Source organism: Lissotriton helveticus, chromosome 4_1 (genome assembly GCF_964261635.1).
Source record: "Lissotriton helveticus chromosome 4_1, aLisHel1.1, whole genome shotgun sequence".
NCBI lineage: Eukaryota > Metazoa > Chordata > Amphibia > Caudata > Salamandridae > Lissotriton > Lissotriton helveticus.
The window spans coordinates 1933986102-1934274459 of NC_136063.1; the positions used below are offsets into that span (position 1 = coordinate 1933986102).

The 288358-nt window shown below is 46.9% G+C and overlaps 1 long non-coding RNA gene across 1 annotated transcript; it reads left to right on the plus strand.

Annotated features, from left to right (window-relative positions):
* The first annotated feature begins 51797 nt into the window (after window positions 1-51797).
* On the plus strand, window positions 51798-214776 carry LOC144827754 (uncharacterized). Its single transcript, XR_013610347.1, has 3 exons — window positions 51798-51921; window positions 66238-66382; window positions 212009-214776. It is a non-coding gene; the product is annotated as an uncharacterized LOC144827754 (long non-coding RNA).
* Window positions 214777-288358: the final 73582 nt, after the last annotated feature.

The window sequence follows — 288358 nt, forward strand, 5'->3', positions numbered from 1 at the left end:
TTTTCAGTTTTTGGGTAAAGGGGTATTTTTAGGGTTCAGGGTCAGTTTTCAGTTTTTGGGGAAAAGGGGTATATTTAGGGTTCAGGGTCAGTTTTCAGTTTTTGGGTAAAGGGGTATTTTTAGGGTTCAAGGTCAGTTTTCAGTTTCTGGGGTAAAGGGGTATTTTTAGGGTTCAGGGTCAGTTTTCAGTTTTTGGGTAAAGGGGTATTTTTAGGGTTCAGGGTCAATTTTCAGTTTTTGGGGTAAAGGGGTATTTTTAGGGTTCAGGGTCAGTTTTCAGTTTTTGGGTAAAGGCGTATTTTTAGGGTTCAGGGTCAGTTTTCAGTTTTTGGGTAAAGGGGTATTTTTAGGGTTCAGGGTCAGTTTAGGGTTTTTGGGGTACAGGGGTACTTTGTAAAAATAAAGTAAAATGACATTTAAATTACATTAATTAAATACAATTAAATAAAATTAAATTATATTATAATATTTTAAATTATTGTATATTAAAATAAATATTATATACTTACCAATACTTACGTTGTAATGGTATGCGTTGTAAAGGTATATGCGTTGTAAAATCTTGTGTTGTAAATGTATAAGTTGTAAAAGTTTTTGTGTTGTAAAAGTTTTGATGTAATGGTAGGTGTTGTAAAAGTATACGTTGTAACGTCATACATCCCTGGAGTGGGAATAGTAATTTTAACCCCTACGCTATCCAGCGCTTTCCCTACTGTTGCACCCACTGGAGTGGGAATAGTAAATTTTACCTCTACGCTATCCAACACTTTTGCTAATGTTGAACTCACTATAGTTGTTACAATAAATTTTAACCATTTTCTATGCTACGCTAAAAATGTTATATATGTTTATTTATTAATATGTTTATATATATATATATATATATATATATATATATATATATATATATAATTGCTCCCACAAACTTATCACAGTTACGATGTGACACTGAATAAGCACTCTCAGGGGGGGTTATCAAAGCCAATAAAGATTTATTTGGCAAACCAGCACGGACAAGACGCGTTTCGGCGCTTAGCCTTTGTCAATTGACAAAGTCTAAGCGCCGAAATGCGTCTTGTCCGTGCTGGTTTGCCAAATAAATCTTTATTGGCTTTGATAACCCCCCCCCTGAGAGTGCTTATTCAGTGTCACATCGTAACTGTGATAAGTTTGTGGGAGCAATTATTTGTGTGGCGGGTGCACCCCCGCCTCGAAAAGCACCCGCTCGAGAGTGCAGCAGGCTGGTGTCTGTGGAGCAACAAAAAAAAAAAAAAAAAAAAATAAAATATATATATATATATATATATATATATATATATATATATATATATATATATATGTATTATTTTTGGTGATATAATTTTTTTAATTATAGAAATTATTTATTAAAATTAAAATTTTTAAATAATTATTTCTGAGTTTATATTAAATATATTTATTACTATATTATTTTTAACTTAATTTTAAGACATTTAAAAAAAAACGATATTTTGACAGTCTATATTTTTGTAAGTCGATATTTTGGTACTTACCTGTTTGTAGATAGGGAGTCGATATTTTGTCACTCGATATTTTTCACTCGATATTTGTGTATCTCGATATTTGTGACGTCCATATTATGTCAGTGATCCATTTTTAAACACATCAACTAAGCAAATTATTCTGCCACATGCTACTGAAAGATTTTCTATGGCATTTGTGCAGCACACCCAGAATGTTTACTAGACTGCAAGGAGACTATCTGAGAATTCTAACTGTGATATACAAGTGTGTAAGTGGTTAGACCACTTCATGTACACACTCTACATTTTTAACAACAGCACTGTACTGCTAAACAATATCTCCTCAAACACATTAACATACCAAATGCTCCTATGACAATGTTTTTCCCAAAGCAGACACATTCAGAATCAGACTCTATGCAAATAAACTCCTGCTTCCACATTAGAACACATTTTTCTTATTATTTTAAAGTGAACAACATAGATCCCCTTACAAATTAACAACTCACCTTTAAAAATGCTTTTGTAGTTTTAGAACAGTGTCAATCACACACCAGATGTTCTTAAGCAGAATCTCTCAATTGTGCACCAGTCACTGGAACCATACAATGTCATAGCTTCCCCCTCATTTTACACACATATTCTTGTAGATAACCAATGAAGTATCTTCCCACATGAATTCAAAACCAAACTAACATTTTAATTGGTTCTACATTGTAACACTTTCAATCTCACATAATATTCAACCTTCCCCCACTGCTCTCTCTGCCTGTTACCATGGTAACACTCCATAGAACACCTAACTGAACACACAGGTGAAAAGTTCATCTGCAACCAAACCAGCAAGGCTGTTTGACTTTTCAATCCACCAGCGTATCCTGTGCAATGTTCCTTTCAATTACTTTTTCTCAACCATTAGCATTTCTCCTTAAAAAAACAGTAGCATGCACCCTAGTTTTCAATGTTGAATTTTCAGAAACCACCAATCATTTCTTTTTTTTCAAGTGCACTGAATCTCATCCACATTTTTTTTCAAACACCTACTTTTCAAACTGCCATTTCATTTCCAGAGCCCATCTGAGTACAACCAGATCTCCCTTCAAGATGCTTAGAGTGTGGATTGTAGGACACAGCTATATTTTCTGGAGTGAAAGGTATGCAGCAAATAGATGCTTTCTCAACCTTGATTTACCAAATGTGGATATTATATGGATTGGCCAGAGAGGATTAAGGTGTCACCAATTGATGCCATTGGTAAAATCCTTTTTGCATCTCCCTCACCCTGATCTCATAATTGTGCACTGTGGTGGCAATGACCTAGGCACTTTGACTGGGGTAGGTCTGGAAATTCTTTTAAAGGACACCTTTGGGCAATTGATGTCACTTTTTCCACAAACTGCCTTTGTATATTCTAATATATGCCAAAGGCAAAAATGGAACTGGTCCAACCAATATTGTCCACAGATTGAGAAAGCAAGGAAACATGTGAATAAGTCTGTTTCTGCTTTCCTCAGAGACTATGGTATGGGTTCTATACATCACAACAACTTGTATTACAACATGCAATGCATTTATAGAGGAGACGGTGTACATTTCACAGATGAGGGAAACAGAGTCTTCCTCTTGAACTTTAGACTCTGCATCGGTACTTACTTGTAGGTACAAAGAACACTCAATGAACACAACGGCTCTTTTTAGAGCCAATCAATATCTAAACACTCAAACTTGTTATTTAACTGTATTTTTTTCTGACGTGCGCGTAACGTACGCGCGCCTCGCGATTTAAAAAAAATATTTTTTTTTGCCCTTTGGCGTCCTTCAGGGACCCCCTGAGAAGGCCTAGGGGGTCAGGAAGTCTCTACCCTGTCCCCTTTTCACGTTCTCCACTTTTGTTGTTGACTCACTTCTGCCTCGAGGGTGCGTGCAACGTGCGCGCACCTCGTGATTTTAAAAAAAAATTTTTTTTTTGCCCTTCGGGGTCCTTCAGGGACCCCCTGAGAAGGCCTAGGGGTTCAGGGAGTCTCTACCCTGCCCCCTTTTCACATTCTTCACTTTTGTTTTGGGCTCTCTTCTGCCTCGGAGTGACAAAATGGCGGCTAACACTTCCTGGTTTCCACCGATTGGAATGTTGACAGACGTCTAACAGCAAATCAGAATTTCGCTCATGCACACCCAATTCGCGCACGGTGCGCGCTTAGAGACATATATATATATATATATATTTTCTTTTGATTTTCTTAGGAACTACTGGATGGATTTACACAATTTGAGCAAAAGCGTGATCTACGAATCAGACTCTACCATTTTGCCAAATTTCTTGTAATTCCGTTATATATAAAGTGTGCATGTCACTGAATCCGAAGTCAAAATGGCGCTCGCATTGCAGCATTTAACGTGATGCGTGATGAAGTAATTGGACTTCGGCTGACACACACCAAGACACACATGGGCTGACTGTGATGCAGAGGCTGATTGAGGGACCTAAACCCCACATGCCACAAGGGTGCGAGATAGACGTGCAAAGCAAGGCAGGCATGCGCACCTCCAATTCCATCCCAATACCTCAAGGTCAGTGCTCTGAAAATAGTCAGTGTTGTTTTCCAATAAGCAGGCCTCCAACACGCTGTTCACATACCTTGCCGGTAATAGGTTTACTAAGAACAATATTTCTCAATGTGGGCTCAAATCTGAACTTCTTTAAAACTGCACCATCAAATTTAGGTCACTGCATGCATGAGTAAAGCCAGGCACAGCAACTTTAGCTCATTGTCAAATTGTGGAAGTAAATAACCACAATTTTATCACATATTGCTGGCACAAGTTTTATTCATGTCTAGTCCAAACAGCACCAGGAATCAACTGTTGCTCTAATCAAACAGAGAATTTATCACAGAACGTAGTACACTTTCAGCATGGACACTCATTGAATTAACATCATATGGCACACATAATAGATTCCCTTAATAATGGGCTCTATTCAGGTCTAAATCAAAATATTTGCCACATAACTTTTTTCACACTCACTTCAATCCACTACTTCGAACGTTATATTCGGTATCTTTTCACACACCAAACACTTTGGGGTCGATTAGGATGGCGGACGGAAATAGGTACTGTCCGCCATGGTGGGGGAAATTTTACTCCCGGCTGCGCCGCGGAGATTCCGCGGTTGGGATTAGGATAATCATGTCACGAAACTCCGACCGCGGCGGACGGATCATAACCAACACCGTCCGCGGTGGACGGAACACATCCAACTCTGTCCGCGGCGGACGGAGTCCAATGAACAACCACTGCCGCGGACGGAAATGACCGCGGAAAATAACACATGTACCGCCATACCTGTGAATACTCCGTGGCCGCAATTAGGATAAATCCGCCCGTACCACGGAACTCACAGCCATCCACGTCCGCGGCGGAAAGAATGCTACGATAACCACAGCATCACTGCGGAAGGCCAACACGCACAACATCCCTAGCGGCAAACAAATGTTAGAAAGTGTACCGCAAGTCCAAAGCAAACATACGAACATTGTCAACGCCCCCCCCCACACCAACACCAAGCACAAGCCACCATGACACGTCCCAATTATCCAATAATGCACACTAGTCAACACGCCCACTACCACCTGACTGCCAACAACCATTGAGACACGACTATAAAATGACACCCACACGCTACCACAATCCTTTGCATCACAGCATTGCTGCCAGCAAGAGGCCCAATTCGAGATACTGCAAACTCACATAGAAGACACCCACCCACCACCCTACCACACCCACCACACAAACACCCACCACACAAATCCTACACATCACACACCACACACCTGCATCCCCCAACTCACTCAACTCACACACTGAGCACCGCACACCATGGCACCCAAAAAAAAACCAAAATTCACGGAGACAGAGTTGAGGGTAATGGTAGATGAAATAATCCGTGTTGAGCCCCACATCTTCGGGGCCCAAGTCCAGCAGACGTCCGTGGCGCAAAAGAACCACATATGGGACAGGATCGTCACTCGGGTGAATGCGTCGGGGACTGTGCCGAGGACGAAGCATGACATTCAGAGGCGGTGGCATGACCTGAAGACCAGGGTCAAGGGCATCCGAGCTAAAAACTTTGCTAGAGCCAATCATACTGGCGGTGGCACACCCCCGGAGCCCATACCCTACACCGATTGGGAGGAGAAGGTGCTGGTGATACTACACCCAGAGAGCCTAGACGGACTTGACGAAGGAGAAGAGACTGGTGAGTACAAACCAAGCACCACGATCAGCACGACATGGTCAGGCTCACACAACTGAGAAGAAACATCTCCTACGCCCCAACCCATGCACGTTGGACACCAACTCACTAACATGTCCATGGCTCCCAACAGGCCCCCATGTTCACGGGGAGGGTGGTGGTGGTGGAGGGTGTGTGGGGTGTGTGAGAGGCCCAAACTACTACTCCCAACAGGCCCCCATGTTCACGGGGAGGGTGGTGGTGGTGGTGGTGGAGGGTGGGTGGGGTGTGTGAGAGGCCCAAACTACAACTCCCAACAGGCCCCCATGTTCACGGGGAGGGTGGTGGTGGTGGTGGTGGAGGGTGTGTGGGGTGTGTGAGAGGCCCAAACTACAACTCCCAACAGGCCCCCATGTTCACGGGGAGGGTGGTGGTGGTGGTGGTGGTGGTGGTGGAGGGTGGGTGGGGTGTGTGAGAGGCCCAAACTACAACTCCCAACAGGCCCCCATGTTCACGGGGAGGGTGGTGGTGGTGGTGGTGGAGGGTGTGTGGGGTGTGTGAGAGGCCCAAACTACAACTCCCAACAGGCCCCCATGTTCACGGGGAGGGTGGTGGTGGTGGTGGTGGAGGGTGGGTGGGGTGTGTGAGAGGCCCAAACTACAACTCCCAACAGGCCCCCATGTTCACGGGGAGGGTGGTGGTGGTGGTGGTGGAGGGTGTGTGGGGTGTGTGAGAGGCCCAAACTACAACTCCCAACAGGCCCCCATGTTCACGGGGAGGGTGGTGGTGGTGGTGGTGGAGGGTGGGTGGGGTGTGTGAGAGGCCCAAACTGCAACTCCCAACAGGCCCCCATGTTCACGGGGAGGGTGGTGGTGGTGGTGGTGGAGGGTGTGTGGGGTGTGTGAGAGGCCCAAACTACAACTCCCAACAGGCCCCCATGTTCACGGGGAGGGTGGTGGTGGTGGTGGTGGAGGGTGGGTGGGGTGTGTGAGAGGCCCAAACTACAACTCCCAACAGGCCCCCATGTTCACGGGGAGGGTGGTGGTGGTGGTGGTGGAGGGTGTGTGGGGTGTGTGAGAGGCCCAAACTACAACTCCCAACAGGCCCCCATGTTCACGGGGAGGGTGGTGGTGGTGGTGGTGGAGGGTGGGTGGGGTGTGTGAGAGGCCCAAACTACAACTCCCAACAGGCCCCCATGTTCACGGGGAGGGTGGTGGTGGTGGTGGTGGAGGGTGTGTGGGGTGTGTGAGAGGCCCAAACTACAACTCCCAACAGGCCCCCATGTTCACGGGGAGGGTGGTGGTGGTGGTGGTGGTGGTGGAGGGTGGGTGGGGTGTGTGAGAGGCCCAAACTACAACTCCCAACAGGCCCCCATGTTCACGGGGAGGGTGGTGGTGGTGGTGGTGGAGGGTGTGTGGGGTGTGTGAGAGGCCCAAACTACAACTCCCAACAGGCCCCCATGTTCACGGGGAGGGTGGTGGTGGTGGTGGTGGAGGGTGGGTGGGGTGTGTGAGAGGCCCAAACTACAACTCCCAACAGGCCCCCATGTTCACGGGGAGGGTGGTGGTGGTGGTGGTGGAGGGTGTGTGGGGTGTGTGAGAGGCCCAAACTACAACTCCCAACAGGCCCCCATGTTCACGGGGAGGGTGGTGGTGGTGGTGGTGGAGGGTGGGTGGGGTGTGTGAGAGGCCCAAACTACAACTCCCAACAGGCCCCCATGTTCACGGGGAGGGTGGTGGTGGTGGTGGTGGTGGAGGGTGTGTGGGGTGTGTGAGAGGCCCAAACTACAACTCCCAACAGGCCCCCATGTTCACGGGGAGGGTGGTGGTGGTGGTGGTGGAGGGTGGGTGGGGTGTGTGAGAGGCCCAAACTACAACTCCCAACAGGCCCCCATGTTCACGGGGAGGGTGGTGGTGGTGGTGGTGGAGGGTGTGTGGGGTGTGTGAGAGGCCCAAACTACAACTCCCAACAGGCCCCCATGTTCACGGGGAGGGTGGTGGTGGTGGAGGGTGGGGTGTGTGCGACAGGAAACAGAAATGTCTACAAATCTATATAACCATGTAATGTCCACATTACTGACCAGCTCTATCTTGTCCCTCAGGTGATCGTCAACTGACTGGGGAAACCAGTACCCGGCCGCCAGCCTCGCCTCCCACACCTACAAGACTCTCTGGTGACGAGGACACAGGCAGCTCCGGTGCGGAGGATGGAGCGGGACCAAGCACGCAGCCAGGGCCATCTGGCTCACAGGGACTCCCGGGACCGACCAACGTCGCATGTGTGACTCCAGCGACACCTGTCTCTGTGATCTGCACAGTCCCCACCACCACCAGTACCACCAGTACCACCACTACCACCACTACCACCAGCACCACGACTCCTGCCGGTGCCACCCAGCATAACCCAGCGCACGACGCTGGTCCATCGGCCTCACACACAGGCAGGGTGAGTGGGCCACAAACACAGGCAACGGGACATCAGCCAATCAGGCGAGCCACACACCGCCGTGCAGAGGAAGGACAGCTACCCCATCCAGTGGCACAGTCCCTACAAGCCCTTGCCAGGTGCCAGGCGTCATACGACCTGTCCCAGGCAAACGCAGATCGTGCACACCAGGACTCAGTGGACAACACCAACGTCCAGCGCGAAATCTGTGGCATCCTTGGCCAGATGTTGCAGATCATGGGCCAGCAGGCAACGATGTGGAGGGAATGGGTTGGCCGGAACAACCCCCCCCCCTCCACCAAGTGTCGTAGCGCCACCGCCACCGTCACCTCCGCCTCCACCGCCACCTCCGCCTCCCCCGCCACCGTCACCTCCGCCTCCACCGCCGCCACCACCACCTGTGCCCCTGGCGACGGATGTGGCCCATCAACAACCTGCCCTCCCAGCTGACTCTGTTCCACCTCAGAGACGGAGGGGCCGGCCGAGGCAGGAAGTGGCTGAGAGCAGTGTTGGAGCGCCATCCACACGCTCCAAGAGGGGACGACCATGACAATGTCACTGCCTGTGCCAGACATTCACCCAGCTAAGTATCCTGTCCCACAGACAATCATTCCCACTGGTCTGCTGGACTACCCTGACACCCCCCAATGTGGTGTCAGCACGGACATTTCATCTGCCATTACCTTCAACTCCAACTCCCTCCACCCCACTTACTTGTAAATATTCACCAGCACAGAAGCACAACCTGGAAATAAATTGCACTTACTCACACAATGATGTTTTGCCTCCATGTTTATTCACATGATTGCCTTCAGAAACAGACGTAAACAGGTTCAGGGATCACAGTCGTACATGATCATGGCGCTGCGGGAGTGACCTAGAGAAAATCAGAGACAGCAAACACACGTCAGGAAACAGATTCACACACATCACAACACAATGCACAGCAACATTACACAAACGACAACCATCACAAAAGCATGGGATGAGAGCACACACATCATGGAGACTTGTATGTCCAAAGACATGAAGACACACATATGCAACCATCACAAACAACACACAGCTGATTAACCCCACATCCACACAACACCAGCAAACATACATGAGGCATTGTCAACCGCCACTAGAGGTAGTTACTCACATTCAAGGGAAGTAGCGATCTATGAGCTGGCGCCTCTGGTCCACACCTTCCTCCTCACCACTATCCTCATCAGTCGACATGGGTGGGATGGGAGGCCGAGGAACTCCTTCGTCTTCAGGGTCCAACAGCAGTTCAATGTCATTGCGTACTGCCAGGTTGTGGAGCATGCAGCAGGCAATCACGATCCTGCATACTTTTCCTGGTGAGTAAGGCAGGGCCCCTCCGGTCTTATCGAGGCACCGAAACCTAGACTTTAGCAGTCCAAAGGTACGTTCGATGACTCTCCGTGTCCTTCCATGTGCTTCATTGTACCGCATTTCACCCGCTGTTCTCGGATTACGTAGGGGACTGAGGAGCCAGGGCCGGTTTGGGTAAGCCGAGTCGCCTATGTAGGGGGATGACAGAGACAAACATCACAACAAGATATGGTGGGTACCCCATGCAACACAGAGATCACAAGAGTCCCCACTGCACACTCACCAACAAGCCATGCTTGACCGGGTCGCAGATTTGCCATGAGTCGTGGGACAATGCTGCTCCGCATGATGTGGGCGTCATGTGCGGATCCAGGAAATCTTGCACACACATGGGAGATGATGTTGTTTGCCAGGCACACCACCTGCACGTTCAGCGAATGGAAGTGTTTGCTATTCCTGAACACTTGTTCCCGTGCCCGTGGTGGAATGATAGCGATGTGTGTGCCATCAATTGAGCCCACAACGTGAGGTATGTGGCCCAGTGCATAGAATTCAGCTTTGACAGCTGGCAACTCTTCCGGCCGTGGGAAATGTATGTAGTCATTCTTGTACAGCATCATAGCTGTTAAGACATCCCGAAGAACCGTGCTGAACATGGCCTGTGACATCCCCCCGGCATGTCCAACTGAGTACTGAAATGTGCCAGTAGCGAAGAAATGTAGTACCGCCATGACCTTTGCAGTGGGTGTAATCGACCCAGGATACGTCCTACGTGGCTGCAGATGAGGAGACAATTGAGCCACAAGCTCCAGCAACCGACGTCGATCCAGCCGGAATTTCCGAATCACCTCCTCGTCAACCATATCCTCCAGCACAGTGTATGGCCGATGCACATTTGGAGCCCTCCTGTGTGGGAGAGAGATGTAACTTAGGTCAACTTACAAACGACGCATACGTGTACAACTCCATCACATGTGAACCTTACTGACAAAACTTCAGTCTTCACCCTAATGTTTAGTAGCCACATCACAGACACACATGCAACTGCATGCACACAAACGATAATTATACACACGCCATGTCATCAAGCACAAATGCCAACACCAATAATGATGTGCATACGGTAATTACATGCATGGTGACACAACGTACAAAACACATACACGGAATGCATGTGTACCACCACCACTGTAGTCACCTCGCCAGAACAAGACACTGACAACAGATGCATAATTTGGCCACACAGCCGTGATGTACTGTGTAGTTGTGAAGATGTAAGAACGTCTGTAGGGTCACACCCGACATCAACACGTACAAATGCACATCTGTTGCCCATTGTGTGCCGACCGATGGGCATTGTATGGACACACATGCTATATTGTATGACATATGACCTTTCCCTATCACGCTCACATCCCTCATGACGCAACTGCACACAACACATCACGGTGCAGCGTCTGACAAGATAACATAATTGGCGCCGCCATGGCGGTGCTTAACTTCCGCTACTTCCCAAGGGCCATACGCGGCCAGCGGCCCTCTTCCCATTGGCTGCATGTGCAGGGACCGCCACGGGCACACATCGGCAACCGCACGTGCAAGCCTCAGGCACGGATGCTTCAGTTGCAACAATGTTCTATCACTGGCGCTTCCATGGCGGTGCACGTACTCAGCGGGGGAGGTGCAGGCCTATACACCCTGTAGATGTACTCAATGGACATGCCAGTTCATGACCCCCCTTACAGTCACCTTGCATCATCCACCGTACACCGGCCGGAGCGGCCGGGCCTAGGACGGCCGTGCCCGGCCATGAACACAACCGCCGTGCCCGGCCATGAACACAACCGCCGTGCCAGGCCATGTACACAACCGCCGTGCCCGGCCATGTACACAACCGCCGTGCCAGGCCATGAACACAACCGCCGTGCCCGGCCATGAACACAACCGCCGTGCCAGGCCATGTACACAACCGCCGTGCCAGGTCATGAACACAACCGCCGTGCCCGGCCATGTACACAACCGCCGTGCCCGGCCACGTACACAACCGCATGGCCGGGCACGGCGGTTGTGTACATGTCCGGGCACGGCGGTTGTGTTCATGGCCTGGCACGGCGGTTGTGTTCATGGCCGGGCACGGCGGTTGTGTTCATGGCCGGGCACGGCCGTCCTAGGCCCGGCCGCTCCGGCCGGTGTACGGTGGATGATGCAAGGTGACTGTAAGGGGGGTCATGAACTGGCATGTCCATTGAGTACATCTACAGGGTGTATAGGCCTGCACCTCCCCCGCTGAGTACGTGCACCGCCATGGAGGCGCCAGTGATAGAACATTGTTGCAACTGAAGCATCCGTGCCTGAGGCTTGCACGTGCGGTTGCCGATGTGTGCCCGTGACGGTCCCTGCACATGCAGCCAATGGGAAGAGGGACGCTGGCCGCATATGGCCAATCGCAAGTAGCGGAAGCAGTGCACCGCAACAACAGGGCCAGTCATTGGCCCATTTCATGATCACGCTTCCAGGGCTGACCAATTGCTGGCGACGTATGCCACTGACACGTGCTGAGGGCCCTATATATGTGTGTTGGCCAAAATGACACTTCCTACCCTGGGGACCAGTGCTGCCTGTTCACCTCGACCTGCTGCTGCTGCTGAGCTGACCACCGACTGCTGCCTGTGACCATCACCTCGACCTGCTGCTGCTGCTGAGCTGACCACCGACTGCTGCCTGTGACCATCACCTCGACCTGCTGCTGCTGCTGAGCTGACCACCGACTGCTGCCTGTGACCATCACCTTGACCTGCTGCTGCTGCTGAGCTGACCACCGACTGCTGCTCTAGTGCCATACTCCGTGATCTTGCTATGTCGAGAGGCAAAGAGATCCGGTCTCGACCCTTCACCGCCGCGGAGCTTGATGTCCTCGTGGACGGTGTACTCTGCAACTATGGACGCCTCTACGGCGCACCAGGACGGGTGGTAAGTGCAGTGTGGGACATGTTGGTGTGCATGAGGGGGCCAAATAATCACGCCTATTTCTATCTTAGCTGTGTAGTGTGGGCTAGACATATGTTCCTGATTGTGCATGGCTGCTGACAGTTACGTCTTGCCCCTATGTGTGTGACAGGCCACCTGTCCACTTTGTCTCCCATCATGGTAGGTCAAGCTGCACCGGAGTATGAAAAAAGAGAGTACTCCCAAATATTTTGAGGCCCAGAGGGGGGAGACAAACCATGCAACAAGGAGACAGAACCTCTTGGAGGGCCTATATTTCTTTCAACATTGAATATATCCTAAATGTTTAGTCAAAAGATGCCAAAAAAAGATCTTTGAAATGTTATTCAAACATGGAACATTTTTATTAGACTATTTTGTCATTTTTTTTTTTTTTTTTTTTTTTTTTTTTTTTTTTATAATAAAATTTTTTTTTTTTTTTTTTTTTTTTTTTTTTTTTTTTTAAAGACTCATATATAAAAAATACATTGCATTATCATTTCACAAATCAACATTTTACATACATTTGGTGATAGTCCTATCATACCAAAAATGCCCTCTAGTAACAATTGATCCTATTGATCAGAGACACAAAAACACACATTTGTCACACAATATCAAAATATATAATTTTGTATGTTGCCCTCATATTTTAAAGATTTTGTGTCACTTGCCTGTTAGTCTTTTGTCTTTGGCCCTGAGGAAGGTGGCTTTCCACCGAAACGTACGTCGGCCCAACACCCCTGTCTTGGATACGCTTTGGTCAAGTACATCATAACCAACAGAACCACTCCATCTAGGTTCCTATACGTACCCTCTCAAATACACCTTAGAGCTACCACTTATGTTAGTCAATGTCTTGTATAATTTTGTTTAGCTGTATTTGTTAGGTATGTTCATTATTATATTTTGATATTGTGTGACAAATGTGTGTTTTTGTGTCTCTGATCAATAGGATCAATTGTTACTAGAGGGCATTTTTGGTATGATAGGACTATCACCAAATGTATGTAAAATGTTGATTTGTGAAATGATAATGCAATGTATTTTTTATATATGAGTCTTTAAAAAAAAAAAAAAAAAAAAAAAAAATTTTATTATAAAAAAAAAAAAAAATGACAAAATAGTCTAATAAAAATGTTCCATGTTTGAATAACATTTCAAAGATCTTTTTTTGGCATCTTTTGACTAAACATTTAGGATATATTCAATGTTGAAAGAAATATAGGCCCTCCAAGAGGTTCTGTCTCCTTGTTGCAAGGTCAAGCTGCACCTTCGCAAGGACCTGTGGAGGAGCATAGCACGGGAAGTACGGGCATTGGGGGTGTGCAACAGACGACATACACACTGCCACAAACGCTGGGACGACATTTCCAGGCTGAGCAAGAATGTAGCGGAAGTAACACTGGGCCTGATTCCAAGGACGCCCCGTCTGGCCCGACGCTCCATGACCCCTCTCATGCACCGTATCATTGCAGTGACGCATCCTGAACTGGCCGAACGTCTGAGTGCCGATCAACAGCAAACTAGCGGTGAGCATACTGTCTGTGTAGGAAACCTGTGAGTGCTATGCATGTATTGGTGCACAGACACAGTATTGAGTTCCGTGTTGCGTATGTATGTCTGTGATGCCATTTTGGTCCCATTGGGTGGTTCTCATTTGACATCCAGGTCCGCCATGTTGACACGCCACTTGCTTAGTAGTTGAGTGTTGAAGCACATCCCCTAGTGGTCCATGGCCCCATGGCAGGAAATGTGAGGATGACTGGTAGAGGTGGGCCATGTGCAGGATGAGGGCTACAAAATCTTTGTCAGCTATGTAATTTGGCAATCCTGTTCCTTCTGTACGTCAGTCTGCCCATGACTCACACATCTTTTATGTGCATTTCAGCTATGACAGAGGACACTCAGCCACAGACGGTGGAGAGTAGTCGAGGAAATGAGTCCGGCTCAGACTTCGCACACACGCAGACTGACACAGAGGAGGCCAGCGCCGGTGAGGGGGACAGGACCGTCCCTGAGGACTCGCATGTGGAGACACCATCGTCCTCCTCGTCGGACACTCTTGGTGAGCCTGCACTGTTGTCACAGACTGGGAGTGGGCCCTCATCACCTTCTGTCGGAAGACAGCACACAGGGCCCACACTTCCCCCAACTGCACCATGTACTGTTCGTGGCCGGAGGAGTAGGGGGAGCAGAGTGGCGTTCGGTGCAGGCACCGCTGCCCCTGCCACGGTGAGCCAAAATGCACTGTGTGCTGAGGCCGTTGATCTGCTGCGACAGCTGTATGTGGGGCAGACCAATATGACAAATGCTTTCCAGGACCATGATAGGAAGTTGGGGCAGGTGGTGGCATTCATGGAAGGGATGCGTGGCGATCTTGCAGGTCTACACAGGACAGTGCAGTCATTGGCAAGCAGTGTGTCGTCTGCAATAGTACAGTCGCATGAACAGGGTGCTACTTCTGTTTCCCCATCTACACCACTGGATGTCTCAGGGGGTAGTGATTATTCTGAGCAGGACTCAAATACAGGTTATTGCACTAGAAGCAGCGTCAGACAGCACGTCAGGGCACGCAGGGCACAGACCCCATCCCCTAGATCAGCTAAATCTGTTCACGTAGACGACGTCAGATACACTGGAGTACACACACAGGATCCACAAGTGTTGTTGGGGGACATGCCTTCAGGAGCTGCACAGGCATTCAACACAAAAGGTACTCCCAAGGCAAGGGATACTCACATGTCCATGGACTGTACCTTGGACAAGGCCAGTGAGAAGACAAAGGCACCTACTAAGAGCAGGGAGACTCCCAAGGGCAGGCCCACAGCAGAGGAAAGGGACACTCCCAAGGACAGTGAGAAGACAAAGGCACCTACTAAGAGCAGGGAGACTCCCAAGGGCAGGCCCACAGCAGAGGAAAGGGACACTCCCAAGGACAGTGAGAAGACAAAGGCACCTACTAAGAGCAGGGAGACTCCCAAGGGCAGGCCCACAGCAGAGGAAAGGGACACTCCCAAGGGCAGGGACAAGACAAAGGCACCTACTAAGAGCAGGGAGACTCCCAAGGGCAGGCCCACAGCAGAGGAAAGGGACACTCCCAAGGGCAGGGACAAGACAAAGGCACCTACTAAGAGCAGGGAGACTCCCAAGGGCAGGCCCACAGCAGAGGAAAGGGACACTCCCAAGGGCAGGGACAATTTATTTATCGATTTATTGAGCGCGGTTGCTGCCCGGAGGCGTCCAAGCGCTAAAAAATTCAGACAAAGACGTGACGGGCAGAGATACGAGAGCTAGATGGGTTTGGCGAATAATATTGTTTTCAGCTTCTTGCGGAATGAGAGCAGGTCGGGGGTGGATCGAAGAGAGAGGGGGAGGGCATTCCAAAGCTTGGCGGCGTTCAATGAGAATAGCCTGCCCCCAGACCTGGCTCTCTTTACTCTGGGAACGGTTGCCAGAAAGGCATCCGTGGACCGGAGGTTCCTGTTAGGATGGTATGGGGTAACCAGGCTGTTGTTAATTGCTGATCCGGTCTTCCAGAAGGCCCGATGCGTAATGCACAGTGCCTTAAATGCCACTCTCTGCCTCATTGGCAACCAATGGAGGCTTTTCAGGCCATGTCTGGCAGACTGGGATCGTGGAATCTGGAGTATGGTACGTGCTGCGCAGTTTTGTACCACCTGCAGTTTCCGGAGGGTCATCTCAGGCGCCCCTAGGTAGAGAGCGTTGTTTGAGTCCAGACGGGACTGGATGAGGCCTTGAACTGCCACCTTCTTGGCGTCCAGGGGCAAAAGTGGGAGGACCTTCCTCAATGATCTAAGTAGGCCAAAGCATGTGGCGGACAGCCTGGTGGCCTGAGTGGAGAAGGAGAGCTTATTATCTAGCCATACTCCCAGGCTCTTCACACTATCCTTGGGAGTAGGGGGTACACCTAGGCCAGCGGGCCACAAGGAGGTAAAGGGTACTGGAGAGGCTGGGCCTAGGAGCAAAAGCTCCGTTTTTCCTCCGTTCAGTTTGAGGGAGGAGTTGGTCATCCACTCCCTTACGTTCTCCAAACAGTTCAGTAGGTCAGCCGAGGATTGCCTGTTGTTCTCTCTGGACAATGAAATCACTAGCTGGGTGTCGTCGGCGTACGACACGATCTTAATGCCGTACGGTTCGACTACCCCCGCCAGAGGTTTCATGTATACATTGAATAGTACAGGGCTCAAGGACGAGCCCTGCGGTACTCCACAGCTGAGTGGCCTGCTGGTAGATGTTGTGTCGCCATCAAAGATCTGAAAGGATCTGTCAGCTAGAAAGGAACTGAACCACCTTAGTGCATCTCCCGAGATTCCGATGTTCTGGAGCCGGTTCAGCAGGGTGGTATGGCTGACCGTATCGAAGGCCGCACTTAGATCAAGGAGGATCACTGCCACTGATCCTCCCTGATCCATGATCCTTCGTGATTCCTCGGCGACTGCTAGCAGGGCAGTTTCGGTCCCATGTTTTGGTCTGAAACCTGTTTGGGACGTGTGAAGCAGAGAATGATTCTCTAGGAACTGGACCAGTAGGGCATTAATATATTTCTCCAGCACCTTGCCAGCCCACGGGAGAAGTGAGATGGGGCGGTAGTTGGAGTGGTCAGCAGGGTCTAGGCTAGGCTTTTTTAAAAGCGCCCGTACCATGGCTTGCTTCCACGCAATGGGGACTGTACATGTAGCTAAGGACAGATTTAACAGTTCCAAGATTACGGGGAGGATGACTTCACCTGCCTGTATCAAGATTTCTGGAGGGGCTGGATCGCGGCGAGAGCCCGACTTTACTTGGCGTGCCACTTTGTCTAAAGTGTCAAGGTCCAGGAGGGGGAAGTGAGCAAGTGTATGCTCAAGAGTCGGCTGGTCTGGGAGGGGGAAGTTTTCCAGGTGAGATGAATCGGACGCCTCGTGGATTGAGGCCGTGGCTGGAAAGGTAGAGTATATGTTTAGTACCTTATTATAAAAGAATTCCGCCAGTTCGTCACATTGCTCCTGGGTCTTAATCAGAAGGGGAGCAGTGACGGCACTGGTAGATTGTTTTATAATATTAAAAATTTCCTTGGGCTTGGATTTAGATTCCAAGATTTTGTCGGAATAGTAGCGTGCCTGAGCTGTCCTAACCCCTTCTTTATAGACTCTGATCGCCTCTCTATAGGATGTCTTCTTTTCCGGGAGGAAGTCCAAGCGCCAGGCTCTCTCTTGTTGTCTGCAAATACGTTTTAACTCTCTTAGCGAGTCGGAAAACCAGGGGGCTGATTTCCGCACTCGCTTTGAGGATGATCTGCGAAGAGGCAGGAGTGGATCCAAGGAGTTTGTGATCCAACTTACATAGTTTTCGTAAGCCAGGTTGGGGTCTGGGCAATGTGGCGGGCGAGTGGAGTCTAGCTCACGTCTCCACAGTTCCACGGGGAGTTTAGACCAGTTTCTCCTCATTGTAGTTTGGGGGGTAGGTTGGGGGGCTTTGACAGTGACCCAGGAGAACGGGACCAGAAAATGGTCGGACCATGGGAGGGGGATGGGTTGGTCCGTGATTAGATCCATACAATTGCTAAAGATAGGATCCAGAAGGTTGCCTTTTTCGTGGGTCGGGGCAGTAACCAACTGGACCAGTTGGAGGGCTCCCAGGTCATCTATTAACTCCATGGCGGCATGGTCTGATGGCGAGTTAAAATGCAGGTTGAGGTCTCCCAGCACCGTGTGGTTGGCCGACTGCAAAATTCTTTTTGCTATAATCTCTGGGATAGCTCCAAGGAATGATTTTGCAGAATCAGGGGGGCGATAAATCAAGGTACCTGAGAAAGAGTTATTTGCATTAAACTCAATGCAGAATTCCAGACTCTCACAGCCAGGGATAGTGTCTGCTGTAGTGCAGCAGAGGTACTGGTCCTTTGTAATAATGGCCAGACCACCCCCTCTCCCTACCGGTCTGTCGAGTCTGAGAATGTGATAGCCGGTTGATAAGGCAGCGACTATATCAGGCTCCGCTTGAGCCGTGAGCCATGTTTCTGTCAAAAAGAGCACGTCTGGTTTGTGCTCCTCAAGTAGCATGGCAATTTGTGTACAGTGCTTAGGTAGTGAGCGGCAGTTTAGTGCATACATACTGTATTTCTGAGCTGGGGCCAGCGGAGTGTTCCGGAAGGAGTGCTTACAGTCTGGACAGTAAAGGGGAAGCTCTGTGGGGGCATATATATGCGTGCACCGAGGAGCGATGGTTCTTCCTAAACTGTGTAGGGCTGTCGAGCTGTAAGTCCTGCCCTGAGGAGTAGGGGAGGCAGGGTTTATAGCCCCTGGTCCCGTCTGGTCGCGGACGGGCGCAGACGGGCTTGCCTTTGGCGCGCCTTCGGCGCACCGCCGGCGCGCCCGCTGCGCCCGTCCGCTGCGCCTCCGGAAACAGCACATTATTAAATACGGTCGATAGGGGTGTGTGGCCTAACTCAGTGGGCGTTGCCCGAAGGGTCGCGCTGGCTGTCCTCAGCCCGCCTCAGCGCCTGACTCGGCTACGCGAGGGGGTCAATCAACCAGGAAGCAGTAGGTAGGATTTTAGGAATACAGTTTATCACACCACAATTCTAAAGTAATCTTTAAAAGTTGCAGCAATCACAGTATTCTACACAACAATATTTCTAAAAGTAATCTTTAAAAATTGGCGTTTTTTGGCTCTCGGCTTCTGCCTCAAGAGCTCTGTCTGTTATCAAGCGCTGATAGAAAGCGCGCGAATTTTATAGTGTGAGCAGGGGGGGCGTGGCCTAACTCAGTGGGCGTTGCCCGAAGGGTCGCGCTGGCTGTCCTCAGCCCGCCTCAGCGCCTGACTCGGCTACGCGAGGGAGTCAATCAACCAGGAAGCAGTAGGTAGGATTTTAGGAATACAGTTTATCACACCACAATTCTAAAGTAATCTTTAAAAGTTGCAGCAATCACAGTATTCTACACAACAATATTTCTAAAAGTAATCTTTAAAAATTGGCGTTTTTTGGCTCTCGGCTTCTGCCTCAAGAGCTCTGTCTGTTATCAAGCGCTGATAGAAAGCGCGCGAATTTTATAGCGTGAGCAGGGGGGGGCGTGGCCTAACTCAGTGGGCGTTGCCCGAAGGGTCGCGCTGGCTGTCCTCAGCCCGCCTCAGCGCCTGACTCGGCTACGCGAGGGGGTCAATCAACCAGGAAGCAGTAGGTAGGATTTTAGGAATACAGTTTATCACACCACAATTCTAAAGTAATCTTTAAAAGTTGCAGCAATCACAGTATTCTACACAACAATATTTCTAAAAGTAATCTTTAAAAATTGGCGTTTTTTGGCTCTCGGCTTCTGCCTCAAGAGCTCTGTCTGTTATCAAGCGCTGATAGAAAGCGCGCGAATTTTATAGTCCAGCGCGAAATCTGTGGCATCCTTGGCCAGATGTTGCAGATCATGGGCCAGCAGGCAACGATGTGGAGGGAATGGGTTGGCCGGAACAACCCCCCCCCCCTCCACCAAGTGTCGTAGCGCCACCGCCACCGTCACCTCCGCCTCCACCGCCACCTCCGCCTCCCCCGCCACCGTCACCTCCGCCTCCACCGCCGCCACCACCACCTGTGCCCCTGGCGACGGATGTGGCCCATCAACAACCTGCCCTCCCAGCTGACTCTGTTCCACCTCAGAGACGGAGGGGCCGGCCGAGGCAGGAAGTGGCTGAGAGCAGTGTTGGAGCGCCATCCACACGCTCCAAGAGGGGACGACCATGACAATGTCACTGCCTGTGCCAGACATTCACCCAGCTAAGTATCCTGTCCCACAGACAATCATTCCCACTGGTCTGCTGGACTACCCTGACACCCCCCAATGTGGTGTCAGCACGGACATTTCATCTGCCATTACCTTCAACTCCAACTCCCTCCACCCCACTTACTTGTAAATATTCACCAGCACAGAAGCACAACCTGGAAATAAATTGCACTTACTCACACAATGATGTTTTGCCTCCATGTTTATTCACATGATTGCCTTCAGAAACAGACGTAAACAGGTTCAGGGATCACAGTCGTACATGATCATGGCGCTGCGGGAGTGACCTAGAGAAAATCAGAGACAGCAAACACACGTCAGGAAACAGATTCACACACATCACAACACAATGCACAGCAACATTACACAAACGACAACCATCACAAAAGCATGGGATGAGAGCACACACATCATGGAGACTTGTATGTCCAAAGACATGAAGACACACATATGCAACCATCACAAACAACACACAGCTGATTAACCCCACATCCACACAACACCAGCAAACATACATGAGGCATTGTCAACCGCCACTAGAGGTAGTTACTCACATTCAAGGGAAGTAGCGATCTATGAGCTGGCGCCTCTGGTCCACACCTTCCTCCTCACCACTATCCTCATCAGTCGACATGGGTGGGATGGGAGGCCGAGGAACTCCTTCGTCTTCAGGGTCCAACAGCAGTTCAATGTCATTGCGTACTGCCAGGTTGTGGAGCATGCAGCAGGCAATCACGATCCTGCATACTTTTCCTGGTGAGTAAGGCAGGGCCTCTCCGGTCTTATCGAGGCACCGAAACCTAGACTTTAGCAGTCCAAAGGTACGTTCGATGACTCTCCGTGTCCTTCCATGTGCTTCATTGTACCGCATTTCACCCGCTGTTCTCGGATTACGTAGGGGACTGAGGAGCCAGGGCCGGTTTGGGTAAGCCGAGTCGCCTATGTAGGGGGATGACAGAGACAAACATCACAACAAGATATGGTGGGTACCCCATGCAACACAGAGATCACAAGAGTCCCCACTGCACACTCACCAACAAGCCACGCTTGACCGGGTCGCAGATTTGCCATGAGTCGTGGGACAATGCTGCTCCGCATGATGTGGGCGTCATGTGCGGATCCAGGAAATCTTGCACACACATGGGAGATGATGTTGTTTGCCAGGCACACCACCTGCACGTTCAGCTAATTGAAGTGTTTGCTATTCCTGAACACTTGTTCCCGTGCCCGTGGTGGAATGATAGCGATGTGTGTGCCATCAATTGAGCCCACAACGTGAGGTATGTGGCCCAGTGCATAGAATTCAGCTTTGACAGCTGGCAACTCTTCCGGCCGTGGGAAATGTATGTAGTCATTCTTGTACAGCATCATAGCTGTTAAGACATCCCGAAGAACCGTGCTGAACATGGCCTGTGACATCCCCCCGGCATGTCCAACTGAGTACTGAAATGTGCCAGTAGCGAAGAAATGTAGTACCGCCATGACCTTTGCAGTGGGTGTAATCGACCCAGGATACGTCCTACGTGGCTGCAGATGAGGAGACAATTGAGCCACAAGCTCCAGCAACCGACGTCGATCCAGCCGGAATTTCGGAATCACCTCCTCGTCAACCATATCCTCCAGCACAGTGTATGGCCGATGCACATTTGGAGCCCTCCTGTGTGGGAGAGAGATGTAACTTAGGTCAACTTACAAACGACGCATACGTGTACAACTCCATCACATGTGAACCTTACTGACAAAACTTCAGTCTTCACCCTAATGTTTAGTAGCCACATCACAGACACACATGCAACTGCATGCACACAAACGATAATTATACACACGCCATGTCATCAAGCACAAATGCCAACACCAATAATGATGTGCATACGGTAATTACATGCATGGTGACACAACGTACAAAACACATACACGGAATGCATGTGTACCACCACCACTGTAGTCACCTCGCCAGAACAAGACACTGACAACAGATGCATAATTTGGCCACACAGCCGTGATGTACTGTGTAGTTGTGAAGATGTAAGAACGTCTGTAGGGTCACACCCGACATCAACACGTACAAATGCACATCTGTTGCCCATTGTGTGCCGACCGATGGGCATTGTATGGACACACATGCTATATTGTATGACATATGACCTTTCCCTATCACGCTCACATCCCTCATGACGCAACTGCACACAACACATAACGGTGCAGCGTCTGACAAGATAACATAATTGGCGCCGCCATGGCGGTGCTTAACTTCCGCTACTTCCCAAGGGCCATACGCGGCCAGCGGCCCTCTTCCCATTGGCTGCATGTGCAGGGACCGTCACGGGCACACATCGGCAACCGCACGTGCAAGCCTCAGGCACGGATGCTTCAGTTGCAACAATGTTCTATCACTGGCGCTTCCATGGCGGTGCACGTACTCAGCGGGGGAGGTGCAGGCCTATACACCCTGTAGATGTACTCAATGGACATGCCAGTTCATGACCCCCCTTACAGTCACCTTGCATCATCCACCGTACACCGGCCGGAGCGGCCGGGCCTAGGACGGCCGTGCCCGGCCATGAACACAACCGCCGTGCCCGGCCATGAACACAACCGCCGTGCCAGGCCATGTACACAACCGCCGTGCCCGGCCATGTACACAACCGCCGTGCCAGGCCATGAACACAACCGCCGTGCCCGGCCATGAACACAACCGCCGTGCCAGGCCATGTACACAACCGCCGTGCCAGGTCATGAACACAACCGCCGTGCCCGGCCATGTACACAACCGCCGTGCCCGGCCACGTACACAACCGCATGGCCGGGCACGGCGGTTGTGTACATGTCCGGGCACGGCGGTTGTGTTCATGGCCTGGCACGGCGGTTGTGTTCATGGCCGGGCACGGCGGTTGTGTTCATGGCCGGGCACGGCCGTCCTAGGCCCGGCCGCTCCGGCCGGTGTACGGTGGATGATGCAAGGTGACTGTAAGGGGGGTCATGAACTGGCATGTCCATTGAGTACATCTACAGGGTGTATAGGCCTGCACCTCCCCCGCTGAGTACGTGCACCGCCATGGAGGCGCCAGTGATAGAACATTGTTGCAACTGAAGCATCCGTGCCTGAGGCTTGCACGTGCGGTTGCCGATGTGTGCCCGTGACGGTCCCTGCACATGCAGCCAATGGGAAGAGGGACGCTGGCCGCATATGGCCAATCGCAAGTAGCGGAAGCAGTGCACCGCAACAACAGGGCCAGTCATTGGCCCATTTCATGATCACGCTTCCAGGGCTGACCAATTGCTGGCGACGTATGCCACTGACACGTGCTGAGGGCCCTATATATGTGTGTTGGCCAAAATGACACTTCCTACCCTGGGGACCAGTGCTGCCTGTTCACCTCGACCTGCTGCTGCTGCTGAGCTGACCACCGACTGCTGCCTGTGACCATCACCTCGACCTGCTGCTGCTGCTGAGCTGACCACCGACTGCTGCCTGTGACCATCACCTCGACCTGCTGCTGCTGCTGAGCTGACCACCGACTGCTGCCTGTGACCATCACCTTGACCTGCTGCTGCTGCTGAGCTGACCACCGACTGCTGCTCTAGTGCCATACTCCGTGATCTTGCCATGTCGAGAGGCAAAGAGATCCGGTCTCGACCCTTCACCGCCGCGGAGCTTGATGTCCTCGTGGACGGTGTACTCCGCAACTATGGACGCCTCTACGGCGCACCAGGACGGGTGGTAAGTGCAGTGTGGGACATGTTGGTGTGCATGAGGGGGCCAAATAATCACGCCTATTTCTATCTTAGCTGTGTAGTGTGGGCTAGACATATGTTCCTGATTGTGCATGGCTGCTGACAGTTACGTCTTGCCCCTATGTGTGTGACAGGCCACCTGTCCACTGACTTAAACCCTTTTGTCTCCCATCATGGTAGGTCAAGCTGCACCTTCGCAAGGACCTGTGGAGGAGCATAGCACGGGAAGTACGGGCATTGGGGGTGTGCAACAGACGACATACACACTGCCACAAACGCTGGGACGACATTTCCAGGCTGAGCAAGAATGTAGCGGAAGTAACACTGGGCCTGATTCCAAGGACGCCCCGTCTGGCCCGACGCTCCATGACCCCTCTCATGCACCGTATCATTGCAGTGACGCATCCTGAACTGGCCGAACGTCTGAGTGCCGATCAACAGCAAACTAGCGGTGAGCATACTGTCTGTGTAGGAAACCTGTGAGTGCTATGCATGTATTGGTGCACAGACACAGTATTGAGTTCCGTGTTGCGTATGTATGTCTGTGATGCCATTTTGGTCCCATTGGGTGGTTCTCATTTGACATCCAGGTCCGCCATGTTGACACGCCACTTGCTTAGTAGTTGAGTGTTGAAGCACATCCCCTAGTGGTCCATGGCCCCATGGCAGGAAATGTGAGGATGACTGGTAGAGGTGGGCCATGTGCAGGATGAGGGCTACAAAATCTTTGTCAGCTATGTAATTTGGCAATCCTGTTCCTTCTGTACGTCAGTCTGCCCATGACTCACACATCTTTTATGTGCATTTCAGCTATGACAGAGGACACTCAGCCACAGACGGTGGAGAGTAGTCGAGGAAATGAGTCCGGCTCAGACTTCGCACACACGCAGACTGACACAGAGGAGGCCAGCGCCGGTGAGGGGGACAGGACCGTCCCTGAGGACTCGCATGTGGAGACACCATCGTCCTCCTCGTCGGACACTCTTGGTGAGCCTGCACTGTTGTCACAGACTGGGAGTGGGCACTCATCACCTTCTGTCGGAAGACAGCACACAGGGCCCACACTTCCCCCAACTGCACCATGTACTGTTCGTGGCCGGAGGAGTAGGGGGAGCAGAGTGGCGTTCGGTGCAGGCACCGCTGCCCCTGCCACGGTGAGCCAAAATGCACTGTGTGCTGAGGCCGTTGATCTGATGCGACAGCTGTATGTGGGGCAGACCAATATGACAAATGCTTTCCAGGACCATGATAGGAAGTTGGGGCAGGTGGTGGCATTCATGGAAGGGATGCGTGGCGATCTTGCAGGTCTACACAGGACAGTGCAGTCATTGGCAAGCAGTGTGTCGTCTGCAATAGTACAGTCGCATGAACAGGGTGCTACTTCTGTTTCCCCATCTACACCACTGGATGTCTCAGGGGGTAGTGATTATTCTGAGCAGGACTCAAATACAGGTTATTGCACTAGAAGCAGCGTCAGACAGCACGTCAGGGCACGCAGGGCACAGACCCCATCCCCTAGATCAGCTAAATCTGTTCACGTAGACGACGTCAGATACACTGGAGTACACACACAGGATCCACAAGTGTTGTTGGGGGACATGCCTTCAGGAGCTGCACAGGCATTCAACACAAAAGGTACTCCCAAGGCAAGGGATACTCACATGTCCATGGACTGTACCTTGGACAAGGCCAGTGAGAAGACAAAGGCACCTACTAAGAGCAGGGAGACTCCCAAGGGCAGGCCCACAGCAGAGGAAAGGGACACTCCCAAGGACAGTGAGAAGACAAAGGCACCTACTAAGAGCAGGGAGACTCCCAAGGGCAGGCCCACAGCAGAGGAAAGGGACACTCCCAAGGACAGTGAGAAGACAAAGGCACCTACTAAGAGCAGGGAGACTCCCAAGGGCAGGCCCACAGCAGAGGAAAGGGACACTCCCAAGGGCAGGGACAAGACAAAGGCACCTACTAAGAGCAGGGAGACTCCCAAGGGCAGGCCCACAGCAGAGGAAAGGGACACTCCCAAGGGCAGGGACAAGACAAAGGCACCTACTAAGAGCAGGGAGACTCCCAAGGGCAGGCCCACAGCAGAGGAAAGGGACACTCCCAAGGGCAGGGACAATTTATTTATCGATTTATTGAGCGCGGTTGCTGCCCGGAGGCGTCCAAGCGCTAAAAAATTCAGACAAAGACGTGACGGGCAGAGATACGAGAGCTAGATGGGTTTGGCGAATAATATTGTTTTCAGCTTCTTGCGGAATGAGAGCAGGTCGGGTGTGGATCGAAGAGAGAGGGGGAGGGCATTCCAAAGCTTGGCGGCGTTCAATGAGAATAGCCTGCCCCCAGACCTGGCTCTCTTTACTCTGGGAACGGTTGCCAGAAAGGCATCCGTGGACCGGAGGTTCCTGTTAGGATGGTATGATGTAACCAGGCTGTTGTTAATTGCTGATCCGGTCTTCCAGAAGGCCCGATGCGTAATGCACAGTGCCTTAAATGCCACTCTCTGCCTCATTGGCAACCAATGGAGGCTTTTCAGGCCATGTCTGGCAGACTGGGATCGTGGAATCTGGAGTATGGTACGTGCTGCGCAGTTTTGTACCACCTGCAGTTTCCGGAGGGTCATCTCAGGCGCCCCTAGGTAGAGAGCGTTGTTTGAGTCCAGACGGGACTGGATGAGGCCTTGAACCGCCACCTTCTTGGCGTCCAGGGGCAAAAGTGGGAGGACCTTCCTCAATGATCTAAGTAGGCCAAAGCATGTGGCGGACAGCCTGGTGGCCTGAGTGGAGAAGGAGAGCTTATTATCTAGCCATACTCCCAGGCTCTTCACACTATCCTTGGGAGTAGGGGGTACACCTAGGCCAGCGGGCCACAAGGAGGTAAAGGGTACTGGAGAGGCTGGGCCTAGGAGCAAAAGCTCCGTTTTTCCTCCGTTCAGTTTGAGGGAGGAGTTGGTCATCCACTCCCTTACGTTCTCCAAACAGTTCAGTAGGTCAGCCGAGGATTGCCTGTTGTTCTCTCTGGACAATGAAATCACTAGCTGGGTGTCGTCGGCGTACGTCACGATCTTAATGCCGTACGGTTCGACTACCCCCGCCAGAGGTTTCATGTATACATTGAATAGTACAGGGCTCAAGGACGAGCCCTGCGGTACTCCACAGCTGAGTGGCCTGCTGGTAGATGTTGTGTCGCCATCAAAGATCTGAAAGGATCTGTCAGCTAGAAAGGAACTGAACCACCTTAGTGCATCTCCCGAGATTCCGATGTTCTGGAGCCGGTTCAGCAGGGTGGTATGGCTGACCGTATCGAAGGCCGCACTTAGATCAAGGAGGATCACTGCCACTGATCCTCCCTGATCCATGATCCTTCGTGATTCCTCGGCGACTGCTAGCAGGGCAGTTTCGGTCCCATGTTTTGGTCTGAAACCTGTTTGGGACGTGTGAAGCAGAGAATGATTCTCTAGGAACTGGACCAGTAGGGCATTAATATATTTCTCCAGCACCTTGCCAGCCCACGGGAGAAGTGAGATGGGGCGGTAGTTGGAGTGGTCAGCAGGGTCTAGGCTAGGCTTTTTTAAAAGCGCCCGTACCATGGCTTGCTTCCAAGCAATGGGGACTGTACATGTAGCTAAGGACAGATTTAACAGTTCCAAGATTACGGGGAGGATGACTTCACCTGCCTGTATCAAGATTTCTGGAGGGGCTGGATCGCGGGGAGAGCCCGACTTTACTTGGCGTGCCACTTTGTCTAAAGTGTCAAGGTCCAGGAGGGGGAAGTGAGCAAGTGTATGCTCAAGAGTCGGCTGGTCTGGGAGGGGGAAGTTTTCCAGGTGAGATGAATCGGACGCCTCGTGGATTGAGGCCGTGGCTGGAAAGGTAGAGTATATGTTTAGTACCTTATTATAAAAGAATTCCGCCAGTTCGTCACATTGCTCCTGGGTCTTAATCAGAAGGGGAGCAGTGACGGCACTGGTAGATTGTTTTATAATATTAAAAATTTCCTTGGGCTTGGATTTAGATTCCAAGATTTTGTCGGAATAGTAGCGTGCCTGAGCTGTCCTAACCCCTTCTTTATAGACTCTGATCGCCTCTCTATAGGATGTCTTCTTTTCCGGGAGGAAGTCCAAGCGCCAGGCTCTCTCTTGTTGTCTGCAAATACGTTTTAACTCTCTTAGCGAGTCGGAAAACCAGGGGGCTGATTTCCGCACTCGCTTTGAGGATGATCTGCGAAGAGGCAGGAGTGGATCCAAGGAGTTTGTGATCCAACTTACATAGTTTTCGTAAGCCAGGTTGGGGTCTGGGCAATGTGGCGGGCGAGTGGAGTCTAGCTCACGTCTCCACAGTTCCACGGGGAGTTTAGACCAGTTTCTCCTCATTGTAGTTTGGGGGGTAGGTTGGGGGGCTTTGACAGTGACCCAGGAGAACGGGACCAGAAAATGGTCGGACCATGGGAGGGGGATGGGTTGGTCCGTGATTAGATCCATACAATTGCTAAAGATAGGATCCAGAAGGTTGCCTTTTTCGTGGGTCGGGGCAGTAACCAACTGGACCAGTTGGAGGGCTCCCAGGTCATCTATTAACTCCATGGCGGCATGGTCTGATGGCGAGTTAAAATGCAGGTTGAGGTCTCCCAGCACCGTGTGGTTGGCCGACTGCAAAATTCTTTTTGCTATAATCTCTGGGATAGCTCCAAGGAATGATTTTGCAGAATCAGGGGGGCGATAAATCAAGGTACCTGAGAAAGAGTTATTTGCATTAAACTCAATGCAGAATTCCAGACTCTCACAGCCAGGGATAGTGTCTGCTGTAGTGCAGCAGAGGTACTGGTCCTTTGTAATAATGGCCAGACCACCCCCTCTCCCTACCGGTCTGTCGAGTCTGAGAATGTGATAGCCGGTTGATAAGGCAGCGACTATATCAGGCTCCGCTTGAGCCGTGAGCCATGTTTCTGTCAAAAAGAGCACGTCTGGTTTGTGCTCCTCAAGTAGCATGGCAATTTGTGTACAGTGCTTAGGTAGTGAGCGGCAGTTTAGTGCATACATACTGTATTTCTGAGCTGGGGCCAGCGGAGTGTTCCGGAAGGAGTGCTTACAGTCTGGACAGTAAAGGGGAAGCTCTGTGGGAGCATATATATGCGTGCACCGAGGAGCGATGGTTCTTCCTAAACTGTGTAGGGCTGTCGAGCTGTAAGTCCTGCCCTGAGGAGTAGGGGAGGCAGGGTTTATAGCCCCTGGTCCCGTCTGGTCGCGGACGGGCGCAGACGGGCTTGCCTTTGGCGCGCCTTCGGCGCACCGCCGGCGCGCCCGCTGCGCCCGTCCGCTGCGCCTCCGGAAACAGCACATTATTAAATACGGTCGATAGGGGGGTGTGGCCTAACTCAGTGGGCGTTGCCCGAAGGGTCGCGCTGGCTGTCCTCAGCCCGCCTCAGCGCCTGACTCGGCTACGCGAGGGGGTCAATCAACCAGGAAGCAGTAGGTAGGATTTTAGGAATACAGTTTATCACACCACAATTCTAAAGTAATCTTTAAAAGTTGCAGCAATCACAGTATTCTACACAACAATATTTCTAAAAGTAATCTTTAAAAATTGGCGTTTTTTGGCTCTCGGCTTCTGCCTCAAGAGCTCTGTCTGTTATCAAGCGCTGATAGAAAGCGCGCAAATTTTATAGTGTGAGCAGGGGGGCGTGGCCTAACTCAGTGGGCGTTGCCCGAAGGGTCGCGCTGGCTGTCCTCAGCCCGCCTCAGCGCCTGACTCGGCTACGCGAGGGGGTCAATCAACCAGGAAGCAGTAGGTAGGATTTTAGGAATACAGTTTATCACACCACAATTCTAAAGTAATCTTTAAAAGTTGCAGCAATCACAGTATTCTACACAACAATATTTCTAAAAGTAATCTTTAAAAATTGGCGTTTTTTGGCTCTCGGCTTCTGCCTCAAGAGCTCTGTCTGTTATCAAGCGCTGATAGAAAGCGCGCGAATTTTATAGCGTGAGCAGGGGGGGGGCGTGGCCTAACTCAGTGGGCGTTGCCCGAAGGGTCGCGCTGGCTGTCCTCAGCCCGCCTCAGCGCCTGACTCGGCTACGCGAGGGGGTCAATCAACCAGGAAGCAGTAGGTAGGATTTTAGGAATACAGTTTATCACACCACAATTCTAAAGTAATCTTTAAAAGTTGCAGCAATCACAGTATTCTACACAACAATATTTCTAAAAGTAATCTTTAAAAATTGGCGTTTTTTGGCTCTCGGCTTCTGCCTCAAGAGCTCTGTCTGTTATCAAGCGCTGATAGAAAGCGCGCAAATTTTATAGCGTGAGCAGGGGGGGCGTGGCCTAACTCAGTGGGCGTTGCCCGAAGGGTCGCGCTGGCTGTCCTCAGCCCGCCTCAGCGCCTGACTCGGCTACGCGAGGGGGTCAATCAACCAGGAAGCAGTAGGTAGGATTTTAGGAATACAGTTTATCACACCACAATTCTAAAAGTAATCTTTAAAAGTTGCAGCAATCACAGTATTCTACACAACAATATTTCTAAAAGTAATCTTTAAAAATTGGCGTTTTTTGGCTCTCGGCTTCTGCCTCAAGATCTCTGTCTGTTATCAAGCGCTGATAGAAAGCGCGCGAATTTTATAGCGTGAGCAGGGGGGGGCGTGGCCTAACTCAGTGGGCGTTGCCCGAAGGGTCGCGCTGGCTGTCCTCAGCCCGCCTCAGCGCCTGACTCGGCTACGCGAGGTGGTCAATCAACCAGGAAGCAGTAGGTAGGATTTTAGGAATACAGTTTATCACACCACGATTCTAAAGTAATCTTTAAAAGTTGCAGCAATCACAGTATTCTACACAACAATATTTCTAAAAGTAATCTTTAAAAATTGGCGTTTTTTGGCTCTCGGCTTCTGCCTCAAGAGCTCTGTCTGTTATCAAGCGCTGATAGAAAGCGCGCGAATTTTATAGCGTGAGCAGGGGGGGCGTGGCCTAACTCAGTGGGCGTTGCCCGAAGGGTCGCGCTGGCTGTCCTCAGCCCGCCTCAGTGCCTGACTCGGCTACGCGAGGGGGTCAATCAACCAGGAAGCAGTAGGTAGGATTTTAGGAATACAGTTTATCACACCACAATTCTAAAAGTAATCTTTAAAAGTTGCAGCAATCACAGTATTCTACACAACAATATTTCTAAAAGTAATCTTTAAAAATTGGCGTTTTTTGGCTCTCGGCTTCTGCCTCAAGAGCTCTGTCTGTTATCAAGACAAAGGCACCTACTAAGAGCTGGGAGACTCCCAAGGGCAGGCCCACAGCAGAGGAAAGGGACACTCCCAAGGGCAGGGACAAGACAAAGGCACCTACTAAGAGCTGGGAGACTCCCAAGGGCAGGCCCACAGCAGAGCAAGGTCCATCTCCCAAGGGCAGGGACACACACAGAGAGCAGGTGTCTACTGGAGACAGGTGCACCACAGACGACAAGTCTGCTGGCAGGAACAGGGCGGCGACCAGGGCACAGGCTACATCCAGAGACAACACTCCACCTAAGGATAAGGCACATCCTATGGACAAGGCATCTAGCATGGACAATGGCGCAATCAAGGACAGGCATACTTCACCCCTGGCTGCACTGAGGCTGATGTTTTCTACTAAACGCCAAACTGATGTCTCCGCGGCGGAGTCCCCCCATACCTCCACTCCCATCCAGGCCAGTCAGAAGCAGAGGAGGGTGTCCCCTGTAGTTGCATCCCCCATTACACATGATTCCGAGTCCAGGCGGCAGGCACAGAGCAAACGACAAGCAGGCTCCAGCACGTCCCCAGAAACCAGATCCCCGGCAGCAGATGCTCCACCTATGGTGGGTGGTGATTCTTTGGAGTCCCCACCACTTGGCAGTCCTGTCCTGTCCAGGGTGCACTCACACATCCCTAAGAAACGCAGACACACACCATTGACACCTGCCAACCCCGATTTGGCTCTAGGTCAGCTATCCCCAGCTCCCAGGCCCACCCTGCCTCCTGGCCCATACAGCCCTGTGGCTCATCATTTCAGTTGTCCCAGTGGCGCTGGTACAGTTGACTCTCATGTATCAGATGGTGGCACAGTGTCAGTTGTGCCCTCTCCTGTTGCAGGTCCTGGCAGTGTATCTGGGTCTATGGCTCACGTGTCAGTTAGAAGATCTGTGGCTGTGTTGCACACTCCTGTTTCTGGTGCTGGCAGTCTGTCTGGGTCAGTGGCTCACGTGTCAGTGACTACATCTGTGGCTGTGTCTCACACTCCTGTTGCTGGTGCTGCCAGTGTGTCTGGGTCCGTGGCCCATGTGTGTGTCACTCGGGCTGTGGCTGTGTCTCACACTCCTGTTGCTGGTGCTGCCAGTGTGTCTGGGTCCGTGGCCCATGTGTGTGTCACTCGGGCTGTGGCTGTGTCTCACACTCCTGTTGCTGGTGCTGCCAGTGTGTCTGGGTCCGTGGCCCATGTGTGTGTCACTCGGGCTGTGGCTGTGTCTCACACTCCTGTAGCTGGTGCTGCCAGTGTGTCTGGGTCCGTGGCCCATGTGTGTGTCACTCGGGCTGTGGCTGTGTCTCACACTCCTGTTGCTGGTGCTGCCAGTGTGTCCGAGGCAGGTAGTTCACGCAGTCCCCCTGATTCTGTGATGTGAGGTGCTGAACACTTCACTCAAATGTTATTTCACATGGTGTGTCCATTGAGAACTGCGTGGCACTCTTGTGGTTCCTGTGACGGGTTGGTAGGGACACGTACTTGTGCAGCCTATGATGTACCTGCTCTGTACTGCACAATGCCCTGTTGATGCTCTGATACTGCATTCTGCCCTCTCGTTTACTGCCAATGATGTACCTGCTCTGTACTGCACAATGCCCTGTTGATGCTCTGATACTGCATTCTGCACTCTCACGTGCTGCCTCTGATGGACCTGTTCTGTGCAATGGACTGTTGATGCACTTAGCCCCTCTCACGTGCTGCCTCTGATGGACCTGTTCTGTGCAATGGACTGTTGATGCACTTAGCCCCTCTCACGTGCTGCCTCTGATGGACCTGTTCTGTGCAATGGACTGTTGATGCACTTAGCCCCTCTCATGTGCTGCCTCTGATGGACCTGTTCTGTGCAATGGACTGTTGATGCACTTAGCCCCTCTCACGTGCTGCCTCTGATGGACCTGTTCTGTGCAATGGACTGTTGATGCACTTAGCCCCTCTCACGTGCTGCCTCTGATGGACCTGTTCTGTGCAATGGACTGTTGATGCACTTAGCCCCTCTCACGTGCTGCCTCTGATGGACCTGCTCTGTACTGCACAATGCCCTGTTGAAGCTCTGATACTGCATTCTGCCCTCTCGTTACCTGCCTATGATGTACCTGCTCTGTACTGCACAATGCCCTGTTGATGCTCTGATACTGCATACTGCCCTCTCGTTACCTGCCTATGATGTACCTGCTCTGTACTCTACAATGCCCTGTTGATGCTCTGATACTGCATACTGCCCTCTCGTTACCTGCCTATGATGTACCTGCTCTGTACTGCACAATGCCCTGTTGATGCTCTGATACTGCATTCTGCCCTCTCGTTACCTGCCTATGATGTACCTGCTCTGTACTCTACAATGCCCTGTTAATGCTCTGATACTGCATACTGCCCTCTCGTTAACTGCCAATGATGTACCTGCTCTGTACTGCACAATGCCCTGTTGAAGCTCTGATACTGCATTCTGCCCTCTCGTTAACTGCCAATGATGTGGCTGCTCTGGTGCCCACTTTGCCCATGCTCACGCATACACTGTGATTATACCCCTATTTTGTACAATAAAGGTCGTCTATCAAGTCTCGTGGTCTGTCGTTGTCATTCCTGCTTGCGTACTACAAATGTGTATTCGTATATGCTTCTCATCAGTGGTTTTGGTAACATGACACTCCCCCTCCCTACGTCACGTCCCTTGCTGGTATTCCCCTCCAGACAGCCAATGGTTTGTGCCTTACCTGCGTCGTCGTCCATAGTGGGCCATGACTAGGACGTGGTGGATCGCGAAGAGCATCGGGAAAGCGTGTAGCGCTGGGTCCATGGTGGTGGTCAGCTTGCGGTGGGTATCTCTGCTATGTCACCTATGTTCGCTGTGGGGATTCCGCCGTGTTCAGACAGGTTGTTTTTCCGCTGCGGTTTTATGTGTGTTTTCCGCCATCTTGATTGGGGGACGGTCTTAGACGTCAGTACGTACGGTGGGGCCTCCGGATGTGTTCCGTCCGCCACGTGGTCATGTGTAGTTCGGCGGCGGTGCGTGCTTTTCCGTCGCGGACGGAAATTTGACACGTTTTCCTATCCTGATATGGCGGACGGAGTATCCGCGGCAGGCGGACACGGAAAAGGGTTTTTCCGCCTACTCCAGGGCCGCGGTGGCTCTTCCGTCCGCCATCCTAATGAGCCCCTACGTCCTTTGACCTTTCTTGGCTTTATCAAGATTAAGGACCTGATTTAGAGTTTGGTAGATGGGTTACTCTGCCATAAAAGTGTTGGATATCCTGTCTGAGGTATTACAAGTACATTTTATATCCAATGACACTTATAATACTGCGGACAGGTTATCTGAACTCTAAATCAGGGTCTCAGTCTTGAATGCATCTTTTCATTTCCAAATATTTATTTTTTCCCATTCCCTCTCATCCCTTCTCTCCTTCTCAAATCTTTCACTGATTCTGACCAGCTTGTTGACCTCTCCTTCTTACTTTTATTTATTCAACATGTACATTTATTTACACCATTGTTAAGTTGGTTAGTTTGTGTAATGTGCGCGACGTACCTAGAAATAGTACATAATTTATAAACACACTACAGAACAGAGCATAGGTAAGTGGAAGGTAGTGATATGTCACCCCCGAAAAGGTAGGAACAGGCACAAAAAATACAGATATAACTATAGGAAAGTAGAATCTTTCTGGCATAGATACCCCCACTTATTGCCTGGTATCAGTGTGTTTTGACTGTAGTTCACTGGGATCATGCTAACCAAGACCTCAGTGGCAGTGATATCTTCTCTAAATTTACTGGTAAGTGTAATATTACCAAAGTTTTTATATTTATTTAACAATATCCCCATAACTGCCCCCACCCCAGTATTCCAGAAACTAAAATCACTACTAACCCAGCTGATATGGGCTGGTAATCAAGCATGCCTGGAATTACAAACATTATCATTACCCTACAATAAAGGGGGCTTTGGAGTACCCGATCTTTTGTTATATTACCTCTACGCACAGGTGCAATACGCCCACTATTGGTTTCACCCGGTGCCATATAGGACCCATGTAGCGGTTGAGGATGGGGACGCCCACCCTATACCACTCAGCTCCATTCTCAGGCATAAGCGCTCTCACATAGCCAGAAACGAGGTAAATACAATATGTGCAACCAGTGCTGCGTGGCGCCGCATGGGGGTATTAATGCACAAATTTCCACTATGCGCACCTGCGATGGGATTGAGACACCATCAGGCTCTTTCGGTGACGCAGGAAGACACCAGTGTAAACCTACTCCTAAAGGTAGGGCTGGACAAGATGGGCGACCTCTACACTAACAGCGTATTCCTAGAAACTATTGACCTTAGTTATATAAGCAACCAGTCATTGCTGTTTAAATTCACCTACCATAGACTGCAAGAAGCGCTCAAGAAACTATATCAATGTTTTCCCGCAGAACTACCTATACTATCCGCCCTTCAAATGATCATTACAAATCTGAGTAATGTGCACCTAGTCTCTAAGTTATATAAATTACTACAAGAAGATATAGCGGGTAATACTCTAAAAGATAGGGAGAGATGATGTGCTTATTTAGAAACACCACTAGACCATGCAGAATGGTCAGCCTGTTGTACATTAACTGAAATACTAACCCCTAACGGAAACCTCAGAATAATACACTACAAGTACCTGCACCAAAGGTATCATACTCCACTGAAACTGGAAAAATGTGGATTAAAGACGATGCGCGCTGTAAACGATGTGGGACCCATGATGCTGATTTTATACATTTAGCGTGGACATGAATGAAAGTTGAGGAATATTGGGAGGAAGTTGTGTCACTCTTACGCAAAATGTTAACAATTACAATGGAATGCATGATACAAACCTGTTTACTGGACCTAGTACCAACATTGCTGGCCATGAAGAAAAAATTCAGTACAATCGCATTACTGCTAGCGAAAGCGAAGAGACGAGTCACTATTTGCTGGGACAGCAAGAACTGTTCGAGTGGTAAACTATGGTAAAAGATATGATATATTGTAGAGATACTTTGAAAACTTACGAAGAAGAACTACCACCTGGCTGTAAACCAAGAGACTATTGGGCACCCTTAACAAACTATTTACTAGCACATCCAGAAGTTCTGCAGCCTATTGCTGAGTAATTAACATTAGACTAATGTATTGATAAATGCATGCACAAGGTACTGTACTCATTGGATCCAAAAACGGAAACTACTACTGTAATTACATATGATGGTATTGCCTGAATTACTTTTTTTGTTGTTTTATGCTGATATATGTACATTATGGTATACCATAAAAACCGTTGAAGTACTTTTCATATCGCACAATTGGCATACTGGTGTAACCTTATAAGTCCTGAGTATATGGTACTGAGTTTCCCAGGACATTGGTACACCAGGGGTCTCCCAGGGGTTGCAGCATCTATTGTGTATCTGCAGAGCTGCTATCACAGTCTCTATGAATTGGTGCTAGCACCTTTCACTTTAGGTATAAGGTTTTTCTTATATCCCAGTCGCTGTACTTTAAGCCGGCACCCCTAAGGTAGCCCCTTCAGTCCAAGGGCAGGGTGCATGGTGCTAAGTGTATGAGTACCTCTGCATGAGCAGAGGTACCTCTACAAATCCTGGACTCCATTCTTTGGGCTTTGAAAGTTCAGGGCAGCCATTTTAAGGTATGTAGTAGACACTAGCAGGTCGAGATGTCCAGCTACACAATGGGTGCTCCAAACCTGGTTATGTTTGGTGTCAATCATGTTGGAATCATACAACTACACCGACTCCAGTGTTAGTTGCATGATACCATGTACTACGGGGCTTCTTACAGGACCCCCCCAATACCTACCTGTGTAGCCTTACAGGGTCTGCCTGCCAGCTTGCCCAGCTACAGGCCTCAGACACTGTGCTGCTCCTCCGCTGATGAGTTAACTTGGGCAGAGGATGCTGAACAAAGCATTTTCTGTGTTACCTCCTCTCTTTTAGAATTAGGTAGGGTGGGGGAGCTTCTGAGCACCACCAGATTGCATTAAAGGGTACATTTGGTGCCCTCCTTGCAAAGACCAGTTTTGCCCAATTCAGGAGCCCTTGGCTCCCACTTTGGTGTAAAGCTACACAAAGGACAGGGGAGTGTCCACCCCCCTGTGCAGCTCCTCCATAGGGAGGTGGCCAGAGCGCCTCAAGGTGGCCACTTGATTCTGCCATCTTGAACCTTGGCTCGAGCGCATCTGACTGGCTAGGAGAACTGAGAAGCGCCCTTGACCTCCCCTGATAGGTGAGTCCCCACTGTAGATGTCCTTCCTGAGGGTGGGTCCTTAGATTCATCCAGGGCTTCATTGAGATTCTTCAGGACCTGTCTGAGGACTCTTCTGCCCGTTGGACATTGCACTTTTGCTGCTAGATCGAGCCTGGACCAAAGACAAGACTGCTCTTGGTGAGAAGATTCCAGCTGCAACTTCGTCTCTGTGCTCTTCCAAGTTTCTGCAACTCCATGGCCGTGCATCCTCTGAGTCAGCAAGGATTCTGCATGTATCCAAACAAGAAGGAATCTCCCTTGGAGTGAAGGAGTCTCTTCCCAGCATCCGCAGGCACCTCAACGTCGACCACCAAACTGCTGATCCTACTGTCCCATGGACACCTCCCGTCGCTGCGACACAGGTGGGGGTTTGCTGGCTCTCCAGAGGCCTGAGGCCTGAGGGAAGTCTTCCCTGCAACTTGGGAGACTGTAATCCCTCTCTAGCTGATTGAACTGCATCCCTGTGCACTGCAATTGGCTACCGTTACCAAGGCTTGTTGACTCTCCTCACTGAAGATCTTCGAGCTCCAAGAAGCTCCAGCCTCCAGCATTGTACAGCTCCAAGAACGACATCCTGCCTGCATCCTCTGCACTGTGGGACTCTGTCCTGTGTATGCTGCTGAGGCTCCCCTTCCACTCCCTGTGCCTGCTGCCAGTGGGTCCTCAAGGGGGTTTCAATGATTCCTGCTGACTCTCCTGTATGCCGAGGGCCATCCCTGATTTACCCTTGCTGGTTTAGTCCCACAGACCTTGCAGGTCAGTTTCCAGGCATCTTATCCTTTGACCCAACTGTTGCAATTGCCAAGGCTTGTTTGTGGTCCTACGAGCCACTGACCTTCCTGCACTCCACTGACCTTCATCAAGACCGTCTTGCTGCAGCAAGCACATCTGACAAGGGGTGGCATTGTTCTCCTGCTCCTCCTGGACACCTCCAGGTGGTTTGGAATATGTCCCCTCTGCTTTCAGGTACTTCTTATCCAGAATCCATGTTTGGGTTCCACAGTTCTGGTTCACGCGGTCTCTGCAGCCGCCAGACTTCCAAGACCCTCCTGGTTCCCTGGGTATCCTCGGGTGGAGTGGCTCTCCGTTCTCCCTTGATCCAACTGGTGTCTTTCGAGTCCTTTAGGAAGGGCTCTGAAACAAGACAATACCATTGCAACTTACCCTGTGTTATCCTATGGACGTTTGACTCAGTATAACCACTCTGCACACAGGCTCCTTGGGGTCCCTAGCTACTCACCTTTAGTGGTTCCTTACTTCCGCTGTGCTTCTCCATCCTTCCCCATCAGTTTTGTTTTGGTACATACCTCTTATACCACTTTCTTAGTACATGGTTTTGCACCCCCTTAGTGCCCCATGTGTTTTCTATGCTACTTACTTGTTTTTATGTGTATTTGATATCCTCAGATCAAAAGTATACCAAGTAGTTCTTAATGTTGTGTTAATAAATACTACAGTATTTGTATAAACACTGGTGTGGTTCTTTCTTGTGTGAAAGCTTGCTGACTGACTATGTGGTAAATGCACCCACTTTACATCCTCCTGAATACTCCTTAGCTGTTCTCCTCAGCTACCCCTTGAGAGCTTTGGTTATCAGGAACCTAAACACTATCACTAAGGGTTGCCTTGACTCAGTGCACAGAGCATCACCATAGGTGGACACTATATACTGAGCCAGACTCCTACAATAACAATCACTTACTTCAAGGAGTTTTGAATACTCATTCAATAGCCTAAATATACAGTCTCATCAAAATTACTTACAGATTTATCTCTATGCTGATTCTCACATGTTCTAAGGTCTGATTAGTCTTTATTTTGGGCAAGTCTGACCGAAGTGCTATATCCCACTGATAAATCAACTTTAAATATTAATATTGTAATCACTAAGATTAATTGCAAAAATTTGCAGCACGTTTTCTTGTTGCTTGCCATGTTTCTCCTACAAAAATTCTAAAACAGAAAATCAAAAATACAACCACTAATTGTACGGCACAAAATCCAAAATCAAATACATATCAAGGTCCAAATAACAGTTTTAGTTTGTATGCTCAAAATTAGTTGAGGAAAGGAATCACGCTGTATTCGACTGAATACCTAAAAGAGAAACACCCATTCTTCAACTGGATACCTAAGGAAGCCCAGTGTCATCTCAACTGACTACCTAAGATACAAAACAAACACAATTTAACTACAAGATTACTGCTTGAATATCAGTTCAATATTTCATCAGGAAACTGTTTAGGAATGGCTTGTCTCAGCTTTTAATTAGTTCATGTTCATGGAGGCTTCTTAATGATGATTCATCGGGGAACAACCCTTACAACGCAACTATTACAACGCACACCGTTACAACGCACACCATTACAACGCAGGATCTGTTACAACGCATGCCTTTACAACGCATGACATTACATAGCAGATGCTATTACAACGCATGCCATTACAACGTAAGTATTGGTAAGTATGTTATTTTTTTAAATCATTTTTTTAAAATGTAAATTAAATAAATTAATTTAAGTATTAGTATATATTTAGTTTTGGGTTATGGGGTACAGGGGTATTTTTAGGTTTCAGGGCTAGGTTTGAGTTTTGGGGTACAGGGGTATTTTTAGGTTTCAGGGCTAGGTATGGGTTTTGGGGTACAGGGGTATTTTTAGGTTTCAGGGCTAGGTATGGGTTTTGGGGTACAGGGGTATTTTTAGGTTTCAGGGTTAGGTTTGGGTTTTGGGGTACAGGGGTATTTTTAGGTTTCAGGGCTAGGTATGGGTTTTGGGGTACAGGGGTATTTTTAGGTTTCAGGGCTAGGTATGGGTTTTGGGGTACAGGGGTATTTTTAGGTTTCAGGGTTAGGTTTGGGTTTTGGGGTACAGGGGTATTTTTAGGTTTCAGGGCTAGGTATGGGTTTTGGGATACAGGGGTATTTTTAGGTTTCAGGGCTAGGTTTGGGTTTTGGGGTACAGGGGTATTTTTAGGTTTCAGGGTTAGGTTTGGGTTTTGGGGTACAGGGGTATTTTTAGGTTTCAGGGCTAGGTTTGGGTTTTGGGGTACAGGGGTATTTTTAGGTTTCAGGGCTAGGTTTGGGTTTTGGGGTACAGGGGTATTTTTAGGTTTCAGGGCTAGGTTTGGGTTTTGGGGTACAGGGGTATTTTTAGGTTTCAGGGCTAGGTTTGGGTTTTGGGGTACAGGGGTATTTTTAGGTTTCAGGGCTAGGTATGGGTTTTGGGGTACAGGGGTATTTTTAGGTTTCAGGGCTAGGTATGGGTTTTGGGGTACAGGGGTATTTTTAGGTTTCAGGGCTAGGTTTGGGTTTTGGGATACAGGGGTATTTTTAGGTTTCAGGGCTAGGTATGGGTTATGGGGTACATGGGTATTTTAAGGGTTCAGGGTAACTGGTATTTTTAGGGTTCAGTTTTTAAATAAATAATTTTAAATAATTTAAATAATTAATTTTAATAATTTTATTATTTTTTAATATTAGTTCTTTAATAATAATTGTTCTTTTTAAAATAAACTATTTTTTAAAGTATATATATTTACAAATTAATTATTAAAACATAATTTAATTTATTAAATTAATTAAATTTTAATAAAGTACATTTTTTTAAAAAATAATATACTTACCTATACTTACGTTGTAATGGCATGCGTTGTAATAGCATCTGCTATGTAATGTCATGCGTTGTAAAAGCATTCGTTGTAAATGTATCTGCGTTGTAAAAATTGCGTTGTAACGGTGTGCGTTGTAAAAGTTTGCGATGTAACGTCGTACATCCTTGAGAACTTGCATACTTCCTGTTATACACTTTGTTCCTTTGATCTTTTGATTTTTGGTAGTTTATCATCACTGTCACCTTGATGTTTTTGTTTTGTTTTTTAAATGTTTTTTTATTAGGTGTTTGATATTCAACAAACAAACATTGGTAATTTGCACTTACATGGAGTATATTTCACAATTGGCTCCCATGTCATAGACATCAACTATCCATAATTCCCGGGTTTAGCCTCAGATTATACCTTCATAGTACATACAGTTTTTCCACATAATCTAATAGTCCCCACAGTTACAAACTCTGAAAAAAAGACAATTAAGCAGGTGTTTTCAACAGTACATCAATAACCATTACTGTGTATTTCTAGCTGCCCTGCCAGTTACTGATTCCAGACTGGGCATAGGGAGGAAGGGGGATAAGGAGGGTAGATGAGAGGGAGGGATTTCCTTGTTTTGGTCAATTCACACATCAGATTATAGGTTACTGGTCAGTGCTATTCTCTGCAGCCTCATCGGACCTTTCTCTTAAATAAACTTGTAGTGGGCCCCAAATATCATGTGGCTGTGAAGTGGGTGGCAACAGTTCTGCATACGTGGCTAGCTGGTCTTTGCAATAGGTGATTTCGACTAGCTGTTCCTTAAAATTTGGGGCCCGTCCTCTAACCCATCTGCATGCAATCCTGCGCTTTGCTAGCAGTAGCCCCAGCGAGATCAACTTTCTGAATGGTGATTCTATTTCCTCTGTGTATCTTAGCAGAGCCGTTATCGGGGTGATGTGTATGTGTTGCTCTAGCATATGTGATAAGGCATCTGACACTTTTATCCAGTAATCGTGTATCACTGTACATCCACACACTGTGTGCAGGAAACCTGTCCCCTCACTCCTGCATCTGGCGCACGGATCATCTGATCGTAGCTGATATCTATATAGTCTCACCAGAGTGTAATAGACTCGCTGAAGGTATTTATGATGTATGACTCGTAACCGACTGCTGGCCGTTATTTAGCCTGTTTGCTTACAACCGTAGTGCCATTGTTATCTGTTAGTGGTGTATCTAGCTCTGAGTCCCACCCAGCCAGTGCCGCACCCATCTCTTCCGGAGGGCCCATTTGAGTACTCCTATATAGCAGAGATAGCATATGTGAAGGTTGCGGAGTTTGTAATAGCATATGCAGTGTATGGAGCATGGGGGGCTCCTTAGGAAAGGCAGGGGTGGCTGCTTTGACATAGTAATTGAGTCTGATATATAAAAAAACCTCTAACATAGTAGATATGCCGCCCCGTAAAAACGTCTCACGATCTATGGATTCCTATTCTTGGTAGCGATCCTCCCATGTTGTGGCCCAATTTTTTTCGCAAGTCTTTGCCACGCCAGCCCACTACAGTCCACCGTTGTGAGAGAGTGTCCTGCACATGGGGATTTAGCTCCCAGAAAGTCAGAGGTGGGGAGGGGGGCCATCTAGCTCTGCTCTATTGCCAGGTGTGGTCAAAACCAATATACCGCAAAGTGTGCTGTGCGCATAAGTAGCAGAGTTCTATATCTGGAGCTTCAAAGCAACCTTTTACAAAGGGCTAGGTAAGTGCACTCTGGCGGCATCTCTGGCCGCCAGATGCCACGTCCTGCGATTCTGCAACCGGCACAACTCGAGCCGTGATCTGGACGGTCTAATTGACTCAAAAGCGGGATAATCTGAAATACACGCTATCATTGGTCCAAATCGATCCACCTCTCTCGACCTGTGCTACCTCCCAGCCTAAGGATCTGTCTTGCATGAAAGGCAATTGTTTATAATTCCAAGAGAAACATGATTTATATATTTGTCCTGAAGATTATGCCATTTATCTTGTTTTTCGGCATCGAAACGTCGTCGACACAATAGGATCATAAGTACTGAATATGCTTGTGAATACTATGTACAATGGTCACTCAAACTACAATCAAGTCTGTTCACTGATTATAAATATACAGACCGATTTGCTTGTTCTTGCCTAAACTTGTTGTTTTGTCTTGTTCACTGTGGGTCACGGGCTGTGCCCCCTTGACATTACTTTCTGATTGTGTGCATCACCAAATACATTCCTGTCCGGTTGGACAAAGGACATAAATACTATTCCAGTTTGTATCTATCCTTACCCTGATCACCCAAACTACTAGGGTCCACTGGTTTTTGCAATAGGGAAGGGCACTCCAGCATATTCTGGGTTGTTTGCCTCCCCACGTCAATCTGATCAGTTGTGTTTAAAAGGTATGGAAGAAGTGGCGCCGGGGGAGGGGGGATATTGCATATTTGTGAATAGATAAAGTAACTTTGGCAGGATCACCATTTTAATCAAGAAAATGCGCCCTGCCAGTGACTGCCATAGAGTTATCCATCGTGACACAGACACCTTGGGAACTTCCATTGCGCTGCCATAGTTGAGGTCAGAGTCACACATGTCAAGGGGTAATACAGTGGGAATTCATGTGTATTTGGTGTGAGAGGGAAAATCTGAGACGTGCCCCAATTGATGGTCACTCCTGACATCTCCCCAAACCATATAAATTCTCGAAGGACAGAGTTCAGACTAATGTGTGAATCTCAGAGATTTAGAGTGATATTTTCCGCGTCCATGGACACCTGCCGAATAGGGGACCGCAGTGTGTATGCCTTATGGTACTGTCGGAATTTTGCAGCCAGAGGTTCGATTGCTAGTGCACATAACAGATGCAACAGTGGATACTTATACCATAAGGGAGTCACTGTTCCTATGGAAAGAGGTTTGGAAGTAGACAGTGAAAAATGCTCGCGTCAAGTGCTACTCTATCTGTGGGGGACAGTGTATCCTCATCTTGATGCCCTCACACACACCGGAGGATGTCATGCTTCATCATTGATTCATAAAGGGGGTGGTAATGGACAGAGTATCTGAATTAAGCAGAACACTCCTACCCAGTCAAAAGATCAGGGCTTGATCCATCACCGTTTTTTAGCTCACTGCACCATCCCAGTTCAGAACCTGGCTACATGCAAATTAGTCTGGCCCTAGCCCAGTGCATCATGGGAACAGGGCAGACCAAACTAGCAAGCCAATTCTTTACTGGAAAGGAAACAAGCTTCCGGGGACCGGTTTCTGGCATTGCAGCCGTCTTCGGCCCGGCTTGCTTGAATCCTGATGGTGCAGTGAGCAAGGGACTCACATCTGAGTATACCCTACCACACTTATGGTGGCCAAAACGATTCATAAAGGGGTTGGTAATGGGCCGAAGACGGCTGCAATGCCAGAAACCGGTCCCCGGAAGCTTGTTTCCTTTCCAGTAAAGAATTGGCTTGGTAGTTTGGTCTGCCCTGTTCCCATGATGCACTGGGCCAGGGCCAGACTAATTTGCATGTAGCCAGGTTCTGAACTGGGATGGTGCAGTGAGCTAAAAAACGGTGATGGATCAAGCCCTGATCTTTTGACTGGGTAGGAGTGTTCTGCTTAATTCAGATTCTCTGTCCATCACCACCCCCTTTTATGAATGCTTCATCATTGGGCAGTACTCATCGTCGGGTGGGCGCTGCAATGCCCTACGGGTCCCCCTACAGGTCTTTTTTTTGGAGATCTTTTGATGAAGCAGTATGGGTGTGTGGGTGTAAGTGGCAATTAAGTCCTAAACGTGTGCATTAAAAAATGGCTGGAGGGGGAGTGAATAGTTTTATTATTAAGGTGATACCTCTGTCATCAGTAAAACAAAGTGTATGGTATTGTTCTAAGGGATGTTATGTCCATTGATAGCTTGGGAAGTCATATGTCCCTAGTGGGCATATGTATCGGTCAACATGTTTTGCGCTTTCCTGGTCTCAGCAGGAGATCCAGAGCGCTTCGTCAGGACCATGAAAGGTGTGATTGTATCAACAGTGGCCTAAAGATTTCAGTGCTGCCGGATAATAGAAGGGAGTAATACTTCCCTTAGTAATTGGGGTAAGGCCCCATGAGATCGATGAGAGTCACTCGAGGGGGTTTCTCGTATCAACAGGGCCGAATCACCTGTGTCGCTGTGTCCGGTGGTCTCATACCAAGCTACGGCTTCATCTAAAGATTTTCGAAAAAGAGACCCTTCATGCCATTGCAGCGCCGGCCCTATGAGGAGCTCAGCCCAATGATGAAGCATGACATCCTCCGGGGTGTGTGAGGGCATCAAGATGAGGGCACACTGTCCCCCACAGATAGAGTAGCACTTGACTCGAGCATTTCTCACTGTCTACTTTCAAACCTCTTTCTATAGGAACATTGACTCCCTTATGGTATAATTCTAATTTCGGGAGCACGGGTCACTTGACCTCCACAACTAGCTCCTTGCGTCCCAACTCTTTTATAAATGGGCAACAGTGAATACCACTGTATAGTGCCACGAGAAATAATTATTGGGCGAGAGCAGCACCTGTTGATTTGTACAATCGCCTGCAGTTGATTGCACAGTAGGGTAACCCATGAGAGGAAGGAGGGGGGAATCCCATTTGTCGTGGTATGGTAAATAATAGTCCCATTCTAATGAGTCAAACACTTTGGTGGCGTCTAAAAAGACAACCACCACCATAAAATCAGTATGAGTGCAAACAGGGTTCTTAAATTGTGGGAGGTGACCCGTCCCGGCACAAAGCCGGATTGGTCCGGCAGGACCAATTTGTCCATCAGCAGTCTAAGTCTATTGGCTAATACTTTAACCAGTATTTTGCATCACAATTTAGAGGGATAGCGGCCTGTTCGCTTTACATTTGGTTGCGGACTTTTCCAGCTTAAGGGTAGAGAAGATCATGGCTTTGCGCATCGTGGCAGCAGGCCTGCTGTATTAGCTTCAACATAAACTTCTTCAATATGGGGACCTGAGTTCCCGCATAACATTTATGGAAGTCGGATGGCAGCCCATCCGGACCAGGTGCTCGGCCTGACGCCAACTGCATTTTGGCCATCCTTATTTCTTCTTCTTCTAGCTCTGCAGCCAGGAACTCTCTGTAAGTGCTTCTGAGCCAGGCAAGCGCAGCATCAGCTAAATAAGTTGCTACCTCCACCGGTCGGTCCTTGCGCGTGGAATATAGATCCGAGTAGTATGTCGAGAAAGTCTGGAGAATGTCAACAGTATCTCTCTCCATATTCCCATCGGTATCTTCTGTTTCCAATATGTAGTTGGAGAATCTGAGCAGCCGTATCATTTCCGCTAGGGCTTTCCTAGCCGCTCCCATTCCCCGTATTGGCACACTCTATGATATTTAGTGCAAAACAGACACTCTCGCTCTGCTTCTGACTAGTATTCTGTCATCAAGTCACAGAGTTTGGCTTGTAGATGCCCTTCTGGTGCGACCTCAATCTGGGCTTCAGTTTTCTTAATGTCTGTCTCCAATTTCTGCAGTATCCCACGGATAGCACACACAATTCCACCCACCTTTGCGATGCATACACCCCACATTGTTACTTTAAAGGCTTCCCATCCCATCACAATTTGTGGCAATGTGTCTAGGTTTCTATCAAAGAATTCACCAATCTCCTGTCTCACCTCTTCCCTGAAGCAGGCATCTAGGAGGGTTGTGGGGGATAGTCTCCATGATTGGTAAGGGGAGATAGAGACTAGCGGTCGTAGTTGCAGCAGCACCGGGAGTAGTCAGAGTAGCTGTGCTCAAGATGTTCTGCTCGAGTGAGCCAAGTTCCCAAGCCTCTCGATAGAAGCCAATAGTCAATGCGCAACCAGTTAGAGTTTACACTAGAATGAAATGTGCCCTCTCTATGTGTGGGGTATAATATTCTCCATGCATCCATCATTTGGTGATCCTGCATAATTCCTCTCAGGTGTTTCCCCGCCTTCCTATGTTGCCCCGATTCGCTGTGCAAGCGATCTATGCTTGTGTCTAACACTAGATTGATGTCTCCCCCCCAGATTAGATGCATGGAGCCAATATCTAGAATTTCGCCCCATGATTTGTCATAGAAAAGGGCATTGTCTACATTTGGGCCATAGCAATCGGCAGCGTAACTGAGTGGGTGGCAAGACGTCCACACATTAAGCAATAGCGGCCCTGTGGGTCCTGAATTAAGCCTGCAGGGTGTTACAGGATATTTTGTTTAATCAATATGGCTGTGCCTCTGGAGTAAGTGGAATAGGATGTGAAACATCTTGGGAAGCCCATCCCGCCGCATAACTGACCGTTGTCGTAGGATCAAGGTGTGTTTCCTGTAACATCGCAATTTGGATGTTGTGTCTATCTCAATATCCAAGTACCTGTCTGCATTTACGGGGGTCTCCCAACTCTCGCACATTCCAGGTCAATAGATTGTAGTGGGAGTGCTTAGAAGTGTCTAGTGTACTCATAGGTCAGGTAACTTGTATGTGTCTTATACAGAAAGAGTGCGAAGCCTCGTGTCAATAATGAAGGACTGTTACTTATTTGGGGACAATAGTATAGTGCAATATATGAACAATAACTCAGCACAACTTCGTTTCTCCCTCCACCTACACCAACAGCTCAATCTGGTCTGTCGAATCCCACCCCATTTGAATAAACAACCACAGAGCAAGAAAAGCCAGTACCTGCCATTTTGTCGCATTAAATAGAACCTAGTGGAAGACTGATTCCAGGGATTGAAGGGTACACTGGTGTCAAAGGCAGGCAAGCAAAATAAAGAGCAATGAACATAGGACAGAATAGGGGATAAGAGGAAGAGGACACGAATTACTGTGAAAAGTAGGGAAGACATAGCAAGAAAACAAACCAATAAACAATTTCAATCGTTTCCATTCAATTACGAATTCCCACTTGGGGTCATTTCCGGAGAGCCAGGCATCTGTCCTCGACTAAACGAGGGTGCCCAGGCAGAAGATCAGTTTCCTGAAATTTAAGAAGTGTTCAAGTTCCCCCTGCAACCTTTCCGTGTGGGGGTGTCAGTGATCAGCAGGTGTAGTCTACACTCACATGAGGCTCTGTAGGTTCTGCAAAGATTGTTCAAGCGCAGCACCTAAAGTTGCACGTATCACAGTTCCATGTTCATGCTAGTAGAGTCTCAGCATAATGGAGGCTAAAAGTACGGTGGAAGGCTTCTCCTCCACCGCTGGAATTCGCTACGTGCCTTCCCTTCGAACAAATTAATGGGCCTTTTGCGGAGTGTTGAAAGTATGATGTTTGCCTGGTACAGTGGTGTGCAGCTTCGCAGGGTACAGCATGGCATAGAAAATATTTGCTTGCTGTAGATTCCACTTCACAGGCAGAAATGTTTTATGTGCCTCCTGCACTGCCATTGTAAAGTCTAGATAGAAAGACACTGCATTCCCCTCATAGGTGAGATGCCACTTCTGTGGAGGTTGCACATATGTGGTGCCCATGGCTGAGTCCTCTGCTGTCCGCGTGTTGAATTGCAGGCCTCACAGGGAAATTTGGTTTGTTTACCTTTGGTGTGTCCCATACCCCTGGCTTACTACTCTTAAAGGAGCAGAGCAGCGCTCGATCAGCAAGGGGCAGGGGGCGGCATGTCAAAGCGTGGCAACATGTTTTAGTGTAGTTGGGCAGGGGGTGAGTATTCACTCTGCAGTGGTCCCTCTGTACAGGCCCGTCAGGGGGCGATCTCCCAGCTCTTCAGCAGTTGAGGTTGTGGCGAGCAGCGGTCAGCTCTAGGAGCTATAACCTTAGCTTCCTCTCTCATGTCTCAAGGGGATCAGCCACACGCTCTCTCTCTTTCACCAACATGCCTCATGTGTGGCAGTCATTACAGCAATCATGATTGAGATCCCCCATCTTCACACCGTATTATTGTCCCATGCGGCGGGGTGGCTAATTACAGCTTTTTTTAGTTGTAGCATGTGCGCCCATAATAATGATGTGAAAGGAATAAAGAAAAAGTACTCCTTACTGTATCTGCCGACCTGTTCTGGCCTGTGTTTCTTCAGAATCTGCCTCAGGTAGCAGCAGGGGAGTCTGCCTCGCACCTTGGTCACCTCAAGCGTATCATCTGCAACCCAATCACCAGTTGGATTCCGGCTGCCGTGCAATTCCCCGTTCCGCTGTCCACTGCGATTCCCCGTCTCTCGCTGTTTAGGTCTCGTTTGAGCCAGCGCATGAGCTGATCTGGCGAGACATTTAGAGACTGGGCTTTAGAAATCCAACCACACGCTTTTACTTGTGGCCTAAAGCTTGCGGTTACGCGCACAGTCGCCATCTGGCTTTCCGTCATGGCTCATTAAACCATGGCTCATGGGCACCCATCAATTTCATTTCCATGCTCCTCCACCCTGCTCTCTGCTGTCACTACCCCCTCCCTTTTCCCCCTCCCTCCTCGTCAGTCACTGGGCTACAGATTGTTCTCTTTCCTTCTACTTTTTCTGCTTTTTCATTTATCTTCCTGGCTCCCCCACCGTATTTCCTGCAGGAATTTCTCCCGACCCAGGTGTTCCTAATGCTCGTGTCTGTTTTAACCACTTGGACCCTTACCAAGAGATCAGTGCGTCGGCTGCGGGGCCAGGGAGGTCTTGTGGCATTATTTCAGTACAAGAGCTGTTAACCGCCCCTCCTCTGCATAGACTTGCTGTCCGTGAGGCGCTCTCTGCTCGCTGGGAATATGAGTAACAACAGGCCAATAAGCGTTGATGCCAAGCTGACAATACATACGCACTTTGGAATGGAATTGTGTAGGGTTTTCATAAATGCGGAGTTTAGCTCAGTCTTGTCCGAGACTTGGCTCTTCCTCAAATGCGCCCCCCCCCCCCATCCTTTAGTACTTTGATAACCCAGCTTCCAGTGCCATTAATACCCTGTAATTGCTTAATCCCAGGACAGAGTCCGGGCTCGCGGCTGGGTTTATTCTGACCATGTGGGCTAATCTTTGCTTCTGTGAGTATTTTAAGTCGTTCTGCCACTGTGTCTATTCTCTCCTGTTTGTGTGCGCCTCTTTTCTCTCTTTTCTCTCTCTTTGTCTGTCCCTCTGTGCCGCAGGCTGTCTCCTCTCTTTCCCACATCTGCGTCGTTGTTTTTTTCCTTCACGTTCTTCTTCTCCTGCTTTTCCCTTTCCCTTTGGCCATTTGCCTTTGTCACCTCTGTTTCGCTGTATTCTTTACACCGTTAATTTGTCTTTTGGCTGTGTGTTTTTCTCGCAGCTTCTTTCTACGCGCCCGCTGTAACATTCTTCTACCTCCATTGACCTGTCATGCATCTTATTTGTCTGCGCATTCGCCGGATTCCTTTTAAATCTTGTTCAATGTGTTGTCTGATGCGTCTTTCCTTTCCTTGCCTCTTCTGTCGGTCTTGTTGCGTCTGCCGTCTCTATCCATGTCTTGTCTCCCTGTGTCTGTTACTGTGTGTGTGTCTCTTGTCTCCCTGTATCTGTTACAGTTTGTCTTTCTCCCTGTGCCGTTTACTGTGTGAGTTTGACTTGCTCTCTCTGTCCCCCAACTTTCCTTTTTCCGCCTCTTCTCTTTTGTTGTTCTTGGGTTGCTTGCCTCCTCTATCTGCGACTGCCCGCGGCCCCCACAGGGGCATTAGTGGCATTTAGGCGCCTCCCCACTCGCTACTGCAGGACTCCAGGAGGAGTCCCCTTACAGGGCGCGCTGTGGATACGTCATGTCTGGTGCACCGGGGGATGGGGAGGGGTATTTAGGCCTCCCCCCGCCATTGTTGGGCCTCTTAGCTGCCCGACACGCCGTCTCCCACCCTACCGCGGACCCGGCATGGGGCAGGCAAGGGAAGTTTGAGGATGTTGTAATGTTTTCTTTGTCGTTACAGGCGAAGTTACAGGGCAATCTGGAAGCAATCTGGGTACAGAAGGATACCTCTGCAAGTGCACAATAAGCATGCCAGAGCCAAATCCCAGGAACCTCAGGGGAGGGTCCTGGAACAATGACGTTGGCGCCCGTTAGTCCTTCGGGCAGTTGTGGGCCTGAACAACCGGGGGCTTGCCTTGCTATGCTCCGCCCTGAAAGGGGCGTGAGTAAAAAGGCACCAACCATGATCCAGTAAGGGGATCGCCTCTATAAGGGTAGCACTGATTGGGTTTCCACAGTGCTTGGCTCATCAGGCAGGCAGGGTAGCATAGGTTAGTACGGCTACCTGCCCTTGGATCGCCCGTAAGATAACCCACCATAATTTGCATACTGTTGTATGGAATAAACCTGCAGCCATATTTTCTCCAAACAAAAAAGTTGTGTTGTGTATTTATTTATGCATGCCTTTTCTACTTTGGTGCGGGTGGGGATCATCTTGCGCCGATAATGGAACTATATGCCTTGTCTCCACATGCCTGTCACTGTGTGGGCTTGCTTGCTCACTTTGTCTCAGCATGCGTAACACTTGTATATCATGTGGACTTATGTTCTGTTTAAATCTGCTCAAATGCACAATAAAGTTCATTCATTTGCAACAGCATTGGTCAATAAAGTTCTATCGTGTGGAAACTCACGTGGGCGTTCCCTGGTCTAGATACAAAAGGGACTGGCTACGCACAGCCGTCATGCAGGAGTCACATGGCACACGGACGTCACTAACCGTGCGCCGGTGAGTTCTGCTGGTCGATTTTTGTTTTCGAACGCCAGTGCAGATGGATTTATATGATGTTTTTTTCAAGTTAGTCTCGGTTTGCTTTTTAGATTCCGATTCAGATACGTAAAGAGTTCCACATGATAGGTAAGGTGCCGTTTTTATACTTTGTGCGTTGAGCATGTTTGAACTGAATATTACAGTTCTGTAACCACTTTCTTTTATGTACCAGGAATTGTTACAGACTACTCAATATTTGGAGCACTCTGCCTTATCGGTATATAAATTTCAGAGGTATCGATATCTTTTGCACTTAACTACATTCATGCCGACAGCATGGATAAAGTAGCGCTCTCACCAGTCTCAATCTTAGGAGGTTTGCATGCAAACTCCACACTATGAGATTTAGGCGCATAATTGGAATCACTCATTCTGTCACTCTAATCACAAACTTTTTATTATAGTAAACCTTCACCCCATAGAATTTGAGCTTTTGGAAGCAGCTTGGCAGCTTCCAGCATTACATGTATTTGGCATAGCCAATAGGTCTCGCCTTTGGGACCTTATAAGTGTTTAGTTATCCAGCACAATATCCTTGTTGCAACAACATCATGTGTTGCACAGCTAAACACTTATAAGGTCCCAAAGGCGAGACCTATTGGCTATGTGAATGCGTGTTTTTCTCTGTCTCCAGGGGTGGTGGGGGAGCTGGCCGTGCATCGCCCCGATCTCACCTCCTTGCTCTCTGTATCAGCTCTCAGTTGTAGGTGAGACGCTGCGCAGGAAGCATCTTGGCTGCCATTTTACCATTGCTTAGAGGCCTCTGCTATGGTGTGTCCGCTCAGTCAGTCAGTCAGTCAGTCAGGTCGGGCCTCTGGCAGTCTTTCACCTGCATTTCAGATGTTTCTATGGCAGCAGGACACAATAAGCAGGTCAAAACCTCAGTGGGGGAAAGGATATTGCCAGATTTCTAGCCCGGGCGGCAGGAGCCTCACTCCAGTGCGGCCAACTTGCTTGCCAGCTCTCTGGCGCCTCCTTGTTCTGTTTTTTTCTTCAATTTCCTAAGCTCTTTGCACTATTTTCAGTGGTCTTTTTCTTTTCCCTGCACTGTTTGGCCAACTTTGTTCATTATACACTCTTCCACTTTAATTACTTACGACTGTCTCTGATTCACAGTGTTCACCTTCATCTTCACGTCTATTTTCAATCAATGTTAGTGTACTCACTTCAGTTGACACAGGTTGAGAACTGTTTTCACCTTGCTCAGCTTCGTGCTTGACGGCAATCCAAATTCACCCCGGATTCAGTGTTATGGAGCGCGAGTCTTTAATCTCTCTCTCTATCTCTGGATCTGAGAGTCTTGAGTATCATTGCTTTGATCTTACACTGGATCTGCTGATATTCATCTTGCAGAGTCAGAACTTGCTTCTTCTCCTTCAGGATACATACATGGCTGGGGTCTGCCTCTTTGAATCAGTGGCTGCTGTCTTCATGAGCTTGTCTCACCCTGTTTATGAGTGACGTGTGAATCCAGTGGAGTGGTGTGGCTCACTGGTTAGAGGCGGCAGACCCGTAAGCAGAGAACGGCACAGGACCAGGGTTCGATTCCCGATGCGGCAGGGTCGTGGACCAGGGTCAAAACGGACTCGATAATTCTCGCCTCGGTGCCTCATCTCTACAACGGCTCCCCACAGACGCCGGGGATGCCTGGTTTCACCTTGGAGATACCCAGAAAGGGACCATCTCACAGGGAAAACCAGGACGGGTTCCCCAGCGGTCTTCAGCGCCAGGATACTCCTTGGAGTCGCAGTGCGCTTTACAAGTACACTTACATTTACAGTGAGGCAATCCATGACATTTCACATCAGTGTTGATCACCAGGATTACATGGTATGGACCCTTCTAACGTGACTCAAGACAATTCTAGCTAGCCTGTTTTTTTCACAAGGATCCAATCTCTGGGGTTGAGGTTGTGTCACTGTTCCTGTAATGCTGAAGGCATTGCCAGGTCGACCTGAAGAAAGATGGAAACACACAACATCAGCCATTCCTCTACAATACTCCAGGACAATGTCATCTGTACAGTTAACAAGTGCAGCTGCAGGTACAAAAGGGACTCTGATGGCTCTCTCCGTCAACACCTCATGGAATGAGAGTTGTGGTCTTATGTTTGGCATGCATCTGACACTCAAGAAGAAAAGTTTGATGGAAGTGGAGGTACACACCTTTGAAATTATGGATATCAACATGCCGGTTCCACAAGGCCTCGGGGCCTTTTCATAAGCATGTGGGAGACGCAGCCCCGGGCAGCTAGATTTCATGTTTACCACAATGGTCACAGGGAAGTTTTCAATCACGTGGGCGGTCTAAGTTCCAGGGAGGGTTTTAAGAGTAGAATGGCGCTTGGAGTTGATATTTCAACCGTCAGGATACAGGTTGCAGCGTACACCATGGTGCCATGAAAATGGCCATTTTGCCGATTAATGCTACCCGTGAACAAGGGCGACTTTTAGCTCAAAAAGCATTAAATAGTCATGAAATCTTGCTGCCTGGGCCTGCGTCTCCCACGTGTTTTTGAAAAGGCCCGGATAGGCATTTCCTCAGCATTTGAAACTAATGGGATTCACAAAGTCTAGAATTTGAAAGAAAAATTTGATTAACTTATGGATTATATCATGCATAAACGTTTGAGTAAAATGAAATATCGAATGAACGCAAATTCGCAAGAACTCTTATTTTGCGCTGCAACCTGAATGTGGAACGTGCAGTACGCTCCACTTGGTTGGACAGTATCGAAGACAAGTGCTGTGGGGGCATAGCACGATCGCTCCTGCACACAAAACCCTGTCAAAGAGTATTCTTCAAAAAAACACTGGATCATAATTAAAACGGGCGTGCAGACTATCCTTTATAACAGATGTTCTTTTGCCAGCATTTACCTGCTGGCAAGAAATTCATCACTGATACATACTGCCAGCCAAGGACTTGAAACGTGTTAAACCATTACCTCTGAGAGGAACGAATCAGTCTATCCCTCCTAACATGGGTAGAGCCATGGAAGTTTTGAAGTATAAAAGGTAACAGAGAATTATGTAGCACAGGCCTCCTATCGTTCGAGACCCATGTATCTCTCTCATCTTTGCTACATCCAGCTCAGACCTGCCTTTCCTTCTCATCGTTGGGTGCTTCACAATGGATTTCTTTGAGCTAATTTAGAGTGTGCACAGTGGTTAATAACATGTCACTGTCAATTTTACATGATTAATCTAGATTGACCTAGCCCGCAACCATGATGGCCGCCTGAACCCTCGGCTCCGCCGACCCTCGCGCTTTCCTCCCGTGTCGCTACTTATCCTGCAAGCCATCCTGCTCCACAACCGATTTTTCGGATCCGGGAGGTGTCTCCGATCTCAACGCTGTGCTTCCCGGTGTGCTCCCAGCGGGGGAAGCGAAGCGGCGCCCTTGCTTCCTTCTTTGCGTTCAATGGCGGCGACCGGGTCTCTCTTCCTCGGAGACGGCCGACCCTGATTACAACACCAGCGGCCATTGCAAATGGGTCGGAGCCGACCAGTGGATAGTAGCTGCTGCACTGTGCTTTCCGCTGCGGTTATCCCGTCGGCTCCGCAATTCATCACGCTCCGAGGTCAGTGCGGCTGTGTGTGTTACACAGTATCCTTTCCCCAGCTCGTAGGAGATTTTCCCAGCTTTCTCGATGCCCAGCGCTGTGGTGGGTGCCATTTTGTATCGAACACTCGACATTTGAAATTGGCGACCCCGGGCTGCTCCCGAGTATACGAGCGGACCCCGTCACTACACTGGACTCGTGTAGGTGTTGGAATGGAGTGTGTTGCCCCTGTGCCCCCGGCCCGGCTCTACTGTGCGGAGTGGCGGCGAGTTGATCGGCTGTCCGCAGGGGATGTCGGCGGCCAGTCTCGCGGTTTCCTCCATGTCTGTGTGCCTGGCGTGCAGGGAGCTGCTGCATCCCCTTTTCCTGAGGAACCATTGCGGATTGGCGATGTTTTGGGGGCTTTAGGTGAATTGCGAGCTGTCTTACGTGATAATACCCAAGAGCTGGGGGACCGATTGGATGCCCTTCTGTCCACTATGCCCTCGACCGGCCACGTTTGCTCTCGAGTGCGGGGCACTGTGCCACACCCTGTAATCGACTGCCGTGGATTGCCTACCCAGATGTACACGGAGGCACTGAAGGTTCAGGATCCTGATTATGCCGCGGAATTGACTGTAGTGGTTGGGGAGAGCCCTGATGTTCGTGGACTTCTGCGTTGGCTGGGGAATCGTCTCCGGACATCATGTCCGGCAGCTCCTTTATGGTCTGTTGGCTTGACTCACTATCTTCTCCTGGGACTGCTATTACTGCTTTGGCCTGCCTATCTCGGAGGATTGTTGCTATGTGTTGTTTCCTTTTGTGTTAACGTAGCACACTTGGTTTCGAGTTGTACAGACTTTGGTGGACGGTCTCCTACTCTGCTGTGGTCATCCTGTCTGCCCGCTCCGTTCATGATGGCCACTATCCGGCTGGACCTTGTCGACACATCGGACCGTAAGGGGCAAGGTTGAAGAAGTTTTCTCCTTTTGATTGCTGACGCTCGCATTGCTGGGACTATAATGTACACACGGGGTGGCTACACGTTGATTCTATGTCGGGTTGGGGGTCCGGGGATGGCGGCCATGATTGCACATGTTGATTGTTCTGAATATATGCGTTTGGCCCTCCTCCGGTTCAATATCATTCCTCTTTTTCTTCTTTCTTTATTTTTCTTCTATATTTCGGGTACTCTTTTTGGGGCGACAGACACACTGTTAGGGGGGGGGGTAGGCCATAGCCTCTGCATGTGTGTAGGGTGGGGGGTAGGGGGAGGGCTTTATTTTGTCCGTTTTTATTTCTAAGGGCCTTATTTCTTTTTACGTTGTTATCTTTTTCTCTCTTCCTTTTTCCTGGGTCAGTGGGATCGGTTGGGATTAGGTGGGTAGCGATTGGCGTGCAAAGTGTTTTATGCCGGTTTCTCCTTTTGTTCTGTTCTTATGCCGCCATTTTGATTATGTCTTACTGCTTGCTCGGAATTCTTCTGATAAACGCTGCCCACTTATGTCTTCGGTGGACTGTATGTACTCTGATCCTTCTCGGTTCGTATGCTTTCCTATAAATTTAATTACAAAAACCTTTAAAAATGAACCTTAAATTCTCCTGTTTTCTCGGTAGTACCTGCATATCCAATGTAACTCTGGTTGATTATTCTTTTGTACTCTGTGCTACTGAGTTGCGGTATAGCTTGCTACAATGCTCATCACGATGTCTAGGCCGGCCGGATGGTTGTAGGCCCGTATTTGTTTTATGATACTGCGCAATAAAGGTTTAAAAAAAAAAAAAATCTAGATTGATTGAGCTGGACTCAAGAGCACAGTACTTTGCTAACTGGTCTACTTAATGATTTCCTGATGTGACTATGCCATTAGCACCCTGGTGTGCAGTGCGTTTAACAACGTCAGTTTCTCTAGGTAAATGCAATGCTTCAAGGAGATTGAGAATGTGAATCCCATTCCTTACAGGCGAACCAGAGGATGTTATATTACTCCTTGTGACCATAACTGACCAAAATATTGGACCATGCCAAACCCACACTAGCTGTCAGCTTAAATTGTTAACTCTCAAATCATCTGCCATACTGCATGTTCCTGTTAGCACAATCAATTCAGTGACTTAAATCATGGTTACGTTGCATAAGTAGGATGCTTTCACAATGCCTTATGTGGTGCAGACTACATAGGAGGCTCTCAAAGTTCCATAGAGGCCTACCAATCAAGAGCCATCCACAAATAAAGTATTTTTGGCAGATTCAATTGGCACATCTAATATGTCTGGTCTTGGCTTGGTACCTAATTTTTTGGCAGGCTCACAGTTATGATCAAAATCACCTTCTTCATCATCAAGATATGAAATTGGTAAAGTGTCACAAAAAATACAGGACATTACACCTGTGGATGGCAATGTTTTCAGCTGCCAAGATGACTTGCTTATACCCCGTTAGCTGGCTGTTGGGCGATGTGCTGAGCTCAAGCACAAGTCAGCAAAATCTCAATTGAATGAGAACCCATCACAATAAGGGCGCAGCCCATCATAATCCTCTCACTTTTTTGTATACCCATACTAACAGCAGCAACTGGTTTTGAAACAGTCGGGAAGTGCCAAGGCAACAAAACACAGTGCAGATGAAAAGTAGGCCACTTTCCATTTCACTACTCCGTGGGTCTGTGCCAACACAAACAATGCACACCTGTCAGGTTTGTGATAAAAGATTGTAGGAGGCTGCTCTAAGTGTATACTATACAAAAGTAAGGTCTAGTGTGCACAGAGTCCAGTGGATCTCCAGAGGCGTTACAGAGGCTAAAGTAGATAATACTAAATGCCCTCTTTTGTGATAGTGTAGTTGAGCAGTTAGGCTTATTAGAGGGCTGTGTTAAGAATGCTGATGTACCATAAAAAATAACATAAGGATCTATACCTACCAATAGCCCCAGTACCAATTACCAAATAACCAGTCAGTTGGCAGTGAAGAAAGTTCAATCGTTTATAATGCAAAATACTCTATAGAGGAGCCTCTCCCATCCTCACCCATCAGGTGCGCGGAGAAGACTGAAGACTCATAGTCAATACAGCACATATATACTTTCAGTTCAGCACATGAAGTCACCGTAAATAGAAAGTTACTACTTGGCTCTTGGGCCTCGAGGAAAGACCATATATGGCACACATGATTAGTTCGAAACTCTGCTTAGCTATTATTGGGGAAGGTCAGGAGGGGTGACTCCCTTTCGTCCCGGTGCCCGGGAGTGCAGGCACGGTGCCTCCAGGAATACGCTTATCGCACCCAAAGCCAGATGCGACCTTGAGTCCCAGGACAGAGGAAGAATAGTGTGCATTCATCTGCTTTCAGTAACTCAACTAAACAGGGCCTAACGACTATTGGAGAGTACCACGTGATCACTGCTCAGGTCTGACACAGACAAGGCAAAGATGGCGCCTGTGTGGTTCTCGGCCTACTCGATAATATGAGCAGTGTACCCTTACCAACCTAGCTAATAATGGATTTAATTAGACCTTATGCAAACTAAATCATTAAGAATATATAGATATATCATGCTAACAAAGATACATATATAACTAATACTACCACTATAGGGGGAATCAGATTTTTATCCCTCAGAACTGCCCTTTTAACATGATGTAGCTAACTAAAAAGGGAAATCAGTCTTCAAAAATACCTTCATCAATCTGCATGATATCCCTAATTTCCTGCTGGACCATTTGGGCCTTTACTGCGGCTGGAGAGGGACTGGACACAGAGGAGGCGAGTCTAGCTGCACAATAAGAGCAACAAGCAGGCCCACAATGTATGCAGAGGCAACAGGTGAATATGATACCGGCTAGGTCCGCTAGTATCATCAGAATTTTCCATCCCCAAGAGGACAACTGACCCCAGAACCACCCAGATAAGGACCAGGTACCAGTATCTGCATGCACTTCAGAGGCCAAACGGTGTAACTTTTGAATAGCCAAATGGACAGAAGGGGCGGAGTCAGGGATATATATGCAACAGGAGCTGCCGATCACGCAGCATGCTCCTCCTAGATCTGCCAGGATGACGTCGTAAACCATTCAATTCTGAAGCGAGACGAGTCTCGTCGCTTGAAGCTCCACGGTCAGGTGGGTCAATATACCTGCAGTGGTATTGATCGCCCTTTCGACTACTCTAGACAGACGCCTTACTTCCTTGCTGGTAATGATGGGACCCCAAATAGGAAATATCCCCTTCGCAATGTCTATAAAATGTTGCTCAGGAGTATCTGTCTGATCTATGTCAGTAGTGTCAATCTCTCTCTTATCTCGGACAAGTGGCAGATTCCGCCTATCTAACCGATGGTCCTTATGATAATTAGAGGGAGATATGTATACTGGAGGATACAAAAAGGACAAATAACAACGTCCGGCCCAACCACGGGGAAGCCATGTATAAGCATTCTCTCTACAGACGAAATATACATTTGGGGGAGTCAACAAGGGTGGACTACTGAAAGTGCGCAGCCGATAAGTGTAGTTACATTGACTATCTCCTACTGAAATATATCCTGCTCCCTGAACACAAAATGCTGAAGTACTGTTAAATATGGGCACTGGGATTGCTTTGTCATCTGTAACATTCCTTTCCTTAAATTGCTGGAAATACTGAGTAAAATTAAACTACGAAAAGTCTAATATCTCATTTCTTAGCCAAGTAACATTTTCATGCTCAGTGTATAAATTCATACAGGCGTTTGGATCTAATGACCTCCGCTGTGGATCAAAATCTTGATGCACTTCTATGTATGCTAGGATCATCTCATAATCCCTTTAGGAATAACGAGTAGTATCTACAGTATAGTGCATGTACATCATTGACAACAATTTAAACCAGGCCTCACAACTTCCTAAATAGGATAACGGCAGAGAGATAAATAGATCATGCTTATGCATTACGGAGGGCAAAATGCCACAAACCCAAAAGTTGTATTCGTAGCACTATGCGTTTGATGAAGCATTTCAACAAATACATTTTTAGTATATGTCTGACGGTGCCTTTCTTTATGCGGGGCCAAAGTGAAAAATAGATGTTCTGGAGACGGGGTAGTTGTTCCCAACACGGTATGCATAGGATGACAAAACTCTAAATACACAAATACACTCATTAATATTATTAACAAAATCGTGATAGTGACTACAAAAGCTATTTTAACATGCATGGTCCAAGAAGAAAACACAGGCATATATGTAGGATAATGACAGGGTGCAACAGGGCGTTCCTCTTCAGGAACAAAACGGCCAAAAGGATACATGCTAACTAAAAGTCCAAAACTAAACTCGGGCAATGCAGTCCGACCAGCCAGAGGGTGCTTCTTTCCTGTGTTCGTCTAGAGCCTCACAGGCAGGCTCCTATCGTTCATCTCAAAAAGAAACAACACAGATCCTTGCGTTGGAGTTATGTTCCCACACAACTCTTGAAGAAAGCACAACCTGGGCCCTTTTCACAAAAATCAGTCTCTCTTTCTGAACAGAGCAAACCAAATGTTCCAAGCTCTCAACGTGTTCAGTCCAGTGTCTCGCTCAGTACCCCAGATAAGTTCTATCAAACCCTATTACTCAAGTCTCTCCCTATCTCCTACCATCTTCACCTGGGGTACCGTGTCATTTTCTGGGCCGCAGGTTGTATCGAGCATGGCCAGGCGTTTCCTGATCAGAGAACAAAACATAGGAAGATGCATCCGTAGCAATTGGAGTATCATGAACCTCTCGTACAACTGTAGGGGCAACAGAACACGGGGCAATTACTGGTGCAGATGACAAAGCCCCTTCCGTGCCCACGGCCCTTTCTCCTTGCCCTTCTCCAACCTCCTGGGCATCAGAAAAAGGAACAAAACAAGGGTCCCGTTCACTCTCCTGGGTCAAAACTCCTTCCTGGTTTCGCTGATCATAAGGAAGCGGGAGGGGCACCCGTTTGACATGGGAGACGTGTATCCAATGTCGCTTGCCGTCCACTTTCACCGCTGTCCGCGTAGCCAAAAGAATCTGGTGCGGTTTGGAACACCGAGGGTCCAAGCTGGATTTTCGCTGGTAATTATGGACAAGGACCCACTGTCCTGGTTCCAAACGATGTCCGGGACCCTTGGCAGGGGCTGCAATACTACTGATACCTGGTGATGAATGGAATGAAGATCTTTAGTCAAAGCATACAGATAATCTGTCATCATAGGGTAATCAATATCACAAAACTTTCTAGGTCTTGAAACACCCCAAACATTAGCCGGTCGTCCAAAGACGACCTCATACAGTGACAAGCCTGACCGGGAATGTGGAGTAACTCGTAAAGACATCAAAGCTAAAGGCAGGGCATTGGGCCACTTCCACCCAGTACCCTCCTGGATTTTTGCCAATTTCAATTTCAGTATTCCATTGTATTTCTCAACCAGTCCTGCAGATTCGGGGTGTCGGGCACCATGAAACTTTTGCTTAATTTGCAACCCATTACAAACGTGACTGATAAGATCTGCATTAAAATATCCCCTGTTATCTGTCCAGATAACCCTAGGCAATCCATAACGTGGGAAGTATTCCTTTATCAAAGTCTTTGCTGTTGCCAGAGCAGTGTTTTCTTTGGTCGGGTAGACCTCCACCCATTTATTAAAGGCGCACACCACGACTAGGACATACTTTAAATTATTCACATGCTCCAGTTGGATATAATCCATTTGGAGCACCTCAAAAGGCAAAGATGGTGGTGCAAAATTCCCACTGAGAACAGGTTCCCTGCCCCCAGGATTATGTTGCAAACAAACCATGCAATATTGAACCAAATGGGCAGCAGTCTTCGGGATGTTAGGGTTATTCCATACAGGATCTAACAGTGCACAAATGCCTTTCGCCCCAATGTGTGCTGAACCATGGCCATAGTTACTACAGCATTAACCAATGCATTAGGCAACAACCATCTCTGTTTGTCCGTCAAATCAACCCAGCAATCGTTTTCATCTAGTCTCCCCACCTCCTTTTCCCAGCAGGCCAGTTCAGAGGGAGTAGCTTCTCTCTGTATCTCTCGAACACTCTCTATAGTGTTGTCAAACATTTCCATCTCCTCAACCCATCTAGCAGAGGTTACATACATTGGGGACATTTCGGACCTTGCAGTTTCCTTCGCTACCTGATCAGCAAAAGCATTTCCTTCACCCACTGCATCTACTACTGCCTTATGCGCACTGCATTTAACTACAGCCACCTTCTCTGGTAATGTCAAGGCAGTTAATAATTGTAAAATCAGAGGGCCATGTTGTAGTCTTTGACCAAGGGAAGTGAGAAAACATCTTTCTGCCGACAACCGACCGAAACTGTGAGCCACGCCGAAGGCGTATTGGCTATCCGTGTAAATATTTACTCTCAACCCTTCACTCAACTCACAGACCCGCAGCAATGCCACTAACTCAGCTGCCTGTGCTGATTGGTAGGGTACTCGGGAAGCCTCAACTACAGTGCAGAGAGTCATAATCACATATGCAGCTGTTGTCGTGCCATCTGATAACTTGAAACAAGAGACATCCACATACAATTCCACTTGGGGGTCAGATAGAAGAATGCCTGTGAGATCTACCCGTCCCTTCGTCTCTTCTTCAGTCTGAAATATACAATCATGTACGTCATTATTTTTTTCGTCCGAAGGGAGGGGTAGTAACGTGGCAGGATTCAGAGTGGCACACCTTTATAATTGTAATATGGGGAGCAAACAAAGTCAATTCGTATCCACTAAGACGCGCACTCATAAGGTGCTGGGTCTTCGTTTTATTCAATAATGTATCCACAGCGTGCAGTACCATCACTGTGAGGTCAGTATTCAGAACGAGCCCTTCCGACTGTCGAATGGCCACCGCGACTGCAGCAGTTGCCCTTAAACAGCATGGAAGCGCTCTAGTGACATTATCCGACACCGCCGAGAAATAAGCACAAGACCTTTGCTTACCACCAAATTCTTGTGTTAACACAGAAAGCAAACAACCGTCCACCTCGTGTACATAAAGCACAAAAGGTTTTCGGTGTTCAGGAGTACCCAAGACGGGTGCAGAACAAAGCACAGATTTCAAAGAGTCAAAAGCTTTCTGACATTTATCAGTCCATGGTAGAAGTTCATGCCTATCTTTAGTGGTTAAGTACAGAAGAGGTTTAGTGAGGAGAGAAAAATTAGGAATCCATTGGCGGCAGTAAGAGGTTATGCCAAGAAATGCACGGACATCACGCTGAGTACGAGGTACAGGCATGTTAGAAATGGTAGTCACACGTTCAGGAGTTGGTCTCACCCCCCTCTTTCGACAGTAGATGACCACGGTAAGTCACCTCCTGTCGACAATATTGGAATTTGGAGAGGGATACCTTATTGCCATTGGCTGCCAAATGAGACAATAATTTGACAGTGGCTTCCTTACAACCTTCCTCAGTATCGGAAGCCACCAATAGATCATCTACGTATTGGAGGAGCACATTACCAGGGGGCAAGATCAATTCATCGAATATTGCTTTCAAAGCCTGACTATAAATGCTAGGACTCTCAGTGTACCCCTGGGGAGCGCGACAAAACCGGAAGCTGCGCCCAGATAAGGAGAAGCCGACAATATGACGGCTATCAGGATGCATCGGAATGCTAAAGAAAGCATTCTTCAGATCGATAATTTAGAAGTACTTGGCAGTAGGAGGGATCATAGTGAGGATAGTAGTGATGTTAGAAACTACAGGGTACTATGGCACCACTATCTTGTTAATTTCTCTCAAATCAATTATAAAACGGTAAGTATCAACATAATTGAATCACTTCCAACGGGGGCCTTTTTCAAAATCAGCATAATAGGACTATTGCATATGTTGGCAGCTGTTTCTTCCACTACCCCCCTGTCAATCAAGTCCTGGATAATAGCGAGCAGAGCTCTTTCACCAGCCGGTGAAATTTTGTACTGAGGTATACGCGGTAAACGAGCATTTGGTTTCAAAGTCATGGAAACAGGCGGAATCTTCAAGAGACCGACATCTGTATCCCCAGTCGCCCACAGGGTCGATGGGATAGCAGCGAGCTCCGGAGGGAGGGGTTCATTTTTAGCAAAACATTGCAGTGTATGTTCACCAGGAGATTGTATGGTCAAATGCACACCAACAGGGAACAATGAATCTCTGCATGCAATTTCTTTAGCAAATCCAACCCCAATAGATTTTTTTCGCTTTGGGATGTTAACAAGAACGGAGAGTCTACTGTAACCGGACCTATGGTAAACGGGATAGGTTTAGAAATGGGGCTCACCAACGGGATTCCAGAAAATCCCACCAAAACATTATTCTGCCCGGACAGAGCAGCCCCTGGGACCAGCGAACGAGCAAAAGAACTATTCATTGCACCCGTTTCCACTAGAAAGTTTTCAGAAGTCCCCATTAATCACCCCCTCACATAAGGCCCTCGCTGATCAACGGGTACTGACACCTGGCCCCCACTCTGTCCGTGGCTGTCCTATGTGTAAGTATACCCATCGGTCCCATCAGTCACACAATCTTCGTTGTAATACTGCTTCCCTCTCGGATTGACAAAGTTATTTTTTTCCGACTCACCATGAACGGCTTCCTCTCTTCGCATATCACTTCGATCCACACCACCTCGACCTCTCCCTCTTCCTCTCACTGCCCCGTTCTGAGCTAACAACAATGGACACTGAGCTCACCAATGCCCTTCCTGTTTAAAGTGAGCACATTGGTTTACTTCCAATGCAACAGCTGGAACTCCGCCTCGTCCAGTTCCTGCCCCCCCCCCCCCCTCGGGACGAACCCTCTACCGCCTCTGTCTCTGCCCCGTCTCCTGATTACTTGCTGTAACAATACCCGTGTCTTAAGATCCTTTGCTTTCTTTTCTAACTTATACTTACTCTAATTTTTCCTATGTTCATAATACAGAGCCATACTCAGTATAACCGAAGGTCTGGAAGTACTCTCAGCAGCTTGTAGCCGTGCAGAGATCTCAGGTAACTGACCACTAAAGTCAATAAACACCCCTTCGAATCTAGTGAAGAAATCCAAAACACTCTTGTCCTTTTTCTGTTAACACGCCGTCAATTTATCCCAATCTACCCTTCGAGGCAGAATTAAGGAGTGCATATAGGTAATAATCCGACCCGGCAAAGCCAGAATTTCAGGTTTAGGTTTGTCATCGGGCTTCCGGCCTTGTCCCATTCCTTAAGCTGTTCCCAAGTCCCTCCGAACTCAGTGGCATGATCCTGATCATGCACCTGATGCCACACGTGAACGGGGACTAGTAACCCTAAAAATAACTCTATGTCAGCCAGGGTCATGACAGCTGAAGAGTCTGCCTCGGTGAGCTCTTTATAGTAAGCAGTAGGATTTTTACGGGGGTCGGGAAGTTGCGACTTCAGGGAAAGGACCTTACTCCTCTTCCAAGGGGTATAGACCCATTGCTCCTGAAATCGCGCCTCCACGCGTGCTCTAGTTATTTGATCCTGATCATTTCTTTGCTCTGGTATTTCGGGATGATAAATAGGATGGACTTCCCGCATAGGATGCTGAGAGTCCCAATTTGGACATTTCAAGTGCAACCTCTCGCGATATTTCAATAAAATCTCGACATTCCTGTATACATCTTCCAATCCTAACACAAACTTATGAGCCCGATCCAAAATATCATACAACACTTGAGGGGCCCTCCCATCTGGGAAACACTGTTCCCATAAGGAGATAAGACGGTTGGCCATATGCTCCAGAGCGTGTTGCTGCATGACAGGCTCATAGTCTCTAAGGGTACTCCATATATGAGTGAAAGTATAAACAGTGTTCCGTATCCATTGAGATGCCTGATTTGCAATCGTCTGTTTCTCTTCTAGGCCTACTGCCGATCAAGTATACAACCGTCGTGCGTCAAGATTTCCTGGAACACGAGAGGGAGTTGGGTCAGCGAGGGTGGGGGTTGTGCTCGATGACTGAGAAGCCCAAGCTGGAGTCGGGGAAGACACAACAACTGTGGACATGGTAGGTGACGGCAACGCATCAGGCATTAGAATTTGAATTTGAATTTAAAAGAATTTATAAAGCGCGCATTCACCAGGCGGTTTCTTGGCGCTGGGGGATACTAGAGTAGCTGTTCTAAACGCTGAGGGGGACAGAACATGAGGAGATCCCAAAGGGGCGGGGGAAGTAAATACAACGGGTGCCGGAGCGACTGGAGCCGAGGCTGTAGTCAGATGGACCGCGGGATATATGCGTTGGGGAGCACAAGGGGGAGGTGGACGCACATCTAATAAATCCTCTATCTCGTCCTCGAGCTCAATCCTAGTTATGTAGCTTTTATCCACCTGTAACCTGAATTGTCTATTTGCGCAATCAACATTTTTCTCAGTCTGGTCTTTATCATAAGCTATAGCTTTCTGTGTAATGGTCTGACCTCCTTTTATTTTACATAACTTCTCCTCCCTAATGCGTCTACGCTTTGCTTCCTTTTGCCACATATTTAAAGAATCGAACATTGCCTGTCGACTACGCTTTGCAAATAATCGATCCTGTAAATAATTTTTTTTTTCTCATCAAAAGAACCGGTTAAGGGCCATTGCAGTTCCACATTATCTTTCGTGTATTCAAGCCACAGCGCATTAAACAAAATAGGTGAAATACCATGTTTAACATACATGTCATAGCTCGGGCTACCCTCTGGCGGGGCAGGCTGACTTTCATCCAATCGCGTGCCTTTTCGACGGCAACAACATCCGTAACACCGTTTACTAAAACACGACATCCTTATTCACTGACAATTCACTCTCATTCAGAAAAGCAATCTTTCAAACATGGCCATGTTCACTCATTCTCATCATTCCATTCACTATTTGATATAAAAAAAATATAAACAAAACAATACATACATGAATATTCCAAAGATAAAATTCAAACCGACATGTCCTTTCCAAAACCAAAGAACGGAGCACGTCGACTCCCGTTCATGGAGAACTAGTAAACTCAGATTACCAGACCAACAGATACCAAAATCAGGCAGTCCAGAGACTACCAAGAGACCATCGGACAGGGATTAACCACAGACCGACCTACAGACCATCCCGGGATCTTCCTGGTTCACCCTCAGGACTATTCTGACTAAGCCTGATACCTCAGTGTCGCTTCAGATATCTCCTTAGGCTACCCAGGTAAAACCACAGGCTTTTCTGAGAGCAGTCCGGCCGGATACGCACCACACGTGCCACACCAAGGCGTCTGATCGATGTCTCTATTTATTCACCAAACAAGTCTGTGGAGCATCTGCTCGTGCAGCCACAATGCTGCCCCGTCAGACCCCCAAAGTTCTCTGTGGTACACCGACCACCAAATCCAATACAGGTAACTGCTTCAAAGCGCCGCTCAACAGAGCGTTCCAGAATACCAAAATCAATTTACTCACCTGGTGCACACAGGCACAATTGCGTATTCTCCACTGCCAACTCCTAAAGACCAACACGGTCAGCTCCTGGGTTACGCCCTTAGGACTCTGGCGAAGGGTCACTAGCAGCTGGGGCTCCCTGGTCGTGAGAGGGGAGTAAGTCAGGATTGCTGGTCAGTCCACCCCCTCGACCAGAGCTCCCCTTTCCTTTGTCCTTCTTTACCCGGTTACGGGAGGACGACCCCAAACGCGGAGTCCCACCAGAGTCGCCAACTGACATACCATAAAAAATAACATAAGGAGCTATACCTACCAATAGCCCTAGTACCAATTACCAAATAACCAGTCAGTTGGCAGTGAAGAAAGTTCAATCGTTTATTATACAAAATGCTCTATAAAGGAGCCTCTCCCATCCTCACCCATCAGGTGCGCGGAGAAGACTGAAGACTCATAGTCAATACAGCACATATATACTTTCAGTTCATCACATGAAGTCACCGTAAATGGAAAGCTACTACTTGGCTCTTGGGCCTCGAGGAAAGACCATATATGGCACACATGATTAGTTCGAAACTCTGCTTAGCTATTATTGGGGAAGGTCAGGAACGGTGACTCCCTTTCGTTCCGGTGTCCGGGAGTGCAGGCACGGCGCCTCCAGGAATGCGCTTATCGCTTATCGCACCCAAAGCCAGATGGGACCTTGAGTCCCAGGACAGAGGAAGAATAGTCTGCATTCAGCTGCTCTCAGTAACTCAACTAAACAGGGCCTAACGACTATTGGAGAGTACGACGTGATCACTGCTCAGGTCTGACACAGACAAGGCAAAGATGGTGTCTGTGTGGTTCTCGGCTTACTCGATAATTAATTTATTATTTATGACATTTATTGAGCGCGCGGCTACCCCCAACGGGGGTGTCCCGGCGCTGAGGACTGCAAACGGGAGGAACCCAGAATTTAGTAGCTGGAAAATAGAAATGTCTTCAGTTTGCCCCTGAATTGTGATTCGGTGTCAATAAGACGAATACTGATAGGTAGGGAATTCCAAAGTTTAGATACCACCACCGCAAATGCTCTACCACCCTTTCTTGCTAGGCAGAATCTGGGAGGGAGCAGGAGACGCAGGTGGTTTGATCTAAGAGCACGTGACGATTGGACTATCTTCAGCCTGTGTCTGAGGTATCTGGGGCCTTTTCCATTCAGAGCCCTGAAGACAAGTACAAGGGCCTTAAATTTGATGTGCGCAGTGATAGGGAGCCAGTGAAGCTTCCCTAAATAAAATGAAATGGAATGCCGGTAGGGGACCTTACAAATCAGCCTGGCTGCAGCGTTCTGCACGATCTGCAGTCTGTGGAGGAGGTAGGCTGGAAGTCCTACATACAGATTGTTAGCATAGTCCAAGTGTGAGGGAACAAGGGCGTGCGTCACTGTCTTCAGTGATTCAGTGGGGATGAAGGGGGAGATCTTTCTTATCATGTGAAGTTTGCCAAAGCAAGCAGAGGTAACTTTCAGGATCTGGGTTTTATAGGATAGTTCGCTATCAATTTGGACCCCGAGATTGCGTGCCACATTAACCGGGGAAGGTGGAGGATTCAGTTCCGCTGGCCATCAGGTGGCGGGTAACAAGGGGGTCGCTTGAATAAAGAACAACACCTCCGTTTTATCGTTGTTGAGTTTTAGCGTGTTCAGAGTCATCCAAGCTACGATATTGGATATTGGATAGGCAAGTTTTAAAATTTTCTAATCCAAGAGGCGAGTGGTCTCCGAAGGAAAAAATGAGCTGAGTATCGTCAGCGTAAGAGACCACTCTAACCCCAAAAGTCTCTATCACCTTTGCCAGGGGTGCGAGATAAACATTAAAAAAAAAGAGGACTAGGAGCAGATCCTTGTGGCACGCCACAGCCGAGTGGTTTTTTATCTTTGGACCAGAATGGTCGGCACCAGACGTGTTGTGTGCGGTCCGTCAAGAAGGAGGTAATCCAGGCCAGCGGGGTATCACAGATCCCCAACTCTAGGAGCCTGTCCAACAGAATGGAGTGGGAGACCATGTTGAAAGCTGCGGACAGGTCGAGGAGCACAAGCATGGCTACCTCTCCCCTGTCCACGCTCTCCCGCATGGTCTCCTTGACCTCCAATAATGCTGTCTCAATGCTATACCTGGTCCTGAATCCGGATTGTGAGTCGTGTAGGAGTTCATTCGACTCTAAATAGTCGGAAAGTTGTTCTTGGACAATTTTTTCCAGGATTTTAGCTGGTTTGGGGAGCAAAGATATTGGGCGATAGTTGCTGAACACAGCTGGATCGGACTCAAGTTTTTTCAAGAGGGGGATGAGAATGGCCTGTTTCCATGTCTCCGGGAACTGATCCGATAAGAGGGAGGCGTTCCATAGTGTAGCCAGGGGTTGTACAATCGCTGGTGCCACTGCTGTGAACACCTGGGCGGGCTTGGGATCTAGTGGCGAACCCGATTTACATAGCTGTATTTTTCTCAACGCCACGTCCAAAGAGATAGGTTTGAACCCCCGCAGCCTCATGTCTCTGGTAGGCGAAGGATTGGGGGGTACAGCCTCTGTGTCAGATTTATTTGCCACATCAAAAGAGGCAAAGATGTTAGTGACTTTCTCGTGAAAGAAATCCGACAGTCCATCGCAGAGCTCTTGGCAGGGCTCTATCAGGTGTGTGAGGGCCGCAGGGTTGGTGAAGTCTTTAACAATCTGAAAGAGCACCCTTGCTGAGTTGTCTGAGGATGTAATTGTGCATGCAAAATATTCTCTCATGATGCTTTGTTTAGTTGTATGATTTTTTTTTAGCGCACTCTATACGTTGTTTTGGCCGCTGGATCGTAGGCGCGGCGCCAGAGGCCTTCTAACCTTTTACATTTACTTTTTTCTTCCCGTAACGACTGGGAAAACCAGGGTGCTGAAGGCTTAGTTCTGGCCGAAGATAGAGTGGTTAAGGGGGCGATGCTCTCAATGGCCGTGGTTAAGTATTGGTTAAGGTTCGCTACATCGATATTTATGTCTTTGGAGGGTTGCCATTTGAGCTCGGCTAGTGCAGGTTCAAGCGCTTCCCGCGTTACTTTGAACCATTTTTTTCCTACTTTCTCTGTCCTGCACATGGGGGCCGTGGTAGGGACAATTTTAAAGTTAAAAAGGATGATAAAGTGGCCCGACCATGTCAGAGGGAGGGGGGCGAAGGTGGAGAGGCCTGGTAGGTTCGAGATCTAGGGTATGGCCCGCTATATGGGTGGTGCCCTGAACTTTCTGGATGAGATTAATACCCGCCATAGTTTCTACTAGGGAACAAGCTTTTGCACAGTTGTTGTCGTCTATGTGTAGATTGAAGTCACCAAGAACAGTAAAGTGGGGGTGTTTTAAGGAGAGATCAGCTACGGTCGTAAGTAGATGCGTAGTATGGGTAGGGGGGGTATTGGGTGGATTATAAATCAGCACTCTTGCACAGATAAGAAGAGAGGCCTCGGAAATGCTGAAGTACATAGCTTCGATGGATCCAAGTTTAACTAATTTCATGGAGGATATCTTCCGATGGGCTCTGAGAATGATAGCTATGCCTCCTCCAATTTTTGATCCAGGTCTATTGAACCCAGCAAATTGGTAGTCTGGGGGGACAGCCAAAGAAATGTCGGGGTTAGAGGCATCTTTAGTCCATGTTTCCATGAGAAACATCAGATTCCAGGCGTTAGACGTAAGGGAAAGCCAGATGTCCCTTGCATGTTTAGGCAAGGACCGGCAGTTGAGTAGACATGCTTTAAGTTCGCGTGGGGGTGGAGGGCAAGGTCCATCTCTGATGTCCCAACGTGGGCGTGACGAAGGGGGAACAAGGGAAAAGGAGCAATCTGTACAAGTAAACCGTTCATTAAGTAGTGCAGGGTTGCACCTGGTGTGGTTGCCTTCTATAGTGGGTCTAAGTTCAAGAAGACTCTTTCTGGTCCACCTACGGCACTCTGTAGGGTGGATTTGGGCAGAGTGGCTGGCGCTGGACGCGACACAGGCGCGGACGGGCGCAGACGGGTTTGCCTTTGGCGCGCCTTCGACACATAGGGTTTTATAGTTTAGTAGTGAGCGAAGCTCGCAATCAGCTCCGCCCACTCTGCAGCCGGGAACGCCCTGCGCGTTCCAGTGCCCGGTCTCCACTCCCTCCACAGAAACAGCTGCAGGGACCGAGGCGGGAGCCAAATGAGGTACAATAGTTTGAATGTGCAATTTTGGCAATATTCACAGTTTTAAAATTGCTACTCAGTTTATAAAAATCGCTACTCAGTTTTAAAAAGAAGTTCATCAAAAAGCTGTTAAATTCTAAAATGAACAACAAGAGTTTAGTCTCAGTGGATGCTGGTGAGGTCAGGCAGCCGCCTACTCACCGCAATCCTCTGAGAGCAGCGTGGAATCCTTGGCTTTAGTAGTGAGCGAAGCTCGCAATCAGCTCTGCCCCCTCTGCTGCCGGGAACGCCCTGCGCGTTCCAGTGCCCGGTCTCCACGCCCTCCACACGAACTGCACACAGCTGCGGGGACGGAGGCGGGAGCCAAATGAGGTACAATAGTTTGAATGTGCAATTTAGGCAATATTCACAGTTTTAAAATTGCTACTCAGTTTAAAAAAATCGCTACTCAGTTTTAAAAAGAAGTTCATCAAAACGCTGCTAAATTCTAAAATGAACAACAAGAGTTTAGTCTCAGTGGATGTTGGCCAGGCCTGGACTGGCCATAGCGGGCACCGGGCAATCCCCCGGTGCGCCGCACCGTTGGGGGCCGGTTTTGGGCCCCTAGGGCCGTTTTGGTTACAGGGCCGCTTATCGGCCCTGTACCAAAATCATCCAAAAACCGTCCCGGCAAAGAGCTCGGCGGCACCTCCAACGCCCCCGAGTGGAGAGGGGGGTCGCCCAAGCACTTTGCCAGGGCCAGTTGTGGTTCCCAGTCCGGCCCTGATGTTGGCGAGGTCAGGCAGCCGCCTACTCACCGCAATCCTCTAATAATATAAGCAGTGTACCCTTACCAACCTAGCTAAGAACGGATTTAATTAGACCTTATGTAAAATAAATCATTAAGAATATATAGATACATCATGCTAACAAAGATACATAAATAACTAATACTACTACTATAGAGGAAATTAGATTTTTATCCCTCAATGCATTGTACTCACTCAGGTAAGAAATGATTGCACACAAACAATGACTTAATCCAAGACCAATTGTTTGTAAAAATATTACTTTTTATGTTTATTACTGAGAACCAAAGATATTTTGTTGAAGTAAAATACTTTTTGTAACATCACAGTTTTTGAGTATAAAAAGTGGGCACTGCATTTTTCGAGCAGTTCAATGTTCAACTATGGAAGGAAAACAAAAATGCAATTTCACAGGTAATTACAAATTCAGTCTTTGGGTTTTAGGACCAACACTGGGCAAGGGTCAGGTAATTGTAGATACTGCACCACCAGCGTCACTGGGGCAACCAGGTGCAGAGGTCAAGTTCGGTCATTGGGTCCAATGTTAGTCAATGGAGACTGGGGGCACTCAAAGAGGTGCCGGTTGCAGGTAGGTAAAATCAGAGTAGGGGGGTCAATCTCTGGGGCTTTGGACCAGCACTAAACACATACCCTCAGCGGCACAGAGGCGGCCGGGTGCAGAGTGCCAACACAGCATTGAGTGCCCAATGCAAAGCAATGGAGACTGAAGAGGAAGGGAACCAGTGGCTCTGGAGGTAAGTTGGAATGTTGAGGTACACATGTGCGCCGTAGGTCTGGCTCCCCAAGGCCTGGGGAATGTGGGTGCTGGGGTGTTCTTTGAGGGCAGGAGATCCTTACCGGTCGTAGTTAGGGGTTCCTTCATGTTGAGGCTGCAGGCATCACCGTGGAGTCCAGGAGAGTTCATTCTGGGCTGGACTTGAGCTCAGGACCACTGAGGAACCTTCTTCGAAACTGTGGGCCCCTTGGACTTGGGCGAGAGGTGTCAGGTGCAGAGGTAGGTCTGGAGATTTGGTTGGGTGGTTCAACAGGGTGCTGGGGCTCTTCTTGTGGGCTTCTTTGTGGACAAGGGCGCTGTCTTCTAGAGTTCTTGGTCTTTTGCGAAGCCAGGTAGTCCTCCCATGGTTTTGGAGGTTGCTGGGCCCGTAGGATGTCACTTTTTGGAGCAGGTCTCTTCGACAGCTGCAGACAGGCTGGTAGGGCTGGGGCAAAGTTGTCTGTCGTCTGGAGTCTTTGCTGCTGCACAGCTCTTAGGTCCTTCTTCTTCTTTAGGTCACCAGGAATCTGAAGATCAAGGTTCAGGGGTTACAGGTACTGGCAGGTAGTAGCTAATAGACTTTTATGTGAACACACCCTTTGTGTGTCCACTCCCTTTGGGAAGGGGGCCTACCACTAACCCTATTGGCTAAAATCCTCTCAACCAATATGAAGGATTTTCAAAGGAGGGGGTCACTTCAGATCAGGACACTTTAGGAGTGGTCCTGACTGAGAGGGTACACACCTCTCCTGTTTACTAATTTTCTCTCCAACTTGGCTGCCAAAAGTGGGGCTTGGTCAGGGGGTGGGCATATTCAGTAGCTGGAGAGGCCCTGGCTAGCATAATAAAAGGAAGGAAACCTTTGAGGCTCACCACCCTTAAATGCTGTTCCTGCTTGGGGGGAAGCACCTCTACCCAGAGCAGGCTTTATTTCTGACTCACAAGGGCACAAGGCTTCTACCTCAGAGGGTCAGAAACATTTCTGGAAAGGGCAGACAGGTGAAGACCAGTCAGCTACACACTAGCCGTTGGTTAGGTTTTCAAGGGGCACCTCTGAGGTGCCCTCTGAGTGTATTTAATAATGAATCCAACACTGGCATCAGAGTGGACTTATTGATCTGAAATGTTTGGTACCAAACATCTTGGGATTCGGTGAAGCTGTGGAACTCTTATTGACAAGCTCTCAGCCCTTGTACTCTGTATGGCTCCACCACACATATAATAATGCTTAGACTTAGACTTAGCAAAGCTATACACATACACATATATACAAAAACTGATCAATATACAAAAAACATATTGTATATTGATCAGTTTTTTTAATATAAAACTCACAAAGATTAACTATTTGTTAGTTGAAACTAGTACACGTAGGATGTATTTGGTCTAGTGTAGATGTGGAATGTATATATGTGTATGTAAAATATTGTTGTATATATGTATAGATCTTGTTGAATGTATCAGTGTTTCTTTTCATAAATGAAAACGAAAGAAAATCATAAAATAATTGAAAATTCTAAAGGGTATAAATAAAGGTATCCGAACAGACTAAGAAGCAGTTTTGTTTGTTCTTTAAAGCATATATAAAGTTAGAATGGTGTAGGCATTTTTTGTGTGGTTTGATAGACTTAGACTTAGACACTATAGTTGCGTATCTGTTTATACAGTCATTTTTTAAAATCTATTTTTATTGTTTTTTTAGACAAACAAATGCAATTTATATCAGAGATATCTGTACACTCAGCATCATCGTATGAAAAAGAATTACTTTCCGAAGAGAATCTCCTGCATCCGATTATGCATTAGAAGTTATGGAAGACACTGTTCATGATATATTGTCAACTCCCAAGACATCCTAACATCAATCAGAGTTTCTGGTAGTAACGTCTCCCTCAACATCATATGGTTGCAACCAATGTTCCTTCTAATTTTTTTCCTCTGTGTGCGGCAGTGGAGGGTCTCTTTGTGCTGCAAGCATGGCTATATGTGCCATTAACAAGATCACGCGCATGTGCGGCGCCAAACCTACTAATCCAAAAACCTTTCTGGCATACTCTTTACAACATACAATGCTTTTCAAATGTGAGCTAGGAACATTACATAAAGCTACTTATTTTATTGATTAATCCTTTCTATTCAAAAAGCCTTTTTTAGTAAAACACAAATGAAATATGATTCTCTTAAAGTCCATTCATAAAATCCATGCTTGAATTTGACATATTTCACTACTTCTGCTCCCCCAGATTCCACGTAGACTCCTCTTAAGGGAATCCTACACACCACAGCCTGTCCCATCCAGTGCTTAGAGAAATATGATCATATCACCCCCATCCTTATGGAACTCTGTTGGCCCCCTTTGCCGGTCCACACCACTTTCAAAATCAGCTGCACCATTTAGAACAGCATCATGACCGCTTATCTACCAGAAAAACTCATCATGCCTGATCACTCTTGACTTATCTAAAGCCAGAACACCATCAGGCTGGATGCTAAGAAGAGTAAACAAAAAAATGAAAAATGCCAGCTCACTTTTTCCATCTATGTACCCAGCATCTGGAACAACATCCCCATATCCTTTAGGACTTCCCCAACACAGCTCAAATGTAGGAAATAGTTGAAGGCCTGCCTCTTTAAGGAACACTTCATCTTAATGAAGTAATAGAATACTTCTGCTCCTAGAACCCAGTGACCTCACCTATGGCCTGTTGACTGTGTACTTGTTTTTGCTGCAGTATAGCGCTCCGCTGCCTTTTGTCTAGGCTTATGCCACACACTTCTGCTTCTACTTCATACACCCCTAGATTTTCATATGGGAATATGGCCACTTGTGCTACATAACATTCAGGTATTTCAGTAAGGATACTACATGAGCATTCAGTATGGATCACAGCTAACTTTAAAATCCTTTTTGAGGACATTCTCTTGTTTTGAATGTGCACTGATTATTTCCACATGTTACCATCCTAAGGGGCTTGATAACTTCGTATTAGCGAATCTTTCCCATTTTGTGTGTCAGTCACACTACACTGAATGGCCTTTTGTGACGCTCCTACCAATCTGAATTTGCAGCCCTATCTAAGCATAGTGGTGCTTTACCAGTGCTAAATTCATCCAAATACATCATTTTGTAGAATTCACACTCGGCAGCTATGATGTTTACTAACTAACTAAAGAGCACCATTACAAAGAGCATCAATACAACCAGGAATGAATTTCAGATCACCAATTACCGAGAGACCTTAAAACCATCTTCAAAAACAAGCATCTGAAAACTCTGGGACAAATTCTAACCAATCTTTCAAGTCTACATTAAAAAGGGAGGGGCATGTTGACCTACCCCACAATCTGTACGCATTTGCTCACGCTAGCTGGAGATGCCTTTACCCACTAGCAAGAAAACAGTATTCTGGTCACCGGAGCTGGTTATTGCTTTCCCCGCAAAGGGAGGGGGAAGACAGGGTATATGGCAGACCTTTTCAGGTGAACAAAGAAAATGAAATCTGAAATACTTTAGCAACTCACCTGCACACAAGATTGCACGCGGGCTAGGATTTTATATGGAAAAAAACCTAAACGGGCCTCCCTGTAGGCAACCCTCCCACCCAAGCACCAAAAAGGTTACCTCACCACTGACATCGTATTCAAAAATACTCCCACCCCTTTTCAAAAACAAAATGCCACACAAGTGATCATAGCAGCTATACAAAGCAAAGTCCTATTTTTGACAAAGTTTCAAGAGGAGACATAGATAGGGAAGTGGAGGACAAATGGTCCCCCACCCAACATGAAGCAGACCAAATAATGTCTATGTGAAGTGTTGCTAAGAAATCAAATACACCATAGTCTTATATTGCAACACCCTCTCTTGCCTCTCGACCACCTCTCCCCAGTCTGTCCTTTCCTCTCTAAATAAAAAGAAAAAAATATGGCTCTCTGGTTCGCTGTCCTTACACCTTGTGCCATTTTGATTATGTCTACTATGTGAACTGTGAAGTACTGCATACACCTCGTAACATGAAGTTTAAAGGTCGACATTTGTTTGCAAAAGCATCTTACCCAGGGTTGGTGTTGCAATACACCAGTGTTAAGAAAGCTGGAGCAATATTGCCCACTTTCCTATTTTGCAATGACAAGCTAACAAGTCAGTGGCCAAAGAAAAGAAGTTGCATAAAAAGGCTTTGATCCCTTGGTGCTGGTGTTCTGCCTGCTCTGGGCTACAAAGCGCAAGAAAAGCTTGACGTTTGAAAAGCGCTGTGTGGGGAAGATTGTGGGCTTTTGTTTAAGTATTCATGTTAATCACAGCCCCTTCATGAGCTGTGATTAACATAAATACTTAAACAAAAGCCCAGAATCTCTATCGCAACCGCGCTTTACATACAAAAGAGTAGAGCAAGTTTAAAAACACAGCGTGTACTTCCAGAAAGTACACGCTGTATTTTTTTACTTGCTCTCCTCTATGGTTTGTAAAGCGCTGTGCGGGGAAGGTTGTGGGCTTTTGTTCAAGTATTCATGCTAATCACATCCCCTTCACGAGTTGTGATTAACATGAATACTTAAACAAAAGCCCACAATCTCTCTCACAAGAGCGCTTTAGAAACAAAAGAGTAGATCAAGTTTAAAAACACAGTGTGTACTTCCAGAAAGTACACGCTGTGTTTTTTAACTTGCTCTAGTCTTTGGTTTGTAAAGTGCGGTGCAGGGAAGGTTGTGGGCATTTGTTTAAGTATTCATGTTAATCACAGCTCATCAAGGGGCTGTGATTAACATGAATACTTAAACAAAAGCCCAAAATCTACCCCGCAATTGCCAACAGCCGCTAGCCCCCAAGCCAGCCTTACCTGCACTCCCGAGTCCAGACTCTCCTCCGGCACATTACAGCATCCAGGAAGGGACTGATTTTTGTGCCGCTCACTTTTTTAAAGCAGCGGTGCGACTATCTCCCGGGATGTCCTGTGTGAGTGCACTCTGCACATACGGCAGTGCACGCTCACGTTAAGAGAGGTCCACTTGCGCGCACCTTAAAGGGAACAGTGGTTGCAACTATCCATTCCTCAGTGTATCAAATAACATGAGATGCAAGCCCTGTCCCTCCCGGTTATCCCTCCCCCTCCCTGATGACGTAACAATGATTTGTAAACAATGTTTAATGACAAGTCACAGTTGCGTGGGTTGCCAGTTGCAGTTGCGTGGTTCCCTCGCATTCCTCCCATTTAAGAAAGTCAGTACGCAATCTCTGAAAACTAGGGCCCTTCATGGCCTTCCAGTGGGCTGTTATTTCCCTTTTCGCCAGTAAAAGCCCTAGGTCTATAAATGTACTTGTTATCTTATTCTTAGAGGTATGGGGGAACCAGTGCAGCAAACAGAGGCCCATGGTGGGTTCTATGTCCCTGTCTGTAACAGCATGCAAAAGAGCAACCACTTCTTCCCAGAATGTGCCAAGTTGAGGACAATTCCACAGCATGTGACAGAAATCCACCCCTATAGTACTGCAGTCTGGGCACATTGCTGAGGTCACATTAAAATATGTTTAATGTTTTTAGGCGTAAGATATACCCGATGAAGAATAAAGAAATGTACCAGCTGGAAGTGTGCGTTCCGAGTGCTTTTCCATGCACGTTCCACCAGTTCCGCCCATGCCTTCTCAGCAATTTCATCCCCTAGGTCTATTTCCCACCGCCGCAGGAGCGTTACCAGTGGGGTCAGTCATTCACTTGTCATTCGGCGATCTCGACAAGTAACGGCCTTGATGGTGCCAGCAGCTAGGACCACATATTGACATACCATGGAGGTGGGCGGTTCCCTGAGTCCCATTTTCCAATGCGCCTGGATGGCCGTTACAAGTGCTAGGTGTAGTAAGTAGTCTCCCCAAGCCAGTTCATATCTGTCTTGTAATACCTCATATGGAATCATGGAGCCATCTTCATACAGATCTCCTATGGTGGTCAACCCTCTCTCCGCCCAGTCCCCCAGTGCCCCCCAGTTACCGCCATTCAGTAGAGCACTACATACCGCCAAGGGGACCTCAGGGGCATATGGACGCACCATTTGTCTTTGACTCCTATTCCAGCAGAGCTTAAACCTCCCCATCTCTTGAGTCAGAGAGGAGGCTGGGAGTGGTAATTGCAATAGTAGTTTGGAAAGCGTTTGCCTATGTAGTTGATTCCTCTCCCCATCATCATCACCAGGGAACGATCGTGCCACCGCCTAAGTAAGCCACTGTAGTTGTCACGCCAAGTAATACGATTCAAAATCAGGGACCGCCAGTCCACCCCCCGATCGCTCCCTCATTAGTGTATTGAGAGCTACTCTCTGTCGTCCCCCAGCTCAAAGAAACCCAACCACCATCGACTAGAGTTGTTTTAAAACTGATGCTGGGATCCGAATCAGCTGTGTTCTGAAATAATACAACAATCTGAGGCGCGCTACCATCTTGAGAATGGTCACTCGTCCAGCTACAGAGAGTGGGAGTGTACCCCAAAACTCAATATAACCCTTAACCGCATGCGTGCGGCCGTTTTTCCCGCTGTGTGCGGCATTTTTAAAATTACAGCGATTCAATGACGAGCTCAGCTCATCATCAGCACACGGCTGGTAACGCTGATGACGAGCTGAGCTCGTCATCAGCATGGAAGGGGTTAAGCGCTCTAATGGCCCTGCCCACATTACCCTCCAATAGGTCATTTTGGGTGTGATAAATGCGAGTGCCAAGGTACGTCAGAAATAGTCGCTCCCATCGTACCTCCTGCATATATTCACGGCCCTCAGACTGCAGCGCCACAGGGAGCAGGCAAGTCTTTGTCTAATTTACCTTCAGACCTGCAACCTTGCCAAGGTCTTCCAATAAAACCTTTGCGCCACAAAGGGCACCCTCTATATCTGCCAAAAAGAGAAGGAGATCATCAGCATATAATGTGATATGATGAATTTGCTTGTGTACTCTCAATCCTGAATAGTGCAAGCCTGTCCTAACCCGTGCTGCCAACGGCTCCATAGCCAGGGTGAACAGCAGAGTAAAAAAGGGGGCAACCCTGTCTCGTCCCTCGACCCACAGAACAAGTGTCTGATATCACTATTCCCGTCTTTACCCGCGCTGTGGCCTGTCTATACAACAGAGATGTCCAATCTACAAAACCGTCCCCCAATCCAAATTGTCGCATGACTTGGAACAAATATGGGCATTCCAAGCTATTAAAGGGCTTTTCAATATCTATCGCCAAAATGGCAGCAGATTCTTCTTGGAGGTGTCTGCCTCTAAGATAGTAATGAGGCACCGAACATTCTGAGCCGTATTCCGAGTTGGTATAAATCCCACTTGATTCGTGTGTATTAAATGGACCATATATGGGAGTAGGCGGGTCGCCAGAATTGGACTCAAGATTTTATAATCCGTGTTCAGCATTGACAATGAACGATCAGTGGTCCTGTCATGGGCAGGCTTACCCGGTTTAAGAAACTGTATAATTAATACCTCTCGAGTTGTGGCAGGCAAAAGACCTTCTTTCCTTTATTTATTTATTTATTTATTTATTGAGCGCAACATTTATCCCGAGGGATGCCACGGCGCTAAGGACTGTGATTGGCGGATGGGAGCTGGATTGGCCGTGTGTCGTGCATCAGTCTTTGGGGAAGAGATGTGTTTTCAGTTCTTTCCTAAAGATGTTGTAGTTGGTAGTTAACCTAATTTCCACTGGGAGTTCATTCCATTGTCGTGCGGCTAGGTAAGAAAAGGTACGTCCTCCTGCTTTGATTTTTTTGATTTTCTTTGTTTTGGCAAGAGCAAGGTGTTGTGACCTTAGTGGAGTAGAAATGTAGCTTGTTCTGAAGAATAGTGGGTCCTTTGTTGTTGAGTGTCTTGTGGGCATGACCTATGAGTTTGAAGCAGGCTCTTTGGCGCATGGGCAGCCAGTGAAGTTGTTTTAGGCATTCTTTGGCGGAGCTGTATTTGCCTTTTCTGCATACTAGCTTAGCTGCAGCGTTTTGCACTACCTGCAGTCGTTGAAATAGGTAGTCTGGCTTGCCTACAAAAAGTGCGTTCCCATAGTCCAGCCTGCTGACCAGTAGGGCCTGTGTGACTGACTTCTTGCTTTCTAGGGGAATCCATGTGAAGAGTCTTCTCAAAAGTTTTAGAGTGGCAAAGCTTTTCCCAGACAGGGCTCGGATGTGGGCCTGCATGGATAGTGTGTCATCGACTGTAATGCCTAGGTTTTTGGCCGTGTGCTTGGGTGCCGGGGCATCTCCTAGCGTGTTGGGCCACCATGAGTTGTCCCATATATGTTTTGCCTCACCGAACAGTAATCTCGGTTTTATCCGCATTTAGTTTGTGGCAGTGATCTGCCATCCATGCGGCCATTTCCGTTAGGCAGTTGTTGAGTCTTAGTTTGCTGTCTTCATGCCCCTTCCCCAACCTAATTATCAGTTGCATGTCATCCGCATAGGAGCAAACCTCCAGACCCCACCGTGCACCAATGTGTGCCAAGGGTGATACATAGGCATTGAACAGAGTGGGGCTGTGGGATGCTCCCTGCGGGACCCCGCATTTGAGTTGCTTGGGTTTGGATAGGAAAGCTCCCAGTTGTACCGTTTGTGTTCTATTCAGTAAGAAGGAGCTAATCTATTCAAGCGCTTTCCCAGTTATCCCTTTTTCTAGCAAGTTCTCCAGCAGGAGATGGTGGAAGACCGTGTCGAACGCCGCCGACAGGTCTAGAAGGATCAGGGCCACACCTTCACCCTGGTCCAGAGAGTTTCCAATGCTGTCTGTAACAGCCAGCAGTGTGGCTTCTGTGCTGTTAATAGCTCTGAACCCTGTTTGAGTTGGATCCAATAAGTCATTATCCTCTAGGTATTTAGACAGCTGTCTGTTTATCAGTTTCTCTAACACTTTAGAAAGATAAGGAAGTTGGGAAATGGGTCTATAATTGACTGGGTTTGTTACATTCAAACCTGCTTTTTTTAGCAGTGGGGTGACTATGGCTTGTTTCCATATCTCCGGGAAGACAGCTGTTTCTAAAGATTTGTTAAAAAGTTGTGTGATGGCAGGCGTTAGGATAGGTATAAGCTGTCTAAAGATGAAGTGAGGGCAAGGATCAAGAGGTGACCCGAATTTAATTCCCTGCATAATGCTGGCAACCTCATCTTCTGTTAATGGAATGAAGCTATTTAAGTTAGCAACATTTTTGGGGGAGGAGGTGGCTACTTTCGTTCTGTACCCACCATTTTTTAGAAAGGAGGTGGATACTTTTGAACTGTTGTTGCTATTGAAAGTAGCATATATTTCCTCTATTTTGTCTGTAAAGTAATTGCTAATCATTTCACAGTTTCCACTTGAAGGCTGTAGTGCTTGGGATAGACAGTTGGGTTTGCACAATTCATTTATGATTTTATATAATTCTTTAACAGAATTGCCGTTTTCGTTTTTTCTTTGTGCATAATGTTGTTTTTTAGCATTTTTTATGGCTAGATAGTACACTCTGAGCTCCCTCTTATAGGTTAGTTTGTCCATATCTGAACGAGACATTCACCAGGTATGCTCCCTGTTTTTACAATTTCTTTTTAGGGTTTTAATTTCTGTGGTATAACATTTTTGGGAAATGACTCTTTTCGCTAATTTGGATTTAATTTTGGGGGTGCATAGGTCCAATGTGTTACTAATTCCGATTTCAAGATCTAGGGTGATAGTGTTCGTACAGTGGGTACCAGGGAGGTCAGGAATAGAAGTATCAGGCAGTAGGATTTAAAGCCTTCAAGGGTGACAAGTTATTCAGGCATTGGTAGGGATGGCCTAACGGATGGTACGGATTGATCAAACAAGAAGGAGATTAAATAGTGATCTGTCCATGTTACTGGTTTAACCGCCTCGATCAAAGTAGAGTCCATGTTGGTGAACAGTAGGTCCAGTGTGTGGCCTGCACTGTGTGTAGGTCCTTGAATCCACTGTTTAAGCTGGAGTATGGACATAGCATTACTTAGATGAGTAGCCACATGATTACCAGCTTTCTCAAATTGAATATTGAAATCTCCAAGTATCATGAAGCTTTTATATTTAAGACATCCAGAGAAAATTTCTGAAAGTAACCTTGCACTAAAGTCTACATGATGGCCAGGGGGTTGTAGACTACAGCTCCTCCTAGTAAGATATGATTGTTTTTAGATACTTGAAAAGCAAGTAGTTCATGTTCGTCATACAAGGCAGTTGTAATGGGGAGACAGTTAAGGTTGTCCTTAAATATAATGGCGAGTCCTCCTCCTCTCTTCCCTTGTCTATCCTGGCGTATAATTTTGTATCTTGGGGGAGGGTGGTGGCAATGTCGGGACAATTATTGTCACTTAACCAAGTTTCCGTGATAAAGACTAGGTCAGGGTTCAATTCGTTGATGGTGTCCCAGATCTCCTGGGAGTGCTTCGGCACTGATCTGGCATTGAAATATAAACATTTAATTCTTGTGCCATTATTCCCTATGTTGTGGGCAGATTCTGTAGTCGTTAAGCTGCTCCATTTACAATACAGGTAGGTAAAAGGTCCTTCTGTAAATTCAGGTGAGGCCTTGATACAATCCATGTGGCTGTGTTGGAGGTGTGTGTTTAGGTCGATCAAGGTTGATCTGGAGTATGTTAGGGTGTTCCTGGGGTTAGGTCCACTGGGAGCAGGGGTTCTGGCCCCTGGTCCCAGTCGGGCGCAGACGGGCTCAGACGGGCTTGCCTTAGGTGCGCCCGCGGCGCGCCCATTGCGCGCCCGCTGCGTGCGTCCGGTACATGTGTGGCTAAATACCTTTCCTTCCGGCGGACGACTAGAACGCGTCCTGCCGGAAGTAGGAATTATGTTGGAAAATAATGGCAGCCGCCCTCCGCACAAAGGGCACGGCAGCCGCGGCGGACCGGGGTCAGTTGCAAAAGAACAAAACACCAACAATACGGTTGAGTTTAGATGCCCCAACAGTACGTTATATTTCCTGATGTCCCTTTTAATTTGAGCAAAAGCAATGTTCTATACAAAGTGCCCCACACCACGCAACAGTAGTTTAAAAAAGCACCTATTTAAAATATAAACAAGTTAAAAACATTAAGAAAGTACACGAGGGAGGAGGAGCTACGCGGGCATCCAAGATGGTCGCGTGAGCGCAGAGCTCCCCGGACCTGTGCCACCCCCTCCGATTATCCTGTCTGCATCCTGAAATCGTCAACGGGCTCTTGACCCTCTATCCTTGCTGATCATCGGGCACTTCAAAAAATCGAATTCGGACTTCGGGATCTACTTTTATCCTGTTTCTACATTTTGAGGCCCACCCCGAGGCGATCCGGGGGTTTGGTTCTTGCAACAGGCCGTGGAGCAGTTGATCAACAATGGCAGCGAGGGTCGCATGGTCCGGCCCCTTCTGACTTTCAGTTTCGATTCTGCTCCCGGCTCCACTGGCAAGGGTACGGTCTTTCGCGGTCTCCGTTTGGTCCACCGCCCCCTCTCTTGGACTACCTGGTGCTTTGTTCGCAACCCGGTGTGCCCTTGTGAGCGTTGTTCGGACTTTCTTTTACTGTCTGTTTGGGCGTTCGTTCCCGGCCATTTTCACCAGGTCGCAGGGACCCCTCCGGGGTCCCACTTTCAAGATGGCGACCGGACAGCCTCTCGAGAGGCGGAAGACTAAGGTGCCTCACCGTGGGATGCTCAGACGTGAGTCCCAGGCACTCCACACCACTGGAATCAAGCTAGCCGGGCTGATGAGAGGTGTTACCTCGAAACCGGGCCGGTCCTCGGATGCTTGTTTCCGTTCTGGGAAGGACATGGCTTTTGTAGTTCGGACTGGACTGTTCCCATGGGGCACAGGGTCAGCGCTGATTTGCATATCGCCATTGTCTAACCCAGGGTGGTGTGGAGTGGAAAAACGATGGATTTGGGCCCAGATCTTTGGACTGGGGTGAATGTGTGACATTGATCCACATTCTGTCCATCACTGTTGTGTTTGCAATTACCACTCTAAGTGTACTGGGGATGCTCAGACGTGAGTCCCAGGCACTCCACACCACTGGAATCAAGCTAGCCGGGCTGATGAGAGGTGTTACCTCGAAACCGGGCCGGTCCTCGGATGCTTGTTTCCGTTCTGGGAAGGACATGGCTTTTGTAGTTCGGACTGGACTGTTCCCATGGGGCACAGGGTCAGCGCTGATTTGCATATCGCCATTGTCTAACCCAGGGTGGTGTGGAGTGGAAAAACGATGGATTTGGGCCCAGATCTTTGGACTGGGGTGAATGTGTGACATTGATCCACATTCTGTCCATCACTGTTGTGTTTGCAATTACCACTCTAAGTGTACTGGGGATGCTCAGACGTGAGTCCCAGGCACTCCACACCACTGGAATCAAGCTAGCCGGGCTGATGAGAGGTGTTACCTCGAAACCGGGCCGGTCCTCGGATGCTTGTTTCCGTTCTGGGAAGGACATGGCTTTTGTAGTTCGGACTGGACTGTTCCCATGGGGCACAGGGTCAGCGCTGATTTGCATATCGCCATTGTCTAACCCAGGGTGGTGTGGAGTGGAAAAACGATGGATTTGGGCCCAGATCTTTGGACTGGGGTGAATGTGTGACATTGATCCACATTCTGTCCATCACTGTTGTGTTTGCAATCACCGTGGTGGCCAGCAACAGACTAACACTATGGACCACTATGCTCATGCTAAGGGATCGCCTGGCCCTGTTGGCAGAGTCTCTGACATTGTTAAGGTCCCCCTTCCGACGTCCTCGGACCCATCTTTGGCGGACGTTATGGGAGCCATCGCTGCCATGCAGGCCTCTATGGGGCAACAATACGAGGCTCTGGCTACCAAGATCGACACGGTGGCCATCGATATCACGCTGATTAGAGCGGATCTCTCGAAAACTAATGAGAGGGTGGAATCGTTGGGCCTGAAGACCTCTAGTCTTATCACGGATGTCACGGACGCCCAGGCAGAGATCACTACTCTTCGATCCTCCCATGATCATCTGGCTCGTCGCCTTGAAGACTATGAAAATAGGGCCCGCCGCAACAAAGTACGCCTCATTGGTGTTCCAGAGGGATCGGAGGCGGAGGGGGCTGATCTCCTGGTTGAACGCTTGGTCACCAATTATCTGTCCCCCATGGGACTCACCAAGTTTTTTGCGGTCGAACGAGCTCATCGAGTTCCCGGCGGAAAGGCCAAGCTGGGTTTCCCTCCGCGACCCATTATTGCCAGGCTCTTCCACTTCCGAGACCGGGATGCAGTGTTGCAGGCTTCACGAGACAAGGGGCCGGTGAAGTTTGAGAACGCCTCTATCTCCTTTTACCCGGATTACTCGCCACTTGTCCAGAAACAGCGGCTTGGATTTCAGGGTGTCAAGAGGCGATTGCGAGACTTGGGCCTGAAATATTCCCTATTGTTCCCTACCCGGCTGCGGATTGAGTACCGGGATCGTACATTCTTTTTTGACCGCCCTGAAGCTGTTAATGACTGGCTGGACTCGCTCCCTGAGGGACTGGATCGCACCGAACATCCTGGTGGCGCTGAAGGTGGTGTGGCCGAATGAGGAAATTGTTCGTGGATCCCGTCACCAGGACTTTTGCCCGATGTATCAGCTGAGTTTGGCCTTGGGACTCTTTAGGCCTTGTACTGGATCGGGGGGGGGCTTGGGGGGTGGTTCGGGGACTCTTCCTCCTCCTGGGTTCTTAGCGTAGTTTAGTTTAGCTATGGGGCGACAGGCACACTGCAAGTTGGGGTGGCTTTTTAGTCTAACGCAGGGGTGCAGGGTGGGGGGACAGTTCTGGGTTTGTTTTGGGGTGGGGAGGGGGTGTTGGTGTGTTTATGTTTTTTCACAAGGCAGCGTATTGATTGTGGTGATCTGTGTGGTTTCTGCTCCTTTCATGCATTGGGGATGGGGGGCGGTGAGTTGAGACTTCTATCCTGGAACGTCAATGGTTTGGGTGATAGGATAAAGCGGAGTATTGTATTAAAATTCCTTAGACGCCATTCCCCTGACATAGTGTTGTTGCAGGAGACACATTTGATAGGTAATTCTTGTCAGGCTCTTAATCGACGTGGTTACCGCCTAGCGGCCCACGCCGGGTTTACTTTGGGATCCAGGGGGGTGGGCATCCTTCTTCGGTCTTCTCTCCCTTTTGCAGTTGACAAGGTTATACTTGACGACAGGGGGCGCTATGCCGTGATCACGGGCAGATGGGAAGGGAAGACCTTGTCTATTCTTTCGATCTATGTCCCCCCGGGCTTACAGACGGCGACCTTTGCCGACTTGTCTGGTGTCCTCCTGGGCCTTCCAGTAGGGCCCTTGCTTCTAGGTGGGGACTTTAACTCTGTTGTCTCTGGAACTTCTGATCGGTATCCACCCAGGGACTTACCTAGAGCTCATCAATGGTTGTCTGCTTTTATTGACACTTTTGGGCTTGTCGACACTTGGAGGCTGCTTCTCCCCACACAACTGCAGTACACTTTTCACTCTGGGGCCCATGGTAGTTTGTCTAGACTGGACTACTTTCTCCTACCAGCGGTACAGTCTACTTCTGTTAAGGAAGTCCGTCAGCTCCCTAGGGGAATTTCAGATCACTCCCCCTTATGGCTCCATTTCGAGGTTGGTGTGGGTGTCGAGGGTAGAGTTGCTCCGATTAACCCGTGGCATTTCCATTATCCCCTGACCCGCTCCGGCCTTGTCAAAACGATTGAGAATTATTTTGCTGAAAATGTGGGATCTGTCACCTCTGCTGTTTCATTGTGGGAAGCATTCAAAACTGTTGTGCGTGGGCAGTCTCTATCGCTAATAGCTGCTGCGAAACGAGCCGCTACTGAGGAGGTTGTTCGGATGGAGTCTGAAATAGCTGCTCTGGAGGATGACCTCCGTCTTGGTGTAACTAGTTCCAAGCTGCATTCTCTAGCTTTGAAGCAGTCGGATTACAAGGCCCTTGTTACGGACGCAGCGAAGATGATGAACAGGGAGCAGCAGGGACGATTGTATGATGTGGGTGATAAAGCAGGTAAATTGTTGGCGTGGCTGGATAGAAAGGAGAGAGTGAACCGTGTGGTCCCGGTGGTTGAGCAGCTGGATGGTGAGTGCATTACAGACCCCGCTGGGATCGTTCAGTGTTTCGCGGATCACTTTGAGACTGTGTATACCTCTGTCTGTGATCGAGATGAGGAGGACTCTCGTTTACTGTTAAAGGACATTGCTTTACCCTGTCTCTCTGACGCAGACAGGGACCTTTTGGATGCCCCGCCATCGGTGGATGAAATCGCAACTGCGATTCGATCCCTCCATACCGGTAAAGCGTTGGGCCCCAATGGTTTGCCTATCGAGCTTTACAAGTTGCAGCCTGACAAGATGGCGCCTCATCTTAGAAACATGTTTCTTGAGGCCCTGGAGTCCGGCTCCCTCCCCGTTGACCAACGCCTTGCTACTATCGTTGTTATCCCTAAGGAAGGTAAACCACGTGATCGTTGCGCCTCCTACAGGCCTATTTCCTTGCTTAATGCTGAGCCTAAGATCTTGGCGAAAGTCTTGGCTAATCGATTGGTCACGATGATTGGTGACTTGGTCCATCCGGATCAATCCGGCTTTATCCCGCACCGCAACACCGCTTTGAATCTGCGCAGACTCCATGGAGTTCTCGCGAGAGCTGGGACGCTTGCGGAGCCGGCCATTTTGGTTTCACTCGACGCTACCATGGCCTTCGATACGATTGAATGGCCCTACCTGTGGGCTGCCCTCTCGAAATTTGGGTTTGGGCCGGGCTACATAGCATGGGTGAAACTTCTTTATTAAAACCCCCTGGCCCAGGTAGTGGTCAACGGACGGGTTTCTTGTGTCTTTGAACTCGGACGAGGCACCAGGCAGGGCTGTCCATTGTCCCCTTTGCTCTTTGCTCTTGCCCTCGAACCGCTAGCGGAGTGGCTCCGTTGGGAACCGTCTATGCGGGGCATTCGATGGTCCCCCGACTTTGAGTATCGCGTTTCGCTGTACGCGGACGATATTCTCCTCTATCTCACCTCGCCTCAAAAATCCCTCAATGTGCTTTTTGATGTCCTTGCTTCCTTTGGCAAGAACTCCGGTCTCGTCATCAATTGGGCTAAATCCTGCGTCTTCGTTTTGGCGGGAGTGCTCCCTCCGTTGCCACGTAGATTTCCAATCCTGGTGGCACAGACCGGTTTTAAGTACCTGGGGATTTATGTTTCATTGGACTCCGCCACTCGCTATGAACTTAATCTACTGCCCCCCCTACAGCGGCTTCGACTTGATGTGGCCCGCTGGCGTAAGTTACCGCTCTCACCCCTTGGCCGAGCGGCGCTTTTTAAGATGATGTCCTTGCCCCGTTTCCTGTATGCACTGCAAAACTCCTTTGACCCGATTGCGCCCAGTTACTTCCGTGAAGTGGAACATCTTCAGAGGCGCCTTATCTGGGATGGGCGTGCACGCATTGCTCTTTCAAAGCTCACACTCCCTTGGTACGACGGCGGTATCGCCCTCCCTGACATCAGGAGGTATTACTGGGCATCTCAGCTCAGCGCGATTAATCACACGACATACACCCCGGGACCTGCGCCGGCGTTTGCTATGGATAAGTTTATCCTTCCAGGAGGGTCCTTTAGTAGAGCACTTTACTCGGGTGGACGCCGCGGAGCACTGACCGGTCCCACCAAGATTGCTGTGAGTGTGTGGCATAATGCGACCGCTGCTTTGGGTTGGCGTGGTAGACCCACCTTGGCCACCCCTCTGTATGACTCGGAATGCCTGGGTTCTCTGTGGCGGACGAAAGGCTTTGACAAATGGGACATGATTGGCATCAGTAGAGTGTGTGACTTGTGGTCGAAGGGGTCCATTAAGTCTTTCGAAGTGGTGCGTCAGGAATACGAACTGAATGCCACGGAATTCTTTCGGTATGCCCAGGTCCGCCATGCATTGTTGTCTGTGTTCCCTGTAGGCACTGACGTCCCTGAATCCTCCCCCTTGGAAGATCGCATTCTCGATGGTCCTGTGCCGGACAGCACGATCTCCCTAATTTATAAGAAGCTTATTAACAACAGGGCGGATTTGCTGATTCGCCTTAGAGAGGCGTGGTGCTCTGACGGCCTGGAACTTGACGATGAAGATTGGCAGTCTGCCTTGTCTTCTCCCAAGGAGGTCGCCATTCCTGCCCGCCTACGCTTTGTTCAATTGAAAATACTCCACAGAGTGTATGTCACCGGGCCTTGCTTGGTTCGTATGGGCTTTTCCGTGGATGGGTTATGCAAGCGTGGCTGTGGTATGTCTGGCACCTTTCTCCATATATTATGGGAATGCCCGGAGGTGGCGCGATTCTGGTCTCGTGTGCATGCTGTTATGGAGAATGTTACGGGTGTGTCCCTGCTGCCTGAAGCCAGGCGCTGTCTGCTCAATGTGTGGGAGCCTAACGACTACAATTGTTCGCAGGCCACTTGGGCGACCCTTGGTAACATGGTCGCTAAGAGGGATATCGCTCAGCTTTGGGGCTCCAATAGACCACCTACCATATCCGCCTGGGAAGACAACATGGACTGGTGTATGTTTCGAGAAAAGACTGTATTTCTTTCCCGTGGGCGTCCCAAGAAGTGGGGTCGTATCTGGTCCCAATGGAATGCGTATAGGGGTGACATATGTGCTCCCCCTCACGACCTGTCTGTTGATGAGTCACTGTCCCCTTAATTGGCGTTCATTTACCATTGTTGCTATGTTTGTCGCATGTCTCCTTGCCTGCCCCAACCCCTGATGTGCCCGACTGTATTGATTATGCTCCGCTCTGGAGCTCGACTCACGGATCCGCGATGATGTCTTCAAGTGTATTTGCCTTGTGAAGTTTTTTGTTTGTTGTATGTCTGTTTGGTTTCAATAAAAATAAAAAATAAATAAAAAGAAAGTACACGAGAATTGCGACGCCAGCAGGGCTACTCACAGTCCGCGGCACGACCGCTGGAGGTTTACCTAAATACCTTTCCTTCTGGCGGACGACTAGACTGCCTCCTGCCGGAAGTAGGAATTATGTTGGAAAATAATGGCAGCCGCCCTCCGCACAAACGGCACGGCAGCCGCGGCGGACCGGGGTCAGTTGCAAAAGAACAAAACACCAACAATACGGTTGAGTTTAGATGCCCCGACAGTACGTTATATTTCCTGATGTCCCTTTTAATTTGAGCAAAAGCAATGTTCTATACAAAGTGCCCCACACCACACAACAGTAGTTTAAAAAAAGCACCTATTTAAAATATAAACAAGTTTAAAACATTAAGAAAGCACACGAGAATTGCGACGCCAGCAGGGCTACTCACAATCTGCTGCGCGACAGCTGTAGGTTTACCTACATACCTTTCCTTCCGGCGGACGACTAGACCGTGTCCTGCCGGAAGTAGGAATTATGTTAGAAAATAATGGCAGCCGCCCTCCGCACAAACGGCACGGCAGCCGCGGCGGACCGGGGTCAGTTGCAAAAGAACAAAACACCAACAATACGGTTGAGTTTAGATGCCCCGACAGTACGTTATATTTCCTGATGTCCCTTTTAATTTGAGCAAAAGCAATGTTCTATACAAAGTGCCCCACACCACGCAACAGTAGTTTAAAAAAGCACCTATTTAAAATATAAACAAGTTTAAAATATTAAGAAAGCACACGAGAATTGCGACGCCAGCAGGGCTACTCACAGTCCGCTGCGCGACCGCTGGAAGTTTACCTAAATACCTTTCCTTCCGGCGAATGACTAGACCGCGTCCTGCCGGAAGTAGGAATTATGTTGGGAAATAATGACAGCCACCCTCCGCACAAACGGCATAGCAGCCGCGGCGGACCGGGGTCAGTTTCAAAAGAACAAAACACCAACAATACGGTTGAGTTTAGATGCCTCGACAGTACGTTATATTTCCTGATGTCCCTTTTAATTGGAGCAAAAGCAATGTTCTATACAAAGTGCCCCACACCACGCAACAGTAGTTTAAAAAAGCACCTATTTAAAATATAAACAAGTTTAAAACATTAAGAAAGCACACGAGAATTGTGATGCCTGCAGGGCTACTCACAGTCCTTGCAGTATTATACAGTGTCACCAACTTTCCAGCCAGTCACATGCCTCCAACAGATCCTCACAAAAATGCGTTGTACCATCCAGGATAATCCGCATTTGGGCCAGAAACATCAGTGAATACTGTAACCCATCATCGCGGAAAGCTCTTTTGACAGCTAGGTAAGACGCCCGGCGGTGCTGTACCTCCAGCGTATAATCTGGAAAGATGGAAACCTTGCTGTTGTCCACTGTACATGGCCCGGCATTGCATGCCGTCTGCAGAAGATGGTCTCTATCCTTGTAGTGAAGGAGCCTGGCCACCACTGGACGTGGAAGTCGACCCAGTACCAGGGGCGGGCTGGAATTCGATGAGCCTTTCTTGCATATAGAACTGCGTCAGCCCCTCCAGCGCCACCTTATCGTGGAGCCAGTCTTCCAGAGAATGGGCCATGATGGACCCCTCAATTCCTTCCGGAAGGCCCAAAACTCAGATGTTATTCCTCCTATTTCTCCCTTCGGCGTCCTCAGCCCTTTTCTCCGACCCCGAAAGTCTGCGGGTGACGTCTCCTACCTGGTCAGTGATGGACTTCTGCACTGGCTCCAGAGTCGCCAGGTAGGTCACGGCCTGTTCCACTCTGTCCGTCAGTTTGGTGTGCTAGGCCCACAGCTGCCCCAGGCCCACCTATTTCAAAAAGGGGGTGGTGATGGACAGAGTATCTGAGTTAATCAGAACACTCCTACCCAGTCAACAGATCAGGGCTTGATCCATCACCGTTTTTTAGCTCACTGCACCATCCCAGTTCAGAACCTGGCTATATGCAAATTAGTCTGTCCCTGGCCCAGTGCATCATGGGAACAGGGCAGACCAAACTACCAAGCCAATTCTTCACTGGAAAGGAAACAAGCTTCCGGGGACCGGTTTCTGGCATTACAGCCGTCTTCGGCCCGGCTTGCTTGAATCCTGATGGTGCAGTGAGCAAGGGACTCATGTCTGAGCATACCCTTCCACACTCATGGTGGCCAAAATATTTCAAAAAGGGGGTGGTGATGGACAGAGTATCTGAGTTAATCAGAACACTCCTACCCAGTCAACAGATCAGGGCTTGATCCATCACCGTTTTTTAGCTCACTGCACCATCCCAGTTCAGAACCTGGCTATATGCAAATTAGTCTGTCCCTGGCCCAGTGCATCATGGGAACAGGGCAGACCAAACTACCAAGCCAATTCTTCACTGGAAAGGAAACAAGCTTCCGGGGACCGGTTTCTGGCATTACAGCCGTCTTCGGCCCGGCTTGCTTGAATCCTGATGGTGCAGTGAGCAAGGGACTCATGTCTGAGCATACCCTTCCACACTCATGGTGGCCAAAATATTTCAAAAAGGGGGTGGTGATGGACAGAGTATCTGAGTTAACCCAGGCCCACCAACACTGTTGCAATGTCCTGATTCAGGGCCTCCCTTTGATCAGTGATAACCTGGAGTATACGGGCCAATTGCTGTTGCATCCGTGCAACCCCTGGTCCTTCAGGAGAAGTCAGCTGTTTCTCCTCCTGACCCACGTCTTCTTGATAGGGCGGGGCAGTCTGAAGCTTCCTTCTAGGCTTCCCCATGTCGCAGTTGTGAATCAGAGTTGCTTCTTCAGGTCAGGGTACTCCCATCCTGCAGCGGTGCACTCACCACAGCAAGCTCCCACTAACACCCTACCAATACTTAATAAAGTGCTATTGGGTCCACAACTACTGATCTGTCGGGGTCTTACCAGATCCAATGTACAGTTCAATAAAGGGCACGCGGGCCAACACTCACCCATAAGTGCCCTCGAATCTATCAGTTCTCAGATGGGGGCCTCCCGTGCAGCAAGGAGGCCGCCCCAAGGCACCCCAGGAGCGGCGTCCGTTGAGTTAATCTCTGCCTCCCCCGCAATCGCTTGCGCAACGAGTCCACTGCAAAGAACAGCGGCTCAGGATCTCAGGCCATTAACAGTCTCTACGCGTCCACTGCTGGGGCATATGCAGGCACTTGGTTTTCAGCTGCGAGCCCCCCACGCACTCAGATCATCTCAGATCAGGCTTGTGACCCCTGTTGCAGCTCGGACATCCTCTCCTCTGCGCTCCACGTCAGTTCACCTGCCGCGGCCTATCACTGCGCAGGGCCACCGCTGATTTCACGCACCTCAAGGCAGTTAAGCGGAGTGCCACAATGTCCTCTTCGAGGCGCCGTATCACGGCTGGATCAGTCCGCAATGCTCAGCATAGCCAGGACTCAAACGGGGCCCCCCGTACAGCAAGGTGGGTGCCCAGCCCAAGCCAGGAAACACCGCCGTACTGCGGCGAGGATCATCGTCATGTGGTCTGTTCACCACCGCCTCCTCTGGTCGATCTAATCAGGGCTTCACCACAGGGAGCCGCATTCTCTGGCTGCGAGTCGTTTCAATCCGCGTCGATGCCGCCGTAATAATATGCTCGGGCACTCACTCCCCAGCTGCTGGACTCTGTGCATCCCAAGCCGGAGTCACGGGACAGCCCTTACGCGTTCCTCTTTCAGGCCAGCGCCATCTTGCCTTCCCTGGCCTGCCGTCCCTAACGGCGGCCGCCGCCACAGCCTCACACCTCAATTCGTCCGGAAATCAGCCGCTCGGAGTCCCACACTGCCGTAGGAGCGCTCCGCATGACCTCCGTGGACAGGACGGCCGTAAGGTCAGATAATTCACGGGGTAGGTGCGGAGCTCAGAGCTCACGCATCTGCCTCCATCAGCCTGCAAGCCACGCCTCCATCTGTCTATGCAGTCATGCCCTTACAAGAGGTATAATGCATCCTGCCTCAGGGCTGTAATGTCTGCTGTAGAGGTGACTTTCTTTTTATTAATATATTTATTGGCATATCAAAAACGGAAAAACAATAAGGATTACAATCAATTTGGCAATAACATTGACAGACACATCAGACTGAGGCTGCTATACATTGTAGACTTTGCATATTATACTTGGCAATAACCATTGTCCCCCCCACGACACACGTAACAGTCCCCCTCAAATCAATTCTTCATGTGGAATGCAATATACACATTGTCAATGCATACCTCTCCTGCCTTTCCGTACGCAGCTAGTCCACCAGTCTGTTATCTCGAAACAAGTGCGATCAATTACAGACAGTATGACATCACACCATACAGTGAGAGGCACCGAATGCTGTCGTTACTCAGTCACTCTCCTACATCATCAGTGCCAGTATGTTAAGTACCTGTCTTGTGTTGCCTTTTCGTGCCACTACTGCGCGCACTCCCGCACCCTCCCCGTCTCCTATTCAGATCGTGTGTCGTCAATGTCATCATCGTCCGCCACAGGCCTCCTCTCCAGGTATAGCGCCCAGTAGATCTTCGGCCGATTACGAGGGGGTAACAATTCACTGTACAAGCCTGTTTGTGTGCAGCAATATACCATATCCCTAGTCCACCTACTTAGTGTCGGAACGGGCCCTCTCATCCAAGTGAGCGCCGCGCATCGTCTTGCCACTAGGAAGGCTATATCAACCAGGCGACGAAATTTCGGCACGATATCCTTGGAATATCCCAGTAGCGCGAGCAGCGGTTCAGGGGGATAACGATAAGTCAGTGACCCTGTTGACCTCTAAGTAAACCGCATCCCAAAAGTCTGCAACTTTCGGGCATAGCCAGGCAAGGTGTAAGAAATCTGCAGAGTGCGTCGTGCATCGTTCACAGCTGGGAGTGTCTCGTAACCCATATCTGTACAAGCGCTCAGGGGTGTAGTATACCCTATTAAGGAATTTAAAATGTAGTAGACGGTGACGGCCATTGAGGGACTCTCTTCTGACGTTGGCACCGCAATATCTCCATTTGTCCTCAGTAAGATCGATCTCTAAATCCGTCTGCCACGCTAGCCTGGGTTTAGCGTAATGCGCTGTTCTCTCCGTCAATGTGTCACTATAGAGACGTGATATTAGACGCACCGGAGATTTAACCGTAACTACATAGTGTAACTACATAGTCAAATGTCTGTACCGATGGAGGCTCCTCCATATCCTCCCCAAGCAGCTCTCCCAGGGCAATCCTCACCCTGTGGAACTGGAACCGAGCAAGAGGCTGTGCGCTTGGACCGTCTTCCGCGTTCACCTCTTCCCACTTACAAGCCTTGCCGTTAAGAAAAATATCTCCCATGGTGGTTAAGTTTAATTTTGCAAGTGTTGATAGAACACCTCTGTCTCTACATGGGCCTAGCCATGAGCACCATTCTAGTTTGGCCCCCGGCGCATACAGTAGCGAACAGGCTTGAGCATCCATAAGGTGGTGGCAAGCACCAAAATGACCACATTAAGGGAATCCAATGGGCCCGTTCGTCTGTCTCGGGGACGAGCCATGAGTGCCGGTAATGGAGTTGGGTCAGCTACTATACCCTCGATAAGTATGTGGGGGGCGTTAGCGGGACCGTGTATCCAGCAAAACGCGCGTGCGCCCTGAGCGGCTCAATAATATAGTTCCAGATCAGGAGCCTGCAAGCCTCCGTCCTCATAAGGTCGGATAAGGATATCCCAAGCTACCCTGGGTTGTTTGCCGGCCCAGACCAGTTGTAATATCAGGGTATGCAGTTGCTTACAAAACGTGCTAGAAAACACCATGGGGATATTGCTAAACAGGAATAAGAAGCGGGAGAGTACGATCATTTTCAAAAGCGAGATGCGGCCTATTAAGGAAAGAGGAAGTCCAATCCATTTCTCTACATCGTCTTCCAATTTGGAGACAGCAACACCATAATTTTCCCTTAGGACCACCTCCGCATCCGTTGAGCCTTATACCCAGGTATCTGATCGAATCTGTGGACCATTGTATAGGGTAATCCGAATCTACTCTACTAGTGGCAGGGGTGAGAGGGAACATCACAGTTTTGTTCCAGTTCACTTTGATCCCGGATAGTGACCCAAACAAGACTACCTCCCTCATTATTCTCGATAGATTCGTGTCCGGGTCTCGCACATAAAGTAAGGTGTCTTCCGCGTATGTTGATACTATCAGATTGTACCCAGGGAAATGGATACCATGGTGCCCATGGTATTCCCGTAGGGCGCACGCGAGGGGCTCCGCCACTTGGGCGTAAAGGAGAGGGGGCAGCCCTGTCTGGTGCCGCGCCCAATACCGAAGGGTTCCAACGTAAACGATCCTATGCGGACACACGCTATTGGAGATGTGTATAGCATGTTCAGCAGTTGTATGAAAAGTTCCTCAACACCCATGCGTTGCAGCACTGCACGTAAGAAAGGCCATTCGACAGAATCAAACACCTTTTCCATATCCAGGAATACCGCTACCGCTGGCACTTCCTGTCTTGTATGCTGGAATGCTGCAAACACTGTTCGCAATTATAGGTCAAAGTACGGCTGGGAACAAATCCCGCTTGTTCGGGGGCCACAAGAGTCGGTATCAGTGAACTAATATGATTCGCAATTATTTTTGCAAAGATCTTGGCATCCACGTTAATAAGAGATAGCGGTCGATAGGAGGCACAGTCCTCCTGAGGTTAACCCGGTTTTAGGAGAGCTATAATAACTGCTTCACGCATTGTTGGGGGCATCCGTCCGTCTTCTGTGATCTGTTCAACAAGCTTCAGCAGCTTAGGGAGCAGTAGCTCGGAGAACGTCTTATAAAACGAGGCTGGAAAACCATCGCTACCCGGCGCACTGCACGCACTCATAGATGACAACACCCAGACAATCTCTTCCCTCTCGAACGGATGGGCCAGAAACTCACGGTGTGTGTTGGTGAGCCAAGGCAATTGAATATGTGTCAGATAATCCATGATGTGTTCGTCCGACATCGGGCCCCTTGAGGCGTACAGTTCAGCATAGTATTCACGAAAATGGGCCGCCGCCGCTGCATCGTCTACCTCCTCTCCAGTGAGAGGGGAGCTCAGGGCTGGCATCGTTGCATTTGGCCTGCGTTGTTTAGCCATCTTGGCCAGAACCGCACCCGGGCCTTCACTCTCGCCATAAGATCTGGCAATTGCGTACTTCCCAAGATGCTTTACCTCAGCATTTGCCTCTTCGTTATATTCACAAATCGTTTGCGCTAAGTCCTGCGTCAGGTCTACACTCGAATCCAGTAGCCGGCGCGCTTCGATGTCTTTAAGTCTGTACTCTAAAAGCGACAGTCGATCTCGGATAGATTTGAGGACTCCAGCGTGTTTAGAAATAAGGACGCTACGGATATACGCTTTAAAGGTCTCCCATACTGTAAGGAATGAGTCTACTGTGCCCTCGTTCTTGTAAAAAAAGTCTTCTATTGCGGTAGCCACCTCCTCACGAAAAGTGTCATCAAGCAACGCATATGGAAGTAGTCGCTAGGAGAAAGGCTGCGGTCGGCGCGCCGGGGCGCAGAGGGCAACCAGTACCGGGGAGTGGTCCGAATAAGTACGCGGTAGTGTCTTACACGCCTGTACCCTGGAGAGGAGGTGCGCAGAGAGGAGCCAGTAATCGATGCGGGTGTGTATGTCATGTTGTGACGAGTAGTGTGTGTACCCCCCTTGTGACGGGTATTTAGTACTCCAAACGTCCTGTAGTCCCAATCTAGTCATCTCAGCGTCAAGGACGCGAGAGGAGGCCGAAGGGCGTCTGCTAGGTCCGTCCGATCGGTCCAGGGCAGGGTTCCTTGTCAAGTTTAGGTCACCGCCCCACAGGATTTGTCCCTCACCCAAATCTCTAATTTTACGCGCTAGAGTTACATAAAAAGAGGGGCAGTCGAAGTTGGGGCCATACGTATTGATCACGTGGAATGTCATACATTTACCAACACATTTCGTAATCACGAATCTCCCTTCAGGGTCCGTAGAAATCGGCTGAAGTGGTTTTTTTTTCTTTTCAAATCAAATCAAAGTTTATTGTTTAGTTAGTTAAAACCATAACAATTTAAAACCAGTATTTCAAAACAAAGAAAAAATAAAAACAAATCATTGTCGTACAAGAAAAATAACCATACAATCGTTTCATCTCTTCTGGTTGTTCTAAAATTCATTATTAAAAAAAAATACAGTATAGTAAGATCAGCCGTTTTCCTCCTTAACCAAGTTTCCAGTCTTTTTACAGAGCTTAGTTGATACTCTAAGGAATTTAATCACTCTGCCCTTCAGAGGGTGGGATCTTCCGGATTTACATACATTCATTTCATCTCTTCTGGTTGTTCTAAAATTCATTATAAAAAATACAGTACAGTATGATCAACCGTCTTCCTCTTTAACCGAGTTTCCAGTCTTTTTAACAGAGCTTAGTAAATGCATTAAGGAATTTAATCAGTCTGCCATTCAGAGGGGGATCTTCTGGATTTAGGCACGCTGTTATTGCCGCTCTGCATGACCTAATACCTCTTACATTAAAACTTGATTTTAGGAGCATAACTCGTTCATTGTACAGTTTGTTACATATACAGATTATATGAATGAAATCTTCTTTCTGTCAGTTACACAGCCGGCATAGTTTAGAACCTGTATGCAACCAGGCTGGCTGGTCTGCCAAAGATGGTAATTTTACCAAAGCGTAATGTCATTAATTGTTTTTTAACAGACATTGAGAACGGTATGCTCAAATAAGGTGCCAGAACAAGGGACTTATAGTTATTTATCACCATCCAAGTGTGTTACCTTGTCCAGCAGTGATGAATGAATTTTTGAAGTTTTATTTATTGCTTGTTTAAACGATTGGTATGGCAAATTTGTATTCCATAATTCTGTTGTACATGTAATTGAGAGAGATTTGAACAGAAATTGATGAAAAGGGGAAGTTTTGTCCTCATTTACTTCCACCCAGAGTGCTTCATTGATTTGCGAAGTAGCTACGTTTAGTTTCAAACGATACCAAGTTTTGACTGTCGCATACATTCTGCCCAAATCTTCGTTTAGTATCCCAAATTCCAGGCGCACCTGGGCTGGGGAGGCTGACCTTTGTATCTGAAATGTTTTTTTATAGATGGAAGCTACCAGTTGGTTTAAAACCTCTCTGTCTTCTCCATGGAAGGCAACGCTGGCATACGTTATTGTTGCCAGTATTTTTGCCTTCATTACGGCAAGCAGAGGTTTATATGAAGGACCCTTCAGTTTCTTCGCCAATAGACTGAAGGCAAATGTAAGGGCGGTTGTTCTCTGTGCCATAAACCCTTTTTGCTCTGTGTGATTTCTTGTGATGTCGATGTGAAAACCCAGGTATTTGTATTTTTTTACCTCCTCTAGTTGGTTACGTAGCAATCGGCTGAAGTGTAATAGGGGACCTCGGATTCACTCAAGTCAGCATTCCCCTGGCGCTCGAGGTGAAGCCGGCGGCGTGGGCTCGGTTATGGATTCCCCTGTAGCGTAATGTTGAGCTGTCTGTCCACAAGTGGGTCTCTTGCAATAGTGCAATGTCGACTGCATGCCTCGAAAGGTACTGAAGGACCTACCGGACCTTCCTGTGGTGGTTCAGTCCCCTAACGTTCCAAGTCAACAAAGTGATAGTGTCACTGTCATGTGGTCGTTGTGTCATGACAGGGGACGGTGGACAAGGAGGGTTCGTGTCATCGCCGCGCAAGGGACTGGTCATAGTGTGGGTAGTTTGGAAGCGCTGTATACCTTGCTTTAGAGCAACGCATGTATCCGTCAATATCACCGCCAATAGAAGTTACTAGTACATCCTTAACAAATATGCATTCAATCAATTGCATAAACATCAACAAGAATAAATCCTGCAACAGTACCCTTCCCCCCACCCACTCATGCCCAACCCCAACATGGCCGCGCTCCAAATTCCTGCTTCCCCGTCCCTCCTCCCCGTTCCCAACCAACCCAGAAGTTTCCCCACCACCCTCCACCCCGCCACCCGCATCCCTGACCCAAATCCAAAAGCAAACAACATTAACTGTACTAGAAAGAAAAATGCCCTCAATATGGAAGGCAGGCGAGGAGGGTGTTCAACACTCAGGGGTGTAGGTAACCTGCTCTCAAATAGTCCGTGATAACAGATGAGAAAGAAACTCTCCACCTCGCTCTGCCCCTCCGCCTAAACAAATCTAGTATTAGGTGATAATCGGTGCCCTCTGGAATGTTCAGTATGTGTCCAGCATCAGTTATGAGCGCTACCTATTTGCTGTGGCTATCTTAACTTACAGTTCAACCCCTTCTCTTCATACAGTATGTAAAATAAGCATATATACCCATAACAGGTGACTGACTACCAAATTCCTATCTGTAGTAGGGTCTTAGTTGGACTATATCTGGTACCATAAAAGACATATAATTCACACATCGATAAAACTCATTCTCTTACCCAAAAAGTGAAAATGAGAATGTCCCCCCCACATTTAACTCCCAACTCACTGTTACTCTGCGGTTCCTCAGCAGACCACCATATAGCCTCTATGCTGCCAAGGTACTTTCCCGCTACTTGAGGCAACGCCAGAGGCTACAGAAAAAGAGCAGGACATATCGCAGTCGCTGCGGTTAACTTGTACATTCGTGAGTGGGTTTTAAAGTCAGTCTTGTTCGTCCATGGGTCCTCCCGAGGCCTCTTCCGATAGTTCATCTTCCGCAAAGCGTTGCCGGTCCTTCCTCCAGTCTTTCATAGCTTTCTGAAGTGCTTTCGGATCTGTGAAGATTGTAGACCTCCCCTGCCTGTTGATCCGCAGTTTGGCTGGGTAAAGCATTGCGTAGTCGACCCCGAGCTCTCTCAGTTGGCGCTTCATGGGGACATATTGGCGCCATGCCTCCTGTACTCTGGCTGTGAAGTTGGGAAACAGGGAAATAGTGCTTCCCTCGTACTGCAGAGGTTGCTTCTCTCTGGCCAGCTTTAGTGCAACGTCACGGTCTCTGTAATTCAATAGTTTTGCTACAATTGGGCGAGGCGGGGCCCCTGGCTTTGGTCTCGGGCCTAACGTACGGTGCGCTCTCTCCACCACAAACATCCCGGAAAATGCAGATTCCCCTAACAGTTTCTTTAGGAGGGCCTCCACGAAGAGTTCCATGTTGCTGGTAGGAGTACTTTCCGGCAGGCCAGTTATACGTATATTACATCTTCGTGATCTCGTTTCTAAATCCTCGGCCTTATCCTGCAGTAGTTGGATCACTTTACCCAGCTGTTTGTGCTCTGTATCCAGAGTCGTTTGAGCTTCCTGTACCTCGCCAATGCGTCGCTCTGACATGTCCAGGCGTTCGGCGTGCTTATCTAGCCGCTCCGCCATGCGGTCCATGCGGTACGTTAAGGCATCCATCTTTGTTCCCAGAGACGCAATGCCGCCCTGCAAATTTTTTTCCATGGCGAGCAATATGTGGCATAGATCCGGCTCGGTGTCCTCACCCCCTGTCGCTTTTTCTTGCCCAGCATCCTCTTCACGGGGCGGGTTGTCCGTGGTCTTTGGCTTTTTGCTGGAGTTAAATGATATCATAGGTTGTGTTCTATCAGAGTGACCCATCTCGGTTTTCTGGGGCCGCACCACCACCTCCAGCTGCTCATGAGCCACGATACACACAATCTCTATGCCCAGCCGCAACATCAAGGAGGTGTGTTATCTATGCCGTGCCAATAGTCCAAAGCCTACAGAGATGTCTGCGCCGCCAGGCCTGTTCGTGTCCACAGCAATCCCCGGGCGTTAAGTGGCGGTCAGAGCAGTAACTCGCCCGCCCCCTCAGCTCGAGGGCATGCAGTCCACAGGGCATGTACCAGCAGCGTCCGCTAATTCGATATTCATGGAGCGTGGAGCGGGTCTATATTTCACCATCAGCCAGGCCGGCCCGACTGCAGATAGCGTAGGGGTGTACACTTTGTCCCCGGGTGTACTTCCCTCATTTCAAAAATGGCGCCGCAGGGAGTTCACTATCATGGGCCAGATCACAGACCCCTTGAGTGCCCAGTCAGCACTGTCACAGTGGCGCTCCAGTCCAACGTTGGAGAGGGAGGGGGGGCAAAGTGGAGGGTCTAGACCTCGGGCGACCTTCCCCCTCTGAGTCAGTGCACCCCGTGGGCTACTCTGGCTGGCAGCAGCACGCTATCTGGGCCCAGTGGGGGTAAGTATTGTAGCTCCCCCGGCGTGTGCAAGCATAGGGGTTCACCCTTTGTCCCCTGGTGCTCTCCCCTCGTGTCAAAACGGCGTCGCAGGGAGTTCACTATCATGGGCCAGATAACAGACCCCTAGTGTGCCCAGTTAGCCCTGTCACAGTGGCACTCCAGTTCAACGTTGGAGAGGGAGGGTGGGGGCAAAGTGGAGGGACCAGATCTCGGGCGACCTTCCCCCTCTGTGTCAGTGCACCCCGTGGGTTACTCTGGCAGGTAGCAGCATGCTATCTGGGCCCAATGGGGGTAAGAACAGCAGCTCCCCCGGCGTGTGCAAGCGTCTCCTCTACCTGGGGTGTCTCCGCCGGTTTGCCGTCCCATAAGCAGGTCTCGCTGTAATTGGCGCCCCCGCAGTCAGCACCGGTCCCCAGCAGGAAGGTGAGGCCCAGCGGGACAGTTGAAGCCGGGTGCTCGCGTAAAGGGCCGACGCCGCAGCAGGGTCCCAGGGCCTGGCGTCACTCTCCGAAACAGCCGCTCCGCACACTGGCACTTGCCTGATCCACGCTCGTTCGGCTATGGCCCTGTGGCAATGTGAAGCACCGCCGTCGCAGTCGTCCGACGGTCTCTCCTCACAGCAGGTCTCCGGGGTACGGCAGCTCAAACATGCAGCTCTCTGGAAGGCCTCGGCCCCGCACCAGTTGCCGCACCCAGAGGCGGTCTAATAACAGCGCTTCCCGGGATCGGAGCCGGTCGTGTCCGAGCTGGCGTCTGCTCCTCACCACATAGATCGCTTTAAGGGTTGTTTTAGCACTCTTGGGCACCAGTACCTATAGGATAATTGCGCGGATATTTGCTCAGGCGGAGGAGCAAATGATTCAGGTGGCCATCTCCGACGTTGGCTAGCTCCCCCCCCTGCTGTAGAGGTGACTTACCTATGCCTCTAGCCGTGCTGGCAGGCCTGGCACACAGGGATGGGTGTCAGGTTGACTCTTCACTTTTATTTATTTATTTATTTTAAGTTTTATTGGGATACCAAAACACAGAGCAAAAAAAACATATTAACTGAAACGACATAAAGAAAGGCTGTGGCTGATACCCCATATTATTTGCATTTTCGCCCCCCACCCTGGTGGATCCATCCTCCTAGAAAGAACAAAAAATACTCATCAACTGTGCAAGGACTACAGCTTATTCATACTTCCTTGATAAGTCAATTAGTTAAAGACAACCACACTTTTTCCACTTTCTCCCTAGCCCGCTGACCCTTCCTGTTATACACAGCAATCTCCCAATTGTATATAGATAATAATTTACTAAACCAAACATGTTCTGTCGGGGGATCTGCATCAAGCCATACCGTGGCCAGACACGGATGAAATACCGCCATTGCAATGAAAACCATTTTCCTGTCGGTTTCTTCCATGGCTTTATTAGAGATTCCCAACATTATAACCTGCGGGGTCAGTGAAACAAAGTAGCCCAATACAGACTCCAGTCGTCATTCAATTTTCGATAATACTTGTGAAAGACCTGGGCATGTGGCAAACATATGTGTACTATCTGCAGCCAACAACCCACAGCGTGGGCAATGTATCCCTGACGATGTATACGTGCCGGGGTTACATAAAGATCACACCAAGTTTTAAAACATTGCACTTGCAAGTTGGCTGAAATACATGACGTTTGGCTGAGCAGTAAGGAATCCTCACACTCCCCCTGCCCAGCGTGCAATGTTGTTTGCCATCTATCAAAATGCCTAACGAGATCATCTCAAATTTTTTCATTAATCAATTTGTAGACAACAGAAGTGACCAGGTGATTACAATTGAACAAAATTAGTAGCGGAATTCGATTCCGATTCGGACATCTTTTAGCCAAAAAATCCAGAGTATTTAAAAAAATCCTTCTTATCAATACAAAATCTTTCCTTGATGGCATCGAAGGAGAGTAAGTCAACACCACCAAGAAGATCCCCTATATCGTGAATTCTTCTATCACCCATTCTTCTAAAATATACGTCATGAAAAGTTTCCGGAAGTAAGGCATTGTTAGCTTACCGATTAAGCCGTCCAATCTCGAGTCTTTTCCTGACTGCAGTCCAAACTTTATACGCCCTTAACAAAATCTTAAACTTCACCCTCTTGTAATATGCAAAATCAATCTGCCTCAATAAGAGGCCCCTTGCTTCTACCCCATATATTAGTTGGAAAATAGAAATGTCTGAACCTCCCATGTTGCCCCCATTCACCAGCTCCCCCAGGTACTTCAGTGTGATAGCCCCGTAGTAAATTTGGAATTTAGGGGCAGACCATCCTCCCCGATCTCTGGGTAAAGTCATAAAACTAAGTGCCCGTCTTGGGCGCTGCCCTGCCCATAAAAACCACAACACTACCCGATTACATTTCTGGAACCATATCTTGCTAAATTCCAAAGGAATAGCTCTAAAATAATATAATATTTGGGTAGGAAAATCATTTTGATGACATTACATCTTCCAATAAGCGTCAGGTGGAGATTGCTCATCTTCCTAGTATCTGATTTCATACTAGATAGTAATGGTGAAAGGTTTAAGTCTACAATAACTGCGGGGATAGAGCTTATCTCGACACCTAAATACCTAGCCTTTGCAACAATATGTTGGTCCACAAGATCTACCTTATCATTAATAACTATTTGTGTTTTACTTTCATTCAGAAAATGGCCCAAGATTCTGCCAAATTGTGAGGTTAACAAGACTATTTCTTCCAACGCCTGCTGCGGTGCAGACGTAGTGATTGCTAGGTCATCCGCATACCCTAAAATTTTCACATCTCCCCCTCGAGCAGAAACTGAAAGTATTGACTGGTTCTCTTGTATCAATCTTATTAATGGATCAATATAGATCGCGAATAACAAAGGAGAGCAAGGACACCCTTGTCTAGTGCCTCGCCTTATGTTAATCTCTCCCGATTGTGTTCTCATCAGTACCATCTCAGCGATTGAGTCCTTATACATGCTTTGTACAGCTCATATAAAGCCCTCCCCAATCCCATAATATTTCATAGCTGCCCATAAAAAGGGCCGGGAGACCCTATCAAATACCTTTTCAGCATCCAATAAAATTAAGGCCATAGGGTCTCCTGTCACCTTAGTATAATCAAATAAAGTTATTGCCCTGCGTATATGATCTATTGTTTCCCGGCCCGGGACGAAGCCATGCTGCTGAGGAGACAATTTGTTTTTAATTACAGACGCCAGTCTGTTGACCAAAATTTCGAGTAGATTTTAACATCATTATTAATCAATGCAATTGGCCGATAAGCCCCTAAATCTATGGTCAATTTCCCATTCTTGAAAAAATATAGCAATTTTTGCATACCTCCAAGAGGCAGGAGGAGGTTCCCCCCTCTGGATCAGACCAAACATCTCCAGCATGGTTGGTGCCAACTGCATTTGAATTTTTTTTTTTATTCTACTGGTAGAAAGTCCGGCCCGGCCGCTTTGCCAGATGGCACTGAGTCTAATGCATTAATAACCTCGCCCAGACTAAACGGAGCATCCAACATTTCCTTGTCTGCAGATGTCAGAAGTTCTATTTTTACCTTGTTGAGATAGCCTGTGATTTCGGTCTGTAACCCTGATACATCTCTGTTATCTTCCGAATATAATCTCTAATAAAATTTCTCAAAGACAGCAAGAATTGCATCTGAATCATTCACAAAGCCGATATCGGGATCATTAACTCCCATAATCTGGGTTTGTACTTCCTTTTCCCTCGTTCGCACGGCTAGAGTGTGCCCCACTTTTTCATTGCTTTCGTAGAGTTTGGTACGCCAAGCAAAATATCTGGCTGCAGCTTTACCTGAAGAGATCTCTATTATGGCAGCTCTGCCAATTATAATCTTGGTTTGAGTCAAATCAATATCCCCTCCCTCAGATTAGCCTTGACCAGATTTAGCTTGGCATTAGTCAGCACCTCATACAGATCTTTTAACTTGATTCTTCTGAACCACCCACCCAAACTGCATAGTCTCCCCCCTAACACCTGCCTTCAAGGTGTCCCAAACATTCTGCAGACTAGTGCTGCACCGGTTCTCCTTCAGAACTCTGGTAATCCACACAGCCATGTGTTCTGTGTACAAATTATCACTCAACAAAGCCCTGTTAAAAGTCCAGGAAGAAACATTGTTTTGATACTTAATGTTCAGACATTACCCTAGGGAATGTTTCAATTTTACAGCCCTGCACCAAACTTTGAGAAATAAAAAAATAATCCAATCTTGAATGTGATTGGTGTGGGGCAGAATAGTAAGTAAACCCAGGATCCTTGCCTTGTTTTAATGCTCAAACATCCACTAGCCCATGCAGCTTCTTTAATTGGCAGAGAGATCTAAAAACTTTAGGCTTATGTCCTTGATGTGTCAATTCTGGATGATTCGATATTGCACAATCCATATTTATATTAAAGTCACCACACAATATAACCGGCAGCGGCCACCACACCAATTCAATTCTCAGCTATTCATACAGCTCCGGATCATCTAGCACTGGGCCATATACTGAACATAACGTAAACTGGTTGTTATCTATTAAACACTGGGTTATTTATCAGAAATGGATTGTGAAAAATGTACCATACCCTGACGAGAAAATATAGCAACCCCCCTAGTCTTAACCTCTTGCTTAGACCATGAGATCAATTGAAACCCATCCAGCTCCATGATCCTACTTCTGCTGGCTTCGATGTGGGTCTCCTGGAGGCAAATGATTTCTGCCTTCAGGATTCAAACATCTTCTTTTATCCTTTGACGCTTCGCTGGGTCATTTAATTCGCAAATATTAATAGTGGCTATCCTAACACATCCCATACATTATGTAATACATACACCACAAAATATAACCATAGCTTAGAAAGGGGTGGAAAAAAACACATTTCAAAACTTCCCCTGTAGCTTCCGCTTACTTTTCCCTTAAAATAGATCCACCCTACCCCACCCCCCCCACACCCATCACTAAAGCAAAAAAGGTCATCAGACCCTTGTGATGCCTCCCACGTTTGTACGCCCCCATTGCTCCCTGACCTAGCTAACAAAGCACCTATTGAGCCAAGCCCTGTAATCCCTCCCCCTTACCCACTGTCAAAGCCACCAGCTGATATAACAAATAGCAAAGGAGAGCAAGGGAGAGAAAACCCCCCCAAAATTAAAAAAAGGCCCCGACCTCAAGACCCTGGCCTATGTTTTTTTCCCAATACAATACAGACTCGTCTAAACACCAGATATCTCCTTAAGATAGTTCCCCGCCTGGATCTCAGAGACAAATACCCTGACCCACCCCAATACAATACAGACTCGTCTAAACACCAGATATCTCCTTAAGATAGTTCCCCACCTGGATCTCAGAGACAAATACCCTGACCCGCCCCTGATGTATAACTTTTAGCTGAGCAGGGTTCATCAAATAAACTTTGCAGCCCAGTTTCTGAAAAGAAGAGATCATCTGCCTCAAACGCCATCTTCTCTCAACATTTGTATGGCAGAAGTCGGGTTGCATGAAGAAAGTCTGCCCTTCAGCTACTTTCTTAGCCAGGCTTTCTCAAATATTGCTTGCCGCAATAAACAAATTCCCAAAGAATATCAGGATTGCTCGTGGTTTTTGGTCCGGCCTGGAGTTGCTCTTTGCCATTAAAGGAAATCTGTGGACACGCTGTATCTTGGTTTCCCAGTTCCAGTGTGAGAGTTCTGGGAAAGCGGTCTTAAAGAGCCTGATCACAAAACCCGGTATGTCCCCTTCTTCAGCTTTCTCTTCTATACCAAGCAAGCGCAGATTGTTTTGTCGCTGTTTATTCTCCGACTCCTCGAGTTTCCATAAAATGTCCATAATTCTAGCATCATTGGCAGACGTATTTTTGTTCCGTACTCTCCAACCCAGCCTCGAGACCTACTACACGCTCCTCCAGCGCCGTTGTTCAAGCCATGACTTCAGTACAGGCTTTCGTAGTCTTCCTGATCACTCTCTGGATTTTTTTTTTTGCCAATTGCGCTCTTTTATGCTCCTGGCGGGCCTCGACTTGCATAGCCTTAAGAGTTGCAAAAAATTAGAGACATTGAGTGAGCCGGTTCGCCCTTAGACCCTGAAGCATGGAGGTTCTCCTGGAATCCCATCCCTTCCTCATCCCCATCACCTCTTGGATTGGTATTCGGGTAGTCCCAAAAGAGATGGGTGTTAGAATCGGAGTGGTTGCTCTGACGCCGGGAGCTAGGATGCTTTTTCCCCTTAAGAAGCTTGTCTGAGCGTATCCGCGGTTGTGGGAGCGCTATCTGTGTCGCTGTTGTCTGCCGACCCATCTACCTCTGAAATCTCCAGGTCACTGCCCACTATGGAATCTGATTTCTCAGCCATAGAAAATAAGTTCTCCACGTCAGGGGTACCAGGTGTTTTATCTCCTCCTTCTTGCAGCCCATCGGGGAGGGTATAGCAATCAGGATCCATACCTAAACTCCCCTCTGCCAGCCTCTCTGGCTGTTTCTCAGTAGATGGCTCTGTTAGTAATAGTACAGGCGATGTCACAGCAACCTGGATATCTGCAGCATCTAACCCTGTCAACACACTGTCTGTCCTGGATACAGCATTGCTTGGATCACTCACAGCCAGAATAGTATTACTGGGAGCAGTCATAGTATCAGTGGTACCAGTGGTAACAACAGTAGCCATAGTAGTAGCAGTGTCTGATATAGCTGCAGTAGAAACACTAGAAACAGCTCTTTTACTCCTTAATTGAATGGGCGTGCGCTCAGGATTAAGCTTAGACTGGTAGCTCAGTTTCCCACATACCGGCTTGACAGTAAACATATCAGGAACCGTCAGGGTCTTTTTCTTAGCTCCCTCATCCAGTGGGACCTGCTCCATGCTGGAAATTCCACTGCTCTCCACTGCAGTCTCTCTATCTCCCTGTCTGGAAGCGGAGGCTGTGTCTTGACTTTTTGCCATCTCCTGCTTTTTTGAAATAGCAATGCTTTTCAGACAAGGAACCCCATCCTTGGTAGCAACTCGGCGACTGTGTGGCAATCAGCATCCACCACAGACCCGACTGTACCCATCTCCTGCTCCGTGAAGCTTGAAGACGGAGTTCCGTCAGACAGACTCGGCACAAACCAAGAGAAAGGATCATTCCATCGAAGGCTCCAGGGCTCTAGGTTTCGGCGCAGGAGATGGGTACAGCTTCGGTTCAGCTTCTATCGTGCTGGAACGATCAGGTAAGGCAGCAGCTCAGCTCCATGACAAACATTCAGTAGGTAAGCCGGTCAGGGAGCAAACACCACGCAGCTCATGCAGCCGCCATCTTGTCTCTTCACTTTTAGTTGTACCAAAACATGCAGGCTGTGGTGGAAGTGTGCATGTGTTTGATGAGGGGTCTGTTAGGGTGGCATAATACATGTTACAGCCCTTAGAGGTCCTTTCTGGTCACAATGCCCTCGATACCACTGATACGTTCTACAAGGAGCTTATATTTGAGCCAGAGGTGTGCCAATTGTGGAAATGAAGGTACAGTTTTGGGAAAGAACACATGCACTGGGAACCTGATTAACAGGAACCCAGTGCACATTTATTCAAAGTTGCATCAGAGTCAGGCAAAAAATGCGCTGGTTACTGCAACTGAAACCCACTTTCCTACAAAGAGGAAACGATCTTTCTAATACGAAGTCCTTTATAAGGCTGGCCATCAGAGTTTGTTTCTGAGGTCAAAGATGGCACGTATGCTTTTGTCATTCCAGGGCACCGGATCACTCAAATCATTGAGAGTAAGCCTCTCCAGAGGTTTTTCCACTAAGGAAAATTTAGCAATCCACTTGCGACTTGGATTTGCTGACTGCATCGTCCCATTGGAATGCATGACATTCATGTTTTGAAATGTGGAATTCATCCAAGCATCACCTTGAAGTTTGTTAGTATTCAGTCTCCACTCTGCTTCCAGTGCCCTATTTTGTTCTAAATATGGTATGGTGTGTTCTATTTTAAGCCACTAATGCTCACATTTACACCGGTATTGTCAGTAAAATCTCTAACTCTTTAAGGAATGTTATTACATTTTGAACCTCATCTTGAACACCAACTGCTTGCATACCCATGTGCATACTTGAATAGAATCCGAACCCAAGTATAGCATGGAAGAACTTCTCTGCCCACTGGTCTGATTTAGCTTTGTCTGTGCCACCACGTAGCTTGCCTTAATCTTTCTCTGTTTGACTGCTTGAATATCACTTTAATACTTTGCAATCACTAGGATTTCATCCGCAGAGTTTGTCTGCCAACAAATCACATGCTGCTGTATGTGAGAAATAAGCTCCACGAGCAACCCAACCACAAACGCCGGAATGAAACCACTAAGGCCATCACAGACTGGATTGTGTATTCCACTGTTCTGTCTATAAATCTGCATTATCCTCTCATAATAGGCATGCCCTGATTCCATGGGGCTCTTGGGTTGCCCTCATAATTTTGTACCACTTTTTGTGGAACTTTCAGTTTCAAATGCTCAATACCCTCCGTGTACTGTGTCACAACATCAGGAGATGGACAATTTTGGGCTATTCTAAGGGGTTCTTGTGTTGGCCAATTAGCAACCCCTTTGCATTCCATCCACATATCCCTGGGAACAACAAACTCAAACAAGTATTCAAATCTTCCCAAAACACATTTGGCACAGTTACAATCCTTTCTACTCCTTCATGCCATTTCCCCAGCACCTTTCTCAGCTTGGGGAAGTTAATTATGAAGGAAAGAAGATCAGATTTACTCCATGGCACATGCACCTATGCTCCTCCATGCATTTTTCTCAAGTGGAAGAAATTAAGTTCCATACCTGTAACTGTAGTTCTGCAGTTTTGGAATTTTTCATAGATTCACAAGCTTAAATCATTACCCTTCATCGAGATGTGAGTCACCAGCACCTTTAGAAAGCAATGTAATTATAGGTATAGACTAGAACATGCCTCGGCCCCTTGATTTAGTAACCTATCATAGTATTTTCTTAAAAAGACACCAAACTTAGGTCTTAACCAATCAGGGTGTATCACCCTTTAGAACACTCTTGTGAGAAGCTCCAGTCCCTCAGATTTTAGAGCACAAGTGTATAATATATGTATTCACTATGAAAGAGAAAGGTGAGCTTCCTAGGGGAGGAGGGTGGGTTGCATGTGAATCTATGAAAGATTCCAATACGGGGTAAGTAGCTTAATTTCTTACTCCAGTACTGGAACTTTCATAGATTTATATGCTTGAATCAAATTGTACAACAGTGAAAGAGCACATTTTGTGCATTATCCAATGCTTAGTATATATAAGAAACCCATATGCATAGATGTATGTATGAACTAGATCATGTTTATAAAGAAAATAGCAGTATATAAAGCAAAAAAAAAAACGATATATATATATATATATATATATATATATATATATATATATATATATTACCTACTGGCGGTCGCCAGTAGGTATATATAGTTAGGATTTTTTCTCTATGGGTTTTTTGAAAATTCTATGTCTAATAACTTTGGCGTTTGTGGACGGAATTGGCTGAAATTTTCAGGAAAATGGCACATTTTGTTTCTGAGCAGCCCTTGAAAATTTGGGGGGGGTTCGTCAAGGGGGGGCCGAGAAAAAAGGGGGGTCCCAAAACACGTTTTTCCCATGTTAATTTCCATAGGGCGGTTGGCCTCACTTTTAGCCCGAACGGCTGAATGGATTTGCACGAAACTTGGCAAAATTGTAGGGACTGGTAGCCCGATGTGCCTTTTGTAGGTCTCAATATATGTGCTCCAGTGGATTTTGAGAAATTAACGTTTAAAAAAAGATATATATCTGTAACAGCGGACCGGGCAGCGCTCTGGTTCGCGGACTTTTCGCGCAACGGAGCTTTGTGAAGCGAAGCTGATTGGTTCTCCGGCGTCTGTCAACATTCCAAACAGTCCGTAGCGGCCGCCATCTTGTCTCTCGGTAGGATCGAGAGACAAGAGGAGGCCAAAGCGAAGGGGCAAATGACCATAAGGGGGCATAGTACATTGTCGCTCACCCCCTAGGTTTGATGTGGAGGTTTTAAAAGGGCCCCGCGGGGCAAAAAAAAATAAAAATAATAATAATCGAACAGCTGAATGGATTTGCACGAAACTTGGCAAAATTGTAGGGACTGGTAGCCCGATGTGCCTTTGCTAGATCTCAATATATGTGCTCCAGTGGATTTTGAGAAATTAACGTTCAAAAAAAGGTATATATCTGTAACAGCGCACCGCTTCGCGTACTTTTCGCGTTACGGAGCTTTGCGAAGCGAAGCTGATTGGCTCTCCGGTGTCTGTAAACATTCCAAACAGTCCGTAGCGGCCGCCATCTTGTCTCTCGGTAGGATCGAACAGCTGAATGGATTTGCACGAAACTTGGCAAAATTGTAGGGACTGGTAGCCCGATGTGCCTTTGCTAGGTCTCAATATATGTGCTTCAGTGCATTTTGAGAAATTAACGTTCAGAAACAAGATATATATCTGTAACAGCGCTCCGCTTCGCGGAGATAAAATTATATGTGTATTACCTAGCTGTTGCTAACACCAGTTAGCGACGGCTAGTAGAAGATAGCGACCATCTTGGGCCCCACTTTGCATGTGAGTGATATTTATCACTAATGACATGCAAAGTGGGCATGCCAAGATGTTAGCGACTGGAAACAGTCGCTAACATCGCTATCTCCTATTATCAACTTTTGGAAATATTCGAGATAAGGGCGAATATCTCTAAAAGCTACCACCTGCCCTGAGCAGTTCTTAGCCATGTTATCCAATGGGAGGTGGATAACATGGCTAAGAGCATTAGCTCGGTAATGCATGAATATCGCTGAGTTTTCAGCGATATTAATGCATTGCGGTCGTTTTTTATCGTATTTCCGATAAACTTTGATAATAGCAAGGTTTATCTGCGATAATTTCTGACGGTAAAAAAATCGTTGCTAAGCATCGTTAGGAATAAATATCGCTTAACTTTGGTAATATGCCCCAACGTCTGTTAACGTTCGATTCGAAGGAAATCAGGAAGTGTTGAAAAACATTGTCTGCGCCATCTTGTCTTTTTTCAAATGCCACACTTTTGTCGTGCACGGCAGCCATTTTAGATGCCTTGACCAGACCCACTCTGTGCACGCTGTCGATCCTTAGCATGGCTCCCCACCCTCGCAAGCATCTCCCCCAGGCAGTGGTCACCCCCGCTCTCTGTCTTATGCATGGGTAATAAACCTCCCCCATCTGCGCTGCTGTTCCCTGAGAATCACACCCTGTGCCCGCCCGACACCTCCCTTTCGCCCTATTCACTACCGCACCCTCTGACACTCCTTTTCCTCTGTGTCCGATTGTCCAGGCTGGTCCTAGGGTATCAGCTAGCCCTGCAGATGTAGTTTATGGCCACAGCTGTAAAGAATCACCCCTCTTCAAAGGAGTTATAGTAGATCAAGGCCCACACTCGATGAGATCCGTCACAGCAGAAGCGTTGCTATTATCTGAAAACCATCCTGTATTGTGATTGGGGAGGGGACCGAGCCTGAAGCGGAAGATTCCAGGGATGACTGTTTGTACATCAAAGTTTTTACAATTATGTGTCACATTAAAAATATATAGCACTCCGACAAAGTAGTAAGATTATAAAACTTTAATAATTTATAAATATATACAAGAAAACAAAAATAGTAATAACATATAAACATTTTTAGGGAAAAACAACGAAGTAGCGGTCGGCTGTGCGAATAGTCCCAACGCAGCACAACGTCCAGATTTCCGGCGTGGGGCGTCGCGGGGGGTGGGTCATCAGTAGCAAACTGTTGTGCGAATAGTTCCAAGGCAGCAGAACGCGCCGAAATCTAGATGACACGAAAGTGATGTCTAGTAAGTTGCCACCCAGCAAATAACGGCATGGGGCGTCGCGGGGGGTGGGTCATCAGTAGCAAACTGTTGCGCGAATAGTTCCAAGGCAGCAGAACGATGGCACCAAGGTGATGTCCAGTAAGTTGCCGCACTGGTTTTGGTATCCTACAATGCTGCTCCGAATAACGGCGTGGAGCGCCCCGGGGGAGGCGGCGTGAACGGGCCTCTCCAGGTGGAGTCTCGTCTGTTGTAGTGGGGCGCCCCTTTACCGTTTCAGTTGCCATTCCGTCCGTTTTTGGTCCACTGTGTCAAAAGCCGCAATTCAGCTGAGTTGCGCCCACTCTTGCGGTGCAGCGATAGGCGGCTGTCACAGGACTCTCAAAATGGCGGCAGGCTGTTTCCTTTTTGGGCCTGGTCCACTGAAATGGCCCTGGGACACCTTGGAAATCGGACGCTTGTCTGCTAGGTCTTGGACCTCATTCTCGAAAGCGTCCCCTCCGCCTTGAGAATTCATCAAAAGTTTTGGGGGCTCCGACTCCTGCAGGCTTCTGGTGGGGAGCGGCTGCCATGATTGCTCGCGGAATGACCACGACTGAGCTACGAGATGGTGGTGCTTTCATGCTGACGCCAGCTTCAGTCTGAAACATCCAGAAACAAGGTGGGGCTTTCATCGTTTGGGGAAAAAAAAAAGTTTTCATCCTATGAAAAGTGTTGTTTTTAGGTCACATGATCAAGCCTTCCATCATTAGGAAACCAAAAGTAAAATGAACCAATGAAAAGTTTTATAAACAAGTCACATGACCTGTTATGCGGCATAGGGTGTAAAATTAGGAGAAAATACGTTGGCACGTGAGGCGGCGTCAGTAGCGGACCGATGTGCGAATAGGCCGAAGGCAACACAACGCGCCAAGATCCGGATGGCACCGAGGTGGTGTCCAGCAAGTTGCAGCACTGGTGTGGCCATCCTACAATGCTGAAAGTCGGCGTGGGGCGCCCCGTTGGCCTGTGAGTTTGCGTCAGTAGCGGACCGATGTGCGAATAGGCCGAAGGCAGCACAACGCGCCAAGATCCGGATGGCACCGAGGTGGTGTCTAGTAAGTTGCCGCACTGGTGTGGCTATCCAACAATGCTGAAAGTCGGCGTGGGGCGCCCCATTGGCCTGTGAGTTTGCGTCAGTAGCGGACCGATGTGCGAATAGGCCGAAGGCAGCACAACGCGCCAAGATCCGGATGGCACCGAGGTGGTGTCTAGTAAGTTGCCGCACTGGTGTGGCCATCCAACAATGCTGAAAGTCGGCGTGGGGCGCCCCGTTGGCCTGTGAGTTTGCGTCAGTAGCGGACCGATGTGCGAATAGGCCGAAGGCAGCACAACGCGCCAAGATCCGGATGGCACCGAGGTGGTGTCTAGTAAGTTGCCGCACTGGTGTGGCCATCCTACAATGCTGAAAGTCGGCGTGGGGCGCCCCGTTGGCCTGTGAGTTTGCGTCAGTAGCGGACCGATGTGCGAATAGGTCGAAGGCAGCACAACGCGCCAAGATCCGGATGGCACCGAGGTGGTGTCTAGTAAGTTGCCGCACTGGTGTGGCCATCCTACAATGCTGAAAGTCGGCGTGGGGCGCCCCGTTGGCCTGTGAGATGGCGTCAGTAGCGGACCGATGTGCGAATGGGGCCAAAGGCAGCGCAACAATATTTTCTGATTTGAAGACACCACAAGGCGCTGAGATGCCAAGATCCGGATGGCACCGAGGTGGTGTCTAGCAAGTTGTGGCACTGGTGTGGCCATCGTACAATGGTAAAAGTCGGCGTGGGGCGCCCTGTTGGCCTGTGAGATGGTGTCAGTAGCGGACTGATGTGTGAATGGGGCCAAAGGCAGCGCAACAATATTTTCTACTATATTTTCGGAGTAGAAGACACCACAAGGCGCTGAGATGCCAAGATCCGGATGGCACCGAGGTGATGTGTAAGTTGCGGACGGATGTGCGAATGGGGCCAAAGGCAGCTCAACAATATTTTCTGAAGAGAATACACCACAAGGCGCTGAGATGCCAAGATCCGGATGGCACCGAGGTGATGTCTAAGTTGCGGACCGATGTGCGAATGGGGCCAAAGGTAGCGTAACAAGATTTTCTGTATGGAAGATACCACTAGGCGTTGAGATGCCAAGATTCGGATGGCACCGAGGTGATGTCTAGCAAGTTGTGCCACTGGTGTGGCCATCGTACAATGGTAAAAGTCGGCGTGGGGCGCCCTATTGGCCTGTGAGATGGTGTCAGTAGCGGACTGATGTGCGAATGGGGCCAAAGGCAGCGCAACAATATTTTCTGACTGACACCACAAGGCGCTGAGATGCCAAGATCCGGATGGCATCGAGGTGATGTCTAAGTTGCGGACTGATGTGCGAATGGGGCCAAAGGCAGCGTAACAATATTTTCTGTATGGAAGATACCACTAGGCGTTGAGATGCCAAGATTCGGATGGCACCGAGGTGATGTCTAGCAAGTTGGTGTGGTCATCCTACAATGCTGAAACTCGGCGTGGGTCACCCCATTAGCCTGTGAGATGGCGTCAGTAGCGGACCGATGTGCGAATAGGCCGAAGGCAGCACAACGCGCCAAGATCCGGATGTCACCGTGGTGGTTTCATAGTTGAGAGGCACTTCATCTGCAGTGGGGCGCCGAGATCCGGATGGCACCGAGGTGATGTCTAGCAAGTTGCTGTACTGGTGTGGTCATCCTACAATGCTGAAATGTAGTGGGGCGCCCCTTTACCGTTTCAGTTGCCATTCAGCTGAGTTTCGGCCGCTCTTGATGCTACAGCGACAGGCGGCTGCAAGAGGACTCTCAAAATGGCGGCCTGTTCTTTGGATTTGGGCCTGGTCCACTAAAATGGCCCTGGGACACCTTAGAACTCGGACGCTCGATTTTTTTTTCCTTTCCTGTACATGCAAAAAAAGGTAAATGCCCGGTATGTTACACGCTTCATCTGCCACGATGAACTCTCCAGAGGAACCGAAAAAAAATATAGTTGTGGTAACCATACCATGCATCGTCATATGGAGAGGTGGCACCAATTAATTATAGTGCTGCATAAAAGAGAGATTTGGAGGAGAACCCCTGACCTGCTAGTACATTCATCAAAGAAGTGGCACTGAGAGCTTCAGAGGCAAGGGAAACGGTCCCAAATATTTAGAAGAACTTTGGAAAGATTAAAATGACATGTTTAGATTGTGGTAAATTAATTTCATGTGGGCAGATGAGTGTTACTCTAATAAATACAGCATATGAACATCATCATAGTCGATGGTTGGTAGAGACATTTTGACTATATCCTGGACCTGCCCGTTCTCGCCCAAAATGGCGCCGGAATAAATGGGACTCGTAACTCCTTGTTGTGTACTGGTTGCAGAACCTTGAAATCACGAGATACGTATGCAGTTTTGAAGCACATGGCGGGCGGGGACGAGAATTGATTGAATATTTCGACATCCCTATTGATATTAAGTTCTGATGTGTTATTGATTACTGTACTGTTGAAAATTCGAATTAACGTCACCCATGGTACTTGCCCGCAAATGTATATCTAGATAATTTTATTGTAACTGGCCCTGTCGTATTTTAATTATAAAATGTACGTCCACCGATTCCGTAACTGTTAGACACCTTAGTTTTTGCAACCTAATGGCCCGCCCGTTACGTTCCTCTACAGTGTAAATGTCTATTCATCATATACGATTACAGTTTGCTCCGTGGCAGGCCCACGTGGTTATAGGCTCGTATTTGTATAATGAAATTTTCACAATAAAGGTTTTTAAAAGAAAACATGGTAGTAGTGTATACATTGGTAAAGTTTTTAATAATAGTCACTGTTTTAGAATCATTAAAAGGCAAGTGAAATAAAGCAGACCAATTACATGAAGGGTAAAAGGTATAATACGAAGGAACGCAGTAAAGATAAATGGTCAAGGGCTGTTGTGTTTTCTATTCCTGCAACATAAAGTGATCGATAAGAATCTCATATTCAGGCGTATCGGCGACTAAGACAGCAGGTCGACCCTCTTTTGCTCAACGGCTCCGTCATGGGACGAAGAAACGCTCTTTTTCTCGAAAAAAGAATATATTTTACTTGCAGGACAGTTGTAAAATTTCCGGGAAAGTACATTAGCCTGGAACATTATAACATATATTTAAGAGAAAATAATGTTCGGAAGTAATTAAAAGCGTAATTTTTAGGTGATATGACCAAGGCTTTCATCATTAGAATAAGAAAAGTAAAATGAACCAATGAAAAGTTTTATTAACAAGTCACATGACTTGTTATGCTTACGTTACGCGCTGCGCGCCCCGGATGACTTCCGGATGCGCTAACGCGGCGCGTCATATGACGCATTACGCGACAACGCAGGTCCAGAATATAGTCAAAATGTCTCCAGCAACCAGCGGTCGAAACACAACCCCTTTCAGCAGGCTAAATAGTTCTGTTAAATGACAACAGAAGGGACAGGCAACAAGAACCATCAGTCAAAGAGGGGAGGGCTAGTTCTTCTCTACCGGGTTACATTGGGGCGCTACCGGAACTGATCGAATTGGTAGTCTACAGTGTTTCTGGATGTTTCAGACCGAAGCTGGGGTTAGCATGAGAGCAGCACCATTTCGTAGCTCCGTTGTGGCCATTCCGCAACCAATCATGGCAGCCGCTCTTTATCGTTATTTTGGGCGGGGTGGGTGGCGGAGCCGAGCTGTTTTGCAGCCATCATTGTGTGGAGTTCAGTTCATCTCACTAGTTTTGTATTTGTTATGAGGGGTTGTTCCTAATGTTTCTATTTTAGCGAGGTCAAAAAGAGATCCCATTAGTGGCCTACTGATTTTGCTCGATTCCTTTTCTTTTTTTTTACACGATTTTTCGTTATCTGCAAAGACTAAACAGAGTATTGCGACTCTGTGTTTGTTTGTAAATAGAGAATGAACCAAAGAGAACTAATTCTAAAACAGTAAATACTTGGATAACAATCAATCAAATGGAGAGAGAAGCAGGCACGACGGATTACAACGGGGGCAAAGGCCTGCGTTAACTACCTTTCACTATCTGCAAAGAGAGAGTACTCCTAATAGAAATGAGGGGGGGGGGGCACCATTCAAAGCAGATCAGTGTGCATAAACACGAAAATGTTTTCACTTACCACGTACTTGACATTCGACAGCTTATGATATTTGCTATTAAAAAACCATTAAAATTCACTGAAAAAACCATAGGTTATAGACCATATATAGTTAGGAATTAGCATTTACAAAACCTTGAAAATTCACTGAAAAAACCATAGGTTATAGACCATATATAGTTAGGAATTAGCATTTAAAAAACCTTATTTTACTCACACAAAACCATTGAAATTCCATATATAGTTAGTTGCACTAACTATATATCGCGCACCCGCAATCCACTGCTGATCATGTCACATATTACATCATTCATGACATGGTCAGTGACATCACTGATGACATCACTGATGACATCTCAAATGACATCACTGATGACATCACTGATGACATCTCATTTGACATCAATGACCACATCACTGATGATATCATTCATGTGACAATACAATGCATCTCCTCACATTTTAATATAACCTCTGTTTCACCCAGTGTTAAATACAGAGTATAATTTTTGAAACCATTGACACACCAATACTAGTTACTACATACGTACTCACTGATTCCTACGTCTACACACACATTCACTCATTCACCCATACAATCATTCATACATACAATCACTCATCTTTACAACACTATCATATGCACTCATACACCTATACAGACACTCACACTCTGCCACTCATCCATGGAGTTACTCACACACCTAGTCAGTCCTGTAAAGAATCAATCACACTTCCATTTTCTTGTCTATACAGTTAAACATAGAGCACCTTACATTTTCAAACATATAGTAACACATACTTACTTTCTTATACAATCATTGATACAAGTACACATTGATCTGCACAGAGTCACACACCTCCCAGCCAGCCACACACACACTCAGTCTCCCATACAAATACTTGGACAATCAATCAATAACCCATATAGTTAATCATATAGCTACTGATCAACACATGCAGTAGTTTACAGAACAACAGACATAATGATGCACAAATTAAGACAGTTTAGTCACTAACCCATGCACTCAGTGAGACACATTTAATCACTCACTCATACATTCAGTCATGCACCTACTAAATCCTTCGTCCAGACAGTTATACATCTACTCATTCTTCAATATCTAAAACATATTTAAACTTTACAGAAACACACAGTCACTGGATGATGTCATCAGTGATGTCATCAGTGATGTCATTTGAGATGTCATCAGTGATGTCATCAGTGATGTCACTGACCATGTCATGAATGATGTAATATGTGACATGATCAGCAGTGGATTGCGGGTGCGCGATATATAGTTAGTGCAACTAACTATATATGGAATTTCAATGGTTTTGTGTGAGTAAAATAAGGTTTTTTAAATGCTAATTCCTAACTATATATGGTCTATAACCTATGGTTTTTTCAGTGAATTTTCAAGGTTTTGTAAATGCTAATTCCTAACTATATATGGTCTATAACCTATGGTTTTTTCAGTGAATATATATATATATATATTACCTACTGGCGGTCGCCAGTAGGTAGTTATTGTTAGGACCTAGTAACCATAGGAAAATGGCAACATTCTATTCCCAATAACTTTGGCGCCGATGATGAATCTTCTTGAAATTTCCCAAACGAATTATTTGTTGAGATCAGGTCCTATGTTAAAAGTTTGGGGGTGATTCGTCAAGGGGGGCCGAGAAAAAAGGGGGTTCCTAAAACGTGTTTTCTCCATGTTAATTTCCATAGGATACTTTAGACAAGGCTACAGGTTGAACGGGTGAACGGAATTACCCCAAATTTGGCAGGGAGAAGGGTCTTGGTCTAGAAAGCACACTTTTGTTTATTTGGTGTAAATTCGTTCAGTAGTTTTTGAGAAATATTAAAATGTACAGATATAGATATTTGGGAATTCTGCCATCTGCCATTGGCTTAGGCGTTATGAGCACGATCTTGTTGCTGATTGGCTGCAAGCGGTGCAAGCGTTTGTAACTAGGAAGTGTTGGCCGCCATTTTGTGATTCCATTGAAGCCAGTAAGGTGAAAAAAGGGGAAAAAGGGGGGAAAAAGGGGAAATAGGAGGGTAGGAGCACTGTAACCTCTGTGGGGTGTTTAGAGTGTGCTATAGAGGGGGTGCGAATCAATGTATTTACCCCTACCGGTTTGTAAGTGGAGGGCTACGGAAAGTAAGTGAGTCTGGTGCGGGTAAGGTGAGCTTGTGCGGACTCGGGGATTAAAGTGTGAGCCCAAATTGTGTGGTTTATGCTGTGAAGTCATGTGCCGTGGCCGCTGTACTACAGTTGTGGAAGTAGTGTCCGGATATGTTTATAACTACTAGGACGAACTACTGACCCGTACTGGTATGAAAGTCCTGGGGTACGGAATAATGTGAGTTATTGTCTAGAGTCTCATGCTGCTAAGCTGAACTGCTGCCGGAGCCAGGGATTAAAGCGTGAGCCCAAACTATGTGTCATATGCTGTGAAGTCATGTGCTCTGGCCGCTGTGCCACATCTGTGCAAGTAGTGTCAGCATGTGGTTATAGCTACTTGGATGAACTTTTGTTTAGAACATTGTAGCTTGTGTATGGTGCTTAGGTGGTGTTGTATAGGGAGTGAGAAGGTAAATCAATATGGTATTTGTAAAGCACAAATTACTCACCCCTATGGGTGAGTAAAGCTGGGGATCAAAGCGAGAGGTCTCTGCTGCAAAGTGAGATGGTTTGGCTGCTGCGCCATAGCTGTGTGGAAAATACATTTTGGCAAGGGTGCGGGTGTTGGCATTATATGGCCCTAAAATAGCAGGACTAAGTTGTAAGTTATAGGGTGGCTCTAAAAAGAGCCCTTGTGTTCATTAGTTGGAGCTACATATAAGTGCGGATGCACAGCTTCAAGTTATTTAGGAAAACGTGGTTTCCCTGATCTGTGAAGTGTACTCCATCACTTCTGTAGATATCCGCCATATCAAAACGTATGTTGTTATTGTATATGGACCGCATTTTGTGGTCTCGGAGGTATGCAGAGACAGTTTTGTTGACTTTTTCCGAGATTTTTCAATCTGAGGACAAAATTGTTTGGACCATTTCCGCTTCTGTCTTTGGCATATATTGGAATATACAAAGACAGTTTGAGGCAAAAGTAACATCAATTTTCCAAAGGTGTCCTTCGAAACAACAGGTACCCAGGGGCAGCAACATCTAAGCCTGATTTTAAACTTGCAGCACTTTAAAAAAATCGTTTCTTTTTTTACTTGGCGAAATTTTGCTTTGTTTGATATTACCTCATTGCCTGTAACTAGCACACTCTCCGGCCCACCGCAATCGTGCTCGGCGATTGATTTAGTGGAGAGAGGTTATCTTTAAGTCCTCCTCACACTGGGCACCATTCTAGCGGTTAGCGCTCTAGTGGCCAGCCCGCCTGGAGCATAAATTCGACAGCGTTAGCGTGCACGTAGCGAGCGCGCCGCCGGCACTCTGAAAGGCGCGTCAAAGACAAGCCCGTCTGCGCCCGTCTGTGCCGGGAAGCTGCCAGCTGCCGGAGGATGCTGCCTGTCTCTCGGGAGGTACCTACTATCGATAGGATAGTTTACCCTTGAGAAGCATTGCTGATGTACACATGTCTATCCTTGTGCTCGGGGGGCAATAACAAAATCCAGGTAGTTGATGTCAATCTGCCGGAGGGAGGTGAGGAGTGTGCACTCAGTGGGTGAGCCCTGATTAAACAGCAGCAAGCTCCCTTTAATTCACATCCCCCACACTGTAACTCGCAACGATATGGGAAACAGAACGTGAGAACAGAGGAGCAGAGCATGGAAGGACAGAGAGTACGTATGTGGGGGCTATATCTGAATGCTAGATCCATTCCAAAACATGTGGCCAAGATCTGGGACCTGCTGGAATATATTAAGCCAGATATATGTCTCCTTACGGAAACCAGGCTGAACAAGGTTTCTACCCTGTCAATGGCCTTCCCGGCAGGTTACGCCGTCACTCGGTTGGATAGACCAATCAAACGGGGTGGCGGACTAGCTATCGCCACCCGGCCCCCTTATCACATCAAGACCTTGGATACGGTCTCCTCCCCAAATCTAGAGCTCCTGATATTTAGAGTAGAGCGCGACCTAACCATAGAGTGGACGGGAGTGCTAGTATATCATTCTCCTGGTGGCAGTAAGAAAGAGTTCTGCACATCGCTACTTGACAGACTGGCTCCATATACTCTAAATACTAACACATTTTTAGTAGTTGGGGACTTTAATCATCATTTAGAGATTCTCTCTAATGTGGATTCTGCCAGCTTAGTGGCAGCGATGGAATCACTCGCTCTATCATCTAGAGTCACTAGCCCCACTCATATTGCGGGCCAAATGTTTGACACCATTTTCTCAAACATTCCCGAACTAGGAGTCAAACCCCCCACATTTTAGGCTGGACTGACCACAGGGCATTAAGCTTTTCTATGTCATCTTTGAACCCATCCGCACGTTCGCAAGGCCGTAAAGATCTCCGCAGACCCTGGACTAGGGTAACCTCTGCTGCCTTCAGGCAAGTCTATAGCGCCCCCTCGTTCAGTTTGGACAAGGACTCCGACTCAGCCTGGGGGAGGCTGGAGGGCTAAATCCGAGAAACTCTGGATGTTGTAGCCCCATTCAAAAGGATAATAATTCAAGACGTGGGCAGCCCTGGCTCCCTGGTATTCAGACACCCTTAAGAGAGAAAAAGCTACATGCAGGGGCATGGAAAGGAAATGGAGGAAGTCCAAGGCAGAGCCAGATGAACAACTCTACCGAAGGGCACATAGAGCCTACCTCAATACCTGTAATGTAGCAAGAAGAGCACATCTTGGCTCTCGTATCATGGAGGCAAAGAACTCCTCTAAGGAGCTATTTAAGATCTTGAAGGAATTCACCAATCCGAAGGCAAACAATCCGTCACCACCCCCCACCCAGGAGCTATGTGACGACCTAGCCAAATACTTCACCCACAAGATCGATACAATCTATCGCTCTTTTGATTTGGTGGAAGGAGACCTGGTGGGAAGTTACTCGCCTATAGATCTTCCACATGAAACACCAATTCCTCTTGGGTTAGAATCCTTCCCTCATGTCACAAGTGAGCAAGTGGGCTCCTTGTTAAGCCTCGTGAAATCAGGTTCTCCATTAGATCCTGCACCACCGACTGTCATGTCAGAACTCAGTCCGGTCTTAGCTAATGCGCTTGCCACAGTCTACTACATCTCGCTAGACACTGCCACATTCCAGAGGAAGTGGAAAAACGCAGGTGTAAAACCATTGCTTAAAAAGGCGCTAGCGGATCCGACTGACCTACAAAACTATAGGCCGGTCTCGCTCCTCTCCTGCTGCTCGAAGGTAATGGAATCACTGGTTCACCAACATCTATCCCACTATCTGGAACAAAACAACCTTTTGGATCCTTCCCAGTCCGGCTTCCGTGCCTCACATAGCATGGACGATTCAGAAAAGGGGGCGGTGATGAACAGAGTGTCTGAATTAAGCAGACCACTCTTACCCAGTCCAAAGATCAGGGCTTGATCCATCACCGTTATTTAGCTCACTGCCCCATCCCAGCTCAGAACCTGGCTATATGCAAATTAGTCTGTCCCTGGCCCAGTGCATCATGGGAACAGGGCAGACCAAACTACCAAGCCAATTCTTCACCAGAAAGGAGACAAGCTACCGGGGACCGGTTTCTGGCATTTCAGCCTCGTCGGCCCGGCTTGCTTGAATCCTGATGGAGCAGTGAGCAAGGGACTCATGTCTGAGTATACCCTGCCACACCTATAGTGGCCAAAAACGATTCAGAAAAGGGGGTGGTGATGAACAGAGTGTCTGAATTAAGCAGACCACTCTTACCCAGTCCAAAGATTAGGGCTTGATCCATCACCGTTATTTAGCTCACTGCCCCATACCGGTCCCCGGAAGCTTGTTTCCTTTCCAGTAAAGGATTGGCTTGGTAGTTTGGTCTGCCCTGTTCCCATGATGCACTGGGCCAGGGTCAGACTAATTTGCATGTAGCCAGGTTCTGAACTGGGATGGTGCAGTGAACTAAAAAACGGTGATGGATCAAGCCCTGATCTTTTGACTGGGTGGGAGTGTTCTGCTTAATTCAGATACTCTGTCCATCACCACCCCCTTTTGAATCGTTTTGGCCACCACAAGTGTGGAAGGGTATGCTCAGATGTGAGTCCCTTGCTCACTGCACCATCAGGATTCAAGCAAGCCGGGCCGAAGACGGCTGTAATGCCAGAAACCGGTCCCCGGAAGCTTGTTTCCTTTCCAGTAAAGGATTGGCTTGGTAGTTTGGTCTGCCCTGTTCCCATGATGCACTGGGCCAGGGTCAGACTAATTTGCATGTAGCCAGGTTCTGAACTGGGATGGTGCAGTGAACTAAAAAACGGTGATGGATCAAGCCCTGATCTTTTGACTGGGTAGGAGTGTTCTGCTTAATTCAGATACTCTGTCCATCACCACCCCCTTTTGAATCGTTTTGGCCACCACAAGTGTGGAAGGGTATGCTCAGATGTGAGTCCCTTGCTCACTGCACCATCAGGATTCAAGCAAGCCGGGCCGAAGACGGCTGTAATGCCAGAAACCGGTCCCCGGAAGCTTGTTTCCTTTCCAGTAAAGGATTGGCTTGGTAGTTTGGTCTGCCCTGTTCCCATGATGCACTGGGCCAGGGTCAGACTAATTTGCATGTAGCCAGGTTCTGAACTGGGATGGTGCAGTGAACTAAAAAACGGTGATGGATAAAGCCCTGATCTTTTGACTGGGTAGGAGTGTTCTGCTTAATTATGATACTCTGTCCATCACCACCCCCTTTTGAATCACATAGCATGAAGGCTGCACTGTTGGAGGTTATGGATACCATAAGGCTGACATTGGACAGGGGGACCCTGGTGATCCTAGTCCTTTTTGATCTGTTGGCAGCCTTTGACACCATCTCTCATAGGATACTGCTTAATAGACTGCGAGGGATTGGTGTCAAGGGCCCGGCCTTCAAATGGATACAAAGCTATCTATCTGATCGCACACAAAGCATCCAGTTAGACTCCTTTGCATCACGGACCATAGTGGTGGACAGGGGAGTTCCTCAGGGATCTGTCCTGAGTCCCATCCTATTCAATGTGTATGTGACCCCCCTGGCTGAAATCGTCAGAGGCTATGGGTTCGAAACCATCTCGTTTGCCGATGGAACGCAGTTGATCGTCCCTATTGAGGATGACATTATATCAACTCAATCAAAAATAAAAACTGCATGTCTAGCATCGCGAGATGGATGAGGAAGAACTTTTTACAGCTCAGCTCATCTAAAACAGAGATGTTGCTGTTCGGGAAGGCCTAAGAAATCTGGTCCCCTGGCCTGTAGAGCTGGGAGAGGTCACTTCCCCTAAAAACTGGGCCAAGAACCTTGGCATCAGGATTGATAATAAACTATCATTGGAGGAGCAGCTGAAGACACTGTCAGGCACCTGCTTCGGAACAATGCGGATGCTCAGAAAGATCCTTCCCTGGATCCCACTCTGAGCAAGAAAAACCCTTTTCCAGTCACTCCTGGTGAGTCAACTTGATTACGGCAACTCGTTGCTTGTTGGAATAAGGGAAGATTTACTATCTAAACTACAGGAGGTGCAGAACACTGCACCCAGCTTTGCCCTTAATAAACCGGCACATACACCCTCTGCCCCCTCTTGAGCCATCTTCATTGGCTTCCGGTTAAGAAACGAGCTATCTTTAAGATGCTCTGTGTAGTCTTCAGGTCACTACAGGGTGAAAGGCCCTGCTTATCTCAAAAATAAACTTACCTGGTACAAACCTGTACGACAGCTAAGATCTAGCAATCGTAATTTCCTGCGCACACAAAGAATAAACAAGGCAAAAATGGGGGGCCGAGCCTTCTCCCATCTGGCTCCCAGCTACTGGAACAACCTACCGCAGAAGATTCAGTCTTGTGCCGAGCTATCCAGTTTTAAGAAACTGCTATAGACCTGGCTGTTTTAGGTGGGCCCTGCCTATGAGTACCCACTTCTCGAAGTGACAAGAGATCCCCTTGGGGATGATTCGTTGCTCTCTATAAATGAGTAAATAAATAAATAAGCATTTCCAAATCTATCCCAGTCAATGTGCCTAGGTTTCCACCACAGTGCACAATCATAAGGTCAGGGTGTTGGAGATGCAAACAAGTTTTAACCAAAGGCAACAATTGGTGCCACTCCAATTCTCTCTGTCCAAACCATTTAATGTCCACATTTTGTAAACCTAGGTCTAAGTTAATACATCTCTGTTCTGCATACCTCTTGCACCAAAAAACATAGCTATGTCCTACGATCCACACTAGCATTTTGAAGTTATGGCTGGGAGGTATGGAAAGATGTCTGTAGCTCATGCAGTTCCTTCGTAGAATAAGAGATATGTTTAAAGATGGGGAACTAGTTTCTTTTCGCATACATAACGGTACCTGATTGGGAGATGAAAAGCATTGTTTTTTAAAAGTAGAGTGCACATTCGTTATGTGGAAAAGTATCTTTGTGATTGGTTAAGAAAAAGTAGTTTGCACGTGGAGTACATATTGTAGGATAAAATTTGCTCAACTCAACCACACCTGCTACTTGCATTTGGAAGGCACTGTTCCAACTTAAAACAATCGTGAACTTTTAACCTGCACGTGCCGTTAAATGTTTGAGAGAATGTTGCAAAAAATATCGTTAGGTTTAAAACAATTGATGAACTTTTAACCTCCATGTGCTGTAGAATGTTCTAGAAAGTGTGTTGATAGAATACGTTGCATTTCCAACTTCGATGTGTACTTGAATATTAAAAAAACTATTTATATGGAAAAGTAGAAAGACAGTAATAGAGAGAATTTTTGAAAGATAATAGAATAAAGGAACTAGTGTAATTTGTTCTTGATTACCTATTGGTGGTCGCCAGTAGGTAGTTATCACTGTTAACGGTCTGAAAAACGGGTGCTGATCATAGTGGCATGGTGGTGATATGATATGGTGCTACACTCGGGTATGAAACCGAGAGTCTAAATCGTGAGGTCATTGCTGTAAAGTGACGTGGTCTGTTGTTTGTAGCATATGTGTGCAAGTTGTGTTAGTAGGCGTTTATACCATAGAGGGAGTGGGAAGTGAACTACTGACCACTACCATGCGTTTATACTATACCGGAAGTTGGAACCAAAGTATTTACGCCTACTGGTGTGAAGACTTGGGGATGAAACCGAGCTGATTGCTGTAAAGTGATGGGCTCTGGGCACTGTAGGATATTAGCCGCTGTAATATAAGTGTGTAAGTAGTGTTAGTATGCGTTTATAGAATATAGGGAGTGGGAAGCGAACTACTCATCCATACTGGTGTGAAGACTCTGGGATTAAACCGTGAGCCTAAATTGTGAGCTCATTGCTGTAAAGTGATGTGCTCTGGGCGCATAGTATACCTGTGGAAGTAGTGTTAGTTTACGTTTATACAATATAAGGAGTGGGAAGCGAAAGTCTTACCCCTACCGGTCTCAAGACTCAATCCATGAGCTCATTGTTGTAAAGTCATGTGCTCTGTGTAGTATTCCATTGTAAGTCATAGTATAATGTTAGTATGTAATTCTACTAGGATCAAAGGGGCATATTATTAAGGAACGGCGTTAAAATTATCGCCGCTTTAAAATGACCATAATGGGCTTGATATAATGCCGTAGAGCATTCCAATCGAAGCCGATGTTAACACCATTATCGCCGTTTTAGCGTCAGTTTCCTGCCGCTAAAGCGGCGATAATTTTAACGCCATTCCTTGATAATATGGCCCTCAGTATGTAATGTTAGAATGTAGGGCTGTCATGAGGTGATCCTTGCGGAGTTTGTACACGGTGCTGGATTGGACAGTTGATTTAATGTCTGCTCCTGTTGGTGGTTGTTTAAGGTGTCTTGTTTTCTTGTAATAAATCTACTTATTTGAGCCACTGCTGTCTACCTCTTCACTACATAAACTTGGCGACACGCAGGAGAAGGCAAAAAGAAGGCACCACTCACCAATATTTTAAAATTGCTTGCGTTGTGCTGAAGACCCGTTTTGTTCGTTCAGCTGTTTCTACTCATGCCAGGATCGTCGGCTCATTGAACTATGTCATCCGACTTCTGGTAGGATTTATATTTTTAGATTTTGCGCTTCCTCTGCTTCTTCACTACATTCTGGTCGCTGTACTACACGTGTGTAAGTAGTGTTAGTATGTGTTTATACTAACAAATGCATCATGGTCCTAGGGAGGGCGACCTCTGAGGCACAGCTCATACAATGTACCGGGTGTGCATTCGTTGGACATTTGTGTTTGCTATTACAGGGTGGTGCATGGCTTCCACCCTGTGATAGCAAATACTTGTTCGACTACTTGAAGCAAGAGGAGGACAACCTCGTATCGCTGTAATAGAGGGGATGCGGATGGTAAAAATGGAGAGAAAAGAACAAAAAAAAAACGGGGTCTCACCTGTTCTTTTAAATGAGGCCCCTGGTGGGTGGGTAATGTTCCATGGCCAATCCAATTATTATATTGCGAGGTGTCTGTAGGACTGGGGATCTTACTGTCACATGTAAATTAGGCGCGGAATGGGCCAGAGATGGGGAGGGCCACCTTCCCGGGTATTGTTTACTTATTGTTCGGGGGGTTCGGGGCCAACGGAAGTCCGGCGATCGCCACACTCCGGGTCTTTATTTAAATATGCAGGGTGGGCCTCGGCAGTCCCTGAAGCCTCGGTGGTCCTAGGTAGTGCCTTATTTGTTCTGTAATCACACGGGCAGTACTGGTGGTGTTATAAAGTGATACACTCATAGAAATTTTGCAGTTGTACAATTACCCAGGCTTCATTTGTCTAATAGTCAGTTAGATTATGTTTGGTAGGTGCACTCTAATATTAAATAATGTTGTCCTCTAAATCTCCTATAAACAGATGATTTTCACAATAAATAATAGACAAGTGTTGTCAGAAAAAGAAGCCCTATACACTCAATTATTTATTTGAAAAAAAGTTACCTTTATTAAAACAGAAATAAATAGAAGTGTAACTTTAATAGAATAGTATAATAAAAAACAATGTGGGTTGGACTCCAGTGGAAGCAGCGTAGGAAACCTGCAAGACAAAAATGAAACATGTGTGCTATGTTGAAGAGGTAAAGAAAGGTAATCTGAATAAAAGGACCATAGTGAGAATGGAAGGGAGGGGGAGTGGGTGGAAGGGAGACAGGGAGGGAGAGTCAAAAGAAGAGAGGGAAGAAGAGACAGAGCGTCGGCCTATTGCCCCCAGTCCTTAGTGTTTACCCTCCATCACCCATTTGTCTAGTACACTGGGGTCTGCAAGAAAGATTGTGGTTCAGCAAGTCCTTAAAATTAAATACAAGAGGCCAGAGATTATGGGCCATATTATGAAAGAAGGGCGATAACATTATCGCCGCTTTAGCGGCAAGAAACTGCAGCTAAAGCGGCAATAAGGGATTGATAATATGCCCTTGTAAATTCCCTTAGAAGCCCAGGTTCTTGCGTGAAGACTGCCATATACTACACAGCACTCACTATTTCCTAGGTCTATACACACATCCAGTCACTTATACATGTAGTTACTCATCAATACAGGATTATAATATGCACTCATACATCTATACATGCACTCACCTTCTGCCACTCATCCATAGAGTTACTCACACACCTAGTCAGTAATATAAAGAATCAATCACATACCCATTTAATCATGTCTACAGTTATACACACCAACTTTGTTATTTTTAGACATACCACATCACTTATTTATAAAGATACTAACACATATTTACTGTCTTATACAATCACTGATAGAAGCAGACAATTATTTATACACCCACTCTTGAAATAACTTAATCTCACGTATACTCATTTATATACTCTACCACTCACATATAGTGGCTTAAAACATATCTAGTTAGTCACAGATATACCACTGAGACATTTATTCACTCACCAACACACCCATAGACACACTAACTCACCCATACAGCCCTTTCCAGATGCACTTTTTAATCCATACAACCACTGAATCACCCACTCAGACATCTATGCACAGACTCATACACCCACCCACACAGACACTCAGGGACCCATACAGATACTCAGACAACAAATCAATAACCTATATAGACACTCATATAGGTATTCAGCAACCAATGCATTTGCTTACACACCAATGGAGAGACTAATACAGACTTTTACACAGTTTAGTCACTAACCCATGCATTCAGTAAGACACGTTCAATCACTCACTTATACAGTCAGTCTAGCACATACAAAATAATTCCTTTAGGCACTTGTGAAAGCATTCATTCTTCAATACACCTTGACATATATATATAAAACATATTTACTATTTATAGAAACACACATTCACTGGATGATGTCATGAGTGATGTCATCAGTGATGTCATTTGAGATGCCAAAAGTGATGTCATGAGTGATGTCACTGAGCAGGTCATGAGTGATGTAATATGTGACATCATCAGCAGTGCATTGCGGGTGCACGAGTTATAATTAGCTCAACTAACTATAACAGGCATATTTCTTTGGTTTTATGTGAGTTTGGGGGGTTGGTCTCATTCTTATGTAGTTTTGGGAGTAAATAGAATGCCGTGAGTTTTGGATGTTTGCAGTTAAGAAAATCATATTCCTCCGAATCCAACAGCCCACGTTCCCTCCATTCTCCCAATAATTCCCAATATTCCTTATTCGCCTGTTCACCAACTCTCAGAAAAAAGCCCTAAAGAAGTTACAGAAGGATCCTAACATCATTTACAAACCGTCCGATAAAGGAGACTTGGCATTTCATAGGTCAAGTTAAATATTGTCATTAATTAGGTTGAGATACGGATCATCAATAAGATTTTCATCACCCTATAATTGATGCATGTCATAGAGATAATAAACAATACCCAGACACTTTAAAGCAGTACACAAACAAATCACCAGTATCCTATTTTTCTGCGTCAATGATACCATCCCTGTAAGAGAGAGAGGTGGTAACAGAGTCCTTGAACTAAGACGGTTAGAGTCTAAAATGTTAATAGAATACCAGACTATACAGCCTTTCAGACATAATATTGACGAGGAACTTTCGGTTCATTTGGGTTAATGTGATCACAGGTGACCCTTTCACTTGAGTGACATCCAGTATCTTAGAAAACTTTGACTAAAGTTATCTGTATTGGCTTATCAGAGGCAGTAATCAAAGACCTGGTGCAGTTCTGTAAAAGAGGGAACCGAGGAGTGAGGAAAGGAAATCTAACCAACTCTCAGAAAAAAGCCCTAAAGAAGTTACAGAAGGATCCTAACATCATTTACAAACCGTCCGATAAAGGAGGCAACATTGTTATATTACCAAGAGTACAATATGTGGGAGAAGCGCTCAGGGAATTAACTGATGGCAGATATTACAAAATCACAACAAAGAAGAAATACCAGGAGGGTATAACTGAATATCATGTATTGATTCAGAAATGGCACAATAAATTGATGTTGACCACCGAAGAATATTTGTTTTTGAGAACTTTGTACCCTATAATTCCTACTTTTTACCATTTGCCGAAAATACACAAAAACAATACACAACCGCCCGGCAGGCCCATAGTATCATCACTGGAAAGTTTAACAGAAAATGTGTCCGTTTTTATAGACAATTTTCTACTTCAATCTGTCCTGGAGCTAGCCTCCTATATCAGAGACACCAAGGACTTGATTATGAAAATTGAAAAACTAAAATGGGAGTCATCGTATGTCCTTATGGTGCTTGACATAACCAGTCTATACACATGCATAGATCATGCACAGGGGCTAAAGGCGGTTGAGTATTTTCTTGGAAAAAGACCATTGAAATTTGCTGAATTTAGCAGAATGTTGATAGAACTTGTACAATTTTGCTTGCTAAATAACATCTCTCTCTTTCAGGACGACCTCTATAGGCAGGTGTCGGGGACCGCGATGGGCACCTGCTTCGACCGCAGCTACACAAATTTATTAGTGGGCTGGTGGGAGGAGCAGGTGGCCTGGTCCCCTACCAACCACACATGGACAGATAACATCGTCACATGGCATAGATATATTGATGACCTCTTCCTTGTGTGGAAGGGGTCGGTTGAAAGTGCCAGACAATACGTAGAACATCTAAACAACAACAATGCTAACCTTCAGTTCTCGGGCGAGATCAGCTCAGTGGCAGTGAGCTATCTCGACCTAAGAATTGAAGTCAGGGAGAATAAAATTATCACGAGCTTACATCGTAAGCCAACTGCTGGAAATAGCACATTACATGCCACCAGCAGTCATCCAGCAAAACTAAAGAATAGCATCCCCTACGGAGAGTTTCTACGTCTGAAACAAAACTGTTCTAATGAATGTGACTTTACACAAACAGCCAAATAGAGTCTTGAAAGATTCGCAGCCAGAGGTTACTGCCCAGAATTACTTGAGAACACACTAAGAAAGGTCAGCAAAATACCAAGAAAGGATCTACTCACAGACAAAAATAAGGTGAAAACAAGTGAGGGTAGGTTTCGCTTAATAACTACGTATTCAGAAGATACTAATTTTATTAGGACAACCCTTCGCAAGAACTGGCACGTCTTAAAGACCGACACAATCATTGGAATGGATATTCCACCAGTTCCGTTAATAACTTTCAGAAAGGCAAGGTCTCTTAGAGATAAGCTGGTTCACAGCCATTTAGACAATCCTGCACCTAAACAGAATACACTGACTGAGATGAAAGGCTTCTTCCCTTGTGGAAGATGCAAGGAATGTGCATTTAGCAAAAGAGTCCTAGGCTACGATATCCCAGGTTTAAAAGAACGAAAAACCATCAACAAATTTATAACATGTCAGACCACACATGTTGTTTATTGCTTAGTCTGTCCTTGCAAATTAAAGTACATAGGGAGTACTATAAATATTGTCAAAATGAGGATCCTTGAGCACATGCGTGCGATTGTGAATAAAGACATGAGTTACCCAATGGCGAGACATTTCGCCATTAAACATCAGAGTAATAGAGATCTACTCCAATATTTTGGATTGGACCACGTACCTGTTCATGCTAGAGGAGGAGACAGGGTACTCCAATTAAGAAGGCTAGAATCTAGATTCATCATCGATTTACAGACCAAGACCCCCAGAGGTCTGAATAATGGTGAGGAATTAACAGTTCACCTAGGGAGCTAGGTTGAGCCATCAATGTCCATAAAATTTCTTAAACATGTGAGAACAAAGCTAGATAACTAATCTGTAACAGACGAAGGGCTAGCCGATACACGGCGAGATTGTAATAAGATACGGCGGTTCCGTTATCAGCAATCGCCTTAGGCCGATCCACGGCAAAATTATTATTAGTAGTGTGCTTTAGAACCAATTTGGACAACATATAGAACCACGCTAAAAGAGGCGATTGTATAAAATGTAAATACATTGGTGTAGATTTTGTAAATAATAATGTAAATATGTATAGAAATGTTTTATATATATTTATCTTTGCGGTTTTGCACACTACAAGATGGCGCCCACCTACATTTGTGGCGAGTAGTCCTACATCGTTTTCTACAACTGTTACATATGGTTAAAACGCCGCCTCAGTTTGCATAAGGTAAACAAACTGAAGAAGGGAGAACCCCGAAACGCATTTGTGAAGCGTTGATATAAACTGAAAACTGCGAGTGCTGCTTATTTTTCTTCCCAGACGGGAGAGAATACATTGGATAGAGGGGTATAAATGCCGTCAAGGGGATTTGTTCGAAGGACAACTGGTGGATCAAACTGATTTCAAAGGATATATTAATGATCCTTACAAGCAATCAATGCAGCAATAAAGTAGATATTCACTTCAATACATAGCCTCTATTTAGTCAAAACATGTAAACGACATATAAACAACAGACACAAAGATGTATTAGAAAAATAGAATTTATCAAAGGGAGTTTTTTTAGAAGGTAAGTGATTTCATATATACATATGAAAATGATACAGAGATAATTAGGGCTGTAGGTACGCAAATAAGTCAATTAGTAAGTGAATCAACAGAACCTAAGAACACCTATCCCAGAACAAAATGAATAAAACAGAGTGGGGATGAGATGAAGGTCGACGTTTCGGCCTCCTAAATAACACTTTCTGAGACCATCTTCAGGACTGATGTCAATTATGAACTGTATATGACCACATGTAATCTGAAACAAAAATATTTACAATTACATATATATTAAATATTTGCATATTTACTACACCTTTGTGAAAAAACAAAACAGAGCAACGAGAAGGCACTGATAAAAAAACAGTAACAAAACAATATGATACATACAAGAATATACATGATCAAGATATCATATTTTACACATTAGGAGCTAGTACTGTCTCTACATAATGGAAGCATATATGCATTTCATGATACCAAAAAAGTGTATCTGGAATCTAAAGACGTAACTTCGGTAATTACTAACTAACTGCAAATGAATCATAAAAATAGGAATACATTGGACACAAAACCATTAAGTCTATTTTAAATTTCAAAGTAAATGGAATAGTCCTGTGTCATATCTCATATTCATGAAAGACCTTTAAGATGGCCCAGTCACCATATCGTAGTCAAAAGAGTTAGTGCATGATAGCCTATACATACAAAATATGGAGGAATAATTCCTCTGGTAAATACATTTGAAACAAAACTTAAACCATAAATAATCACATATGAAATTAGACTGGAGCAGTAGGCACCTTTAAATTCATGCCGATGCTTTACGAACATGGGGCAATTACTAAACCCAATGTAGATAAGATAATGTTACCTCGATTGCAATGCTAAAAGTCAAGCAAAGTCGTAACTCGATCACGGTTTTGTGTGTGGCGGAGCTACTGGAACTATTCCTAAATGCGAGTGACATAATTATTCAAAGATCGTTAGGAAAGGTGATTTAAAACATTAATTCAAGTAGAGTGTTATGTACCTAGTTTTGTGCAACACCCACACCTTTCTGACTTATGGTAGAGGGGCTGTGGATTTTAAGTGCCACCAACCGGTGATCTAAAAGAAAAACCCGGGTTTGGAAAACATCAGTATATGGACCTGGCAGTAATTTCACAAAGGGAGTGCAAATAAGGTATAGACACCTACCTATTGCCCAATATTAAATGCATTTAATCCAAAAACGAGTGGCTGCAAGCTGGATGCGGAATTGGATCATTGCTGCACCGCCCATAGTTCAAGCGTCGTTTGGAGCGCGAAATAGGACTAAACGTGTGGCCGCCATATTGAAAAGGTCGGGTGGTTAAGTCAAATACAAAGAACAATATTTCCTAATAAACAGTCACTAGAGCCAAATATCTATGCCAATTATAAGGTCATAAATTTAATACGCAACCGTGTCACACAATTAGCGTAAGTAGCATAAGTCACCTAAGTATGGACATCGTAAAGATGATATCCCATGGAGGTGACAATGTTATGTCACATCGAAATGAATGTGTGGTAATTGTAGCCACTATTATAAGATAAATTGTATTAGCCGTTACCGTGTAAGGGGCATCAAAAATGATAAATATATGGCCTCAATCTATCTACTAGGTCAGTCGCATATGAGCAATAAAAGGGATACAAAAATAAAAAATAATGTGGTCATTCATATGTTCGTAAAACATCTGCGACCTATAGTTTTTAAAGATGACATTGATCAAAAAACTTCGGTACATCACATGATATATATAAACAGATAACAGTTTTGCAAAAACCATTTTCACTGTATATGGTGCAAAAACAAAACAGAATACATTATGTAAAAAATGGTCAGGGAAGACATGCCAAGGCATGCCACTCGGTTGCAGAATTTAAGCCCCGTTTGACAGTATCAGTAAGACAAATCAGTTTACCTTCTCTTAGTGAAAGGACCCTGTCAATGTTATTTTGTCTCTTGTTTGGTCTGATGACTTCTAGGACCCACCAAAATATCAGTTTTCTTGTGGCCTAGTTGTACATAATGTTCGACTAGTGGTGCATTGTCTTTCTTACAGCGAATTTGCGACTGGTGTTGAAGGATTCGTTTCTTAATGGGTTGAACGGTTTTACCTAAGTAATGTAACAGACACGGGCATTGAATACAATACACCACGTTTGTAGTGTTACAGTTAGAAAAGTTCTTAGCTGTAAAATGAATACCATTAATTTCACAAGTTTTCACTGTCTTGGTTGTAGCACATGCCACACAATTGTTGCATTTATAGTGGCCAACTAGTGGAACTAGTTGTCTCATGTTGTCAACGATGTTATCAAGAGGGGTGTTATCGTGGGCATGAATCAATCTATCCTGTAAGTTGGTGCCTTTTTTAAACGCAAAACGAGGTTTCTGCACAAACTCTGGGATGGAGTGAAGTAGATTCCATTGTCTAGATACAATTTTTTTGATGGCATTAGAGTGTGTGCCAAAAGTAGACACACAGACAATATTTGTTTTATTTTGTTGGTCATTAACAGTCAACAAAGAATCACGGTTATTATACCAGGCCCTCTTCATTGATTTTCGCAGGAGTCTGGAGGGATAGCCGCGAGTTTGTAATTTATCCTTGAGTTTTTTGGCTTTGCAAAAGTAGTCATCTTTAAAGGTGCAATTTTGTCGTAACTGCATATGGGCATCAGAGAGGACCGTAACTGAAGGCATACGGAAAGAGTCTCTCTTCGCACCGGATGGGAGCTGTGACAACGCGTCTCACCGGTGAGCCCTTTCTTTCTCCTTTGCATCTGTGGGGAGACGCAACGATTAACGGCAGAGCGTCTAGGAGGGTGGCAGACACAGCGCGGCTCGACCAAGTTGGTCGTGAGCGTCACGCATAAAAGCAACAGTTATCGACCTACCTGCACCACTGATATGAATATGTTTGGGAGGAGGAACGACGTGCTTTTGCACAGGACATTTTTTAAAAAAAGCGTGATAAACCCCCTCGTCCTCGTCCTCAGCTGTGGGGGCAGGAAATGATAAATTGAATGAAACAATGTATAAACTTGAAAAGCTACATGAGCGAGAAATTCGTAAGTGGTGGGAGGCCACTAGTCTCAGCAGCTATATTGACGAAAAAATGGTACCAAGGGGACTGAGGGTGTACACTGTACCATCTTATGAGCATCCAGACCCCCAATTACTAACGGATTGGCATGAAGAAACACAAGCGTATTGTGAGGGTATACTTAAGCTCCTAGTGAGATACGCTTGGAGCGACAGGGACAAGGCATTGGCTGAAATTAAATCCTTAGAAGACATCATCGACAAAGAGGAAGATACAGCCAAGGCACATGAACTTAAGGAGGCCATGAAGAAACGCCTGGTGAGATACCAACAAAAGATAATGGCGCGCAAACAGGAAAAGTTTGAGCGCGATGAGAACGATTATCGCCAGGGCCGGGTCCTAACGTTCGCAAAAAAGTACGATGCACCAAGAAAAGCAATGAACCAAGGGATTACAGCCACACCAGGTTCGAGTGCACCAACTTCCGAATCCGAAGTAACTGCCGATGAATCAGGTGATGAGCAGCAAAATCAAGGGAATGAGCGCAGAAGAGTCGCGGTTCCTTTTCACACCGAGTTTCAACTAATACGCCAAAGTTGGCTGAGAGGTGGAAAGAACAAGCCCCCAGAACGACAGGACGAAGGAGAACCAGGAGATCAAGGGGAGGCGGCAAAAGGAAGAGGGAAAGGCAAAACAAAACCCCAGACCCGGACCGGCCGCAACAGAAGGAAGTAAGAAATATTGACCAAACAGTGACAACAAACCTATCTGTGGTGAATCTTACCAACAAAATTCTTACTAAGGAACAACATGAACTCCTGAGCTTGGGACTCACTTTCTGTCCAAACACCGACCTTCAATTTACTCAAACAAAAATCGACCTTTTCAGGTTTACCAGAAAGTTGAAGTTACATAAACATTTCAAATTAAGACCACATACCAAGGGACCACTGAAACCAGGTATTAGGTTAACGGCCACGGACACCTTGGCAGGGAGAGATCTGCCTTGCATGGAAGCGATGGAAGCTTTAATAACTGAGACAGAGGATGTCGATACCACCAGCATGAATATGGTACAGTGGGCAGCAAAACAGGGAATCGAACAAGAAAGAGATGGCAGTAATTTCAAACCTCTCTCTACGTTTATCCCTCAATCACCTTGGGACGCCATTGATGCTTTTTCAGAGGCCATGACTATGGAACTGGTAAAGCAAAGAAAGGTTACCAATATGAGTACTCGGAACATCACTATACCTCAAAAGCAAGCCCTACAAGAATTATCAGACGACAAGAAAATGATCATAAAACCCTCGGACAAGAGGGGAAATGTCATCATAATGACAAGGGAATATTACCATAAAGAAGCTATGAGGCAACTCTCTGATACTAAGTACTATGTTACCACTACTAAGGAAATATATGAATCAAGTATCAGGGAGTATGATGACCTAATCTTGAAATGGTATCACCTTTCGATGCTAGGAAAGGATGAACACTTTTTCCTACGCAGTAACAACCCAATGACGCCGACATTTTATCATCTCCCCAAGTTGCATAAAAACAGTACCTCCCCCCTGGCCGTCCAATTGTGGCATCCATTGGTGGATTGACAGAGAATATGTCAAAATTCGTGGATAACTATATCTTTCCCCTTGTTATGAATTTGAAATCCTATGTACAGGACACTAAGGATTTTTTGAATAAAGTGGCTGAAATGGGCTGGCAACCGGATTACCTGTTTCTGGTGATGGATATCACCAGTCTTTATACCATCATTGACCATGCCCACGGATTGGCTGCTGTTGAACATTATCTAGACAAACGTCCAATCCGTTTTGCACAACACAATACTATGCTAATGGAATTTGTGCAATTCTGCTTAACCCACAACATTTTTTTGTTTGAGGATACACTTTACAGGCAGACCTCTGGCACAACGATGGGCACCTGCTTCGCCCCCAGCTATGCGAACTTGTTCGTTGGCTGGTGGGAGGAGCAGGTGCCCAGGACATGCCAAGATGGACATGAAAGCGGGAAAGTGGTACATTGGTACCGCTACATTGATGACTTGTTCATCGTGTGGCAGGGGACCAAGGATATGGCTGAGAAATACATCGATTCCCTTAATGATAACATCTACAATATACACCTGTCTGGAACATTTAGCGGGGTGGCAGCCAACTACTTGGACCTACGGGTGTATATTGAGGAGTGCCATATCCATACCTCGCTGCATCGCAAAGAAACAGCGGGAAATTCTATTCTTTTCACCACAAGTGCGCACCCTCCTAAATTGATCAAGAGTATCCCATATGGGGAACTTTTGAGGATAAAGAGAAATAGTACCCAAGATCAGGAATTCGAGGCGGCTGCCTCGGATTGCCTAGCCCGCTTTCGCCTCAGAGGGTATGGTGAGTCACTTTTACAGAATACACTGAAGAAAGTGAAAAGGATCCCTAGGAAAGATCTGCTTAAAAAGAAATTGGGTGGGATTGAAACCAATGAGAAAAACGTATTTAGGATGATTACACCATATTCCACGGGTGCTGAGAGACTGAAAGCAATGATGCGCAAAAACTGGCACATCTTGCTTACAGATGATGTCCTAAAAGAAGATCTGCCACCACACCCATTAGTGACCTTTAGTAAGGCCAGGTCCTTGGGCGATATGCTGGTACACAGTCATCTACAGCCCCTTACCACCCAACCCAATACTCTAAAGGAAATGAGCGGTTTCTTTCCCTGTGGGAAATGTAAAGCCTGTGCGAACAGCCGTAGGGTACTCCATTATGAGATCCCCGATGCAGGACGAACAAATAAAATCCAAAAATTGGGGGGCGCTAGAGGGCGCACAGCGGGATGGTTGACTTGTAAGTCAGCTCCGCCGGACGGGTGCCTGAACAGCGGTAAAACCCAATGAATACCGCCAAAAGAACTCCGAAAATGTGACCGGAAAAACGGGAGCAAATATAAAGGTAGCGTACATATCCTTGCAAAACTGCTCGGGGACGTGAGAGGACTCAAGATGGCGGACGCGAGAACTTTGAGTGCCTGCACATTGTAGACGTCGGAGGTACAGGTGAGCGATCGGACACACATCGCTGGCTGATCTGACGTGCTGGGACCACTCGAGACAGTCCTGAGGGCGAAACAGTGGCCCAAAAACGATGGAAAGGCGGCGGCTCGGTGTGCGTTTCAGCAATGGCAAAATGGCGGCCGCAGTGGAACGCATGAATGGCAGCGCGAACGTAGCCTTTTCTCGGGACTGAAACAAGTGACCGAGGAGCAGTAAACGCCGCAAGAGGACATATGATACAAATGCAGCGGAGAAGGTAGGAGTTGACTGCAGGAAGACTGGCCGTGCAAGGACAATACTAACTGCAAACCCAGACCACGCACATGGCACGACTATCATGAAATGAGTGAAGGGGGAAGGGCGGCAGTTACGAACACACTGGGCAACAGGAGCTGCAGGACTGAGAGTAACGCGCAGTGTGCATCTACAGGGACCTCATAACCAACTACAGGGCAAACATGAACGGAGCAGAGGAATAGAGCGCGCAACTATGAAGAGCCAAAACTGTGAAAACTGCCAAGCTGGTCCTTAGATCTCTCAGAACAACAGTGGGGGAATGCATATAGCGTAAATTGCAGCGGCTACACGTCACGCACGCAGGATAACCTAATAGGAAGGTTTGAACACGCGAAACTACTAACACGGGATTATACTGCCGAACTGACGATTCGCTCGACTGATGTGAAGCAGATGAATAACACAGGGCCTCAAAGATCGAATACGCCGAGAAACCGTCATCCCCAAGCGACAAGCGATTTTAACAGTACTACGGCAGAAAAAGCGCGGCGCAACGCCCCACCTCGATCCTGCGCCATGGGAAAACCAGAGAAGCAGCAGTCAAAACTACAATTTGAAGCGAAAAAGCAATCAAGCGGCGCAACAAGGACGTCAGACACGGAGGGTGACGGCGAGGCCTGTGAGGGGACAGGAATGGAGAAGATACTACGGGCTATCCAACAAAGCCTGCAGGACATGAACAATAAGCTAGATAATGTGGTGCTACGTGTAGACAGCATGGCCGCCAAACTTGATAAACATGGCGAGAGGCTGGTAGAGGCGGAACAGCGCATATCAAGAATAGAGGACGACTCTGCGAACACTTCAAAGGCCTATGGAGGACTGGAAAAGACAGTGGAGGTTCTACGCGCAAAGGTGGAAGACCAAGAAGCCAGGTCCAGGCGGAACAACGTCAGAATAGCGGGCCTGCCGGAGTCCACAAACACGGGGAAGATGGAGGACTACATAGAGAAGCTGCTGAAGGAATTGTTTGAAGCAGACCACCTCTCGCCAGTCTTTCTTGTGGAAAGAGCGCACCGCTCATTAGCACCAACACCGAAACCAGGAGCGCCACCACGTGTGATAATTGCCCGCTTGTTAAACTATAGGGACAGAGACACTGTCCTTAAACTGGCCAGGGAAAAGGGTAACATCACACATCAGGGCAACACCTTGCAATTCTATCCTGATCACACCATGGCGGTCCAACTGGCGAGGAAGGAATTCGCACCGATAAAGAAGAAACTGCGAGACCTAGGCATTGAATATGCAATGCTATATCCAGCAAGACTTAGGATCACCATGGCGGGCAAACACACTGTCCTCCTCACAGTCCAAGCGGCACATGAATATATCAAAAAACTGGGACGACGACAAAAAACACAAGACCGTGAGAACCAAGGAAGTGATAACGAATGACTCCACGGAGACGGTATAACAATGCACCCGACTAAAGCTGCACCGCAAATACAAGACCGCTCCCAAGGCAAAGATGTGAAAGAGGGCTACGTTCTCCTGTTATGAAAAGAGGAAGGTCGCGAGAGTGTAAGGATGTGAGAATTACATGGATTACAGATAATGGAGCGCAGTGAGCGGACTCACGATGTGATCTTATACCACCCGCACACTTGGAACAGTGAGTAACTAAAAGACCTTCAAAAGTCACATGGGGATAGTGGGAGGCAATGATCGGTACAATGCCCAGGACTATGTACAATGAGGCACACAATGAAGGACAGGTACCAAAGGACTCCATTGTGTTTTTTTCAGCGTAAAAAGGAGATTGCGGAGGGAGGCGGGAAGTGGCAACACGGGTTAAAACATGCAAGTTATCAAGAATGATAGAAGCACCTGTCCACATCCACCACGTGGATGGAGAAGTGTGCACTTGGCGACACCCCCATGCGGGTGCGCCCCTGTTACAGTTCTACTGTCTATTTAGTTGTATTAAAGGGATGGCTTTGGCAAAGTTTGGGCGCTAAAGTGGGAGGGGGGAGGGTCAGGGAAACGAGAGTTGTTCTACAGATGTCACTGTGTCTGAGAAGCATTGCGACCTCCGTTATTATCAGGGACGATGCAATGCAATGTACATCACATTCCGAAACCGAAAGTTACCAAAGGTCAACATTTGAAGTGTTTGATACCAAGCAACGTCAGAATACATACCCGATGCACTAACATGACACCATCTGCCGCACTTAAATGCATAACATGGAATATTCGGGGACTGGAGAATCCAAAAAAGATACGACAGATCTTTGCCTACTTCGATAGGTTATATGTAGATATTGTGTTCCTTCAAGAGACGCACCAGGCCGCTACAGCAGGTGACACTATAGGAGCAAGGTGGGCGGAATCGATCACCAGCTCGAATTATTCCACATACTCTCGTGGTGTCAGCATTCTCATACGCAAGGGGGTGCACTTTGAGATATCGGCAGTACATAGGGACGCCGAGGGGAGAAGTGTTATCGTGGTTGGGATGGTGAGGCATCAACAAATGGCATTGGTGAACACATATGGCCCCAATACAGACGACCCAGGATTTTATACAAAACTGTGGCAGGAAATAGCACAACTACAGACCGAACACATATTGTGGGGTGGAGATTTTAACATCGCACTACAAGACGGATTGGATAGATCCCACAACACATCAGAACTACATACACGTGCGAGACTGAAACTTACAGATGCACTTACTGACTTACAGATGTCGGATATTTGGAGAGTGCAGAACCCGGGGGTGACGGCCGCGACACATATCACTGCGGCGCACAATAGTTGGTCCAGACTGGATTACTGGTTGGGCACGCGGGAAGTAGTGGCATGGACAGTTTCGATAAGTCATCTGCCGAGAACATTATCAGACCATAGTCCTGTGCTTTTGGAGCTGCTAATACCACACTACATACCCCCGCCCTTCTCATGGAGATTTAATGCGGGAGCTCTGAGAGATCCACTGTATACGGACACAATTCACAAGGCGATAGTGGACTACTTTGACATAAATTGCCCCTCATCTGACGATCCATGCCTATTATGGGAAGCATTCAAGGCCACAATACGGGGGGTGTGTATTAGCACCACCACGGGAATACTGAGAGACATAAGGCAGCAACTGACATCACGAGAAAAAGATATACGAACACTAGAACAACAATACGCACAAACGAGGGATGTAACGTTATTGGGACGCATCAAAACTTTACTGCAGGAACATCAACAATTCGCAACAGATGAACTGAACTACATTTCCAAACACAAAACTGCAAGAACATATGGGGAAGGAGGAAGGCCGGGCAAAACACTAGCTGAGAAAATATGTGAGGGTAGACCGCAACACCATATCACAGCGATCAAAACACGAGAGGGAACAGTCACCAGAGACATAAGAGGGATTCTGTGGGAATTCATGGCCTCTTACGGTCAATTGTACAAAGCACGACCCACACCGACACGGGAAGACATGCTGACATACATGGCAGATGTAGAAATCGCATGGCTATCAGATGCCCACAGGAACTATTTAGCCCGCCCAGTCACGGTGGAAGATGTTGTGGACACAATAAAACATTTACCAAACAGTAAGGCACCAGGGCCTGACGGCTACACAACAGAATTTTATAAAACTTTTGCTGATATACTAGCGCCACATCTGGTCAGACTGTACGGGGCGGCCAACGAAGCACAAACTCTACCGGCATCTATGAGGGAGGCAATGCTGATAGCCTTGCTTAAACCGGGAAAGGACGAGGAGCAATGCGACTCATACCGCCCATTGTCCCTCATGAACGTAGACACAAAAATAATAGCGAGTCTACTGGCTGCAAGACTTAAGCCACTAATGCCATTGCTGATCAGGCCAGACCAATCCGGCTTTATACCGGACAGATCAACCGCACATAACACTAGGACGCTATTTGCACTGGCACACTACCTGGCACCGAATATCAAAGCAGTAGCTGTATTGCTGGACGCCGCAAAAGCGTTTGACACGATAGCCTGGACCTTTTTACACACAGTACTGATAAGGATGGGTTTCCCGCCTATATTCACACAATGGATCTCAATGCTGTACACGAACTTATCTGCCCGTATTCGGGTCAACAAGTATGTTTCTGAACCGATTGCCATATGTCGGGGAACGAGGCAGGGTTGCCCATTATCACCTATGCTTTTCGCATTAGTGTTGGAGCCACTGGCTTGTAAAATTAGACAACATCATCATGCTTCTGCAATTCAACTTCCAACACGTCCGATCCACATATCCTTATATGCAGACGACATGGTGGTTTATGTAAAAAACCCGGAACAACACTTCAACCCATTAATACGTGAATATATTAAATTCGGACAACATTCTGGTCTACAAATAAACTGGTCAAAGTCCCTAGTCCTGGCAATGACTGACAGTACTGCCCCGATTACAATGGATTACCCACTAGAATGGAAAGAAGAACCCACCAAATACCTAGGGGTGTGGTTTCACAGGGACCCAGAACAAGTAATAAGAACTAATTACGGCAGGGTACTATCGTCCCTAGAAGATAAAATCAAACGTTGGAATAGGCTCCCACTGACATTAGCAGATAGGGCTGCGATAGTGAAGATGGTAATATTACCCAAGCTTCTGTACTTATTCACAAACATCCCCATTAGACCTCCGACGGAGGTTTTCCGAAACATTACCAGAATAGTACTGAGTTTGCTCTGGGCGGGAAGGCATGCTAGAATAGAATTGCAAACGATGACACTGCCGTATGAAAAGGGAGGTTTTAAGATCCCAAATATGTATCTGTATTACCTCTGTGCTCAAGCGCAATTTGCACATCACTGGTTTCACGAAATACCATTCCTGACTCATGTAGCGGTGGAAAAAGGGCACACTGATCCGATACCTCTAGTTAACATATTGCCACACAAGCGACCCAGAATACATGATCGTGACATCAATCCAGTGAACACCACAATTGAGGCTTGGAGACTGATGGGTAGGGCTTCCGACAAGTTGCCGATATATGCACCGAAACTCCCTCTAGCAAATCACCCAGCTCTGTTGGTCACACAGGAACAGGTAGGGAGGGATTTACTGCGGAATGCTGGCATTGATACATTGGGGGACCTGTACGAGGACGGGGTTTTTCGAACACTAAACAACCTACACTACATCAGCCATCTAACATTGTTATTCAGTTTTACCTATTACCGATTGCAGAGAGCGATTAAAGATCACTTTCCTGCATTCCCGGAGGAGCCTAAAACTCTAGACACACTGCAATTACTACTGGCGGCCCCTGCAGCCACACACCTAATATCCAGACTATACACAAGCTTGCAGAGAGACATAGGGGGAAATACAGAAAAGATGAGAAATAAATGGAACGCACAACTGAATGACGCCATATCTGAGGAAGATTGGGAGACAACATGTTCTCTCACCAGTATGCTGACGCCCAACGGGAACCTCAGGATTATTCATTATAAATACATACACCAGGTGTACTATACGTCTGAACGACTCCACAGATATGGATTACGGGAAGATTCGAATTGTGTGAGATGCAGGAAAGAACACGCGGATTTCATTCATCTAGCCTGGCAATGCCCCTTAGTTGCAGAGTACTGGGAGAAGGTGGTGCGAGAGGTCGGTAAGATGCTTGGGGAGACACTTGAATGCAAGATTCTGGTCTGTCTATTAGGCCTTGTACCGCAGCTTAGGGCGAAAAAGAGAAAGTTTTGCGTGATTGCTCTATTAATGGCTAAGAGAAGGGTGGCAATACATTGGAATGTAAAAAAGGGGCCTAGTGTGAAAGACTGGCTAACAGATTTAACTTACTGTCGCGATACACTAGCTACTTACGGAGAGGAATTGCCGACTGGATCTCGTCCCACGGACTTCTGGATGTATCTGAAGGATTACCTGCAGGCACAGTCGTCGACTGGAACTGAATGATATTAATGATATAACTTATGATCTTATTGTCTAGAAATGTGTATGTATTGGCAACGTTTAAGTAGGGAGAGGAGAATGCTGTGACACAGTGATTATAGTTGAAGGGTTTTATTGGTTTGGTTACTGTCCTTAAAGTTCTGAATAAGGACAAAAAAATGAAAAATGTAAGTGTGAACATATGAAATGTGGAACAAGATGCACTGTGTTGAAGTGAAAAGGCCGATTGCTAATGCGCCGCCGGTCCAGTGGATGTCGGCTAAATGGCTGTGTACGCCACATGGCACTATGCACCTACTAGGGTGGTGACAGGCCGGCCCGCTGAGGTTGTAGGCATAACACCTATGTATTTCCTGGCTATAAGTGCAATAAACGACTTACACAATAAAAAAAAAAAAAAAAATAAAAAATAAATTCATTACTTGTAGTACTACATATGCCGTATACTGTTTGATCTGTCCCTGCGGCATGAAATACATAGGGAGTACCATCAATCAACTTAAGTTAAGAATATTGGAGCACCTCAGGGCAATTGACAAAGTAGATCCATCTTACCCAGTAGCACGGTACTTTGCGGAACATCACAACAAAGACGGGAATAAACTACTCTTCTCTGGGCTAGATCATGTTCCATTTAATCCACGGGGTGGGGACAGATTGGGAAGACTGAGACGTCTTGAATCAAGATATATTATTGATCTGTCCACAAAACACCCGAAGGGCATGAATAGCGGAGAGGACATGGTACTTCATCTTGGAAAATGACATATTAATATCTAAAGTCTTTTCTGAATGATATGTGGATGGCTACTTACCATCATATAAAAGTCCGTCCATGATTGCTACTGTTAAGGTTCACATAAGTATGAGTAGGAGATTTCCCTAGTGCATGTCTCTTTTGCATCACACAATGCATATATATCTACATGCACAACTATGTCTTTCCCTGTAATTGGATTACGAGTGCTTTCCAATTATGTGACCTGCTATTATTGGTTATGATTGTGATTTTTTGGATCATCTTGTCCTGCTGACTTTTCACTTTAATTCCTTAATTCCTTGCTATCTACAAACTTTGATTCTCTAGATGAATTACAACAAACTGATTATTCATTAAGGTGTATGATGAGCTGATTGTTTAATCTATTATGAAGATCTTTTTCTTCTTTTTCTATCCTACTATTTAAAATTCTAAATATCTATTGTTTCCTGTTCCACTCTAAGTAGACAACTGGTTGTTTTTTGAGCTCAAATGGTTACCGCTTTATTTCATCATTCATCTCCTACGACTGTGATCGGTTGACAGCATTAAATAATTGAGTTGTTGCTGCCATCAATTATTGCAAGTTGTAGGGAAATGATATACGCAAAAATATATGTCCATGGTTTATTATGATGATAATTGAATATCAATAAGTGTGTGTTTGTTGCTTGACATACATCCTTTTTAAGGGGAAATTGCCGATCCACGGCTTCATTGTATCTATATGTTGATTTATTTACATGTATATACATTTTGAGTATTTATTATTTGCCCAGTATGTATGTATGTTTACCGATTCACGGTATGACTCTGCATTAGTTCCTATATTAGGAACCCATTCCAAGATGGCGCCCGTCTTGGTGTTGGTTGGGCTGACCCCTTGTCGATGTTTACTCAAGCATTCACAACTTTATTTAAACCAGTAACGTGTTTGTGTTGGTCGATACACTGAAGATGGCGTTAGCCGAAAAGTTTGTTTGCTGCTGCGATTAATAAACACGCTGTCTATCTGTCACTACCTGAGTGCTGTTTTCCTTTCCTGACGTTGGAGGGATTCGAGCGTTTTATATATATATATATATATATATATATATATTTGGTTTTTTTTCTCGCTCCAAGAACAAACGCTTGGCCTGGTGCACTCACAGACGGGTGCTGCTAAAATGCGGGGGTGCACCAGCATATCGATTAAAGCTCCAACTCTCCTACAGCTCCAGGGAATTCCCAAAGGAAGAAAGCACTCGTGGGGGGGTAGGTTCCACAAGTTTTATTCGCATAGAACACTGGCACTTCAACAGACGCGTTTCGGCAATGGCCTTCTTCTATGTTTACCGAACACGCTGGTAACCCTGTTTTTAAACCACATTAATCCAGTTAACATTACAAACAAAGGACAGATACGTGAAATCACAGTAAGCCTTCACGATCTAATAGAGGGAGCGCCATCTCAGAGTGTCACAAAGTGCTCAATTGTGTGACTCAGGCTTTCATCGTGTCAGGCACCATACATCCCAGATACTTAAATAACCATATCCAAGGAATCGTACACGCTCCTTAGCAATTGGTGTCTGCCAAATACATAAAAGGCACATGATAAAAACACACCAAGCCCGATTATCGGAGTGCAAAAATTCATCAAATCACGCCATGTATTGGCACAGTTCATGCTATTCTCCTATAAATTCAATTCCGCCCTGGGTGGGCCTTTATAGAAGGATATCCCCCCTCAGTTAATAAATAATGTTGATAATCACAGGAAAAGATTATACACCTAATGTTGATAATCACAGGAAAAGATTACTCAGCATGGATAATATGCAGGGACAGCAGTATATACAATATATACAATATTTACACAAACTAAATGAAGAGCATCCGTGCACACAGTAACACCAAAAGGAGTCACCTATATGGGATCTACCCCATCAGTGGCTAAAATAGAAGATCAAACTAACACAATGCATCTGACTCTGTTCTCCCCCCACCAAAATACCCTATGCTGTTCATAATTCAATGGTGAGGAAGAAAAAGAGATCAGAACACAATCAAATGAGCTAAAGCAAACAAAACAAAACTACACATCATCATCCATACAATGCCCTGTACATTTCTGTTAGAGACAAGTCCATCATTCTCCCAGATGTACCGCCAGTTCCTCACTGCTGTTTAGGCCCTGGGGTGATTTTGTCTGGAGGTCGATTATAAAGCTGAATTCCATCTGCCTTAACCTTAAGATCCGATCCCCACCTTGTGGGTTGATTTGCACATGATCAAGACAAAAATAACTAAGCAAATCCCTGTTGCGTTGATGCTTCTTATCAAAATGACATGCAACTTGGTAGGCCTCATCCCCGTTAGCTATCGCCAGCATGTGTTCCAAAATCCTGACTTTAGTAGGATGAATCATGCTGCCTACATAGCCTAGACCGCATGGACAGGTAAGGCAGTACACAGTGTAGGGGGTAGAGAAAGTCAGGAATTTTCTGATACTCTTCCGGGTACCTATTGATGGAATATAATAGGAAAGAACCCTCTTACTGCCTTTGCAAGCCTTACATTTCCTGCATGGCAAAAACCCATTCAATGATCCAAAGGCAGATTTAGGAGTATCAGTAGTAAGATGACTATGGACAAGGTCATTTTTCAATGATCTCGCCTTCCTGAAAGTGACAAGGGGTTTGGATGGTAAATCCCTCCCTATTATGTTATCTGTCTGTAGGATGAGCCAGTTCTTCCTCAAAATTTTCTTAAGGTCACTCGCATTTTTGGAATAGGTGGTTATAAGGCAGAATTTATCTTCCGCCATTTTAGGATCCCCAGCTTGCTTGTCCTTGTTCAATAAAACCTCCTATCTAGCCAGAGAGTTAGCTCTCTTGAACGCCTCATCCAGGACTTTCTGACTATATCCTCGTATCTTGAAACGTCTGATGCTATCTTTGGCGGCTACCTGGAATTCCCTTTCACTTGAGCTATTCCTCTTTAGTCTTAATAGTTCCCTGTAGGGGATACTGTTAACAAGGTTGACTGGATGGCTACTCGAGGCATGCAAGGTGGAATTGCCTGCGGTGACCTTACGATAAAGCCTAGTATTCAGTCGCCCCTGTTCTACATATATGTTCAAATCTAGATAGTTCATGGATTCAGAACTCACTTCTCCAGTGAACTCTAGATTAATCTCATTCCTGTTCAGGACATTAATGAAGTCAAAAGCTGTTTCCGATGACCCATTCCAAACAATGAATAGGTCATCGATATAGCGGTACCATATGACCACTCGATTGGTCCAGGCCACCTGAGGAGCTGGTGGCCTGGGCCGCGACAAACAAAGAATGGACCGATCGAGTGGTCATATGGTACCGCTATATCGAGACAGAGATACCAGACCTCCTTCATTCTAAAACCAAGGTACGGAGCTGATTAGACCCTAAGAGAAATCTTGGTTAGATTCTTGGCAAAAAGAAACTAAACCTATGCTACACCTCACTTACTTCTTCCCTAGTACTAGACTTAAGTTAAGTACATTGGGGTAGGCGTATTTTAGAAACACCAGTTGAGTACTTTTAGCTTTTGTTATTTATGTATGTATTTATCTATGGTTTAGAAACCATACAATGCTTTTACAGTATTATTTTATAATACTATTCTTACTGTACGCATTATACTTTGCAACCAGTATTACGATTGTAGCAGTTCACTTTACTTGCATGAGAAAGAAGACTTTATTGAAAAAATGCCCGTCTCTCTATTTCTCTGCACCTCTGATGAAACGAAGCATGCACAATTGACTGAATAAAATATCTATCTATTGTTTCCATGACTCTGAATATCAGTTTTATTCTTGGGGAAACAAAGTTGACATGTTTATGCGGTTGTCAGAAACTAATCCCTTCTTGTGTATTCGAGAAAGTTTCTAGTGACCTCTGAGCTAGCTGGCACTCACAATTAAGTCTAATATATTTGATAGAGAACCAGTCGACCTAAGTCCTACGTCAAATCTATAGGATATATTATTCCAATGCGCAGAGCCTATTGGGAATATAGGAACTACACTACATGGCCCCCAACGTTTGGTAAGGCACTAATTTAACGCTAGATACTAGAGTAACTCAGTCGTGCTTTTCACAGAGACCCTTTTTTCCCATAAAATACTCCAATAGACGTCTGGAGTGGGTAAAAGGATAAAATATCCGCCATTACTGAGCAGTACGAAAACTCTATGTATTAGTTTTTGGTTTGTTCAACGTTGAAGAATACAGTGTTCCAAAATATTGTACACCTTATCTTTGTTTCCTTGAAACTTGCTCTGCAAACTTTCAGTCAACAAAATGGCTGACGAGGATAATCCCGGGCCAGTGGAACTGCAGCGTCTACAACCTGACTGGGTTTATTTACAGGTCTCCAACAAAACGATTGGGATGCCATAATCATCCTGGAAAACTTAAGGAAGGCCATCACTATAAATCTTATAACAAATGGCCTATCACCTAGAGGTGGTAGTGTAATTTTTGCCATAGAGGCACACGAATATCGGCAGACAGAGGTATTCTATTCATGGATAGTCTTCCCTGAAGCGAATGCAGTATCGCATTTGTTTCACTTCTACAAATTAGAGGATAATCCGACGGAATATGTTCTTTTCGAGGACATTGAAATTCTACTAACTTACCAAGAGCATCAGCTCTGGTTTAAAGGCGCCCTACAACATCAAAATCACATTACCAGGCTCGGTCCTCTAGGTGGACCAGGAGCAGCATGGCCGGTACTAGCCAGCTATACACCACATCCTGACATTGAAGAAATGTCAAGTGAAGAGCTATTGGTTCAACTAAAAGAACTAATAGAAATACATGGACAATTGGTTCAATATGTCATGCGGCTCTAACAGTCAAACCAGCTATAAGGATTCCACAACAAACCCCTCACCAGGGGAACACAAATAAAATTATACCACAGACTATACAATCAGTCATTAGTAGATTACCCGCAAAAAGGGAACACATTCCATTCTGGATAGCTCAGAAAATCACTCAAATCAAGACAGTATTTCCTGACAGTACCCCTCATGAGAAACACAGGATTTTAACAATCTGTTTACCAATGGGGATCGCACCACACCTGGAGGACTGCGACATTTGGGGTACAGTCTTTGCTGCAATCTACACAAAAGCAAATGGTGTTCCGTCTATGGCGGTGATGCCAGACGTCCTGAAACAAATTCAAAATTAATATGGGGCAGAGCCTGCTTTAAATCTGGGTATGAAATTACAGAAAGATTTCAAACAGGTCTCAGCTATAATATTAACTAATATTAAAGGTGAAGCAGCATCAGTGGCGATCCGCCAAAAATTAAGAGAAATTGATATAACTGAGCAACCATATGAACTGGCCGGAATAATTGAAAAATCCTATGAAGAACTAGGTAGAGATAGTTTGGGTGGGAAACCAGTAAAACCCCAACTAACAGAAAATCCTGAAAAGGTCTTTATTAAAAACACTCTCACTACTCCTAAAAAGAAGTGGGAAAATACTAAACAAACTTCTAATGAGAAGCGTTCTCAGTCCAGAGGAAGGTCTCCTCAAAAGGAGCCCTCTGAAAAGAGGTCTAACCTCAGGAATAGGAATAATGTGAGAAAACCAGAAAGATATCAAGATACTGATACACGTTCCTCTCGTACCTTTCAAACTGCCTCACAGAACACAAGGAAGAACGCATGAAGTCCAAAGACGATCAATACGTTCAAAAAAATAAGAAAACCCAATTCACCAAAAAGAAGGTAGCAGGTCTACAGATCAGACATGCCGAGGATCTTGAGGACACAGCTCAAGAATGGGGAGGGGGCTCAGACAATGCTGGCCAGCGCAGCAGAAGTCACCATAGCTCGCAAGATCTTGAAGGATCATCTGGAGACATTGGACTTGAATGAGTACCTTCAAGTTGAAACAGCTGATACCAGGGTTAGTGTACCCCATAAGGTATATGAAGTAATGCTCCGGATGGAGGGGGACATAACTAGGAAAATAAGAACACTCTTTTGGGAAAAGTTCTCCAAGGGTTATGACATTCTTCTAGCTGAAAAAGACTGGCCACCAAAATTTGTCAGGGAGTGCCCACACGGCGAAGACATCATTATGCCAGCCTTCTCAAATCATATTCCAATTCACTTAAAATATACCTATGCCAGAAAATGTAGCCCAGGCTCCCACATTATATAAAAATCATGTAGGTTGGGATGAGGATTCCCCTCACCACAAAATCCAGTTAAAAACTTAACCAACTGCACAGAGGCAGTATCCAGTTAAGCAGGAAGCTAAAAAAAACAAGTCAAGGAGATCTTAGATCAACTTGAATCCCAAGGGGTGATTGAAACATGCACCTTGTCCATGAACGATCCTTTGTTTCCTGTCTCCAAATCAGATAATACATATCGTCTAGTTCTGGACTACAGACATTTAAACTCCTGTTGCAAAACCTTTGCAGTACAAAATGCACACAGTGCAGCCCTAATGAATAACATTGTGCATAAAAAATATAAAATCACATTAGATATTTCTAACGGTTTCTTCTGTCAAAACATAGCACCTGAAAGCAGGAACTTGACCGTTTTCTCAATTATGGGGAGACAGCTTCACTTCTGTCGTCTCCCCCAGGGATTCAAGAATAGTCCGGGCTTATTTTCAGCCATAGTAACAGAGTTACTTACAAACGTATGATGAAGAGGCATTATCATATGTTGATGACATCTATCTAACAGACGATGACTTGGACAGGCACTTGAACAGAGTGAATCCCATTATACTTGGATTCACCTCTGAAGGGTACAAATTCAACTTTAAGAAATCAAGGATTGCCCACCTCAATGTCCTTTTTCTTGGATACGAGTTATCAAATGAAGGCGAACAGTGTACGCTGCTCCAACCTCAAAACAAGCATTGGCATTGCCAATAGATCTCGCTTGAGGGACCTTATAAGTATTTAGTTTTGCAGCACAATATCCTTGTTGCACCAAGGATATTGTGCTGCAAAACTAAATACTTATAAGGTCCCACAAGCGAGACCTATTGGCAATGCCAATGCTTGTTTGGCGTTCCCGCTGTCTGAGGTGTAATTGAATCAACCCCAGTGATACCACGCCGCGTAATTTTACAGAATTCTGTGTAAAAAGCGTAATGCAAAACGCCAGCTAGCAAGTGAATTACGTCGGCCTTTTTACATATTTCGCCAGCGCCTTCTTTCGAAGTGTTGTTTTCATATGCACTGTGCAGACTGCAGAGCACTTCATTTCTCCAAAGTGCCCTGAAGCCAGAGGTCACCCGCACCAGGCGCTGTCTGTCTGGGGCTCTGCTGGGCGGGCTCACCGAGACTCGTCAATTAGAGAAAAGCTCGCGCTGAGTTGAGTAACGTAAACATTTCTAGGCTTTCACGACAGCGTGTTGACAATCTTGTCATTTTAACTTAAACTGTGAAGATTTAGATCACAGAATTAAAGTAACAAAGTGAGGAAAATATGTGCCGATGTTTAATTTGTGTAGCACGAGTTAGTGCTCCGAAGTTTTGTAAAGTTGGAGACATCCGGTGGTATCTCGGGAGATCTCAAACTGGCGCGGAGGTCGTGAGTCTGATAACACAAGCAAAAGCAAATGGTGGGGGCCTGAAGGAGGAGGGGGTGCGAGGGATGAGTGAGGATGGGGTAGCAGGGGAGGGAACACGGCCTGGGGGAAGCTGGCTGGGGAGGGGGAGGAGAAATCCAAGGAAGGCTGTGTGCGGGGAGAGAGGGGAGGAGAGAGGGGAGGTGCTGGAGCTGAAAGTATGGCCGATAGGAGGGAGGGAGGCTGATGCGCGTTTGTGTTTGATCACGCGTTTGTGTTTGATCACGTGATTCACGTGAACGTAAACAAAACGCCAGCGGAAAGCCCTTAGTTTGACGAGGATTTTGGCTACTTCATTTCTCGCTCCGCTCGATGCGCTTGCGCGCATCGATAGGTCGCGAGACCTAAACACTGAAAAACGTATTCAAATATAAATGTAAATGTATTTGAGCTTGTAAAGCGCACTGCTACCCGTCCATAGGTTTCCTGGCGCTGTATAACTCTGGGGAACCCGTCCTGGCTTTCCCTGTGGGATGGTCCCTGCTGGGAGTCCCCAAGGTGGAGCCAGGCATCCCTGGAATTGATGGGGCCGTTGTGGAGATTAGGCAAGCTAATGCCCAGAGTTGCCGAGTGGAACCCCTGATTAGAGTAAGCACCGAAGCGAGAATTATCGAGTCCGCTGACCCAGGGCCATGACCCTGCCGCGTCGGGAATTGAACCCTGGTCCCGGGCCGACTTCTGCTCTCGGGTCTGCTGCCTCTAACCAGTGAGCCACACTACTCCACGTCAATTCTAGGTTTCCTGAATTTCGGAAGAACATACATTTTAAATTACGCAGAAAGGGTTAAACCTCTCTACGAATTAATCAAACCTGATTTTAAAACAACTAATTGGACTCAAAAACACACAGAAATATTGTGTTCAGTGCAAACAGACATGTTAGCAACATTACATTTACAGACACGCGTAAACGTACGCAACCTTGTAATCAGAATAATCCCAGGAAGATGTGGATTTACGTACTTAACCTTTCATGAAGGTGAAAAAGTACCAATTGCTTACAAATCACACTTTTACACACAAGCTGAAATAAAATTCACTTCAACAGAAAGAATTCAGACAGCGGTTCAAACTGCAGTAGCAAAAGAGAGAGCTTTCGCACAGGGTAAACGCATAATGGTCGTTGCTCCTGTACCTGCCTTAGAAGCAGTGACAAAACCAAGCATTCCGAATGCAAAGGCTTTACATTCAAGATGGATACAATGGGTTAACTCTCTTGCTGCAACAGACGTTGACTATGTTTTTGACCCCTAATTGAAAACTCCAGAATTTTTACAATACGAACAAGAATGTCCTCTGCCCACTGAGATTCTGCCTCTGCAACAGTACAAATGTATAATTTATACAGACGGATCAGCACAACCCGCAATTGGGGGTAAACAAGATTATAGTGCTGCGTGTGCGATTGGTAAACGTCGCTAGCGCGATGGTAAATTCCGACCTATGGTCACAAAAACACAATCTCTTGGAGACTGTACAGCTCAGCGAGCTGAACTACAGGCTTTCAAGATGGCGCGTGAAAATATCGATCGCAAATTCCCCACACTCATAGTGTGCAATTCGGATTACTTGGTTCAATCTTACAATGAATACTTGCAGAACTGGCTTCAAAACGGTTTCACAGATGCAAAAGGAGGCACAATCAAGCATAAGTTGCTTTGGGAACAAGTAGTTCAATTACAGAAAGAACTACAGAAGAGTCACATGATCCATACACTGAGTCATCAGCGTGATGGCGTTGATGTTGAAGGGAATTCATAGGCTGATGAAGCTGCGAAGGCAGCTGTGCAAACGGCTTCTGTAGCTCCAATCATTCGTTCGAAAACAAAAATAGAAAGCAAAATAATGCAGGCTGTCGCCGCTTCCAATAAAGACAGCGGTAAAACGTTACCAAAAGGCTTTCCACTCAAGGACTCATATATAACTGATGTAAATAATGTTCCTTTTGCTCGAATCCCTGGAGTGGGGGATAGAGTAATTCGAAACATGGAACATAGATTATTACTAATCTTAGCAGCACATGAAGGGCTCTCCTCTGCACACACAGGTGTTTCTGCCACAGTGTCATTATTAAAACAAAGATACTGGTGGCCACGCATGAGGAAACAGACCAGAAATTATGTTTTGGAATGTGATATCTGCCAGAAAATGAAGGTTTCAACAGTGAAACACCTGCGCAGACGCCCCTTTTAATTTCAGATAAAGAATTAGCATGCGTTTACCTGGACCACTGTGGCCCCTTACAGAGGGATGGTAACTACAAATATATCATGGTCACATTGAATTCCTGCACAAGATTCATTTGGATGTTGCCTCAGCACTCGGCTGACGCCCGAACTGTTATAAAAGATTTGCGAGTCTTTATCGGCACATATGCAGTCGGCACGCTACATTCTGACCTGGGTCCTGCGTTTAGCTCCAAAGCTTACAAGGAGGCCATGGCCAATCTGGGCGTTGCATTGCGGTATTCGAGTTCATGTCATCCTGAGGGAAATTCTGCAGTGGATAGAAAAAAACGGGACATAAAGCAATCTATATCAGCTAGGGTATTAGGCTCTGGTGACGTGTGGGTCAAACATCTAATAAGTGTCCAACGTAGTTTAAATAATCTGCCAAGAAATTCTCTGGGTGGAATCACTCCATATGAAATCGTTTTTGGTACTAGAATGCTTGTCCAGGACCTTGATCATCACACTTCAGTGGTGGAACAAAAACCCTTTAATATCAAAGATCGTTTGGCTGTTTTGCAGGACTTAAACGAGAAAGGGAGAAGTCAAAGCCACACAATACAGAAGCCAATGACCACTGAAGGAGAATCACCCATCCCAGCAAGACCTGTCTGGATTCCAAAGATTGGGGATCTAGTCAGAGAAAAGATCGCGGATAAGAAGGAATTTAAGTCTTCTTACAGAAAACCAGTACCTGTGCAAGCAATCCATGGATCAAGAACAGTGTTGCTGCCGCCCCTTGCTGGAAGAAAATAGAACATGTTCGTATCTATCGACCTGGTCAAACACAACATGTGGCCGATAATAAGTAGTCGGCTCAGTGGACTCCAAAGATGTAGCAGAAGACCAAATCTTGCTACTATTCAAGAGGTTCAGACTGAGAGACTGATAACATTTGAAGACTCTGCAGCACAGAACAAAGGACTGAGCAATAAAGCTATGGAACTTGTGCCACTTGAGACCCAAATAACAGTTCGTCAAGGGACTCTTATCTACAATGATGTAGCATCTGACTACACTAAGGATCCGGTAGCCCCAGTGATTTCAAGTAATCCTGACGCAATACCTACAATTGACAGAACTGCTTCTGGCTATTTCATTAACTTTGATAGTTTTCTGAGGATCCCAGTGAGCCTGAAATGACGCCAGCAAATAAAACTTTTAAAGATCAAGTAACAGAACTTTCTCAGTAACTTGAAAAAACTTATCTGGTTTCACCATGGGTTGAATTTTGGATTGTGCTAGGCGTACTTTTTCTCCTACTTTGGCTAATCCTGGTATTAACTTTGGGATGCTGATAAATGGAAGATATAGTAAAATGGACACAGCAAGGAAAAACATCTACTTGCTCCTGAAGCCACACAAATCATCTCATCGTGAACAAAGAGACTTGACATTAGTGAACATCACAGCCTTTCCTATACCTGGGGATATAGCATGGGACAGAACTGATTATAACATCTTTGGCCCTGCAGAGCTGTTGAAGATTCCACATCAGTTCAAGGTTTCTTTGAGTGACTTTGTTTCACCCAGCACTTTTTCTGATGATTGGGACTTTGAGACTGTTAATAATATGATGTCAGACTTAGAGATGTCTGCAACATTTACAAATCATGAATACTTAGAAGGTTCATCAGATTATGAACAAATGTACTGTTATAATTAGGAATGTTTATGCTTTCAATCAATGGGAACATTGTCCAACGCCACCGAAGGGTAGCCCGAAAACATTTAATGAAAAATTTCCATACTTCTCAGGTTTTAATGTCTCAAATCCAGAAACCTTTTACTTTAAAAACGGTAATAAGACAGGAATGAAAAGTATGTTGACTAATACTAAGCAAATTTATTTTGCAGCTTTTTATGCCCAGCTGTCCTCATTAGGTTTAGACTTTTGGAGTGACAACATAGAAACGAAAACTGTCTGGGGCTCAGAAGACTGGCAAGTACAGCGAATAGAAGCTTTATTTCTAGCCTGCATTATCCCTGAACAAATAATGTTTTGAACGACATTGTGCAACAGACATCCTGCCTTGGCCTGGCCAAGATAAAAGACTTGAACAAACCATCTATACCTACACCTACATCTGATAGCAAAAACACTTCAGAAGGAGGGGTCGACGTAAAAACTATTTTACTTAAAAACAGAACTGATCCTGATTGGAAAAAATGGTTAATCTGGCCGACAGACACGAATAACTGTCAAGATAGATTCCTGAACAAGACACAAGGGTTTACAATAACTAGGCCTGATCCAAGTTATGTCCAGAGACAACATCCAGGGATAGTAATAACATACAGTGTAGGAAAACTGTGCCTTGAGTGGCTACAAAAGTCCACACTTACAGAGGTCAAACAACACTTATCTTTACTTAAAGATGGCGGTGATTTAAGGGACTTCTTACAAGGTCCTGCGAACCGACGTCATAAACGTTTTATATACGGAGGTGTATACGCCATTTATAATGAATCTTGGAAAGCGACACAGGCATAGACTGCAGAAAGAATACGAGAAATTGATTGTATTCATTTAGAGAAAGCACTCTCTGTAGTTGGCAATGGGTTAACGACCCTGTTGTTGAACAAAGAAAACTTCTCAGGGGTCCCACTGATACTTAGTCCTTTTAAACCAACAAAGAAGAAATTGGCACAGAAGCTGAAATATAAAAGTGACTTTATTATCCTCAAATGAGTGAGACTACGTCACACAGAAGACTTAGCAACTCAATGAGGCAGTCAGAGGAGTACAGAAAACTGGGGCTTTATGTATGCTTAGGGTTACATACTCAGCATAAGACCCAGGGGCAGTCCTGGCTCATGTAAGCATGCAAAAATGACTAAGATGGGCATACAAGATCTGCTTGCTCAACAAAGTTTTAGGAGAGTTACTTCTCCATACAGCAGCAAAAACAGCCTGACAGTTATACTAGAGAAACAGGTGCATTCTACTAGCTAGGCCCTTCTGGGCATGTGAGAAGGTGGAAGATGCTAAACATAGTTTGTCTCTAGGCAGACTACAAGAGCAGTTAACCAAAAGGTAGGACAGAGCACATGGCAAGCACATTGAAAACAAAATGGCTGCCAGAAATACAAAATGGCTTTCACAAAGCGGATAAGATAACTTCTAATTACAAGATGGCTTCTGCTAATGCTAACCCATTGCTGCCAATTTACAGCAGACAACCGTTTTAGCATTAGCTGAAGACATTCCTATGATCCAGTAGGAACATAGAAAATATTTGCATATTAATTTTCATAAATTTATCAATATCCTAATTCATTGCTAGGTGGGCATTTTCCATTCTAAATATTTCATTAAGTGGGTATATATAAGCATAAGCAGGAATACAAAGATAATGAAGCATTGGGTCATAATTACCATAAAGATAGCAGGAGAAAGTAATGACCACTATCACAAACAGAATTATAATTTCTCCTAGTCCTAAGCGAAAGCAAATCCTAAAATCATCTAGTAAACATTGTCAGGGCTTCTATACATTTCAGTGACTATTCATTTTAAATGTCAGAATAGCCAACAACACATATCTAATTAAAACATTTTCCAATTGACTTTTACATTTTCCTTTTATGAGGGCTAGAACATCAATTTAATACATTCAAGGAAAGGGCAAAGTCACATTTTTCAATTGCTCAGAAAAAAATGTTTTTCGTGCATAATAAGTATAACTAATGCAAATATTAAAGCGACTAAACATATTATTACAAAAACAATCCTGGCTCCAAGGGACCAGGAGGATCACACAGGGCCATATGAATTAGAATGAAGAGCTGCAAAGGGTTGCTCCTCCTAAAAAATGGGATGACTAAAGGGATACATTATTGACAAGAAAAAGAAGAAGTTCTTGGGGAAATTGAAGCTGCTGTACAACCAAACAGAGGGGAGTCTTCTCCCTGTGTCCGTTTAAGCCTCACAGGCAGGCTCCTGTTGTTTCCACGGTGGAGCTGCACAGCTCGCAACTCAAAAATCAAAGCCCAGTTTCAAGGAAAAAGTCTCTTCTTTCAGGATATGGCAGTCACCCAACCGGCAAATGCTCTTAGCGATCCTGTCCAGTGTCTCAGGCAGTGCACCAGTTTTCTTCACTTCAATCTAACAGGCACCAGAGACACAGCACCTGTACCCTAATCTCAAGTCCTTCCCTAACTCCTGTATTGCTCTGCTGGTGCACTGCTCATTCGTTGGGGCTACACATTGCATCCAGTGTACTCAGGTATCTCTTGACCAACAAACAAAGGTGCAAACTTGCATTCACTTTAGGACCGGGATTCAAAGGCCTGATGCTAGGATCTCTGAAGCAACCCTTGTTTCAAAAGGGGTCGCCTCAAGCAAAACCTCCTCGCCATTCTGGTCGGTCTGTGACTCTCAGCTGGGCATCAACTACAATTTCTCCTTCCTGATTTGTGACCCCGTCTTTCACCCAAGACAGTGGCAGGGGTACATACTTGATCACAGGGCTTCCGCCTTCACTGAGGCCCTAGTTGCCAGCAATGCCTGTGCTGGTTACCTTCACTTTGGCTTCAAGCTGGACTGGTGCTGACGCTGACTCCCCAGGCTGAATCTGATGTCCGGGCCCCTCTGGCAATGGTTGTAAAGCAGCAAATATCAATTGGTGGACAGAACAAAAGGTCTTTAGACAAGGCACAGAAGTAGTCTATCAACAGAGAGGATAGTGTCAAAATACTTCCTAGTCTTGGGACGCCCCATATATTAGCAAGGCACCCAAGAACCACTTTCATCTATCTATGTGAGAGTAAAAAAAAAAACAGCCTGGACCTATTGGCAAGTATAAAAGAAACTCTTTGGGGAACTGACACTAGTAATATATAACTAAAACCGAATCAGCCAAGGAAGTCTATATTAATTTACTAAACTCAGAGGAAAAGAGAAAAACAACACAGACATACTCTAAATCCTTACATTGGTGTATTTCTGTGTACTAATCTGAAAACAATGTTCTACACTTTTGCTCATAAACTTTACATTACTTCTACAGGACTGCAGACACTTCTAAAATGATTCTTCTTATTTATTTATTTATTTATTTATTTATTTATTTTAGTGTCTTATAGAGCGCGAACTTGACCCGTGAGGGTATCAAAGTGCTTTACAGGGTATACAAGGTCTACAAACCAACATAAAATGCAGAGAAATACTAACACATCTTACCCGTACTCCTACATGTAAATTATTACAATCATAGTCAGCTTCAGTGCTCAGAACTGAGATAGGTGTGACAGATTTATGGGCTATACCTACATTGTACACTTTAGGACCATGCTCTCATGTTATAGGAGCAGCAAGAAAATCTAAAACTGCTAATTTAACAGGGTTTCTTATCTGTAAAACAACATTTTCTTCAAAACATTTTTGCTAAGGATCACATGGGCATCTTCCCAACGTTCTACTTTTCATGATCCAGACTATGCAACATCAGCTCTAATAAGGACTGTCAGTTAATTTACACGGACTAGCTAATAAAAATCTAGCAATGCCCTTGCAAAACTACAATAATGGTGTTATCACCTAAGACTTGTAGAGCAAAACTACCCACATCTAATTCCCCTTAAAGATCAAAATAAGTGAACAACAATCTAGACTACTGATCCTGTCATAATTTCATCAAACAGGAAGGCAGTAATAAAACCTATATATTTATTCATTTTATTAATGCTATCAATGTTTAAAACAGTATTACTGAATAGCCAATTAAATGTCTCATTGCTATTTCACATACATATTACCTAGCCTTAATTTGTAGAGGAGATAGCCTCCTTCCCCCATTTTGACAATAGGAAACCTGAAATAGGTTTCACTTTTGTCAACACTATCAACTCCTATTTGTAGCATCTGGCCATAAACAAAGTTATAGGAGGTACATAGAACTTTTGAGAGGGCTAAAAAATATGAAAAAAGGGTAAAACTTCTCCTTTTCCCCTGTCCTCTTTCAAAAAATTGCAGAGGTCAAAATGGCAACGCAGACCTTGCTCTGGGAGCCATGCTATGCTTCTAAATATAGAGCTGACATTTAACTCTTCCCAGCTGTCCTATTCTGGCTAGCACTTATCCCCCTGTTTGTAGTTAAAAGAATAACTTCTGCTGTTTTTTTTATAAATGTTTTCAATTATAAGCAGTGTGCAGTATACTTTTACAGCAATATAAAGGTCAGCTATTTGTTTTATACCTAAATGTATGCATTTACTGAAGCCTAAGGCACTTTAAAAGCCGCTTTAAATGAAAAAAATGCTGTTTAAATATTCAATTTTGTCCAATTTCCCAGGAGTTAGAAATTGAAAATAATCATATATACCTTTATAAAAATTAGTTTTTTACGCCTGCGCTGAGTGATATTTCATATGCAAATTTCCTCATTATGCGGTACAACACAACTTAAATTTAAAGTTAATGCTAGGAGGTCACAGTATGAGTATTAAGCTTTATAAATATTAAAAAACGAATTTAAAAGCACTTATTTTTTAAAATAATTTTTCATAATTAATACTTTTTTTTTTATAAAACCAATCATTTTTGATAATTCCACATAGGAAAAGAAAGCTGCATCCCTTGCCTATCATATTTAGATGCATTCATTCATAAGCCTAAGCACAGAAGCCTAACTTGAAACATGAAACATTTTTGCTCCACTTTTTTTTGAAAAGACAATTATTATTTAGGATCAGAACCACAAATATGCTTATAAAAAAAAGCTTTAAGAAAGGAAATCCTTAACTTGAATGTTTTTCTGTTATACAAAATAATGAACCTGATTTTTGTAACTTTTAAAAACAGCAGTCTGAAATGCAGGGTATCAACCCGTGTTTTAACTGACAAAATCCTGGCTGAGTGAACATTCCTGTCTCTCCGTGGCCTACAATCAAAACAACAGCTGTTGCTAAGGGGCAGTAAAACACACAGCTGTCGGAAAGCCTTTTCTCAGTGTTGAAATGGAAGCACGGTGACTGTCTTTTTAAAACAGAGGATTTCAATGCGTGTTCTATAATATGCGTTTTAGTTCAGCAAAAATTTACTTCAGATGAAGTGTTTGCCTGTTAATATCTAATACAATGTATCTAAGAAAAATGCTGTAAGTTTATTTATTGCAAAACACACAATTTCGTTTTTGAGGCCTTTTTTTATTCCTATTGAATGTGAATTCTAATTTTATCTTTTAAGCATTGGCAGTTTGTACATGTGCATAGTTGCTTACTCTATATTTTAAATAGTAACATATCATTTATTTAGCATATCATATGGTTCATTTCTGGATTTTTAGTTAATTTTTATTTAATATTAATTAAATGACATTTTGCATAACAGACTGATGACAACAAGAAAAAACACAAACACACGCATTAAGCTCATTTTAGGCATATACAGAAGGGGTCAAACACTCAGGACATACAGCGCGCTTAATAGCCATTATTTCATAAATAGCGCAATCGCTATTTACTTACAGAAGTTGAAATGTAAAACCACGAACCACATAGACATTTAAATACACATTTAACCCACAGATCAACACTTAAGACAGAAACAAAGGACAGCCCACAGACTGTACTTAAACCAAACCATTTGTAAATACTAGTTGTAAGTGGCGGAGCTAGCTCGCAACCGAGATGGCTGCTTGAGCCGAGAGCTCCCCCACTTCTATAACGATCCTACATATTATCCTGCATATAGCTGTGTCCTTAGAACCTCGATCACTGCTATTGTGCTCCGGAACGATCGGAGCTACTTGCAGGCGAGTTTCATCCCCCTGCGCTGCCGGAGGACGCTGATTTGGTCGGCCTGGCCTGGCCGCGTGGTGAGCTGAGAAGCGGCCTGCTGCGGGCCGATGATCGAGTGAATACCACCCCTCGGGAGCTTCGGCGCCTGCGGATCCCTGGACCACCTGCGGGATAGCGCTACTACCCAGAGACCAACAGCGGCACCGGACGACCCCGGCACGGTGTGCGGGGGTGATCGGAGGGTTGCGTGGAGAGCGACGCGCCGCCCGGGGCCTCTGCCGCGGCTGCGGCCTTCTACTCGAGCGCCCGGCTTCACTTGGGCCCCCGAGTCCACTGCCCCTCGGTGGTGCCTTGCGGACGGCAAACTGGCATTGAAGCGCGGCCAGAGACACTGAGACGCTCCCGGACATCCTCTGAGCACCTGAGTGTATCGGGACTACTCCTACGCACGAGATCGAGCGGGCGGATCCGGCGGCCTTGAGATTTGAGGTCGGCCCCCCACCGCTGGAAGGGAGGTGAGGTGACGGGGATGGGGCTGCTCGCAGGTGGAGTCCCCCCCCCCTCCCGCACCTATGCCCTGGCTCTCTGGGATCGGCCTGGAACTACGCCAGATAGAGGGCTAGACACTGGACTGCGGGTGGACTAGGCGGCGGCCAGCAGCCTGGATTCTGTTGCGGTGTGGGGGCAGCTACAATACACTGGAACACTTGCTGTGGTAACCGAGGATTTGCACTGGACTTGTCGACCACGAGAGACGGGGGGGATGCAGGGCCTGCCCAATGGTCTCTGAACTTCCCTGGCAATAGCGTGCTGTGGCCCCTGAGACTGTTGCATCCCGACGCTGCAATCCAGTGCTGGTCCGGCGCTGAGTGGAGATTGGGGCCCCACTGGCTCCCGGAGCAGGTGATAGGTGCTGTTGCTCTGGGGTCCTGGTCCTGGCCTCCGGTTGGCGCAGGTCTGCGCTCTGTGCCCTGCACTGAGTGTCTGGCTGAGGCGGGAAACGCACAGCTTTTGACATTAGAAGGCCTCTGATACTTCTGGGACTTTGACCTGGCAGAGGTGGAAGGAAGTAATGCTGCCATGGGTCATCCGGACAGGTCGCAACCTAAATTGTCATTTGACACCAGACAGTCCAAAGCTAATGACCCCACGCCGGAAGCGCAGAAAGAAGATGCGGGGCCTGTGGAAGGGGGATTCTATTTCAGAGAACAGAGGTCCTAAGCGAATAATGGATGTACACACAATGACTGGAATATTGCCCACGTTGGGTTACTATAACAATCCAATGTCCAGCCAGACATGGAGTTTTATTCATACAATGGAGGAAATAAAGTCAGAAATACTTAGAACAACAATATTAGTGGGGCACAAGCCTGTACCCTAAAAGGACTGGGAAGTGTGGGGGAATGGGGTAACAATACAGAAAATAGAACCAAAAAACAAATACAGGCAAGGACTTTGAGCTGTGGCCACCTGCATTCAGATTTAAATAGCAGCAAGTTTGACCAAAAATAGACACCGCAATAATTAGACACAGTGGACATTTGTGGCCCTATTTAGAAATGTCGACGTTTCGATCCCTTGCTCATTAGTTAAAACGGGATCATCATCAGGACTACAACATAACATTTGCCTGGTTTAGAACATTTAGTGCCTGTCAGGATTAAAAACAGGGAGACAAAAGAAATTGGCCTATGAGAAACAGGGACAGACATTTTGAAAAGTTACAGTAAGGCAGCGAGTTGATGGCATAATTACACCTAGTGCCCATTCAGACATTAGTGGGGAAACTAGGATGAGGAGTGTATTCGGTTCGGAGATTGAACATGCTGTGCTAATTGTGGCTAGTGGTAGCGTAGAATCGGACGTGCGGCGGGAGTGCGGTGTAGAACGGATGCAGGCATCTGGTGTGTGAGCGTTAGACCCGTTGGCTTAAGTCGCAAAGGGATCTGCAGTTGCAACGGAGTACCTGACTCTGTACGAGTGGTGATAAACATCCGGAAAGATTAGGCTCGGCAAAGAGTGGTTAAAATAACAGGCAACCAGTCATACTGATACGGGAGATATCATGAATGTTGCCCGATAGTGATTGTGTAGGTGCCTAATGGAAGGTATTACTAACGCGGCGATGTGACAGCCTGGTCGGGTGTGGGATGGAGCCGCAAGGTTTGTGGAGAGATTGGTGATTCGTGCTCAGGCAGAGTAACGGCAACAAGGCGCGCTTACCATTCGACAGGAGTTTCAAGGAATCATGTGGGAGGAGACTGCGGCGTCACACAGATAGAAACCGCTGAAAAGGAAATTATCAGGGTTGTTAGGGTCGTGACTGTGAAAGGGAGAGGGGCATAGTGATTCGGTGCATGAGGGTGCATACCTCTAGTTATCGAAGTAATAACAATGATGAAGGCATCTACCCGGGATGTGGCGAGGCAGGATCCGACAAGGCAGGAAGGAGAGGGCGGCCGCAGCTCTCCTCAGGTGGCTCGTGGGGCGAAAGTTAGAGGCTGGTGGAGTGCCGTATCATGTTAGGTGGAGGGCGCACTGCGGGAAAATAAAGGAGAGAGTGAGCCTCTTAAAATAATTAAAACTAAAATAGAGGGGAGGCCGTGTTGGACGGCGCATAGGCTTGGAAGGCCTACCTCGAGTTGCACGATGGCGGGATCCTTAGGCAGCAACGATGTGCTGTTCAGTACCATGCGTGATAGCAGGTACTGGAGAGTGTCGGAGCAACACTTGTATAAGTGTGGGCGCCATTATGGGCGAGTCACATGGTTGATCGAAAGAGAGGGAGGACTACAGTGCGCTCGATGTGCACTAGGGCAGCCATTTTGGGATGGTGTTTCAAGGTGAAGGATCATGGTGAAGGGGTGAGAAAGGTGATGTGCCTAGCGCTTGGCTTAAGTGATTTGGTCTCTCATCCAGTTAACTCGAACTTGTAGAATAAAACCAAGAGTATGGTCATTACAATAAGTGAGGAACTGACATGGTGACCATCTGGGTTACAGAACGAGGTGCATATGCAAGTGAATTGTGTAGCAGATAGGTTATGTAATAAGCAGTAAAACAGTTTTGCATTTAAAATTTAAAAGTAGAGATTTAGTGCATGTTTAAAAGTAGAGATTTAGCCCATGTTGAAATGACAAAAACCAATGTGCATATATTTTTGAAAAATAAATAAAATTGGTAGTTTGTACGAGTGAAAACCATTTCCTGGGTTTTTTTTCATTAAGGTGGTTGGAGGTCATGAGTCAGGGTCTTAATGTTTTGGATAGTTCATAGCAGTGTGGCCCAATCTTCGTTTCTGTTCAGGCCATTTCTGATTGAGTAAAAAAGGATTATGGCTTTCAGTTCTTCACAGTTTAGTAGTTGTGCCATCTTGCCTCCTCTTTGTGGCAATTTGAGTTCTTTCAGGACAGTCCAACGGATATCGTCTTCATCGTGGTTGGCATCCATGAAGTGCTCGACCAGTGGTGCGTTGGGCGTTTTGCACCTGACTCGGCTTCTGTGTTACCCAATTCTGGTTTTGACCTTCTGCGTAGTTTGACCAATATACAGTTTCATACAGGGGCAGTTCGGGGTGGACTGTTCCCATGAGGCACAGGGTCAGACTGATTTGCACATGGCCATGTCTGAACTGGGGTGGCAGAGTGGGCTAAAGAACGGTGATGGATTAAACCCAGATCTGTTGACTGGGTGTGAGTGTTTGATTGGTTCAGATACTCCGTCCATCACCACCCCCTTTTGTAGCACTTTGTTCGCCATCAGTTGGCAGGGTATGCTCAGATGTGAGTCCCTTGCTCACTTTGCCACTGGATTCAAGCAAGCCGGGCTGAAGACGGCTGAAATGCCAGAAACCGGTCCTCGGAAGCTTGTGTCCGGTCCAGGGAAGGCATGGTTTGGCAGTTCGGGCTGGACTGTTCCCATGAGGGACAGGGTCAGACTGATTTGCATATGGCCATGTCTGAACTGGGGTGGCAGAGTGGGCTAAAGAACGGTGATGGATTAAACCCAGATCTGTTGACTGGGTGTGAGTGTTTGATTGGTTCAGATGCTCAATCAATCAAAGCATTTGTATAGCGCGCTACTCACCCAGAGGGTCTCAAGGCGCTTGTGGGGGGGGTCCGCTATTGCTCGAACCGCCAGGTCTTGAGTTGCTTCCTGAAGGAGAGGTGGTCTTGGGTCAGGCGGAGGTCGATGGAGAGGGAGTTCCACGTCTTGGCCGCCAGGTAGGAGAAGGATCTTCCTCCCGTTGTGGCTCTTCGGATGCGGGGAACGGCGGCGAGGGCGTGGCTGGTGGATCATAGCTGGCGGGTGGGAGTGTAGAAGGTCAGGCGGTCGTTGAGGTATCTGGGGCCTTGGTTGTGGAGAGCTTTGTGTGCGTGGGAGAGGAGTCGGAACGTGATTCTCTTGTTGACGGGGAGCCAGTGCAGGTCTCTCAGGTGTCCGGTGATGTGGCTGTGTCGGGGGATGTCCAGGATGAGTCGTGCTGAGGCGTTCTGAATGCGCTGGAGTCTTTTCTGAAGTTTGGCTGTGGTTCCGGCGTAGAAGGAGTTACCGTAGTCCAGTCGGCTGGTGACGAGCGCCTGGGTGACCGTCTTCCTGGTTTCGGTGGGGATCCACCGGAAGATCTTCCGTAGCATGCGTAGGATGTTGAAGCATGACGAGGAGACGGCGTTGACTTGTCTGGTCATCGAGAGGGAGGAGTCCAGGATGAAGCCCAGGTTGCGTGCGTGGTCCATTGGTTTGGGTGCGCTGCCCAGGGCAGGGGGCCACCAGGAGTCGTCCCAGGTGGAGGGTGATGATCCCAGGATGAGGACTTCCGTCTTATCTGAGTTCAGTTTCAGGCGGCTGTTCATCATCCACTCGGCTACGTCTTTCCTCCCTTCGTGTAGGTTGGATCTGGCGGTGGCGGGTTCGTTGGTGAGGGAGAGGATCAGCTGGATGTCGTCGGCATAGGAGATGATGTTGAGGTTGTGTTGGCGTGCGATGGCCGCGAGGGGGCTCATGTAGATGTTAAACAGCGTGGGGCTGAGCGATGATCCTTGTGGTACGCCGCAGATGACTTCGGTGGCCTCTGATCTGAACGGGGGAGGCGGACTCTCTGGGTTCTTCCGGCGAGGAAGGAGATGATCCACTCCAGTGCCTTCTCCTGGATTCCGATGTTGCTGAGGCGCTGCACTAGGGTGCGGTGGCAGACCGTGTCGAACGCTGCGGAGAGGTCCAGGAGGATGAGTGCCGTTGTTTCCCCGTTGTCGAGCAGGGCTCGGATGTCGTCGGTGGCTGCGATGAGGGCGGTCTCGGTGCTGTGGTTGGCTCTGAAACCGGACTGCGAGTGGTCGAGGGATCCATTCGTCTCGAGGAAGGCGGCCAGCTGTCTGTTGACGGTCTTCTCGATGACTTTGGCAGGAAAAGGAAGGAGCGAGATGGGGCGGTAGTTTTTGAGGTCGGTGGGGTCTGCTGATGGTTTCTTCAGTAGGGCACTGAGTTCGGCGTGCTTCCAGCTCTCTGGGAAGGTGGCGGTGTCGAAGGAGGTGTTGATGATGTCCCGGAGATGGGGTGCGATGATGGAGTCGGCCTTGTTGAAGACGTGGTGAGGGCAGGGGTCGGTTGGTGATCCGGAGTGGATGGAGTTCATCGTGCGGATGGTGTCTTCGGTGTTGATCGGGGTCCAGGCGAGAAGGGTGGTGGTGGGGGGAGTTGGTGCGGTCGTATGGTGCGTCGGCTGTGTGCTGAAACTGTTGTGTATATCTGCGATCTTGCTGTGGAAGAACGAGGCGAGCGAGTTGCAGAGGTCTTGTGAAGGAGTGATGTGGTTGTTACCGGCGCTAGGGTTCGAGAGCTCTTTGACGATGTTGAAGAGTTCCTTGCTGTTGTGGGCGTTGTTGTCTAGTCGTTCCTTGAATGCGGTTTTCTTGGTGGTGTGGATCAGCTGGTGGTGTTTTCGGGTGGCGTGTTTGAGGGTGGTCATGTTGTCTGTTGTCGGGTCTCTGCGCCAGGCTTTCTCGAGGGCTCGGCAGTTCTTCTTAGAGCTCTTGAGTTCGTCGGTGAAACAGGATGCTTTCTTGTAGCCGGGTCTGACGGGGGGTCTTCAGTGGAGCGAGGTCGTCTGCGCAGTTGCTGATCCACCTTGTGAGGTTCTTGGCCACTTGGTTGGGGTTCGCTGAGCTGGCGGGAGGGTTCTGGCTCAGGGATGTGGCGAGCTGGTTGGTGGTGATCTTGTTCCAGGTTCTGCGGGGAACCTGTTGCGGGTGGTGGTGGAGCGTGGTCCTTCTGAAGCTGAAGAGGACGCAGCTGTGGTCTGTCCTGTGGAGTCCGGTGGCGTGGCTGAAGGAGATGTCCTTGCTGATGGAGAAGACGGGGTCAAGTGTGTGGGCGGCGTAGTGGGTGGGGGTGGTCACCAGTTGCTTGAGTCCGAGGTTGGCGAGGTTGTCCAGCAGGGTGGTGGTGTTGCAGTCGTTGTTGTTCTCCAGGTGGAAGTTGAGGTCTCCTAGGAGGATGTAGTCAGCGGAGGGGAGGGCGTGCGGGCTGATGAAGTCGGCGATGTCTTCGCTGAATTGTGTGCGTGGTCCCGGGGGTCTGTAGATGAGGGTGCCCCTGAGGGTGGTCTTGGGGTCGGTGTGTATCTGGAAGTGCAGGTGTTCGGCGGCTGTGAGGGTGTCGTCGGAGTTGGTCGTGATGCGGATGGTGTTCCTGTGGACGATGGCGATGCCTCCTCCTGTCTGGTTGACGCGGTCCCTTCGGGTGATCTTGTAGCCGCCCGGGATGGCTATGGCGATGTCGGGCGCTGAGGAGGCGTTCATCCATGTTTCTGTGAGGAAGGCGACGTCCAGCGAAGTGGAGTCGAGTAGGTTCCATAGTTCCACGGCGTGTCTGTGGACGGAACGTGTGTTGAGCAGGATGCACCTCAGGTGGTTGCTGTTGGTGCTTGGCTTGGCGGGTGCGGGGGCGGCACACATTCGGATGCGGGAGAACTTGCAGGATTGGCAGGTGAAGGGTCCATGGGTGCGTCCTGGGGTGGCTCGGTGGCAGCCGGGGATCCGGCCGGTGTTGAGAGCGCTGAGGGTGGCGGTGTCGTACGTCCGGCGGGTGGGATGGCATCTGCGGGCGCGCATGGGGCAATACAACGGTGGGCACAAAAGGGCAACAGAACAAAACAGTGCAATTGGGGCAATACTACGGTGGGCAGAAAAGGGCAACAGAACAAAACAGTACAGTGGGGCAGTACTACGGCGAGCGCAAAAGGGCAACAGAACAAAATAGTACAATTGGGGCAGTACTATGGCGAGCACAAAAGGGCAACAGAACAAAACAGTACAATTGGGGCAGTACTATGGCGATACTACCAACCACAGCGGGGGCACAGTCAGGGCAGCGGTACAGCGATTTGAGCAGCGGCGGTAGCAGGGGACCGGGTGACATCCTGGAGGGGCCACGCGGCGGGTAGAGCGACCGGCACTGACGAAGTCAGGCTGGGTCACAGCTCCCCGTCGCACGGCTCCCACGCTAAGTACTCAGTGGGAGGGAGGAGCAGCTGGGAGGTGGGAGCGGGGTGGCGAATGGGAGAGGGTGGGGAAAACTAGCAGGAGTGGGGGCGGGGGCCGCGGGGGAGCAGTGGCAGGGAGCGGGGTGGGCAGCGGGGCCAGAAGCACTAGGGCAGAAGGCGGCAACAGGGGGCAGAGCACAAAAGGGCAACAGAACAAAACAGTGCAATTGGGGCAATACTACGGCGGGCACAAAAGGGCAACAGAACAAAACAGTGCAATTAGGGCAATACTACGGCGGCCACAAAAGGGCAACAGAACAAAACAGTACAGTGGGGCAGTACTACGGCGAGCGCAAAAGGGCAACAGAACAAACAGTACAATTGGGGCAGTACTAATGCGAGCACAAAAGGGCAACAGAACAAAACAGTACAATTGGGGCAGTATTATGGCGATACTACCAACCACAGCGGGGGCACAGTCAGGGCAGCGGTACAGCGATTTGAGCGGCGGTGGCAGCAGGGGACCGGGTGACTTCCTGGAGGGGCCACGCGGCGGGTAGAGCGACCGGCACTGACAAGGTCAGGCTGGGTCACAGCTCCCGGTCGCACGGCTTCCACGCTAAGTACTCAGTGGGAGGGAGGAGCAGCTGGGAGGTGGGAGCAGGGTGGCGAATGGGAGAGGGTCGGGGAAACTAGCAGGAGTGGGGGCGGGGGCCGTAGGGGAGCAGCGGCAGGGAGCGGGGTGGGCAGCGGGGCCAGAAGCGCTAGGGCAGACGGCGGCAACAGGGGTCAGAGCACAAAAGGGCAACAGAACAAAACAGTGCAATTGGGGCAATACTACGGCGGGGACAAAAGGGCAACAGAACAAAACAGTGCAACAGTCACCACCCCCTTTTGTAGCACTTTGTTCGCCATAAGTTGGCACTGTATGCTCAGACGTGAGTCGCTTGCTCACTTTGCCACTGGATTCAAGCAAGCCGGGCTGAAGACGGCTGAAATGCCAGAAAACGTTCCTCGGAAGCTTGTTTCCGGTCCAGGGAAGGCATGGCTTGGCAGTTCGGGCTGGACTGTTCCCATGAGGCACAGGTCAGACTGATTTGCATATGGCCATGTCTGAACTGGGGTGGCAGAGTGGGCTAAAGAACGGTGATGGATTAAACCCAGATCTGTTGACTGGGTGTGAGTGTTTGATTGGTTCAGATGCTCCGTCCATTACCAACCCCTTTTGTAGCACTTTGTTCGCCATAAGTTGGCAGGGTATGCTCAGACGTGAGTCCCTTGCTCACTTTGCCACTGGATTCAAGCAAGCCAGGCCGAAGACGGCTGAAATACCAGAAACCGGCCCTCGGAAGCTTGTTTCCGGTCCAGGGAAGGCATGGCTTGGCAGTTCGGGCTGAACTGTTCCCATGAGGCACAGGGTCAGGCTGATTTGCATATGGCCATGTCTGAACTGGGGTGGCAGAGTGGGCTAAAGAACTGTGACGGATTAAACCCAGATCTGTTGACTGGGTGTGAGTGTTTGATCGGTTCAGATGCTCGGTCCATCACCACCCCCTTTTGTAGCACTTTGTTCACCATAAGTTGGCAGGGTATGCTCAGACGTGAGTCCCTTGCTCACTTTGCCACTGGATTCAAGCAAGCCGGGCCGAAGACGGCTGAAATGCCAGAAACCGTTCCTCAGAAGCTTGTTTCCGGTCCAGGGAAGGCTTGGCTTGGCAGTTCGGGCTGGACTGTTCCCATGAGGCACAAGGTCAGACTGATTTGCACATGGCCATGTCTGAACTGGGGTGGCAGAGTGGGCTAAAGAACGGTGATGGATTAAACCCAGATCTGTTGACTGGGTGTGAGTGTTTGATTGGTTCAGATACTCCGTCCATCACCACCCCCTTTTGTAGCACTTTGTTCGCCATCAGTTGGCAGGGTATGCTCAGACGTGAGTCCCTTGCTCACTTTGCCACTGGATTCAAGCAAGCTGGGCTGAAGATGGCCGAAATGCCAGAAACCGGTCCTCGGAAGCTTGTTTCCGGTCCCTGGAAGGCATGGCTTGGCAGTTCGGGCTGGACTGTTCCCATGAGGCACAGGGTCAGACTGATTTGCACATGGCCATGTCTGAACTGGGGTGGCAGAGTGGGCTAAAGAACGGTGATGGATTAAACCCAGATCTGTTGACTGGGTGTGAGTGTTTGATTGGTTCAGATGCTCCGTCCATCACAACCCCCTTTTGTAGCACTTTGTTCGCCATAAGTTGGCAGGGTATGCTCCGACGTGAGTCCCTTGCTAACTTTGCCACTGGATTTAAGCAAGCCGGGCTGAAGACGGCTGAAATGCCAGAAACCGGTCCTCGGAAGCTTGTTTCCGGTCCAGGGAAGGCATGGCTTGGCAGTTCGGGCTGGACTGTTCCCATGAGGCACAGGGTCAGACTGATTTGCATATGGCCATGTCTGAACTGGGGTGGCAGAGTGGGCTAAAGAAAGGTGATAGATTAAACCCAGATCTGTTAACTGGGTGTGAGTGTTTGATTGGTTCAGATGCTCCGTCCATCATCACCCCCTTTTGTAGCACTTTGTTCGCCATAGGTTGGCAGGGTATGCGCAGACGTGAGTCCCTTGCTCACTTTGCCACTGGATTCAAGCAAGCCGGGCTGAAGACGTCTGAAATGCCAGAAACTGGTCCTCGGAAGCTTGTTTCCGGTCCAGGGAAGGCATGGCTTGGCAGTTCGGGCTGGACTGTTCCCATGAGGCACAGGGTCAGACTGATACATTTGCATATGGTCATGTCTGAACTGGGGTGGCAGAGTGGGCTAAAGAACGGTGATGGATTAAACCCAGATCTGTTGACTGGGTGTGAGTGTTTGATTGGTTCAGATGCTCCGTCCATCACCACCCCCTTTTGTAGCACTTTGTTCGCCATAAGTTGGCAGGGTATGCTCAGACGTGAGTCCCTTGCTCACTTTGCCACTGGATTCAAGCAAGCTGGGCCGAAGACGGTTGAAATGCCAGAAACCGGACCTCAGAAGCTTGTTTCCGGTCCAGGGAAGGCATGGCTTGGCAGTTCGGGCTGTACTGTTCCCATGAGGCACAGGGTCAGACTTATTTGCATATGGCCATGTCTGAACTGGGGTGGCAGAGTGGCCTAAAGAACGGTGATGGATTAAACCCAGATCTGTTGACTGGGTGTGAGTGTTTGATTGGTTCAGATGCTCCGTCCATCACCACCCCCTTTTGTAGCACTTTGTTCGCCATAAGTTGGCAGGGTATGCTCAGACGTGAGTCCCTTGCTCACTTTGCCACTGGATTCAAGCAAGCCAGGCTGAAGACGGCTGAAATGCCAGAAACCGGTCCACTGTGGGTTTGAGTATGATCTGTTGTGGTAAAAATCTTTCTGGAGATAGGGGTAGGTGTTTTCTACGTTGTATAATTTAATATCATTTTTGATTTTGTTTGCCTTTTTATTCTGCTCTATTCTATGAAAGTCAGCAATGGTTTTTTGGACTTGTTCCAGTAGTTTTTTGATGTCTAATGTACTGCTTGAGCCGTGAAGTTGCTTTTCAATGTCTAAAATTTCTATTTCTAAGCTTTTTAGGGTTTCTGTTGCTATATCAATGCCTAACACTAGCCAGTGTCGGGAACAGGTAGTCCCAATGTAACTGAAATTTGAGATGTATTTGGGGTTATCGGTGAAAATACCCAAAATATTCCTGACTTGGGGGCCCACGGGGATTACTTCTGCTTTCAAGTAGTCCGTGAGCATCAAGATCATAAGTTGTAAACAAACTTGTTTCTTTTTAAGTTTTTCAAGTTGAAGGGGGAGACACGACGGAGCCGGACATCCACTGCATCTTACTTGCCATGGAGAAGAATCTACAGAGCGGTATCACTTTGTTGGGCGTGAAGATTGATGCCCGGAGCCGCTCGACAAACACGCCGAACGCCTAGATATGTCTGAGATATGTATGACATAAGGGGACACTTGCTATAACCTTTTATTTTTTCCTTTAGAGGCGGGGGGGCAGAAGGCAGCAGCGAGTTGTACAAGAGAGACATTGTTTTAAACTGTTTGAAGCATGCTACCTATGCCCCTGCGTGTTATACACCTTTCTACGTAGAGATTCCTACACTTGATGCCTTTTCTCATTTTCGATTTGTATTTTGTATTTTGTGTTGATCTTAAGGATGGAGGGAGGAGGGCCGAGGGAGATGGGGGGATTTGGAGTTTTGAGGGGGACAGTTGCGGGGCATAGGTTGGGTGGGGAGCCGGGTCTCAGCCGAGTTGGGGTTGGGCAGGCGTGGGAGGGAATAAGGGTAGATCCACATACTCCTTCTTTGGTTCTGACTATAGGTGGGGGGACTGTTTGTTTGTTGTTAGTTTTACAGGGAGTTTCGCTGGCGCGAACATTAAATGGCGGATACATTGGGCACTGGCATGGACAGTTACATCTGATTACTTACACATACCGTTTCCCCCGTTCTGACACAACAGACGCACGACAATGACACTATTGCATTCCTGACATGGAATCTTAGAGGCCTGAATGACCACAGAAAGGACATCCGCTGCATCTTACTTGTCATGGAGAAGAATCTACAGGGCGGTATCACTTCATTGGGCGCGAATATAGATGCCCTCACATACTGTATGGACCGGATGGCTGAGTGGCTCGACAAACACGCTGAACGCCTAGATATGTCTGAGCGCCGCATAGGCGAGGTGGAGGCGGCGCAAACAACTTTGGACTCCGAACATAAGCAGCTCGGCAGGGTGATCCAAATTTTGCAAGACAAGAAGGAAGTTTAAAGGCGCGGTCTCGCAGATGTAACATCTGTATTACAGGCCTGCCGGAAAATACACAGACCGGCAACATGGAACTGTTCGTCGGGGCCCTTCTGAAAAAACTACTGGGTGAAACAGCCTTTTCGGAGATGTTTGTGATCGAGAGGGCGCACCACACCCTGGGCCCGAGACCCAAACCGGGGCCCCCCCCCCCGCGTCCCATTGTGACCAAACTGCTTAATTATAGGGACCGAGACACGGCATTGAAACTTGCCCGAGAGAAACAACCGCTGACCTACGAGGGCTCCACTCTTTCTCTCTTCCCGGATTTTACGGCGAGGGTGCAGGAGGCGCGGCGCCACTTTGTACCCATGAAGCGCAAACTTTGTGAACTTGGGGTAGATTATGCCATGCTGTACCCCGCCAAGCTGAGAGTAAACAGGCAGGGAAAGTCCATGATTTTCACGGATCCGAGAGCGCTCCAGAAGGCCATGAAAGACTGGCGCAGGGACGCCCGACATTCCCCGACGGGCGGCCGACCCGACACCTCTGCTGAAAATTCCCTGGACGACCAGGAGTGAGACCGAGAACTGCTACTAGTCGGGGTACCTAAATAACCCTGGATAGTTGTTAGTTTGTGCTGCCCAGACTATGGCTCCTGTTATAGCGATTTTTGATTTGGGATACTGATATTGCTGAGCCCTGTCTCCTGGGCTGATATGCAGCCATGGGCTGGTGTCTGATTGGGATGTGCGGGGGGAGGGGGTGTTCTTACCGAAAAAACGTCATTAATGTTACATTCTTTGCCATTGCACACTAGACTATATTGTCCATAAAGTGATGGGGTACTGGTGGATGATCTGCGACGATATGTCCGTATCAGATGGCGTGTGGCGCTACTGGCTTCTTACTGGTGACCGATGATTCGGGACATGATTGGAGTATGAGACAGTTGTTGCTGAAGGTGGATTGCATGGACCGATACACAGTGCTGTCGTCCTCTACTGTTTTAGGAGCATTGTTATGACATAAGGGGACACTTGCTATAACCTTTTATTTTTCCCTTTAGAGGCGGGGGCGGGAGGCAGCAGCGAGTTGTACAAGAGAGACATTGTTTTAACACTATCAATGCTACAGCAATTCATCCATGGTGTTAGAACTTCTTTGAATCCCATTGTTCATGACAAGCTCAGCTCGTCATGAGCACACAAGCAGTGTACTGCATGACGAGCTGAGCTCGTCATGAGCATGGAAGGGGTTAAACTGTTTGAAGCGTGCTACCTACGCCCCTGCGTGTTATACACCTTTCTACGTAGAGGTTTCTACACTTGGAGCCTTTTCTCATTTTCGATTTGTATTTTGTATTTTGTGTTGATCTTAAGGATGGAGGGAGGAGGGCTGAGGGAGGTGGGGGGATTTGGAGTTTTGAGGGGGACAGTTGCGGGACATAGATTGGGTGGGGAGCTGGGTCGCGGCCGAGTTGGGGTTGGGCAGGCGTGGGAGGGAATAAGGGTAGATCCACATACTCCTTCTTTGGGTCTGACTATGGGTCGGGGGACTGTTTGTTTGTTGTCAGGTTTACAGGGAGTTTCGCTGGCACGAACATTAAATGGCGGATACAGTGGGCACTGGCATGGACAGTTTCATCTGATTACTTACACACACTGTTTCCCCCGTTTTGACACAACAGACACACGACAATGACACTATTACATTCCTGACATGGAATGTTAGAGGCCTGAATGACCACAGAAAGTTCAGGCGCGTACTTCAGTACCTCTCGAGACACGCAATAGACATAGCTTTACTCCAAGAGACCCACCTGCGCTCAGACAGTCCGACACTAAACTATAGGGGTTTGCATGACAACATACACGCTGCTGGCTTCACCTCCCACGCCAGGGGCGTTTTTACTTGGGTGAACCCTAAGGCATCACTGACACTGACCCCAATTGCCACGGATGAGGAGGGGCGATATGTCATAACGAAATGTGTTGGGAAAGTAATGGTTCAACACATAGTCAACTCTTATGGTCCTAATTTTGACTGCCCTTCATTTTATTTGATGTTGGCCTCCGGAGTGCGGGACCTTTGCGAGGGGCAAGTTTTGTGGGGAGGTGACTTTAACATGGTCAGACAGCCTGCGCTTGATCGGTCAGATGGCCTCGCCAGACGCCCTTCAGCCTCTGCCAGAGTTTTAGAGGCTGAGATGATACGACTGGGGTTGCAGGACATGTGGAGAACCAGATTTCCGACACAAGGGGGATATACACACTATTCCGCCCCACATGATATTCACACCCGCATAGACTACTGGTTGATCTCCTCGCACCTACTCTCTATGGTGCAGTCGTGCGCAACGTTGCCCCGCACTTATTCCGACCACTCGCCGGTGCTTGTTACTCTTAGAGCCCTGACGAGATGACCCCCCCTTTTTCTTGGCGTCTCCCTCCTTACTCGTTATTGGACGACGCGTTTCGAGAGGAACTAGCCGCTGCCATTGAGGAGTTCTTCGATAAGAATGTGGGGTCGGTGGACTCCTTTCTGACGGTCTGGGAGGCCTTCAAGGCCTATTTGCGTGGAGTTGCTATCTCTAAACACACGGGTGTCCTTAAATCCATAAGGGGCCGTCTGTCCTTACTGGAAAACAGACTAAGAGACATTAAGGCGCGTTGCCTGCATGACTCTGGAACGGAGTTGCACCGAGACTTGGCCCAAACGATTTGTGAATATCATGAGGAGGCAGACGCTGAGGTGAAACACTTGGGGAAATATGCTATAGCGAGATCATATGGCGAGGGAGAGCGCCCGGGAGCGGTACTGGCGCGACTTGCGAAGCAGCGAAGACGCTGTGCTACAACACCTGACGGGGGAAGAATTACCTGATATACAAGTGGCGGCCCGATTTCGGGATTATTATGCCAAACTATATGCTTCCAGGGGCCCGGCTTCGGAGGAACGCATTTTAGACTATTTAACACATATCCAGCTACCCTGGCTGACCAACACACATCGCAAGTTCCTGTCTCGCCCCTTCGAGAGGGAGGAAGTTGCTTGGGCGTTATCGTCCATGAAAGCTGGCAGCGCTCCGGGCAGTGATGGTTTCCCGGCCTCATTCTACAAAACGTACTCTGACCTTCTGATACCCAGATTATTGACGCTTGTTGAGCAGATGGCGGAGACGGGAGAAATGCCCCCCACGATGCGGGAAGCCATCATAGTAGCAATCCTTAAGCCGGGGAAACCCCCTGAGGACTGCGCTTCATATCGGCCGCTATCGTTGCTTAGCGTAGACGCGAAGATATTCGCGAAGATCATTGCCAACCGCCTGAGGCCGTTGGTGCCCACGCTTGTGGCCCCTGAGCAGGCGGGCTTTGTTCCCAACCGCAACCTAAGTTACAACCTGCGGACCGTGTTTGCGGCATTCCAGCACACGCGCCAGGACGTGCCTGCGATAGCAGTATTCCTGGATATGGAAAAGGCCTTCGACACTGTTAAATGGCCTTTCCTCCGCCTACTGTTGCGCCGCATGTGGGTAGGTGACCTTTTCATCCAGTTACTGAATACGCTTTATGCTTACCCCTCGGCGCGGGTCCGCATAGGATCGCTCACGACAGAGTCCTTCTCTATAGGCCGTGGCACCAGACAGGGCTGCCCCCTCTCTCCCATCTTGTATGCCTTGGTTGCGGAGCCTCTAGCTTGGCCTTTGCGCAAATACCACAGCCACCGTGGTGTACGATTCCCCATGTACAACTTGATAGTGTCCACGTATGCGGACGACACTCTACTGTATGTGCGGCACCCGGAGGACAACCTTTCTAAGGTGTTACGCGAGGTGGTTCTGTTCAGTTCACTTTCGGGAGTGTACGTGAACTGGAGCAAGACAATAATGTTCCCGCTTACCCCTGCCACTAGGAGGGTTGATTCAGACTATCCCATTCAATGGACCACTGATTTGGTCCGCTACCTGGGTTTCTGGCTACACACAGACTCAGAGGTGGTCCTCAGGGAGAATTATGGGGTGGCTATTTCTAAACTGGAGGACGATGTGAACAAATGGATTAGTCTACCCTTGTCCTTGATGGGCCGCATATCCTTGCTGAAAATGATCGTACTTCCCCGCTTTTTATTCCTCTTTAGTAACATTCCAATGGTCCTATCACAAACATTCTTTCGGCAGCTACACGCTCTGGTGCTACAACTTGCCTGGGCTGGGAAACAGCCCAGAGTGGCATGGGACATTCTCACCCGTCCCTACGAGGAGGGAGGCCTGCACGCCCCAGACTTGGAGCTATACTATCGAGCCGCACAAAGCGCGCATGCACATGGCTGGATACATGGCCCGGCGGATGCACCGCACTTGTGAATCGAAGCAATAGTGGCAGACCCGACTCCGCTACCGGCGTTGTTGTCCCATCCTAGGGATCGACGGACGGGCATCCTGGATTCTCTGAACGCATGCCTGGTACCACTTGATGGATGCCCAGGCTTGCTCGCTGCTATATGCCCCGGGGGCGCAATTGGCTTGGTGTTCATGGCTTGACCCCTGCAGGGACAGAAGCGCGCATCCGCTCTAGCTAAATTAAAGATTGTCACCATGGGCGAACTCTTTACGGAAGGTAGGGCTCGCACCTGGGAGGACTTAGATTCGGAGGTAGACACTAGTGCCCCGCTTCTCCCGCGCTTCCAGTTTCATAGGGTACGGCATGCCTTGAAGGGGCTTCTGGGCGGGGATATGGCGGAACCACAGACGGTCTTGGCGTATGATTTTGTTGTTACCGCTAAGACGCCGGCTAAATTAATTACGACCTTGTACCGCATCATACTTACAGAACGGACAGCGCATTATGCTAAGCCTCGCTTGGCATGGCAGACTGACTTGGCCACTGACCTACCAGAGGAAAAGTGGGGATATTGCTGCGCTAATGTTAAGAAGGTGTCCCTGAACGGTCGCCACCGTCTGTTGCACTTTAAATTTCTAAACAGAGTATACTACACCCCTGAGCGTTTTTTTTTCCGCTATGGGTTAAGAGAGACTTCCGGATGTGAAAGATGCAGGGAACAGTCTGCTGATTTTTTGCACCTGGCCTGGCTTTGTCCAAAGGTTTCAGACTTTTGGTGCGCGGTATACGGTGAGGTGAACAGAGTCACTAGCCTGAAGCTGACCCCATCTCCTCTACTGGCCCTGCTGGGGTATTCTAAAGATATTGTGCTTGCAAAGCGTAAGCTTGTGGATATGGCCTTCTTGGTTCCCAAGAGATGCGTCGCTCTCACTTGGATGCGCGGGCCGACGCTAGCGCAATGGTCTAGAGATATGTTATATTGCTGCACACAAACGAAACTATACAGTGAACTACTTCCCCCCCGTAACCGTCCTAAGAACTATTGGACGCTATACCTGGAGAGGAGATCTGCACCAGACGATGGAGACCAGAACGCACCACACATAGCTATGGAGGAGGGGGTTTCACGGGAGGAATTATCACAGCACACTGACGAGGAGACACTTGACTAGCTTGCGAGGACTGGAGCTCCCGATTCTGGGTGCGGGCGGGAACGAGGAGTGCGGAGAAGGCATACGATGTGAAAAACTGTTGTATAAGTGTCAACAATTGTTTAATTTTTAACTGCATGGGGAGTGATGCACTAATATTTGATCAATGGGCTCATGCCTAAGAGTCACTATGTCATTATTGTACTATATGCACCAACTTTGTGTACTTTTAATGTGTTTACTGAAATACCAATAAATAAAGTTTTAAAAAAAATAAAAATACTAGTTGTAAGTCATATTTACAAGAAGCGCTTCTCAATAGTATTCCAAAAGACTGCAAAAACAGCCCAACGAAACTGTTTTATTTCCAAGAAGCCAAAATACACTCAATTCGCTTTGGCTGGCTGAACACCAAAAAATCGCTCTGCATATCTCCATTCATAAAATTGCACAGAAAAAGGAGCCATATTTTAATTCCCTGGGGATACAGAATCACCAAGGAAGAAATATGTTTTTATACCTAAACCTATCTAGCTATTACCTCAAGGGGGCTGGCTAATTTAATTCACATCTCACTATGGTACCTCCAAAAAACAACACATTCTTCTATGTGTGCTTGAAACAGGCATGCCAAAAATATTGCAAAATATGCAAATATTATATAATCAAAGTAGCGTTTAAGGTACTCTTCGTACGTTGCGCCGTTCAAACAAAGTCAAACAGAGAAAAATCTCCTCATTACCTGCCTACATAAATTGCAATTTACATATCTATCCCATACAAATCCAAAGTTGGCCAACACAAATCCCAATATTCCAAAGCCACAGTAAGTGTTACTAAACTACCTTACCAAACAAAGGCATCAAAACCAACAGCAAGTGCCAAAGAACGACTCTTACCACACAAATGGTTGTCCAAATTCTAACTGCCAAGTTCTGAATGACCTCACGGTCTATTTTTTCTTTTTTAATACTCACGCCAAAAAGGTTCTCAGTCAGGGGTGACATCATGTGGAGGATCAAAATCAGGAACACCAGAAATATACCGGGCTGCAGAGACAGAGAATCCCCAGAATCTCTGTGCACAGAGTACCTCCTTAGTAGAGTCCTGTCCTGTCCTCCTCAGTAGATTTCTGTCTCCTGACAAGATCACTCCCTTAGATAGCCACTTCTCTGATGAGGTCCACGTTGGAGCTCCATTCTGTTGAACAAATAAAACTTCTCAGGGGTCCCACTGATACGTAGTGCTTTTAAACCAACAAAGAAGAAATTGGCACAGAAGCTGAAATATAAAAGAGACTCTTTATTATCCTCAAATGAGTGAGACTATGTCACACAGAAGCCTTAGCAACTGAATGAGGCAGTCTGAGGAGTACAGAAATCTAGGGCTTTATAATGCTTAGGGTATAGGTCTTCAAACTGTGAGGCGCGTCCCCCTGGGGGGGCGCAGCATCCCCTCAGGGGGGGCGCGCACTCCACCCTACCACTTCACCTTTAATTATTGCTTCCAGGCGCCAACGCTTATTAGGCTGGAAGGGCTTCAGCCCCTCCTTCGTGTCTCAGCCTGGGCTGCTGCTGCTGGGGGATTGGCTGGGCAGTGTCTGGAGTCTAATCTCCAGCACGCCCGAGTTTTTCACAGGTCTTTCACAAGACCATGTGCATATTTACATAGTATTGTAAACTTGTTTTCTGGTTTCAGTACCCCCTGGGCCTCCATTCTGCTATTACTTACGTTTGACAGCAAGGCGGACTTCGGATGCAGAGCCATTGTGCGCATCAGTTTTTACAAGGAAATGGCAAATGCGAGTCTTGGAAATCCACTGCTCTCCTTATTTATTTTTTTAATACTTTTTATTGCAGTTTCAGGTACACAGTGTTCACACGTTGAATTTGAGCGACATATTAGAAAGTGGACATTATCAAAGCCTAGAGCTGGGAGAGGATGGGACTGCACTTTGATGACCTACCAGCAGCCAGCTTAACCCCTTCGACGCTCATGACGAGCTGGGCTCGTCATGGCGTAGCCTCCTCGCACGCTCATGACGAGCCCAGCTCGTCACGTAAAGTGCGCTTTCGCAAAACCCAGCGTACGGGCGGAATTCCGCCCGCACGCATGCGGTTAATCAGCATTCTCTTGAGAAACCAAAAGGGTAAGGATTGGTCTCAGGTGGCAGCTATGTGAAGTTGTCTCACCTCAATGCAACAGAATGTCCAAAAATGTTTTGATCACTAAATTTGCGAAAAACTGCAAAATACGGTGAAGGTTTTAAAAAAAAAACACTGAAAATTATCAAGGAATGGGGACGTAGAGCAGGAACAATGGTGGTGTATAGAAAAAGAGGGGGCCGAATAGAGCAGAGAGTAAAGGTGCAATTCGAGCGAAATAGAAAAGAAAGGAGGGGTATGGGGCAGAAAAAGAATAAGAGGAAGGGGGAGAGAGAAGGTAAGGGGGTGACAGTGAGTTAGGAGGTGAAGCATCGAAACATTAAGGGAGGTTAAATGGATTGGAAAAAAGAGCGATACAGGGCACAAAGGGAGTGAGGTGAATATAAGTAAATTGTAAGACGGAGAGAGGGTTAAGGCAGTAACAAGATATTAAGACCATGGAGGGAGCCCAAAAGAGTGTGAGAAAGTGAGAAAGAAACAGCAAAAGAACAAAAGAGATAGACTGTAGAAGAGAAGAAAGGGTGAGCGAAAAGTAGGAGGCAGAAGGGAAAGACGAAAGAGATAGGGGAAAATAATAAAACATATGGGAGGAGAAACAATGATGGGTGTAAAAACCTTAGTTTGAAATTACACAAATGTTGGACTTTGTAATTATTCCCCAGCTTCTGAAAATACAACAATTCAGCTGGAGTAAAAAACAAATTGCACATTTCTACAGATTACACAGGTCTGCCATTTGTCTAGAATTCAGACAGGCCAGAGACCTTAACATAACCATTCAAACAATCAGGAAGCAAAGCATGGATGCACTAGTGAGTCAATTGAAAGGCACTGTACAGGACCTGGAACAGATAGAATTCAAGTAATTTAAAATGCACGATAACGTGCTGCCTTACTGAATTACTGCCATGGCTTTAATTGCTTGGACCATCCCTGGACTTTGGTTTCAGCATAAGAGGGACATGCGCGTCACTCCCAAAAGACTACTCTAAAGGCTCAAAATGTTCCTTTTATTACTACTGGTGCACACTTCGCTACAAACACTTGCAAAATCCACTCTCGCAAAGGAGGGGCTAACGTATACATCTTTTCTACCTCGTTCCATGGTTGTTGGACCTATTGCAACAAGCTCCAGCCCTACCTGGGAAGTAAACATAACACCTGTTGACATCAAAGACTTTAAGAGAATTTCATTCCACAGGATAATTACATCAAGTAGTTTAATGCCCTAGAATTTCGGCAAAATGATGCACTAACGGTCTGGAATTATGTCTAATTGTAGGCAGAAATCAGGCTGGTAGAGGCCAGATAGTGCGCGGCTTCCTGTGTATGACAGCTACCCCGCGCCACCTTGATTGATCCAAAGAACCAGTATATCTCACACTCCAAGAACCAAACTCCAAGCAGAATACCTGGAAATGAAGGGGATGGTCTAAGAATACTGAGAGCATAAATTTCAAGAAGGAGACCAAAAGATGGGAGACATTCTAGGACTCTCGTTGCTCACTTGGGGCAACCTGCAACCTGCATTGCCAATGAAAGCGTTCATAACAATATGCCTGTAACCTGATCATTAAACTGAGTGGAATTTGTGGTGTTCCCTGGAAATACTAGTAAGATAGATGCATGGGGCTGCCCTTTCTCATCTCACTGAGGGATGGCTATGATTTCAAATTGCCATGCAGATGTTGAATGTATGCTTGTGTAATGTAAAAGAAGCTCCTGTAAAGTGCTCCAATACCTTTGGGTCATGTTCGCTCTATTTAAAACGGCAAAAAATATACTACTAAATTCTGTGAGCCCTCCAGTTTCCAGGTACTGCTCAAGACTGGAAGTGGAGCTATTTATTTAATATTATTTGCCCTTACGACCTGGGCTCCGCAGGAGGGCATGCCCATCAATGATGCAGAGTACCAGCTTCCAGAACTTTTTTGTCAGGTGGTGGTGGGGGTGGGGGAGGGCTCGATGTGTAAAAAGGTTTAGATGGGGGGCTCAGTTTGAAGACCTGTGGCTTAGGGTTACATACTCAGCATAAGACCCTGGGGCAGTCCTGGCTCATGTAAGCATGCAAAAAAGACTAAGATGGGCATACAAGATCTGCTTGCTCAACAAAGTGGGAGGAGAGTTACTTCTCCATACAGCAGCAAAAATAGCCTGACAGTTATACTAGAGAAACAGGTGCATTCTACTAGCTAGGCCCTTCTGGGCATGTGCGAAGGTGGAAGATGTTAAACATAGTTTTCCTCCAGGCAGACTGCAAGAGCAGTTAACAGAAAGGTAGGACAGAGCACATGGCAAGCACATGGAAAACAAAATGGCTGCCAGAAATACAAAATGGCTTTCAGAAAGCGGTTAAGATAACTTCTAATTACAAGATGGCTTCTGCTAATGCTAACCCATTGCTGCCAATTTACAACACTGTCATCCAGAAATTATTCTTTGGACAGCATAGTATCCTCTGCCATAGACATAATGGAACAGGACTTGCTCATGCTACAGCATGGACAGTCGCAATTATGTTCTATAATGCTTTTAGGCTAGACGTTACAAATTCTTCGTTCTGGATATGTGCCATGGCGTCTAATCAACACCACGTCATTGTTTTCTGTATTTATCCTTACGGATAAACAAATCACTCTGGCACAAAGAAGAGCAGACTATACGGTGCTCAGCAGTGAAAAAATTGAAAGATTACCATTAACTGTTTCAGAAAAACCTGCAGAATGGCTAATTAATGGGATAATCACTCTGCATGTCACAATTTTCAATTTTCAATACTGTTTGAAACATATACCAGTTGCCGTATATGAAAGTTTGGGTAAGGAATACATAAAGTCAACCTAGGAATTACCATACACACACAGATGTTGGAGTGGGGTAAAATAAGTATTTCTTAGTGGTACACAATGTAAAAGCGCACTAAGCGGTACACTTTTATGTCAGGGTATTAATTTACATGGAGCCTGTGATGGTTCTTCGACCAACTTATCCTGCCACCTGCAAGGTTCTCCAGCAGCAGTGATAGATCCAATTTTTAGGCAGCTTTCTAACAGGAGCTATATAATGTTGAATGATCACAGCTGTTGTGGCATGTTGCCAGGAACAGCCTATCTCGTAACTGTATCAGCCAGGGTCACTTGTTGTATGCAAGTATTGTTTCCTAAAGCTAAGACAGACAGGGAGTCGCCGTTATGGCCTTCACTGAAGATCTCTTCTATTGGAATTGATACTTTAAGCAGAATGAAAGCCATTCTTTTACAAAAAACTGTGCCACTGACCTCGTCCAAAGAGACGTGGGAACTACAAGTTGCAAGGTCCTCTGCAGAGATACATGCCCTTTTATCCACAAACTGCCCCGTACATTTTGTAGAAATGTTAGGTCGTATCTTAAACATGTCTGAAACCAGTGGTATTGTACATGTATTTAAGATAGTTTTTTCGGGACTGTTAGCACCTTTTCAAGCAGTCCTCATCATTTTTCCAAACTTTGTGCACTCTGTATTCCGCGGCCTGCCTCTCATGTTGGTACTCGTAGCAGGAATACTATTCTTGTTCCTTCTGCTCCGATATGGCAAGTCCGGTCAGCAGCGACACCCAGATTACCATAGAGAACACTCTCCTGGCAATGAAGTGTTGTGAGCGCATGGTACAGATTCTGGCCCTAGCTCGTTTAAGAGACCTGAATACCAAGTGGTTCCTATCATTCCGACCAATCTGGCAAGATTGCCTCTTACCTGTTCTACGATGCCTGCTATGTGTAGAAGAATGTGTGTTGGACATCTGTCTAACACTTCCATCAGCGCTACCAACGTATGTTGATACCTTGCTTGGTTCAGTAACTGCCCATGCATTGTGTTGTCCCCAGCGGCTACCAATCCTGATGACGGCATTCATTGAGATCTCACAGATGCAATCTACTGACGGTGAGATACGTGGATCGACAGGCACAAAGGTACCATCTCCATCTCCGACGAACGTTGCGAATGCGGCTAACGCTGAAGGCGATGCTTCACATTTTTGTGCTATCGGTTTACTTAATGAAGTGGTCCAACTTTCACCTACTGTGGTAGACGATTTCTTTGCCCGCTTAGAGGATTTAATGTTTTCTCCAAACAACAAGAATGACTTTTGAAGTTAGCACACCGAGTTCTATGGGACTTTGTATTCGACCTTCACTTTTCAAAACAAAACTTCCAACTTTAAGAACTCTATTTTTCTGCGATTCGACTTTTCCCAAAATTGAATTTTTTTTGGGGCACAAAGTAATCTGCTTAAAGTAGAACTATTCTTAGAGAACAAGAATTCTTTGAAAACACTTCCAAGTGACAATATTTGACCTTGTCCACAACATTAACAGTATATATATTCTGTCATGGAATGGTCTCAACCTTTTTTCTGTATTCAAGAGCCATTTCATAAATGTTATTTTATGACTCATTCTGATAAGCATTTTTCCAATTTCACACTACATGCTTTGAATGAAAATATTGCTTTTTCAAATGCATACAGCACAAATGCTCATCTTTCGTGTACAACCATTTTGAATGCATTTTATGTATTTTGGGAGGGATTTTTACACATCATGCTTTAGGTATGTTTAAAATGCTTATAATTTAGTAATATCGAACATAATAAAGTGGAATGGGTGTTGTGTAGCATTTTAGGATCCAAGCGTAATTTACCGATTCATGCCCTTATATAGGTATAATTCACATTGCCCTTATATAGACATAGAAATCGTACCCATAAGTAGACATAACCCATCCAGTCCAAATACAGGCATGGCTACTTCCACTTGTTCCAAAAAGCCACAACGATTTCATGGAAATCTCGGTTTTAGCAGTCAGGGACATCTCCTTGCTTGAATATTGATTTGTCCTAGAAATCATGGAGTTTTCAAAGAACTACCATTCCCTTGCTGAGGGGTGTGAAAAGGGTGTGTGGCCTCGGACCACTCTCAGCAATCCGGCTGTGTGGGGCTTACTAGTGAAAACTGGGGGGCTAGCTGATCCCCAGAGACCCTCAGGAGGCATGGGGACTTCACCCCCCAACCAAGAGCGCACCAGGAGGCGTGTTTGCAAAGTGGTGGACAAAGGGGGCGTGGCCTGTGTCCATCTCTCAGCAATCCCACTGTGTGGGGCTCACTGGAGGTAACAGGTAGGCTAGTTGGCCTCTAAGGACCCCCAGCAGCGAAGTGGACTTTAATCCCCATGCAAGAGCGCACCAGGGAACGCGTTTGCAGAGTGGTGGGGAAAGGTGGCATGGCCTGCTTTGAGAACTTAGCAATGCTGCTGTGTGGGACTTACTGGGGTTAGAAGGAGGGGTAGTTGGCCTCCAAGGTTGTCTTTGGGAGCCAACTCGCTCTCCTGTTACTCCACTAAGTCCCACACAGTGGGATTACTAAGAGGTCTTTGGAGGCCACTCCCTCCTTTCGCCACCACTCTGCAAACGTGCCTCCTGGCACAGTACTGGTTGGGGAATGAAGTCCACTTTACACATGAGGGACTTTGGGGGCCAAGAAGCCTTATACCTTCTGGTAGTCCTATGCTGCAGAATTCCTAGGACTGATTGGAGGCCCAGCCCCCTTTCTCCATCACTCTGCAAACGCGACTACCAGTTAAAGAAGCTTTTGTAATGTAATAAATCTTGCATTTGCAAGAGTTAAAGCTATTGGTGCTGTAAATTTAAAAGTTTTTTACTGATGTTTTTTGGAGAGGAGTGGATGTACTTTGTGTGTAGTGGAATTATGTGGTATGTTGTGCAATGAAAGTATGTGGTTAGAAAGTATGTGGTACTTAGTGTATAGGAATTATGTAGAGTGGGATTATGTGTTATGGAGAGTAATTATGTGGTATGGTACTCTGTGTTTTGGAGTGGTAACCTCAGGTTTAGTCTTCCTTGTTTCCATAGAAGCTAAATTACGAACTCAATGAGACAAAAAAAGAAGGAATCACTGTGGAGCACTTCTGGACCTGAGCAGGGCCACTGGAATTATGGGACTGTTTGGCGGCACTGAATTTCACACAATTATACATTTTCCGCATTAGCCACATACTCCATCATCTGCTGCCTAATCTGTAGAATTGAAAAAAAAAGCCTTTTTTCTAGCTCAAACGTTACCAAAAATGCAGCGACAAGTGTTACAGCGTGGTGAAAGGTCCTGTGCAATCCTAGAATGGTCACCTCTTACTTATTGCTAAATGTGGGTGTTAAATTGGTACTAATGGTGTGCAAGCCACTCTTGCTTCTCTCTGCACCTCTCTTGCCTCTTTCTGCATTTCTGTTCCTTCTTTCTACACCTTTCTTTCTTTTTCTGCACTTCTCTTGCATGTTTCTACAAATCATATCTACTTTCTGTACCTCTTTTGCTCCTTTTTTGCACCTTTGTTGCCTCTATCTGTAGCTCACTTGCTTCTTTGTGCACTCCCTTGCCTCTTTCTGCACCTCTCTTGCCTCTTTTTGCACCCCTCTTCCCTCTTTCTGCACCTCTGTTCCTTCTTTGCGCACCTCTCTTGCTTCTTTCTGCATCCCTCGTGCCTCTTTCACACCCCTCTTGCCGCACCCCTCTTACCTCTTTCTACACCTCTGTTCCTTCTTTCTTTCTGGACCTCTCACTTGTTTCTTCCTTTTGCCTCTTTCTGCACCTATATTCCATATTTCTGCACCCCTCTTGCCTCTTTCTGCACCTCTTATCCTTTTTTCTACACTTCTTCTGTTTCTTTCTGCAGCTCTATTTCTTCTTTCTGCACCCCTTGCCTCTTTCTCCACCCATCCACTCTCTTTCTGCACTCCACATGCCTCTTTCTGTACCCCTCTTCCCTCTTTTTGCACCCCTCTTGCCTATTTCTGCACCTCTGTTCCTTCTTTCTGTACTCCACTTGCTTCTTTCTGCCGTCCTCATGCCTCTTTCACACCGCTCTTCCCTCTTCGTGTACCCCTTTTGCCTCCTTCTGCACCTCTGTTCCTTCTTTGCGCACCTCTCTTGCTTCTTTTTGCATCCCGCGTGCCTCTTTCACACCCCTCTTACCTCTTTCTACACCTCTGTTCCTTCTTTCTTTTTGGACCTCTCACTTGTTTCTTCCTTTTGCCTCTTTCTATACCTATATTCCATCTTTCTGCACCCCTCTTGCCTCTTTCTGCACCTTTTATCCTTTTTTCCACACTTCTTCTGTTTCTTTCTGCAGCTCTCTTGCTTCTTTCTCTTTCTCCACCCATCCACTCTCTTTCTGCACTCCACATGCCTCTTTCTGTACCCCTCTTCCCTCTTTTTGCACCCCTCTTGCCTATTTTTGCACCTCTGTTCCTTCCGTCTGTACTCCACTAGCTTCTTTCTGCCATCCTCGTGCCTCTTTCACACCGCTCCGCCCTCTTCGTGTACCCCTTTTGCCTCTTTCTGAACCTCTGTTCCTTCTTTCTGTACTTCTCTTCTTTCCGCACCTCTTGCTTCTTTCTGCATCCCATTTGCCTCTTTCTGCACCCCCTTGCCTCTTTCTCCACCCCTCTTCCCTCTTTTTTCACCCCTGTTGCCTCTTTCTGCTCCTCTGTTGCTTCTTTCTGCACATCTCTTGCTTCTTTCTGTACCCCACATGCCTCTTTCTGTACCCCTCTTGCCTCTTTCTGCACCTCTGGTCCTTCTTTCTGCACTACTTTTGTTTCTTTCTGCACATCACTTGCTGCTTTCTGCACCCCTCTTCCCTCTTTCTGTATCTCTGTTCCTTCTTTCTGCACTTCTTTTGTTTCAAGCTGCACATCTCTTGTTTCTTTCTGCACCCTTCTTCCCTCTTTTTGCACCTCCGTTCCTTCTTTCTGTACTTCTTTTGTTTCTTTCTGCACATCTCTAACTTCTTTATGCACCTCACATGGCTCTTTCTGCACCCCTCTTGCCTCTTTCTGTACCTCTGTTCCTTCTTTCTGCACTTCTTTTGTTTCTTTCTGTACCTCTCACTTCTTTCTGCACCCCTCCTGCTTCTTTCTCCACCCCTCTTCTCAAATGACCCGGCAGTAAATAGCCTCAAAACATTCCTTTCGGACCTTGAACTCACCCAAATCAGCAATAGCCTCACACATGTCAAAGGCTCCATCCTTGACTTGGTTATTGCCAACCCAGAGGCTATCCAGCTTAAAACAATCCTCCCATGTGATTGGTTTGATCATCATGCCATCACCTTCTTCATCAAGGAATCAGTTAAACTACGCTCAGTACAACTTTGGGACCTAAAATATGGAAGAATAACTTAAAATAACCCCTCACAGACCTATCCACACCCACCAGTGTCAACCTCCTGCTCCCCCCGGAAGAACTAGCTGATGTTCAAGCTTTGACACAACACTACTTTAACTCTATGTTTACAATTTTAGATACAACCGCGCCTCTACAACTGAAGAGGCTCTCCACAAAAGACTCTAAACCTTGGTATGAGGGCAGACTAAATGAGGATAGACAAGCCCTTAAATTAGTTGAACAGCGATGGCGGTCATCACCATCCACGGATCACCACAAACTGCTCAGATCCACCAGAAACTCGTATTATAGAAAGATCAGACACTCAAAAGCAACCTTTTTAAAAAATCAGCTAGATCAAGCCAGAACCGACCCAAAAAACTATTTGAGCTAGTCAAAACTCAATCTATTGGCTTAACTCACCCTCCCCAAGCTAGACAATGTTCTCCACCCAGCTGCAAAGAATTTTCCTCCTTCTTCACAAAAAAGATGAAACTCCTGAAAATTGACCTACTTAAGGCGTCATTAGCTCAGACTGACACTCAGAAGGACTCGTCATCTCACACTCTACCAACCCCAATCATCTGCACACCTAAGCTCGTATTAAAAAATAAAACCTCCTGGGCTTTCAACCTATAGCAAAGAAGCAATTCTAAAGCACTCAAGTCCCTTAAACCCCTCCAACCACTTCTTAGACCCCCTTCCTGCAAACTACCTCAAAGATCGCATACTGGCGCTACTGCCACTTTGGACAAACATTATCAATGCCTCCTTAGTACAAGGAATTATTCCTGAAAATCTCAAATCGGAACAAGTTTCCCCCATCCTAAAAACAACATCGGCAGACCCCACAGACCTGAATAACTGCAGACCAAATCTGGCTAAACTGCTTGAAAAATGTGTTCTCAACCAGTTAGCCAACCACATCACCAATTTCCACCTGCTCAATAAATTTCTATCTGGCTTCTGGGCAGGGCATAGTACTGAATCGGCTATGACCCACATAGTAGATGATGCACTAAAAATCTTAGACCTCACACTCACCTATACAGTTCAACCTATTCATGGAACCGCTCACTGAGATTCTCAACTCATCAAATATCCATTTCAGATGTACGCAGATGACACACAACTATACTTAAAGATAAGCTCTCCGGCAATAGAGGAAGTGTTGACTATTTGGGAAAGTTTGTTCAATATGATATATATGGGCGAGATACGGGTTCCAGAATCATGGAGCGAGGCCTCCATAGTCTTGATATTAAAACCAGCTAAGGACCCGGCAAAAGCAGAGTCGTATCGGCAGATATCCCTACTGAATGCAGACTATAAGATCTTTATCAGTATTTTAGCAGGGAGATTGTCCAGAATTGCCCCTCAGCTTATACATGAAGATCAAAAGGGGTTTATCCCCGGGAGGCAGATGCACGAATTGACACAGCAGCTAATAGGGTATATAGACATAACTACTTCGGGGTTGGTCACCTTGGCGGTAGTCACATTGGATGCCGCCAAAGCTTTTGACCGTGCTTGCTGGTAGTTTTTATTGGGAGTATTGGAGAACATGGGGTTTGGGTAACAATTTATAACTACATTAAAGGCTTTATATCATCGCTCTACAGCTAGGATTCTCCTTAATGGTGTTCTTACTAGGAGTTTTTTAATTCTTAGAGGGACGAGACGGGGCTGCCCTATCTCCCCTCTATTGTTTGATATATATATATTGAACCATTTGCCTAGATGCTTCGCTTAGATGAACAGGTGATAGCTTTCTGTACAGGAGCATATGAAAAGAAAATCGCGCTACATGCGGACAATCTTATAATCTATACAGCAGAACCAGGTGTAACAATTCCTAGGGTGGAGCTATTTTCAGGATATTCTGTAAATAAAGAGAAAACTGGGATTATGTGTTGTAATATCCCAGATTGGAGGGGAAGTATCCAGGGAGAGATCAGGTATTGAGGGATAAAAAATTAGATTTCCCCTACACCAGAAGTATCAGACATATATTGTGTTAGCATGATGTACCTATATATTTCCTATGCTTTACATGCATACTGCATAACCTCTATCTGCTTTAGCTAGTAGGAAAAGGTTTATTCTGTCCGTTTGTTCTATACTAATAGAAGAGGCCTAGAAACCATACAGACGCCATCTTTTCTTCGTCTGTGTCAGACACGAGCTGTGATCACGTGTTACTCTCCAGTGGTTATCAGGTCCCAGTTCATTTGAGTTACTGAGATCAGCCGAAGATAAACTGTTCTCCCTCTGTCCTATTACTCAAGGTCACATCTGGCTTTGGGTGCGATAAGCGCATTCCTGGAGGCGCCGTTCCTACACTCACAGGCACCAGGACGAAAGGGAGTCACCCCTCCTGACCTTCCCTGCGTACACCAGGTGAGTGAATTGATTTTGATATTTTGTAACGCGCTGTTGAACGGCGCTTTGAAGCAGTTAACTGTATTGGATTTAGTGGTCGGTGTACCACGGGGGACTTTGGGGCTCTGAAGGGGCAGCATTGTGGCTGCACGGGTAGATGCTCCACTGACTTGTTTGGTGAATAATAGAAACTCTGGTCGGATGCCCTGGTGTGGCACATGTGGCGTGCACCCAGCCGGACTGCTCTCGGAAAAGCCTGTGGTTGTACCTGGGTAGCCCTTGGGACATATCTGAAGCGAAGCTAAGGCAGCAGGCTTAGTCAGAATAGTCCCGGTGGTGAACCAGGAAGACTGCGGGATGGTCTGTAGGACAGTCTGTGGTTAATACCTGTCCGTTGGTCTCTTGGTAGTCTTTGGACTGCCTGATTTTGGTATCTGTTGGTCTGGAATCTGAATTGATTAAGTTTTCCATGAACGGGAGTCGACGGGGTCCGTTTCCTTGTTTGGAAAGAGACATGTCGTCTTGAAAAGTCTTTCGTGGTGTATTTATGTATGTATTGTTCTGTCCGCGGTTTTGATTTCGAGGGTGAATGGGAGTGCTGAGAGTGTATGAACATGGCCATGTTTGAAAGACTGTTTTTCTGAATGAGATTTAACTGTCAACAACAATAATGTCGTGTTTTAGTAAATTATGTTTTGGATGTTGTTGCCGCCGAAAAGGCACGTGTTTGGATGAAATTCAGCCTGCCCCACCGGAGGGCAGTCCAAGTTATGATATGTATGTTAAGCATGGTATTTCAACTATTTTGGTTAATGCGCTATGGCATAAATACACTAAAGACAATGTGGAACTACAATGGCCCTTAACCGGGTCTTTTGATGAGAAAAAGATAAATTTCTTGCAGGATCGATTGTTTTCCAAACAAAGGGGCCGATTATGATTGAGGTTTTTCCGCATCCTCCGGGCCGGCGGAAGCCACCGCAGGCCCAGAGGATGCGGAAAAACCGCTGCGGAGCCTTCAAAGACCCCCCGCCAGATTAGGATGGCTGGGGGGTCAGGAAGACTGTCCACAGCTTTTCCGCCGCGGTCGCCTTCCGACCGCGGCGGGAAAGTTCTAACATGTCTGGCGGTGTCTATCGGACACCGCCAGGCATATTAGGATGTCTGCAGTTCTATGCCTTTCCACGGCGGCATTTACGCCGTGGAAAGGCATACGGTCTTTTGTTTGGGGGCCCGTTGCGGGCCCCCTGGGGTGAAGGGGGGGTAGTGGTTGCAGATAGGGGGTACCTATGGTACCCCCCTGCCTTTGCGTGCAAGAAGCGGCAGGCACCACGCGGTGCCTGCCGCTTCGTGCATGCAAAGGTAAACATGCATTTTTTTAACCTTGCGGCGGGTGCTGCTTCAAGCAGCACCCGCCGCAAAGTTAAAAATACAGGATGTGACCGCCACCCTGGCGGTCACATCCTAATCTGCTCGGAGGGAACGCCGCAGCCCCTGCGGACGTTCCCTCTTCCTCAGGGGTCGCAGACGGACTCAAGTCCTTCCGCGATCCTAATCACCCAAAGTCGGCAGGCTATGTTTGATTCTTTAAACATGTGGCAAAAGGATGTAAAGCATAGGCGCATCAGGGAGGAGAAGTTATGTAAAATGAAAGGAGGTCAGACGATCACACAGAAAGCTATCGCTTATGATAAAGCTCAAACTGAGAAGGTGATTAACTGCACAGATAGGAAATTTAGCTACATAACTAGGACTGAGCCAGAGGATGAGATAGAGGATTTATTGGATGCGCGTCCACCTCCCCCTCATGCTCCCCAACGCATATATCCTGCAGTCCCTTTAACTCCAGGTTCGGCTCCATCGGCTTTGGCGCCTGTCGTTTCCTCTTCCCCCTTCCCCCTCTTCTGTTTTGTCTCCCTGAGCACTGAGCATTTGGATCAGCTACTTTATGGCCCGATGCGTTGTCATCTCCCATTATGTCCACAGTTGTTTTGTCTCCCCCAACTTCAGCCTGGGCTTCCCAGTCTTCGAGTACGACCCCCACCCTAGCTGACCCAACTCCCTCTCGTTCTCCGGGGGAGCTTGGCGCGCGACGGTTGTATACTCGATCAGCAGTAGGACTGGAAGAAAAACAGACGATTGCGAATCAGGCATCCCAATATATGCGAAAATCTATTTATACTTTAGCTGATATATGGAGTACACTTCGAGACTATGAGCCTGTTATGCAGCAGCATACCTTGGAGCACATGGCCATACGTCTTATTTCCTTGTGGGAGCAGTGTTTCCCGGAAGGAAAGGCCCCTCAAGTGATGTATGATATTCGGGACAGGGCTCATAAGCCTGAATTAGGACTGGAGGAAGTGTACAGGAATGTCGAGGTTTTGTTGAAATATCGAGGGCGTCTGCACTCGAAATGTCCAAACTGGGACTCCCAGCACCCTATGCGGGAAGTTCATCGAATTTATCATCCTGCCTCTTGCCTATTTCTGCACCTCTGTTCCTTCTTTCTGTACTCCACTTGCTTCTTTCTGCCGTCCTCATGCCTCTTTCACACCGCTCTTCCCTCTTCGTGTACCCCTTTTGCCTCCTTCTGCACCTCTGTTCCTTCTTTGCGCACCTCTCTTGCTTCTTTTTGCATCCCGCGTGCCTCTTTCACACCCCTCTTACCTCTTTCTACACCTCTGTTCCTTCTTTCTTTTTGGACCTCTCACTTGTTTCTTCCTTTTGCCTCTTTCTATACCTATATTCCATCTTTCTGCACCCCTCTTGCCTCTTTCTGCACCTTTTATCCTTTTTTCCACACTTCTTCTGTTTCTTTCTGCAGCTCTCTTGCTTCTTTCTCTTTCTCCACCCATCCACTCTCTTTCTGCACTCCACATGCCTCTTTCTGTACCCCTCTTCCCTCTTTTTGCACCCCTCTTGCCTATTTCTGCACCTCTGTTCCTTCCGTCTGTACTCCACTAGCTTCTTTCTGCCATCCTCGTGCCTCTTTCACACCGCTCCGCCCTCTTCGTGTACCCCTTTTGCCTCTTTCTGAACCTCTGTTCCTTCTTTCTGTACTTCTCTTCTTTCCGCACCTCTTGCTTCTTTCTGCATCCCATTTGCCTCTTTCTGCACCCCCTTGCCTCTTTCTCCACCCCTCTTCCCTCTTTTTTCACCCCTGTTGCCTCTTTCTGCTCCTCTGTTGCTTCTTTCTGCACATCTCTTGCTTCTTTCTGTACCCCACATGCCTCTTTCTGTACCCCTCTTGCCTCTTTCTGCACCTCTGGTCCTTCTTTCTGCACTACTTTTGTTTCTTTCTGCACATCACTTGCTGCTTTCTGCACCCCTCTTCCCTCTTTCTGTACCTCTGTTCCTTCTTTCTGCACTTCTTTTGTTTCAAGCTGCACATCTCTTGTTTCTTTCTGCACCCTTCTTCCCTCTTTTTGCACCTCCGTTCCTTCTTTCTGTACTTCTTTTGTTTCTTTCTGCACATCTCTAACTTCTTTATGCACCTCACATGGCTCTTTCTGCACCCCTCTTGCCTCTTTCTGTACCTCTGTTCCTTCTTTCTGCACTTCTTTTGTTTCTTTCTGTACCTCTCACTTCTTTCTGCACCCCTCCTGCTTCTTTCTCCACCCCTCTTCTCAAATGACCCGGCAGTAAATAGCCTCAAAACATTCCTTTCGGACCTTGAACTCACCCAAATCAGCAATAGCCTCACACATGTCAAAGGCTCCATCCTTGACTTGGTTATTGCCAACCCAGAGGCTATCCAGCTTAAAACAATCCTCCCATGTGATTGGTTTGATCATCATGCCATCACCTTCTTCATCAAGGAATCAGTTAAACTACGCTCAGTACAACTTTGGGACCTAAAATATGGAAGAATAACTTAAAATAACCCCTCACAGACCTATCCACACCCACCAGTGTCAACCTCCTGCTCCCCCCGGAAGAACTAGCTGATGTTCAAGCTTTGACACAACACTACTTTAACTCTATGTTTACAATTTTAGATACAACCGCGCCTCTACAACTGAAGAGGCTCTCCACAAAAGACTCTAAACCTTGGTATGAGGGCAGACTAAATGAGGATAGACAAGCCCTTAAATTAGTTGAACAGCGATGGCGGTCATCACCATCCACGGATCACCACAAACTGCTCAGATCCACCAGAAACTCGTATTATAGAAAGATCAGACACTCAAAAGCAACCTTTTTAAAAAATCAGCTAGATCAAGCCAGAACCGACCCAAAAAACTATTTGAGCTAGTCAAAACTCAATCTATTGGCTTAACTCACCCTCCCCAAGCTAGACAATGTTCTCCACCCAGCTGCAAAGAATGTTCCTCCTTCTTCACAAAAAAGATGAAACTCCTGAAAATTGACCTACTTAAGGCGTCATTAGCTCAGACTGACACTCAGAAGGACTCTTTATCTCACACTCTACCAACCCCAATCACCTGCACACCTAAGCTCGTATTAAAAAATAAAACCTCCTGGGCTTTCAACCTATGGCAAAGAAGCAATTCTAAAAGCACTCAAGTCCCTTAAACCCCTCCAACCACTTCTTAGACCCCCTTCCTGCAAACTACCTCAAAGATCGCATACTGGCGCTACTGCCACTTTGGACAAACATTATCAATGCCTCCTTAGTACAAGGAATTATTCCTGCAAATCTCAAATCGGAACAAGTTTCCCCCATCCTAAAAACAACATCGGCAGACCCCACAGACCTGAATAACTGCAGACCAAATCTGGCTAAACTGCTTGAAAAATGTGTTCTCAACCAGTTAGCCAACCACATCACCAATTTCCACCTGCTCAATAAATTTCTATCTGGCTTCTGGGCAGGGCATAGTACTGAATCGGCTATGACCCACATAGTAGATGATGCACTAAAAATCTTAGACCTCACACTCACCTATACAGTTCAACCTATTCATGGAACCGCTCACTGAGATTCTCAACTCATCAAATATCCATTTCAGATGTACGCAGATGACACACAACTATACTTAAAGATAAGCTCTCCGGCAATAGAGGAAGTGTTGACTATTTGGGAAAGTTTGTTCAATATGATATATATGGGCGAGATACGGGTTCCAGAATCATGGAGCGAGGCCTCCATAGTCTTGATATTAAAACCAGCTAAGGACCCGGCAAAAGCAGAGTCGTATCGGCAGATATCCCTACTGAATGTAGACTATAAGATCTTTATCAGTATTTTAGCAGGGAGATTGTCCAGAATTGCCCCTCAGCTTATACATGAAGATCAAAAGGGGTTTATCCCCGGGAGGCAGATGCACGAATTGACACAGCAGCTAATAGGGTATATAGACATAACTACTGCGGGGTTGGTCACCTTGGCGGTAGTCACATTGGATGCCGCCAAAGCTTTTGACCGTGTTTGCTGGTAGTTTTTATTGGGAGTATTGGAGAACATGGGGTTTGGGTAACAATTTATAACTACATTAAAGGCTTTATATCATCGCTCTACAGCTAGGATTCTCCTTAATGGTGTTCTTACTAGGAGTTTTTTAATTCTTAGAGGGACGAGACGGGGCTGCCCTATCTCCCCTCTATTGTTTGATATATATATATTGAACCATTTGCCTAGATGCTTCGCTTAGATGAACAGGTGATAGCTTTCTGTACAGTAGCATATGAAAAGAAAATCGCGCTACATGCGGACAATCTTATAATCTATACAGCAGAACCAGGTGTAACAATTCCTAGGGTGGAGCTATTTTCAGGATATTCTGTAAATAAAGAGAAAACTGGGATTATGTGTTGTAATATCCCAGATTGGAGGGGAAGTATCCAGGGAGAGATCAGGTATTGAGGGATAAAAAATTAGATTTCCCCTACACCAGAAGTATCAGACATATATTGTGTTAGCATGATGTACCTATATATTTCCTATGCTTTACATGCATACTGCATAACCTCTATCTGCTTTAGCTAGTAGGAAAAGGTTTATTCTGTCCGTTTGTTCTATACTAATAGAAGAGGCCTAGAAACCATACAGACGCCATCTTTTCTTCGTCTGTGTCAGACACGAGCTGTGATCACGTGTTACTCTCCAGTGGTTATCAGGTCCCAGTTCATTTGAGTTACTGAGATCAGCCGAAGATAAACTGTTCTCCCTCTGTCCTAGGACTCAAGGTCACATCTGGCTTTGGGTGCGATAAGCGCATTCCTGGAGGCGCCGTTCCTACACTCACAGGCACCAGGACGAAAGGGAGTCACCCCTCCTGACCTTCCCAGTAATAACTTAGTAAAGCTTTGAACCAATCATGTGTGCCATATATGGTCCTTCCTTGGGGCTCAAGAGCCAAGCGGTGTTTTTCCATTTATGGTGACTTCATGTGTTGAACTGAAAGTACATATGTGCAGTTCTGAATGTAAGCCAACAGTCTTCTCCGCGCACCTGATGGGTGGGGGTTGGAGAGGCTCCTCTATAGAGTATTTTGCATAATAAACGATTGAACTTTCTTCATTGTCAACTGACTGGTTATTTGGTAATTGGCATTTTGGCTATTGGTAGGTATAGCTCCTTATGTTATTTTTTATGGTACGTAAGTTGGCGACTCTGGTGGGACTCCACGTTAGGGTCGTCCTCCCGTAACTGGGTAGAAAGGACAAAGAAAGGGGAGCTCTGGTCGAGTGGGTGGACTGACCGAAAATTCTGACTTTCTCCGCTCTCGCGATTAGGGAGGCCCAGCTGCTAGTGACCCTTCGCCGGAGTCCTACGGGCGGAACCCAGGAGTTGACCGTGTTGGTCTTCAGGAGTTGGCAGTGGAGAATACGCAATTCTACCTGCGTACACCAGGTGAGTGAATTGATTTTGATATTTTGTAACGCGCTGTTGAACGGCGCTTTGAAGCAGTTAACTGTATTGGATTTAGTGGTCGGTGTACCACGGGGGAGTTTGGGGCTCTGAAGGGGCAGCATTGTGGCTGCACAGGTAGATGCTCCACTGACTTGTTTGGTGAATAATAGAAACTCTGGTCGGATGCCCTGGTGTGGCACGTGTGGCGTGCACCCAGCCGGACTGCTCTCGGAAAAGCCTGTGGTTGTACCTGGGTAGCCCTTGGGACATATCTGAAGCGAAGCTAAGGCAGCAGGCTTAGTCAGAATAGTCCCGGTGGTGAACCAGGAAGACTGCGGGATGGTCTGTAGGACAGTCTGTGGTTAATACCTGTCCGTTGGTCTCTTGGTAGTCTTTGGACTGCCTGATTTTGGTATCTGTTGGTCTGGAATCTGAATTGATTAAGTTTTCCATGAACGGGAGTCGACGGGGTCCGTTTCCTTGTTTGGAAAGAGACATGTCGTCTTGAAAAGTCTTTCGTGGTGTATTTATGTATGTATTGTTCTGTCCGCGGTTTTGATTTCGAGGGTGAATGGGAGTGCTGAGAGTGTATGAACATGGCCATGTTTGAAAGACTGTTTTTCTGAATGAGATTTAACTGTCAACAACAATAATGTCGTGTTTTAGTAAATTATGTTTTGGATGTTGTTGCCGCCGAAAAGGCACGTGTTTGGATGAAATTCAGCCTGCCCCACCGGAGGGCAGTCCAAGTTATGATATGTATGTTAAGCATGGTATTTCAACTATTTTGGTTAATGCGCTATGGCATAAATACACTAAAGACAATGTGGAACTACAATGGCCCTTAACCGGGTCTTTTGATGAGAAAAAGATAAATTTCTTGCAGGATCGATTGTTTTCCAAACAAAGGGGCCGATTATGATTGAGGTTTTTCCGCATCCTCCGGGCCGGCGGAAGCCACCGCAGGCCCAGAGGATGCGGAAAAACCGCTGCGGAGCCTTCAAAGACCCCCCGCCAGATTAGGATGGCTGGGGGGTCAGGAAGACTGTCCACAGCTTTTCGGGAAAGTTCTAACATGTCTGGCGGTGTCTATCGGACACCGCCAGGCATATTAGGATGTCTGCAGTTCTATGCCTTTCCACGGCGGCATTTACGCCATGGAAAGGCATACGGTCTTTTGTTTGGGGGCCCGTTGCGGGCCCCCTGGGGTAAAGGGGGGGTAGTGGTTGCAGATAGGGGGTACCTATGGTACCCCCCTGCCTTTGCGTGCAAGAAGCGGCAGGCACCACGCGGTGCCTGCCGCTTCGTGCATGCAAAGGTAAACATGCATTTTTTTAACCTTGCGGCGGGTGCTGCTTCAAGCAGCACCCGCCGCAAAGTAAAAAATACAGGATGTGACCGCCACCCTGGCGGTCACATCCTAATCTGCTCGGAGGGAACGCCGCAGCCCCTGCGGACGTTCCCTCTTCCTCAGGGGTCGCAGACGGACTCAAGTCCTTCCGCGATCCTAATCACCCAAAGTCGGCAGGCTATGTTTGATTCTTTAAACATGTGGCAAAAGGATGCAAAGCATAGGCGCATCAGGGAGGAGAAGTTATGTAAAATGAAAGGAGGTCAGACGATCACACAGAAAGCTATCGCTTATGATAAAGCTCAAACTGAGAAGGTGATTAACTGCACAGATAGGAAATTTAGCTACATAACTAGGACTGAGCCAGAGGATGAGATAGAGGATTTATTGGATGCGCGTCCACCTCCCCCTCATGCTCCCCAACGCATATATCCTGCAGTCCCTTTAACTCCAGGTTCGGCTCCATCGGCTTTGGCGCCTGTCGTTTCCTCTTCCCCCTTCCCCCTCTTCTGTTTTGTCTCCCTGAGCACTGAGCATTTGGATCAGCTACTTTATGGCCCGATGCGTTGTCATCTCCCATTATGTCCACAGTTGTTTTGTCTCCCCCAACTTCAGCCTGGGCTTCCCAGTCTTCGAGTACGACCCCCACCCTAGCTGACCCAACTCCCTCTCGTTCTCCGGGGGAGCTTGGCGCGCGACGGTTGTATACTCGATCAGCAGTAGGACTGGAAGAAAAACAGACGATTGCGAATCAGGCATCCCAATATATGCGAAAATCTATTTATACTTTAGCTGATATATGGAGTACACTTCGAGACTATGAGCCTGTTATGCAGCAGCATACCTTGGAGCACATGGCCATACGTCTTATTTCCTTGTGGGAGCAGTGTTTCCCGGAAGGAAAGGCCCCTCAAGTGATGTATGATATTCGGGACAGGGCTCATAAGCCTGAATTAGGACTGGAGGAAGTGTACAGGAATGTCGAGGTTTTGTTGAAATATCGAGGGCGTCTGCACTCGAAATGTCCAAACTGGGACTCCCAGCACCCTATGCGGGAAGTTCATCGAATTTATCATCCTGAAATACCAGAATTAAGAAATGATCAGAATGTAGTAACTAGACCTCATGTAGAGGCACGATTTCAAGAGCAATGGGTTTATACCCCTTGGAAAAGGAGTGAGGTGCTTTCACTAAAATGGCAACTCCCTGATCCTTGTAAAAATCCAACGGCTTACTATAAGGAGCTTACAGAGGCAGCCTCCTCGGCTGTTATGATTTTAGCTGATATAGAGCTATTTTTCGGCTTGCTAGTCCCTGTTGATGTCTGGCGTCAGGTGCATGATCAGGATCATGCTGCGGAGGTGGGAGGGACTTGGGATCAGATCAAAGACTGGGACAAGGATCGAAAGCCTGGTGACAAACCGAAACCCGAAATATTGGCTTTACCGGGTCGGATTATTACCTACATGCATTCCTTAATTCCGCCCCGTAAAATAGATTGGAACAAATTGACCGCGTGTAAGCAGAAGAAGTACGAGAGTGATATGGATTTCTTCACCAAATTTGGGGGTGTGTTCATTGATTTTAGTGGGCAGGACTTGTCTGTAGAAGGTGGTATAAGATTATTTGTTAATAGTTTCGTGACAAACCTGTTATCCGAGATCTCCACGCGGCTACAAGCCGCCGAAAGTACTTGGACCACTTCTACACCGTCGGTTATACTGAGCATGGCTCAGTATTATGAACACAGGGAAAATGAGAGTAAGGATAAGACGGAAAAGAAAGAAAAGGATCTTAAGACACAAGTGTTGTTACAGCAGGTCATCAGGGGACGATGCAGAGAGAGAGGCGGCAGAGGGTTTGTCCCGAGGGGGGCGGGAACTGGACGAGGCGGAGGACCAGCTGTTGCTTTGGGAATAATTTAATGCGCTTACTGTAAACAGGAAGGGCATTGGCGAGCTCAGTGTCCATTGTTGCTGGCTCAGAATGGGGCAGTAAGAGGGAGAGAAAGAGGTCGAGGTGGTGTGGATCAAACTGATATGCGGAGAGAGGAAGCAACACACGGCGAATCTGAGAAAAATTATTTTGATAATCCGAGAGATAGGCAGTACTATAACGAAGACTGTATGATGGATGGATCCCAAGGATATGCTTACACATAGGACAGCCAAGGACAGAGTTGGGGCCAGGTGTCAGTACCCGTTGATCAGCAAGGTCCTTACGTGCAAGGGCGGATGATGGGGACATCTGAAAACTTTCTAGTTTATACGGGTGCTATGAATAGTTCTATTTCTCGTTCGCTGGTCCCAGGGGCTGCTCTGTCCGGGCAGAATAATGTTTCAGTGAGATTTTCTGGAATTCCGGTGGTGAGCCCCATCTCTAAACCTATCCCGTTTACAATTGGTCCGGTCACAGTGGTCTCTCCGTTTTTGTTGACTTCGCATTGCGGTGAAAATCTATTAGGGTTGGATTTGTTAAAGAAGTTGCATGCAAAGATTCATTGTTCACCCGACGGTGTTCATCTGGCTATACAATCTCCCGGTAAACACACGTTGCAGTGTTTCGCTAAAAATGAACCCCTCCCTCCTGAGCTCGCGGCTATCCCAGCGACACTGTAGGCCACCGGAGATACAAATGTAGGATTATTAAAGATTCTGCCTGTTTCTATTACTCTGAAACAAAATGCTCGTTTACCACGTATTCCTCAATACAAAATTTCACCGGCAGGTGAGAAAGCTCTGCTTTCAATTATCCAAGATTTGATCGATAAGGGTGTGGTGGAAGAAACGGCTGCCAATGTATGCAACAGTCCCATATTGCCGATTTTGAAAAAGGCTCCTGTTGGAAGCGATTCTGACCATGTTGATACTTACCGTTTTGAAATTGACCTGCGAGAAATTAATAAGATAGTGGTGCCGCAATACCCTGTGGTTTCTGACATCACTACTATTCTCACTATGATCCCTCCCACTGCTGAATATTTTTCTGTTATTGATTTAAAGAATGCTTTCTTTAGCATTCCGATTCACCCTGATAGCCGTCATATTTTCGGCTTCTCCTTATCTGGTTGCAGCTTCAGGTTTTTTCGCGCTCCCCAGGGGTCCACCGAGAGTCCTAGTATTTATAGTCAGGCTTTGAAAGCATTGTTGGACGATTTGACCCTGCCCCCTGGTAATGTGCTCTTACAGTACGTTGACGATCTATTGGTGGCTTCTGATACTGAAGAAGGTTGTAAGGAAGCCACTGTTAAATTATTATTTCATTTGGTGGCTAATGGTAATAAGGTGTACCTCTCCAAATTTCAATATTGTCGACAGGAGGTGACCTACCTTGATTTCAAAAAAGAGAGGGTACCCCACTTTCACCAGGGAACAGGGTAAGAAGACAGTTAGTCAAAGGGGGGATCCCTGGAGTCGAATAGTCTACTTATCACACAGGCCTTTCTTGTAATACAAGGAGAGGTCACAGTATGTCATAGGTATTCAGACAAACATAAGGATGGGTTTCCACAAAGAAATAGTCTTGTTAAACAATCTAGATTTATTCGAATTGCATATAAATAAACAATAAAGACAAGATAAAATTCATCCAAAATAATTAAAAACCAAGATAAAGTATCTCGGTGGGTTAAGAATTATTATTAAACAATGTTACATCAACATAATATTATGATACACAATAAATGGAAAAGCAATCAAGATATATTCACAATAAACAACAAACTAAACATAATTACAACAAACCCCTCATATCTAAGTGGCCCACTTAATATTTCTGCCACTATATTTGACAAGATCCAATGGCCATAGACAGTTTGATTACTCTCTAGCTTTAGTGGAGAAACCTAATGCCCATCTAAAGCTCTATCTGGCCCTGGTTGGATTCTTTTGGATCAAAACAGTGCGTCGACGCGTTTCGGTGCTTATCACTCGATATCGTGGCACCTTCCTCAGGACTTCTTGTTTCTGGGGTTTCAGGGAACGGATGGATATACCGTATCCTTGGGGCCGTGTTGTAGACACTCAAGAATGGGGTACCCATTCCCCTACCTTGGACTGATGAATGTCAGAAAGCTTTTGACTCTTTGAAATCTGCGCTTTGCTCTGCACCCGTCTTGGGTACTCCTGACTACCGAAAACCTTTTGTGCTTTATGTACACGAGGTGGACGGTTGCTCGCTTTCTGTGTTAACACAAGGATTTGGTGGTAAACAAAGCCCTTATGCCTATTTCTCGGCAGTGTTGGATAATGTTGCCAGAGTGCTTCCTAGCTGTTTAAGGGCAACTGTTGCAGTTGCGGTGGCCATTCGACAGTCGGAATGGCTCGTTCTGAATACTGACCTCACAGTGATGGTACCGCACACTGTGAATACATTATTGAACAAAACGAAGACCCAGCACTTTGCGAGTGCACGTCTTACTGGATACGAATTGACTTTGTTTTCTCCCCATATTACAATTAAACGGTGTGCCACTCTGAATCCTGCCACGTTACTACCCCTCCCTTCGGATGAGAAAAATAATGATGTACACGATTGTATATTTTAGGCCGAAGAAGAGACGAAAGGACGGGTAGATCTCACAGACATTCCTCTATCTGACCACCAAGAGGAATTGTATGTGGATGGCTCTTGTTTCAAGTTACCAGATGGCACGAAAACTGCTGCATATGCGATTATGATCCTCCGCACTCTAGTTGAGGCTTCTCGAGTACCCTATCAGTCAGCACAGGCAGCTGAGATAGTGGCATTGCTCCAAGCCTGTGAGTTAAGTGAAGGATTGAGAGTTAATATTTACACAGATAGCCAATACGCCTTTGGCATGGCTCATAGCTTTGGCCGACTGTGGGGGGAAAGGGGTTTTCTCACTTCCCATGGTCAAAGAATACAACAAGGCCCTTTGATTTTACGATTACTGACCGAATTGACATTACCAGACAAGGTGGCTGTAGTTAAGTGTAGTGCACATAAGGCAGTGGTGGACGAAGTAGGAGAGGGTAATGCTTTTGCGGACCAAGTTGCTCAAGAAACTGCAAAATCTATAATGTCCTCAATGTTTGTGACTACTTCTGCTAGATGGGTGACAGAGACAGAGATGCTTGACAACACTATGGAGAGTGTCCGAGGGATACAGAAAGAAGCTACTCCTGCTGAATTGGCTCATTGGGAAAAGGAAGTGGGGAGATTAGATTAAAGCGATTATTGGGTTGATTTAACAGAGGAGCAGAGATGGTTGTTGCCCAATGCATTAGTGAATGCTGTAGTGACCATGGCACATGGCTCAGCGCACATTGGGGCGAAGGGCATTTGTGCACTTTTGGACCCAGTGTGGAATAATCCTAATATCCCAAGGACTGCTGCTCATTTGGTTCAATACTGCATGGTTTGTTTACGACATAATCCTGGAGGCATGGAACCTGTTCTCAGTGGGGAATTTTCACCACCATCTTTGCTTTTTGAGGTGCTCCAAATGGATTATTTCTAACTAGAGCCGGTGAATAATTTGAAGTATGTCCTGGTTGTGCTGTGCGCCTTCAGTAAATGGGTGGAGGTCTACCCGACTAAAGAAAACACTGCTCTGGCAACAGCAAAGGCTCTGATAAAGGAGTACTTCCCACGCTACGGATTGCCTCGGGTGATCTGGAGTGATAACGGGGGGCACTTTAATGCAGATCTTATCAGTCATGTTTGTAATGGGGTGCAAATTAAGCAGAAATTCCATGCGGTTTCACACCCTCAGTCTGCTGGACTGATCGAGAAGTATAATGGAATACTGAAATTAAAGCTGGCAAAAATTCAAGAAAGTACTGGGTTAAGGTGGCCTGATGCCTTACCATTAGCATTGATGTCAATACGAGTTACCTGACATTCTCGATCTGGCTTGTCACCTTATGAAGTTATCTTTGGGCACCCTGCCAATGTTTGGGGTGTCCCAAGACCCAGAACGTTTCGTGATATTGAATATCCTATGATGACAGATTATTTGTATGCTTTGACTAAAGATCTTTGTTCCATTCATCAACAGGTTTCAGCAGTGTTGCAGCCCCTACCGGAGGGTCCCGGACATCGTTTGTAGCCAAGACAGTGGGTCCTGGTCCGCAACTATCAGTGGAAATCCAGCTTGGACCCTCGTTGGTCCGAGCCTCATCAGATTCTACTGGCCACGCGGACGGCGGTGAAGGTGAACGACAAGAGACATTGGATTCACGTGTCTCATGTCATAAAGCTGCCCCTCCCGCTTCCTTATGATCAGCAAAACCAGGAAGGAATTTTGACCCAGGCGAGTGAACGAGCCCTTCGCTTTGTCCCTTTTTCTGATGCCTTGGAAGTTGGAGAAGGGCAAGGAGAAGGAGCACCCGGTTCGGAAGGGGTCTGGTCATCTTCACCAGTGATTGCCCCGGATTCTGTTGCCCCTGCAGTTGAGCGAAAGGCTTGTGATATTCCTGTTGTGACGGATTCACCATCCTATGTTTTGTTCTCTGATCAGGAAACGCCTGGCCATGTGCAATACAATCTTCCGCCCAGAAAACAACACGGTACCCCAGGTTGAGATGGTAGGAGATAGGGAAAGACTTGAGTAATAGGGTTTGCCAGAAACATTTCTGGGGTACTGAGCGAGACACTGGACTGAACACGCTGAGGAACATTTTGTTTGCTCTGTTCAGAAAGAAAGACTAAATTTTTGGTTGAAAGGGGCCCAGATTGTGTTTTTCTTCAAGGGTTGTGTGAAAACACCGTCAGATTAACACGAAAAATGTATTTGTTGAAATGCTTCATCAAACACACAGTGCTACGAATACTACGAACTGCTGGGTTTGTGGCCTTCTGCCCTCTGTTATGCACAAGCATGATCTATTTATCTCTTTACCTCTGTCATATTTAGGAAGTTGCGAAGCTTGGTTCAAGTTACTCTCGATGATGTATATGCATTATACAGTAGATACTCAACGATATACGGTGAAGGACTATGAGATGATTGTAGCATATATAGAGGTACACCAAGGTTTTGACCCAAAGGGAAATGATGGGCAGGGGTCCTTAGATCCGAATGTGTGTATGAATTTGTATACTGAACATGAAAACATCACCTGGTTAAAAATTACATTCTGGATTTTGCAGAATTTAATTTCACCCAGTATTTCCAACAATTTAAGAAAAGAAATGTCACAAATGATAGAGCAATTCTAGTACCTATATTGAACAGTACCTCTGCATTTTGTGTTCAGGGAGCAGGATACATACCGGTAGGCGGAAGCCGATGCAATTACACCTATCGGTTACGTACTTTTAGTAGCCCTCCATTGTTAACTCCCCCTAATGTATATTTTGTCTGTGGAGAAAATGCTTATACCTGGCTTCCACGCGGCTGGGCCGGCCGTTGCTATTTATCTTTCTTGTACCCTCCAATGTATATAGCCCCTTCTAATTATCATAAGGATAATCGATTAGATAAACGGAGTCTGCCTCTTGTCAGGAATAAGAGAGAGATAGATACTACCGACATAGATCAAACAGATACTCCTGAGCAGCATTTTATTGGTATTGTAAAGGGAGTATTTCCTATTTGGGGACCCATTATCACTAGTAAGGAAGTACGGCGTCTGTCCAGAGTAGTCGAAAGGGTGATCAATACTACCGCAGGTATATTGACCAGTTTGACTGTAGAGCTTCAAGCGACGAGACTCGTCTCGCTCCAGAATCGGATGGTTTTAGACGTCATCCTTGCTGACCGAGGAGGAGCATGCCGCGTGATCGGCAGCTCCTGTTGTGTATATATCCCTGACTCCGCCCCCTCTGTTCATCTGGCCATTCAAAAGTTACACCGTTTGGCATCTGAAGTACACGCAGAAACTGGCACCTGGTCCCTATCTGGTTGGTTTTGGGGTCTGTTGTCCACCTGGGGATGGAAAATTCTGATGGTACTGGCGGGTATAGTCGGTATCATATTCACCTGTTGTCTTTGCATCCAATGTGGGCCTGCGTGCTGCTCTTACTGTGCTACTAAACTCACCTCCTCTGTGACTGGTCCTTCCCCAGCCGCGGTAAAAGCCCAATTAGTTCAGCAAGAAATAAAGGATATAATGCAGATTGATGAAGGGATCTTTGAAGTTAGCTACATCATGCTATAAGGGCCGTTGTGAGGGATAAAAAAATAGATTTCCCCTACACCAGAAGTATCAGACATATATTGTGTTAGCATGATGTACCTATATATTCTCTATGCTTTACATGCATACTGCATAACCTCTATCTGCTTTAGCTAGTAAGAAGAGGTTTATTCTGTGCGTTTGTTCTATACTAATAGAGTAGGCCGAGAAACCATACAGACGCCATCTTTTCTTCGCCTGTGTCAGACACAAGCTGTGATCACGTGTTACTCTCCAGTGGTTGTCAGGTCCCAGTTCATTTGAGTTACTGAGAGCAGCTGAAGGTAAACTGTTCTCCCTCTGTCCTGGGACTCAAGGTCGCATCTGGCTTTGGGTGCAATAAGCGCATTCCTGGAGGCGCCGTGCCTACACTCCCGGGCACCAGGACGAAAGGGAGTCACCCCCCTGGCCTTCCCAGTAAATACTTAGTAAAGCTTTGAACCAATCATGTGTGCCATATATGGTCCTTCCTTGGAGCTCAAGAGCCAAGCGGTGTTTTTCTATTTACGGTGACTTCATGTTTTGAACTGAAAGTATATATGTGCAGTTCTGAATGTAAGCCAACAGCCTTCTCCGCGCACCTGATGGGTTAGGGTTGGAGAGGCACCTCTATAGAGTATTTTGCATAATAAACGATTGAACTTTCTTCACTGCCAACTGACTGGTTATTTGGTAATTGGTATTAGGGCTATTGGTAGGTATAGCTCCTTATGTTATTTTTTTATGGTATGTCAGTATCCTGAAATTAGCATCATCAACGCTTTAGAGGAAATCCCCCAGCATAATCTAGAGAGAGTAGTAAAGGACATTGAGAAATCGCTTACTAGACGGAAGAACCTCCCATTGTCATTACATGGAAGAGTAAACCTAATTAAAATGGTGTTACTTCCTAAGTTGGCATTTCTTATTAACTGTGATGCCCTTACTTTCCCAAGAGGCCTGATAGATAAAATTCTGGGCAAATTGGACAGTTTTGTTTGAGCAGCTAGGGGAGCACGTATGTCCTGTAAGAAATTGCGGTGCAAACTGGCAGAAGGCTGACTGGCACTCCCGGACCTAAGACTATACTGTATGGCATTTCAGTTTAAGAATTGCAAAGCCCTCTTAGGTACACCGGGAACAAAAGGGTTTCTTTATAAATTTGGGGCAAAAAAATTCTTCAAAAAAGTCAGACTGAAGACGCTTAAGGCTGCACTTATTCTTTGGGCTGGAATAAGGAACATACTGAGTATGGGATACTATTCAGGGGGCACCAATGGGGCACCAATATGGGACTCACCAGGTATGCCTGAATGTCTGCAAGATCAGTTAAGTTTCCCACTTAGGAGGGCGGGCATTGATCTTTGGGGGATCTCATGGTGATGAAGGAGGTGGTGCCATGAGAAGTCCTGATGGCAAAGACAGGCGGATCCCTCTCAAGGTTTAAATAGCTGCAGTTGCTATCCTGGGGGGCGCAAACAGGGAAGAGACCAGAGGTGTTTGGGAGTTTGAAAAGAAACTACAGAGCGAGGCCCCAAAAAGCAAGGAAGTAAGTGACTGGTACCGGACCCTGGTGTCCTTTGAAGAGAAGAAGCTCAAAGCACCATATGAGATTTTGGATGGTGCTATGCAGATGACGGAGCCGCAGAGAATGTGGCAACTTTCTTTTAAGCTATTGTATAAGGTGGTTAAACCAGCAAATCTACAAAGAAACCACTTTTTCACAGTTAATAGGTTGTATTCGACACCATATAAATTGGCAAAATTCATAACAGCTGTTGCCCCAAGATGTCACTGATGTGGCATGCTGAGTGCGGATGATAGGCACATGTTTTTTTAATGCCCCCTGCTACAGGATTATTGGTCTTCAGTGGAGAAGGCAATAAACGAAATTCTTTGCACTAATATAAACATAAGTTTCACTGTGATTATGTTGGGGCTGGAAGATCAGCTGATATTGCCCTTATCGATGAACAGGCGGGTCCTGCTTTTTTACCTGATCCTTCTCGCTAGGAGAGAAATTTGTAAAAAATAGACAGATGCTGTACCACCCCATGGGTTGGATTGGTTCCAGGCAGTTAAAACTATCTGTAAAATGGACATAGGGCTAGAGACCAGTAAACATTCCAAGATCTGGGAGGATTTTTTTAACTGGAATGGTACAATAAGAACCTAATCTTACGAGTCCTATGATTACACCTGCGTGGAACTAGTAACCAGGTCACTGGAAGGGCTGGTACACAGGACTATTGCGATACTGCAAATAGCCTGGAGAGGTACAGATCGGATGTCAGGCTGCAATTTGCAAACAATGGTGTTATGAGGACAAGAAAAAAAAGAGCACATTGCTTATATTACGATTAGTGACACCTATATTCAAGCACCATTTAATTTGTGATCACTCTTTTTTTTTTTTGTAAAACATGTTTTTATTGTTTTAAGTCAAAGTATAGTAGGTAGGGAAGAAAGGGGACAAAGAAAAAGAAATAGGCGACAGCTCCGCCACAAAACCCACACAGGGGATTATAAAATGCAGTGAAATGAAGTACAGTGAGCAACCCGTAACGATAGAGGCTCCATCAGTCTTGGTGCCCATGCCTTCTCCAATGGTCGCAATAAACTGTCCGATAGCGGTAGAAGATGGGTGCCTGAAGCTATAGCAATCCTGAGTCCCCAGGCTAAGCAGAGTCGCAACAGTGGACAGAAACAAAACCCCAACCAGTTCCCCCCCACCCCCACCCTCCACCAATGGTGACAACATAGCTATTCTCCCTCCATATCCAGGAGGGAAGACATACAATCCTTTCATACTTGAAACAAGTGTAGTGCACGTAGTGTGGGCGGGCATACCGCAGACGGCAAGCCAGATGACAAAAAGCGGACTAGTGGTCCCCATCGAAAGAGGAAATTCTTAAAGTCCCCCAAAAAGATGTCCGACATTCTCTCCATGCTCGAAAGACCCCATAGCCTCGAGTGCCACAGTGATACAGCTGGGGCATGTGGTTTCTTCCATGCCGCCACCAGTGTGAGCTTAGCCGCCCCCAGGCATAGCCACTGAATACGCTTGTCTGCCTTAGTCTGATGCTCCAACAGAGGATCTCGGAGACCCAGTAGTACATGAGCCACTGAGCCCGAGATCGGGTATCCCAATATCTCCTTGATGTGAGAAAGTATCTCCGTCCAGAAGGGCCGAATGATTGGGCAATCCCACCAAATGTGGTGGAAGTCGCCCAGAAGGCCACATCCCCTCCAGCATCTATCCGAAGACGCAGGGAAAATGCGATGTAGTCTGGACGGATACAGATACCAATCATACATGGTTTTCAGATGGGCTTCCCTAAGACTCACGGAGTGGTTGTGCGCCGCTATATCCTTCCAAATGTGCTTCCATTCTGTATCAGAAATATCTCGATCCAGGAGAGCCTCCCACCGCTCCATATATTGAGGGCGCGGGGCGATCGCGGTGTGCAGAAGCAGTCCATATAAGAAGGAGATTGCCCCCCGCATCGCAGATGTGCGAAGCAGGAAGGACTCGAAGGGGGAAAGCGGACGTGTAGCTGCCTCGCGGACTCCCGCCGAGGTCGCCCAATGAAGGAGCTGGGCATGGTGATAGCGCTCTGTGGTCGGAAGGCCATAATCGCGCATGCAATTGTGGAAGGTGAGGGGGTCGTTCCCATGAAACAAGTGCATAAGTGCTCGGCATCCACCCTCGCGCCATTGGCGATAGGGGCCCTCCTGTACGGCAGGCGGAAAAGCCGGATTGAAGTGGATGGGAGTGAAGGGGGACGGAAAAGTGGTCCAATGATCGTCACAAGTGACCGTATCCCATACCTTCAGAACCGTGCTAGTGGGGGTGCTGATGTAAGCATTCTTCGGTCGGTCTAGTTTGGGCTTCCAAATCAAGTCCCAAATTGACCTCCCCGCCACCGCCCGGTCCATATGTAGCCAGTGTTTCTCTGAGAGCTGTTGGGACCATTCCACTACCACCCGCAACTGTGCAGCTTTGTAGTACAGGAGCATGTCCGGAAGCCCGACCCCTCCCTCCCCCCTTGGTCGACGAAGTGTCATAAAGGGTATCCGAGCCCGGCCACCCTGCCAAACAAACTTCAACATCATCGTCTTTAGGCGGCGGAAGAAATGCATGTCTACAGGAATAGGGAGGGCTTGGAAAAGATAAAGAAATTTAGGGAGGAGGACCATTTTAAGAGCATGTATGCGGCCAAGCCACGAGAGGAATTTCGGCATCCACCGGTCCAGATCGCTGCGCACCGAGGCCAGCAAGGGGGGAAAATTAGCCGTAAAGAGGGAGCCCACAGTAGGTGTGAGGCGCACCCCCAGGTACATTAGGGAGGTGGACGTCCACGACAGGGTCGTCAACACGCGCATCCGGTCCACGTCTGCAGGGGACAGGGTCAGATTCAGGATATGCGACTTGTCGAAGTTGACCCGGAAGCCCGCCACCGCCTCAAACCGAGAGAGTTCCTCGTGAACAGGCGGCAGGGATTGAGCGGGATCTCCTAAGGATAACAGGACGTCGTCCGCGAAGAGGGATATTTTGTGCTGTTCCCCTGTGAAGGGTATGCCCTTGATATGCACATTCTCCCGGATCGCCAGCGCCAAGGGTTCGATACTCAAGGCAAAGAGGAGCGGGGAAAGGGGGCACCCCTGTCTCGTACCCCTAGAGTGAGGAAACTCAGCCGACCGATGGCCGTTAATCAACACCCTCGAGGTTGGCCGATTAAAATTCGCCTGGATCATCGTGATGAACTGGCGTGAAAATCCAAAGGCGGAGAGGGTGCGAAACAAGAATCCCCAATCGACTCGATCGAAGGCCTTTTCCGCATCCAGACCCACCAGCACCGCTGGGATGCGGAATCTGGAGGCTTTCTCTATCAGGTGTATTACCCTCCGCAAGTTGTCATGGGTCTGCCGCCCCTTAATGAAACCGGATTGGTCCGGGTGTACAATGGCCGGCATCAGATCCTGCAACCGGCGGGCGATGATAGAGGAGTACAGCTTGGCATCTACATTCAACAAGGCTATAGGACGGTATGAGGCGCAACAGGAGGGATCCTTCCCCTGCTTGGGGATCACAGTGATCAAGGCCTCGGCCATAGTGCCAGAGGTCTCCCCAACGGCAGCCATGCCATTGAAAAGGGAGACTAGGCAATCGACAAGCTCAGAGGCAAACGACTGGTAGAAATAGGCCGTGTACCCGTCCGGACCAGGGGCTTTATTGGGTTTCAAAGCCCTGATCGCCTCAAGCACCTCTTCCTTAGTAAAGGGGGCCGACAGCTGTTCATTGCTATCTACAGAGACCTGCGGGAGTGAGAGGCCCGACAGAAAGGCCTCTTGCGCTCCCGAATCAAGCGGATCACCCTTATAAAGCATCTCGTAGAATCGCCCAAAGACATCCGCCTTGTCCCCGCCCCGATGATGAATCGAGTCTTTTCTCTCTTCTCACGAAGCTGGCGAGCCAGATGACGGCCCACTTTGTTCCCCTGAGCGTACGACCCTCGACGAAGTCGTAGGAGGGTTAGCTCAGAGCGGTTGTTGTAATGCGCCTTCAGCTTCCCTCTAACAGCCGTCAGTGGACGAAGCATCGCACGAGAGGGGTTCAGTTTGTGGGCCCGCTCCAACCTCTCAAGCTCAGCCTCCAAAGTCTCCCTTTCCACCCTACGCAATCGGTTAAGAGCCGCGTTAAGTCCTATGCAAGTGCCCCTGAGAGAAGCCTTACATGCATCCCAAGTGTTAAATAAAGAGGTGTCCGAGCTCGGATTGAGCGTCAAGAACTCCCTAATGGCTTTCCTTAGTTCCTTACACGAGGCATCATCCCGCACTAGAGCTGCCGGAAAGTACCACTTCCGATATCCGTCCCCCCTCACCGACCACTGAAGCTGGAGTATTAACAGGCCATGATCTGAAACAGAGAGCGGAAAAATCGTAGAATCCCGGACATCTCCCCTGAGGGCTTGACTCAAAAAAACATAATCTATGCGGGAGTAGGTGTGGTGTACATGGGAAAAAAAAGTGTAGTCCCTGGTCTGTGTGTTTACTGCACGCCAGCCATCTATAAGTCCCAGCTCCTCCATCCTGTTTTTAGTCACGGCGGAGAAGACACCAGATTCTGTCCTCTGAGCACGGGAGCTATCTAGGGCCTGATCCCATACCATATTAAAGTCCCCCATAACAACTAGGTGACCCTCCGCGAAGCTTCCCATCTTATCCAACAGGTCCTGAAGAAAGTTATTTTGCTGGGCATTGGGCACATATACTACCACAAACGTACACAGGCGTCCATGAAGCACCCCCCTAACCATCAGCCACCTGCCATCTTTATCACCACTCACTCCCAGAGGCTGGAATTGGATAGTAGATCGAAATAAAAGAGCCACCCCCCTGTGTTTAGTAGAAGCGGAAGACCTATATATAAGTGGGTACTGCCTATGTCGGAGCCGGAGCTCATCCCTACGGGCTAGATGGGTTTCCTGGAGCCCCACGACATCTAGATGATGATCCAGCAGGTATTTCCACAACTTCTGGCGTTTCTGTGGGGAGTTAAGGCCCTTCACATTCCAAGTACCCACGCTAAGAGGCATGTAGGCAAAGCCCGCCCCCCTGCTCCCCAGTAGCTACGTCCAGCAGGCTCCCAACTCTCCAGAACACACTCCTCCAGTTCCCACGCACATCAGGCATCCCTCCCACCCCTCCACAAGACTGAAACCACACGGACCACTCCCCGCTCCCGCTCCCAAGTCGATAACCAGCCCGCAGGGCCCAGCACGGAAAGACAAACGCCACCCAAAACCAATAGCAGCGAGCCCGCAACCAATCTTGTACGTGCACAACCATCCATTCGTCATCACCACCCCCACCCCCCCAAACACTTACCCCCACCCACCCATCCCCCTACCCCCCCTCCCGCCCTACCCCCCACCCTCTCCCCAACTCCCCAACAACCCAGAGTACAAACCAAATGAGTCCCGAAGCAAACATACCCCACAGGAAGTCTCTCAGGGGGCATAGGTGGGGATCCAGGAACGGATCTCCCAAGGCCAAAGACCGGGGTGTCTTCTCGGAAAGTACATTCATAGCCCCGTTACCTGAGTGTGCGTGCCCCTCCGGCACCAAGGCAAGCGACTCGAAGATCAGGCCGCCCCAGAGCTCTGCTGCGACGGCGGAAGCGTTGCGGAGGCCACAGAAGCCACTGCATTCCCTCGCTCTTGAAGGCTAGTTGTGCGGTCAGGCCTCCTGCGGTTCATGTCCGGGCCCACCCTGTGCCAAGACGAGGAACGGCGTCGTCTCCGCGGCGAAGGACTGCGACGTTCGGGTGCCGGAGTCTCGTCCTCAATCCCCAGAAGTTCCTTCGCCTACCGAAGAGATCGAATCTGTGCCAGTCTATTCTGCCATCGAAAGATAATTCGGAAGGGGTGGCCCCAGGAGTAGGAGATGTTGTGTTCCCGAAGATAAGCAGTGACAGGGCGGAACTCGCGCCTCTTCTGGAGTGTCGTTGCAGCTAAGTCTTGATAAAGTTGAGGGCGATGATCCCGGAATTGCAGGGAGGGGATGTCACGAGCTTTCCGCAGAATTCTTTCCTTGACTTGGAAATCGTGGACACACACCAGTATGTCAGGAGGAGGACCTCCGTTCCGCCTGGGCAATCCCACTCTATGAACCCGATCCATCCTGATCGCCTGCAAGTCTTCCTCATCCAGAATCTGGAGGAAGAGCGCCTGCACATACTCCCGGAGATCTCCTGCTTCACCGTCCCACGGGACCGCCCGAATGCGGATGTTGTTCCGGCGGGAACGGTTCTCCAGGTCTTCAGCATGGGCCTGCAGATCTATGTTCTGTTCCATGAGACGGATCACGTCCTGTTGCAGCAAATGGACATCATTGGCCATGCTGAGGTCATGATCTTCCAGGGTGGCCACTCTCTCCCCAATACCGTCGACATCACTCCGCACCTCGCAGAGATCCGATGTGAGCTGGGTTCGGAGCTCAGATATATCGTCCTTGATGGAAGCGAAGAGTTCCTTCATGAAGGCCTTAGTAGCCGGGGCCTCATCATCAGATCTCCCCGGTGATGCACTCGGGCCCGGGGAGGCCGGAGCCTGAGAATTCTTAGCAGTCCCCTCTTTGCCAGCTTTCAACTTGCGGGAATTAGAGGCCATCGCTGTCCCAGTCCCTCGCCTGTAGAAGGGCGAAAGAGCGTCCCGCAGTAGAGCGGAGTTCAGGCCAGGTCAATGCACAAGGCCACCAGCCGTCCCTCGGTGCTCCAATAGCCAAGAGGAACCAGACGAGTCAGCCCCTCAGTTCCCGGGGGGCCCAACACCCCGAAGGCGGGCGCAGGGCAGAGATGCGCGGTAGCGTAGAGAGAACAGGTCCTCCCAACGGCGTAGTTCAGCTAGGTCCACTGGCCCCGAGGCCCGAACAGCGCTTTCTCCCCACATCCCCCTGATCCGGCTCCAGGTCTGGCCGTGGCCCTGCAAGCCGCCCACCGGTCCCGCTCCGCCTCCGGGGGCCGGCTGTCAGGTAGCCTATCCGCCGGTAGGACGCTCGAATCAGCCACTGCTTCGCTGCGTCGGTCTCTGGCTGATCAGCGCACATGCGCTCCCCTCCACAACTCTCCGCAACCGGGACAGGCCGACCAGGTTCCCTGGATCCAGGCAAGGGTTGCGCCGCACTCCGCCGCCTGTCTGCCGCAACACCCCCCACGGGGGCCGGGCCTACCTCCTCGATGGCGCCCCTACCGCCTTCAGTGGTCCGGGCTACCGAGCAAAGGTCGGGGCCCAAGAGCAGCGCCAACCGCCTCCCGGACCAGGCCTCGATCCCCGGCCTCGATTAGTCCGTCGGCCGCGTCTCCGCTCCAGCAGTCCGCGGGCCTTAGGTCCCGCCCCCTCGCGGGGTCCCAGGGTCCGGCGCCAGGCAAACTTCCGCACAGGACCGGGTGAATCCCTGCAGCACCCTCAGGGAAGCTTGGGCTCTCCCCGCCGTCTCCGGCCGCTGAGTAGCACCGGAGCGCCTCCCGTCGCAGTCGATCCCTCAGCCGGAATCGCCGTGCAGGCCCCAGGCAGCGTTGCCGTCTCAGGTCTCACTTCCCCCGGCTCGAAAGACTTCGAAAGTCGCTCAAGCGCCGGACCTCACCCCGAAGGGGGTCTGAAGCAATTCACCGCCCAAAGAGACTCCGGGTGCTGCCGCTGGACAAAGCTATGCAGGGCCTGGCGCCGGAGGGGACTCGCAACACGTCCTACTCCGCCGCCATCTTGGCCACGCCCCCTGTGATCACTCTTTAAGATCAAATGGTTCCTTTACACCTTTAGAACCGAATGATTACACAGAAGTACAATCTTAATGACTTTAAAATAGTACATTAATTAGTCTTTAATACAGATACTCAAGGAATACCAGTGAACATCAATCTCAGTTATCAGATCGGGTAACAGCATTCCAAGTCCCCCAGGAGCATGACAAAACTGCCCTAAGTCCCCTAGGGTCATGATTAAAAACCACTCTTATCTTTCTGCTTTTTCAATCAATAAGTGATACCTGCATTCAAACACCACTGAATTCATGCTTATTCTATAAGATAAAAAGGTTCCATTATACCTGTAGAACTGAATGTTTAGACGAAAGTACAATCCTAATGATTTTCGAATATTACATGAGGTGGTCACTATTGTAGATACCCCAGGGGTACCAGCAAATATCAATGTCTGTTTCAAGATCAGATAACGTCATTCTAAGTCCCCCAGTGTCTCCTGTCTTCCAGCTTTACCAATTGGGAACACCTGGCGAGGAACACTGCTATAAAACCTGGCAGCTTCCCCCCACTTGCTTTAAGATGCTGGCTGGAGCGGATGCGTCGCGGAGTTCACACTGAAGGATTGAGGTAAAGGGGAAACTTCAACTGTAGGGTGACTCAATAGGTGGAGTAATTCTGAAAACTCTTTCACTCCTTTATCTATTTATAACCCTCAAATCTCAATTTTTTATAGATTCTCCTCTCTAATGAAAGGAATAGTAATACTGCGCTCTGCTCAGACCTATGAAGACCTTCTGAAACAGAAACTAAGGTATGCCGCAGAAGCATTACAAGATGTGTTTCTACCAGTTTCCAAAGGGGCACTATTTGTACATTTTACTGCTTCACTCCCTTACAAAACAACGTACATAATATTGCAGTCACAGATTCCTTAACCGTTACTGTTCATTTTCAAAACAATGTCTATATTTACGTCTACCTAGACTCAAACTCCTTAGAATTTCAAAATACAGTGATATCTAAACAGCATAAGTTGTCCAAAATTCACATAGAGGCGGTTTGATAATAGAGCCCCCCAAATTAAGATCCATTCTAGTATGGTATACTTGAGCAAATATTACATTTGCTCACTTAGATGCACAACTACTCCAAAACGGCTGAAGATGTTTTGCATTTAATGGAGCAAAAATACACATTTATAGAAATCATTGGGTGCAGGATTTATTAAAAATATGGGACAACATCAGTGCTAGATTCTAACACATTCTACATGTTTTTTTGCCTCCTTCTAGGAAAGGAAAAAGAGTCCCATATGACCAAAACAGAAGAAAATCTTTTTTTTAATTGGATGGAAAGTGTCCCATTTGATTTAATTCGACTTCATGATGGGATTCTAAAAAACAACCTTTTGGTCTTGATGAAAGTCATCGACCCATAGGGCGCAAAGTTGGCCGAAACATGTTGATCTGGTTCTTCCAGAGATAGATGTGAGAGACACTTAATACCTCTCTTTTCACATCTGACATTTTGTAATCATACCACTACCATTGATCTTGGAAAACATGTCCTTTCTAAAGGTTAGAGGTCTTTTTAAACCATTTTTCCACACATGATGGATTCCATATGGTCTCATATTCAAGAAACAATCCCTCCTGGTGGAGGAAAAGAACCAGTGATGTAACAATCAGTGGCCAATCATGCCAAAGGGAAACATGCCTTTGGTGGAACAACACTTTTGAAGGTCTCCCAACAATTGTGGTGTTCACCCACCCACCCCATCTCAAAACAACTCTTCCACTTTTTTGATTTTCATGATCATTTAAGGGCAGTTGAGTCGAACTTTAACTTCTCCCTCCCTCTTTTGATTCTTGAGACTACGTGGCAGTAGCATTGCATAGTTGTGACTGTTCATGCTTACCAACAAGCCAGGCCTTTTCTGATAGGAATTGTAACATCAGCTGGGGTATGGTGCTGTTTCTCAGTTCAATTGAATCATGGGCAGAACCTGGGATCTGGGCACAGACATTTGAGATGTACGTATCTGCTAGGCAGGCACCTTGCACGTTGATTGAGGGGAAGTGTTACCTGTTACGCCCAGTTTGTTCCCTGTCATGTTGAGGTATCAAAGCTATATGGATGCCTTCAATCGATCCAATCACATGTGGCATGCGAGAAAATCCATAAAACTCTGCCTCCACATTTGTCAAATCCTCACATCTGGGGAACTGGATGTAGCTGTCAATGTGTTACTTCAAAGAAGAACATTGGTTGTGATATACCACCAATATTGTCACTGTGGACTGGAATGATACGGTGGCAAAAAAATGCAGTGCTGCCATTAGTTGCATTATTGGTGGGATATATGTTGGATTTGTATTGTGAGGCAGGATATCAGGCTCCAACTGATGACATAAACCATGGTTTGTTTGCCTATTCATGTAAAACATTTTTATTACATCCTTTCTTCCATGGTCTGTAGGTCTGGAAATGAGCAATACACTGGAGGCTGCCTCCTCCTCCCTCTCCCAAAGTATCTATGTGTGAAGTGACATATCAGTACAATGGTCACAGTAACATATGTGCAATTTCAATAAAAAAATCATGCGACACAAAATAACTGGTGAACTATTTACTATACATATGTAACATTGTAGCATTGATGTGCAATTATCGCTTCACATAGGTGATATTTTCACCTTTTTTATATATATATTGTTGTATAGCGTTTTAGGACCCTAGTGTAATTTTCCTGATTCCTGCCCTTATATAGGTATAAAATAGCGTTTCCTTATATAGGCTTAGAAATCATAACCATATTCAGACATAGCTCATGTAGTCCTAATACGGCTTGGCTACTTCCACTAGTTCCGAAAATCTACAACAATTTCTTGGGAAAACCTGCCTTCAGAAGTCAGGGACTTCCCCCTGCATGAATATTAATTTATCCAAGAACTCATGGAGTTTTCAGAGAGTTAAGTCTCTAATGACGTTATTATGTCCAACCTTACGTCAAACTCGGCACCTTCAAGGTATAAATATGCCCACACTTCGACTATCTACTTGCCCAACGCGCCTTGCTGCAGCAAGTGCCGAAGGAAGCCAAGCCTCCAGCTGACGCACTGAGAGACGCTGTACTTTCTCCAGCCAAGAAATCCAGCTCCAGTGTTTCCAGGCTACCCTTGCGGGTTGCTGGGAAATCAAGTCCTGAGAGAGAGATACCAGACCTCCTACATTCAAAAACCAAGGTACGGAGCTGATTAGACCCTAAGAGAATTCTTGGATTAGATTCTTGGCAAAGAATACTGAAACTAAGCTACACCTCACTTACTTCTTCCCTTGTACTAGAACTAGGTTAGGTACACCTGTGTAGGCGTATTTTCAAAGCACCAGTTGAGTACTTTTAGTCATTATTTCTCAGAAGTAACCCTGAAACTTTAATCCTGGATCCATCGGTAAACATGAAAAGAGGCATGATCATTAACCCCTTCCATGCTGCCGTGATTCTGCTCCTGTGCTGAAGATTTCAGCGCGGGTGCGGTCATGACGGCCCCCAGGCGTCATCAGCACACAAGCACTGTAGTGCATGACGGCTGGGGGGCCATCATCAGCATGCAAGGGGTTAATGATTTTATTTTCTTTACAAACAGAATGGCCAGATGGAGAAATATGCTAAGTAACTCTCTAAAAATTCAGGAATCTAACAACATTCCCTACGGAACTAAACTACTCATTACGCCATCTAGAAATCTGCGAGCAACACTAAACATTACATTTTATAAAAATGGGACATTGCTCATTCAAGCTGCCAACATAGATCTGGAACGCTTCGAGGAGATCTTCTCGACAATAAAAACCAGGTCATCAGCAGTTCCATCCCTAGAAAACGTAATCCACACACGACCAATCTAGCCACGGTCCCTCAGGGGAACCTACCGGATATGGTGGAAATAGGCAGGGAGAATGATTTACAACAGTCTAGTCAAGATAGGTCTGTTGGCCATACTAATACCAATGATGAACAACCACCTATATACCAGGAAACCATTAATGCGCAGTCCAGTGAAAGTGGTAGAGTAGGTAAACGAGCTAGCACAAACCACAGGATAGAACCCCAAATATCACCCCAAGTAATCAACTTATCAAGTGACAGTGAAGAGGGATCCACCAGGACACTAGAACCTCAATAGCTAACTAATACCCAATCATTAAAAGACATGTCACCCAACGAGGAGCACCAACAAGTGTGTCAAGAAGCCAGCAAGGCTAAAAGTAGAGACTTCAACACAAAACGCTCTATTGCCACCTCAGCCTCCGACTCTCCTCTTGAATTGCTCGCTTCCTACCCCTAACGCTATTCTTGACCCTAAAAGGGGATCAATCAGATAGAAGGGAAGATCGCCAGTTGATCTTGATAGCGGAAGGGACACACAGGGTTACACCACAGGGAGTTGCAGACCCGATTCCAAGTTTTCAAATACACTCACAGAGACGGCAGAGATAGTCAAAACTCGCCATCTGACAGGAACACCCACACGACAACCCACTTGCACGCGTCACAGATTGGAAGCGGGAAAAACTAGACCCGGACACAATGGGGATTCTATACTCTTCAGTTCGCAAACTAACAAAACTTACAAAGCTATGCTATCCGCTGATGAGGATTATGAATCCGAAACCGGTCCCAGGATGCTTGTTTCCGGTCCAGGGAAGACATGGCTTGGCAGTTCGGGCTGGACTATTCCCACGAGGCACAGGGTCAGATTGGGGTGGCTGAGTGAACTAAAGAATGGTGATGGATTAAACCCAGATCAGTTGACTGGGGGTGAGTGTTTGATTTGTTCAAACGCTCCGTCCATCATCCCCTTTTGTATCGCTTTATCCGCTATTAAAGACATGAAAAACCTGCTATGCCTATCAGAAAAATGGCTTGCGAAAATGGAGGTTACCTCGAGGGAAACACTGGCTAAGCACAGGTCCACCCCCATGGCGACATCTAACAGAACGTAGCGTACTCATTTTCAACTCAACTACCTGACAAATAGCGAACTATTATCCATTCTCGCATCATATGAACCCACTCCCATGGCTCTCAATAAGACAGGAGAAAATAACATCCAAACAATCGATACTATCATAAGGAATGGGGACCGAACTTCTCAATCCAAAGATAGAGGGCTTAACACCAACAACCTTAAGAATGTGACATTAATGCCTGAGGAAGCGGGCTCGGCTAGGATAAATGATCATGAACACATACGGTGTATATTACTCAACTGTCGTTCAGCAAATAAGCACGCGGCTGACATAGCAGACACCATACTAAACCAGGAAATAGATGTTATCATCTTAACTGAAACATGGCTGTCGGACTCGTCTGCGCCATGTCTAGACCTGTTAGTCCCACCGAACTACCAGATTTTGAGACAGGACAGAAATGGAGGAAGGGGTGGAGGTATCGCCTGCATTCACAGATCAAACATTTCCATCACAAAAATTCATGCTGAACCATTAGAGTCTTGTGGATATATGGGCATGTCACTTAGATCAGATGATAACCAAAGCTGTAAACTACACGCTCTTTATCACCCACCAGGTACAAAGACCAAATTCATAGAAGAGCTAATAGATATGATTACCACTAACTCCAACCCACAATCGAACGATATCTTCTTAGGAGACTTTAATATCCACTGGGAAGATCGGGTGGATAGTCAAACTAACATCCTTAAAACCTACTTGGCAGAGCAATCGTTAGTCCAAGGATGTAATCTCCCCATCCACTCTAAAGGATCCACCCTAGACTGGATCCTAGCTAAAGAGAAAGCGATAGAGAACATTGTAATCACACCATGCGACTGGTCCGATCACCATATAATTACATTAGAAATTCCCGTCAAGAAAACCAAATCGTCCTCACAAGCTGCTAAACCAAAAAAATGGATGAGGGACACTCGAGGAACTAATATTGAAAAAATAGCCGCACGCTGTTCAATAGATTTACAAGTACCCATAAGCATGGTTGACGTCAATGACCTCACTTTGCACTATAACAAGACAATGTCAAGTATTCTCGAGGACATAGCCCCTCTAAAACTGAAAAGGGTCACTGACAAAATCAAAAATCCATGGTTTAATGATGCACTTAATGTAGAAAGAAGATCTTTGAGACTATCAGAACGCAAATGGCAACAACATCCTTCCGCACTCCACTTAACCCTACTAAGACAATCGAGGAAGGCATACAATAAAAGCATTATTGAATCAAAAAAAAGTATTTTTCAGGAAAGAACTGGACAATGCAGTAAATAGACCCAGGACACCTTTTGACCTTCTTAAAATACAATCTAATAAATCTGCTAAAGTAGCACCAGCCATCAACAGTAATTGCCTAAATAGTGAAGATTTCTCAACCTTCTTTACAGATAAAGCTGACTCTTTGGAGAGGGAATTAAAAAAAGCAGCCGAAGATATTGAAAGTACGAGGGACTCGGAGGACGAAGAACTGGTTCAACAAGAAGTAAAGAAACCTAAAAACAATGCCAGATGGTCAGATTTTAAAGTGGTAAATGAACTAGACATTTCAAAGATCATGTCCACCACTAAACCCAACAACCACTATAATGATCCCTTACCAGCAAAATGCTGGTCCTCAATAAGCCATCTGTTAATCCCACTTTGGACAAAGATCATAAATGCCTCACTGTCACAAGGACATATCCCAGCCTGCCTTAAAACAGGACAAGTCATCCCTTTGCTAAAAAAACCTTCAGAGAACCCCTCTGTTCCAAACAACTTCAGACCTGTAACTAACATTCCCATGTTAGCCAAAGTCCTGGAAAAATGTGTCCAACAACAATTGAGTCTACACATTTCTGAGTTCAACCTGCTAAATGTCTGCCAATCGGGCTTCCGTCCAAACCATAGCACAGAAACTGTAATTTTGCACATCGTAGATGACGCACTGCTGGCTCTTGACCAAAATGAAACCTGCCTACTAATCTTGCTGGACGTGTCATCCGCGTTTGACACGGTGAACCATGAAAAAATCATAGATCGGATGAAAAACAGAATGGGCCTAGAGGGTACAGTCCTTAACTGGTTCAGCTCCTTTCTTAAGAACAGATCACAAAAATTCATGGTCGACCAAATCCTTTCTGGCCCAACAAATAATACAATAGGAGTTCCACAGGGATCAACGCTCTCACCAGCACTATTCAACCTATACGTTGAACCACTCACAGAAATGTTACAAAAAGCAAACATAGCTTTCCACATGTATGCGGATGACACTCAGTTATACATCAAGGTCGCATCAACAAAAGAGATTAAGACCATGAACCATGCTCTATCAAGAACCCTCCAATGGCTAACCAAGAATCACCTGAAACTAAACCCACAGAAAACCGAATTCCTACTGATTACACCACATAAGAGAAAACTAAATTCAACAGAATGGACCAACCTTATCACTGCTCTAAACTGTACTCCAAGGATCGTAGATTCCACCAAATCACTGGGAATTACCCTCGATAAAAACCTGAATATGCTAGCACATATTAATACAATGGCAAAAAACGCCAGGTTCAACATGAGCTATTTGCGAAAACTTAAACCTTTCCTGAACAAAACAGATCTTAAAACAGCAGTTCAAGCGCTGGTCATATCAAGGATCGAATATGGGTGCCCTACCCTGGCTGGGCTCCCTAAGATCTCAACTGCCCCATTGAAAGCTTGTCTTAATGCAGCCACAAGACTGATAGTGGGATCCAAAATATGTGACCACGTCTCCCCTCACCTGAAAATGCTAAACTGGCTGCCTTTCGATGCGAGAATTTGGAATGCACTCCCACCAAACATCAGAAGAATTTGATCCACTGCAACCTTCAAAAAGGAAGCAAAATTGTTCTATATGAGCACATTTCTTTCATAAAGACTGAATTGGAGGCCTGCTATCTATAAACTGCCCAATTTTTATTACTAAATGTATATATGTCCATATGCAAACTTGAAGCGTAAAACTTTGTGACAGATGAAACACTATTTTAAAGAGCCCCGCTACACCACACTGGGTCATGCTATAAGATGATCCGGTACTTTAACGGCGCCACGGCAACTGTATTATTGTATGTATATATGTCTATATGCTAATCTGAAGTATGAAACATTAATGACTGATGAAACCCTACTGTAAAGCGCTCTGATACCCTACACTGGGTCATGTTCGTGCTAAAGAAAACACTAAAAATAAAATAAATAAATAAATAAATAAATAAAAAATACTTTTAGTCATTATTTATCAATGTATGCATTTTATGTACTTTATGGTGCTTTTACAGTATTATTTTATAATACTCTTCGTACTGTACGCCTTGTACTTTACAACAAGTATTCCGATTGCAGCAGTTAATTTCTTATGCTTGAGAAAGAAGACTGTTCAATAAACATGTTCTATTGAAAACGCCTGTCTCTCTATTTCTCTGCACCTCTGGTGAAACGAAGCATGCACGTATTGACTGAGTGAAATAACTATCTATTGTTTCCACAACTCTAGAGATACATTTCTTATTCTTGGGAAATAATGTTGTCATGTTTTAAGCGTTTTTCAGAAACTAATCCCTTCTTGTTTATTCGAGAAAGTTTCTAGTGACCTCTGAGCTAGCTGGCACACACACAATTAAGTCTAGTATATTCGGTAGAAACCTAGTCGACTTCAGTCCTACGTCTATATTACAGGATACACTATTCCAATGCGCAGAGCCTATTGGGAATATAGGAACTACACTACAATATATTTTTTGGGTTAATTGCCGTCAATGGTGGTATACACTGCACCATGCTAACCGTTGACATGGTGGCTGCCTGGCCTCACTCTGGGGACAATCAGTGACGCCGCCGGCAAAAGTCTTACACACAATGGGTGGTTCACCCCACGATGGACACAGCCATATGCGAACTAACGTTGTTGATGGTGATGGTAATGGGCCAATGGCTGTGTCAGTCTCTGCTGATGTCTCTGCTGATTACCGCATACGTCGCGTACATGTACCGTGCAGTTTCAAAAATAGCTCACTTGCCTACGGACACTGCTACCACCAACACCTTCTCCACTTCAGCTGCTGTTTGCCACCTCTGGGAGCACTCATGGCAGGCCAAAAAGTGGAGATGGCCACCGCTTCCCCTGTAGAAGAACTGGAAATGCCGGCAGGCGAGGTCCTCTCCCGGTATTGCCAGCACTACAGCTCACCAGTGGAACAGGTGAGTTACTGGCAATGTATAGAACTCTGTGACTCATCCTTTGCCATGTCCACAGACTACATTGTACCCCTGAGTTACAGTATATGTCTATATGGTGATGTATCATTTGTAGCTCACGACGTAGGATTGTTGAGCACTTTACATTGTGGATGTGACATCACCATTTTTTGGGGAAAATATGAAAAGTCCTGGAGTCCATGTTGGGAGTATGCAACCATCTATGCATTCATACATTTAATGGTACCTGTGATATTGTTACAACTCCGATGATGCTAAATATGAAAACCTGTGTATATCCTTAGCAGTATAAGGACTGTATGTATTCTGGCAAGAGCAGGTGACTGACTCACTGAATTATTTATTAAGCACACTATTGCCGAGGCGTCTTGGCGCTGAGGTGTGTGTGGATGGTGCTACATTAACAGATCTAGGTCATTGCAAAAAGCCAGGTTTTCAATGTTTTTCTGAATAGCGTCCTGTTGGGTTGTAGTCGGATCTGTATAGGGAGCGTGTTCCATAGCTTGGACAATTGGAATGAGAAGCCCTTTCCTCCCCATCTGACTCTTCATGTCTTAGGGAGACATACCAATCCCATATTTGCGGACCTAAGAGAATGTGATGGCACATATCGAGAGAAAAGGAGCCTAAGATCCGTCACTCCTCCTCCATAGAGAGCTTTATGCATCAAACAGAGGGCCTTAAAGTCAACTTGTTGTCGTACTGGAAGCAAGTGTAACTGCTTTATACCGTTGGACGTTGGGTGATGTTTGGGTAAGTCCAGTAGTATATGGGCGGCCGCATTCTGTAGTGACTGAAGTTTGGAAAACTGTCTTGTGCCAGCTCCCAAGTACAGAACATCGAAATAATCGACTCTCGACAATTTTCCTTAGTGAGAAAGGGATAAAGGGTAGGATTTTTCGTAGGACCTTTATTGTGAAAAAGCAAGCTGAGGTGACTTGGTTAATTTGAGGGCCAAGCGTTAAGTTTTGTCAATCAGGAAACCTACGTTCCTGACCTTAGACACAGGAACAGGGCAGGTGCCGGCTTCGGGAGACCACCATAGTTGGCTCCATACTGAGGGTTTTTGACCAAACTCAACAACCTCGTTTTTTCTGTGTTGAGCTTCATAAAATGAGTGTTCATCCAAGCTGTCAGCGACGTAATCGTTCAGCTGTCCTGCTCACATGTTGTGTGAGTGACACCACAAGCTGAGTGTCATCTGCGTACAACACTAGTGTCAGACCATGATCTTTTATTAGTCTAGCTAGTGGGGTGACGTACAGGTTGAACATTGTCGGAGACAAGGCTGAGCCTTGAGGGACCCACATGGGAGGTAGAACTCTCCTGACTGATGACCCTTTCGGTGAATTATTTGTACCCTCGAGGCAAGAAAGGACGTAAGTAGCATTAAAGCTGATTGCTTAATGCCCACTGATTTCAGCCACTGTACCAGTACTGCATGATTTACAGTGTCGAATGCAGCAGTTAGATCGAGCAAGATGAGAACTGCCCTGCTCCTCCATCCGTCACCCTGCGGATCTCTTCTGTTGCCATAATCAATGCCAATTCCCTTGAAAGCCGTGATCTGAAGCCATGCTGGGTGGAGTCAAGGATGTTGTTGGAATCCAAGTAATCCATTAATTTCAGGTTCATGGCTTTCTCCAAGATTTTAGAAGGCAACAGGAGGCAAGATATAGGGCGATAATGTTTGCTCTCCTGGGGATCTAACGTATCTTTCTTTAGGATAGGCCTGATACAGGCCTTTTTTCAGAGCTGTGGGAAAACCCCCGAACTTATGATCTCATTAAGAAGGGGGGTTCAGAGACGCACTGACCTCCTCGAGAGCCAGATGTAAAATGTAAGGGAGGCAAGGGTCTAGGGGGGAGCTGGACTTGGTTTGTAGCAGCAGGTCCGCGACCTGTTTTCCATTTAGTACTGAAAACCATAACAGGCTGGCCTGAGTTGGAGTATCCTCCAACAGCTCTTTGACATTCTTCCCTGTATTGTCAGCTATGTTCAAGAGTTCATTGTAGACTATCTGAACTTTATTCTGAAAGAACATAGCCATTTTGTCTACAAAGTTTTGATCAGGAGCAAATACTGTGTCTCGTCGGCACTTTGATAATGCGGATTCAGTTTTAAATAGTTCCTTAGAGGAATTAGTGGACTCTTGGATTTTATTTGTAAAGTATGCAGGTTTAACCTTGTTTATCAGCATCTTGTATTCCTCTGAAGTTCTGTTGTATTCCTTTATATGTTCAATGCTGTAGTCAGATCTCCAAATTTGTTCCCTGCATCTGCATTTGGATGAGGATGATGTCAGCAATGTGCCCAACCACACATATCACTTTGCCAGAATAGGCTCTCAAAAAAGTTGTTTGGGAGATAGCAATATATCACAGACCCCTTCAGGGTGCCACCCAACATTGAGTTTGTTTACTGGATGCCCACAAGCTAACGTATGTGATGGTGATATGTTAGTAATGTGCTGGGCATAGGACATCTGTATGCTAAGCCTACAGAGAGCAAGGCCTGACAATGAGCTGTGGCCAGTCAGAAGCATGTCCCAGGCTGGGGCAGGGTGTATGTGGCACTACAACTGATGCCAAGAGCTATGTCCCTGTAGTCCTCTTTTTAGGTCGAGCCTAGGCAGCATGCATGCTGTCTGCAAGACCAGCTGTAATCATTATAGGAGTCTAATCCCACCTGCTGCGTACCATTGGTTCACTCCTGCTTTGATCTTCTTTGGTGGCTCCTCAGTGGCTGGTGCTCCTGATACATCACTTCTGCTTTTTGCTCAGTAACAATAGCCAATGGCAGTTTCATTTCAAAGCAGATGTTTTATGTCTTCCTTTGGGTATTACTTCAAGAAAGGAAAAGTGTTCAAGCATGTTTTCTCTGTCAACTTGACACCCACTTCATGGCCGCCGCTCTTCATTGTCCATGAAAGGACTCTGTGTTGATGAAAGAAAGCCGCAGGGCTTTGACGCCGCCTTCACGGCTGATGCTCTTCATGAAAGAAAACTGCACAGAGGCTTCCGCCATAGCGCCATTGTCCCTCCCCCACTACCCCCAATCTATGTCCTTCCTGCTGCTTGTTTTCAATTGTTGTTGAGCTGATACATGAATCGAATTAGCCACTGCCCAATGTCAGTAAAGTACTGTATTTCGCTGACCCTTTTATGCTGTGCTTTGCTCACGGAAGACCCTCACCACCGAAGACACACTGAAGATAATGAAGTCAATCCACTCAGGGGCCCCCATGGACCCCTGCCCCCACCACATCTTCAACAGAGCCGCCAACACCATCGCACCCATCCTCCGCCAAACCATCAACCGCTCCCTGGCGACCGCCTCATTCCCCGACGACTGGAAACACGCCGAGGTCAACCCCCTCCTAAAGAAACCCTCAGCGGACCCCACCGACCTCAAAAACTACAGACCCATCTCCCTGCTCCTGTTCCCAGCGAAAGTCATCGAGAAAGCCATCAACAGCCAACTCGCCACATTCATTGAAGAACACAACATCCTCGACTCCTCCCAATCCGGCTTCAGAAAAAAACACAGTACGGAAACCGCCCTCCTCGCCGCAACAGACGACATCCGCACCTTACTGGACAAAGGAGAAACAGTAGCCCTCATCCTCCTCGACCTATCAGCGGCGTTCGACACAGTCTCCCACCGCACCCTAATACGCAGACTCTACGATGCAGGAATCCAGGACAAGGCCCTCGACTGGATCTGCTCCTTCCTCTCCAGCAGGACGCAGCGGGTCAGACTCCCCCCTTTCCTCTCGGACCCCACACCTATCACCTGCGGAGTCCCCCAGGGCTCCTCCCTCAGCCCGACGCTCTTCAACATCTACATGGCTCCACTTGCCCCCATCGTCAGAACCTACGGACTCAACATCGTGTCATATGCAGACGACACCCAGCTCATCCTCTCCCTATCCAACGAGCCCAACACCGCCAGACGCAACTTTCGAGAAGGCATGGAAGCCGTCGCCAAATGGATGAAAAACAGCTGCCTACAACTAAACACCAACAAAACAGAAGTACTCATCATGGGCCCAAACCCCGACGCCTGGAGTGACACCTGGTGGCCCACCGCCCTCGGAAACCCTCCAACCCCCACAGACCACGCACGCAACCTGGGAATCATCCTGGACTCCGAGCTCAAAATGGACCGCCAGATCAACTCTGTCTCATCCTCCTGCTTCCACACCCTCCGCCTCCTTCGTAAGACCTTCAAATGGATCCCCCTCGAACACCGAAAGACAGTCACTCACGCCCTGGTCACCAGCAGACTCGACTACGGCAACGCACTCTACGCCGGAATAAACAAAAACCTCATCTGCAAGCTACAGAACATCCAGAACGCCGCCGCAAGACTGGTCCTCAACCTGCCAAAACACTGCCACATCTCCCAGCACCTGCGCACACTCCACTGGCTCCCCGTCGAGGCGAGAATCACCTTTAAGATGCTCACCCACGCACACAAGGCCCTCCACGGCACCGGACCAGCATAACTGAACAGCCGACTCAAATTCCACGCACCCCAAAGGACCCTACGATCAGCCCAGCTTTCCTACGCTGTGGTCCCCCGCACCAGAAAGACCAGATTGGGAGGCCGCTCCTTCTCCTTCCTCGCGGCCAAAGCATGGAACGCCCTTCCGCTCCACCTCAGACAGACAACATCGCTCCCCATCTTCACAAGAAACCTCAAAACATGGCTCTTCGACAGACCCCCTCCTTGATGGAATGGAACCTGCACCCCCCCCAACCCTAGCGCCTTGAGACCCTTACGGGTGAGTAGTCGCGCTTTAACAAACTCCTGATTGATTGATTGATAGTGGATTGCTTATAGAATGCAGTAGGAACAATTTGTGAAACTGCGCAGACAAGTTAATAGTTAATAATGCATAAACAGTTTCGTGCTATGGCTCAGTAGAAAACATTTTAACAACGTTTTACGTATCACTTTTAATTTTTTGCAATTATTTCCCTTTTGTCGCAAGCAAGCGCTATCTTATATCTGTGGGGTAGAATATACATGGGAATTACATAAATGTTTTTTGTTGTCGAGGGGGCTGACCCGGGCAAGGGAATCCCAGCTGTCAAGAGAGTAACCGGTCTCATAACAAACTGAGAAATGTCACCCACGAGACACTTATTAAAATTGGTTGGTTACAGCATTGTTTTTGGAAAGTAGTAAGTTTGGACAGGCTTCGTGTCTGCAGCAAAAAATCAATAATACCGTCCGTCCATACAATCATGAACTGTTTTTTATGTGTCACGACTGAGAAAGCCACTGGTTTCTAAATCTGATTCACGAGTGTAGAGTTGGGAATGGCCCTAGGCCCGCATGGTGGACAGCAGTAATCAGGTACACGCAGACACCAGTTAGGGGTAGTGGGAATGGCCACGAGCACGTGCGCTCGGCCCCTTTTATTGCCAGCGTCATGTGACACCATGACGTCTGTGGTGGGTGGGTGTAAAGTGTAATACAAACACTCTTGAACACTAGACCGTGTTCATGCTAGGCCTCTACATCCCTCCCATTTTTTAATCGCAAAAAAACCCACACACAGAAATCAACCTGTGGGAAAAACAAACTGTATCAGGGTGCAGTAAAGTGTTCAACTTCCGCTGAGTCCTTTTATCCGCCGCTGCTTGGAATCACAGACGATGTACAATCTGCTGCGGGGAACATCAGTTCACAGTGGCACCGGTTTGGGGGTGCTCGATGGAACCAGTCTATTGACGACTCTGCGACAAGATTGTCCTCACAGTCCTACATTTACTCACTTCCATGGCGACGGGTGCAGTTAGAGTTCTTATGGTTCGCCGGGGAATGATGCACGATTTCCGGTCTCGGCCTTAGCTTCACGTGTAGTCTGTGTCCTACTTGGCAAAAAGCAGATCCGTTGCAAGGCATCCCTCTCACTAGGATGACCCCTCTCGTCGGTGTTCCCCTGCCACGGGATATCCTTGAGGTCCTCTTTCTCGGATTTGCGCTGGGCTGGATGTGCCACATCAGGTTGCTCCTGCGCCGCCGTCAGTGGGGGTATGGGGCAGACCATGTGCCTCACCTCAGTTTCCGCAGCCTCGTCCCAAGGTAGCTGTTGGTTTCTGTCTTTGCTTGCGATGTCTTCGCCCTCCCCGGACCTTTCGGATGGGCGTCGGAGGACCGTCTCTCGTCGCGGGGACTGCGTCCCGGAGGCCTCTGCCCCTGAGTCACCACGGCTGGCATGTGTCCAGTGTCCGTGTGACCCCAAAGGTGGATGTCACAAACGGTCTCGCTTGCTCCTCTCCGCAGATCCTGGGTGTGCAGAAACATCGTCTGTCAGCTGGTCTTCTTTGCCACTGGTGTTCTTCCGGCCTCGTGTTCCTCGCACCGTTGTCCTGGCACTTGTCGCCTTCCTTTTTCTTCGGGAGTGTGAGTGGTCTTCCTTTACTCCTCTCTCTTTCCTAATTTGGTTCACTGTGGGGACGTTGCTTCGCACTGACTTCTCCTTCTACTCTTAACTGTGGCAACAGGCCACATGGATATACTTCCTTCCTTTTCACGGTGGCAAACGTGCCACTCAGATCTCTCCTTTTCTTCCTTCCTTTTCACAGTGGCAGACGTGCCACTCAGATCTCTTCTTTTCTTTCTTCCTTTTCGCAGTGGCAGACGTGCCACTCGGATCTCTCCTTTTCTTCCTTCCTTTTCACAGTGGCAGACGTGCCACTCAGATCTCTTCTTTTCTTTCTTCCTTTTCGCAGTGGCAGACGTGCCACTCGGATCTCTCCTTTTCTTCCTTCCTTTTCACAGTGGCAGACGTGCCACTAGGATCTCTTCTTTTCTTCCTTCCTTTTCGCGACATCACTTGGTCCGATCTTGTGTCTCCTCTCCTGACCTGGGTCCTCCATGCAGTGTGCGCACTCTGCATGTGTACCCCTGGTGTTGTCCCCGTCGGGGACACTTTCTCCTTCTTCCTCAGCAGCCAGAGTTGGTGTCGCGAACCTTCTTTTCTTGATGCTTTCATTTCTTGATGCTTGTTGGTGACGTTCGGGGGTCCACGTCCGTAGACCTTTTCATGGTTGAACGTCCTGGACCGGTTGGTGGTCCACTTCTGCCGATGCCTGGCAGGTTGCTTTCGGTCGTCCTGTCGGACTTTGCGTTACAACAGTTCCTAGGGACCCGTTGTGGGTCAGCACTTGATGGGCGATCATTCTGCGGATCGGCTCCTGGGAGGCGCCATGGATCTGTTGCGGGTCGGCACTTGATGGGCAATCGTTCTGCGGATCGGCTCCTTGGAGGCGCCATGTCGTGGGGTCGTCCGCGAAGATTGTTCTGCGCGATGGCGCTGCCTGCATTCTTCTTTCTGCTTGCGGCGGCTGTGCGTTGCCACGTGGCGCGTTGATTGCGCACTTACTGTTCAGGGTTCTGGGACGCCTGTTGCGTGACGTTGGGTACTTGCTGCTTTGGCTGTCGTCAGGTGCTTGATGCTTTGGACCGTTGGCGGGAGTAGTTGATGCTGCGGTGAGCGCCTGTGGCCACAAGGCGTCGCTGCTCTCCCCGTCCTTTGATCGCGGCAGTCTTTTCCCCGGACGTTCTTCCAGCGCTTGGCAGTCGTTTCCTCCAGACGTCCTGTGAGTGCTTGGATGCCTAGTGAGGCGTCCGCGCTTCTTCCCACATCGCGTTGGAGGTGGCAGCCGCCGACTCCTTGCTGGTGTGTGTGGGTGTCACCTGCGCTGTTGCACACTTACTTGCTGCGTGAGGTTGGGTGCTTTCGTTGGGGCGGTACTCAGTCTGTCGCCCCTTTGCTGCTGCTGATTGGGCTTGCGTTGTACAATGCTTGTTTTGGTACTAGTGGATGTAAGTGCACTTCTGCTTTTGGCCACTGGGTGGCAGTGTTGCTGGATTTGTTAGCAGCCTGGCTTGTCTTCCCCTGATGTGCACTCTATTGTCACAGTGCACAGGGGGCTGGAGCTGCTGCTGTTGCGAGCCGGTGAGTCTCTTTTATTTGCATCGCTGTGTTGCTCACAGGGTGGGGGCACATAGGAGTGCCTGTGCAAGTAAGTGAGACACTGCAGAGTTTAGGTCAGGGGGGGTAAATGTTTTGATTCTTGCCGGCACTTTCACTTTCTCCGGTTTGTGAGGCTCCTGGCAGCCAGTGTCTCTGGGGCACGGTTGCAGTTCATTTCAGCGCTGTCTCTGGGGCACAGTTGCAGTTCATTTCAGCGGCGCTGGCCGCTTCCAGGCGCTTTACTCTTATTCTGCTTTCCATGGAGCCCACGAGGTGGAGGCTCCTCTGATCTGCGGCGGCGCTGGCCGCGTGTAGGCGCTTCCTTCTTTCCCCTCCCCGCCCGCTGCAGCCTCGGCAGTCCTCGCGCGGCGGGGGGGGGGGGTGTTGATGCTTCCTCAGGCGGGGAGCGCGTCGCTCCGGTCACTCTTCCCTGGGAGGGGGGCGCTTGAGGCAGGCCGCGGGTAGGCTCCGCCGGCTCTGCCTATTTACCAGGCTCCACTCTCCAGTCTCCCGCCGCAGCAGCTCCTACTCGCACACGCTGCGCGGCGGAGACCTGCCACGGACGTCGCAGGCCGCGGGTAGGCTCCGTTGGCTCTGCAGTTCTTTTCCTCTCGGGGGTGCCGTCGGCAGGCCGCGGGTGGGCTCCGCTGGCTCTGCTCTGTCATTCGCCACTGGGGGTGCCGCCGGCAGGCCGCGGGTGGGCTCCGCTGGCCTGTTGAGTCTTCCTTCGGGGTGTCGCTACCGGCGGGCCACGGGAGGGCTCCGCTGGCCCGCTAACTGTCCAGGCCACACTGCGAGGGGGGTCAGGGGACGGGTAGCTACTCCGCTCCCTCCCCCTCGTTCTTGTTCTTGGCTGCGGGTCCGGTCACCCCTTATCTACGCCGTCTTCAGTCTCTGTGCCCCGCCGCTTCGAAGCACACACGCGGCGGGGGCGGGGGGCGACTCGGGCAGGCCGCGGGTGGGCTCCGCTGGTCCTGCTTATTTATTGGCACAGTTCATGGCGGGCACTTCGCCCCTGGGGCTCACCTTCGGCCGGCGGGCCAGATGCCGGCGGGCCAGATGCTTGATTGCGGTCGTGGCGGGTGGGCTCCGTCCGGCCCGTGCACCTCTCCGGTGGGGGTTTTCAGCCACGCGGCCGTCGCAGGTGGGCACTGGGCGGTCCGCTCGTTTTCGGTGGCACTCGTTGGTGGCGGTCGACGCGGGTGGGCTCCGGTCGGCTTGCTGTGGGGTGCCGACGTGCCCACCGGCTTCACGGCGCGTTGCGCCTCGCTACAGGGGATGCCCTCTAGGCGGGCAGCTCTCTTCCCCTTTTTCTCCTTGTTCAGCCGAGGGTAGTGGCACGCATGGGCTGCACTACCGGCCTCGTCGCCATTGTAGAGTTGGGAAGGGCCCTAGGCCCGCATGGTGGACAGCAGTAATCAGGTACACGCAGACACCAGTTAGGGGTAGTGGGAATGGCCACGAGCACGTGCGCTCGGCCCCTTTTATTGCCAGCGTCATGTGACACCATGACGTCTGTGGTGGGTGGGTGTAAAGTGTAATACAAACACTCTTGAACACTAGACCGTGTTCATGCTAGGCCTCTACAACGAGTCCCGGCAGAAGAGCAATAAACATATTTCTGAGGAGCAGACCTCCCTCGATTTCCCTGGGCACCTAAATGCAGGAAGGGATGGGGTTTAGCTCCTCATTCAAAGACTTAGTAGGCAGCATGCAGCGCTGCCTGCAACATTGAATAATGAGCGCGTGGCGCTCTGAATAGACTTTGCATCTCCACGGACTGGGCATTCGCATCTTTGAAGATGTTGGCAGTGGCAATAAAATCCTCATGGTGCTAATCGTAGGCACAGGTGCCTGCCAGATAATCTCCAGAATTAAACAGTGCGGGCTCACTTGTTCTCATGTATGTCAGACAAATGCGTCTTAGTTCAGCATCTGTAACACTGTGACTGGTTTTAGTTCACATTTTCCGTTTGCAGGTATTATTTTAATAGTATAAATGATGATTGGTTGTGGTGACTGTCTGTGTCATTGAGAAACATCAGACTTTGTAGGGGCATACATTTGAATTCTTGGCATATTCAATGCAGCATGTTGTGTGGATGACCTGCAGGTCGGGAGCTCAATTCTTTCGGGGGCTGACTGGGTCTTCTATTTTTCCAAAGTCGATAATAGAGTAGCATTAAAATGGGTATGTTTTATAACCTTGGTGATTTGAGGATCATTGATGGCATAGTGCGTCAACTGCTGTGCTATTTGGTTGCATACAGCACAATTCACCTCCAGATACCTTTCCACATATTTAACTTCATAACATGCAATCTCATTCTACATAATTTAACTACATTTAATACCATTTAATTACTATCCACAGCAACCCATGCCACATATTTCCGCTACACAACTCCACACCACACAATACCACACCACACATTCCACAACAAACAATTCCAATACAACCCATCTATACATTGCACTTCCACCAACCCTTTAATTTCTCCCACATACACCCACTGTGTAGTGTAGTTCCTATAGCCCTAATAGGCTCTTGGAATAACATACACTATAGATTTGATATAGGACAGAGTCAATGACAAACATGTGAATGTGAGTATTCATTCCTGGCCACCAGCACATCTCTTTTACAGTTAATATTGTTTTAGAGATCCCTTGATATATCAGACCCTCTCCCAAATGTGCTTCGTAAATCAAAGCTACTCTACGTTCCCTGTTTGGAATTACTCTATCCCCCACTCTCGGGATTCGAGCAAACAGAAAGTTATTTGCATCAATTATATATGAGTATTTAAGTGGAAACTTTTTAGGTAACAATCCTCCGCTGCCTTTGCATGTAGCATTGACAGCCAGCATTATTTCGCTGTCTATTTTCATTTTTTAACGAGTGATTGCAGCTACAGAAGTTGTTTGCACAGCTGCCTTTGCGGCTTCATCAGCCAATGAATTCCTTTCAACATGAACATCTGACCGGGTCACTCCTCAGCCTCTACCTTCACAAGCCCTGTGCAATTCTCTCAATTCCTTTTTTCTGATAAGATCTCTACGATCAAAAACAACATTCCCCCTACTACTTTGTCTCATGATTCTGTTCTCCCTCCCTCGAACCCTTGTTCCTTCTCTGAATTTCCCCCTATCTCTTTGGATACTTTTCTTTCACTACTTCAGACTGTGAGCTCCGGCTCTCCTAAGGATTGCTGCCCTACATCTATTTTAAGAGCTGCCTTTGTGGCCTGCCCCGGCCCCCCTCTTGACCTCCTTAACCAATCTCTCTTGTCAGGCTCTGTCCCCAATGCTTTCAAAAGCGCTGTGGTGGTCCCCATTTTAAAAAAACCTGGGCTTGATCCTACCACGTTGGCAAACTATCGTCCCATTTCCCTCCTCCCTTACCTGGGAAAGGTCTTGGAGACTTATGTCACCCGCTGCCTCAGTGCTTTTATCGAGGAAACACACTTCCTCGATGATCGACAGGCTGGTTTTAGACCTGCTCACTCCACTGAGGCAGTGGTGGTGGCAGTTATGGACACGCTGAAACAGGGAGCTGATAAGAACTTGGCCCAGGCCCTTGTACTTCTAGATCTTTCAGCCGCATTTGACACGGTCGACCATGGAATCCTGGTCGACCGTGTCAGAAATGCTGGCATCTCTGGGCTGGCCCTGTCATGGGTGGTATCCTTTCTCCAATCCCGTTCTCAATCTGTTCGCCTTTCCTCCTTCTCTGCCCCCCTATCTTCACTCTCCTGTGGTGTTCCCCAGGGTTCTGCTCTGTCCCCGCTTTTGTTTAACCTTTATATGCAGCCCCTCCTTGTTTCTCTTCGTCAGTTTTCAGTTACTGCTTTCAACTACGCAGATGATCTGCAGCTTATTTTTCCCATCAATCCTTCCCCTTCCTCCTGTTCCAATTTTCAAAATGCCATGCTCTTTATTTATGAGTGGATGAACCTTAGCCAATTAAAGCTCAATCCAAGTAAAACGGAGCTGGTGGTGACCGGCGGCCCCCTCACTCCCTGGTCTCCCAACTTTTGGCCTACCGCTCTGGGTTCACCCCTCTGCTGAAGACCTTACACTGGCTCCCAGTTGCGCAACGGTGTGTCTTTAAGATGGCCTGCACCATTTTTAAATCCCTGTTTACCCGTGCCCCTGCCTTTATCTCCTCTTGTTTGCACGCTTATGTTCCTTCCCGTCACCTCAGATCTTCTGCCCACAATATTCTGATCACTCCCAGGTTCAACCGCAAGAAACACGGGGGTGCCTGTTTCTCTTTTCTTGCTCCCGCTACCTGGAATTCCCTTCCTCTTTTTATTCGTCTGTCCACCGACTATCGCTGCTTTCGCATTTTATTGAAGACCCACCTGTTCCGCCTTGCGCATGGTTAGCTGCCTAATCCCGACTGTTTTCCTCCACCCGGTCTCGAGCGCCAAGAAACCAATTGGTGTATGTGCGCGGTACCAAATCTCTTTTAATAATAAATAATAATAAAAATGTTGATGACTTATCGTGTGTATCGCGTGAGTGTTTTGTAGTCCTTCTCGCAACTGAACTACTGTCCCCAAAGCGTTTTAAGCTTGATTGTGGCACCTTTTGCATCTTTGAACCCGTTTTGAAGCCAATTCTGTAAATATTCATTGTAAGATTGGACACAATAGAAAGAATCGCACAGTATAATTGTGGGGAATTCGCGATCCGTATTTTCAAGTGCCATTTTGAATGCTTGTAGTTCAGCTCGCTGAGCTGTACAGTCTACTAGAGATTGCGTTTTTGTGACCATAGGTCGCAATTTGCCATTACGACCTTTACCGATTACGCATGCAGCACCCCATAGCGGGTTGTGCTGATCCGTCAGTATAAATTATACATTTATACTGTTCTAGAGGCAGAATTTCAGTAGGCAGAGAAAATTCTTGTTAGTATTGTAGAAATGCTTGTGTTTTCAAATAAGGATCAAAAACGTATTCAGCATTAGTTGCAGCAAGAGAATTAACCCATTGTATCCATCTCAGATGTAAAGCTTTGACATTTGGAATGCTCACTTTTTTTACTGCTTCTAAGGCAGGTACAGGTGTTTCGACCATAAAGCGTGTTCCCTGCGCTAGGGTTCTTTCTTTTGCTACAGCGGTTTGAACAGCTGTAGAATTTTTTCTGTAGAAGTGAATTTCATTTCTGCTTTAGTGTACAAATGTGATTTGTATGCAATTGGTACTTTGTCACCTTCGTTAAAAGTTAAGTTGGTGAATCCGTATTGACCCGAAATTATGCGGATCACTAAGTTGCGTACGTTTACGCGTGTTTGTAAATGTTTAGTTGCTAAGATGTCTGTTTGGAGTGAACGCAAAATTTCTGTGTGTTCTTTTTCCCAAAATTTACTGTTTTGAAATCAGTTTTGATCAATTCATACATAGAGAGGTTTAACCCTTTCTGCGTAATTTAGAATGTAAGTTCTTCCGAAATTCAGGAAACCTAGAATTTACTAAATTCTTCAGCGTTTTTGGAGGTTGGAGCAGCGCACACTTTTCTAAAAAGTTGGCCGCCAGGCTTTTTCCTTCACTTGATAGCTCATATCCTAGAAAAAGGACGTTGAGATGGGCAATTCTTGATTTGTTAAAATTGAATTTGTACCCTTCAGAGGGGAAGCCCAGTATAATGGTGCTCACCCTGTTTAAGTGCTTATCCAAGTGATCGTCTGTCAGATAGATATCATCGACATATCACAATGCCTCATCATCATAAGTTTGTAATAACTCTGTTACCCTTGCTGAGAATAACCCAGGACTATTCTTGAATCCTTGAGGGAGACGACAGAAGTGCCGCTGTGTTCCCATTATTGAGAAAGCGGTCAAATACCTACTTTCAGGTGCAATATTTTGACAAAAGAAACCATTTGAAATATCTAATATTACGCACAATGTTATTCATTAATGCCGTACTATGTGCAGTTTGCACTGCAAATGTTTTGCAACAGGAGTTTAAGTGTCTGTAATCCAAAACTAGATGATATGTATTGTCTGGTTTGGAGACAGGAAACAAAGGATCGTTCATTGATGAGGTGCATGTTTCAGTCACCCCTTGGTATTCAAGTTGATCTAAGATCTCCCTGACCTGTTTTGTAGCTTCTTGCTTAACTGGGTACTGCCGTTGTACAGTCAGTTGATTTTTTTAACTGGATTTTACGGTGAGGTGCGTCCTCATCCCATCCTAAATGATGTTTGTATAATGTTGGGGATTGGGCAACTGCCCATTTCCTGGAATAAGTATATTTTAAATGTATTTGAATATGATTACAGAAGGCTGGCATAATGATGTCTTCGCCATGTGGGCACTCCATGACAAATTCTGGTGGCTAGTCTTGTTCAGCTAGTAGTATGTCATAACCCTTAGAAAGTCGCTCCCAAAAGAGTGCTTTCACTTTTCTAGGTATGACTCCCTCCATCCGGAGTGTTATTTCATATAACCTATGCGGAGAGATAACCCTGGTATCTGCAGTTTCAACTTGAATGTCTTCATTCAGGTCCACTGTCTCCAGAAGACCCTTCAGGTTCTGGCGAGCTATGTTTACTTCTGCTGCGCTGTCCAACATTGTCTGAGCCCATTCTCTGTTCGTGAGTTGTGTCCTCAAGATCCTCGTCATGTCTGATTTTTAGACCTGCTACCTTCTTTTTGGTGAATTGAGGTTTTTTGTTCTTCTGAAAGTGTTGATCGTCTTTGGACTTCACGCATTCTTCCTTGTGTTCTGACCGTCCTCTTCTTTCGGATTTCTGTGACGAAGTCTGAAAGGTACGAGAGGAACGTGTATCAGTATCTTGATATCTATCAGGTTTTTTCAAATTATCCCTATTCCTGAGGTTGTACCTCCTTACAGAGGGATGCTTTGGAGGAGATCTACCTCAGTAATGAGAACCCTTCTCTTTAGAAGTTTGTTTGCTATTTTCCCACTTCTTTTTAGAAGGAGTAGGAGTGTTTTTATAAAAAAACGTTTTCAGGATTTTCAGACAGTTGGGGTTTCACTGTATAATTCTATTAATTTTTGTATATTACTAAGTAATTCATCAGCCGACATTGCTTCAATCTCAGTGTCAGGTGTATAGACCAGCTAAGGCTGACTATGTTGCTCCTGGTCTACCTAGTGGACCGAGCCTGGTAATGTGATTTAAATGTTTTAGGGCGCCGTTAAACCAGAGCTTATGCTCCTGGTAAGTGAGTAGAATTTCAATATCCTCGAAAGGAATATATTCCTCTGGTGGATCATCTTCTTTGTAGAAGTGAAACATACGTGTTACTGGATTTGCTTCTGGGAAGACTATCCATGAATAGAATACCTCTGTCTGGTGATATTCATGTGCCTCTATCACAAAAATTGCTCTACCACCTCTTGATGATAGGCCATGTGTTATAAGTTTTATAGTGATGGTTTTCCTAAATTTTGAGGAATTATTACAGCATTGGCATCATTTTCTTGAAAACCTGTATAGTTAAAAACTGCATCAGCTGGATCAGCCGCAGCTCTACCGTTTTCGGTGTTGTTATCCCCGTGTAGGGACATTTTGTTTATTGAAAATTACAGAGCAAGTTTCAAGGGAACAAAGATAAGGTGCACAGTATGTTGGAACACTGTATCCTTCAACGTTGAACAAACCAAAAAGCTAATACATAGGATTTTTCTTCCCACTCAGCTATGACGGATATGATCCCTTACCCAGACATTTATTGGAGAATTATGAGTAGGGGTCTCTGACATCTATTGGAGTATTATGAGTAGGGGGTCTCTGAGAAAAGCACGACTGAGTCACTTCAGTATCTAGCATTAAATTAGTGCCTTACCAAACCGTTGGGCGCCATGTAGTGTAGTTCCTATAGCCCTAATAGGCTCTTGGAATAACATACACTATAGATTTGATATAGGACAGAGGTCAGTATGTCTCTATTGAGTATATTAAACTTAATTGTGTGTGTGCCACCTAACTCAGAGGTCACTAGAAACTTTCTTGAATAAACAAGAAGGGAATAGTCTCTGACAACTGCATAAATATGATAACTTTGTTTCCCCTAGAATCGGAACAATATCTTCAGAGTCGTGGAAACAATAGATAACTATTTCACTCAGTCAATCGTGCATGCTTCGTTTCTACAGAGTTGTATAGAAATAGAGAGACGGGCGATTCAATAAAAGGAGTTTATTGAACAGTCTTATTTCTCATGCAAGAGATATGAACTGCTACAATCGTTAGGCAAAGTGCGAAGTATAATGCGTACATCGCAAACAGTTATATGAAATAATACTGTAATAGCATTGTCTGTTGGTATGACATATATGAATGAATGAATGAATGAAGCGAATCTTATCATGCGCAAAACTTAGCCCAACGGGCGTCAAGGCGCCTAAATCAAATATAACAGCTAAGCTGCCTACAATCCACTCAGCAGCACACTCTCATTGATAGGCCTTGATAGGCCTTCTTAAAGAAGAAAGTTTTGAGAGCATTTTTAAATAGCTCAATTGTGGGGAGGGTTTTTATATCCAGAGGGGTAGAGTTCCAGAGCTGAGGGGCAACCACGGAAAATGCTCTGGCTCCCCATCTGGCTAGTTTAAAGCGCGGAACAACCAATTGACAGAGTCCCGCAGAGCGAAGGCCTCTTGTAGGAACGTAGCGCGTAAGAAGAGAGCCAATGGCACTAGAGGAACCTTCTTTCACCGCTCTGTAAGCTAAGCACAGAATTTTAAAAGAGATTCTGTGCTGTACAGGTAGCCAGTGAAGTTCTTTCCTAGCTGCAGTAGCAGAGCAGGTTTTAGGAAGGGCCAAGACGAAACGAGCTGTAGCATTCTGTACAACCTGCAGTCGGTGCAAAAGGCTTTTATTGACTTCCGTGTAAAGGGAATTGCAATAATCTAGTCTCGATCCTACCAAGGCGACTGCAACCTGCTTACGAGCCTGAAGGGAAAGATACCCACGTATTTTATTGAGTTTCCTAATCACACCCCAGCAAGTGGCCACGGTCCTGTTAACTTGCAGGGAAAGGGAAAGCGAGGTGTCGAAAATTACGCCAAGGTTTCTGGCAGATTGGGAGGGGGTGGGGCAGATGCCAAGAGAAGATGGCCACCACTCACTTGACCAAGCATCTTGGTCCTTCCCAAAAATCAACACCTCCGTCTTTTCGCCGTTCAGTTTCAGGGAATTTATAGTCATCCAGTCTGCCACATACTGCATGCATACCCTGAAACAAGCGGCAGATGTCCTAACAGAAGAGTGAGCCAGTGACACCATGATCTGGGTGTCATCTGCATAGGACACCACCTCCATCCCCTGTGATCTTACTAGTCTTGCCAGGGGAGCCACATAGATGTTAAACAGGGTCGGACTTAAAGCCGACCCTTGTGGCACCCCACACTGCAATGACTTAGCAGGGGAGAGGTGGTTCCCCAGCATCACTCTCTGCTCCCTTTCCAACAAAAAGGAGGTGAGGAGACTCAAGGCCGCTCCACTGACACCAGCTTCCCTAAGCCGAGATGTAAGAATGGCCGGGGAAAGGGTGTCGAACGCGGCCGTGAGGTCCAACAAAACCAGGACCGTGGTTTGGCCTGAGTCCACTTTGAGTCGGATGTTATTGACCACACAAGTGAGAGCGGACTCAGTGCTGTGGTGTTTTCTGAAGCCGTGTTGCGTGTTGTCAAGGTATTCAGATGATTCAAGGAAGGAGGACAGATGGAAATTCAGATGTGCCTCAAGCATCTTGGCAGGGGCAGGGAGGAGGGAAATGGGCCTAAAGTTCTTCAATAAGGCCGGATCTAGGGACGGCTTCTTGAGGAGAGGTTTTACAATCGCCTTCTTCCACACAGCAGGAAAAGAACCCTGGGTGATAGCCATATTCATTACCTCAAGCATAGGAGGAAGAAGGCTATTCCTACACTCTTTGAGTTTTTTCAGAGGAAGGGGGTCCAGGGGGGAAGCAGATTTAGTCCTGTCAAGCAACAGGTTCAGTCCTTCCAAGGATAAAGATGGAAAGTCCATAAGAGAACAGGAGGGAACTGTACCTAAGGAATCAAGGCTAGCAATGTCAGACAGTACACTTTGATCCAGGGCATGACAGTGAGCTTCCAAGGATACGTGAATGTCAAGAATTTTATTGTGGAAGAAGTCAGAGATGTTGTCGCAGAGTTCTTGCGAACTAACTACGGGGTCTGGGAGTTGCAGGGAGCATAAGGAGTCAGCAACTTTAAAGAGCTCCCTGGAGGAGGAGAGTGAGCTGGTAAGGTTGGAAAAATAATCCTGCTTCACTATCACTACTCTCCGTTTATATTCCCGCAGTGCGGACTTGTGAGCCTCCCGATCATTGGCGTCCCAAGATTTCCTCCAGTTTCTCTCACTACTCCTGACTCTCTGCCTCAGGAGTCGCAGCTGATCAGAAAACCAAGGTGACGTAGGCTTTCGACGTGCGACATAGCGCAGAGACGGAGGGGCAAGGTGTTCCACTGCCATAGATATCGAATCCATCAGGTGTTGAGCTGCCACAGCTGCGTCTTTAGATGATAGAGATTCGGGGGTAGAGACAAGCGGGATAAGGGCCTCATCCGATATCTTCCTAAAATTTCTCCTAAGAATAAATGGGGAAGTTCCAGTATTAGTAATTCCTGGAGCAGGAAGAAAAAGTTCCACTGGCACGGCACAATGATCAGACCAAACCAGTGGTAGCGGAGGGCCAGTAGAAATCCTGACATCGTTAGAAAATACTCCGTCGAGTATGTGCCCGGCCTTATGGGTGGGACTACTCACAAGTTGGGCGAGGTCACATGCGCCTAGTGAGTCGACCAGCGATATTGTATCCTTTGAGTTGACCTCATCAAAGTGAAAATTAAAATCACCCAAAATAGTAAAAGCCGCTTTCCCAAAATAGGGTTCCAAGAGTGTCAGTAGTTCTGAAGGGAAACTAACTCTGGGACCGGGGAGCCTATAAATCAAAATCCCAGTGAAAGAGGCTGATGGAGAGAGGGTAATACAAAAGTATAGCGCTTCGAACCGATCTGACGGCATCGATAGAGATTTAGTAAAACAGGAGAGGGAGGATTTAAGAAGAATGGCAATGCCTCCTCCTCTGCGCCGAGATCTGTCCTGTCTATAAAGAGAATAACCATCAGGAATGGCCAGAATCAGGTCAAGTCCTGAGGTCTCGGAGGCCCATGTTTCCGTAACAAACACCCAATCCGGCTGTCGCTCATCCACGAAATCGTGAAAGGCGACGTTATGCTTAATAAGCGAACGGGCATTAATCAAAAAACCCGATCTGGAGGGCGCATCAGGTTGTTTGGGCGGAAAAGAAGATGCTACACATCCATTACAGGAAAAATCAAAAGGGGCGGTGCAAGCCCTGCACCTATAGTAGTGCAGGATCCCCTCAGGCGAATAACGATGTAGACAGGGCTGGGATACAGGTCTTAAAGCAAGGATTTCTAATCTTGAGTATAGCCTGGGTTTCCTGTCAAGAGGGGAAGGAGTAAGAACAGAGTCCAGCCCGACCTGCAGCCCGTCCTCAGCGCGGACGGGCGCAGACGGGCTGAACTCTGGCGTAACTCCGGCGTCAGTACGGCGTCCCCGCTGCGCGTTACCGCTACGCGCAGACATGGCTGCCTTTATACTCGCCTTTAGACACAGAAAGCGGACTGGGACGCGCGAAATCTGCCCCTCACCAGTATGGCCGCTGTCGAGACTGTGGCAAAGGACCCGCGAAATGCGGTGAGTTTCCAATTATGTTGCAGGTAAGCTGTCAGAGGTGGGGGTATGCGTGGCCAAATATTTAAAATCAGGGGATAAGTGCAAGAAATAACTTTACCAAAAAAGATAAAACGGGTATTTTTAAAATAACAAGCGCTACAAATAAGGGCGCTGCTGCCAGTGAAGCGCAAGAGCAACTAAGGAATGAGGATGAACCCAGTCCTCCTCCCAATATAAAAATACATACATAAATAACACAGGCTAAAATACTCAACTGCTGCTTCTAAAACACGACTACCCCAGTGTACCTAACCTAGGTCTAGTACGAGGGAAGAAGTAGGTGCTGCCTTAGCATAGGTTTAGTTTTGCCAAGATTTGCCAAAGGTTTCTCTAGGATCTAACAAGCTCCATACCTTAGAATGAAAGAGGTTGGTATCTCTTTCCCGGGTCTCGATTTCCCAACACCCCGCAAGGGGAGTCAGAAACACTGGAGCTGGATTCTCGGCAGGAGGATGACAGCGTCTAGTCAGTGCGTCAGCTGGGGAATTGATTTCCTGGGTACATGCTGTGGCGAGTTGCGTCGTGCAAGTAGGTAGTCGAGTTGCACCGAACCACACCATTCTTTGCCATAGCAAGTGAAGGTATATTTATACCTTGAAGGTGTTTAGGAATGCCGGTATATGCCGGGCATATGAACGTTATGAATGAACCCCTAAGGAATAGATGTTCATGCAGAATAACTGAGTTCTTGGAGAAATCAATATCCAAGTAAGGGGAAGTCCCTAACGGCTTAAGAGTCTGGTTTTCCAAGAACTCGTTGTGAAGTAGATGAACGGATGGAAGTAGCCATGCCTGTATTTAGGAAGCATGGACTATGCTTAAATAAGGACTGGATTTCTATGCCTATATAGGGGCAATGTGAAATACACCTATAAAAGGGCATGAATCGGGAAATTCATATGGAATCTAAATTTATTTATTTATTTTTTTTTTTTAAACCTTTATTGTGCAAGAAGTAAAGAACAAATACGGGCCCACAACCGTCCGGCCGGCCACAATACTTTGAAGCACAAGTGCAAGCAATACAGTACCCCAGCGGCAGCGGACGACATAGCAACAAGCAATGTACTTTACACTGAACAGAATCGTGTCGCTGAGGAGAAGGAGCATCAAAGGTTAAGTTTTAAGGTTTTGCGATCTAAATACAAAGCAGTGAAGAATAAGAAATAAGGAGAACTGAGTCCATATTATAGCATCACGGTATGGGCAGGTGGCCTCACCACTGGAAACAACAATGGAAGTGAAGACCTCGAGCAATATGGCGGCACGAAGTAATACAATCAAATCATCAGACATCATTTACACACCATACACAGCGCCACCCCCTCCCCATTAACCCTATCGCGGACCCAGAACAGAAACAGATTAAGAAAGCGCAGAAAAATAGGAAAAATAAGGCCCATAGAAACTAAACGAAGTAAAATAAGTCCCACCCCCCACCCTACACCAATGCGGAGGCTACGGCCTACCCCCCCCCGGCAGTGTGTCTGTCGCCCATTAAAGAACCCGAAATACAGACAAAGAAACAGAAGGAAAAAGGAATCGAAAAAGAAAAAGGAAAGAAGACCCCTCACACTTGAAATATAGGGAGTAAGAAAAGATTAAACTAATCCATAACTCCCAGAAAAAGGAAGGAAGGTGGGGAGGAGCCCACCGAATATCAGAGCTCCCGGACTTTCCAGGCATACACAACCTTTACGCCGCGCAACAGGAGATTCGGAGGACCGAGAAACAGAAGAGTATCAGAATCAGGCACACCCAGAGCCCCGGGCCAGCACAAAACAACATAGCAGAAAACAGTGCAACCCGGGACCTCGCCAGCCAAGCAAACAATACTAATGAGGGAAACACCCACAGCCCAGTCCGAACGACAAAATGCCACCAGGCACGGACATCGCTGAGAAGAGGGGCAATTCAATACGTTCCCGGTCTCCCCAACCACAAGTAAACCCTCCACCCCGAACACAACTGTACAGCATGAAACACAGGAGAGAATGGGGAGAGTCATCTCACAACCGTAACATACAATGAAGAATCGCCCCATCTCAAAGTCTCACCTGCCAATCAAGCACATGGCCATAGAGAAAAATTTCCCCTAGCCCCTGCCAGTCCGAAAACGTATCCCAGAACATGGCTCCCTCGGAGGGCCCGCCCCAATCAAAACAAAGAGACAAAATGGCCGCACACGACCAAAAGAAGATACCCAGAGACAAGCTGGACTGCGCCAGTCCCAAACAGCGCCATCAATCAAAAGGAGCAGCCCCGGAGGAGGGCCCAATGTCCGAGTCCCGGCCTCCATACCAACACAGACCTAAAACACATAAATTATGCCAAGGCGAATACAAAGTCATCGCCACTAATTCGGAGTGATATCCCAAATAGAGCCCCTGCGTACATCAAGACAGCGCTCCAACCCGAGACCCCTCTAGCCGAACAGAAACAAAATTCAGGACCCCTAGCAGTATCAAGCACCCCCAGACACCCAGCCCGCAAGTACATCCATCCCGTTAGGAAGGGACAAAAATCAAGCATAGCAAGTGCAACCCAGAATAAAAAGGACCATGGAAATTAGTAGCAATTGCATTCTGAAAGAGGGAAGCACACACATGCAGGATAAGCAATATATTGACAAGTGTTATAGTCCGGGCACAGCCAGTCGATCAGGCCAAATCAGAGAGAGAGACAATATCAGCCCTGGCCGGAGCGCTGAAACCCCTCCATGCATGGCCGCCGCTGCGAGTGCACCGCAGGCGGAACAAAGGAGCAAGATGGCCGCCCTCGGCATAGAAGAAGCAGAGGAAGAGGAAAGAAGTGTCCCCAATCACCGATCATCACCGTGTCCAAGTTGACGAGCACTAGTTGTAGGCGAACAGTCCAGCAATGTAGAAAAAGTCCCGGTAGTACTTGCAGCGGTAAAGTCTCAGGCTTCGGAGTGAAAGGAGGCTTCGCAACTGTAGCCTCGCCAAGAAGGGCACTCCCGACACTGTAGCAAAGGACAGAACGCCCCACAGTAGCCTCATTGCGCAACATTGTATCCACCACAGGAGAAATGAGAGGTATTAGGGGGCCAGCCAGCCACAGTCGTTCCCTGTCAGGCACCACACCGTCAATTCTCCGCTCCAGCTCACGGGCATATCGTCGCCAAGTCGCCCCCAGGTCTGCAAGGGCTGCCAGGATATCGCCACAATTCAGATCGGTCCCCGGCTTTGGCCGGGTAGCAATGCGCAGCGACGCCCCCTTAGCATCCTCCAGTACGCAAAGAGACAGGGCAGCAAGGACTGGGGATACGGGAGCGAACACTGTGTCGAGTTGGTAGTCAGGCGCCAAGTTCACCCCCGCAATGAGCTCACGGCGGAGAGGGGGGGGCGACTCCATAACCAGGAGGGACGTCAGGCAGGGCCCCCAAGGGAAACACGGCTCATAGTCCGAGGCCAGCGCGGCGTGAAAGCCCCCTCGTTTTCTATCAATGTGGATGGTAAACGGCAAAGGGGGCGCTCCAAGATGGAGGCAGATCAGACTGCCGGCCGCAGAACAAAGGAAGTGTCGCTTGCACGGCCACAGCCTCGCAGGGATCCACTCCGTCGCCGAGGAAAGTTAAGCCAGCCAGCCTACCTCCGCAGCCGGTCACGGTATATTACACTCCAGCCCTGTCCCAACTTGTCCCACCGAACATGACCAGCAGCGTCCGGCGGTGACGATCGGGGCTGAGTCAGGGGGCAGAGTCGGAAGTCGGCAAACCTCGCAAATCCGCAACCAAAACAGCCGGCGGGGATGTCGGAGGAACGCGGGTAACATCAACTCGCTCTTGGCCCTAGTTGCGCACGTTGTGGGCGAATATAAATGCCAGGATGTCTTAAAAACAGCAGACGGTTTACGGAGCCGGGAGCTCACACGTCCGGTCCGTCCGCCATCTTGGCTCCTCCCCCATGGAATCTAAATTGATACACAGCAACTGCCCCTTTTATCTCTCCCTCACACTGCCCTAACCCCCTTTCATCTAACAATTCCACTGCTCTTCTCATTCCTCCCTCAAATGTCCTGTCTCCTCTCTATACTGCCTGCTCACACATGAGACCTTCCTGTACCTCCTTTTGCTGGGTCTACCTCTCACTTCCCCCTCTCCGGGTGCCCCACCAACTCATCACTCTCTCTGTCCACTTTCTCTCACACCTCTCTCTCACCACTCTCAAATTGGTTTACTTCAGGTCTTCTAACACAGTTGCCTTCTTGTGTTTTTTCAATATTTCGTTGCTCAAACCCATGCTCTCTTCCTCTTCTTGGGGTGTTTTTCTGCGTACACAGGGGCACCCTCTGTATCTGTCTGTGGCCCTTCTTTCTCTCTTTCTCACACACTTTCAGCTCCTCTTTATGGAGTGCATTCACCACTTTGTGCTCAAACTACCTATCTCTCTCTATCTCCCTTTCTATCTAGTCTGTGCAGCTCTCACCCCTATCTCTTCACAGTGCCACATAATACCACTACACAAATGCACTACACACCACACAATACTACCTCACACAATTCCACAACTAATAATTCCAATTCAAACCACATACATCCACTCCACTCCACTCCATTCTAAACTACAACACATGGTTAAAAGACATTGTCCTTACAATGCAAATAGCTCTAACTCTTGCATTGCAAATGCTTGTTTAATGTGTGATGACAAATTGAGTTGTGCCCACCCCAACACTACCCTTGCTTGGTCTCACATGGACAAATGTTTGCATTGTGAGTGGGGTAACTCCTTGACCTGATACTCCTGTCCAGTGCAAATGCTGTTCAAAGTGTGTAATTTCACAAACACAGGCCAATTACTACCAGTGATCTGTTAACAATATGCAACAATTGATGCTTGCACAGTACAGGCCCAATTAAAAACGTCACACACTTACAGTCCAGGTCATTACTTAGTTAAGATGAGATGTTGATTAGGTGAATCAGCAGCTATCATACATTCAACCAAGCCAGGGAGAACTTACGATGGTGTGTTGATGACATCAAGGTGACAGTCTTACATATTACAAAAGGTGTCCTGTGAGGCTAGTACATGGCACAAATACTCAATAAGCTGTAGTATTTTGTAGCATAAATGAGTAGATATGTCCACACCACCCCAGTGAACACCCTATCACTGACACACATGACAGGTCAGAAATAGTGGGATGACTGAAAGTCTACGGGGATACCCTGATACCAGTCTCCGGGGATACACTAATACCAGTCTCTATGGACTGTAGGCCTAAAGTCAATGGTCCTGCCTTTACAGATGGATATCAAATTTTCCCTAATGTTGTGCATCCTTCTAAAGCCCACAAGTTTTTGCTAAGTTATATTGTAACTGACATCACAGTACATGTAGCTCGCCCCTGGGGTACTTCATGTGAGTGGGGCACATTTGTGATTTTGGGACATCAGCAAAGATAATGGTATTCAGCAGGTTATTACTGAAGTGTGTATTGGGGTGTTTGTATATCTCAGCATGTGTAATATACACATGCTTTGTGCTCACTATACTGTGTCAGCTTGTGGCAGATGTAATACACTTGTGTGACATCAAAACTGATGTACATTAACTTTCACTTACAAAAATATTTGCTTCCTCTCTTGTATCTATGCAGTTCAACGCCCTTCAGAAGCGTGACATCTGGAATCCCATCACAAAGAAAGTACGGACCCTGGGGGTCTACAGGCAGGCACAGAGTTTATTGCCACAAGAGGTAGGAGGACCTGGGACTCTGGACCTGGAAGATCATGGCAGTCCAGCTGGGGCTATCCTCCCATCGTGTGCGGGGCGCATGCGACCCCCTGACCCTACTATTGGCTCTCATACTTGTGGTAGCCTATCCTGGGCTTGATGGGCAGTTGAGGGTCCAACAGCAGTGACACGGGGTAAGTCATGGCCAGAGTTGTACAGGTGGTCTTAACATTCTTTTGAGCTCACAGGCATGATTGTCACCATTTTAACTGAGGCAGAGCCAAATTCAAATGCACAAGAGAAATACACAAATGTGTAGGTCTGGTGATAGGTGAATAATGATGCCCTTTGCCTATTTTCTGTATCAACCTGCTACACATCAGTGACATGGTCTGTCACATGGCTGACTCAGGTGATGATTCATGTCATCTTGTTGATATCCCGGCTGACCATTTCCCCCAAAAGGCCAATTGTCTACATTGTGGAATGAGTGATGCTCACTACTGTATGTCATGTGATGGTAGGCATAACACAAGTGACAAAGTTTGATGCACACTTTTGATGCAGTGAGTAGACAACACTTCCCATTGATAAGTTGGGTATGGAACTCCCTCCCCACCCACCTACGGCGGACCCAGGACCATCTCTCCTTCAGGAAACAACTCAAGACCTGGCTGTTTGAGCAGTAGCAACTCCCCTTCCCCCCAGCGCCTTGAGACCCTAGCGGGTGAGTAGCGTGCTATACAAATTCGCTGATTGATTTATTGATAACAGAAGTGTTCCTACATCACTGGTGCAATCAGTAATAGTGCCTACATGTTGGCCTGTGAACCTGTTCCTGTAGTTGTACTATCAGCAATCCTGTGTTCTCCATGATTGTAGTGCTACATTCATTTACTATATTGTGAGATTGTGGTCACCATTCACTCCATGTATTTTAATTGACTCAATTTTAAATGTACAACACCATTTTTGTGCCCTTGCATGATTTCATTTTGTGCCTTCCTGTAGCTTCAGAGTATGATGTTTTCATTTGCTCGCTGCAAAGAGCAAAACAGCCTTGCTTGGAACAGAACGTGTCAGATGTGCATTTTAAAGCATGAGAGAGGTATGGCTCTCCCCAGTGGGAAGGAAGAAGGCGGATTGACTCCGCACTTGAGGACGCTCACATCTACTCCTGCCTCATGAGCTCACCTGATCAACTCACTACGAACGGATAGATTTACAATCTGTTGTCACAACGCCTGGGAGCAGTATAACACTAAAATTTGAAAGCCAACAGAGGTACTTACCATTGATGTGTCGGATTGTACAGCTGCACAGTGCAGTCTGCACCGTTTGAGCGTTGTGCTGGCTCACACAGCATGTACTGCGGATGACGCCATTTGAGCCGGGAAGTATTAAAGCAGTCCGAGGAGGTTGGCGATGGTCGGCGGCAGTATTGGAGGAGGGTTAGCTGTGAGAATGGCCCTGCAGCATACTGCCAGGGGACGAGCCCTTTAGGCGGCACCAGCGGATGCTGGAGCAGTTGCGGCGGGCCATGACGATAGAAGGTGCGGCAGTGATACAGCAGGTGAGCTGTCGGGAAGAGAAGCCATTCTGGAAGCCGTCCCTACCCTCAGCTCAGATAAGAGCACCGGTTCACAGCTGGGAAAACCTATACTGAAGTTGTTGCACTCCGGTAAGGCTACTGAACTGCTCCAGTCCTGCAGCACGGAGACCTCCAGTGCGGGTCTTGCTATGGGCAAGTTACTAAATTCAGCTTTCAGGAGGGTCCTGGAAAAGGGGATGTATCAGCAGGAAGACCCGCTCAGCTTCTAACACTTCCGGCTATGGCTTGTCATGGAATCAACAAGAAAGTTGGGTCAGTTACGTAAACCCTGGCTGATAACACTGAAATAAGAGAAGGAATGAAAGTTGCCTCGTCTTGCAATAAGGAGACGTATAGTGATCTTTGAGTCTGTTTGGTCTCCACTTCAATTATAAAATTAGCAACAACTTTGGATCCGAGTAGTTTGATATTAGACCCCTTAATAAACCCAGTGGTTACTTCTGACCCAAGCAGCTTGATAATAGAAGATCTTGTAGTAACAAATAGTCAGACGAGCCAGATGTCTGAGAAACTGTTTGATGAAGGTGCAGGGAAAGAGTATGGGAACAGTGCTAGTGATGGAATAGTAGATCTGCTTGAACACTCGATTTGTAGCTCTTTGGGTACTGGGCCTATCAAAGTGACAAATGATGACCTGGCTATAGATATGGTGTTGCCCAACTCTACTCAAGGCTTAGAAAATGGCCAGTTCAGTCCCCCGACAGAATTTGTGAAGCAGCAGGATATACTGAGTTATACTTTGAGAAGTCGCAGTAACGATGCAGGAGTTTCAAGCAGCCAAAGGTCAATGTCTTCGAGGGAGTGAAAGGTGTCAAAGCAAAAGGCCCCAAAGTTGCGAGGGCTGGTAAAGGAGGCAAAGCTTCAATTAGCCAATGCAGTGGGGCACCTCAAGGGGGCAGCAGCCAGCACTGTAAAGGCTGGCCCGGGAGCAAGTCCTTTATGTAAATGAGTTACTGCAAAGGGCGAAGTTAAGACTATTGTTTCAAGGCTGTCTAATTCTGGCATTATGGAGGCAGCAGTACCTGCAGTAGGTGTTGGAGCAGGAGCCAGCATGGCACTGAGAAAGTGATACTAGCAGCATCCCCAGGGGCTACATTAACTATTCATGATGGCTCAGATGACCAGGGTGGGCTGTCTGGTGCTCTGAACAACGGATCCTTAGGCCTTTTGATATCATTAATAGAAACAGCAGTACAAATAGTGGAAACAGTGCATTTCGGTCTTTTGATATCTCCACCCTCGGCTCCCTGCTTAGTCTCTCCAGCAATAGAAGTTCCTCCGAAGGGTCATCAACTGTCAGGATGTGAGGAGCCATCACTGTCCAGAATAATGCAGGCATTATTAACTCAGAGAGCGGCGGCTCAAGAGTATTATCAATAGGCCAAATTGGATGGTATAGAGATAAAGCAAGCATTGTTGGATGTTATGTCTAAGGTTACTGCAGTCTCTTCTGAGGTCACGGATTTACAGGAGCGAGTTGCAGCTGTGAAGAACGCTAATATGTTTACAGTGAACCTTGCAAAATCACAAGACTCTCAAATTGGGCTTATGCAAGCAAAGATTGAAGACCTTGAGAACAGGAAACGGTTCAGAATTTAAGGGTTTTTGGTATCCCGGAAGGGAGGGAAGGCACAGATCCCCGGGCTTTCATCATTAGTCTTTTTCAGAAAGCCTTTCCTGACCTGGAAGACTGGGATATGGACACTCAAGTCCAGCGTGCGCATAGGCTACCTTTGGTCGCATCACAGGCTTATTAAGGTAGAGCTAGAGCCTCGCCACACCCCCTCGCCATCCTCCTATTTTAGGTCCCCCCCCCGCTCCCCTGTGATTGCTAAGCAGCCCTGTGGCAGGGGGCTGACACGCAACTGCTGGTGCGCTGCCATTTGTTATCTTACCTGACTTCTGCTGACTACGAGCAGCTATTTTAATCTACTCCGGTCCTGCTGATCGCAAGCAGTGACCTCTATTTTTAAAAACATCCTACCTTCCTCCGCTGACTACAAGCGGGGACGCTCTTCTCCCGATTGCATCGCCTCCCGCGTGGTGCCTGGCCGCCTGCTGTGGTTGGTCCGCCTAACGGGCTCCCCAGCGGCCGCGGGCGCCATCTTGAAACGGGTTGGCCACGAGCTAGAGCCTCGCCACACCCCCTCGCCATCCTCCTATTTCAACGGCCCCCATGTGTCAGCGCAGCGGACGAGCGCAGCGGGCGCGTCGTAGGCGCGCCGGAGTTGCGCCTGAGTTAAGCCCGTCTGCACCCGTCCGCGGCCGACCGGGGCTAGGGGCGCGTCACTCTGTCCCTTACCTCACGTACACCCGTGCCTCACTTGTGCAATGTCACAATCCCGCACTCCCCCCACCTGAGTCCGTCCCCAGGCTGATTTTTTTAGGCTTGCTCACCACCCGCAACTCTTTTTCCGAAATAACAAGGCCATGCTCTACTCCAAGGCCCCCGGCCACGGAGCTCAGACCTGGCATCCACTTATCGACTATACCGTCCCACCCTTCCCTCTCGGTGTCCTACCTTAACACTCGGTCCCTGGTCAGTCACCAACTAGATATTTTTCATCTGCTGGAGTCTGAGCAACCAGACATCTTATTTTTGACCGAGACCTGGTTAACAGACGACTCTGCTCCCGATATCTTGGCTGCCATCCCCCCCGGTTATTATATACTGCAAGCTAACCGTGCCTCCGGCAAAGTCGGAGGGGGGGTTGCTGCTGTCATCAAGCACCCGATCCGCTTCTCCATAGTGCCTTCTACCAGCATTCCCCTGATAGACTGCCTGGTACTTAGATTGGAACTGTCAGGGTCCTCTCTCATATGCGCTCTGATCTACCGTCCCCCTCTATCAATGCCCAACTTTCCTGTTCAGTTTGGTGACCTCATTTCTCAGCTCACCATCAATAATTCTAATATTTTGGTTTTGGGCGATTTTAATTATTGGCCTTCGGACATCCACGAATCCCCTAGCTCACTGGCCTTCTCAGACCTCATGTTAGGTCTGAATTGCATTCAGCATATTCATTCGCCCACGCATATAAAAGGGCATATCTTAGATCAGGTGTGGACATCCGGCTTGGATATATCCGCCCCTCTCGTCCTGCCATCCCTATGGTCTGATCATTTTTTAATTACATTTACACTAGGGATTCTCAGGCCTACCATCAAGCCTCGAGAGACGAACTTCCTGGCCCGCAATTGGAATAGGTCAGATCTAAACGCTTTCAGCTCTATTCTTAGCTCCTCAGTCCTCTCTAACCTTGATCCACCTGTCTCTATTGACATCCAGTCATTAAATCTTACCCGCTGGCTTACTTCTGCTGCTGACGTAGTAGCTCCCTTAAAACCAGTTAGAGCCAGACGATGCCATGATGCTCAAAGGTGGTTCACCGAAGACCTGAGAGCTCTCAAATTAGGCCCTCGCCAAGCAGAACGACGATGGCGCCGGGGGTATTCCCCCGAGAATAAAGAGATATTCTCCTCTTCGCTCAAAAAATACAAAACCGCTATAGCCCTGGCCAAATCTACGTATTTTTCAAATAAAATTATGGACTCCACAAATAAGTCAAAGGACATATTTTCTATTGTAGAAGAACTACCCAACCCAGCCAGACTTACATTAGGGCCACTCCCCTCCCAAACCCTGTGCGATTCCCTGAACTAATTTTTCATTGAAAAAATAGCAAAAATTAAATCCAGTATTGCTGCCCAAACTCCGTCTGTCCACCCCCTAACTACTGAGCTCTCTAAATACTCTAACTCTCACACTCTTACTGCTATTCCTCCTATTCCGCCGGTCATTTTCTCCTCGCTTTTGCACAAAATTTCCTCTGGTTCTCCTTGTGATTGCTGCCCTCCCTCGGTCTTTCGAGCAGCCTTCATTTCCTGTCCCGAGCCCCCCCTGGCCCTCTTAAACAACTCTCTGGCCACCGGGGAAGTTCCGTGTTCCTTTAAACAGGCCGAGGTGGTTGCCATTTTAAAAAAACCTTCGGCAGATCCTTCCACCCTGAGCAATTACCGCCCTATATCCCTTCTCCCCTTCCTCAGCAAAGTCCTGGAATCGCACGTCACTCACACACTTAGCTCCTTCATCGAGGACTCGTGTGTTTTAGACTCTAAGCAGGCAGGGTTTAGACCTGCGCATTCCACGGAGGCTGTCATTCTCTCCGTGATGGACGAACTGCGCAGAGGGGCTGATGTTAACACCCGACAAGCCCTTGTCCTTCTGGATCTATCGGCCGCCTTCGACACGGTCGACCATGGGATCCTGGTCGACCGTGTCGGAGAGGCCGGCATCCGAGGGACCGCTCTCGACTGGGTCCAGTCCTTCCTGACAGAACGACAACAAGCTGTCAGGCTGGCTCAGTTTTCCGCCACCCAGGTTGAGTTGTCCTGTGGTGTCCCCCAGGGCTCCTCACTATCCCCTCTCCTTTTTAATTTGTATTTAGCTCCGTTACTCCGTGCTCTCCGCGGGTTGAACGTTACCGCGTTCAACTACGCGGATGATATTCAATTGATTTTTAACATCGACTCTTCTGAGGACTCTATCTCTACATTCCAAAATACACTCTGCTTCATCAGTAACTGGATGAGCCTAAACCACCTGAAGCTTAACCCCGACAAGACTGAACTGATTCTTGTCGGGGGAGCCTCCAACCCCTGGCAGCCTTCCATCTGGCCTGCCAGCCTTGGAAGCCCTCCCTCTCCAGTCAACTCTGCCAAAAGCCTGGGGGTCATTATTAGTAATGACCTCTCTATGACTCCCCAGATTAGTGCAGTGGTGTCCGCCAGCCACTTCCAACTTAGGAAACTCCGGAAAATCTCCCGCCTACTTACCACCGAAGCGCTTACGTTAGCACTTCTGGCGCTAGTGATCAGTCGACTCGACTATGCTAACGCGCTGTACGTCGGCATCCCCGAGTACCAACTGAGAAGACTTCAGCTAATACAAAACCAAGCTGCCCGCCTGATCTACCACCAGCCAAAAGATCAGCATGTTCGCCCACTTTTAAAGAGTCTTCATTGGCTGCCGGTATCCGCCCGCTGCAAATTTAAGTTAGGCTGCACCATCTTCAAGTCCCTCTCTGGTTTAGGTCCCTCTTTTATTTCTTCCCTTCTCCATTCTTATACCCCGTCCCGCAACCTACGTTCATCCCAAATGGCCCTGTTATCCGTTCCCAGGTTCAAGAGGAAAAAACATGGGGGCCTGAGGTTCTCTCTTCTGGCTCCATCCCTCTGGAACTCCCTTCCACTTTCCCTCAGACTTGCACCTTCATACTCTGGCTTCAGATCACTCCTTAAAACCTTCCTTTTTACTATCTCATACCCTTAGATTCTGTTTCACATCCTTTTTTCACTACGCCCCAGCACAGCGCCAAGAAACCTAATGGTGTTAGCCGCGCTTTATAAATTTTTTTCAAATCAAATCAAGGTAGATCTAACTTTGCACGGCCAACTCTGGTGTTTCTGGGCAACTATTTGTTGCGACAGGTGATATATCTGAAGGCGCATCCATCGGCCTTTGTGAAAATTGACGCAATGTCTATATTTGTGCGCTCTGATTTGTGCAAACAAACAATGGATAAACGGTGGATGTTGTGCCCGTTTAAAGGTATGTGTTCACAAGTATTCTTGCAAGAGCCGGCTCGTCTAAAGGTTATGAAGGGTGGGTGGCCGATCACACTTTTTCTTAACGAACATGATGCTCAACAAGCTCTATCAGAATGGCAGTATGCTGTCAAGAAATGACCGAATACTTGAAGGCAGCTATTCTTCTTTCTTTTTCATCATGGGTTAATAGTGAGGAATAATTTGCGATTGTTTATGAAATCTGCTCTAAAATATTCTTATAGTTTGTTGTCTTATCTGGTTGTTATAGTACACGTGCTAGGGTAGGAACAGGTGGGGTTAGGCAGTTGCTTGGGGTTTGTGGGGGATGTGGAGGAAGCGTCTTCCTAATGCTGTCATTGTGGGACAGCAGAGAAGGGGGCATTCTTACTTGGACCTGGAGCAAAAGCACGCTAGAGCAATTGTTACAAAAGACACCGGCGAACAGCTGGTTTATCAGTAGGTCATCGAAGCAAGAGCTAAACTTAAGAGAAGGCTAAGGGACAAAGTTGCAAAAAACTACCTTAAGTTTAAATCTAAACAATATGAATATGGGGAGAGGGTCGGGCGGTTGCTGGCCAACCTTATTGCTGACTTAAGGGTTAGATGGTGCAGCCTATACAAGATCTGCAGATCTAGTAGATCAATTTAGGCTATTATATGCTGACCTGTATGGGAATTCAACTTCTTTCAGTCAGCAATCTGCTATGGATTACATTCAGGAGAGTGCAATGCCGGTTTTGGATCCACTCCTTACCGAGCCCGTGCAAAGAGATGTTGATTTTGGGGAAATTGAGGAAGTGATTAATGCTTTGCCTACTGGCAAGGCTGTTGGTGCAGATACAATTCCACTGGAATTTTACAAGATTTTTAAAGATGTGTTAGTGCCGTTTTTTCTTGCATTATGTAATGAAATCATGCAGGGGGAGGAGGTCCGTCCTCCTGAAATATTACTAATATCATAGTGTTTCCAAAAAAGGGGAAACCGGTAGAGGAGATGAGTTCATATCAGCCTTTATCAGTGAATAATGCTGATACAAAAAATATTTAAAAAATTTTAGCCTCCCGGGTGGCTCCAGTCATTCATGTATTAGTTTTGGAGCAACAGCATGGATTCGTCCCTGGTAGAGACACGGCGGCTAATATCAATACAGCTATTGCCACATTTCATTTCTCCAGCGAACTAAATCGCACATTCGGATGCTGATGCTGGACAGCGAAAAGGCCTTTGGCCGGGTGGCCTGGGGATGTTTATGGTCAACAATGACAACACCTTGTCTTGGTCGAAGGTTTATCTCGGCAGTCCAGAAAGTTTATAGTAATCCGACTGCCTCTGTCAAGCTTAACAGCCTCTCCGCATTACATTTTGCAGTCCAAAGTGGCACGCGACAGGGGTGTTTCTTATCCCCGTTACTGTTTGCTTTATATATTGAGCCTTTTATAAAGCATCTGCTATATAATGCTATGATTCCTCCAGTGTTCCTCAATGGTTTAGAATTTAAGGTAACTACATATGCAGACGATATAGCAGTCTTTTCTAATAGACCAGAACACGCTTTAGTTGAGATTACATTAGAAGCCCAGCGGTTTGGGTTTTCTCAGGCTACAAACTAAATGTAAATAAGACACAGACCATCATAAAGTCTCAACATGATACAGCCTCAGTTGCATTAGGGATTACAAGAACAACAACGTATCTAGGAGTTTGTATTAGTAGCCAAGTAGATGAGGCGATTGCACTAAATTATGAGCCATTGCTAAAGAGGATAATGACAAAATTATGTAGCTGGCACCAGCTTCCCCTCACTATATTTGTGAGGTGCAACATTATTAAAATGAATATTCTCCCAAAGTTATTGTATTTATATCGCACAATTCCATTAAGGGTGGCGTTGTAATTTTTTAAACGTCTAGACGGTGCTAGAGGCAGTTTTATTTGGAGCTATCTGCGTGCAATGAGAGCCCTTCGGTATATTAATTTGTCATATAAAGAAGGCAGTTTTAGGCTTCCAGATTTTAAATTATATTTTTGGTCTGCATTTTTCAGCTGAATTCAAAGTTTGCTTAAGGGACCCGCTATTGGTACGGTTTGGCTTTAATACCACTAGATTTGCGGTCCAGATACGGGGTTTTTGCTATATAAAACTGCTGACCCCCAACTACTACAAGAGGGTACAATTTAAGGTGGTTAGAGACATTGTTGGATATGGCATGATATTTGTAAAGCATATTCATTACCAGAGCTGTATGTATACACTATGTTATGGGGCAATCCCATATTACCTGATATATTCCACTATTCTGTTGGGAGAGGGTGGCAAAGTAAGGGCATAGCACAGCTTGGTCAGCTGTATGATAGACAAGGAATCTGGTTGTTTGTCGCTCTGAAAGAAGAGTATGGGTTGTCACAGACCAATTTGTTAAGTATTTGCAAATTAGGGATTACTGTAAGCATGGTCTGGGCTTATTACAGATGCCCAGTCCATCCGAGGTGTTATCTGCACTCTTTAAGATTTCAGGCCGTGGGCTTATTGGTAAAGTATATCAGAAACTTTTAGCAATTGCTAGTGATGACGGCATATAGATTGCAGTAAAGTTAAGTCGGAACTTTGAAATTGCTACAACTAGAGAGGAAGTGCAGGCATCTCTGGAAAGTATAGAAACAGCGGTAAATTTTAAATTACAGCAGTAAAGGGTTAAATTAATGCTGTACTACACTCCAGAGCTTAGTTCCAAATGAGCTCTGAATCAGCCATCCTTTAAAACATACTGCCTAAAATGCCAAAAGTATGCTGCTGATCTACAACATGTGTTTATTACGTGTTCAAGGTTGAGCCTATTTTGGACTGATGTTATTCAAGTCCTTTCAGCATTGGTTGGTCATGATATTCAGATGACAGAGAAGGAAATAGTATTGGGGACAACGCGAGATTGGGGTTGCCTTATGGGATCATTTGTTTCAATTATATAATTGTATGTGCCAATTTGTGTATTGCTCGAGTTTGGATTCAAAATACAAGTCATAGTATTAAATAATTTTGGGTTCTACTTAGTGAAATTTACTAAATGGAGTTGGCGCTAGCCAAAGCTAGAGGCCCACGTTCATGGTTAAAACTTAAACTGGTGTGGTCCAGTGTTCAGTGGGAATGAATTTGTGTCATACATTACTTTTATCTATATAGATATTTTCACACTTATCTCTGATTGTATCTATTGGGGATGAGGTTCTAATTACAGCACACCTTGCAATCAAAATATTTTAGTCCTGGCTAAAGTAATATACCATCAGTAGAAGAATTTAACTACTATACACAGCACAAATACAGAATAGCATAGAAAATAAGTGAACAGGGATCCAAACAATCCACAATAATTTTAGAGAGAATCCTCTTCAGATTTCATCAGGTCATTCTTTATTAATGTTCATAATTTCTTAAAAAGATCTCCCAGCACGTAAATCACCAACACGTGTTTCGTCTCACACAGAGACTTCATCAAGGCTGGAAATATTAAATAATACAAAATAAAATTACAACTCAGATTTTCTTGTTCTCATTTTTGCACATGATACATACAATGCAAACTGCAGAGTAGACATATTGCAGCAGAATACTCTATAGCAAGTATAAAATCACAGTATAATATATACAAATCCCTATAATAAAAACATGATTAAATTCACCCACATTTTCCATAACCAATCAAGAAAAAACTCAGTGAAAAGATGTATGTAATGCAAAATATATCATTATTAATCTACACCCTATACCAAAGTTAAATCAATTAAACAATATAGAGGAAGTGAAAAGGTGTGGGCATATTTACAAATCAAATCTAGATCTATATTTACAATTAAATAACCCACCAGAAATTAAGTAGGTTGTTCTCTGTTGCTCTGCTAAAAATGGAACCACAAATTATGACGGCGGACCATGGATAATTTGATCACATAGAAATGAGGTAGGGCACCTCCAGTATTTATGATCTAATATAAATAGAGCAAATTGCACGCATGAAAAAACATGAAGAGGAGAAAAATGGTATCAAGATTAGGTCAAGACATATAAGCACAAGATGTAATAGTACACCTTATTAGGAGGACAAGTAGGTCAAAAAACATGCATGGTATCATAATCGAATGAGACATATATGAAAGATATGAAGAGGACCAATAGGTCCAAGAACCGGCAAGTGGTGGCACACAATTAGTCAAGCCAACACTTGTGACAAGAAGACAGGCTAATATGGACTACTAAGTGTATCTCTGATTGTATAATGTAAGCTCTATCACCTGTGCTCTCATGCACTTTCATGTATTTTTTCTACTCTCTAGTAAGTATTGTTACAATGTTCTTCCTAAAGATCTTGTTATGTTGATTGCCACAGAGTTCAATCAATGACTCATCAGTGAGTGTTATGGACAATGTCTCTTTCTTAGAGAATGTGTTATCATTTTGCTGTGTCATATTTATATTTTTATTCATAGCACGTTGTGCCCATGTTTCTCACTTTATTAAATTGCACTTATGCACAGTGTCACTTTATATAGATAAAATGAAAAAAAATTCCAAAGAAATGTAAAAAACTACATGTACAATCATGCTATGCGAGAAACAAACAGGAAATTCCTGTGAATAGTAGAAATAAATGAACCCTGTTTTGAATTGAAAGAAAAAAACATCCTTCAAAACAAGGTTCGAGTAGAGAACCGAAATGCGTTGGGCATGGCTATCGCCTTTTGCATCTGAATAAGTCATCAATTATCGATACCGAGTGAGTGCGTCTTGAATAATCCCTGTATTCTGCAGCGATACTTGTGAAATATTGGAATGGTTTTGTCCTACCGGAGAGGTCGCGTACTGCCCCACATTAGCAGCACCGGCATTCTGAACGAGGACTTTAAACAGAATATATATTCAAGTATACAGAGCACAGTGAGATGCTGATTGACTTTTTACGTTTCACCTGTTTAGTAATATATTTATTTTTCAGGATCAGATTTACCGTCAAAAATGGGGGACGGCTATGGGATCCTGCTTCGCCCCCAGCTACGCGAACTTGTTCGTTGGCTGCTGGGAGAAGCAGGTGGCATGGTCGGACTCCTGTGACCATTGGGTCGACAAAACCATTATTTGGAGGCGATATATTGATGACCTCTTTCTCGTTTGGCGAGGTAGTAGGGAGTCAGTCCAAGAATATATTAGAAACCTCAACAGCAATAATCTGAATCTTAGATTCTCTGGTGAAATCAGCGATACTGAGGTTAACTATTTGGATGTGAGGGTCTTCATATCAGATGGCAGGTTACAGACATCACTGTTCAGGAAGCCCACAGCAGGAAACTCGGTGCTTCATGCACGGAGTACCCACCCGACCAGCCTCAAAAACAGCATCCCCTATGGGGAACTTTTGCGTATTAAACGCAACAGCTCCAGGTCTGAAGACTTTATGGAGGCAGGGGCAGCCTGTCTCAATAAATTCCGGGAACATGGGTACCAAGAAAAGGTCCTGGGTGAAGCATGGAATAAAGCACTGGTGCAGAACAGAAGAGATTTGATCAAGGACGTTCCCAGTGACAAAAGTGCAGGTACTAGCAACCTCAGATTAATTACCAACTTCTCCAATGCGGCCAAGAGCCTTAAGAAAAATAATCATTTGAATTGGAGTATATTAAAGTCTGTTCCCATTATTGGTCGAGACATTCCTGCACATCCATCTGGACATTCCGTAAGACCAGATCACTCAGAGACCACCTGGTACAGAGCCATTTACCACCCGTTAGTAGAGGCATACAGGGAATAAGTGGATTTTACCCATGCAATAAATGTAAAGCGTGTGCGGACAGTAAAAAATAAAACCACAGAGGAGGAGCTTAGCGCGCACCCAAGATGGTCGCGTGAGCTCAGAGCTCCCGGACCTTCGCCACCTCCACCGGTTATCCTGCACCTTATCCTGATTCAGACGACGGGCGTTTGTGGTCGAGACCTTGCTGATCATTTATCCGTTTCCTGACTACGATTTGGCCCCCGGGAACCGAAGATATGGACTTTTGAAAATTTTTGGCCTGCTCCATGGTACTGCCCCGGGCTTGCTTTCTCTGCCAGCCGGGTGGTAATTGAATAACAACGGCCCAGACGAGTCTCCCTTGCCCGGTCTTCTACTTTCAGTTTCGATTCTTATGGTCTGGCCTCATTGACTTTGTCTTGGTCGCCCTGGTCACTTGCTTCCGTCTACTACCGCGTCATCGTTTGGAGATCCGGACTTTCACGGCTCTTTGACTTGCGGCTGGCCCTCAACCTATTCTCCGACTTGCTGCGGGCGCATCGAGAGTAGCCATTTTTACTAGGTCTCAGAATACCCTCCGGGGCGCACGACCTGAAATGGCCGCCAAGCCCGAGGTGGAGAGACGCAAGACCAGACCGGCGACTCGGGGAGGTCCTGTGCAGTCCAACGTCATGGATCGATATACCCTCACTAAGGGCTCTCCGAGTGGCATGACTAAACCCCCGGCCAACTTTGGGGATGAATCCCTGTTGGGTGAAGAACCGTCGTTGACAGACGTCATGGGCGCCATTGCCGGGATGAAGGCCGCGCTGGGACAACAGTATGAGGCCCTGACCCACAAGCTGGACACGGTTGCTATAGATGTTACCCTGATCAGGGCGGACCTCGCCAAGACTAACGAGAAGGTCAAATCCCTTGACCTGAAGACATCTAGTCTTGTTACCGATGTCTCTGAATTGCAGACGGAGGTCGGTAATTTGAGATCCGCCCGTGACTACCTCTCTCGACGCTTGGACGATTTTGAAGGCCGCGCACGACGGAACAACGTCCGGTTGGTTGGTGTCCCGGAGAAGCCGGACTCGTCAGCGGTAGACCTACTGGTGGAGGACCTAGTCCTGAACCATTTAGCGCCCAAGGGCCTGAGCAAGTTTTTTGCAGTGGAACGGGCCCACCGAATCCCGGGAGGCCCACCGAATCCCGGGAGGCCCGCCCAAGCTGGGAGCTTCTCCGCGCCCCATCATTGCGCGGATCTTTAACTTTCGCGATAGAGATGCGATCCTGCAGGCCTCCCGCACATCGGGCCCTACGGAATATGAGAACGCCGCGGTCAGCTTCTACCCGGACTTCACCCAACAGGTTCAGAAGCAGCGACTGGGATTTCAGGGGGTGAAGAAGAGACTGAGGGACAGAGACATGAAATATGCCATGCTTTTCCCGGCTCGATTGCGTGTGGTCCACAATGATAGAACATTTTTCTTTGACCATCCTGGAGCGGCTAGTGACTGGTTGGACTCGTTGCCCCCGGGACGAGGGCAATTTGACTATTCGGAACACTCCGGTGGAGCGGAGGGCGGCCCGACGGAGCAGGAATAGGGAGTAAATCGGCTCCTGGACCAACGTATTGACTTTCGGCAGTGGTTTGATGCTGTGCTACTATTGTTCGCTACTGTGTTGTCTTAATGGGGTGTGGGTGGGGTTTGGGTGAGTCTTCCTCCTCTGGGGCTCTTTTCGTAGATTAGTTGTATGTTAGGGCGACAGGCACACTGCAAGTTGGGGTGGCTTCTGAGTCTTACGCAGGGGTGCGGGGTGGGGGGTATGATGTTGCTTTGGGGGGTTAGGGGGTTTAGGTTTGTGTTTTTTTGTTTCATTCAAGGCATAGTGCTGATGGTCTTCTGTGTTGCAGTGTCGTGGCTGGTGTGGGGGGGGACCTGGGGTGGATTCTGGGATGGGGGATAGGGGACTACGCATACTGTGTTGGAACGTAAATGGGTTGGGAGACAGAATTAAACGGGGGTAGTTTTACAGCTGCTACAACGCTTGTCTCCTGATGTGGTTTTGCTTCAAGAAACGCACTTGCTTGGTAACACGTGCCACGCCATGAATAGGCGTGGCTACCGTCTCATGGCACACTCAGGTTTCACTTCTGGCTCCAGAGGGGTGGGCATTCTAGTTCGGACCTCCCTCCCTCTTGCCATTGACGACATTGTACTTGATGATAGGGGGCGTTATGCCGCCATTGTAGGGCGCTGGGAGGGGAGGGTGATTACTTTGCTCTCGGTCTACATACCCCCAGGCCTTCAAACTACGACCTATGCTGATCTGGGAAAAGTGATCCTGGGAGTCCCCGAGGGTTTGCTTGTAGTAGGGGGGGATTTCAACTCTGTAGTGTCTGGGACGTATGATCGTTACCCTCCCCGTGTACTCGTTAAGTTTCAATCCTGGCTGGGGGACTTTCTGGAGGCGCTGGGGCTGACCGATTGCTGGCGCTTGCATCATCCTGGGCAACAACAGTATACTTTTCACTCGGGGGCCCATGGCAGCCTTTCGAGATTGGATTATGTTTTGATGCCCTCCTCCCAGGCTTCCCTCATAGGGGAGGTGAAACATCTTGCCAGGGGTATTTCGGATCACTCCCCACTATGGTTAGTTGTGAGCGCACGTATGGGATCGGAAGGTCGGGTTGCCCCGATAAATCCATGGTACCTCCGTGATCCTAAGATTAGAGTGGAACTACTCAAGGCAATCGATCATTATTTTGCTGAAAATGTGGGTTCAGTGTCCTCTTCTGTCTCCTTGTGGGAGGCGTATAAAACTGTCATTCGGGGTCAAGCCCTCTCATCGATTGGTAATGTTAAGAGATGTAGGCGGGAGGAGGTTGTCCGTCTTGAGACTGAACTTACCATCCTTGAGGGGGAGTTGGAATCTGGAGCCTCCCCTGAGAAGCTGCACTTGTTGGACCTAAAACAGCATGAATATAGAGCACTAGTGACTGACGCAGCGAAGGAGATGGGTCGTGAATAGCAGGGGCGTCTGTATGATGTGGGAGATAAGGCTGGTAAATTGCTTGCTTGGTTGGATAGGAGAGAATGCGCGAGTCGAGTTGTCCCTGTCATACTTGATGTGAATGGTGAAAGTATCACTGACCCTGCTGGGATCGTTGCGCGGTTCGCCGACTATTTTCGGGTAGTGTACTCCCCTGTGTCTGATAGACCTGAACAAGACTCCCACTTGCTTCTACGCGATATCTCGCTGCCATGCTTGTCTGACCCAGAGCGGGCCCTGCTGGAAGCTCCGCCCACGGTTGATGAAATTGCGACCGCTATCCGTTCGATTCGCTCCGGGAAGGCCTCGGGACCTAATGGACTCCCCATCGAGCTTTACAAGCTCCGTCCGGACACACTGGCGCCGTATCTGCGATCGATGTACTTGGAATCACTGGAGAAGGGGTCTCTTCCTCCTGATCAGAGATTAGCCTCCATAGTGGTTATCCATAAGGAGGGAAAACCGCGTGACCGCTGTGAATCTTTCAGACCCATTTCCCTGATCAATGCTGAACCCAAGATTCTGGCCAAAGTTCTCGCTACTCGTTTGGTGTCTGTTATAGGCGATCTTGTTCACCCGGACCAGTCCGGCTTTATACCACATCGCAATACGGCACTTAATCTTCGGCGCCTGCATGGAGTCCTTGCGCGAGCCGGGACTCTGCGGGAGTCGGCCATTTTGGTATCTCTAGACGCCACCATGGCGTTTGACCGCTTGAATGGCCTTATCTTTGGGCGGTCCTCTCTAAATTCGGTTTTGGGCCCACCTTTGTCCGTTGGGTGCAGCTGCTTTATGCTGACCCGTTAGCCCAGGTAGTGGTGAATGGGCGTGTTTCGACCTCCTTTGCGCTTGGTAGGGGTACGCGCCAGGGCTGTCCTCTGTCCCCACTTTTGTTTGCCCTTGCTTTAGAGCCGCTGGCGGCTTGGTTGAGATGGGAACCATCCTTGAAAGGTATTAGATGGTCTCCGGAATTTGAAGACCGTATATCTCTGTATGCAGATGATATACTCTTGTACCTTTCGTCGCCCCGGAAGTCGTTGGTCGTCCTTTTCGACGTTTTGACTTCTTTCCGTAAAAATTCCGGTCTAGTCATCAACTGGTCAAAGTCTTGCGTTTATATTCTCTCCGGCGATGTTCCCCTACTGCCACGTGGATGTCCTATTTCGGTGGTGCTTGAGGGTTTCAAATATCTGGGAATCTTTATTACCCTGGACCCCACGCTTCGTTACGAGCGCAATTTGCTGCCCCCCCTCCGACGCCTTCGGGCCGATATAGAGACGTGGAGCAGACTCCCTCTCTCTCCCCTGGGACGAGCGGCGTTGTTTAAGATGATGTCGCTCCCCCGATTTCTCGATGCGCTTCAAAACACGCTTGACGTAGTACCAGCCGGTTATTTCCGGGAGATTGAAAGTCTACAGCGACAATTGATATGGGGGGGCCGTTCTCGTATTGCCCTTTCGAAGCTTACGCTCCCTTGGTACGATGGCGGCATCGCACTCCCGGACATCCGTCGCTATTATTGGGCCTCTCAATTGGGGGCCATCAATCACGGCATCTATGATCATTCACTGAACCCGGCCTTTGCGATGGATAAATGGTTGCTACCCGGTGGCGATTACAATAGGGCTTTATACGCGAAGTCGGCCGGCGGATCTCTTACAGGCCCCACTAAAACAGCGGTGCAGGTGTGGCATCGGGCTACGGCGACCACGGGATGGACTGACAGGCCGACCCGGGCTACTCCTCTCTATGCTTCGGATAAACTTGGCTCCCTTTGGCAGTCGAAGGTATTTGATCGGTGGGACATGATTGGAATCAGCAGGGTCGATGATGTGTGGATCAAGGGTAGAGTCAAGACGTTTGAAGAACTGAAAGTTGAGTATGGGCTGAATGATAGGGAATCCTTTCGGTATGCACAAGTCCGGCACGCAATCTTGTCTGTTTTTCCCCTAGGCTCGGACGTGCCGGAAGCATCCCCGCTTGAAGATCGGATACTGGATGGGCATGTCCCTGATAGCACGATCTCGCTCATTTATAAAAAGTTGATTAATGCCAGGATTGATCTATTGGATGGCCTCCGGGGGTTGTGGACCAGTGATGGTCTGGAGCTCGATGATGAAGACTGGCAGGCCGCGATCTCTTCCCCTAAAGAGGTGGCTATCCCGGCACGCCTTCGGTTTGTCCAACTCAAAATTCTGCATAGGGTGTATGCGACTGGTCCGCGTCTGGTGCGAATGGGGTTCTCGGCGGATGGATTGTGCAGGCGTGGCTGCGGTATGGTGGCCACATTTCTCCATATTATTTGGGAATGTCCTGCCGTGCTGCGCTATTGGAATCGTGTGCATGCTGTAATGAGTGAGGTCACGGGGGTGCGGCTAATGCCTGAAGCGCGGAGATGCTTGTTGAATGTCTGGGAGCCGAATGACTACAACCTGGCGCAGCTTCGATGGGCGACCTTGGGTAACATGATTGCTAAGCGTGACATTGCCCAGCTATGGGGCGCCCAGAGGCCTCCGACAGTTCTGGTATGGAAACAAAACATGGATTGGTGCATGTTTCGAGAAAAAACGGTTTATGTTTCCCGTGGCAAGCCTGGCAAATGGGGGAAAATTTGGTCTCAGTGGAACACGTACCGTGGAGATATATGTGCTCCCCCCATGTCGGAATGTGATACTGACTTGTCTTCCTCCCACCCTGATGTTTCCTCCGCAGGAATATAGATGTTTTTGTGTACTTCTGGTCTCCTCTCCCCCCTCCCCCCCCGACTTATTGTTTGCTATGATATCTGATTTACTTCTGTACCCCCCCCCCATGGGCCACATGATGACACATTTCTATCGTAATGCCTTGTTTTGTTTTGTTTCTCTGTTTCCTTGTTTTTAAATTTCAGTAAAAAGTTTTCAACAAAAAATAAAAAAAATAATAAAACCACATGTTACTCTATACCAGGGAGAACAGATCCGATAGCCATTAAGAAGTTTATGAATTGCCTGACACCCTTTGTGGTTTACTGTCTTGGTTGCCCGTGCGGCCTTAGATATGTAGGGAGCCCAATCCACCCAGCTAAAATCCGCATACTAGAACATCAGAGGGCTATCCAAAATAATGACAGTAACTACCCAGTAGCACGCCACTTTCAGATCCACCACAACAGTAATCGCAGACTTTTGAGCTACTTTTGTTTAGACCATGTAGCTCGAGACTTAAGAGGCGAGGACAGAGAGAAACGGCTAAGAAGATTATAGTCTCGCTACATTATCGATCTGGCAACAAAAACACCTTTGGGACTTAATATGGGGGAGGAGCTGAGAGTACACCTGTAAATATTGTATATATCACTTTTTGAGTAAAATAACTGGTAGTGGGGTCTAAGGTCATCAACTAATGAATATAGGTGTAGATTAAGTGTGTTTCTAATAATGTTAAAATCATTTTCTGCAATTTATTTGTGTACAGTTAAAAGTAGATGATGAATATAATCATGTGGTTTAATTGTGTCTCACCAGCCCATCCGTGGGCTTTATTTTATTTTATTTTGTTTTGTTTGTTTGGTCCAATTGAGGGAGATCATTTTATTTCACTGTGACTTAAGTACCCATTCGCGGGCTGTATTACAGTCTTGACTAGGATTCATTGCGTTATACATTTTCTAATCTTGTATCCAGTATCTGAACATCATCAATTTTGGTTCATTAATGAATTTATATGGCTAATCACATGATGTATATATATCTCTGTACACAAAATGATTTATTTACCACATTTGCTTCATTTATCTGTTGAGATCTGGTAACACACATTTTGCCTGACACAAAGATGGCGCCCTAAAGGGACAGATCCCATGAGATTTGATGACGATGTTGTTTTGTTGATAATGGGTAGCGTCATGGCGGCCGCCTAACACTGACGAAGGTGTACCGCTGAAACGCGTTTGTACAATATTTTTTTGTGACAAATAAATCCTACTCAGATTTAGACCCCCCGCGAGTGCTGGTTGTTATTTTCTGGAGCTTCGCATATATATATATATTCACTGAAAAAACCATAGGTTATAGACCATATATAGTTAGGAATTAGCATTTAAAAAACCTTATTTTACTCACACAAAACCATTGAAATTCCATATATAGTTAGTTGCACTAACTATATATTGCGCACCCGCAATCCACTGCTGATGATGTCACATATTACATCATTCATGACATGGTCAGTGACATCACTGATGACATCACTGATGACATCTCAAATGACATCACTGATGACATCTCACTTGACATCAATGATCACATCACTGATGATATCATTCATGTGACAATACAATGCATCTCCTCACATTTTAATATAACCTCTGTTTCACCCAGTGTTAAAAACAGAGTATAATTTTTGAAACCATTGACACACCAATACTAGTTACTACATACGTACTCACTGATTCCTACGTCTACACACACATTCACTCATTCACCCATACAATCATTCATACATACAATCACTCATGTTTACAACACAATCATATGCACTCATACACCTATACAGACACTCACACTCTGCCACTCATCCATGGAGTTACTCACACACCTAGTCAGTCCTGTAAAGAATCAATCACACTTCCATTTTCTACTCTATACAGTTAAACATAGAGCACCTTACGTTTTCAACCATATACTAACACATACTTACTCTCTTATACAATCATTGATACAAGTACACATTGATCTGCACAGAGTCACACACCTCCCATCCAGCCACACACACACTCAGTCTCCCATGCAAATACTTGGGCAATCAATCAATAACCCATATAGTTACTCATATAGCTACTGATCAACACATGCAGCAGTTTACAGAACAACAGACATAATGATGCACAAATTAAGACAGTTTAGTCACTAACCCATGCACTCAGTGAGACACATTTAATCACTCACTCATACATTCAGTCATGCACCTACTAAATCCTTCGTCCAGACACTTATACATCCACTCATTCTTCAATATGTAAGACATATTTTAACTTTACAGAAACATAGTCACTGGATGTTGTCATCAGTGATGTCATCAGTGATGTCATTTGAGATGTCATCAGTGATGTCATCAGTGATGTCACTGACCATGTCATGAATGATGTAATATGTGACATCATCAGCAGTGGATTGCGGGTGCGCAATATATAGTTAGTGCAACTAACTATATATGGAATTTCAATGGTTTTGTGTGAGTAAAATAAGGTTTTTTAAATGCTAATTCCTAACTATATATGGTCTATAACCTATGTTTTTTTCAGTGAATTTTCAAGGTTTTGTAAATGCTAATTCCTAACTATATATGGTCTATAACCTATGGTTTTTTCAGTGAATTTCAATGGTTTTTTAATAGCAAATATCATAAGCTGTCGAATGTCAAGTACGTGGTAAGTAAAAACATTTTCGTGTTTATGCACACTGATCTGCTTTGATTGCTGCCCCCCACCCCTCATTTCTATTAGGAGTACTCTCTCTTTGCAGATAGTGAAGGGTAGTTAACGCAGCCCTTTCCCCCTTTGTAATCCGTCGTGCCTGCTTCTCTCTCCATTTGATTGATTGTTCTCTTTGGTTCATTCTCTATTTACAAACAAGCACAGAGTCGCAATACTCTGTTTAGTCTTTGCAGATAGCGAAAAATTGTGTAAAAAAACAAAAGGAATCGAGCAAAATCAGTAGGCCACTAATGGGATCTCTTTTGACCTCGCTAAAATAGAAACATTAGGAACAACCTGTTGAAAATAGCAATGCGTATGTATATAAGCGGCGTTCATTTGTGTTCACAGTACCCCTTGTTGATTGTTTCAATCGAGCATTGAATTGTTCGAAGTTAATTCTCTTAACGATCTTCTCTACCTGCAAACGAGGAAGAATAGGAATATTCTATCTCCCTTTGCAGATAGTGAAGGGTAGGTAACGCAAGCCTTTAACACGTCGTACCTATTTCATTCCTCATTGATTGATTGATTGTCCGAACATTGACTGTTTGGGAATTAGTTCTTTTTGGAGGTATTCCCTGTTTCCAAATAAACGTAGGAAAATCTTTGCAAGTAGTGAAAGGGTACGTAATGCGGACCGTTCTCCCCCGTTGTAATCTGTCATGCCTATCTACTCCCCACTGATTGATGCACCTTTTTCACCCGGACCATTTACTAGAGATACGTCATCTGGCCCGACCAGAGAGCACCCCTAGTGAAAAGGACATATGCAATAATAACGAAGTGATCACTGTATCCTGTTAACAGAAACTTTACCATGAAACAACCTGGAAAGAAAAAAATAGGAAAACGAAAATCAGTAGGCCACTGATGAACATGAACTTTTATTAAACAACGAACAAAGAAACGATAACATAACGTAATGATAAAACCTATTAATGTCCTAGAAACAAGAAAACGTTAAAATATGCCAGTGGTGAGAGACCAGAAAAACAGTAAGAGAAACCAAATCACCCCTCGCTGTCCCACCGCCTGCCACGCCAAAAAAATCGATAGACTAGGGAAAATGCAAGTCAGTAGAACATCCACCCCCACTCTGGAAACTTCCAAGGTGGGGCAGGGTTCCGGCTACGCCCAGCCGGGAGCAGCCCATATAAGGCAGGTCCTGCTGCCACGCCTCGGCCAGGAGATCCTAACGTAGGGTGTAGCCGGAGGAGAGGCCGAGACCAGCGGGACCCGGCCAGGGGATTGCCTTTACAACGCTGAACAGTTGCAGGGGGGGGAATGTCTCCTCGACCCTCCCCTCTCTCTCCCAGTCCGGCCGCGGTGGCCCTTGAGAGTTGCAGGTAGTCCCGCCACATGCTCTTCCGGTCCGACCACCAACGGTCGGGGGGCCGAGGCCGACGGGATCCGGCTGCAGCCGATAAACCAAGAAACCCGTTCATGGGGCCAGAGCCAGGGGCGTCCGGCCGACATCCACCGGAAGCCCGGCCCGAAGACGGACGGGACACTTCTTTCTTTTATAATGGCTGCGACAACACTGGAGGGGGATGTCTTGCACATGCCTCCGACCCCCCCCTCGTCCTCATCGCCTGGTCCGGCCATAACAAATCTCAAGCGAGACGCCGTGGGGTGCACTGGGAGGGAGAGACGGTGCGAACAGGCCTCTCCCGCCTCCCCAGGTGGAGGCTTCCCAGCTGCACCCTCAGCGCTCCAGGCGGTGGCATCCTAACAACTACAGTGCTGCACAGTTTCGGAACGACCTAGATAACGGTTCTTCCACTGTGGCCATGCTGCAACGTCTCGCCCGGCAGGGTGGAGCCCGTCCGCTCATGTGACCCCGCGATCGCCGGTAGCTGCCGAACTCTCAAAATGGCGGTCGACCTGGCAAGAGCGGGCCCAACATAAAGAAATGGCCCGGTCACTGGTTGACTCCACCACCGTAGTCCTCCACGACCTTGAAGATTCTAGAGGAGCCGCGGGAGTCTCCGACCCCCGATGGGGAATGACTGCCATGATCGCCCGTGGAGTGACGAAACTGTATCCGCGGGACGTCGGCGCTCCCATGCTGGCGCCAGCCTCACTTTGAATTACTACAATCCTGCAGACCTTACTTCCGGTGAAAGCACAGTGTGACCCGGTAGGAAAAATTATTGCACCCCCTCCCCTTTTTGACTGATAGTTCAAACCACCGATCCTTTCCTTTGCCCTTTTAACGGAACTTTGGACTGCCTCCCCCTCTTTTACATTTTCTAGAGAAAACAAAACATTAACCACTACATTAGCATAGCAGTTGACACCAGAACTGTTTTCAAATTGAAAACCAACAACATCTTCAACAGAATCCTTTTTGTTTCTGCTGTGACCCTGCTACAGCACAGGCATTGTCCCCAGCAGTAATTCTGCAATGCCGGTAAGAATAGCTGTGGTGCCTACTGGACTCACTCACCCCCGCGGCGCCCCACGCCGTTTTTTGCTGGGCGGCAACTTACTAGACATCACTTTCGTGCCATCTAGATTTCAGCGCGTTCTGCTGCCTTGGAACTATTCGCACAACAGACCGCTACTGACAAGAATATTTCATTATTGGTGCTGTCAATTTCAATAAATCTATTGGATAATTAAAAAGAAATTGCCACGGTCTCTTCGTTGTTTAAATGTTTTTACTGTTTTTGTTTTGTTGTATATATTTATATGTTATTAAAATTTTATATTCCTACTACTTTGTTGGAGTGCTATATATTTTTAATGTGACACATAATTGTAAAAACTTTGATGTACAAAGAGTCATTCCTGGAATCTTCCGCTTCAGGCTCGGTCCCCTCCCCAATCACAATACAGGATGGTTTTCAGATAGTAGGAACGCGTGTGCTGTGACGGATCACATCGGGTGTGGGCCTTGATCTACTATAACTCCTTTGAAGAGGGGTGATTCTTTACAGCTGGGGCCATAAACTACATCTGCAGGGCTAGCTGATAGCCTAGGACCGGCCTGGACATTCGGACACAGAGGAAGAGGAGTGTCAGAGGGTGCGGTAGTGAATAGGGCGAAAGGGAGGTGTCGGGCGGGCACAGAGTGTGATTCTCAGGGAAGAGCAGCGCAGATGGGGGAAGGTTTATTGCCCATGCATAAGACAGAGAGCGGTGGTGACCAGTGCCTGGGGGAGATGCTTACGAGGGTGAGGAGCCATACTACGAATCGACAGCGTGCAGAGAGTGGGTCTGGTCAAGACATCTAAAATGGCTGCCGTGCACGACAAAAGTGTGGCATTTCAAAAAAGGCAAGATGGCGCAGACAATGTTTTTCAACACTTCCTCATTTCCTTCGAATCGAACGTTAACAGACGTTGGGGCATATTACCAAAGTTAAGCGATATTTATCGCTAACGATGCTTACCAACCAATTTTTTACCACTAAGCATCGTCAGAAATTATCGAAGATAAACCTTACTATTATCAAGGTTTATCGCAAATGCGATAATAAACGGCCGCAATGCATGAATATCGCTAAAAACTCAGCGATATTCATGCATTACCGAGCTAATACTCTTAGCCATGTTATCCACCTCCCATTGGATAACATGGCTAAGAACTGCTCAGGGCAGGTGTTACTTTTTGGAGATATTCGCGCTTAGCGCGAATATCTCCAAAAGTTGGTAATAGGAGATAGATATCTTGCATGTTGTAATGCAAGTTATTGTGGTATATGGAACTCATACCATAATCTCTCAGGAAAGCAGAAACTGATCCTTTTGGGACCGCCTAAAAAGGCCTAGGGGGTGAGGAGTACTCTACTTTGCCCCCTTTTCACGTTCCGAACTATTTTATTTTACTCTCTTCTGTAATTACACAAAATACCAGCGATAAGATGCATCGGAGACACACAGTGAGAGAAAGGAGGCCGGAGATGAAGAAGACATGTCAAATACACATTGGAGATAATATAGTGGCAGAAGGGAAGTAAATATGAGTAAACTTACCATGTAACATAAAAATGTTGCACTCTATACTATAAGTCTCATTTTATACTACAATCACTTCGCTACAACCTCATAAATTAAAAATAAAAATAAATAATGTCTCAAACAATTTTTGATTTCTAAATATAAATTTATTCTTCAGAATTTTCTAAATTTGAAACAACTAGTAACATGTCCTCATCAGTAATTTCCTCTTCAATCATCTCATCTGGAATCTCCTCATTAAAAGTCTGCAATGATGATTCTTGTAACTCTATGGTCTCCAAACACTCGATAAATTCGCCATCAAGAGATTGATCAAAAAAATCATTCAAGTCATCTCCTCCTTCTGACAATATTTCATTATTGGTGCTGTCCATTTCAATCAATGTAGTGGAATCATTCAAGTCATCTCCTCGTGACAATATTTCATTATTGGTGCTCTCAATTTCAATCAATGTAGTGGAATCATTCAAGTCATCTCCTCCTTGTGACAATATTTCATTATTGGTGCTGTCCATTTCAATCAATCTAATGGAATCATACAAGCCATCTCCTCCTTGTGACAATATTTCATTATTGGTGCTCTCAATTTCAATCAATGTAGTGGAATCATTCAAGTCATCTCCTTGTGACAATATTTCATTCTTGGTGCTGTCCATTTCAATCAATCTAATGGAATCATACAAGTCATGTCCTCCTTGTGACAATATTTCATTATTGGTGCTCTCAATTTCAATCAATGTAGTGGACAATTCAAAAGAAATTGCCACGGTCTCTTCATTGTGAGCCATTTTATTTTGAAATTGCTTGCTGTAAATTGCAGAAAAAAATAATCACTTTCATTTATCGTTTTTAGTAATACATAATATAAAACTAACTTCATCAAGTATTTAGTATAACAGAAGGACTGCAAATAAATAACAGAAAACATTTTTCAAATTATCTTCAAGTGTACAACATAGTTCCCCTTACAAATTAACAACTCACCTTTTTAAAAGTAGCAGAAGTGTTAGTACTGTGTAAATCAAACACCAGAAATTCACCACCAAAAATTCCTCACAAATGTACCTCAGACAGTAGTATCACAAAATGGCTGTGGTTTCCTCTCATTTGACATATATACATAACCAATTAACTTTCATCACACACAAATACAAAACCAAAGTAACATTTTAATTGGTTCTAAATTTCAACACTTTCAAATGTGTTTTCCCCATGCAATTTTCCATAGGACATTTACATACGTCTACAGCCTGAATGGCTGAACGGAATTACACCAAACTTGGCAAAATGGTACATCAAACCTAAGAGGTCAGGAAGGATCTACTATGCCCCCTTATGGTCATTTCCCCCTTCGCTTTGGCCTCCTCTTGTCTCTCAATCCTACCGAGGGACAAGATGGCGGCCGCTACGGACTGTTTGGAATGTTGACAGACGCCGGAGAACCAATCAGCTTCGCAAAGCTCCGTAACGCGAAAAGTACGCGAAGCGGAGCGCTGTTACAGATATATATCTTTTTTTCAACGTTAATTTCTCAAAATCCACTGGAGCACATATATTGAGACCTAGCAAAGGCACATCGGGCTACCAGTCCCTAATATTTTGCCAAGTTTCGTGCAAATCCATTCAGCCGTTCGATTATTATTATTTTGTTTTTTTTTTGCCCCGCGGGGCCCTTTTAAAACCTCCACATCAAACCTAGGGGGTCAGCGAGGATCTACTATGCCCCCTTATAGTTATTTCCCCCTTTGTTTTGACCTCCTCTTGTCTCTCGATCCTACCGAGAGACAAGATGGCGGCCGCTACGGACTGTTTGGAATGTTGACAGACGCCGGAGAACCAATCAGCTTCGCTTCACAAAGCTCCGTTGCGCGAAAAGTCCGCGAACCAGAGCGCTAACCGGTCCGCTGTTACAGATATATATCTTTTTTTAAACGTTAATTTCTCAAAATCCACTGGAGCACATATATTGAGACCTACAAAAGGCACATCGGGCTACCAGTCCCTACAATTTTGCCAAGTTTCGTGCAAATCCATTCAGCCGTTCGGGCTAAAAGTGAGGCCAACCGCCCTATGGAAAACTCAATGTTAAAAACACGTTTTGGGACCCCCCTTTTTTCTCGGCCCCCACTGGACGAACCCCCCCCAAATTTTCAAGGGCTGCTCAGAAACAAAATGTGCCATTTTCCTGAAAATTTCAGCCGATTCCGTCCACAAACGCCAAAGTTATTAGACATAGAATTTTCAAAAAACCCATAGAGAAAAAATCCTAACTATATATACCTACTGGCGACCGCCAGTAGGTAATATATATATATATATATATATATATATATATATATATATATATATATTACCTACTGGCGGTCGCCAGTAGGTAGTTATAGTTAGGATTGTTTACCATAGGAAATCCGCAACATTCTATTGGAAATAACTCTGGCGCCGGTTGAGGAATTTGTGAAAATTTTCCAAAATTTTGGCCAGCCCCACTGCGCTCCTTCCCTGATAGTTTCGGGGGGATTCGTGAAGTGGGGGCTGAGAAAAAAGGGGGTCCCAAAACGTGTTTTTCCCATGTTAATTTCCATAGGACGGTCTGACAAGTCTACAGCCCGAACCGCTGAACGGAATTACGCCAAACTTGGCAAAATTGTAGGGACTGGTACGCAGATGTGCCTTTGCTATGTTTGCTGAAAATTGCTCCAGTGGTTTTTTTGAAAATTAACTTCAAAAACACATATATATCTATAGGCGCACTCAGTCCGCTCTCCGGTACGCGTACCGGGGAGCGCACCCGGCGCGCTACGGGAGTGCGCGAGCGGAAAGCTGATTGGCTGTCGGGTGTCTGTCAACATTCTAAACAGTCCGGAGAGTCCGCCATCTTGTGTCTCGGTAGAATCGAGACACAAGAGGTGAAAAAAGAAAGGGGAATATAAATAAAAGGGGGTAGACACCCCCTGACTCCCTAGTTTTTTTTTAATTATCACGGGGTAAGCGCTGGCTGCGCTCCCGGGTACGCACCCGGGAGCACACCACGGGGAAAAACAGTGTAAAAAAATAGAGTAAAAAAAGAATGTAGAGTGTTTAGTGGTAAGTTAGCTCTGAAAAGAGCTGTTGTGTTCATTTGGGTGTTTTTTGTACCTACAAGTAGGTACCAATGCAGAGTCTTATATTCAAGAGGAAAACTCTATTCCCCTCATCTGTAAAATGCACACCATCTCTCCTATAGATGTCTTGCATGTTGTAGCGCAAGTTGTTGTGGTAAATGGAACCCATAGCATAGTCTCTAAGGTAAGCAGAAACAGATTTATTTACATGTTTCCTTGCTTTCTCAATCTGTGGACAAAATTGGTTAGACCAGTTCCATTTTTGCCTTTGGCATATATTAGAAAATACCAAGGCAGTTTTGGGAAAAAGTGACATCAATTGCCCAAAGATGTCCTTTAAAAGCATTTCCTGACCTACCCCAGTCAAAGTGCCTAAGTCATTTCCACCACAGAGCACAATTATAAGGTCAGGGTGTGGTAAATGCATAAAGGATTTTACCAATGGTATCAATTGGTGACTTCTCAATCCTCTTTGTCCAATGCATACAATGTCCACATTTGGTAAATCAAGATTGTAAATACCTCTGTTAGTTGCATATTTTTGATCCCAGTGGACATAGCTATGCCCCACAAACCAGACTTTTGTCATTTTGAAGATAGGTGTGTGACGGTAGGTGTGCTTCTAGTCAGATGAGTTGTGGAAATGAAATGGCAGTTTGATTATGAAAAAAAAATATTTGAGAATCAGTGCATATGAATAAGTAGAAATGATTGGAGCTTTCTTAAAAATCTCCACTGAAAATTAGGCTGCATGCTTTTTTTTTTGTAAGAAGTAATTTCAATGGTTGAGAAAAAGTCATTTAAAGAAACATTGCATTTTATTAGCTAGTAGATTGTGAGGTCAAGCAGGCTTGATGGATTTTTTTGCAACATAGTAAAATGAACTTGTGAACTCTGTGTTGGTTTTAGAGGGAGTTACCATGGTTACTTGGTGAATGAGCCCTGGGGGGGATGGGTGAATGTTATGTGAGTTTCAAAGTCTTGAAACCTTCAACCAATTAAAATGTGTAGCTTGGTTTTGAATTTGTGGGGAATACTTTTTATTGGCTATGTGCAAGAATATGGCTCTGAAATCAGAAATAATCTGTGCCATTATTGAAAGGCTCCCAGTGAAGGAAGCATTGTTCAGAGATTCTGCTTAAGAATATCTGTTGCCTGTGACTGACACTGTTTGACATCTTCCAAACCATTTTTAAAGGTGAGCAATGATTCTTTTAAAAAAAGATAGAGAGTTTAAAGATTTTTTACAAGTATCATAGTGTGTGTGTCTGTGATTTAAGGAATGATATTTTTACCTTTTTCCATAATGTTAGCTGTGTGTTTATAAGGTAGTCTTCTTTATAAATTGTTTTTTATGCTTGGATTCAATGCTGGTTTAGCAATTGTGTGATGGTTTCATTGGAGTTGTACATATGGTCATTTTTTTGTAAGCAAATTGTGCAACCTGTAGCATGGGTGGAAGGAGTGAATGTCTGGAGAGGGATAGGAATAGCAGATGGAAAACCATATGAAATGGTGGGGAGATGCATAAACACACAGCTATGTCAAAGATTGTGCACGCAGCTTGTAAATATGCAGGCAGACAAAGCAATCTTTGACATAGCTATGTGTTTATAAGGTAGACTCTCACAGTGATAAGATCTCTCACGGCATTTCATATTCTTGTCTGG